The sequence below is a fragment of the Oncorhynchus mykiss genome, chromosome 27 (genome assembly GCF_057628025.1).
Source record: "Oncorhynchus mykiss isolate SJ-2025 chromosome 27, ASM5762802v1, whole genome shotgun sequence".
Classification (NCBI taxonomy): domain Eukaryota; kingdom Metazoa; phylum Chordata; class Actinopteri; order Salmoniformes; family Salmonidae; genus Oncorhynchus; species Oncorhynchus mykiss.
Window position 1 is genome coordinate 19,970,001 of NC_143048.1, and position 267,500 is coordinate 20,237,500.

Here is a 267,500-nt window from a genome sequence, read left to right on the forward strand (position 1 = left end):
GCTATTCATTCTTAGTACACGCCACCAGCTGAACTGTAGTACCATACCCAGGTGTACATGGCCATCGGGGACAGCCCCACATGCGCAAGTAGTTCCCCATAGACAGATCTCTCATACACACCTACAGCTCCTATCCACACACCCACCCACCCACACATCACGTTGATACTAGTGCTGCCAATTAGTTTTCTCAGATTTCATCACTTGAATCATGCTATTATCTTCATTCATTCCCTTCATTCAACACAGCAGGGCTCCCAGCGCTCTTACACAGAACCACAGGATGCACCCGAGGAACCTTCCTGCTTCCTGTCCCAAGGCCACGCCTCCTACAGCCCCCTAGCCCCGCTACCGCAGGTGAGTGGGCAGGACCAAAGTACAGGGGGAGGTGATAACTTAAGGGGGAGTTTCTTAGAGGAGCTTATCTCAATGGGGTGATTTTGGAATTGCACAGAAAATAAGGTCAGTGGTAAACACAGACTTAGGAGATCTTATAGTATATGTTTTGTTTTATGAGATAATCTTCATCTGCTAACGTAAACATTTTTGAATTTTGAAGCATTTATGTAATCGAAACAAGCACACAAAGCACTTAATAAGGCTTCATAATTCATAAATGTCATGTTTACTGATTAGTATTCTCTCAAAGAACAACACTAATTTCTGTTTTTTAGGACTACAAACTGGCGACCTAATTTTGTTTGGGTGGAATTTTGGCTGTGTATAGGTTGATTGACATAGAAACCACCTACGGTACTGCATATCTTTCCTATTAGGTGTGTATTCTACTGCATATCTTTCCAAGGATTAGTGCCACTCTGCCAAATACCTTGTCAAACACCTTGCCAAGGAAAATATCACTTTGCCAACAGGGCTTGATTATATCATACCGTGAACTTGTTTACAGTTGTCGGCTTTGCAGCACACAGCTTTGCGGTTTGGAAAAACCTCACTGTGTACACACTCTGTTGCTAAAGTAATACAAGTTCTGCTGTAACAATGTGTGTGTATGTATGCGCATGTGTACGTGTGTGTGTGTGTTCTCTCCAGTTCTCACCAGGTATGTATTCTACCAGTGGACAATCTAAAAGTTCTCAGTACTCTCTCCAGTGCCTCTCCACTCCAACCCATCAGGACAGTAGCATGCAGTCCCTCTTCCCCAAGCCCATCTACTCATACAGGTGAACACTGTCGTGACGTGACTATCATTCATCTAATGACTGTTATTTATTTTGTCAACTAACTATGTTTAATTGTTACTCAATTGTTACTCAATTAAATGAATCATGTAACAATTAATTCATTAGGAATTTGGGGCACCATGGAATAAGTTGTTTAATGACTTACCACCTCCCAAATTAAACTCTAAAGATATGTTCTGCCTGTGGCTGTGGAATCCTGACCTGTTCACCGGATGTGCTACCTGTCCCAGACCTATTATTTGACCATGCTGGTCATTTATGAACATTTGAACATCTTGGCCATGTTCTGTTATAATCTCCACCTGGCACAGCCAGAAGAGGACTGGCCACCCCTCATAGCCTGGTTCCTCTCTAGGTTTCTTCCTAGGTTTTGGCCTTTCTAGGGAGTTTTTCCTAGCCAACGTGCTTCAACGCCTGCATTGCTTGCTGTTTGGGGTTTTAGGCTGGGTTTCTGTACAGCACTTTGAGATATCAGCTGATGTACGAAGGGCTATATAAATACACTTGATTTGATTTGATATGTAGATATCTCTTACATCAATAACAGTCAATTATGAATTATTACCTCATCAGTCTCAGTCTGAACGTCACATAATCCTTGGATCCGCAAGAACCCTAGCCCTTCTGAATATTCAGTACTACACAAATTGATTTAATCATTTATTTACTGACTAACAAAATAATAACACATAATACACATACACACGTACATGAGATAAAAGTCCCTAGTGGACTGACAAGATATGACGGCTTGTTACACATATGGAGAGGGAGGGGTAGGTAAAGAGAGGGAGAGACAAAGAGTCAACTTATCGTTGTTACATTTGGAACCTACACTCAAAGGAATAGTAATACTTTGCACATGAACCACCGCCCATTCGGATAAGAAGTACAATATATACATTTACGCATAGCTGTCCTTGATCGTCGTCGATCTCTGTTGAACTTGATGACTCCTATGGTGAAGTTGTCGATGGATGTAAGGTTCTGGTTTGTCCACCAGAGGTCACAATGTCTTTTGTAGAGCTTCACTGGTTGTGGAGAGGTTGTTGGAATAGATACTTCAGATGTGCCAATGGTTGTCTGAGAGGAACCTATTCCTTCCCCTCGTGTCTTTGATCAAATGTCCTAGACTACTTTACATGCCAGCTGCAGACTGGTAAATGCTACGGTCTAGTGAGTTTCTTCTTCTTGTGTAGAGATTGAGAGTTTCAGAGTTTCACCATTTCAAACGTATGGACTACCGTCTCACATTTTCTGGTCTCTAGAGTTGAAACCATTTGTCACGTTTAGCTCACGCTGTACGTTGGCTGGTCTCGTAATGGTCTCAAGGCTGATTATTCAGGTTCAGGCTCCCAACCACTTTACACGCCAGCAGCAACCCGGCATGTTTTGGTCTGCTGTAAATTTAGTTTCCAAGGCTTTTATCCTTGGGTAAAAAGGGGTCATTCCATCACGCTGACACAATGTCTGTGCTCACTTGGGAGTGTGGTTACTGACTGGGCACAAGTTTATATGAAAAACAATTAGATAATTTAGAAGGCTAAAATGACATCACTATCTTCACAAAACTGTTCTCATATTTAATCATTTATTTTACACATTTAGATGTAAACTTGACACATAGAATGCGTACACTTTCAGAGTTACAGTTACTATACCATCCTTAATGACATCACAAAATAATAAACAATATGACATTATTATTCTTTAGATCCCCACTGATCATTCTTAACATTCCTATCTTATAAATATTGTTCCCATATTCACTTTCTGTACAAAAAGGTTTTGGCAGCAAAAGTCTCTCTCTACACAAAGCACATTCCAACCTTGCTACTAGAGAGTTCTCTCTCCCTTAATTTATGACAGGGTGTGAAGGTGTCAAAACCATCCCAATCCGTCAGCCATTTGCCAAGCTGATCTGGCACCTTTGATCCTCACCCAGGATACTCCATATATGTGCACAATCACAATCTTTTACCAACCTGTACAATCGGGTTTTGGACTTTGGTGCAACATTAATTATATACTAAAGACCTTATTCAATCAAGACCTTATTTAATCAAACCCATTTCTCACTCTTCATCACTCTTCTTTCTCTGCATATTTGAAATAACGTTTACAAGGTGAAACAAAAAGAAGTTGAGCTGTAAGCATGTCAGTTCTTTAATAACCCCTAAAACCAGTTTACCAGTTTGGATTGAAAGTGAACCCAAGTATTCAGTGTTCAGCTATTATTTCAGTTAGTTTCTGTACATTTTGTACTCTGGTCCTCTGAGGACCAGATGGTATATATTTCAATAATGATTTAGCCTAAACTCCTTTCAAGTATCAATGTTACATAACACAAATAATCACCGTTATCCCTCAGGCTTGCAGGTGTGAGGTGGATGGGGTGTGTGTGTGTGTGTGTGCCCTAGATCTTCATTGGTTCTGCATACACAGCACGGCCTCTTATTCAAACCCACAACGGAAAACTATTTGTGCTTTCATTTACGATAATGTCAATTCTGCTGTATCTACTATACTTTTCCGACTTTTTCCTCAAAGACTGAATTAGTATAATAATAACAACATGAATGTCCTTGTTTCCTTTTAGTGTTTTGTGGATGTCATCATGGATCCTTGTCATGAATGTACACTCATAGAAAATAATATGCTATCTAGAACCTTAAAGGGCTGTCCCCATAGGAGAACCCTTAGAATAACCCTTTTTGGTTCCAGGTAGAGCCCCTTTGGGTTCCATGTGGAACCGTCTGTAGAAAGGGTTCTACATGGAATCAAAAAGTGTTTTACTTGGAAACAAAACGGGTTATTCAAAGGGTTCTCCTATGCCTATGGGGACAGTCGATGAACCCTTTTTTCTGAGATTGTAGTGTATATGAAATGGAGAAACAACACTGATGTTAAATAATATCATGTAATATACGTAATAATAAATATAATAATAATATTGACTACATCTGATTGACTACACTGACTACAATGTTTGTCTTCTATCCATAGCATCCTGATCTTCATGGCTCTGAGGAACAGTAAGACAGGGAGTCTCCCGGTTAGTGAGATCTACAGGTTCATGACTGAACACTTCCCCTACTTCAAGGTACAGCAGGAGGACATTATGGCTTCTCACTGACCCAACAGTCATCTCTGTTTCATTATTCTCATCCTATGTATTTTATCTGTGCAATGTCACAGACAGAGTTTCTCATGCACTGAGAAATTGTATGAACTTTGCATCACCTAACTTACCAAAACAGACACATAAGTGTGTTATGCATTGTAAAGTAAATACCTTGTAGTATTTACATGTGGTTTAAAAGACTCAATCACTGAGAGATCAACGCCTGTTGATCTTCAATCCTCTCTTATCTTCTTATCTGGCGATAAGCCCTTTATAGAAGAACACGGAGAGGGAGAGAGAGAGAGAGAGAGAGAGAGAGAGAGAAAGAAAGAGAGAGAGAGAGAGAGAGTGATATCAAGAGAGAGAGAGAAACCACATATTTTCTTTAGACCATAGGAAGGATTGGCTCTACCACCTAGAAGTCTCCTGATCTCCTGGCAAGCCTCGGGGAGATGAATGATACTGTAATAGTGTATATAGATTCAACAGTGTGCCAAAGCAGAAGCAGCCGTAGGCTAGCCTCTTCCCCAGCCGTTTGTTAGGCATCATCGACCCCTACCTATTCCATATAGAATACAGGCGTGGCCTATAGGACCTAGTCAAAAGTAGTGCACTTGGTAACAGGGTGCCATTTGGGACACAACCAGTGTTTAACGAGGCTAACCTTGGGCCACCCCGGCTGATTCCCGTTAGGGCTTGATCAGTGTCTTCCCATCCATCCCAGTGGTTATAGACCCATGAAATGGTTGGCTGTTTGTTGGCTGGCTGTTTGTAGGAGGAGGTGTAGGAAGGTGCAACGTGGCATTGCAACAGCTTTGGCTCCTCTCCAGCCAAACATACAGTAAGACCTTTGACTGAGAGACTACCTCAGGGGGTGTGTGCGCGCATGTGTTCAACGTGGCACTCACACTGCTTTGGTTCCTCTTGACTTTTGACTTGATTTTGAATTACTTAATTGGTCAGGGTTTTGGCAGTTGAAACAATAACTCAGTGTTCTGCCCTCCCCTGTTTGAGGGAAAAAGCTGAGGGATGGGGCAGGACAGAGCTATGGATGTAAGGTGTATGTTGTTTGTTTACTCTTTAATGTTCACAAACAGTGGAGTAAAACAAGCATATATTTTGAGTTCTGAACTAACTTAGAAGTATTCTTCAAGGATCAGTGGGTAACACAGGAGGTTGGTGGCATCTTAATTGGGGAGGACGGGCTCGTGGTCATTTGTGCCGTTCCAGCCATTATTATGAGCCGTCCTCCCCATAGAAGCCTCCACTGATGGGTAAATATCATTAATTGAAAAGTCCAAAAACGGATACGTCAATTGCAGATAGTGTCACGACTTCCACCGAAGTAATTTCCTCTCCTTGTTCGGGCGGCGTTCAGCGGTCGGCGTCACTGGTCTTCTAACCATCGTAGATCCACTTTTTTTTTCCTACACACCTGGTTTCCATTTCCCTCATTATTTGTTGTGTATTTAACCCTCTGTTCCCCCCATGTCTTTGTGTGGAACTGTTTGTTGTCAGTGCTTGTGCACATGTTTACTGGTTTTTCCTCTCCTTTCTGTCTCTCAGACGGCTCCAGATGGATGGAAGAACTCGGTCCGCCACAACCTGTCTCTGAATAAGTGCTTTGAGAAGGTGGAGAATAAGATTGGCAACTCTTCCCGTAAGGGCTGCCTGTGGGCCCTCAACCCAGCCAAGATAGAGAAGATGCAGGAGGAGCTACACAAGTGGCGCCGCAAAGACCCCCTCACTGTCCGCAAGAGCATGGCCAGGCCAGGTAGGTGGTCTATACATCACAGACCAGGACTCCCCTTAGACCTGGGCTATGTTTTATTTGCACTTCCTCAAAGTTCGGATGCCATTATTTTAGGTGGAAGGTAAGCTTGGCAATTCTCAGGTCCGTCATGGCATAAATGACACCATAAAATAAGATGCGGTTACATACAGGGTATGTTACCTTTGAGACTGAGCAACTCCAGCGTTCTGGTGATTCTATCTACTCAGACTTTTTGGCAGCTGTTACAGGAGATAAGTGCAAGGTCATCTCAATTTACTCTTTCTCTGTTTTCTCAGAGGATCTGGATCGCCTGTTGGGGGAAAGACCAGAGAAGCTGAAATCTTTACCTTCTTACCACAACCAGATCCCTACCCCTTCCTCCTTCACATCCCATCCTCAAGAGCCCTGTCATCCTCTTCAACGTCCCCTCTACCCCCACGTCCCCCCTCCCTCCTTGACAGTCCAACAGCACCCCCGTTACCTGCCCCCCACCACCCCCCACCCCTTCTCCTTCTACTCCCCCTGCAGACAGCAGCCTCTATCGGGAATCCCCCCCAATGTGGGTACCCTGGGTTCCCCTCTGGCGGGGCAGACACCCCCCACCTGTAGCGCCACCATACAGGCAGAGTATGATGTTGGGCCCAGGAGCATACAAGAGCTACAGCTAGATGAAGATGCTAGTAACGATATCGACACGCTCAACCCCAGCTTGACTGACCTGCAGCTCCACGGTAAGGATGAAAGAGAGAGATAGAGAGTGAGAGGCCAAGACAGAGAGAACCATATTCAGGAATTATTTTTATACAATCTACAACAAGATTCACAACCCTGTTCACTCTCCTCTCAGGTTACTTGTGGGACGAGCTGAGAGAGGACAGCCTGGCTCCTGATTCGCTGGTGCTAATCAGTCCCTCCCTGTCCCCCTCCTCTTCCCAGCCAACACACCTGGGGTCCAGTCTGAGGAGCACCGGTCCTGTCAACCAGACATCAGAGTGGATCTCCGACGGGCCGGGGAAGGAAGATGAGGAGGAGATGGGAGGAGGATGTGGAGGTCCATCAGACCTCCATATTAATGGACAGTACCACACAGCCTACCCAGGTGTGGAGAGCTTGGCAAGTTACCTCACTTCTATGGGGAACACCCCCATACCTTTGCTTTGAAGCCCAGGAATAGGGCTCCCTTCGTGGAATAGCTCACATAGACCTTCCCCCTGGACCTCAAGACTGTGGTTGTGAAGGTCAAGACTTATCACAAAGGGCTCAGTTTGAAAGTGAATGTAGCAATGATCACAATCAAATGTCATATTTTGCTTTGCTTTGAACATGCAGAGCACGTTGACTCAATTTGTCACCAATGAGTCTGAAGAGAATGGGGGAGCCTGGGTTCAGATTTTATCATAACCGTGTTAACAATATGTTTTTATTCATAACAATGACTTTGGCTGGGTCAAAGTCAAGACTTGACGAATGAGAATGAATGTATCCAAAAGCTCATGACACACCTGACTGTTCAGTGTTTAGGAGTAGAGTGCAGTCTGAGCTAACTCCACACTAGATGGCAGCAGAGAGCTGTAGTTACTGGGAACTTTAAAGTTGCGGACAGAAATACAGCACTGATTACATTTTTTCCGTATTCTACACTACAGAGAATCATATATGTTCTACACAATACATTTCTATGTTGAGCATTCTGTGAAGTCCTATTCTCCTGAATAAGCCCCCTGGTGTGATATGTTCCCACTATTGCAATTAGCATTTTATACAGCTTATGGTGACAGGAGATGATTCAAGCCAGTTGTTTTTTAGCTCAGAGCTAATGAATACAATTACAAAATGTGTCTCAGCATAATTTCTTATACGATACAGGGAACATACTCACTGTTTACTCAATTCATTTTGCTTTCTAGAAATAGTTTTCAAAGCTTTATAGCTAAATGACCATTGAGGATGGAAGTCTATCAAGGCAGAGCCAGACGACTGTTCTCAGGCCTTCATCTGGTTCCTGCAGGCACTATCTCATAATAAAAATGACATCACCTTACCAGACACATTTTTCAAGAGTGTATTTTAGTCATAGCTTGTGTGAAAAGCCCCTTTTTCTTGTATGACTTAACTGAGTATATAGTAAACTGTTTTTGATTTATAGCGCTTGAATTCATTCATTAAATTATATTCTAGTCTAGACAATTGTTCTGTGTCTATCTATGCAATTCCTTTCTTCTAATTTCTGTCACAGATCTATCCAGTCATTGTAAAACAGCATTTGTTATACAGTACATTCGGAAAGTATTCAGACCCCTTGACGTTTTCCACATTTTGTTACGTTACAGCCTTATTCTAAACTGTATTAAATAAAACATTTTCCTCATCAATCTACACACAATATCCCATAATGATAAAGCGAAAACAGTTGATATTTTGTTTATTAAAATTAAAAACAGAAATACCTCACGTCTGGAGGAAACCTGGTACCATCCCTGTGGGGACGTTTTTTCAGCGGCAGGGACTGAGAGACTAGTCAGGATCAAGGGAAAGATGAATGGATCAAAGTACAGAGATCCTTGAAGAAAACCTGCTCCAGAGCGCTCAGGACCTCAGACTGGGGTGAAGGTTTGCCTTCTAACAGGACAACAACCCTAAGCACACAGCCAAGACAACTCAGGAGTGGCTACGGGACAAGTTTCTGAATGTCCTTGAGTGGCCTAGCCAGAGCCCAGACTTGAACGCGTTGGAACATCTCTGGAGAGACCTGAAAATAGCTGTGCAGCGACGCTCCCCATCCAACCTGACAGAGCTTGAGAGTATCTACAGAGAAGAATGGGAGAAACTCCCCAAATACAGGTGTGCCAAGCTTGAAGCATCATATCCAAGAAGACTCGAGGCTGTGATCGATGCCAAAGGTGCTTCAACAAAGTACTGAGCAAAGGGTCTGAATACTTATGTGATATTTCAGTTTTTATATTTTTTTATATTTGCAAACATTTCTAAAAACCTGTTTTTGTTTCGTCATTATGGGTTATAGTGTGTAAATTGACGAGGGAAAAAAACAATTGAATCCATTTTAGAATAAGGCTGTAACGTAACAAAATGTGAAAAAAGTCAAGGGGTCTTGAATAATTTCCGAATGCACTGTGATTGGCTATTCCCACATATCATCATCTTCCTATCAAGTGAATAAAAACCACAAGACGCATTTCAAGACTTCCCAAAAAATCACATATATTTATTTCTCAAAGTGGCATTTCAACCATCTAAACTTTACACTATTTTTAGTTTTAATTTACAAAAACCACATTTATTTTAAATAAATCTGCAGATCACTTGAGACTAAATAGTATGTGCTGGATATCAAAATGAATATCTGGTTTTGAATTCCTATATGACTATCCTTCACCTACATTTAACTCCTCAAAGTGGCTATTTAAAAAAATACTTTAGAACATAAAACTATGAGTATACGGAAATAAACACGACTAGGATTGCAAAATTCTACTAACTTTCCTAAAATTCCCAAGTTTTCCGGAAATCCAAGTTGGAAGATTCCGAGAATCAGGTTGGAATAAGAAACGCAGGAATCCTCCAAACGGGACTTCTGGAAAACCAGGGAATTTTGGGAAAGCTAGCATTTTACAAGCCTAAATACGACACATTCACTGTAAAAGAGTACCTGTCCCATTCTACGTCTTACTGTACCCTAATGGCATTCGACTGGTTTCTAGTGGAATGGTAATCGACAAAGAACTTCATCAAACAGTAGTACTATTCCTATCAGGGACATCGAGTCATTCAGAGCTAATGGCTATTTATAAGAAATTCAATAAACTTTTTTGACTTTCTTTAAGAGTAAAAAAAAGTTGCTGAACCCTAGTAGAAATATATAGGTTCTGCTTGCTCGATTAGAATACATGTTTTGAGGATGTCAGAGAATTGTGTGTCTGTGTCACTTGGTCCTGCACCGACAACTGGCGGGTCTGTCTGTCTCTATTGTTTAAATAGCTTAATGTTAATGAGATGAAGGGCAGATAAGCAGACCCTCTCTCTATCTCTCTTTCTCTCTCTCTCAATTTTTTCTGTCTCTCCCATTTCTCTCTTTGCTGCTCTCTTTTTCTCTTTAGTAGATTGACTGAGCCCTTCAGAAAACACTGACTAGACATTCAATCTCATTCATTGTTACTGGCCCTTACATACTGTACTTGTTGTGCTTTTATTTGGTCTAGATCGGGCCACATCAGACGTGTCCCATAGCGAAGGTCTGTGTGTGTTTATGTATACTAGACTGTGTACACATCTACAACACTCTCTATCAGACACAGAAACATAAGTTGAGAGGTCATTGCAAGAGACTTGGAGTAGGGGATTGCAATTGAGGCGTTAACAAGCAATGGGGGAATTCTGGTTGGAGAAATAAAGCTGTGGAGAGTGTGAGAGGCTGTCCATCAGCCCTGTTGCTTGTGACCTGTCAGTCCGTCCATACATCTCTCCATTCGTCATCTGTCAGCACGTTCGTCTGTCTGTCTGTCCGTGGTCCCATGGAGGGGTGGGATTGAGTTGGAGTTGGGATGGGTCTAGGTGTCTAGGGGGGTCCTGTGGTCCTATGGACTCCCACTGTAGGAGTAGTCTGCCTTGTTGTGCATCACCAGCTTGTTGTCCACAAAGTAGAAGCTGTCGGACTGCGTTTTGTATGGGTGCAGGATCATCTCACGCACTGAGGAAGAAGGGAGAGCAAGGACACATCAGTGTGTGTGTGCTTGTGTAAGTGTGTGTGTTTGAGTGAATGCGCGTGTGTGTGTGTGTGTGTGTGTGTGTGTGTGTGTGTGTGTGTGTGTGTGTGTGTGTCGGACTGTCTGGTATGGGTACAGGAAATGCATGCATGCGTGCTATGTCTGTGTCTCTGTATCTATGAGTGTCCAAACTCACTGATGTCCTCTGACAGAGGGGGGAACTCATAGATGTGTTCACAGGTGTTCTTGCTGCTGGGCATACAGAAACCAAACTCAAAATCAAAGCTCTTGAGGAGCTGCTCTCTGAAGTAGTGCCTCTCAATCATCCTGAAGTTGTTGATGGGCATGTCTCCCACTGTGAACTCCACACTGTGTCAGAGAGGACAGGGGGACAGAGAGATCCGATAAACTATTGGAAGCACACTTACACACATCATTAGTTTGTCATAGTTTGATGCAGAACGGAAGTATAATTCCATGTCTCCTCATCTGCCCCCATTCTGTAGCCCTTTCCTGCAGTCCAATGAAACACTGACCTCATGGGTGGAATGTTATTCATATTTTTCAGAATTTCCGAATTAATAAAGATTATTTTAAACAGTCAAACATCTGGTGTTTCTATGTCAAACAATTTTGTTATATTTCAGTCTTCTATGATCTATATAAAGTGTAGTATTCGGATGCAAACTACAAACATTTCAACTTTATATCTGAAATAGTACAGGTGTCTTCTTTTTTTAAGCCCATAACCATGTGTGTGAGGTGTATACTTTGGTTTCAAAGTAGATTTGTTTAAGACTACTAATATAGCCCACTGCAGTAATTAATAACAACTGGCCCGAATGTCCTTTTCCTCATCTCTCTGTCTCTCTCTCTCGTTCTCCCTCTCTGCCTTCTTTTTTTCTCTCTCTCCCTCTCTCTTTCTCTCTCTCCCTCTCTCTTTCTCTCTGCCCCCAACTGTACGGCCTTCCTGGCTCCTTGGTATCTGTCACTCACAAACACGCATGCAAGCACGTAGGCATGCACACACTCTCACCTCCTCTCACTCTCCGAGAATAGCCCTCCCCATCTGTCTCCTCTTCGTAGAGCAGCAGGGCACTGAGTGTCCACCGCACCACCATTCTTACACACCCACACACCCTGGCGGCCATCTTAGCTCTGACTTACGTGGCTCCAACCTGGCGCAGCTGCAGGAAGGCGGGGGTGAACTGGTAACGGACGAAGCGGCCTCCGTTGGGGTCCAAATCCTTCTTTTCGCCCGCTGCCACAGTGTCACAAAAGATACCGCGTTAACAAGCCTGCTGTTTTGAAGCGCGGTCTCTCTGCTGTGTACCTCTCTGAATAGACACTGTTTCAGAGCCTTAGATGATCAACTCACACAGCGAAATAACACCTTCTCAATGGCGACATAGCTAATAGGAGTAATTCATTCATGAATCATGCATATTACTGCCTGGGCCTAGTTAACCCAGAGGTTGAAGTCGGAAATGAACATACACCTTAGCCAAAAACATTTAAACTCAGTTTTTCACAATTCCTGACATTTAATCCTAGTAAAAATTCTCTGTCTTAGCTCAGTTAGGATCACCACTTTATTTTAAGAATGTGAAATGTTAGAATAATAGTAGAGAGAAGGATTTATTTAAGCTTTTATTTCTTTCATCACATTCCCAGTGGGTCAGAAGTGTACATACACTCAATTAGTATTTGGTAGCATTGCCTTTAAATTGTTTAATGTGGGTCAAACATTTCAGGTAGCCTTCCACAAGCTTCCCACAATAAGTTGGTTGAATTTTGGCCCATTCCTCCTGACAGAGCTGGTGTAACTGAGTCAGGTTTGTAGACCTCCTTGCTCGCACACGCTTTTTCAGTTCTGCCCACAAATTCTCTATTGGATTGAGGTCAAGGCTTTGTGATGGCCACAACTTTGGAAGTATGCCTGGGGTCATTGTCCATTTGGAAGACTCATTTGCGACCAAGCTTTAACTTCCTGACTGATGTCTTGAGATGTTGCTTAAATATATCTACATAATTTTCCTACCTCATGATGCCATCTATTTTGTGAAGTGCACCAGTCCCTCCTGCAGCAAAGCACCCCCACAACATGATGCTGCCACCCCGTGCTTCACGGTTGGGATGGTGTTCTTCGGCATGCAAGCCTCTCCCTTTTTCCTCCAAACATAACGATGGTCATTATGGCCAAACAGTTCTATTTTTGTTTCATCAGACCAGAGGAAATTTATCCAAAAAGTACAATCTTTGTTCCCATGTGCAGTTGCAAACCATAGTCTGGCTTTTTAAGGTGGTTTTGGAGCAGTGGCTTCTTCCTTGCTGAGCAGCTTTTCAGGTTATGTTGATATAGGACTCATTTTACTGTGGATATAGATACTTTTGTCCCTGTTTCCTCCAGCATCTTCACAAGGTCCTTTGCTGTTGTTCTGGGATTGATTTGCACTTCTCGCACAAAAGTATGTTCATCTCTAGTGGAGGTCTACAATTTTTAGGTACATACTCTACAGAACACCTTTTAATCTGAATACAGGAGGGCTACATACTCTACAGAACACCTTTTAATCTGAATACAGGAGGGCTACATACTCTACAGAACACCCTTTAATCTGAATACAGGAGGTAGGCTTTAGGTAGGCCTTGAAATACATCCACAGGTGCACCTCCAATTGACTCAAATTATGTAAATTAGCCTATCAGAACCTTCTAAAGCCATGACATAATTTTCTGGAATTTTCCAAGCTGTTTAAAGGCACAGTCAACTTAGTGTATTTAGTGTAACTTCTGACCCACTGGAATTGTGATACAGTGAATTGCACAAAGTAGGTGTCCTAACCGACTTTCCAAAACTATAGTTTGTTAACAAGAAATTTGTGGAGTGGTTGAAAAACGAGTTTTAATGACTCCAACCTAAGTGTATGTAAACCTGCGACTTCAACTGTATAAGCTGCTCACACATACTGTAGGTCTTAAAACCTATTCGTCATCAGAGGCTATGACCTATAGTTTAGTGCCACAAGTCATATATCCTAGGGTCTAATAATAGAGAATATGTTAACAAGTATCTATGAATATGTTAGGAGACACAAATACTAACGGTTATACACTACCGTTCAAAAGTTTGGAGTCACTTAGAAATGTCCCTGTTTTTGAAAGAAAAGCAATTTTTTTGTCCATTAAAATAACATCAAATCAGAAATACAGTGTAGACATTGTTAATGCTGTAAATGACTATTGTAGTGTTTTGTAGCGTTTTGAACGGTCGTGTACATAGTACAGACAGGCCTAATACTGACCTGGTGCTGGGGGCTTGGTGATCTCAAACAGCACCGTCCCTGTCTCCATGTCTTGATTAAATACATTATAATGGGGGACATGTATCTAATATCTGTACTGTATAATATGATAGTTTCGACATAGCCCATACCTGGTACAGGGGCTTTAGTGATCTCAAACAGCACCGTCCCTGTCTCCATGTCTTGATTAAATACATTATAATGGGGGACATGTATCTAATATCTGTACTGTATAATATGATAGTTTCGACATAGCCCATACCTGGTACAGGGGCTTTAGTGATCTCAAACAGCACCGTCCCTGTCTCCATGTCTTGATTAAATACATTATAATGGGGGACATGTATCTAATATCTGTACTGTATAATATGATAGTTTCGACATAGCCCATACCTGGTACAGGGGGTTTAGTGATCTCAAACAGCACCGTCCCTGTCTCCATGTCTCGGATCTTGAACCGTGTGAAATCGATCATGTGAACGTTCTCCTCTGGGGAACATAGGTAGTCTGAAACAGAAAGGAGACAGAGCACCTTTTAATCTGGATACAGGAGGGCTACAGGAGGGCTACATACTCTACAGAACACCTTTTAATCTGAATACAGGAGGGCTACATACTCTACAAAACACCTTTTAATCTGAATACAGGAGGGCTACATACTCTACAGAACACCTTTTAATCTGAATACAGGAGGGCTACATACTCTACAGAACACCTTTTAATCTGAATACAGCAGGGCTACATACTCTACAGAACACCTTTTAATCTGAATACAGGAGGGCTACATGAGGGCTACATACTCTACAGAACACCTTTTAATCTGAATACAGGAGGGCTACATACTCTACAGAACACCTTTTAATCTGAATACAGGAGGGCTACATACTCTACAGAACACCTTTTAATCTGAATACAGGAGGGCTACATACTCTACAGAACACCTTTTAATCTGAATACAGGAGGGCTACATACTCTACAGAACACCTTTTAATCTGAATACAGGGGGGCTACAGGAGGGCTACATACTCTACAGAACACCTTTTAATCTGAATACAGGAGGGCTACAGGAGGGCTACATTCTCCACAGAACACCTTTTAATCTGAATACAGGAGGGCTACAAGAGGGCTACATACTCTACAGAACACCTTTTAATCTGAATACAGGAGGGCTACAGGAGGGCTACATTCTCCACAGAACACCTTTTAATCTGAATACAGGAGGGCTACATGAGGGCTACATACTCTACAGAACACATTTTAATCTGAATACAGGGGGGCTACATACTCTACAGAACACATTTTAATCTGAATACAGGAGGGCTACATACTCTACAGAACACCCTTTAATCTGAATACAGGGGGGCTACATACTCTACAGAACACCTTTTAATCTGAATACAGGAGGGCTACATACTCTACAGAACACCTTTTAATCTGAATACAGGAGGGCTACATACTCTACAGAACACCTTTTAATCTGAATACAGGGGGGCTACAGGAGGGCTACATACTCTACAGAACACCTTTTAATCTGAATACAGGAGGGCTACAGGAGGGCTACATACTCTACAGAACACATTTTAATCTGAATACAGGAGGGCTACATACTCTACAGAACACCTTTTAATCTGAATACAGGAGGGCTACATACTCTACAGAACACCTTTTAATCTGAATACAGGAGGGCTACATACTCTACAGAACACCTTTTAATCTGAATACAGGAGGGCTACATACGCTACAGAACACCTTTTAATCTGAATACAGGGGGGCTACAGGAGGGCTACATACTCTACAGAACACCTTTTAATCTGAATACAGGAGGGCTACAGGAGGGCTACATACTCTACAGAACACCTTTTAATCGGAATACAGGAGGGCTACATACTCTACAGAACACCTTTTAATCTGAATACAGGAGGGCTACATACTCTACAGAACACCTTTTAATCTGAATACAGGAGGGCTACATACTCTACAGAACACCTTATAATCTGAATACAGGAGGGCTACAGGAGGGCTACATACTCTACAGAACACCTTTTAATCTGGATACAGGAGGGCTACAGGAGGGCTACATACTCTACAGAACACCTTTTAATCTGGATACAGGAGGGCTACAGGAGGGCTACATACTCTACAGAACACCTTTTAATCTGGATACAGGAGGGCTACATACTCTACAGAACACCTTTTAATCTGAATACAGGAGGGCTACATACTCTACAGAACACCTTTTAATCTGAATACAGGAGGGCTACATACTCTACAAAACACCTTTTAATCTGAATACAGGAGGGCTACAGGAGGGCTACATACTCTACAGAACACCTTTTAATCTGAATACAGGAGGGCTACATACTCTACAGAACACCTTTTAATCTGAATACAGGAGGGCTACATACTCTACAGAACACCTTTTAATCTGAATACAGGAGGGCTACAGGAGGGCTACATACTCTACAGAACACCTTTTAATCTGAATACAGGAGGGCTACATACTCTACAGAACACCTTTTAATCTGAATACAGGAGGGCTACAGGAGGGCTACATACTCTACAGAACACCTTTTAATCTGAATACAGGAGGGCTACATACTCTACAAAACACCTTTTAATCTGAATACAGGAGGGCTACAGGAGGGCTACATACTCTACAGAACACCTTTTAATCTGAATACAGGAGGGCTACATACTCTACAGAACACCCTTTAATCTGAATACAGGAGGGCTACAGGAGGGCTACATACTCTACAGAACACCTTTTAATCTGAATACAGGAGGGCTACAGGAGGGCTACATACTCTACAGAACACCTTTTAATCTGAATACAGGAGGGCTACATACGCTACAGAACACCTTTTAATCTGAATACAGGAGGGCTACATACTCTACAGAACACCTTTTAATCTGAATACAGGAGGGCTACAGGAGGGCTACATACTCTACAGAACACCTTTTAATCTGAATACAGGAGGGCTACATACTCTACAGAACACCTTTTAATCTGAATACAGGAGGGCTACATACTCTACAGAACACCTTTTAATCTGAATACAGGAGGGCTACATACTCTACAAAACACCTTTTAATCTGAATACAGGAGGGCTACATACTCTACAGAACACCTTTTAACGTGGCCCAAACACTCACACGGAAACAAACACCCACAAACCAAAAGTGATACCCAGGCTGCCTAAGTATGATTCTCAATTAGGGACAACAATTGACAGCTGCCTCTGATTGAGAACTATACTAGGCCAAACTCAAAAACCCACATAAAATAAAATAAAAATAAAAACATAGACTGCCCACCCCAACTCACGCCCTGACCATACTAAAACTCAGACAAAAACAAAGGAACTAAGGTCAGAACGTGACACTTGGTACACCTGGACTACAATAAATAAAATCTATGTTAAAAGACAATTATGCAGTTGTTACAGTGTTGTGTACACTGATTCAGCTCTTCTGACCCTGCCCCATCCAGCCACCTGTCCAGCCTGTCAGATCCTCACCTAACACAGAGACAGAAATAGCTATTTTTACTCCTCTAATCCTTGAGTCTGCCAAGATGTGACACTGACAATAACCACAGAACCTCTCTGTGATAACATGCAGGCCCACAGTGTTTTGTGTCACACTAACAGAACTGACAGCTTGGAATATGAGACACTTCTATAAGGCCCTCTCACAGAACTGACAGCTTGGAATATGAGACACTTCTATAAGGCCCTCTCACAGAACTGACAGCTTGGAATATGAGACACTTCTATAAGGCCCTCTCACAGAACTGACAGCTTGGAATATGAGACACTTCTATAAGGCCCTCTCACAGAACTGACAGCTTGGAATATGAGACACTTCTATAAGGCCCTCTCACAGAACTGACAGTTTGGAATATGAGACACTTCTATAAGGCCCTCTCACAGAACTGACAGCTTGGAATATGAGACACTTCTATAAGGCCCTCTCACAGAACTGACAGCTTGGAATATGAGACACTTCTATAAGGCCCTCTCACAGAACTGACAGTTTGGAATATGAGACACTTCTATAAGGCCCTCTCACAGAACTGACAGCTTGGAATATGAGACACTTCTATAAGGCCCTCTCACAGAACTGACAGCTTGGAATATGAGACACTTCTATAAGGCCCTCTCACAGAACTGACAGTTTGGAATATGAGACACTTCTATAAGGCCCTCTCACAGAACTGACAGCTTGGAATATGAGACACTTCTATAAGGCCCTCTCACAGAACTGACAGCTTGGAATATGAGACACTTCTATAAGGCCCTCTCACAGAACTGACAGTTTGGAATATGAGACACTTCTATAAGGCCCTCTCACAGAACTGACAGTTTGGAATATGTGGAAGGGAAAATATTAGGACAGAAATAGAACACTGACAAACACGTATGGTTCCAATACAGCTCAGTTGGTTGGAGCATGTTATCGACAACACCAGGGCAACACCAGGGCAACACCAGGGGGCCAGCCAACATAACCTAAGGTTTGGGTCGAGGGTACTGTACGCTGATCCCACACCCTTAGAAAAAAAGGGTTCCAAAAGGGTTCTTCGGCTGTCCCCATAGATGAACCCTTTTTTGATTCCAGGTAGAATCCTTTTTGGTTCCATGTAGAGCCCTCTCTGTGGAAAGGATAATACATGAAACACAAAATACTTTAGCTGGAACCAAAAAGGGTTCTTCAAAGGGTTATCCTATGGGGACATGCATAGAACCCTTTGAGGTTCTAGATAGCACCCTTTTTGCAGATCTGTGCCCAAGGGACAGCATCTACAGCCCTGTGGCATACACTCACCTCCCCACAGGCTGTGGATTAGGTCTAAGAGGCTTACATTGTTTCAGCGTCATATGGACAGATTGGAAGACGCTAAGGGGATTTGGGGAAACTATAGGTTTTGCTGTACTATAACCTCCATTCCCCCGACACCACCCCACACATTGACCACTACACCCCTTTCATACACCCCTCCCTACTTGCGTCCCATTAATGGAATCTACTGGTGGGCACCTGCCTCTAAGCCTTTGATATAACTTCATGTCAAAACTGTACTGAGGTAGAATAGTACGAGCATGTTCTAGTGAGAGTTCATCGAGCCCTCAAACACACACAAAACAAATAGTGTGCACACTCTCTCTTTCTCTCTCTTGCCTCTTCCTCTCTCTCTCTCTCTCTCTCCCTCACTCTCTGTCTATCTCTCTCTCTGTCTCTCATCCTCTCTCTCACTCTGTCTCTCACTCTGTCTCTCTCTGTCTCTTCCTCTCTCTGTCTCTCTCTCTCTAAGGGTTTCAAATTTGGGAAAATGACACTAATTATTTTATATTTTTAAAATTTTGTCAGGAAATGCAGCTCCGTCTCAGGTTCTGCTGTTGTGCAGTGGTTGCACAGCCTTTCCTCTACAGGGAGGCAGGTTTTCCTGTGTCTACCCTTCTCAATGGCAAGGCTGTGCTCACTGGTTTTGATCAGTAACCATGGTCAAATATTTAGCCACGGTGTACTGTCGATTTAGGGCCAGATAGCACAGCATTTTGCTTTGTGCGTGTGCTTGTGTTTCCCAATAAGCAATGTAGTTTTGTTTTGACTGTGTTGTAATTTGGTTTGATCTGATTGATTGGATGTTCTGGTCCTGAGGCTTCAGTGTGTTAGTAGAACAGGTTTGTGAACTCAGCCTCAGGTCCAGCTGGATGAGTGGACTCTTTTCTTTGCTCAGCTCTTGGCATTGCAGGGCTTGGTAATGATATGAGAGGGGGTCACTGTATTTTAGATGTTTCCAAAACTTAATTGCTCTTTTTTGAGTTTGTATTATTAGTGGATATTGGCCTAATTCTGCCCTGCATGCATTGTTTGTAGTTTTCCTCTGGACATGTTGGAGAATCTTACAGAACTCTGCATGAAGGGTTTCAATGGGGTGTTTGTCCCATTTGATGAAATCTTGTTTTGCAAGTGTACCCCACACCTCGCTGCAATTGGTTCAATGACATATTCAATTAGTTTTAATAGGTATTTCAATTTCAATTAGCTTTTTAATGGCGTAGAATGCCCTGCGTGCTTTCTCTCTAAATTCATTCACTGCCTCATTAAGGTGTCTAGTTGAGCTTATTTTTAAACCTAAGTAATTGTAGTGTGTACAGTACTCTATATATGTTGTACCAATTGAGAACTTTGGTCTAATTCCCTGAGATCTCTCTGTCTCTCTCTGTCTCTGTCTCTCTCCCTCTGTCTCTCTCTCTCTCTGTCTCCCTCTGTCTCTCTCTCCCTCTCTCTGTCTCTCTCTCTTCAGTTCTTTACTTACCTAAGGGTTAGGAAGCAGATGGACCAAACTGGCTAGCCAATGGCCAGGAGATATTTTTAGCCTTCCTGTTACCTAGCTGTGCTACATGGAGAGAGGGAGGTGTGTGTATGTGTAAGTGAGTATGAAAGGTCGTGTGTGTGTGTTTGTGTATACGCATGCACGCGTGTGTGTATGTGTGTGCTCACATACGTGTGTGTGTCTATGTGAGTGGAGGAGGGGGGAGTGTTGCACTCAAAGGGCCTTCACACAAACCTGCTGAGGTCTTAAGACGACGCCCTCGTTCCCTGCTCAGGCCCCGGTGTTGTTAGGTTCATTAATATAATTGGTAGCAGGCTTTGGACTCTGCTGTGTGTGTGTGTGTGTGTGTGTGTGTGTGTGTGTGTGTGTGTGTGTGCAGATGGCAGTAATTCCCTTGTGAGTTGTGACTGGGTCTCCTGGCTACTTTCCATCTCACCTACTACCCACCTGTCATTATAATCCACACCACAGTACTACTACACCCACAGATAGATAGTAACAACTGTATATACTGTACGTGTGTGTGTGCGTGCGTGTGTATTCTGTACTGGTGGGATAATGGACCTTTTTAATATGTAAGACCGGGGCTCTATGTCTAAGTCCAGAAAGGTTGTCTCAGTGGAGTTGATGGGAAAGCACTCAGCACTGGGATAGCCACACAACATCACATGTCTGCTGGAATAACAGACCAGTCAACAGATGTACTGTACATGTAGCTCTCCAACTTAAACCAGCAACCACAAATTCTGTGATTTTTACTTCTGAGGCCAACCTACTGTAAGGTTGAGGGTTACAGTGGTCTGAGGGTTACAGTGGTCTGAGGGTTACAGTGGTCTGGGGGTTACAGTGGTCGGAGGGTTACAGTGGTCTGAGGGTTACAGTGGTCTGAGGGTTACAGTGGTCTGAGGGTTACAGTGGTCTGGGGGTTACAGTGGTCTGGGGGTTACAGTGGTCTGGGGGTTACAGTGGTCGGAGGGTTCTAGTGGTCTGAGGGTTACAGTGGTCTGAGGGTTACAGTGGTCTGAGGGTTACAGTGGTCTGAGGGTTACAGTGGTCTGAGGGTTACAGTGGTCGGAGGGTTCTAGTGGTCTGAGGGTTACAGTGGTCTGAGGGTTACAGTGGTCTGAGGGTTACAGTGGTCTGAGGGTTACAGTGGTCTGAGGGTTACAGTGGTCGGAGGGTTACAGTGGTCGGAGGGTTCTAGTGGTCTGAGGGTTACAGTGGTCTGAGGGTTACAGTGGTCTGAGGGTTACAGTGGTCTGAGGGTTACAGTGGTCTGAGGGTTACAGTGGTCGGAGGGTTCTAGTGGTCTGAGGGTTACAGTGGTCTGAGGGTTACAGTGGTCTGAGGGTTACAGTGGTCTGAGGGTTACAGTGGTCTGAGGGTTACAGTGGTCTGAGGGTTACAGTGGTCTGAGGGTGCCAGATTATGCCAGAGTCAAGTTTGATGTCACATGCACATGTACAGTGACATGCTTAACTGTAAGCCATATCCAACAGTGCAGTATTCAATATCAAGACAGTATAACTAATACAAACATAAAAATATAGAAACTTGAGAAATAAGAGAGGAAGAAAAAGACAAAAACAGAAGAATGTCAGCTATATTCAAGGTCAGTGCCAATACCAAATGGACAATGTGTAGTGATACTGGAGTGTTGAGGTAGATACTGTAGCTGTAGGTGAATAACACAGTGTTTAAGGGGTAAATGTGGTAAACAAACAGTAGGAATATGGAGGGCTGCACACTACAGTACATCTTAAATAATTGCCCATTGAGTCCAAACACTAACTTACAGCTCTGAGGCTAACCTTTTCCTCCTTGGGGAGCACAGGTCATTCAGGTTCAAATCGGTGTGAAATAATACATTTCAAATTAAATGTTGCTGTCCCCTCAATAATAAACAAAGAATTATAGAACAGACCTACAGCGTTAGAAGGTAAATATTCATAACAAAACACTGTAGACTATTACAGCTCTATAACATGATTGTAGGTCAGTTATATGTGTAGTGACTGAATGACCTTCATTTACACTCTGACTCTGGTGCCATACGGTAGGTGTTATCTAACACCTAACACTTTAGATCAGAGGCCCAAGCTGTGTCCAGGCATCGGCTAACAAGTGGGAGAGCAGAATAGTGCGGCCCGGTGTAAGCATCACAGTGTAAGAAAAGTCAAGTGTACATTCAATCTCTGGTTGAAAAAATAATGCTGTGCCGTACTCAAAATTGTAAGAAATGACGTTATTATGACCATTCAATTTCTATAATCGATGTCCCTTTTTCCAATCTGTCACTCAACCCCAAAGGCTCCACACACATTTCTACAGCCATGACAACTACAACCACAGTGTGTTGGAACTGAAGGCGCCGTTACCCTGGCAACACTGGCACTATGTTCTTGGCACATGGCAGCCTTACCTTCTTTACAGTGACTGTGATGTCTGATAAGAGTGATGTTCTCAGAACATGAGACGGCTACAGATCAGCTAGCTAAACAGGAGCGCCACGAGCAAATTGTATGAGCCCCACTACCCATACTGCAGTACAAAGGTTGCATCTCAGTAGTCGTCCCCATGACCCATAGTACAAAGAAGGCCGCATCTCAATAGTCTAAAGTGGCTTCCTCCCCATTACTGATCTGAACACAGACAAATCAATTATGGAGGATGCTTTCACCTGTTCATTTCATTCATGTCAGTGTAGATTGCCGGAAGGGCACGAGGAGAGACTATTGAGACACACCCAAAGTGACCAATACTCCATTGCTCATCACAAAAGATGACAATGATAATACCACTACATTATCTGTACCTACTGTAGGTCCAATAGTCATTGAGCCATCTGAAGTAACAGGGTCTGAAATGCTGAAGGCTCAGAGTAAGATAGCATCAGAGACCTTTGTGCAGGCAATGCCAAAAGGCACATGGACCCTGTTCCATCAGAGACTGTCATGATGACTCCCTATAATGCTTGTATGAGCATGAGCTTTTCAATCATTTCAACTAACATGGCGTGGGCCACGTTAATCAGCCATCCCTGATTATTCATGTAGCCTAAATATTGTATTCCCTTCGCTACACATCCAGATACACAATATACACCACACATCATCTAAGTGATCATGTCAGCTTCCTCATTGGGAATTCTACTTCCTGATTGATTTCTGTTGCAGCTTTAGCTTTGCCCACTCATCCAGTCCAGTGGGCAGGTAGGTAGGGAGAGAATACACTACATGGCTGCCTGCATTAAATTGAATCTTTGGCCCCGTGAAACACTGCACTGCAAAACGTGTGTGATTCTAAATCTGAAGCTGACTGGACAGATTACCGACAGATGCCCTGCAGAGGAGGGATTGCAAAACGCCAAGTCACTCACACACACACACACACACACACACACACACACACACACACACACACACACACACACACACACACACACACACACACACACACGCTAAGTCAGCCAGAATTACAGATGGAGGGAGAATGTCATCAGACATTACACACTATACTAATTAACCTGTGCTAATTTCCCTCATCGTGATCCAGACGGTGTGAACATTTGCATAGAAATAAATGTACTCTACTTGTAAACAAATGTCATACCCAACGAGTCACCAAAAAGCCCTGCAATCACAGCTCCTAAATGTCTCTCCATTCTCTCTCCTCACTGAGTAAGGCCTGCATGTACATAATAGATGGACATAAGAACAGTAATAGCCGCTGTTAAAATCCTAACACACCTCATCCGCTGTACTTTAAGGGTCATTTAAGTGATCATTGTGTATATTTCCTCACAAGGAACGACAACACAAGATTGTGATTTACGTCTAAAACATCGAGAGAGGGACAGAAAGACAGAGTCACAACAAATATGGCGTGAATCATCATATTCAACATGAAGAGGTTCCACTTCCGATTCATCTGAATGGTTATCCTTGAAGAGGAGAGAAGGAGAGGAGAGGAAGAGATGAAAGGAGAGAGGAAAAGGATGAGAGGAGAGGAGAGGAAGAGAAGAATGGAGAGGATTCGATGAGAGGTGGGAGGGGAGAAGAGGAGAGGAAGAGAAGAATGGAGAGGATTTGATGAGAGGTGGGAGGGGAGAAGAGGAGAGGAAGAGAAGAATGGAGAGGATTCGATGAGAGGTGGGAGGGGAGAAGAGGAGAGGAAGAGAAGAATGGAGAGGATTTGATGAGAGGTGGGAGGGGAGAAGAGGAGAGGAAGAGAAGAATGGAGAGGATTCGATGAGAGGTGGGAGGGGAGAAGAGGAGAGGAAGAGAAGAATGGAGAGGATTCGATGAGAGGTGGGAGGGGAGAAGAGGAGAAGAAGAGAAGAATGGAGAGGATTTGATGAGAGGTGGGAGGGGAGAAGAGGAGAGGAAGAGAAGAATGGAGAGGATTTGATGAGAGGTGGGAGGGGAGAAGAGGAGAGGAAGAGAAGAATGGAGAGGATTTGATGAGAGGTGGGAGGGGAGAAGAGGAGAAGAAGAGAAGAATGGAGAGGATTTGATGAGAGGTGTGAGGGGAGAAGAGGAGAGGAAGAGAAGAATGGAGAGGATTCGATGAGAGGTGGGAGGGGAGAAGAGGAGAGGAAGAGAAGAATGGAGAGGATTCGATGAGAGGTGGGAGGGGAGAAGAGGAAGAGAAGAATGGAGAGGATTCGATGAGAGGTGGGAGGGGAGAAGAGGAGAAGAAGAGAAGAATGGAGAGGATTTGATGAGAGGTGGGAGGGGAGAAGAGGAAGAGAAGAATGGAGAGGATTCGATGAGAGGTGGGAGGGGAGAAGAGGAGAGGAAGAGAAGAATGGAGAGGATTCGATGAGAGGTGGGAGGGGAGAAGAGGAGAAGAAGAGAAGAATGGAGAGGATTTGATGAGAGGTGGGAGGGGAGAAGAGGAAGAGAAGAATGGAGAGGATTCGATGAGAGGTGGGAGGGGAGAAGAGGAGAGGAAGAGAAGAATGGAGAGGATTCGATGAGAGGTGGGAGGGGAGAAGAGGAGAAGAAGAGAAGAATGGAGAGGATTTGATGAGAGGTGGGAGGGGAGAAGAGGAGAGGAAGAGAAGAATGGAGAGGATTTGATGAGAGGTGGGAGGGGAGAAGAGGAGAGGAAGAGAAGAATGGAGAGGATTTGATGAGAGGTGGGAGGGGAGAAGAGGAGAGGAAGAGAAGAATGGAGAGGATTCGATGAGAGGTGGGAGGGGAGAAGAGGAGAAGAAGAGAAGAATGGAGAGGATTTGATGAGAGGTGTGAGGGGAGAAGAGGAGAGGAAGAGAAGAATGGAGAGGATTCGATGAGAGGTGGGAGGGGAGAAGAGGAGAGGAAGAGAAGAATGGAGAGGATTCGATGAGAGGTGGGAGGGGAGAAGAGGAAGAGAAGAATGGAGAGGATTCGATGAGAGGTGGGAGGGGAGAAGAGGAGAAGAAGAGAAGAATGGAGAGGATTTGATGAGAGGTGGGAGGGGAGAAGAGGAGAGGAAGAGAAGAATGGAGAGGATTTGATGAGAGGTGGGAGGGGAGAAGAGGAGAGGAAGAGAAGAATGGAGAGGATTCGATGAGAGGTGGGAGGGGAGAAGAAAAGGATGAGAGGTGGGAGGGGAGAAGAGGAAGATTATACATTGTAATTGAATGTTAAAACAGTTCTGTCCATTAACCGGATCACAGCAACGACCTGGTCCATGATGACCTTTACCAGTATTCCCTGGAGTAACTAGGCTAATAAAGATGAACAAAGTTATGGCTTAATTTACAGAGAAAACCATCAAAAGGACATTTCTGCCATCCCACCAGGAGTTGACCTGCATTGATATCATTGAGCAAGGTGGCCCAGGTGATCTACGCATCTATGGAGGGTATATGAATAAGTATGTGAGTGTGTGTGTGTGTGTAAAGTATGTATGTGTGTCTCTGTGTATGTGTGTGTGTGTATTCCTTTGTAATTAATACATTTGTCTCTGTCTAAATTCAGTCTGATTGGTCCAAGCACACTTCCAGTATGCAGCAGGACAGAGCACAAATGAACCTGCATTGTATCAGTCTGTAGTCAAAATCAAATAAATAATTATAGGCCAATCTCAAAGCTGTCCCCCCTGGTGAAAATACTTGAAACCCTTGTGAGTGAACAGCTAAAATAGTTTTTATTTACTAACTCTATTTTATCAATGTACCAATCGGGCTTCGGGAAGAAGCAAAGCACAATTACAGCAGCCATGAAGGTTTTAAATTATATCACTGAAGCCCTTGACAAAAAACAGCACTGTGTCTCACTTTTTATTGATCTCTCTAAGGCTTTTGATACAGTTGATCATGCTATACTAAGGCAGAGATTGTCGAGTGTAGGTCTTTCGGAGCATGCAGTTGCATGGTTTGTTAACTATCTGTCTGATAGAACTCAGTGCACTCAATTTGATGGGCTCATGTCTGTTAAATTGTCTGTCTGTAATGGTGTGCCCCAAAGCTCTGTACTTGGTCCTTTCTTATTCACTATTTATATAAATAATTTAGACAAAAATGTCCAAAATGCGCAACTTAATTTTTATGCTGATGATACTGTTATTTACTGCTGTGCCCCCCCGCCTCTTACAAAAGCTTTCCAAAACTTGCAAAATGCTTTTTATACAGTTCAACATACCTTGTGTCAATTGAAGTTTATCCTCAATACTGACAAAACTAAACAAATTGTGTTTTCTAAAGCAAGAAATAGACCTCTGAACTTTTCACCTATTATGACCTGTCAGGGCATTGAGATTGAGGTTGTGACCTCATAAATATCTTGGAATTTTAATTGATGACGGCCTCTCTTTTAAATTGCATATTCAACAATTTACAAAAAAATTGAAGCTGAAATTGGGATTTTATTTTAGGAATAAGGCCTGTTTTTCTTTTGAAGCCAGGAGGCTAGTATCAGCTACATTTATGCCTTTACTAGACTATGGGGATATTTTATATATGACTGCTTCCGCTCAGTGTTTGAGATCAATTGACACTCTTTACCATGGCACTTTGAGATTTATTTTAAACTGCAAAACCCTTATGCACCCACTGCACTTTGTATACCAGGGTTGGCTGGCCTTCTCTAGTCACTTGTAGGCTCAGTCACTGGTATACTTTTTACAAAGCCATTTTGGGTTTATTACCTTTTTATTTGTGAATTTTTATTGTTCAGAAATGTGGTGGGTACTCTCTTCGTTCACTGGACTTTATCCTGCTAAGTGTTCCAAATGTCCGAACTGAATTTGGTAAAAGGGCTTTTATGTACTCTGCGCCATCGTCTTGGAACACCTTACAAAATACTTTTAAACTGGAAGAACTTGACCCGATTGGTGTTTTTAAATCACTGATGAATGATCTTGAGACTGATTCCCTGACCTGTCAATGTTTTTAATGAGCTGTTTTTGATTTTGTTATACTCTTGTGAATTCTATGGTTTTTACTAGATTACTTGTAGTTTTTCATGTTGTTTGTCTGTCATTTTTGTAATGACTTGGTGCTGCCTATCTTGGCCAGGACGCTCTTGAAAATGAGATCTTAAATCTCAATGAGCACTTCCTGGTTAAATAAAGGTTTAATAATAATAATAAATAAAAACATCAAATCACATTTCATTGGTCACATACACATATTTAGCTAGATGTTATTGTGGGTGTAGCGAAATTCTTGTAGATGCCTACAATGTCAGGTGTATTGATGTTCCAGTACCAGCATGGTTCAGTGAGTCAGAACATTGAGCAGTGGCTTACTGCTTACTCTTCAAAGCAGAGGGATTCTCTCTGTAATGAACTTCACCAAAACACTTCCTTCAAACTGCTGGCTGTGCAGATATCAGACAGGAGCTGCTTGGCAGAGACTTGAGGGATGCCACTGCACTGTGCAGTTAAAAGGCCAGTTGACTTTGTAGTCTAGTCTACACAGAGTACCACTGTTGTCTTGCTGACTTCAGCGTGTGTGTGAGTGTGCGTTTGTGTGTCTGTGTGTACTGCATCACAAGACAATTGCCATACAGGTGGCTATTCATCAACCTGTAATGACTAAAAGGTGATATTAAAATGACAGGTGGGTGACATTAGACAGTTCATGAGAACCAACTCTAATATTGATAGAATTCATAACTGATAAACGTTTTTGTTCCCTGTTTGTGAGGAAGCATGTCATCCTAACGGAAGCAGTCTGGCACCTGATAATAATATGAGCTCTAGGTCTTATTGTATGCGCTTATGCACTGTAGATACTGTGAGTGGGATAGAAATGGGCTTCACAGAGTGTGAGTCGAGCTCTTTGGATCGTTCTGTGTGAATTAGGATCCGGCGGAAACAGTATATCACTGTGTCCTCTGGCTCTCATCTAGATACAGTATATCACTGTGTCCTCTGGCTCTCATCTAGATACAGTATATCACTGTGTCCTCTGGCTCTCATCTAGATACAGTATATCACTGTGTCCTCTGGCTCTCGTCTAGATACAGTATATCACGGTGTCCTCTGGCTCTCATCTAGATACAGTATATCACTGTGTCCTCTGGCTCTCATCTAGATACAGTATATCACTGTGTCCTCTGGCTCTCATCTAGAAACAGTATATTACTGTGTCCTCTGGCTCTCGTCTAGATACAGTATATCACTGTGTCCTCTGGCTCTCATCTAGATACAGTATATCACTGTGTCCTCTGGCTCTCATCTAGATACAGTATATCACTGTGTCCTCTGTCTCTAGACGAGATACAGTATATCAGTGTGTGCTATATGGGATGCTTTGTATTAGCTGATCTAATACAAGGCCCTGTGGTTTGACAGGCCCTGTGGTTTGTCTGTGTACATATGGATGGATTGTTCTTTGTGTGTATAGTTTGGTTGTTCTGTGTGTGAATCAAGGATCCTGGGTGTAATTAGATATAGGGTGTCACTGTCCTCTCAGTCTGCGTTCTAAGGGATTCTGCTGCTTCATATGGTCAAGGAGATCTGGTTGGTCTGGAATCCTATGTGTGGTTCTGTCTGTGTATGTGTGAACATAAGGGACCCTGCTCTATGAGTGTTTATGCTCTATGAGTGTCTATGAGCTCTATGAGTGTTTATGCTCTATGGGTGTCTATGAGCTCTATGAGTGTTTATGCTCTATGGGTGTCTATGAGCTCTATGAGTGTTTATGCTCTATGGGTGTCTATGAGCTCTATGAGTGTTTATGCTCTATGAGTGTCTATGAGCTCTATGAGTGTTTATGCTCTATGAGTGTCTATGAGCTCTATGAGTGTCTATGAGCTCTATGAGTGTTTATGCTCTATGAGTGTCTATGAGCTCTATGAGTGTCTATGAGCTCTATGAGTGTTTATGAATAATATGTGGCCATGCGTGTGTGTATCTCTTCCTGTGCGACTGTGTGTGTGTGTGTTTGTCCGTGTGCTTGCCCATGTGTGTCGGCAGCTCGGTGGCAGCCAGATGCCGGAAGGCTCTGAAGTGGCAGCGTCTCCCAGGTTCCCTCTGTCTCTCTCTCAATGCCTCTCTCTCTTTCCCTCTTTTTCTCTCCCTGAGAAGAGTGCCACTCTTCACTTCCTTTTCCTTTAACAGCATCACCTAGCAACGCTCCTTCTGATACCGTGCCAGGACATTCTGCTTTCTGCTCCACCTCTATCCCCTTTCCTCCCCTACACCCACCTCTCCTCCTCCTCTACCTTTCCTCCCCTCCACCCACCTCTCCTCCTCCTCTACCTTTCCTCTCTACCCACCTCTCCTCCTCCTCTACCTTTCCTCCCCTCCACCCACCTCTCCTCTTCCTCTACCTTTCCTCCTCTCTACCCACCTCTCCTCCTCCTCTACCTTTCCTCCCCTCCACCCACCTCTCCTCCTCCTCCACCCACCTCTCCTCCACCTTTCCTTTCTTCCACCTTCCCTCCTCTCCCCCCTTCTCTTCCTCTACCTTTCCTCCCCTCTACCCACCTCTCCTCCTCCTCTACCTTTCCTCACCTCCACCCACCTCTCCTCCTCCTCTACCTTTCCTCCCCTCCACCCACCTCTCCTCCTCCTCTACCTTTCCTCCCCTCCACCCACCTCTCCTCCTCCTCCACCCACCTCTCCTCCACCTTTCCTTTCTTCCACCTTCCCTCCTCTCCCCCCCTTCTCTTCCTCTACCTTTCCTCCCCTCTACCCACCTCTCCTCCTCCTCTACCTTTCCTCCACTCCACCCACCTCTCCTCCTCCTCCACCCACCTCTCCTCCACCTTTCCTTTCTTCCACCTTCCCTCCTCTCCCCCCCTTCTCTTCCTCTACCTTTCCTCCTCTCTACCCACCTCTCCTCCTCCTCTACCTTTCCTCCCCTCCACCCACCTCTCCTCCTCCTCCACCCACCTCTCCTCCACCTTTCCTTTCTTCCACCTTCCCTCCTCTCCCCCCTTCTCTTCCTCTACCTTTCCTCCCCTCTACCCACCTCTCCTCCTCCTCTACCTTTCCTCACCTCCACCCACCTCTCCTCCTCCTCTACCTTTCCTCCCCTCCACCCACCTCTCCTCCTCCTCTACCTTTCCTCCCCTCCACCCACCTCTCCTCCTCCTCCTCCACCCACCTCTCCTCCACCTTTCCTTTCTTCCACCTTCCCTCCTCTCCCCCCCTTCTCTTCCTCTACCTTTCCTCCCCTCTACCCACCTCTCCTCCTCCTCTACCTTTCCTCCCCTCCACCCACCTCTCCTCCACCTCTACCTTTCCTCCCCTCCACCCACCTCTCCTCCACCTCTACCTTTCCTCCCCTCCACCCACCTGTCCTCTACCTTTCCTCCCCTCCACCTGTCCACATTGCTTTCTGTCCACTTTGCATAAGCAAGACAAAGCAGAGCTGAACGGATCATGTTAGGGTTGATTCCAATGGTAATGAAACACTCTTAGCCGGTCTCAGATCTGTTTGTGCTGTAACTTATATTGTTGTTGTCATGAAAAATCAGGGTAATGAAATGCTACTTTACAGTGATCTGATAAAGTGGTGTCAGACCACTGGGCCTCCTGCTGTGTGTGTGTGTCCGTGTGTCTTTCTCTGTCTGGTACTTAACATGAGGTAGGGCCAGTAACAGAAAGGTTGCTGGTTTGAATCTCCGAGATGACTAGGTGGAAATCTGTCTGTACCCTTGAGCAAGGCACTTAACCCTAAGTAAGTTGCTCTGGATAAGAGCGTTGACTCAAATGTAAAAAATAAAAAGAGATGAGAAGGACATTTTACACACTCTGGCTCAGAAAGCAATTTGGCTGTTACTGCCTGAGGCTCTGCCTGTAATACATTACAGTGTGATGCAGAACACTTTCAGATATGTCTTGGAACAGATGTGTCAACATACAACACGGTACATTGACAGGAACTCCACGTAATGGAGATGTGGGTTTTATACAGGTTCTACGATTTATGTACAGTCCTTACATTCATACACAGTAGACGACAAGGCTACAGGATGTGATAGAGCCTCAGGTTATTCCAAAACTGGACACAATACAGCATGGGCTGACACTGATCTGCATTTCTTGCATCGAATGCTTCAAAGCTCACAGAAGTATTGCGGAGGAGTAAAATTAGACTCAGTCTTGAGTCATGCTGTTCTTATAAAAAGGACCTGTATGACACAAGATGGCCGTTCATGGCATTCATCAACAGCAAGTGACTGCCATATATAGTTCTTAAAGAAAGGGACCTGTTTTGACACAAGATGTCTGTTCATGGCATTCATCATCAGCAAGCGACTGCCATATATAGTTCTTAAAGAAAGGGACCTGTTTTGACACAAGATGGCCGTTCATGGCATTCATCATCAGCAAGCGACTGCCATAGTTCTTAAAGAAAGGGACCTGTTTTGACACAAGATGGCCGTTCATGGCATTCATCATCAGCAAGCGACTGGCTGTCCTTTATAACTCTAATCCCCCAGATTAGCCAGGAGGAGTTAGAAGACTTTTCAGCCACAAGCTTCATTCACATCTCCCTCTTTCTTTCTTTTGACTTGACTCAAGCTGTCAATCAACATGGATAAATACACAAGGAGACCTATTTAAAATACATGCCCAAAACCTAACAGTTGACAGTCTCCCACAGGAACAAATCTACATTTGAAAGAGTTTTTTTTCTCCATTATGATAGTGATAGGCTTTTTATTATGCTTCTTCACACAGCATGTCTCAGATATGCTGCCTGTAGGCTACTGGTTGGCTGCCTGGCTGACTGTGAGGTGATTGGCTGGCTGGCTGGCTGACTGTGAGGTGATTGGCTGACTGGCTGTGAGGTTCATTGAAAGGTTGTGTTTTATTTAAGAGCTGAATGCAGATGAGATCTCCTCCCTCCTCTTATCTTCCTCCTCAGCCCCCGCTTGGTCTGTTGTTTGGTCAGTGTGAAAAGGCAGCTTGATTTTGAAGGGAATGCGTGAGAGGGCCTGTGTCTGTTTGTATAATGGTCTGGGGGAGAGGTATCAGGAGGGTTTACGTCTCCATCACACCGACAGCGTCCTTGAGCAAAATGGTACGCAGCATCATCTGGATATGTGTGAAACAAAAGTTCAATATTCACTTTTTGCTACCATTTCTGTCAAGCCGTCTACGCATACAGTTTGATACATACGTTCGATAAATCCAATGTATGCACCACACACAATGCACTGCAACTGCCTCTGCATCGCAATGCTGCAATGCAAACGCAGAATTCCATTGGAATTGAATGTACTTCTGGTGTACCAAAATGCAATGAAGCTGTCGGTGTGATCGAGGCGTTAAGGTCTGAATTTGAGCTGCAATTGGCTGTGAGAGAAGTGTTGCTGTGTGAACATACTAGCTCTGTTCACAAGCCCAGTGATTGAACACTATGTTATGTTGTGCTAGGTGCTACATCATGCTAACCACACACATCAGGGTAACTAAGCGATTACCTCACCTATCAAATAGGGTGAATTCCAAATGGCACCCTATTCCCTATCTAGTGCACTACATTTGACCAAAACTATTGCACTTGATACAGAATAGGGTGTAATTTGGGACGCACAAATATCCTCACTTCCTGTTCAAGCTTTACTCTGCTGACTTACAGTAATAGAGATGGAACCCTCCCGGTCTGACCCCAACACACACAAACACACCTACACCTCACTATCTCTCACACACACACACACACACACACACACACACACACACACACACACACACACACACACACACACACACACACACACACACACACACACACACAAACACACACACACAAACACAAACACACACACACACCTCATATCCACTTCCCTTTCCTGCCACTGACATTAAATATCATTGCCAGTTGTGCAATACAACAGCACAGCAATTAATGCTCCACTTACATTTACAGATCTGTCACATTTACGAGACTAATACCACCATCTTATATAATGTTAGTGTGAGTTAGGTCTACATGTTAACATAGTGTACTGCTCCTTTATCATGATGTAGGCCTCCTGCTTTGTAATGCAGGTGGCTGTGGTAACTGTCTGGAGAAGTCCTCTCACTCACATTTACTGCACATACAGCCAGGTAGAAAGCTACTGTCAGCAGCACACTGGCTTGGGGATTTGATGATCAGCAGGGGGTGCCGCTGTCCAGAAAGGGTTAACTGCATTAACCCTGTAGAGGTGCATCTGCAACAGACAGCTAGTTTACTGCATTAACCCTGTAGAGGTGCAACTGCAACAGACAGCTAGTTAATTGCATTAACCCTGTAGAGGTGCATCTGCAACAGACAGCTAGTTAACTGCATTAACCCTGTAGAGGTGCATCTGCAACAGACAGCTAGTTAACTGCATTAACCCTGTAGAGGTGCATCTGCAACAGACAGCTAGTTTACTGCATTAACCCTGTAGAGGTGCATCTGCAACAGACAGCTAGTTAACTGCATTAACCCTGTAGAGGTGCATCTGCAACAGACAGCTAGTTAACTGCATTAACCCTGTAGAGGTGCATCTGCAACAGACAGCTAGTTAACTGCATTAACCCTGTAGAGGTGCAACTGCAACAGACAGCTAGTTAATTGCATTAACCCTGTAGAGGTGCATCTGCAACAGACAGCTAGTTAACTGCATTAACCCTGTAGAGGTGCATCTGCAACAGACAGCTAGTTAACTGCATTAACCCTGTAGAGGTGCATCTGCAACAGACAGCTAGTTTACTGCATTAACCCTGTAGAGGTGCATCTGCAACAGACAGCTAGTTAACTGCATTAACCCTGTAGAGGTGCATCTGCAACAGACAGCTAGTTAACTGCATTAACCCTGTAAAGGTGCATCTGCAACAGACAGCTAGTTAACTGCATTAACCCTGTAGAGGTGCATCTGCAACAGACAGCTAGTTTACTGCATTAACCCTGTAGAGGTGCATCTGCAACAGACAGCTAGTTAACTGCATTAACCCTGTAGAGGTGCATCTGCAACAGACAGCTAGTTTACTGCATTAACCCTGTAGAGGTGCAACTGCAACAGACAGCTAGTTAATTGCATTAACCCTGTAGAGGTGCATCTGCAACAGACAGCTAGTTAATTGCATTAACCCTGTAGAGGTGCATCTGCAACAGACAGCTAGTTAACTGCATTAACCCTGTAGAGGTGCATCTGCAACAGACAGCTAGTTTACTGCATTAACCCTGTAGAGGTGCAACTGCAACAGACAGCTAGTTAATTGCATTAACCCTGTAGAGGTGCATCTGCAACAGACAGCTAGTTAACTGCATTAACCCTGTAGAGGTGCATCTGCAACAGACAGCTAGTTTACTGCATTAACCCTGTAGAGGTGCATCTGCAACAGACAGCTAGTTAACTGCATTAACCCTGTAGAGGTGCATCTGCAACAGACAGCTAGTTAACTGCATTAACCCTGTAGAGGTGCATCTGCAACAGACAGCTAGTTTACTGCATTAACCCTGTAGAGGTGCATCTGCAACAGACAGCTAGTTAACTGCATTAACCCTGTAGAGGTGCATCTGCAACAGACAGCTAGTTAACTGCATTAACCCTGTAGAGGTGCATCTGCAACAGACAGCTAGTTAACTGCATTAACCCTGTAGAGGTGCATCTGCAACAGACAGCTAGTTAACTGCATTAACCCTGTAGAGGTGCATCTGCAACAGACAGCTAGTTAACTGCATTAACCCTGTAGAGGTGCATCTGCAACAGACAGCTAGTTTACTGCATTAACCCTGTAGAGGTGCATCTGCAACAGACAGCTAGTTAACTGCATTAACCCTGTAGAGGTGCATCTGCAACAGACAGCTAGTTAACTGCATTAACCCTGTAGAGGTGCATCTGCAACAGACAGCTAGTTTACTGTTTCCCACTTCAACAGAATGGAGGAAGTGGACCACCTGCGTGTCTACAGTAGCCTATAACAACAATATGTGACGGTAAATCATTGACTATAAAACTAGGCCTTTTTTAAACACAAACAAGATAGACCTACTAAGTGATAGATGTCTATCATTTAGTTTAGATTTAAACAAACCTTCCTATGGTGTTTTGTTTACTGGTCACAATCCTTTTATTCATCTGCTTTAGAACTTTGAGAAGCAAATCTATCTTTATCAGAGAGGCGGAACAGTAGAAGCCACAATATAAGCTGCTACAGGTTACTACACTGCTTCAGCCAACCAGGAACAAGTATAGACACATACTAGGAGGTGGAGGATCAAAGGAAAAGCTCTGACCCTTAACCTTAAAATAAGCACATCGTAGGGCAAAAAAAGTATAATGTTATAGCCAAGTTTGACTTTGTAGCTTGGCCATGTAGGCCATGTAGTTGGAGCCATGTTTTAGGGCCATAGGAAAAATAAACAAAGCCCAGGAAGCTCCAGTTACACTGCAGTTGCACATCTCTCTGACAGCTTTCCTCTGATATCTACCATCTACCACTACAGTACTTCACTGGCCCCCAGGGTCACACTGCTACCAGTTGAGAGAGAAAAGGCCGGTGGCCATTTTAAACTCTGCTCTATGTTGATAGGATTCTGTGCCAAACGTCACAAAGAATGGAGGCAACTGAAATGAATACGGCTTGGTAAGAAGTACTGTTGTGTTATTGTACCGTAGGGCTGTTTTAGCTTGAACACGAATCGTCTCAGTTCATCACATCATCCCATTCAGAGGGTGAACACACGCACGCACGCACGCACGCACGCACGCACGCACACACACACACACACACACACACACACTTTAACACACTCACACTCCTGGCGGTATGACTAAGCTCATATATTCCTCCAGGGTCTCTTTCCACTACGTGGCATACTGAGTTCACCGGTCTGTCTGGAAACAGATTCTCCTACCCCAGAACTTTAGGCACAGACACATTCAAATATCATGTGAACCTTTTTTCAGACCTGCATCATACAATAGTAACACATGTCCTAAGACTGGTGTAACAATGGTCTGTCCGACAATAAAAGCATAATAATATTTTCGTATTTTTCATTATGCAAATGATACAATAGCATATTGTGGAAGGTTTTGCTTATGTAATACATAATGTTGAGGGCCACATGGAAATGTCATGGTGGTCCGGGTACAGCCATGGGGTGGAGGGTTTTTGTGTCCCTGACCGAAGAAGTCATTTCCTCCTCCACCAACAGTGTTGAGTGAGTGGCTCCTTCTTCTTCCTTTCTACTGGTGCACAGACTCTGTGGTCGGCTGGCACACACACACACACACGCACACGCACGCACGCACACACACACACACAGAGAAACAGGCCATACTGGCTGACTCAATCCTCATCAGATGAAAATGAGTCAATGGCTTGCTGCTTTCAACAAGCAATGATACATTCTCAATACCCCAATGTGCCACTCAATAGATCATACATGTTGTATTACTTAGGCCTATCTGACTTGCGTTAATTGTTAACCTTCAAATATACAGGCTATCACAACTGTTTTGTTTTACTAAAGATTACATTTGTTTAATCAGATTTAGAGTTGAGTTGCTTTGACCCAAGTGAGGAACAATATCCCCACCACAAGACATCTATCCACATGCAAAAATTAGAGGAGAAGACAGAAGAGCACAGGACAGGACGGGACGGGAGAGGACAGGACGGGAGAGGACAGGACGGGAGAGGACAGGACGGGAGAGGACAGGACGGGACGGGAGAGGACGGGAGAGGACAGGACGGGAGAGGACAGGACGGGAGAGGACAGGACGGGAGAGGACAGGACGGGAGAGGACAGGACGGGATGGGAGAGGACGGGAGAGGACAGGACGGGAAAGGACAGGACGGGAGAGGACAGGACGGGAGAGGACAGGACGGGAAAGGACAGGACGGGAGAGGACAGGACCGGAGAGGACAGGACGGGAGAGGACAGGACAGGACGGGAGAGGACAGGACGGGAGAGGACAGGACGGGAAAGGACAGGACGGGAGAGGACAGGACGGGAGAGGACAGGACGGGAGAGGACAGGACGGGAAAGGACAGGTCGGGAGAGGACAGGACGGGAAAGGACAGGACGGGAGAGGACAGGACGGGAGAGGACAGGACGGAAGAGGACAGGACGGGAGAGGACAGGACGGGACGGGAGAGGACGGGAGAGGACAGGACGGGAGAGGACGGGACGGGAGAGGACAGGACGGGAGAGGACGGGACGGGAGAGGACAGGACGGGAGAGGACAGGACGGGACGGGACAGGACGGGAGAGGACGGGACGGGAGAGGACAGGACGGGACGGGAGAGGACAGGACGGGAGAGGACAGGACGGGAGAGGACAGGACGGGAGAGGACAGAACGGGAGAGGACAGGACGGGACGGGAGAGGACAGGACGGGACGGGAAAGGACAGAACGGGAGAGGACAGGACGGGAAAGGACAGGACAGGACGGGAGAGGACAGGACGGGAGAGGACAGGACGGGAGAGTACAGGACGGGACGGGAGAGGACAGGACGGGAGAGGACAGGACGGGAGAGGACAGGACGGGACGGGAGAGGACAGGACGGGGTGGGAAAGGACAGGACGGGAGAGGACAGGACGGGAGAGGACAGGACGGGACGGGAGAGGACAGGACGGAAGAGGACAGGACGGGAGAGGACGGGAGAGGACAGGACGGGAGAGGACAGGACGGGAGAGGACGGGAGAGGACAGGACCGGAGAGGACGGGACGGGAGAGGACAGGACGGGAGAGGACAGGACCGGAGAGGACGGGACGGGAGAGGACAGGACGGGAGAGGACAGGACGGGAGAGGACGGGACGGGAGAGGACGGGAGAGGACAGGACGGGAGAGGACAGGACGGGAGAGGACAGGACGGGAGAGGAGAGGACAGGACGGGAGAGGACAGGATGGGAGAGGACAGGACGGAAGAGGAGAGGACAGGACGGGAGAGGACAGGAGAGGACAGGATGGGAGAGGACAGGACGGGAGAGGACAGGACGGGAGAGGACGGGAGAGGACAGGACGGGAGAGGACAGGAGAGGAGAGGACAGGACGGGAGAGGACAGGACGGGAGAGGACAGGACAGGAGAGGACAGGACGGGAGAGGACAGGACGGGAAAGGACAGGACGGGAAAGGACAGGACGGGAGAAGAGAATAGAAGAGAGGAGAGGACGGGAGAAGAGAATAGAAGAGAGGAGAGGACGGGAGAAGAGAATAGAAGAGAGGAGAGGACAGGAGAAGAGAAGAGAAGAGAAGAGAGGAGAGGACGGGAGAAGAGAAGAGAATAGAAGAGAGGAGAGGACAGGAGAAGAGAAGAGAAGAGAGGAGAGGACGGGAGAAGAGAAGAGAAGAGAGGAGAGGACAGGAGAAGAGAAGAGAAGAGAGGAGAGGACTGTCCTGCCCATCGACATCAGATGAATGACCCCCATAGAACAGTAACTTACCTTGTGACGGATGCAAAGAGTAGATTTAAATTAGGCCAGCCACACACATCAATTTGCTTTTAAAACTCCAGCCATTGTGGTGACAGTCAAGTCCAGAGACTGTAAATACAGTCATGGGAATATACAGTTAGAGGGAAAGGTTGTTGTTTATCAGACAGACAGTGATGCAGTGTTTCCCTGGCTTTAATTCAATCTCTCTATGATGACGGAGACATCGAGAGACTGTATAGGAGCTGGACGTGAAGTGGGCTGGACTCACTGAATAAGAGTTTCATTACTGGAGAGCTAATATACTTACATTAATATACTTACAGTAATGTCTTTCATACACTCATTTGAAGAATAGACAATTACACTGCAGACAAATAAACACACAATGGGTGAGGAGGACTGGACAACAATTGGAGGGGACTAGGAATAGCTAATATACATTATAAACCGGGTGGTTTATTTTTACTGCTCTAATTATGTTGGTAACTAGTTTATAGTAGCAATAAGGCTCCTTGGATGTTTGTGATATATGGCCAATATACCACGGCTAAGGGCATGTCACAACACACCTCCTTGGGCCTTATTACTTAAGTATAGTACTGTTACTTTTTGATGTGGCTCGACAACTACAGTAAGAAGTCAATAAGTGCGAGAAAAAAAAGCTATAGTTCTACTTTTAGGATCTCATTATGTTACCTAAGGACTACTGATTGAAGTGGCCTATATACATGTATATGATGTGGTGAGACTGAGACCTGCCAGTATACAGGTTGGTTCCCCACTTCACCCCACACATACAGAGCAGTCCAGTATTCTGCCAGGAGCCTGTTGATGTATTGTTGGCTTTGGCTACCTAGGATGGTTTTCCAAGAGTGGTGGCCTATATTCAAGCAATCGCTTGTGTGGCGAGACACTTCCTGAGAGCCAAAAGCCTGTTGGGTTAGTGTTGGCTGACTAGAGTGGAATGAGCTATCCCTGAGAAAGGATTCTCCCTGGTGAACAATCTGAAGCCATTATGACTAATACTATCACAACAAAGCGGGCCATCTGACTACATTTGAGTAATAAGATGACAGCCAATGTTGTGTGAACTAGTCACATCAAATGTCAAATGGCCCGCGGTTTATCTAATAGATGTGAGCATGTGCCAAAGATAAAATGTTTCTTCAGTTTCCGTTGGAAACAGATTGTATTGTGATGCATTTGCATCGTATCTCATAACAGTATATAATATACTGTACATGAAGAGTTTCCAAAACACTATATCTACCCATTTTTTCATGTGTGTTTTTTCATCAGAAATGATTGCTTATGTGTGTGTGTGTATAACATATTACTGTTCTCAGATTTTTGATGAATAGATTTTAGATGTACATGTATATGAAAATGTGTTCTCTATATATCAGTTGTTTAGCTGGAATGTCCGTATCCTGTATTGGACTGTGATATGTGGTTGTCTCACCTAGCTATCTTAAGATCAATGCACTTACTGTCACTCTGAGAAGATTGTCTGCTAAACGACTCAAATGTAAAATGCAAATGTTTTACACAAAAATCTCATATTACTGCATTGAATTATGTATATACAAATAATAATATTGATGTCACAAATGTATCATTTGTACATGTATTTATGACAGATGTGGTTATTTATTAGATTTGACTATGTAAAACCTAGCAGTACATCTTTCTCTGAGACTGAGGCGGGTATATAGAATTTTGCTAAACAACATGATTATTTGTCTCCCTGAAATGAACCCATCAAGTGATAGATTTTAAATAAATGCATGTCTGCCATTGAACAACCCCATGATTAGATAGTGAACAACCCCATGATTAGATAGTGAACAACCCCATGATTAGATAGTGAACAACCCCATGATGCCATGATTAGATAGTGAACAACCCCATGATTAGATAGTGAACAACGCCATGATTAGATAGTGAACAACCCCATGATTAGATAGTGAACAACCCCATGATTAGATAGTGAACAACGCCATGATTAGATAGTGAACAACCCCATGATTAGATAGTGAACAACGCCATGATTAGATAGTGAACAACCCCATGATTAGATAGTGAACAACCCCATGATTAGATAGTGAACAACGCCATGATTAGATAGTGAACAACCCCATGATTAGATAGTGAACAACGCCATGATTAGATAGTGAACAACCCCATGATTAAATAGTGAACAACCCCATGATTAGATAGTGAACAACCCCATGATTAGATAGTGAACAACGCCATGATTAGATAGTGAACAACCCCATGATTAGATAGTGAACAACCCCATGATTAGATAGTGAACAACGCCATGATTAGATAGTGAACAACCCCATGATTAGATAGTGAACAACCCCATGATTAGATAGTGAACAACCCTATGATGCCATGATTAGATAGTGAACAACCCCATGATTAGATAGTGAACAACCCCATGATTAGATAGTGAACAACCCCATGATTAGATAGTGAACAACCCCATGATTAGATAGTGAACAACCCCATGATGCCATGATTAGATAGTGAACAACCCCATGCCATGATTAGATAGTGAACAACCCCATGCCATGATTAGATAGTGAACAACCCCATGATGCCATGATTAGATAGTGAACAACCCCATGATGCCATGATTAGATAGTGAACAACCCCATGCCATGATTAGATAGTGAACAACCCCATGCCATGATCAGATAGTGAACAACCCCATGCCATGATTAGATAGTGAACAACCCCATGTCATGATTAGATAGTGAACAACCCCATGCCATGATTAGATAGTGAACAACCCCATGATTAAATAGTGAACAACCCCATGACATGATTAGATAGTGAACAACCCCATGATTAAATAGTGAACAACCCCATGCCATGATTAGATAGTGAACAACCCCATGCCATGATTAAATAGTGAACAACCCCATGATTAGATAGTGAACAACCCCATGCCATGATTAGATAGTGAACAACCCCATGCCATGATTAGATAGTGAACAACACCATGCCATGATTAAATAGTGAACAACCCCATGATTAGATAGTGAACAACCCCATGCCATGATTAGATAGTGAACAACCCCATGCCATGATTAAATAGTGAACAACCTCATGATTAAATAGTGAACAACCCCATGATTAAATAGTGAACAACCCCATGATTAAATAGTGAACAACCCCATGCCATGATTAGATAGTGAACAACCCCATGATTAAATAGTGAACAACCCCATGATTAAATAGTGAACAACCCCATGCCATGATTAGATAGTGAACAACCCCATGTCATGATTAGATAGTGAACAACCCCATGCCATGATTAGATAGTGAACAACCCCATGCCATGATTAAATAGTGAACAACCCCATGATTAAATAGTGAACAACCCCATGATTAAATAGTGAACAACCCCATGATTAAATAGTGAACAACCCCATGCCATGATTAAATAGTGAACAACCTCATGATTAGATAGTGAACAACCCCATGCCATGATTAGATAGTGAACAACCCCATGCCATGATTAAATAGTGAACAACCCCATGATTAAATAGTGAACAACCCCATGATTAAATAGTGAACAACCCCATGCCATGATTAGATAGTGAACAACCCCATGTCATGATTAGATAGTGAACAACCCCATGCCATGATTAGATAGTGAACAACCCCATGCCATGATTAAATAGTGAACAACCCCATGATTAAATAGTGAACAACCCCATGATTAAATAGTGAACAACCCCATGATTAAATAGTGAACAACCCCATGATTAAATAGTGAACAACACCATGTCATGATTAGATAGTGAACAACCCTATGCCATGATTAGATAGTGAACAACCCCATGCCATGATTAGATTGTGAACAACACCATGTCATGATTAAATAGTGAACAACCCCATGTCATGATTAGATAGTGAACAACCCCATGTCATGATTAGATAGTGAACAACACCATGTCATGATTAAATAGTGAACAACCCCATGTCATGATTAGATAGTGAACAACCCCATGCCATGATTAGATAGTGAACAACAACATGTCATGATTAGATAGTGAACAACCCCATGATTAAATAGTGAACAACCCCATGATTAAATAGTGAACAACCCCATGATTAGATAGTGAACAACCCCATGATTAAATAGTGAACAACCCCATGATTAAATAGTGAACAACCCCATGATTAAATAGTGAACAACCCCATGATTAGATAGTGAACAACCCCATGATTAAATAGTGAACAACCCCATGATTAGATAGTGAACAACCCCATGATTAAATAGTGAACAACCCCATGATTAGATAGTGAACAACCCCATGTCATGATTAGATAGTGAACAACACCATGTCATGATTAGATAGTGAACAACCCCATGCCATGATTAGATAGTGAACAACCCCATGTCATGATTAGATAGTGAACAACCCCATGTCATGATTAAATAGTGAACAACCCCATGTCATGATTAGATAGTGAACAACACCATGTCATGATTAGATAGTGAACAACACCATGTCATGATTAAATAGTGAACAACCCCATGCCATGATTAGATAGTGAACAACCCCATGTCATGATTAAATAGTGAACAACCCCATGCCATGATTAGATAGTGAACAACCCCATGTCATGATTAAATAGTGAACAACCCCATGCCATGATTAGATAGTGAACAACACCATGTCATGATTAGATAGTGAACAACCCCATGTCATGATTAGATAGTGAACAACACCATGCCATGATTAGATAGTGAACAACACCATGCCATGATTAGATAGTGAACAACCCCATGTCATGATTAAATAGTGAACAACCCCATGCCATGATTAGATAGTGAACAACACCATGTCATGATTAGATAGTGAACAACACCATGTCATGATTAGATAGTGAACAACCCCATGTCATGATTAGATAGTGAACAACCCCATGTCATGATTAAATAGTGAACAACCCCATGCCATGATTAGATAGTGAACAACACCATGTCATGATTAGATAGTGAACAACCCCATGCCATGATTAGATAGTGAACAACCCCATGATTAGATAGTGAAAGAACACATCAATCTCTTTCATAATTTCAATAAAGAATAAAAGCTCATTTACCAACATTTATGAAAATGCATATATAGCGTTTTGGAATGAAACTCTGCACATCTTACATACTATTAAATACATGGCATGCTGCAAGCTGAATAAATTCCTGCAGTGACTACTGTATTTTATATCCCTTCTCCCTTTCCTTTCCTTATAGCATAAGCCCCATGCAGCATACATACACTGATAACAAACCATTTCTCATTTCACAAAACACTCTCTCTCTCTACTGGTTAGATGACATTTATTTTCCTCATCATGCCTGTCTCAGAGAAACAGTGTGTCCCTCCCTTATCAGCGCTGAGCCACTGTGTCTCCCTGCCTCCCCAAAATGGACGCAGTTACCTCCCAAAGCACTGCCATGAAAGTCATTTACACAGCAAGCCTTGCAATCTTCTCCTTCAGTCTTTCACTGGTTATTTCTCCCCCACTGAGCAGAAAATGGACAAAATTGATCTCTGTACAGTCTCGGCATACATGTAGCATATGTATTGACTGAATAATGAAGATTCTCTGGTTCATTAATACAGTATGTACTGTGCTGATTCAAAGGGAGTAAGGCAACCATAGGGCCAAATTCAATACGACTGCATCTCCTACAGGAGGGGGGACAACGATATTCTATACAATGACCATGAATCAAATAATTATTAGGCCATAGCAGGTGGCTATCATAAAGCATTTGTCAGAGAAATGTCATTTATGTCATTTGATCTATGGTTTCCTGAATGTATCCTAAACTGCAACTATGTGGGCTAGAGACCAAAACAGTGAACACAGAAAATGTAACACATATAGTATCAGCTAAACTTGGCTTCGAATCAGAAATGATATGCCCTGTAAACAAATTTCCAGATGCGTTGTTCATTGAGTGTTTTGTTGCATGCTGCTTGACTCTGAAGCATTAATTAACTAGGGTCAATCAGGTCATAGAAGTGCCACATTCCCTTCCTTTCTGACATAATCCAGATTACATGTCAGTGGAGAGCAGAGATTATCACTAGGCAGCCATCATCAGTGATTTCTGTATTATCTCACCACTGCAGCCCGATGCTGCTCTTCCTCTGGGGGTTACAGAACCAAACAGCTAACACTATCGGACAGGAACATGGATAAAAGGGATGATGTTGGCGGGCTAGTGCGCCTTTTGGGATGAGTACTGCTCCGGATGATGAGAAATTCCCTTTGCTTAAAGCAGAGACTCTCCGCACAGCAACCAAATTGTTCAGACACAAGTCTGCATGTACAGTATATTGAAATGACTCATCGTACATGGAGGCTTAGGTTAAAGGCCTTATTACCATCTAGCTAACCCACAACCACAGGGCATTGGTTTGTGATATAAAATGGAACTAGCGTGTCAAGTACAATATGGATGCATCCCAAGTCTCTAAAGTGGCCTAGAAGGCCCTTATCCTACAGTGTCTACAGAATAGTATCGTAGTATGCCTGGCCTTCGCTCTATTGTACTGTATATCCGCTACTGATGTCAAAGGTGAATTTATGCAAGCAATACAACAGCCACCAGTCTGTATACTTTGTGAGGCTGGTGCAATTCATTTTAACCTGAGAAGCAGTCTCTTTCAGACCAGGAAAAAGCCACTTGATAGAACCAGGATGTACTCAGGTAGTTGACATAAAGATGACCCCTTAAAATTACTTTTACAGCTAACCAATCACCAGTAACCTAGTGTGAATGCAGAAGGAACAGAGAGTGGATGTGCTTTATACAACAACAACAACAACAAAAAGCCTATCTGTGTCCCAAGTGACTGTAGCTGTGTTGTTGTGTCATGTAACAATCTAATACAGATCTTTAAATAGGCTCTGACTGTCTCAGTCTCAGTTGGCAGGCACAGAGCACTGACCACCTGTTACCTAAGAGGAAACACGTTCTTCAGGTTGGGGAAAGGATTTAAGAGAAGTCTGATTGACTTTTTTTCATCAACGTGGACAACAGTGGGCATTAGAAAGAACAATCACATTAATCCCTGCCTGTCTGGTTCAAAAAGACTATTTACACACACACTCTCTCTCTCGCTTGCTCCAACCTTCTCTGTCTTTATCCCTCTTTCTAGCTCCTTCTCTCTCTCTCTCTCTCTCTCTCTCTCACACACACACACACACACACACACACACAAGGTTGTGTGGATACCTATGTTCCGGTCTACTAAACCTGTCTGAGCTAGAGGCTGATAGCCTACTCCCCTGTCTTACATCATTATCTAATATGGCGAGATTGCAAACAGAGAAACATTCAACTGTACATTTCGCTAGCCTATATAACCTGTATTTCCACACGCACAAATATACTACTTTAGCCTAATGTTCCTCTGTGTCGCAAGCCAATGCACTGGCAGTATACCCTTGAAAAATGAAAACCTGGCACGAGGGTAACTAATATGCTACTACGCGGATGGATGAATAGATGGATGGCTGGCTGCACGTTAAAAATGTAACGTTGTTGCTGTGGACCGGATGCTTCATGCCAGGCATGAGGCATCCGAGCAACAGCAGGTGCGCTGTGGACAGAACGGTTCAGGTAGCCATGAAGCTACCCTTCAGACCAATTAGTAGCCTACTTACTTTCAGTGATCTTCTGTAACCCAAGTACATCCTCAGGCGATATTACGGGGTTTCTTAGCAACTCGTCTTCCGATGTAACCGGGACCCCAGCATCTGTCGAGTTGCAGCCTTTCTTCACTTTCATGGCCACGAGCGGTTTGGGGTGCGACTGGCGTGAACTAGGGCTTCTGCTGCTGCTGTCGAGATCTCCGCTGCCACGGTTCGTATTATTAGTAGCCGCTTTCTTCGCACTGGCGTTAGGTGCGTCCTGGCTGTTACACACAGCCTCTGTGGTACAAGAATAGCTCATTCTCCGTGCCTCCTCCCCCTCCAGATCTGGTGAAGATACAAATCAGTCTCTCTCCCTCCCTCACCCAAGGCTCAACGGCTCTCTCACTCGGTATGTAATTTAAATCCTTAAGTTCTTTAAACCCGTCTGTCCGTGACTGCTTGTGTGCGGCGGCTGAATAGCCCTTGCTCTTGGAGCGCGCGTGTGGTGGTGGCGGGGGTTTACAGACTTCAGAACGTAGAGAGAGGAAGGAAGGATGTGGTGGGCCGTCTGCGCTCATACGAAATCATCATAAACCGTTAATGAACTCAAATGATAGCAGGATATTCTCACATAAACGGAGTCCTTTCACCCTACATGCATCTCTGCGGTGGCCAACTAGCGCATGGACATGCGCTCCCGCATTGAACAGCCTATGACTCATTCAATTGTTACTGTAACTTCTCATCATGACATGATCATTACATGATTCCCAGAAACTGTAAAAATGGCCACTTGGCCAGTGTAGGTCATGTGAAGCAGTTGTCCCTTCAGCTCACATCCATGACTATTCACGTGTACATATGCAATTTACATGTTTGCAGATTATTGCAATTATTGATCATATCTACAGAAATCAGCGAATCAGACAGCTTTTTGGACACATTCTTATCAAAATTCTGTGAATAGTTTAACATCCTTATATACTGTATCTGGCACAACTGGCAGACGTGGTTGTGTATTCTACATCACTATGAACATTTTAAGATATTTCAGGGCATATTACAATTATATTTCATAGAGTTATGCTCCTGCGAAATTTTCTGATAAGACCACATTGTTGTTTGGTAGCCATATTGGAAAATAGCTTCTGTGGGGCTAGTGAATTATGTGATGGCCCTATAGCTACAAATCTTTTTTTAAACCCTGTTCTACCCTGTGCCTCTATCACCAAAGTTACAATCCAAAAACAGAGCTGCCACATTACATGGAATTATGTGACTAAACGTCCAACATTCTAATGTCAATGGCACAATATGGGCGATTTTTAAACAATAGTTGCAGCTGATGCTTTCAGAGTTGGTTATATTATACAGTACCAGTCAAAAGTTTACAAACAAACAATCACCGACAAGGACAATGAGGGGGAAGAGAAGGTTAAATACACAAGGAGAGGGACCAACTTCGGTGGAAGTCGTGACACAACCGTTTGCCTTGATGACAGCTTTGCACACTCTTGGCATTCTCTCAACCAGCTTCCTGAGGTTGTCACCTGGAATGCATTTCAATTAACCAGTGTGCCTTGTTAAAAGTTCAATTGTGGAGTTTCTTTCCTTCTTAATGCGTTTGAGCCAATCGGTTGTGTTGTGACAAGGTAGGGGGGGGGGGGGGGGGGGTATACAGAAGATAGCCCTATTTGGTTAAAAAAAACAAGTCCATATTATGGCAAGAACAGCTCAAATAAGCAAAGAGAAATGACAGTCCATCATTACTTTTAAGACATGATGGTCAGTGAATCCGGAAAATTTCAAGAACTTTAAACGTTTCTTCAAGTACAGTCGCAAAAACCATCAAGCGCTATGATGAAACTGGCTCTCATGAGGATCGCCACAGGAAAGGAAGAGCCAGAGTTACCTCTGCTGCCGAAAATAAGTTAGAGTTAACTGCACCTCAAATTGCAGCCCAAATAAATGTTTCACTGTCACGGTCTTCCTCCTCTTCATCTGAAGAGGAGAGGCGAGAAAGATCAGAGGACCAAAATGCGGCGTGGTATGTGTTCATAGTGAATTTTAATAAAGAAAACACTGAACACTGAAACACTATACAAAAACAATACACCAATGACGACCGTGAAGCTACAAATGAGACCTGTGCTGACACAAGCCACTAACATAGACAATCACCCACAAACAAACAGTGCAACCCAGGCTACCTAAGTATGATTCTCAATCAGAGACAACTAATGACACCTGCCTCTGATTGAGAACCATACTAGGCCGAAACATAGAAATCCCCAAATCATAGAAAATCAAACATAGACTGCCCACCCAACTCACGCCCTGACCATACTAAATAAATACAAAACAAAGGAAATAAAGGTCAGAACGTGACATTCACAGAGTTCAAGAAACAGACACATCTCAAAATCAACTGTTCAGAGGAGACTGCGTGAAAGGCCTTCATGGTCAAATTGCTGCAAAGAAACTACTACTAAAGGACACCAATAAGAAGAGATGAGCAATGGGCATTAGACCGGTGGAAATCTGTCCTTTGGTCTGATGAGTCCAAATTTGAGATTTTTGGTTCCAACTGCCGTGTCTTTGTGAGACGCAGAGTAGGTGAACGGATGATATCTGCATGTGTGGTTCCTACCGTGAAGCATGGAGGAGGAGGTGTGATGGTGTGGGGGTGCTTTGCTGGTGGCACGGTCTGTGATTATTTAGAATTCAAGGACCACTTAACCAGCATGGTTACGACAGCATTCTGTAGCGATACACAATCAAATCTAATTTTATTTGTCACATACACATGGTTAGCAGATGTCAATGTGAGTGTAGCGAAATGCTTGTACTTCTAGTTCTGACCATACAGTAATATCTAACAAATAATCTAACCTAACAATTTCACAACAACTACCTTATACACACAAGTGTAAAGGAATTAATAAGAATATGTACTTAAAAATATATGAATGAGCGATGGCCGAACGGCATAGGCAAGATGCAGTTGATGGTTTAGAGTACAGTATATACATATGAGATGAGTAATGTAGGGTATGTAAACATTAAAGTGCCATTGTTTAAAGTGGCTGGTGATACATTTATTACATACATTTTTCATTATTAAAGTGGCTAGAGATGAGTCAGTATGTTGGCAGCAGCCACTCAATGTTAGTGATGGCTGTTTAACAATCCCATCTGGTTTGCGCTTAGTGGGACTATCATTTGTTTTTCAACAGGACAGTGGCCCAAAACACACCTCCAAGCTGTGTAAGGGTTATTTGACCAAGGAGAGTGATGGAGCAGTACATCTGATGACCTGGCCTCCACAATCACCCGACCTCAACCCAATTGAGATGGTTTGGGATGAGTTAGACCGCATCGTGAATGAAAAGCAGCCAACAAGTGCTCAGCATATGTGGGAACTTCTTCAAGACTGTTGGAAAATCATTCCTTATGAAGCTGGATGAGAGAATGCCAAGAGTGTGCAAACCTCAGTGGTGTAAAGTACTTAAGTAACAATACTTTTAAGTACTACTTAAGTCATTTTTTGGGTTATCTGTACTTTACTTTACTATTTATATTTTTGACTACTTTTACTTCTACTTCACTACATTCATTAAGAAAATATTGTATTTTTTACTCCATACATTTTCCTTGACACCCAAAAGTACTTGATACATTTTGAATGCTTAGCAGGACAGGGGAAATAGTCAAATTCACATCAACCGAACATCCCTGGTCATCCTACTGCCTCTGATCTGGGGGACTCACTAAACACAAATTCTTTGTTTGTAAATGATGTTGGAGTGTGCCCCTGGCTTTCCGTAAATAAATAAAAAACAAGAAAATGGTGCCATCTGGTCTGATTAATATAAGGAATTTGAAATTATTTATACTTTTACTTTTGATACTTACGTATATTTGAAAACAAATACTTTTAGACTTTTACTCAAGTATAATTGTACTTGGTGACTTTTACTCAAGTATAATTTTACTCAAGTATGACAGTTGGATACTGTTTCCACCACTGGCAAAGCTGTCATCAAGGCAAATGGTGGCTACTTTGAAGAATGTAAAATATATAATATATTGGTTTAACACTTTTTGGTTACTACATGATTCCATATGTGTTATTCCATAGTTTTGATGTCTTCACTATTATTCTACAATGTATAAAATAAATAAATAAAAATCACTCTGACATCAGCCCAAGTGAGCCCCCGACAGTCCAAATCTGGGCTATTTGTTCAATTGCATGAACATGACATGGTTACAATGTGTCACTGTTGATGTTGATGCAGGATCGTCTTTGTGAGGATATCTATATTATGTAGAATAATGTTTTGAATGTTCAGCATAACTGATATGAAAACGTGGGACAAACACCACAGATAATTATACAACACACAAGAGAACAAAAAGTCAAACAAGTAACCTGACATGAGCCACTGATTGCATTTCCAGCACTGAGGTTAGGAATCTTCATTCATTTTTTTATTTTATTGGAAAGTTGCTTTCCAGATGCCAGCATCCCTGAGAAATATATAGTGTATATAACAAGATTCCTCAGCAACCCCATCATTAAGAGGGGGGAGGGGTCGCCCAAAAGGTCAGCATGTCTAGAAAAACACTACCAGGTAGCCTACAGCAGCCTGTCTCCTAATCATGCCCCCTAGCTCACTTCCTCCTTCAGACAACCTCACTGCCCTAGACTGAGTGTGTCATGGGCATAGCTTCCCTGCCCTAGACTGAGTGGGCCATGGGCATAGCTTCCCTGCCATAGACTGAGTGGGTCATGGGCATAGCTTCCCTGCCATAGACTGAGTGGGTCATGGGCATAGCTTCCCTGCCATAGACTGAGTGTGTCATGGGCATAGTTTCCCTGCCCTAGACTGAGTGTGTCATGGGCATAGCTTCCTTGCCATAGATTGAGTGGGTCATGGGCATAGCTTTGAAGCCTTGAAGGTAGAATGTCATTGGGGAAATTATGGTTGAGGTGCAATCCCTAAACTAGAAGGTGGCTTTGGGGGAGAGTACATGGGGAAACAGTGCCTCCCGTGGATGATTGAGCTCACTGCAGGGCATGGACAGAGCACAGAGAGCTGGCAGCTGTCCACCGTAGCTTAGAGACTGGAGTGAGAGCAGTATGTAGTATCTCTGCTCTCTAAAATGATTCACAGATGGGTAGGAGGGTAGAGCATTGTAATGAACAGGAGTATTCGGCATCATTAGGTATATAGCTAAGAAACACATAAGCAACTAAGATGTATAAAATAAATTGGGTTTGCAGATATGGAAACAAACTAGTGAACACAAACTAATGAAGTTATATAACTTGTTAAAATCTTTGTTAACTAATTCCCTTTCTCCAATTTAAATCCCCATCATAAATATCATAAATCTTCTCATGCTATAATTCCATCAGGTCTTGGAACAGAGAGTACAGCTATCACTTTCACCAGTATTATTATATTCAGGCATTGTGGAAGTCAGCTGCAGGTGAACTGCAGTAGCAACCTTTGCCCAGTAGGTGGCACTGTCTTCATTCAAGGATTGTGCATCACAGTACACACCCTGAATGTTACTACTTGTAAAAGTGATTGAGGTGGAGCCAGTGATGTACGCTGTTAGCTTATGTTGGCTGTGTGGAGTTCCAAGATGGAGCTCCAGAACCAGGGATGGTTAGCTCCAGGGCAAGCCAGGCCCCTTCCCCTCTGTCCTGCTGGCCCATGACCCGTCGCCTGCCTGGCCCCACCTAGACGGTCCACTCAAAGCAGCCTCTGCGATGTGTCTGCATGTCCCTCACTCTACGGATGGACTGGATCTGGGGATGGTGGGCGCCCCACTCGTTCCAGTGCTTGAAGACACCGCACTCGAACACGTACTGGTAGCCACGGTAACCGGGGTACTGGTAGCCAACCCAACTGTCATCCAGAGAAACAGACGGAGATAATGAGAGAGAGAAATGGAAGTTAACATCTTAAATCAAATGGATGTGTAGATGGATGGATTGATTGATTGATAAGTTAATATGCCAACTCACGTTCCACCAGTGACCTGGATGCTGGCCACACGGTCCTGGAAACCGTAGGACCACAGACTGGGGATATCCTCATCACACACCTCCATCTTACGGCCCTCAAAGTTATTACACTCAAACAGGCAGATCTTGTGGTCCTGGGTGTCCTGTAGGCATAGAGGGACAGAGGGAGGGATATCAGCAATAGAGTTTACCACCTATTCACCCACATCCCTCAGACGAGGAGGGGAAGCCACTTAGACTAGAGTATCCATGTAGTGGATGGATGGATGGACAGACTAACCATGCGAACGGGCCTGACGGACATGAAGCGGTCACACCTGTAGCTGTTGCTCCAGGTATCCCAGCGGGGGTACTCTCCCTTCTCCAGCATGAACATTTCTCCACTCAGGTTCTGCTGCTCATAGCCCACCCAGCTGTATGGGGACATTATATAAGTGTTACAGCACAACTATAACACACTTATAATGAATTAACACAACTCTCTTATCACCATGATCAGAAGCCTTGAGGCTAGGTACAGCTAAGTGATTAGAAGGTTCCTAGGTGACACCATGTTAGATGTCACATGTTCATCGTAAAAGTCATGTATCATTGGAAATTGCATGTTGTAAATTAACTATGTATCTGGTGTCTCATTGGACTAAGATAACGTTAGTATTAGTAGGTTATTGGTTTCTCTCAGTCATAGACTGAATTGTAAACCAATTTACAATCATAACATCAATCACATAATTATCAAATAGTTTAGGATTGTACTATCAAAACACTTAATATAATAAAATTAAAAAAATATGTAATATATACACAAAACAACAATACTACGACAACAAGGTTTGGGGTGGCAGCTTTAGAAAAGGCATCTTCAGAGTTCAGAGGCATTTATAAGTCCCCTGGGCTATATGGTGTGTGCATTGATCAGTTTAGTGAAGTATGGAATGGGAGAGTTCTGATAGCGGCCTGTGTGTGTTATGGGAGTGTTCAGTTTGTGGCTGTTGCGCGTTGCCTGTCCAGTATTCTGAGGTCTGGTAGGGGGGAGCCAGTCTGCAAACTGGGAGTTCTGTGGGGATTTAGCAAATGTCAGGCAGATCTGCTCCCGTCTGCTGTCGAAGGACATGATTCCGAGGGTTTTGAGGGCTTCCCAGTAGCTGGTGTACGACCCGCTCAGAATTATTCTGCAAGCATTCTTCTGGACACTCTCCAGCTGACAACTTCATTCTAATGGCTCGAATAATATGAATTCCTATGAATGTTTTTTTTAATCTTCTATGTAAACAGATGAAGTTAGATATGACGTACGGTCCACACTCCACCCTGATGGAGCCGATCCTCTCAAAGCCCTTCTCACACAGGTTACGGCACTCAGTGATGCACTCCATCATACGACCCTGGAAGTTCTCAAACTCAAACAGGTACATCTGTAAAGATAGCGAATACCACATTATTGTAATTTACCGTAATAAGCTATAATATAATACAATACTGTTAATGATTTGATATGGAGATCTTTGATCAAGAAGGCGGTCTTGGGCATTTAAAACAACTGGAAATGCTGTATCTTCGCTAAAGATGATTAGTTATGTTAAGTAGATTGTTAAAAAAGTGTGTTGACCTACTTTGTGGGCACGCAGCCCCATGGCTGGGTGGCTCCCAATGCTGCCCTGGGCTCCGGAGTGGGACATGGTTGAATCTGTGGCCAAACAGGAAGAGAGTGAGAGGGAGGGAGAGAAATAAAGAGGGAGAGAGGTTAAAGCCTAGCCTCTTGGAAAAACAGCTTCCTTTGACCTTCATATTGTGACACTCATTTTAGTCATTTAGCAGACATTCTTATCCAGGGCAACTAGGGTTAAGTGCTTTGCTCAAGGGAACATCAACAGATTTTTTCACCTCGTTGGCTCAGAGATTCAATCCAGCGACCTTTTAGTTAATGGCCCAACACCCTTAACCACTAAGCTACCTGCAGCTCATGCCCCAGCTGTATATCTATTCAACAGGCCCCTAGCCCCCCAAGAGTCATATCTGTTCAGCTAAATAGATCAAAGAAACGTTTCCCACCGGTTTCAGATACAAAAGAGAAAAAAAGACCAACGGTAGTTCATGTTCAACTCAATGACTATAAAACAGATTTCAATATTCGTCTTTTGGCAAAATTCCATATCAAAACCCACTTATTCACCCAAACTATTAATGAGAACAGAATCTACTTGTATCTAGTCACTCAAGGTCTTAATCTAGACTGGTTTTTAGGCTTTTTCCTCTCTCATTAACTCTACCCCAAAACACACCTTTTGATGTTGAAGCCTGTTCTAAGAGAATTGCCTGTGCAATTTACCCCCACTAAATATTCCATAAAGAGCAATTCCTCTGTGAAAAAATAAAATCTCCAAAGATCTTTTTTAAACATGCTCAAACATATTTTTCTTACAATTACTAAATTTAGTGACACTGAGCACACTTTCATCTGCCAGATGCAGGTAGGATTGCTGAGCTGAGAGAAGATCACAGTTAAACGTGGGCTCATATCTCTCACCGCCATTTCCCATTAAATGAACCACAGAACAGAAAGAACGTCAAAGTAATGCAAAACATCACTCTCTTGATATAAGCCAAAAGAACATCCCAGAGTTAATTGAAGTCAAAAGCTTCAATTTGACAGTCCTTGATTTATGTTATGGGACGAAGAGACCACACCTTTGCCCCCCATCTCTCTCGCTCACAACCCCCTTCCCTGAGTGTGAATCTCACCAAGCGGCTGGTTGTCAGGTACAAGGGAGGAACGGACGTCCAGAAAGATAAGCGTAAGAGTTGGAATCAAGCCCCCAGAGTAGGGATATATATACATTTACATCCCCATGCCGCCTATTGGGCCGGGATCCCACCTCATCATTGGATGAGCATGGATTTATTTTGGGGGATGGGGGGGGGGGGGGGGGGGTCAGGGGTCATATATGCTGATCTCCACTAAACCATGCTGAGTCGGCTGCTCGCTTTGTTGTCCTGCGCTGTGTGGTGGATCTCTCGCTGTCTCGCTCTCTCTAGCAGAGCAAGCAATGTGCTGACCTATTGTGTGTAGTGCGAATAGGCGCGCCGGCTACTGTTCAGTTGGAACTGGCACGCAGGGAGGCAGGTATGCACATACACAGTTTGGTGTTTGCTAGGTTTTGTTTTGTTGCTATAGCATGGGACACCTCAATGGACAGTAGTGTCTGTCAGACTGCCAACATCTAGTTTAGTGAGAGGAACACAGAAAAAGGACTTGGCACCCATGTCATTTTACAATACAAGAATGGTTTACAGTGAAACAGTCAGAACATGACATAGCTAGATATTCTCTGCCTGGCCTAAGTGGAAATCATCAGGTACAGTTGGGTGAAGAAAGCAGGTTGGTAAAGCATGTTGTTTGGTACAGGTGTCACATTATATAGTACATCATATCAAAGATAAGGGGGGGGGGGGGGGATCAAGTGGATTAGGATAGAAATAGAGCTTATTGATAATGGTGCTTAATATACTCTACAAGTCTAAGCTGTTGGGGAGGGGGGGGGGGGGGGTTCTACTAAGCTAACATATAGATTTTTTTAAGATGATCAAACCATGGCTCATTTAGCTATTTGATTTTGAAATGTAGGACACTTAGGTAGATTTTTTTTTTTACTACTATAGCCCATAGAAATGCATTGAATGACACCTTCATAAATGGCAACAAAGACAGTCCAAAAAATAACAAGGATTTGAAGTGTCTGTCCTATATCTAGGAGACATAAGAAAGCGCAGGAAAAAATATATATATATATTTAACCATCTCCATAATTCCATTCATTTGTATGGGTTACATTCCGATGATTCCCGTGACACTTATGGAGTCATTAGTTTGTAGCCTAAACGGTTCAGATGCTACGAACTTTTTCGTGAGAAGACCGATTTTCGGGATGTCACATGGTCTGACAAACACCGATGTAACTCGGCCGCCTTCACCGCAGATGCGAAGGGTTGAGATGAAGCCCATGCGGTTCAACTCTACCATTGAACTCGTGATTGTGCCACTATGTCTTCAAAAGGGAGGGGTTCAGTATGAAATACACTCCCTTCCAGATGTGTTGGGTGGTACCACCTCAAGGCTTACTATAAAAACAGGTGAGAGCGTGCCTTATGTGGCAATGGTCTTGGTAAGCAACCTGGTCTCAAAGCATTTCGTATTATTTTGTACGTAAATCCGAGACACCCCATTTAGTATGAGATGTTAATGTTTCGTATGGAATCTATTCATTTGTGGATGTCCATTACCCGTTTCAAAACAAAATCTAATTTTATTGGTCACATACAGTACACATGGTTAGCAGATGTTATTGCAAGAGTAGCGAAATGCTTGTGCTTCTAGTTCCAACAGTGCAGCAATATCTAACAATTCCACAACAAATACCTAATACACACAAATGTAAGTAAGTTATGGAATAAGAATATATATATATGGATGTCAGAGCGACATAGGCTAAGATGCAGTAGATAGTATAGAATACAGTATATACACATTATTAAAGTGACTAGTGTTTAATTTACTAAAGTGGCCAATGATTTCAAGTCTGTATGTAGGCAGCAGCCTCTCTGTGCTAGTGATGGCTGTTTAACAGTCTGATGGCCTTGAGATAGAAGCTGTTTTTCAGTCTCTCGGTCCCAGCTTTAATGCACCTGTACTGACCTCGCCTTCTGGATAGTAGTGGGGTGAACAGGCAGTGGCTCGGGTGATTGTTGTCCTTGGTGATATTTTTGGCCTTCCTGTGATATCAGGTATCAGATATTAGGTGTCCTGGAGGGCAGGTAGTTTGCCCCCGGTGATGCGTTGTGCAGACCGCACCACCCTATGGAGAGTCCTGATATGTTACAAATTGCAATTCATATTATATTTTATGAATATGTTACAAATTTGCAAAACGTATGATATGTTACAAATTCTAGCTAGGTAGCTAGGTGGCTGACATTAGCTGGCTGCTAACATTAGCTAGGCTAGGGGTTAGGGTTAAAGTTAGGGTTAAGTTTAGGAGTTAGGTTAAAGCGTTAGGGTTAGGAGAAGGATTAAGGTTATGGGAATGGTTAGCTAACCATCTAAGCAGTTGCAAAGTAGCAAGCAGCTGAAAAGTTGCTAATTAGCTAAAATTGCCCCCTGACCAACTACCCTACTTCCATTTGGCCTTAAGTAACCATTGGTCTTATGTAACCATACCAAACGTACCATATCATACTAATGTTACATCTATTCTATGAGACCAGGCTGTGTTAAGTGGAGTGTGTCAATATGTGCATGATGCTTCCTTGACTAGACCACTGACATTAAACAAAATTCAAAAGGCAGTAAGTTACATTTCCTTCGGGAATTCAAAATTACACCGCAAGTTGCAATAAATGTCAGGAACTCTGCACCTTACCACTGTGAGCTAACTATCGGGAGGAGTGTTTGCTCTAGATGCATAATCTTATTATCAGAGCGTGCCAATGGACTTCTGGTAAGTATGCTTTAGTGAGAAAGTGTTGGGATCAGGTACAACTACCCCCCCCCCCCCCCCCAATTAATATTTATGAAAAATTCCCCCCAGCCACAACGTCTCACCTGAATGTATTTTGTTTTAAATTTGAAGGGGTTGGGCAAAGGATGAAATGTGGGTTGAGAGTTACCCTTTAAGGAAAATGTTCTTGTTTAGCATTTCTCCAGTAGGTTTCCTCAAGGAGAAAGCCTGCACTTCTATGTCAAAGATAATAAAACAAAAATACTACAGTAGTGTCTGCAAGAACACTACAGTAAATACTAGTCAGCAAAAACACTACGGTACATATTATGGTATACTACAATCCGTAAAAACACTACATTAAGTAGTATATATACTAGTTTTCTTACTACAGTATTTATACTATAGTTAACTGTAAAATACTTGCCTAGTTAAAAAAGTAAAATACTTGCCTAGTTAAAAAAACACTTCACTATACACTGTACTGTTTTGTCCACAGAAAAACTACAGTGAATGGAGCCAGCAGCATAACACCCTGCACCCCACTTCTGACTTAAATCTCAAATCTCAGGGTTGGTCCTGGATGGGAGACCAGATGCTGCTGGAAGTGGTGTTTGTAGGGCCAGTAGGAGACACTTTCCTCTGGTCAAAAAATAAATCATTTCCCCAAGGCAGTTATTGGGGACATTGCTCTGTGTAGGGTGCTGTCTTTCAGATGCAACGTGAAATGGGTGTCCTGGCTCTCTGTGGTCACTAAAGATTCCATGGCACTTATTGTATGAGTAGGGGTGTTAACCCTGGTGTCCTGGCTAAATTCCCAATCTGACCATCATGGCCACCTAAATCATCCTCAGCTTCTAATTGGCTCATTGATCTCCTCAATTGTCATCTAAGAAACACATTTTTAAATGATTAGAATTTTGGTACATCCTCTTTCTGACGTGTGTCTATCTTTTTCCTCAACAGCATATACATTAACTACTGCAATCGTGTCATGGGTTAGGGGTAGGGCTATGACCAGGACTGGGTGTAGTCTATGCCTGTATAATCACGGAGTCTGGACGCTTGTGTTAATCGGCACTGGGCACGGTGCCCTGCATCCAGACCACACCATGGCAGGCGGGGGAGAGCCTAAAGCCCTGTGGCTCAGTATGGAACAATGGAGGCCCCAGCAATGTGCTGACTCCTACCCCGTCCCACAGGCCTGGGCTCCATTTACCACCACTGTGTATAAATAGGCCCGTTTACTCAGGGGTCAGGACATCGTTTTGTGGAGCCCCCCGTGAGCGCTACACAGCAATTTTTTGGGGTAGGTCAGGTAAGCCCTCCATCTTTAGACCGTTCAGCCTATAGCCTTTTGCCAGCATTGTTGTCCATTTACATTGTCCTGTTTTTTTCCTTTGCTGTTTTCTGCTGAGCCTTGGGAATGTATAGAAAGGGTCATATGCACACACACATTCTCTAAATGGAAACGCCAATCGTCATCATAGTCAACATCATACATGACGCCATCAACAGCACAGTTTAGTTTACACACTCAGGGTGTGACAATGGCATGACTTACAGGCACATGACACAATGGTTCACAATGTAGAATTTACAACAACTAATAAAGAAAAACATAATTATCACATATTATTCAGAAATGTGGATGGATGCTTTGCATTGTACCATTTTATTTGTGGTATTACATACCAACGTTAGATACCAGACCTATGTATTAGAGAGGATTTTTTTTCTGTATTATACTATAGTATTTGCACTTCTCTGTTGGTATCTGTTTTCTGCTTTGTATCGTTGCTCTGGCTTTAGCTAGCTGTTTTTGTGGCGTGCCTCTCTTTAGCTAGCTGTTTTTGTGGCGTGCCTCTCTTTAGCTAGCTGTTTTTGTGGTGTGCATCTCCTCCCTCAGCCCTATGTGCATTGTATTGTCATCAGCAACAGCACAGGGCAGTGCTTTGTTTGGGCTTGTCATGAGTCTCTTGCATAGATTCTCTAGTTCCAGCACATTAGCATAACCATAATATTAATATATTTGGGCATTAGCTGCTGGGCACAGACTGACGCAAGAGCAAGAGCTGAGTGGAGATGAGGTCCATTGGGGTTTAGTCAGGTCTACCCTGGTCTTCCTGTAAGGCCAAACAGAAATGTGACTGCGTGACTGTCTGTGACTGTGTGCTTTCTGCACTGCAGGTCAATTATTACTGAGATATCAAACATGGCGCTGACTACTCCTAACCCAGTGGGACCATGGAAGGTGAGTCAGTGTTAGGTACACAACGTTTCCACAACACTTTTCCATTTTTCCTTAACAGACGCAAGAGGAGAAAGGAAAGCTTTGCACACAGAAGTGCAGTCTCTAGCAGAGATGCTGGTTGTGTTAAAAACAGTAAAATAAGTAAATAATTACATTTAAAACAGCAATAGTGGGTCGGGCAGATTACAAATATGCACTATATCCTCTGTCCTAGATCACTGTCTACGACCAGGAGAACTTCCAGGGAAAGCGTATGGAGTTCACTGCTTCCTGCCAGAACATCATGGAGTGTGGTGTGGACAACATCCGCTCCCTGAAGGTCGAGTGTGGAGCGTAAGTCAGCCAGCCCCCCAAAACACATGTACACACTGTAGGATATTTATCTCCCCGACAGGTTACACATTATCCTTCAAGCCAGGGGACCATTGCACAGGCAACAATTTCTAAGTGATACTGATAGACACATACTGTATCATGGACACAGTATGACAAAGTATTTGCCCCACCTTAGCAACAATCTACATGTACTGTATATCTCTATCCCTCTGTCTCTCCATGTCTCGCTATTCATCTCTATGTCTCTCTATCACTTTGTATCTGTCCGACTTTCCATCTTTCCCTCGCTCTCTCTCTCTCTGTGTATGTGTAGCTGGGTAGGGTACGAGCACTCCAGCTTCTCCGGGCAGCAGTTTGTGTTGGAGCGTGGAGAGTACCCTCGCTGGGAGTCCTGGAGCGGCAGCAACGCCTACCACATCGAAAGGTTGATGTCCTTCCGCCCAGTCTGCTCTGCTGTGAGTGTACTATCCAAGCTTACTTCCTGTTCCTGCCAGACAGACACTCTCCTCTGTGGACTATGTTCCAATATCCATTGTAGAATTCCACTTACAATGCCCAATACATTCACATTGTATGTTAGTACCGATATTGGAACAGAAGCCTGGGTTCTGGCCTCAGTCCATGTCTCTGGCTCTTGTGACTGACACTGACAGAGTCTAGCTCTACTCAGTATTACTGACACTGACATTATTACATTTAACAGATACAGTAGCTGTCCTTGATAGCCTCTACCAGCATTATTGAAAGTACTAAATGACAAAGTGAATAAAACACAGTATTATAAAGATTTCATACTTTCATTCATAATTCTACCCAGTATATCTTTCGTAAATAGTTTGGAGTGAAACAGGTTGAATGTAACCTGACATTGCCTAATCCTCTTTCTGAACTGCACAGAACCATAAGGAGTCCAAGATTGTGGTGTTTGAAAGGGAGAACTTCATTGGCAAGCAGTGGGAGATGAACGATGACTACCCCTCCCTGCAGGCCATGGGCTGGGGCAACAACGAGATCGGATCCATGCAGGTCCAGAGTGGAGCGTAAGTAGTAGGAGTAGAAATCCTGGCTTCCTTTTTCACACTACAGAAGACTATGCTCATAACAAATCAGAAATAGAGGAATCAGGCCTCTCGAGTGGTACAGTGCTAGAGGCATTACTACAGACCCGGGTTCATTCCTGGGCTGTCCCATAGGACGGCTCACAATTGGCTCAGCTACGTCAGGGTTAGGGGAGGGTTTGGCCGGAGGGGCTTTACAAGGCTCATCGCGCTCTAGCATCTTCTTGTTGTGGGTTGCACCTTTAGTATTTTTTTTTTAAGTGGAACTTGATCTGCAGACCTACAAAAGTGGCCGCCTGCTGGCTGACCCCAGTCGCCAGTTGAACGGTGTTTCCTCCAACACATTGGTGCGTCTGGCTTCCGGGTTAAGCGGGCGGGTGTTCAGGAGCGGGGTTAGGTGGGTCATGTTTTGGAGGACGCATGACTCCACCTTCGCCTCTCCCGAGCCTGATCGAATTTGGGAAGAAAAATACAAAACTTGGACAAACTGCTAAAAAGGTGCAGTAATATTAAAATCCATTGTAATAACTATATAATTCAAATCCTTTGTAATAACTATAGAAACTGTGAGAGGATAATCGGTTCTGTAATAGATCATAATATAACTAAGCAAAAGACAATTTCAGAACTGAAATGATTAATTATCTAAATGAGTGTCCTGTGACCTTACTGACCTCTCTTTGCCAAATGTGTTAAAGAGACACTATGGTGAAAAATGAGCTATTATATGGTATATTATAAATGTGCTATTATATGGTGTCCCTGGATATTATACAGAGGATTAACATGTACTGTAGAGGCCAACTATTTATGATCTGCAAGGGCCTAGACTCTGAACATCATGAGGGGCCACAGTGGCTGGGGGACAAGCGTAGAGAAGATGTTTCAGTTTTAAAGTAAGTTTGCTGCAACTCTACTCATGTTGTCATGTGGTGGAGAGAAATATTTGCAGGTTTTAATATGATATCTATTGATCAATGGGGAGCCACCGGTCGGTAATTCAACGATGATTACTTCAAGTTTAGATAGCTGGCTAGACTAACTTACCAATCTGAAAAATGTTTGCTGACATGGGCTAATTGAGTGACTGTCATAAGAAGACAAAAAACTGCTTATGAACAACCACATTTTGAAATTGCACCTTTAGTATTTTTTTTATTTTTGTGGAACTTGATCTGCGGACCTACAAAAGTGGCCGCCAAGTTGCCCATCCCTGCTCTACAGGGTAAGGGCTGGGGCTTGTTTCCTGGTATTTTCTCACTTCACCCACTTCCTCTCCATCTCCCCCTTTAGCTGGGTGTGCTACCAGTTCCCCGGTTATCGTGGCTACCAGTACATCATGGAGTGCGACCGTCATGGCGGAGAGTACAAACACTACAGGGAGTGGGGCTCCCATGCTCAGACCTTCCAGGTCCAGTCTCTGCGTCGCATCCAGCAGTGAGAGCGTGCACAGCCTCCTCCCTTTCACCCCTCCTCTTCCTCCTTTCCCCTCATCCCTCATTCGCCCTATCATTTCAAGCTTGACCAGAAGTCCTGTTAGACCTCCAAGACCGACGGCTCCTGAAGCTTCTGGTGCTCCACAGCGACAAACATGTTTACAGCACTTTTGTTTTGTTCCATCGCCAAAAGAAGAAAAACGAGAGAACGAAAGAGTAAGATAGAAAAGTGACAGGTGCATCCCACATCAAGCGGAGTGAAGGGTCTCGGGTGATGTGGTACAACCCAGGCTTTGATGCTGTTCTTCAGTGTTGTCACGGGGAATTCACAGCCACAGTGATCAATAAAGAGAAAATGAGAAAAAAATAAACAGCGATACAAGAGTCTGCTATTAACCTGCTCAAGTGTCTTTACTCTTTTCACTGTCTTCTCTTGCATCTTTTCTCAGCCCTTTCCTATGTAGGCGACTACTTTCTAATGAAGGCCTCACTATCTGTAATAGAAGTTAGTAGAGTTGGTTATGTCAGGGCTATAATCTACTGGTTCATGTTCAGCATCAGGTTTCCGGTCACTATAAAACAGGTCGAACTGGGCTGGAGTTACACCACAGCATTCCACCACTTCTAGGCCTACCCTTACAAGCCTACAGTAGCAGACAAGTAGCTATAAACTCTTAGTTGAAATGACCCTATAATGTCAGTTACTTTTATATACAGTAGTTCCATCACCTTGAACAAACTAATTTCACCCTTGCTTATAAGAAATATAGAAAATATGGTTAAGAAATATAAAGTGTCTACTAAGTGGACCTTCATACTGAAAGCAAACTGACACATATTCCACCCTTATTACACGCTATAGCACAGCACACGGTTAGAAACTCCAGTAATCAAAGTATTAGCCATAATTCAATATACAGTACAAAGATTAAATAATGAGTGAAATGTGTCATTTTAATTAAACTCAGGTCTATTATCAAATCAAAGTTTATTTGTCACATGCGCCAAATACAACAGGAGTAGTAGACCTTACAGTGAAATGCTTACTTAGAGGCTCTAACCAATAGAGCAAAAAAAGGTGTTAGGTGAAAAAAAAGGTAGGTAAAGAAATAAAACAGAAAAAATATAAAAGATATCAAAGTGTTTATCCAAAGGCGCCCTCTCAGGCAACACTAAAAAACCCAGTCTGTCTCAATTCAGTGCCAAATCTTGCCTAAATGCATGGTGTCTGTCAGGCCTATCCTATGCAATTTAGTATCAATAGCCTATACTGTATGAGGAATATGTTTAGGAAATTGAGGCTGTTAATATTGGCAATTTACAACCTTCCACATTTCAGAAATATTCATACACTGGATATATATTACATTACTGATTAATGTTGACATTGTACATAACTAAAATGCACTGTACGTGTAGTCTCAAAGTCTAGCTTCTTCAAGCCACCTTTAAAAGGAGGGTCAATGCGATCTGGAATCCTGCCCTAAACCCTAACCCCTACTCTTACCCTAACTAGAAACATAACCATTACGTAACCCTAACCCTTAACCCTTAACTTAACCATTTAAAAAATGTCAACTTCATTGGAGGTAGAGACATCACAAGGACCCCGGATAGCGCGTACCCTAAAAAGAGGCTCCTCCGCAAGGAGGACATCAGATGAAACCCCACCTCTTTATTAAGAGTTGGATGCAGACAGTGGCAGGCTGGCCGGAGAGACAGCTAGCAAAATTCTAGATAGCTAGAAATGTTTTCATCATTTACCTTTTTATTTCACAAGCCATGATGTAGGAGTGTGGTGCTCTAGATGGCATGGTAGAATTGATTAGAAATGATTCGGTTTACCGTTTAATGTGTGGATTAATTGGTGGAATAGAGGACCTTGTGCATTTCAGGTAAAGTTTCTCAATGTTTACATCCCAGGACAAATTAGCTAGCACAGCAAGCTAGCTAAATAGGACAAATTAGCTAGCAAGTGCAAGCTAGCTAGCTAAATTGCCATAAATGTTTAATGCTTTTTGACCTGTCCCCAAATTAATAGAATTGGTTCAGAGTTTGTTTTGATATTTTAACCTGCATGTCGTGATCGCGTTTGGTGTGGGGGGAAAAAATACATTTATGCACGATGGCACACGCGCGCAGCCGGTTTGGGTTCTGTGTTAGCCGTTGGTGCGCACGAGCATTGTGGGTGCAATAATTGAATAATATAGATTTCTACATTTATTTTGCAGCGCAAGTGCTGTAGTCAGCCTGTAAGCCTTATTTATACCCTGCATACGTATGAACGCAAGCTTTACAATTAGCTATACAAAAATGGCGACCCTGCGTAGTTAAATAGCAAAAACATATTAACCCTACTTTGAGTGTCAATGAGGATAGCAGGGATGTCAGTAAGAACTTCCTGTGTTTCTGTATAGGGACCAGAGTTTTTCATGGTCAGATCAAATGGTCAGGAAATACTTGTGACCCTAGCCATTATCCTACCCCCCTTCTACAGAGCAGAAACAGAACCTGTCATCCAATCAGGGCTCAATCAAACCAGTATCCAAGGATAAACTCCCTAGATCAGTGATCACCAACCGGTCGATTGCAATTGACTGGTCGATCGCCAAGCCATTCCTAGTCGATCACCTAACATTGCTGTAAAAAAAAAAAAAAAAAAAAGATTAAAGCCTATCCTAGCTTTTCCTTCCAGTTCTCTGCTGCCAGTGACTGGAACGAATTGCAAAAATCGCTGAAGCTGGAGACTTACATTTCCTTCACTAACTTTAAACATCAGCTATCTGAGCAGCTAACCGATCGCTGCAGCTGTACATAGTCCATCTGTAAATAGCCTACCTGTAATGCTCCGGGTGTCGTGGGTGTGGAGTCAAATGCAGGAGACAGAGAGTTCAATGCTGCGCGTCCTTTAATCGCACCAATGCACCACAGGGTGCTCACAAAAACGTTACGTTCCCAAAACACAGGGAATCAAAATGTACAAATGGGACACAACGTGCCTATACCACAGAGCCGAAGGTTTACAATGAAATAATCCCGCACAACAACCAGGCGGGCCGGCTGTCTAATAAAGACAAACTAATTACACATTCACAGGTGCTACCACTCAACATACAAGGAGGGGAAGGAAAAACAATCAGTGGCAGCTAATAGGCCGGTGACGACGACCGCCGAGCGCCACCTGCCCGGGAAAGGGAAACACCCTCGGTCGGACTCGTGACAGTACCCCCCCCCTGACGCGTGGCTCCCGCAGCGCGCCGACACCGGCCTCGAGGTCGCCCCGGAGGACGAGGCGCAGGGCGATCCGGATGGAGGCGATGGAAATCCCTCAACATGGAGGGATCCAAGATGTCCCCCACCGGTACCCAGCACCTCTCCTCCGGACCGTACCCCTCCCAGTCCACGAGGTACTGCAGGCCCCTCACCCGGCGTCTTGAGTCCAGAATGGCTCGGATCGTGTACGCCGGGGACCCCTCGATGTCCAGCGGGGGGGGAGGGACCTCCGGTACCTCACTGTCCTGCAGGGGACCAGCTACCACCGGCCTGAGGAGAGACACATGAAACGAGGGGTTAATACGATAATAGGAAGGGAGTTGTAATCGATAACACACCTCGTTTATCCTCCTCAGGACTTTAAAGGGCCCTACACACTGCGGACCCAGCTTCCGGCAGGGCAAGCGGAGAGGTAGGTTTCGGGTCGAGAGCCAGACCCTGTCCCCCGGTACAAACACGGGGGCCTCACTGCGGTGGCGGTCAGCACTCCTCTTCTGCCGTCCACTCGCTTGTCGTAGAGATTCCTGGACGGCCCTCCAGGTCTCCTTGGAGCGCTGTACCCATTCCTCCACCGCAGGAGCCTCGGTCTGGCTCGGATGCCATGGTGCCAGGACCGGCTGGTACCCCAACACACACTGAAAAGGGGACACGTTAGTAGAGGAGTGGCGTAGTGAGTTCTGAGCCATTTCAGCCCAGGGAATGTATCGTGCCCACTCCCCTGGCCGATCCTGGCAATACGACCGCAGAAACCTACCCACCTCCTGGTTCACTCTCTCCACCTGCCCATTACTCTCGGGGTGATAACCGGAGGTCAGGCTGACAGAGACCCCCAAACGTTCCATGAACGCTCTCCATACCCGGGACGTGAATTGGGGGCCCCGATCAGAAACGATGTCCTCCGGCACCCCGTAGTGCCGGAAGACATGGGTGAATAACGCCTCCGCAGTCTGTAGGGCTGTAGGGATACCGGGCAACGGGAGGAGACGGCAGGACTTAGAGAACCGATCCACAATCACCAGAACCGTGGTGTTCCCCTGAGACGGCGGGAGATCGGTTAGGAAATCTATGGACAGATGTGACCATGGCCGCTGTGGAACAGGGAGGGGTTGTAGCTTCCCTCTAGGAAGGTGCCTAGGAGCCTTACTCTGAGCGCACACTGAACAGGAGGAGACATAACCCTTAACGTCCTTAGCCAACGTAGGCCACCAATACCTCCCCTGAAGGCTCCCCACTGTCCTCGTCACCCCAGGGTGACCCGAGGAGGGTAGAACGTGAGCCCACCGAATCAGTTTGTCCCGAACACCAAGCGGCACGTACCTTCGCCCCGCTGGACACTGAGAAGGCGCGGGTTCAGCCCGTAACGCCCGCTCGATGTCCGAGTCCACCTCCCATACCACTGGGGCTACCAGCTTCGATGCGGGAAGGATGGGAGTAGGTTCGGTGGACCCATCCTCCGTGTCATAAAGGCGGGACAGTGCGTCAGCCTTCACGTTCTGGGAGCCCGGTCTATAAGACAAAGTAAATCGGAACCGGGTGAAGAACATGGCCCACCTTGCCTGACGTGGGTTAAGTCTCCTAGCTGCCCGAATATACTCCAGATTCTGGTGGTCGGTCCAGATGAGAAAGGGATGTTTAGCCCCCTCAAGCCAGTGTCTCCACACCTTCAGAGCTCTAACCACCGCTAGCAACTCCCGGTCCCCCACATCATAGTTACGCTCCGCTGGGCTGAGCTTCCTTGAGAAGAAAGCGCAGGGTCGGAGTTTTGGTGGCGTACCCAAGCGCTGTGCACGGCACCCACCCCAGACTCGGACGCGTCCACCTCCACTATGAATGCTAGAGAGGGGTCCGGATGCGCCAACACGGGCGCATCAGTAAACAGCGCCTTCAACTTGTTGAATGCTCCGTCTGCCTCTGCTGACCACTGCAAACGCACCGGGCCCCCCTTCAGCAGTGAGGTGATGGGAGCCGCTACCTGGCCAAAACCCCGGATAAACCTCCGGTAGTAGTTGGCAAAACCCAGAAAACGCTGCACCTCCTTTACCGTGGTCGGAGTCGGCCAATTACGCACGGCCCTAATGCGGTCACCCTCCATCACTACCCCCGAGGTGGAAATGCGATATCCCAGAAAAGAGACGGCTCGTTTAGAGAACACGCATTTCTCAGCCTTGACGTATAGGTCATGCTCCAGCAGTCTACCAAGCACCTTGCGCACCAGAGACACATGCGCGGTGTGAGTGGCCGAGTAGATCAGAATGTCATCGATATAAGCCACCACTCCCTGCCCGCACAGGTCCCTGAGAATCTCGTCTACAAAGGATTGGAAAACGGCTGGAGCATTCTTTAACCCATACGGCATGACGAGGTACTCATAGTGGCCTGATGTAGTACTAAATGCGGTTTTCCACTCGTCTCCCTTCCGAATACGCACCAAACTATACGCGCTCCTGAGATCCAGTTTTGTGAAGAACTGCGCTCCGTGGAACGATTCCACCGCCGTAGCGATGAGAGGTAGAGGGTAACTATACCCCACTGTGATGGCGTTTAGACCTCTATAATCGATACACGGACGCAAGCCTCCCTCCTTTTTCCTCACAAAAAAGAAACTTGAGGAGACGGGTGAAATGGAGGACCGAATGTACCCCTGTCCCAGCGCCTCCGTGACATATGTCTCCATTGCCAACGTCTCCTCCTGGGACAGCGGGTACACGTGACTCTTGGGAAGCGCAGCGTCTACCTGGAGATCTATCGTACAATCCCTTCCCGGTCGATAAGGTGGTAATTTAGTCGCTTTCACTTTACTGAAAGCGATTGCCAAATCGGCATACTCGGGGGGAATGCACACCGTGGAACCCTGGTCTGGACTCTCCACCGACGTGGCACCGATGGAAACTCCCAAACACCTTCCAGAACACTCCTCTGACCACCCCTGGAGAACCCCCTGTTTCCACGAAATTTTAGGATTGTGCCGGGCCAGCCAGGGAGTCCCCAGCACCACTGGAAACGCAGGCGAGTCAATAATAAAGAAACTGATACGCTCCCTATGATTCCCCTGCGTCACCATGTCCAGTGGGACCGTGGTCTCCCTGACCATCCCTGACCCTAATGGCCGGCTATCTAGGGAGTGCACGGGGAAAGGAGAATCTATCGGCACCAGCGGAACCCCTAACTTAAGGGCGAGTCCGCGATCCATAAAGTTCCCAGCTGCGCCTGAATCGACGAGCGCCCTATGCTGGGAAGAGGGAAAAAAGCGAAGGAAAAAAGTTAAGACAAACATGTGGCCAACAGGGGGTTCTGGGTGAGTTTGATGCTGACTCACCTGGGGTGACCGAGAAGCGTTCCGCCTGCCATCTCTACTCCCAGACGGACCCCCCCAGCACCGATCAGACGTGTGTCCTCTCCGACCACAGTTGGTGCAGGGAAGGCCTCCTCCTCCGGTACCCCTCGGCGCAGCCCCTCCCAACTCCATCGGAATGGGAGCGGAGGGGCTGGGTGGTGGAACGCACAGGACCCTCTCTGAACGCCCGCGGGCAGCCAGCAGATTATCCAGTCGAATGGACATGTCAATCAGCTGATCCAGTGACAGAGTGGTGTCCCGACACGCTAACACCCGGCGGACATCCTCTCGGAGACTACACCTGTAGTGGTCCATGAGAGCCCTGTCGTTCCACCCAGATCCGGCTGCCAAGGTCCGGAACTCCAGCGCGTAATCCTGGGCGCTCCTCCTCTCCTGCCTGAGGTGAAATAGTCGTTCTCCCGCCGCTCGGCCGTCTAGAGGGTGATCAAACACGGCGCGGAAACGACGGGAAAACTCTGGGTAGTGCTCCCGCGCTGAGTCTGGACCATTCCAGACCGCGTTCGCCCATTCCAGGGCACGACCCGTGAGGCAGGAGATGAGGACACTCACCCTCTCTTCTCCTGAGGGAGTGGGTCTGACGGTGGCCAGGTATAGCTCCAGCTGGAGCAGAAACCCCTGGCAACCCGCCGCCGCTCCATCATAAGCCCTCGGTAGCGTCAGACGGAGGGTGCTGGAGTCGGGAGATGGGGAGTCCGGAACCGTGGGTGCCGAAGGTGGAGAGAGGAGCCCACTCCTCTCCCATCTGTCCATTCTCTCCATCACTTGATCCATCGCGGATCCGATCCGATGAAGGACGGTGGTGTGGTGGAGAACCCGTTCCTCCATCGATGGGAGAGGGTTGGCTGCTGCTCCTGCTGACTCCATCAATTTGATAGGTGCGGGATTCTGTAATGCTCCGGGTGTCGTGGGTGTGGAGTCAAATGCAGGAGACAGAGAGTTCAATGCTGCGCGTCCTTTAATCGCACCAATGCACCACAGGGTGCTCACAAAAACGTTACGTTCCCAAAACACAGGGAATCAAAATGTACAAATGGGACACAACGTGCCTATACCACAGAGCCGAAGGTTTACAATGAAATAATCCCGCACAACAACCAGGCGGGCCGGCTGTCTAATAAAGACAAACTAATTACACATTCACAGGTGCTACCACTCAACATACAAGGAGGGGAAGGAAAAACAATCAGTGGCAGCTAATAGGCCGGTGACGACGACCGCCGAGCGCCACCTGCCCGGGAAAGGGAAACACCCTCGGTCGGACTCGTGACACTACCCAATCTACCTACCTCATCCCCATATTGTTTTTCTTTTCTGCTCTTTTGCACACCAGTATCGCTACTTGCACATCATAATCTGCTCATCTATCACTCGTGTTAATCTACTAAATTGTAATTACGTCAATACTATGGCCTATTTATTGCCTTGCCTCCTCACGCCATTTGCGCACACTGCATATAGACTTTATTTTTTTCTATTGTGTTATTGACTGTACACATGTTTATTCCATGTGTAACTCTGTGTTGTTGGTGGTCAATGGTCACTCTGACAGAGCTCTAGAGTTACTCTGTGGAGATGGGAGAACCTTACAGAAGGACAACCATCTCTGCAGCAATCAACCAATCAGGCCTTTATGGTAGTGTGACCAGACGAAAGCCACTCCTCAGTAAAGGCACATGACAGCCCACTTGGAGTTTGCCAAAAAAGGCACCTAAAGGACTCTCAGATCATGAGAAACAAGATTCTCTGGTCTGATGAAACCAAGATTGAACTCTTTGGCCTGAATGTCAAGCATCACGTCGGGGGGAACCTGGCACCCTCCCTTTGGTGAAGCATGGTGGTGGCAGCATGGTGGTGGCAGCATCATGCTGTGGGGATGGTTTTCAGCAGCAGGGACTGGGAGATTAGTCGGGATCGAGGGATAGATGAACGGAGCAAAGTACAGAGAGATCCTTGATGAAAACCTGCTCCAGAGCGCTCAGGACCTCAGACTGGTGTGAAGGTTGACCTTCCAACAGGACAATGACCCTAAGCACACAGCCAAGACAACGCGGGCATGGCTTCGAGACAAGTCTCTGAATGTCTTTGTGGCCCAGCCAGAGCCTGGACTTAAAACTGATCGAACATCTCTGGAGAGACCAGAAAAACTGTGCAGTGACGCTCCGCATCCAACCTGACAGACCTTGAGAGGATTTACAGGGAAGAATGGGAGAAACTCTCCATATACAGGTGTGCCCAGCTTGGAGCGTCATACCCAAGAAGAGTCGAGGCTGAAATCGCTGCCAAAGGTGCTTCAACAAAGTACTGAGTAAAGGGTCTGAATACTTATGTAAAAATGTCTAAAAACCTGTTTTTGTTTTGTCCATATTGTGTGGAGAGTGATGAGTGAAAAAAGGCAATTTAAATCAATTTTGGAATAAGGCTGTAATGTAACAGAATGTGTTAGAAGTCAAGGGGGTCTGAATACGTTCCGAATGCACTGTAGGTCCTGCCGGCTGGCCAGATAACTGTTCAGATAACCCTGCTCGCTCCTCGCTTTGTGGGTTTTACAGACGCTTCCCACGCCTTGGCAGCAAACCTAATTTAGTTTATTCTGCATGCACAACCTATGTGGCAGCGTTTGGAACTACCGATCTGCGGTCAAGAAAGCTGAGTTCATCCCTACACTCTTTGGCCCTGACGGACACTTGGACTACCCCAGAGAACAGTGCTACTACAGCTGCTTTCTCGTCATCGGACTATGCGTTCTCTCATAGTCTGAGTGCATCTGGTCATTGCGGTGGTGGCACAGGGCTACTTATTTATCCTAAATAGATTTTATTTTCCCTCTCTCACCTGTATCTCCTCATTTGGATGACAACAGTCAGGTCCGTTGATCTTGGTACCCTGTGGTCTCTATTATTGTCACGTTGGTATGAAGGATCGGGAGACGATTTTGCGTGCCTATTTTTAATTTTTTAATTTATTTCTTACCCAAATTACGGCGTGCCGTGAAAAGGCACGGGGACGAAGACCAAACAAACACTATAGAAAACACTGGGTTGAAACCCAAACAAAAGAGCGAGGAGTACCTTGAATAAATAACACAAGCGCACAATGATTAACACACCGGACGAGACCCGTAATCATCTGCCCAATCCACAATGGCACGAAAGCCAAAACACACAGCACAGGTACTCACACGAACCAACGGACATTGTAACAATAATCGACAGGACACTGGTAAACCAAGGGCACACTTATACAATTACTAATCACTGGGAATAGGGGACAGGTGTGTGTAATGAAAGTTCCGGGGGGGATCCGTGACAATTATGTCTGGTTTAGTGTATTAACTTAACTTAACTTAACATGAGGCTGAAATGAGAACTGCTTGGCCTACTAAAGATCTGTTATTCCAGTTATATTTGTTTTTATAACTGATAGGCTGTTATTTTCTAGCTCAATGACATCACAGCTAGCCTTTTAACAGCCATTAGCACAAATCATTATGATGTGATAGTGAACTCTATTAAAGAGCATACGTGTATGTGGCTTCATTTACAGTTACAATACTGAAGGTGTCACGACTTCCACCGAAGTTAGCTCCCCTGCCTGTTCGGGTGGTGCTCGGTGGTCGTCGTCCCCGGCCTACTAGCCGCCACCGATCCCTTTTTCGTTGTCTGTTTGTTTTGTCTTATTAGTTGCACCTGTCTATTTATGTGCTTGATTGGCTTTCTTATTTATAGTACGTTTATCCGCCCTTGTTTCGTGCTGGATTACTCATATGTTTTGTGTATGTTTGTTTGGTGTTCGTGCTCTGGACCTGGTACCCTGTTGTGTTGGGTTGGTCCACATTTTCCGCGCCCTGTTTTGTTGGGCATTATTTTCTGTGCGATATAAAAAGTGCATGTCTTCCTGTGGAACTATATGCTCTCTGCGCCTGATTCTTCCCTCACGCACCAAGTTACCCGTGACAGAAGGCCTGGATGCTCCAGCTCTGCACTAAATGTTATTCAAATGGGGTTGTTTTCTTACTAGCTGGATTAGGTACCCTGTATTCATATACCTAGCAGCTTTATGTGTTTGTAGCTTTTGTCTGGATTCTGGAATGAATCAATTTTGATCTGCTTCTTGGGCTGTAAGGTTAATGTACAACAATAACTGTGTCACATTATGGATGTTTTTTGTGACATTGCGTTGAAAAAATGTATCAATGGAAATTCAATCAAGCGCAGCTGATACAATACACTAATGTATATTTGAAAGCAAATACATTGCCTTACAATTTGAACCTAGTTCTGGTATTCACACATTTCGGAATCAGAATGTCAGAAAACCCACAAACTACAACAAGGGCTGATAACAGTAGTGTTACATTAATTCCTGTTCTTCTTTTGCTCTGTCTTCTACCACTTCAGAGCCTGTGGTTGTAAGTAAAGTAAACAGGAAGTAACAGATCTAGTGTTTATTTAACCCCACGCAGCCTTTTTAACGCCATCCGTTCTTATATTATGTATAGATCACATCTATGAAATCTGGGGGCTTTGCCCGGGGCTTGGGTCAGGTGATAGATATAGACACAATGGTTTCCTCACAGTGAGATGTCCATAGAGGCACTGTCAGAGACAGCCTAGGCCTGTTGCACCCTGCTGGTGTCACCATATGGGACTAAGCCCCTGAGAACCATCCTGAACTAACATCCTTAAAGTACTCTGTAAAACAGGCTCACGTAGGGCACTGCCCTGTTGATCTGTTTCACCACAGCTGTCAGCTGAGCACAACTAGACTGGGGCTTACACACACTGCCATTTAACAGTCATGCTACATGTTTAGTAATGTTTCCACTACCATGACTCAAGCAAAATACTATGAAAACTCTATGAAACATGTAGAAATATATGTTATGCTGCTGCCATAAAGCTTAGAATCAAATAGATTTAAAATAACCCACCAACTGTCTTGTGGTTTTAAATCTAAACTCTTTACCAGTCAACCAAAACCACAGAACCCAGAATCAATCTGCAGGCCAGGCAGTCACAGTGATGCAGCCATTTGAGACGATGTACAACAGCTGCATGTACCACTCTGGCTTGTATTCTGGCTTGTCCTAAGCTTACTTAGTACTGTGTTAGTAAGGGCTTACTCTGTGCTTTCTGATACCTTTCGTCTCTCAGTGAGAACTGGCCTAGCACGCACACATTCAACCCTGATGTATGTGGATTAAACAGCCGCTACTGGAGATTTCTTTTTTAAACTGGTGCCTAGTAAGTTAGTCACTCACTGAGGATGGATGGATGGGTGGACTGACACTTGTTTCCTCTTTTCCTTTTCTCCCCCACCTCATCCCCTCTCACTGCCTCTGTGTCAAATAACTTCTGAAGATTTCTGAATTAAAGCCACGTCCTGTAGTTGGACAAATCTCAAGCAGCCATATTAGCTGTCTCTGCTGCTGCCGGGGTGTGTGTGTTGTTTAATTATGTAAATGCTGAATCTGCTGTGTTGTATCTTGCCCACATCATGCTCTATGATATCATAATATGCACACAGCAGCATTTCTAACCTGAGGCTGGTAGGCCTCACACATTCAGATAAAAGAGCAGGGGTTGTTTGTGATGTTTGTCTCCTGTGAATTTGTGTGTGTGTGTGCACGTGCGTGTGATTATGCGCACTAGCATGCATTTGCACGCTGGATTGTGTCTGTGTAAAGGCGGCAGTAACTTGGCCTTGTTTTTCTGTGTAAGGAAGATAGTTTAGTTTCCTACTTTAATTGGGTTCCAGTGCCCACCTAGTCATGGCAACCCTCCAGAGGCCTACTGCCTGCCTGCTTTCTGGCTCTGTGCTGAGGGCAATCTGGGAATGCTGCCTGAGCGGCAGGTGGCACCAGGCCACCGCAAACACATTCCTCCCCCAGGCAGCCCTCAACTAGAGGAAAGGCTGGTGCTGGCCACAGCCCGCTCTGTTCTGCCAGAGGAACTTTGCATTGATCAACATCTTGTAGCCTACATCCTGGGTTATGTGGAGATTTAAGGAAGTTCCTGATTCAAAGCGTTAAGGCTGTGTCCACGCTGTTGCTTTCATGACCTAAACAGAAGAGATTGAGTCAACACACTTGCTTGTGACAGTCAAGTTTATTTTCTATGCTTGCCCACTTTATTTTGTTTGTGCTTCCAAAAATGATATTGATGTCTGCATGAGTGGTTTTGAAGCAGAGGGACAATGAAATGTTTACAGGAATTTTTTTTGACATAGTGTCACGTTCTGACCTTAGTTCCTTAATTTTGTCTTTGTGTTAGTATGGTCAGGGCGTGAGTAGGGGTGTGCAGTCTATGTTCGTTTTTCTAGGTTGTGTTTATGTGTTTGGCCTGGTATGGTTCTCAATCAGAGGCAGGTGTCGTTCGTTGTCTCTGATTGAGATTCATACTTAGGTAGCCTTTTCCCACCTGTGTTTTGTGGGTGAATGTTTTCTGTTTAGTGTATGTCACCTTTCAGAACTGTTTCGGTTCATTCTCTGTTGTTATTTTGTTTAGTGTTCTGTTGAATAAATTAACATGGACACGTACCACGCTGCATATTGGTCCGATCTCTCCTACTCCTCCTCAGACAAGGACGACGAACGTTACACATAGGCTATATTTTCATATCTTCTAATCTCTGTTCAGGACACATGCAGGACTATAACTACCTGAAGCCCACTTCCTGTTCCTGTCAGGCTAGGCCAGACAGGCACTCTACTCTATGGGCTACGTTCTAATATTCATTAATAGTGTCACGCCAACTCCCTCTCTCCAGCGCTCAACGTCGCCAGTCTACTAACCACTGGCCCTGGCAACCATTATTATGCACACCTGCTCTCCATCATTACGCAAACCTGCTCCACATCATTAAGCACACCTGGACTTAATCATCACCTTGATTACCTTCCCTTTATTTAGCCCTCAGTAGCCTCAGTCATCAGGCAGTATTGGTTTGTTTTCATGTTCCATAGTTTTGTTCATTTGCCTTGCATCCTTGTTATTAAACTCTTCTACTGCACCTGCTACCTGACTCCCTGCCTATACGTGACAGAATACTACCTCACAATATGGAAGCAGCAGAGGAGAAACCATCTTCCAGAAGGTCCAGGAACAGGCTCATCTACTCCACCAACACCACAACCAGCTGGCGCAACTGGGTACGGCCATGGAGGATGTCCTCCTGCATTCTCCACCGCCTCGACACCACCAGCAAGGCTCCCCATATACCTTTCAGAGGGCATCCGACCATGGGTCGTCACAGTGAGCCAGTCGACCAGCCTACCCAGCCGTCCGTCCAGGTCAGAGATTCCCTACTGTCCCTTCCAGAGAAGTATGACGGTACTCCATCGAAATGCCATGGCTTCCTACTCCAGTGCTCCCTCTATTTCGCCCCACCACCGAGAAGTCCAAGATTGCCACTGATGACCGGGCAGGGGTTGAAGTGGGCTACGGCTGTCTGGGAGAGAGGAGAGGAGGCGCTAGGTTCCTATGAGAGGTTCATGGCTCTGTTTAGGGCGGTCTTCGACCATCCACAAGAGGGCAGAGAGGGAGTTGAGCGACTACTCCAACCCCGGCAGGGTGCTCAGACCGCTGAGGAGTAGGCCCTCACCTTCAGGACTGTGGCAGCCTCCAGATAATTGAATGAGCACCCTATTCTGAAGAGGACTGCGCGAGGTGGTTGGTGTGCCAGTACGACAACCTTTCCCTGATGTACTCATCGCGATGGCCATCCGCCTGGACAACCTTCTTCGGGGGCGCCGGCGCTTCTATCGCCCCTCACCCTCCGCCTTGGCCGTCCTGGGGCAGAGTCTGAACCTATAGAGATACACATCTCTCCGCGGCAGAGTGAAGTTGCCAGAGACAGTTGGGCCTGTGTCCCTGTTGCGGCCAGGAGGAGCACCGGCTCCCAAACCTAAGTCCACTGGGGCAGAGGGACGGCCCTGTGATCAGCCGTCTCCCAGGGTAGGCATGAGTATTCCTTCATCGTTTTCTGCTAAACCCTCCCTGGTTTCCATTTCACTGGTTGGCTATCTCTCAGTTGTTGTCTCTATGGCTCCAATGGACTCAGGTGCTACGGGGAATTTTATCGACCAGGCCTTCGTCTCCTCCCTGAACATCACCACATACCCGCTCTCCTCTCCTTTCCCGGTCCAAGCCTTGGATAAATGACCATTGGGATCCGGCACTATCACTCACATTACAGCACCACTCACCCTCACTGTGGAGACCTTGTACCAGGAAAGCCTTCCCTTCCTCATCACCACAGTTACCTTACACAAAGTCATCCTGAGGCACTGTTCCAGCAGGTCTTCTGGCACTATGGCCTTCTGGAGGACATCGTCTACGACCGTGCCCCCCAATTCACGTCACGGGTATGGAAAGCCTTCATGGAGAAACTGGGGGTCACGGTCAGCCTCACTTCCGGTTACTAGCCTCAGTCTAATGGGCAGGTGGAGAGGATGAACCAGGAGCTGGTTAGGTTCCTGAGGAGTCACTGCTAGGACCAGCAAGAGTACTGGGCCCAATTCCTTCCCTGGGTGGAATACACCCAGAATTCATTGCGTCACTCCTCCACCAGGCGGACTCCCTTCCAGTGTGTTCTGGGTTATCATCCAGCCCTGGCTCCGTGGATCCGAGCCATTGAGCTCAATTTCGAGTTTCATAGCAAAGGGTCTGAATACTTATGTAAATAAGGTATTTTTTTATTATTATTATTTTTTTAAATTTGAAATACCTGTTTTGCTTTGTCATTATGGGGTATTGTGTGTAGATTGAGGACTTTTTTTAATTCATCAATTTTAGAAAAAGGCTGTAATGTAACAAAGTGGAAAAAGTCAAGGGGTCTGAATACTTTCAAAAGCACTGTCAATGAGTGTCCTGTGACCTTACTGACCTCTCTTTGCCAAATGTGTTAAAGAGACACTATGGTGAAAAATGAGAATAATGTGCTATTATATGGTGTCCCTGGATATTATATAGAGGATTAACATGTACTGTAGAGGCCAACTCTTTCTGATCTGCAAGGGCCTAGACTAAGGGCTGGGGCTTTTTTCTGGATATTTCCTCCCTTTCCCCCTTTCGCTGGGTGTGCTAGCAGTTCCCCAGGTAACGCGGCTGGCTACCAGTACATCATGGAGTGCGACTGTCATGTTGGAGAGTACAAACACTACAGGGAGTAGTCCAGCAGTGAAGGTTTCCACAGCATTCTCCCTCTTCCACAGCCTCCTCCTTCTTTCACCCCTCCTCCTCTTATCCCTCCTCCACTCTATCATTCCAAGCTTCTGGTGCTCCACAGCAACAAATATGTTTACAGCACTTCTGTTTTGTTCCATTGCAGAAAGAAGAAAAACGAGAGAATAAGAAAGAAAATGAAAGTGGCGGATACGCCCCACAGCAAGCGGAGTGAAGGGTCTTGTTTGGTGTGGTGGTACGACCCAGGCTTTGATGCTGTTCTTCAGTGTTGTCATGGGGAATTCACAGCCACAGTGATCAATAAAGAAAGAATGAGCAACAAAAATAAACAGCGATACAAAAGTCTGGTATTAACCTGCTCTGGGATCAATTGTCTATACTTGTATTAACCATTTTTTCTCTCTACTAGTATATTTTCTCAGCAGTTCTCAGTAATCCCATCTCCTTGAACAAACACTTTCAACCCTTGGATATAATAAATATAGGAAACATAAATATTAAGTGTCTACTAAGTGTACCTTGATACCAAAAGCAAACTATATTACACCCTATAGCACACAAATATAAACTCCAGAAATCTAAACTATTTTAGCAATAATGCAAAAGAAAATACAAAGCTTCAATCATGAGTGAAATACTTTGTGTAAAGTAAAATGTTTAAATTTAACCCAGCTTTATTGAGACATCGTGAACTGTTTATCCAACACTGCCTCTCTCAGGCAACACTAAAAACGCCAGTCTCAATTCAGTACCATTTTCCATCTGAAATATTGACTATTATAGAACAAATCGTGCCTAAATGCTTGCGATCGCTCAGGTTTATCCAATGCAATTGGGTAGCTAACAGCCAATACTGCATGAGGAACATGTTGGGAAATTGAGACTATGGAAATATTGAGACAACAATGGGAATTTACAACTTACCAAGTTGAATAAATATTTATACAAAGCATTGCACTTAAATTTGTATTTTATTTGGTATATTACAATACCGACTAATATTGACAGATATCAACGTATAGAACTAAAATACACTATAGTACTGTACTCAAATGATGATATATTCTGCAAACCACCTTAAAAAGAGGCTCCTCCTCAAGGAGAGTGACGTCAAACCAAAGCACCGCCCCTTTGAAAGCTTAACGGGATGTTGGATGCATCCAGTCTGGGTTAGCTAGCTAGCTAGCAATGTTCACCTTTTCATTTCACAAGAGTGGATGTTCAAGAGGTAAGAGAGTCGGAAACATGGCAACATATTTGCGGGAGCATCGACATACAGCGCCGAAACTGTGTGTCTCACTTTTCGTCTTCCTCCTTTTTGTTGTTGTCCCCATCACGGCTCTGCGCGTCGGCGAGGCGAGGCTTGTCAGAAGCAACACCGCAGCAAAAGAGGTAGAAGACCATACAAAATACTACAATTATGTGCAAATGACCCGGCTACTGAAGTTCATGGCCTTGAAATACTCTCACATCGCCAACCTGTCCAGTATAGGCCAGTCCGTGCAGGGCAGGGAGTTGTGGGTTATGCGAATCACAAAGGACCCCAACGCTGACGTACCGGGAAAACCCAAATGTAAATACGTGGGGAACATGCACGGGGACGAAACTATCTCGAGGCAAGTATTGGTTTACCTTGTGGACTACCTATTGACGAGGTATGGAGAAGACCCGCGTATCACGGAGTTGGTGACGAGCACGGATATTTACATTATGCCCAGTATGAACCCAGACGGGTTCGAAAGGTCGAGAGAGGGTGACTGCAGTGGCGACGCAGGGGGTCGTTCCAACGCCAGGAACGTGGACCTCAACCGAAGTTTTCCTGACCAGTTTGACAAAATCAACGTCCAGCAAGAGGATATTCCCGAGGTTACAGCTGTCATTAAATGGATTCTGGAGAAAAAGTAAGTATTTCTTTCTCTTTTCTATTTACATAGACCTACATACACCATGGTTTGTTTAGTTTACATTGTTTATAATCAAATTCAAATGGTGAGATGGGGCTCAACTTTATGGGCTACACCAGGGGTAGGCTACCCGTTTCCTGGAGTGGCCCAGGTACTACAGAATTTTGTTCTGACACCTAACCAACTGAGATAATTGATCACTTTACAAATTGCCTAAATTCAACACATCACACACCTGATCCTCCAGGTCAGTTAAATATGAAGTGGCTGCGGCACTCCAGGACCCTGGGCTACACAGACATCCCTAACTGCTAAAACCAAGGACTTAACAGGCAGCCTGCATCCATCATTGTTCCTATTGTTTTGAAGCACCTCCTCATGGACCCTAAATACCCCCTCCCTCCCCCTTTATTTATTTGATTTGTTATTTAACTAGGCAAGTCAGAAGGACCCCTGAAGGATCTATCCATTCACCTAGGGGCCCACTGTTGCCAGCTAACAGTTGTGAATGCCCTCGATCAACATCCGACTCCAATAGGCCAACATAAGTAACCTGCCATACAACTTTAGTTTGGCCACCTTTGTCTAAGGACCTGTCAAAACAAACTATACCTCCTCTTCCAGCTGTCACTGAACAAACAGCTGTTGAAAAACATCTAATGATGTCATGTTATTGCATATAGCTGATTTTATTAAAGCACATAGGGTTTGTCTATATATGGAAAAATACATATAATTGGTCTGAAAAACTACATGTTTTAAATTGGTCGACCAAGATTTTTTTTAGTCAGCCCTATTTGTTATAAACCCGTATTGCAGCTCAGCACTTTAGCTTTACAGTCAGGACAATGCTATCTTATGTGTTGGTAATGTTTTTGGCACTACTGCAGGATATGTTGCTGTTACCGTTATAGTCCCATCTGGTGTGTAGAACCTCCTGCGCGGACAGGAAGTAGAACACAATAGACCAAATCAAATTATTTGTCACATGCGCCAATTACAACAGGTGTAGATTTTTTTACTGTGAAATGCTTACTTACGAGCCCCCAACTGTTATTAATAAAAAATAATAAGTTAAATAAAGAAATGTATTCATTATTAATAAAAAATAATATATATATGACTTTATTTAACTAGGCAAGGCAGTTAAGAACAAGTTCTTATTTTCAATGACTGCCTAAGAATAGTGGGTTAACTGCCATGTTCAGGGGCAGAACGGCAGATTTTTTTCCCCCTTGTCAGCTTGGGGATTCAATCTTACAACCATTCTGTTACTAGTCCAACACTAACCCCTAGGCTACCTGTCGCCCCATAAGTTAAATAAAGACGAAATAGTAACACAATAGTGAGGTTATATACAAGGGGTACTGGTACTGAGTCAATGTGCAGGAGGTATGGGGTAGTTGAGGTAATATGTACATGTAGGTAGGGGAAAAGTGACTATGCATAGAAAATAAACAGAGCGTAGCAGCAACGTGTGTGAAGGAATTCTAATGTGTGTGTGTGTGTGTGTGTGTGTTGGAGTGTCAGTGTGAATGTGTGGTTAGAGTCCAGTGAGGAGTGTACATCGAGCCTGTGCAAAAAAATATAATAAGGGGTCAATGCAATTAGTCTATGTGGCCATTTGATTAACTGTTCAGCAGTCTTATGGCTTGGGGGTAGAAGCTGTTTAGGAGCCTTTTGGTCCCAGACTTAGCACTCCGGTACCACTTGCCGTGCGGTAGCAGAGAGAACAGTCTATGACTGGGGTGGCTGGAGGCTTTGACAATTTTTAGGGCCTTCCTCTGACACCGCCTGGTATAGAGGTCCTAGATGGTAGGGAGCTCAGTCCCAGTGATGTACTGGGCCGTATACACCACCCTCTGTAGCGCCTAGCGGTCGGATGCCGAGCAATTTCCATACCAAGTGGTGACGCAACCCGTCAGGATGCTCTTGATGGTGCAGCTGTAGAACTTTTTGAGGATTTGAGGACCCATGCCAAATCTTTTCAGCCTCCTGAGGGGGAATAGGTGTTGTCGTGCCCTCTTCACGACTGTCATGGTGTGTTTGGACCTTAGCTTCAAGTTCCTTGGTGTCCACATCGCTATCAACCTGCTCCACTATAGCACCCTTGGATGGGAATGTGGGCGTGCTTGTGTGTGTACTTCAGCTCAGCCTCGGATAGTTAAATGTTTCCCCCCTTTCCCTTCCTCCTGCTGCAGACAGTAGATACTAGGCTTACTATATATCCCCTGCCTCCTGATAATATTGTGTTGTTGTTATGTCCCTCCAGGTTTGTCCTGTCAGGGAACCTGCATGGTGGCACTGTGGTGGCCAGCTACCCGTTTGATGACTCGGCCTCCCACGTAATGCAGGGTTACTACAGCCGCTCTGTGGACGACAACCTGTTTAAACACCTGGCGCTGACCTACGCTAAGAACCACCCCGTCATGAGGACCGGGGAGCCCAAGTGCCCAGATACCCCTGACGAGACTTTCGAGGATGGCATCGTCAACGGGGCAAAGTGGTACGATGTACCCGGTAAGACTTTTTCCTCCTTAACTATCAGACCACTGATTTATGCTCTTTGGGGAGCAAAGGTCATGTTCTTTTTCCTTATTAGTTTGTTGGAAAATAGTTTATCTTTCACACACAAAGTAGCCTAGACCAGCTCCAGTATTTTCCTTTTGTGATTTCTAATGTCTTTTTTTTCTCCTTCATAATTTGTTTCATTTCCATTTCTTGACAAAATATCTTCACCTGCTTTAAAATGTTTACCTCATTATCCCACCTCACCTCTCTCAGAACAATCACACATTATTGTTGAAACAGAGAGCGGAGTCCTGCATTGCCATGACGATTAAGTCAATTGGGGGTCTATTTTAAAATGTTCTCTTCTCAGAGACTAATGACATCATGTGGTATATTTACCTCTCAGGCATTCATAATCAGCTGGATATCAGGTTTTACTCAGCTCAGTGTTGTATGAGTTCATGGAGACACCTTGAAATGAATATTCAATGACATGTAGGCCTATAGTAAGGGAATAAAGGATATATGATAACATGTAAAGTGTGGGCTTTCACTGCCATGGTACAGGCTTACTTTTTGTCATTGGGACAAAGCCCAATGTGTGATGTCTAGGCTACGGGTTGCCATGAAAAGGGGTTAATTAATTAGTGTGGTGGTTTCCTCTGTCTTTGCTACTGTACATTTTCCATGGCCCAATTTTCACTGAATATATTTCCCTCGACTCATTTTGGATCTATTTATGAACCAAACCAGCAGAGCCACAGCTGTAATTGTCTGTCTAGTCTTGATTTAAAACCCCACTAATTAGGCTATTGAATCAGAGTACGACTTTGAACATACAGGTGTTCCATTGCGCTGACTTCACTATCTTGCAGAGCAGCTGTGGCAGAGGACAACAGACCCAGCTAGCTAGTATTGTATTATTCACCCCTGCAGGACAGACCTGCTCTCTGTTCTCTCTTCACAGAAAGCCTGACTGGTCTCAGGTTATCCTATCCGTCTTTTACGAGCTGTGTGTGTGTGTGTGTGTGTCACCACCTGTCCATGCAGCTTGCTGTCCCCCCACTACCCTCCTTCATGTTCAGGAATACCAGTGTCTGTGTTCACCAGGCAGTAACCGGACCCCCAGTCTCTGTTGTGCTGTGTGGCTGCTGTCAGGTCAGGGGTTTGGAAAGAGAGCCAGACGAGGGGCGATGAGATGATACTCTAATCTGAGTCTGAAGGTTTCAGGTGACCGTCAAGGCTTTTCCTGTAAAGACGTGTGGTGTCATCACCCTGTGTGTATTTCTGTGTAGGGGTTGTATATTCTCAGCCATTCCTCAATAATCCCAGAATCTGCTCTAACAGACTGCCTCTGCTTCAGTTGTAAATTATGACTCGGCAGAAGACTAATTCTGGTTTCTTCATTACTCACCTGAATCTAAATTGACTGCCTCTGTGGTTAATGGAGACTGCAGGGGGTCTGTGCATCAGAGGAAATATGTCTTCTATAAGCACAACCAAAGGAACAGCAGAGGTGTCATTTAAAGGTGAACTTAGGAGGTGTAAAGTTTAGGTGTCTTAACAAGTAATGAAATATGCCTCAATTCTCTGATGAAATTTGAGAATAGACTTACACAATGCTCAATGAGGAAATGACAGGAGTGAAATGTACCCAATAATATTGTAGGATCTTATCAGAACATTACAAATGTGAGTTTAGAATCTAGATCATTGTCATTATGACTGTCCAAGAGGTGACTGTTGAGAGAGCGAATGATAGGGAGGGAGGGAAGTTTGAGTTAACTTGGATAATTGCAATAGTGACTGATATCCTTTTAACAAACGTTTTTTTTGTAGACCTATTTTGTAGCTAGTTTATCTTTTTCCTCTATGCCAGAGGTGTCATTCATTCCATGGAGGGCTTAGTGCAGCGTTTCCCAAACTCGGGCCGTGGGACCCCAAGGGGTGCACGTTTTGGTTTTTGCCCTGACACTATTCAGCTCATTCAGATGGTCAAAGTGTGATAATTAGTTGACTATTTGAGTAAGCTGTGTAGTACTAGGGCAAAAACAAAAACGTGCACCCCTTTGGGTCCCAAGGCCCAAGTTTGGGAAACCCTGGCCTAGTGTTTGCTGGCGAGGGGAGTTCCTATAATAATCAGTGACCTTAATTCATCAATCAAGTATAAGGGAGGAGCAAAACCTGCAGACACTTGGCCTTCCGTGGAATGAGTTTGACACATGCTCTATGCTATTGTCTACTGTATTTGACATACCCATAGTTTACACAGGGATATAGGCTACTCCTAGAGAAAAAGCCTTGAATCAACTGGATGTACACTGAGTGTACAAAACAGTAACAACACCTGCTCTTTCCATGACCTAGACTGACCAGGTGAAAGCTATGATCCCTTATTGATGTCACTTGTTATGAATTTTAAGCCTTGAGACAATTGAGACATGGATTGTGTGTGTGCCATTCAGAGGGAGAATGGGCAAGACAATATTTAAGTGCCTTTGAACAGTGTATTAGTAGTAGGTGCCAGGCGCACTGGTTTGTGCCAAGAACTGCAACGCTGCTGTGTTTTTCACACTCAACAGTATCCTGTCTGTACCAATAATGGTCCACCACCCAAAGGACATCCAGCCAACTTCACACAACAGTGGCAAACATGGGCCAGCATCCCTGTGGAATTCTTTCGACACCTTGTAGAATCCATGCCCCGACAAATTGATGAACTAATAATTCATGCAGTTTATAAACTAACTAGTCTTTTTATAGCCTAAATCATTTGAACTAGCCTAGTCCTTTTACTCACTAGCAATACCCAGTGCTCTGTTTCTGACTGTTCATACTTGGATGACAACAGTCAGTTCTGTTGTTCTTGGTACCCTGTGGTATCTTTTATGTCCCGGTTTAGTGTTTTAACATGAGGCTGAAATGAGAACCACTGGACCTACTATTAGGGATGTAAGGATTCACCTGTATGCATCGGTCACACATTCAAATAGTTAAGATAGGAGGGGATCGGTCCACGGGACCCCAAACCGATCCAAATGTAGATACTCGGTCAGAAAAACGTTACAAATGATTGGTTCACAAAAATTTTTTGCGCATATTACTTTCTACCTTCTAAAAATACCTAATCTTTTATGACAACTGTGTTGATCTACAAGTCATGTTGCATTCTGAACAACCCCAGGCCATATCAGTAGCCTGGTCAAACTTCCCACTGTGCCCTGCTTCATGTGTTGAGCAAAGAGAGGTATGGGGCTTATTCCTGATCTTGCACATCTGCGTAGCACCTTCATCATTCAAATGCCTGTAAAATGGCTTGCGCAATATTAGGCTTTATTATTGATTTGATAAGTTATCAAATGCGCTGTTACCGGAATATAAGTAAGCCACCAGAGACACAACTCATATGGCTATAGCCTACCTGCTGAACATGGCTTTACATTAGATTTGATTTTGATCAGGTTCACCATCAGCTATAGTTTTGGTAGTTTTGCTATATACAATCAGTGTATATGGTCATTTTTAGATATCCAGGGTAAAGATGATCATTTCAAAATGATGATGGCCATCACTTTTGCGAGCGAAGCAGCACTGCATGTTCAAAAAATGGAGGAGCTTACTCCATAACTTCCGAACGGTCAAAACCATTTCAGTTTGAGACTGGGTGAAATCCAAAGTTGTGCTATATATTCATTGGTTATGTCATGGCTAATTGTGTGAAGATAAATATTGATACAAGCTCAAACAATTTTAATCTGGAAAAATGAGAAATGGGTGATCAAAAGTGGGGTTAAAAAACAAACATACATTGCCTCCCTCTAATCTAATAGCGGGGTGGTAGATGCCCACTAGGATCCCTTATGGCTCAGGTGACTACAAACACCATAGACACATCAGACCAGGGGCGCAACTTTCACTGGGGACGGGGACGGGGAGGACACACCCCACATTCTGAAATGGCATTTTTGTCCCCCGCCCCCACAGTTTTATCATTGGAATGTGATACAAAACGAGGCAACGGTGTGCTTTAGGACCACGCGGACGCCTCCGAGTGTCGGGTAGGTGGTTTGGAGTGTTTATCCGACTGGATAAAAAACAAAAGTTATGTCCTCCCTACTTCTAAAACTACAGTTGCGCTCCTGCATCAGACAGACCAGACAGCAGCGCAGACAGATCCAGCTCATGAGTTCTGTCAGCAACAGATTTAAATTTAGTATGGAAAATTTATCTTTATTCGCTAAATGTTAGTGCACAGAATCGCATCGAATCATTTCAAACTAAAACGTATCGTATGGGAGCCAAGATTCATATGAATCATCTTGAAATGGAAAGATGCACATCCCTACCTACTATAGGCCAGTTATATTTGTTGAGCAAGGCAATCGGTCACTGTGGTTTGGGTGGAAAGCCTATACAAACAGTATTGCAGGGTTGGTAGGCCTAGTGCTACAAACAGGCATCACTGCAAACAGACAGAGAACAACAGACATGGTGATTGTAGTGATGATTGCCATGAGACTCCCACTTGTCTTGTCGAAGGTATGTCCTCTTATGATTATCAGTCAGTCAGTGATCTACTTGTCTTTGGCTGTGAGGTTAATGTAGGGCAATTCCACGGTAACGGAATTATGCTGAGACTAAGATTTTTCACTTGAAATGTATGCCAAACAAAAAACATTAGTTTCAAAGTTCAACAAACCATACAACTCTATGCATAAGGACTATTTTACTGAAATGTATTTACTGGAAGATTGCATATTTGGGTATTCTACACATTGGCTATTATTTGAATGAGCTCTGCCAAAACAGGCAGACCGGTATTCAGTTACTGTTCGAATGAACATTGGAATGGGCAAAACGAGTGACCTAAGCAACTTTGAGCATGGTATGCTCATTGCTGCCAGGCGGCCCTGTTCCAGTATCTCAGAAACGTCCAGCCTTCTGGGCTTTTCACGCACAACAGCGTAGGGTTTACCAAGGATGGTGCGACAAACAAAAAACATCCAGTCAGTGGCAGTCCTGTGGGCAAAAAAACAGCTTGTTGATGAGAGGTCGAAGGAAAATTGCAAGAATCGTGCCAGCTAACAGGTGGGCCACAAACAAGCAATTAACGACTCCGTACAACAGTGGTGTGCATAACGGCATCTCGGAACACACAACTTGTCGGTCCTTGTCACAGATGGGCTATTGCAGCAGGTGACCACGTCTGGTTCCACTCCTATCAGCTAAAAACAATAAGAAGCGGCCCCAGTGGGCATGTGATCTCCCACACTGGATATTTGAGGCGTGGAAAAACATTGCATGGTCTGACGAATCCCGGTTCCTGTTGCGTCACGCTGATGGCAGTCAGGATTTGGCGTAAGCAGCATGAGCCCATGGCCTCATCCTGCCTGTTGTCAACTGTACAGGCTGGTGGTGTAATGGCATAGGGAATGTTTTTTTCCTGACACGCTAGGTCCCTTGATACCAATTGGGCAATGTTTCCATGCCCTGAAGAATTCAGGCAGTTCTGGAGGCAAAAGTGGTCCGATCTGGTACTAGCGATTTATCTACAGATAAATTATGAACATATTAAATCAAGAGGTTGAATACCTACTATTCCTGCAGTGAGGAGTGGTGAGAGAGCCTCATTCTGGTCCAAAATATGATAGAGATTAAAGGTTATAAAAAGGTTAAAATCTAATGATACCTAGTATTATTAAAGATATTGATATAGGCCTACTGATTTAATCAACGATCTTCAATCATACCTTTGTGCACCCCCACTTTTATACAATCTGGCGGGGGGTTTGGGGGTCATCCCACTGCATGTTTGCATTTTTAAAATCCTTTTCCTGCATTTCTATATTGTTTCTCAAACTGTAAATATTACTTTATTCTCAAGAGAAGACAAGTTTAATGTTAAAGATGATCTTATTTTTTTTTTTTAAATGTCCTGATCTTATAGGGCTAGGTCATATCCAAAACAACTAAATGGTCCTGATCTTATAGGGCTAGGTCATATCCAAAACAACTAAATGGTCCTGATCTTATAGGGCTAGGTCATATCCAAAACAACTAAATGGTCCTGATCTTATAGGGCTAGGTCATATCCAAAACAACTAAATGGTCCTGATCTTATAGGGCTAGGTCATATCCAAAACAACTAAATGGTCCTGATCTTATAGGGCTAGGTCATATCCAAAACAACTAAATGGTCCTGATCTTATAGGGCTAGGCCATATCCAAAACAACTAAATGGTCCTGATCTTATAGGGCTAGGCCATATCCAAAACAACTAAATGGTCCTGATCTTATAGGGCTAGGTCATATCCAAAACAACTAAATGGTCCTGATCTTATAGGGCTAGGTCATATCCAAAACAACTAAATGGTCCTGATCATATAGGGCTAGGTCATATCCAAAACAACTAAATGGTCCTGATCTTATAGGGCTAGGCCATATCCAAAACAACTAACACACTGAATTCATACATTTACATTTTTATTGTGAAGTCATGTATTTCTACTCCAACTAATTTGACTAATCTGGGAGGTGAAGTCATTACAGTATTAAATAATTTGGTCTATTTTGGATGGAATCAAGGCATTAGAATGTACCAGAGGCCAACAAAATAGAGCTCGTTCTGCAAAGTAGCCAGCCAAAACTCCCTGGCTGGCTACTTGTTCTATTTGGCTGGCTACTCCATGTAGTCTTCGTGGTTGTTTTTGTGTAAATTGAAAAATGTTTAGAAGACAATCATGGCATCAATAATAATACACCAGATGTATGTACTTGAACCGATTTATTTTAAATAGCACACAGTAGAAATAATAAGGATAATTTAGTTACTAATGGAAGCGTACAGTACACGGGTCGGCCTACAACTCAAGTTATTCAATGAGAGGGGTCAGCCTGCAACTTCATTTCCTGGAGTAGATCAGACGGCGCATGTTATGTCAACATGTGACGTCATCTTAACCAACTTCATTTGGCTTGAATGCGCTATTGAGTCTGCACATAGGAATGAATAGTGTCACATGACGAATAGCTTTGTCCAGTCATACTGTGTGTATATACAGTCATTGGTGTATCCTGCCTGGAGGGAGGATGTGGAGGGTGGGACTGATAGGCTAGAGGTCCTGTCATGAGCTCTATCTCTGGAGGATGTTTGCTCTCTGATATTGTCTAATATGACGTCATATTATACACACATCACAGGTGCTGCCGGGCAAATCATTAAACACGAAAATGTCACTGAGATTACTCTTATTTGGAGCATTGTTACAATGCACACTGTACAGTCTTTTTCATGCTAAGGTTATTAGCCAGTGTCCATAGAGGCACTGTCAGAGACAGCCTAGGCCTGTTGCACCCTGCTGGTGTCCTAAGCCCCTGAGAACCATCCTGAACTAACATCCTTAAAGTACTCTGTAAAACAGGCTCACGTAGGGCACTGCCCTGTTGATCTGTTTCACCACAGCTGTCAGCTGAGCACAACTAGACTGGGGCTTACGCACACCCTGTTTGAACTTATCAGTATAAAAGACACCTGTCCACAACCTCAAACAGTCACACTCCAAACTCCACTATGGCCAAGACCAAAGAGCTGTCAAAGGACACCAGAAACAAAATTGTAGACCTGCACCAGGCTGGGAAGACTGAATCTGCAATAGGTAAGCAGCTTGGTTTGAAGAAATCAACTGTGGGAGCAATTATTAGGAAATGGAAGACATACAAGACCACTGATAATCTCCCTCGATCTGGGGCTCCACGCAAGATCTCACCCCGTGGAGTCAAAATGATCACAAGAACGGTGAGCAAAAATCCCAGAACCACACGGGGGGACCTAGTGAATGACCTGCAGAGAGCTGGGACCAAAGTAACAAAGCCTACCATCAGTAACACACTACGCCGCCAGGGACTCAAATCCTGCAGTGCCAGACGTGTCCCCCTGCTTAAGCCAGTACATGTCCAGGCCCGTCTGAAGTTTGCTAGAGAGAATTTGGATGATCCAGAAGAAGATTGGGAGAATGTCATATGGTCAGATGAAACCAAAATATAACTTTTTGGTAAAAATTCAACTCGTCGTGTTTGGAGGACAAAGAATGCTGAGTTGCATCCAAAGAACACCATACCTACTGTGAAGCATGGGGGTGGAAACATCATGCATTGGGGCTGTTTTTTTACAAAGGGACCAGGACGACTGATCCGTGTAAAGGAAAGAATGAATGGGGCCATGTATTGTGAGATTTTGAGTGAAAACCTCCTTCCATCAGCAAGGGCATTGAAGATGAAACGTGGCTGGGTCTTTCAGCATGACAATGATCCCAAACACACCGCCCGGGCAACGAAGGAGTGGCTTCGTAAGAAGCATTTCAAGGTCCTGGAGTGGCCTAGCCAGTCTCCAGATCTCAACCCCATAGAAAATCTTTGGAGGGAGTTGAAAGTCCATGTTGCCCAGCAACAGCCCCAAAACATCACTGCTCTAGAGGAGATCTGCGTGGAGGAATGGGCTAAAATACCAGCAACAGTGTGTGAAAACCTTGTGAAGACTTACAGAAAATGTTGACCTCTGTCATTGCCAACAAAGGGTATATAACAAAGTATTGAGATAAACTTTTGTTATTGACCAAATACTTATTTTCCACCATAATTTGCAAATAAATTCATTTAAAAAATCCTACAATGTGATTTTCTGGATTTTTTTTCCTTCTCATTTTGTCTGTCATAGTTGAAGTGTACCTATGATGAAAATTACAGGCCTCTCATCTTTTTAAGTGGGAGAACTTGCACAATTGGTGGCTGACTAAATACTTTTTTGCCCCACTGTATTTGTTATGCTGCTGCCATAAAGCCTGGCATCAAATAGATTTAAAATAACCCACCAACTGTCTTGTGGTTTTATATCTAAACTCTTTACCAGTCAACCAAAACCACAGAACCCAGAATCAATCTGCAGGCCAGGCAGTCACAGTGATGCAGCCATTTGAGACAATGAAACAGCTGCATGCACACTTTTGTCTTGTATTCTGGCTTGTCCTAAGCTTACTCAGTACTGTGTTAGTAAGGGCTTACTCTGTGCTTTCTGATACCTTTCGTCTCTCAGTGTGAACTGGCCTAGCACGCACACATTCAACAGCCTTACTGCAGATTGCTTTTTTACTGGTGCCTGTTAAGTTAGTCACTCACTGATGATGGATGGATACCCGCTTCCGTTTCTCCCCCTCTTCATGTCTGTGTCAAATACCTTCTGAAGATTCTTGTACTAGAGCCATGTCCTGTAGTCGGCTAAATCACTACCAGCCACCCTAGCCGTCTCTGCTGTGTGTGTGTCGTTTTGATTATGAAAATTCTGGATCTGCTGTGTTGTCTTTCCCACACATGCTGTCAATCATATGCACACAACAGCATTTCTAACCTGAGGCTGGTAGGCTCTTTTCAGATGAAAGAGCTGGCCTTGTTGTTTGTCTCGTGGGTGTTTGCATGCGTGCGCGTGGTTATGCGCACTAGCATGAATTTGCAAGCTGGATTGTGTCTGTGTAGAGGCAGCAAAGTGACTTGGCCTTGTTTTGTTTGTGTGTGAGGAAGGGGGAAGGAAAAGGAAGAGTTTCCTACTTTTATGGGGTTCCGTTAGCCAATAATAGTCAGCTTTTGGACATTTATTTTTATTTTTATAAAATGATATATACAGTGCATTTGGAAAGTATTCAGACTCTGAAAAAATCTACACACAATAACCCATAATGAGAAAGTGAAAACAGGATTCCAGGAATTTGAGCAAATCTATTAAAAATAAGACAGAAATACCTTGGTGCATTCAGAAAGTATTCAGATGTTACCTCATAATACCCATAATGACCAAGCGAAAACAGGGTTTTTGAAATGTCTGAAAATGTATAAAAAAATAAAACTTATTTACATAATTATTCAGACCCTTTGCTATGAGAGTCAAAGTTGAGCTCGGGTGCGTCCTGTTTCCATTGATCATCCTTGAGATGTTTATACAACTTCATCGTAGTCCCCTTGGTAAATTACATTGATTGGCCATGATTTGAAAAGGCACACATCTGTCTATATAAGGTCCCACAGTTGGCAGTGCATGTCGGAATAAAAACCAAGCCATGAGGTTGAAGGAATTGTCCTTAGAGCTCTGAGACAGGATTGTGTCGAGGCACAGATCTGGGGAATGGTACCAAAAAATGTCTGCAGTATTCAAGGTCCCCAAGAACACAGTGGCCTCCATCATTCTTAAATGGAGGAAGTTTGGAACCAAGACTCTTCCTAGAGCTGGTCGCCCTGCCAAACTGAGCAATCGGGGGAGAAGGGCCGATTGTCAGTCTGACAGAGCTCTACAGTTCCTCTGTGGAGATGGGAAAACCTTCCAGAAGGACAACCATCTCTGCAGATCTCTACCATCAGGCGTTAATGTTAGTTTCCAGACGGAAGCCACTCTTCAGTAAAAGGCACATGACAGCCCACTTGTTTGCCAAAAGGCACATAAAGACTCTCAAACCATGAGAAACAAGATTCTTTGGTCTGATGAAACCAAAATGAACTATTTTGCAAGAATGCCAAGTGTCATGTCTGGAGGAAACCTGGCTCCATCCCTACAGTGAAGCATGGCGGTCATGCTGGGGGGATGTTTTTCAGCAGCAGGGACTGGGAGACTAGTCAGGATCGAGGGGAAAGATGAACGGAGCAAAATACAAGAGCGATCCTTGATGAAAACCTGCTCCAGAGCGCTCAGGACCTCAGACTAATGCCAAGGTTCACCTTCCAACAGGACAATGACCCTAAGCACACAGTCAAAACAACACAGGAGTGGCTTCGGGACAAGTCTCTGATTCTCTTTGAGTGGCCCAACTAGAGCCGGACTTGAACCCAATCGAACATCTCTGGAGAGACCTGAAAATAGCTGTGCAACAATGCTCACCATCGTACCTGACAGAGCTTGAGAGAATCTGCAGAGAAGAATGGGAGAAACTCCCCAAATGCAGGTGTGCCAAACTTGTAGCATCATACCCAAGAAGAATCAAGGCTCTAATCGCAGCCAAAGGTGCTTCAACAAAGTATTGAGTAAAGGGTCTGAATACTTATGTAAATGTTTTTGATTTTTAATACATTAGTAAATGTTTTTGATTTTTAATACATTAGTAAATGTTTTTGCTTTGTCATATGGGGTATTGTGTGTCGATTGAGGCATTTTTTATTTAAAAAAATCAATTTTAGAATAAGGCTGTAACAATGTGGGAAAGGAGTCTGAATACTTTCCTTATGCATGGTATGTAAACAATTATTTTTAAATCGAAAAGCCAATTTCAAATAAAATTGGTGCCGGTCAATTGTCTGGGAGAAGACAAAATCACATTGCAAAATAATGCTTTTTAGCTTATTCATTGATTGAAATATCAGTCAATGGAAATACATTTGATGGTCATGCTTATCGGTCTATAACTTACTTTGCGTAATTTAGTGGAATTAAATTGGCACGTGTGTACATTCAGACCCCTTGACTTTTCCACATTTTGTTTTGATACAGCTTTATTCTAAAATGTTTTAAATTGTTTTTTAAATACATTTTAGAATAAGGCTGTAACGTAACAAAAAGTGGAAAAGGTCCAGGGATCTGAATACTTTCCAAATGCGCTGTATCTTATTTAGCACACGTGCAAAGCATAGAGAGATACAAAGCCTTTGAGTAGAAAATCTGTCAGACATCGCGAGAGCTGTTTATACAGCATCTCAAACAGCAAACGCATAGGAAACGGGAGGCAGGCTTCATCAGCGCGTCACACATCTATGCATTTTGACAACATATTTTTAATTGATTAAAACCTGAAAGTTTACCACATATGAGGTATGTTTTACCTTGCTTCAAAGTGAGCTATCCACAATCTGACCATGTCCGCGGAGGCAATTATTCTACATCAACATTCTTTCGTTGTCCAGTAGCCAAAGGCGCACAATTTTGACAACAGTTTTCCCGCTAATTGCATTATGGTTCGAACATTTTCACTACTGCCTTGTGCGCATTGCTGTGTTTATAATGTGAAGAAATAGTTCATCAAAATGTTAAGCTAAATGTTCTTATCTGTTGCATCAGACTCAATGCTTTTTAACTTGTTTTTATGTAGCCTATGCTTACTGGTTGTATGAATTTGCGATCAATTGTCCCAGAGTCTGTTTGGAGTGGGCTATTTCTTTCTCGACAAGCTGACCAATAGAATATGCCTAGGTACATTTTTCTACGATGGGGATTATGGTAGATTGACATAAGCTAATGATTTTGCTGTTCTTTACTCATCTTGTTGGCTGAGGAAAAGTCCATGTGGACAGTTATTGTAACATCTTCAAAGTGTGCATCATATTTCAATAAATTGTACCACACATTGTTGCATCCAGGTCTTGCATGGGCGAGTACATTTCTCAAATGTCCGGTAAATTTCAAAAGCTGCCGGTCAAATTTCCAGCACCACATTTTCCAAATGGAAACCCTTATTGGGTTACAGCGCCCAGTCATGGCAACTCTCCAGAGGTCTACTGCCTGTAACGCTGCCTGGGCAGCAGGTGGCACTAGGCCTCAGCAAAAACATTCCCTCCACCAGGCAGCCCTGGACTGGAGGAAAGGCTGGTGCTGGCCGCAGCCACTTTGGATGTATCAACACCTTTTTAGCCTACTTTTTATTACACTCCTTATTTTACCAGGTTAGTTGACTGAGAACACAGTCTCATTTACAGCAATGACCTGGGGAATAGTTACAGGGGAGAGGAGATGATTAGCTGACCATGATGGTATGAGTGCCAGATTGGGAATTTAGCCAGGACACCAGGGTTAACACCTCTACTCTTACAATAAGTGTCATGAGATCTTTAGTGACCACAGAGAATCAGGACACCCGTTTAACGTCCCAACCCGAAAGACGGCACCCTACACAGGGCAAAGTCCCCAATCACTGCCCTGGGGCATTGGGAAAAATATATATATATTTTTTTAGACCAGAGGAAAGGGTGCCTCCTACTGGCCCTCCAACACCACTTCCAGCAGTATCTGGTCTCCTATCCAGGGACTGACCAGGACCAACCCTGCTTCGCTTCAGAAGCAAGCCAGCAATGGGATGCAGGGTGGATTGGTGTAGATTTAAGGACATACCTGATTCAAAGCGTTAGGCCTGTGTTCATGCTATTGCTTTCATGACCTAAACAGACTTTGTTTTGACAGTTTATTTTGTATGCTTGCCCACTTTCTTTAGTTTGTGCTTCCAAACATGATATTGATGTCTTCATGAGTAGTTTTGAAGCAGAGCCATTTCAAATGTTTGCAGGAAAAATTATTGAAATAAACTCCAATTTGTAATCCCTGTTCAGGAGGCATGCAGGACTATAACTACCTGAATGGGAACTGCCTGGAGATCACCATGGAACTGAGCTGCTGTAAATTTCCCCCGGCCTCCGAGTTAAAGAAAGAGTGGGACTACAACAGGGAGTCACTCATTGCCTACCTGGAGCAGGTAGGCTTTCACAAGACACAGTGTCACACTCCAACTTTCAAACTATCATACACATAATTTCATTGCACATATGAATATCCGTAGTATTACTCTCTGGTTCTTACTACTGTACTCTATTTATTTTAATTTAAGAGATTTTTCTGTCTTGACATCCGTTTGCAGTAGTTACTTAGTTCTGGGCAGCACTTAGTTATTTGAGCTTCATTTGTTCCCAGCTACTGAGGCAATAGAAACAGTGTTTGAGATCTCTTCTGACGTTATCCTGTTTTCTCCAAGGTTCACATTGGAGTAAGAGGCTATGTGAAGGAAGCTACCAATGGGACAGCTCTGCCTGATGTCAGGATCATGGTGGCAGGCATCAACCATAACCTGACCACGGCCCAGTTTGGTGACTACTACCGTCTGCTGCTCCCTGGGACATACAATGTCTCAGCTATAGCTACGGGGTAAGTACAGCTGGAGGAATGAGCTCTATTGTTTCTACAGTAACTTTGCAGGCACAAGTTACTGTAGTCTTTAACAAAATAAGCATACTCTACTCCTGACTTTAGTTCCTGTCTGTTTTCCTTAAAACTGATTTGGGTATGGTGTTTTCTTTCAGGAAGTAAATGTATATCTTAGAGCTTGTTACTGGTACTTAACCATGTTACCTGACACTTCCTGGTGAAATACATTTCAAATCACCTGGATGTAGATACACTGCTGTGCACAGGGGTTTTACTTTGTTTTTTGCATTACTAAATGTTTATTTTAACTGCAACAAAATAAACATTCAATGTCTGTCTTCATAGGTACATGTCCATGACAGTAGTTGGGGTTCAAGTGGTGGAGGGCAAGGCCACCGAGCTCAATTTCACCCTGGCACCCCTGGGAAATGAACCCACAGGTGGCATAACCGTACCCTTTACCCCCACCACCACCGGCCCTACCACAACCTCTGACCCTGACTCCACCAGCATCGAGACCTCCAGCACCACCTCTGAGATGGGGACCTCTGGGGCCAACGAGAGCTCCACTCCCCAAGAGGCTCGGCCCCCAGCCCAGCCTGAGCACCAGCCCATCCAGCCACAGGACTTCCGCCATCACCATTACAATGACATGGAGCTGTTCCTACGCAGGTACTGTTATGTTTGCTTTATAGCCTTTGCAGTGAAGCATTTAAAATGTTATGCTAGCAAGTATAGGCTACCTCGGGCGGCAGGTAGCCTAGTGGTTAGAGCGTTGGGCCAGTAACCAAAAGGTTGCTAGATCGAATCCCCGAGCTGACAAGGTGAAAGTCTGTTGTTCTACCCCTGAACAAGGCAGTTAACCCACTGTACCTAGACCGTCATTGTAAATAAGAATTTGTTCTTAACGGACTTGCCTGTTAAATAAAAAAAATAAAAAAGTAATATTAGGATGTTGGAGCTTGAATTAAATGTGTAAAAGCCTTGTTCTTTCAACACAACAGGTACAGCAATGGGTTCCGTTCCATCGCTCATCTCTACTCCATTGGGAAGTCAGCAGAGGACCGTGAGCTCTACGTCATGGTGATATCAGACAACCCCACTGTCCATGAGCCAGGTATGGATGTGATTTGGTGTAGCTCCAGAAGAGACTAAAGCGAGGCCTTCAATCAATGGCTGTTTGGTTTATGATGATCTAACTTCTTACAGTAACTGGATTGTGTTCATACACTGAAATTCATAGCAGTTCTGCTGTTTTCTTCCTTAAGATGATCCTGATATTATTGCTTCAGCCCAATTATCTAGTAGCTTCATAGCAAGATGGCGATGACAGACATGACAGTTCTGCTTCTAGCCCCTAAGCAACTTTGCAGTATTTTATTTTTTGTGTGTTATTTCTTACACTATTAGCCCAGAACGATTTTTGTGTTATTACATAAAGCTGGAAATAGCTTTTGGATATCAGAGCTGCGGTAACTTACCAGCACTACGACCAGGAATACATCTTTCCCGAATTGGATTATTTGTTCGCTACCCTGAGGACAATTGAACTTCTCCCATAGGCTGCTCCAAGACTCCGCCGCCGGAGAAGAGGTATTCGGAGTGGACTTCTAGTCCGACTCAGGAGGCAGGCACACCATCCACCGCTTCCAATTCTATTACTCACTAATGTTCGGTGTGTGGACAATAAAGTAGACAAGCTCAGGACAAAGATCTCCTTCCAGAGAGACATCAGGGACTGTAACATTCTCTGTTTCACGGAATCATGGCTCCCCGGATATACTGTCCCCGTCCATACAGCCAGCTGGGTTCTCAGTACATGAATAAAGAACTCTCAGGGAAGAAGGGCGGTGGTGTATGTTTCATGATTAACCACTCATGGTGTGATTGAGATAACGTACAGAAACTCAAGTCCTTCGTTCACCCGACCTAGAATACCTCACAATCAAATACAGACCGTATTACCTCCCAGAGAATTATCTTCGGTTAGTCACAGCCGTGTATATTCCCCATCAAGCCGATACCAGAATGGCCCTCAAGGAACTACACTGGACATTATGCAAACTGGAAACCACATATCCTGAGGCCACATTTATTGTGGCTTGGGATTTTAACATAAGATTCAGGAGCATTTTCCTCAAACTTTCTATCAACACATTGACTGTAGTACTCGCGCTGGGAAAACTCAACCACTGCTATTCTCTCTCCCGGGATGCCTACATGGCCCTCCCCCACCCTCCCTTCAGCAAACCAGATCACAACTTTATTTTGCTCCTCCCTTCCTATAGGCAGGAACTCAAACAGGAAGTAACTGTGCTATGGTCTATTCAACGCTGGTCTGACCAATCAGAATCCATGCTTCAAGATTGTTTTGATCATACGGACTGGGATATGTTCTGGGTAGCCTTGTATAATAACATTGATGTATACACAGATACAGTTGTTCCCACGGACTATTAAAACCTACCCAAACCATAAACTGTGGATAGATGGCAGCATTCGCGCTAAACTGAAAGCGTGAACTGCCGCATTTAACCATGGCAAGGTGACTGTGAATATAGTCGATACAAACAGTGAAGTTATTCCCTCCATAAGGCAATCAAACAGAGAAAACGTCAGAACAAATACAAAGTGGAGTCGCAATTCAACGGCTCAAACACGAGACGTATGGGTCTACAGACAATCACGGATTACAAAGGGAAAACCAGCCACATCTCGCTTTGAGAATAACACAGTGCCATCGACGCGGCCCGCACCTAAGGACTGTGGGCTCTCCTTCTCTGTGGCCGACGTGAGTAAGACATTTAAGCGTGTTAACCCTTGCAAAGCTGCCGGCCCAGACGGCATCCCTAGCCGCGTCCCCAGAGCATGCGGAGACCAGCTGGCTGGAGTGTTTACGGACGTATTCAATCTCTCCCTATCCCAGTTTGCTGTCTTCACTTGCTTCAAGATGTCCACCATGGTTCCTGTACCCAAGAAAGCAAAGGTAACTGAACAAAATTACTATCGCTCTGTAGCACTCACTTCTGTCATCATGAAGTGCTTTGAGAGGCTAGATAAGGATCATATCACCTCTACCTTACACTCTAGACCCACTATGGCTCGGGGATTAAATCTAGGGGATTCGATCTAGACCCAGTGTAATCGCCATTACACTGTCCTACAACTCCTGGACAAGAGGAATACCTATGTAAGAATGCTGTTCATTGGCTATAGCTCAGCCTTCAACACCATAGTACCCTCCAAGGTCGTCATTAAGCTTGGGGCCCTGGGTCTGAACCTGCCCTGTGCAAATGGGTCCTGGACTTCCTGACTGGCCACCCCCAGGTGGTAACGTAGAAAACAACACCTCCACTTCACTGATCCTCAACACAGGGGCCCCACAAGGGTGTGTACTCAGCCCCCTCCTGTACAGCCTGTTCACCCATGACACACGCCTCAACTCCAATCATCAAGCTTGCAGACGACACAACCGTAGTAGGCCTGATTACCAACAGTGACAAGACAGCCTACAGGGAGGAGGTGAGGTCCCTGGTGGAGTGGTGCCAGGAAATTAACCTCTCCCTCAACGTTAACAAAACAAAGGAGCTTATCGTGGACTTCAGGAAAAAGCAGTGGGCGCACGCCCTTGTACACATTGACGGGACCACAGTGGAGAAGGTGGAAAGCTTCAAGTTGATTGGCGTACACAGCACTGACGATCTGTCTGTGGTGGACCATTTCAGTGTGGTGAAGAAGGTGTAACAGATCCTCTTCAACCTCAGGAGGCTGAAGAAATTTGGCTTGGCCCCTCATACCCTCCCAATTTTACAGATGCACAATTGAGAGCATCCTGTCAGGCTGTATCACCGCCTGGTATGGCAACTGCACCGCCCACAACCACAGGGCTCTCCAGAGGGTGGTGTGGTCTGCCCAACGCATCACCGGGGGCACACTCTCTGCCCTCCAGTACACCTATAGCACCTCATGTCACAGGAAGGCCAAAATGATGATCGAGGACATCAACACCCGTGCCCCTGCCTGTTCACCCCGCTACCATCCAGAATGCGAGGTCAGTACAGGTGCATCAAAGCTGAGACTGAAAAACATCCTCTATCAAGGCTATCCGACTGTTAAATAGCCACCACTAGTCGGCTGACACCCGGTTACTCAAGCCTGCACCTTAGAGTTTGCTGCCCTATGTATGTAGACATGGAATCACTGGTCACTTTAATAATAATACTCCTTAAATCATCTCATATGTACAGTTGAAGTCGGACGTTTACATACACCTTAGCCAAATACATTTAAACTCAGTTTTTCACAATTCCTGACATTTAATCCTAGTAAAAATTCCCTGTTTTAGGTCAGTTAGGATCACCACTTTATTCTAAGAATGTGAAATGTCAGAATAAATAGTAGAGAATGATTTATTTCAGCTTTTATTTATTTCATCACATTCCCAGTGGGTCAGAAGTTTACATTCACTCAATTAGTATTTGGTAGCATTGCCTTTAAATGGTTTAACTTGGGTCAAATGTTTCGGGTAGCCTTCCACAAGCTTCCCACTATAAGTTGGGTGAATTTTGGCCCATTCCTCCTGACAGAGCTGGTGTAACGGAGTCAGGTTTGTAGGCCTCCTTTCTCGCACACGCTTTTTCAGTTCTGCCCACAAATTGGCTATAGGATTGAGGTCAGGGTTTTGTGATGGCCACTCCAATACCATGACTTTTGTTGTCCTTAAGCCATTTTTCCACAACTTTGGAAATATGCTTGGGGTCATTGTTCATTTGGAAGACCCATTTACGACCAAGCTTTAACTTCCTGACTGATTGCTTCAATATATCCACATAATTATCCTCCCTCATGATGCCATCTATTTTGTGAAGTGCACCAGTCCCTCCTGCAGCAAAGCACCCCCACAACATGATGCTGCCACCCCCGTGCTTCATGGTGGTTTGGAGCAGTGACTTCTTCCTTGCCGAGCTGCCTTTTAGGTTATGTCGATACTGTGGATATAAATACGTTTTACTGTGGATATAAACACTTTGTACCTGTTTCCTCCAGCATCTTCACAAGGTATTTTGCTGTTGTTCTGGGATTGATTTGCACCAAAGTACGTTAATATCTAGGAGACAGAACACATCTCCTCCCTGAGTGGTATGACGGCTGCGTGATCCCATGGTGTTTATACTTGCGTACTATTGTTTGTACAGATGAACGTGGTACCTTCAGGCGTTTGGAAATTGCTCCCAAGGATGAACCATACTTGTGGAGGTCTACAATTTTTATTTTGATTTTGCCATGATGTCAAGCAAAGAGGCACTGAGTTTGAAGGTAGGCCTTGAAATACATTCACAGGTACACCTCCAATTTACTCAAATGATGTCAATTAGCCTTTCAGAAGCTTCTATGGCCATGACGTCCTTTTCTGGAATTTTCCAAGCTGTTTAAAGGCACAGTCAACTTGGTGTATGTAAACTTCTGACCCACTACAATTGTGATAAGTGAAATAATCTGTCTGTAAACAATAGTTGGAAAAATGACTTGTGGCATGCACAAAGTAGATGTCCTAACCGACTTGCCAAAACAATAGTTTGTTAACAAGAAATGTGTGGATTGGTTGAAAAAGGAGTTTTAATGACTCCAACCTGAGTGTCTGTAAACTTCCAACTTCAACTATATACTGCATTCTATTCTACAGTATTTTAGTCAATGCCACTCTGACATTGCTTGTCCTAATATTTATATGTTTTCAATTTGATTATTTTACTTTTAGATGTGTGTATTGTTGTGAATTGTTAGATACTACTGCACCAACAATAACATATGCTAAATATGTGTATGTGACCAATAAAATTTGATTTTGAATGTGGTGTACTCACTCATATCAGCAGGCCCTTTTAAAGCATTGTGTTTTTTCAATATTTGGTGGCACTGCAAGGATAAGGAGGGTTTTAAAATCATTGGTATGCTTTAGTTTAATTGAGTGAATTTGTTCAGGAGACCTCCGCCCTCATTCTCTCTCAGCTGACTTTGCCCTACTTCTCTTTTAATAGCACTCTAACACTTTTTGTATTTATTTTTCCCGCTCTTTTCTCCCCTCTGCTTCAGGTGAACCAGAGTTCAAGTACATAGCTAACATGCACGGAAATGAGGTGGTGGGACGCGAGCTACTCCTCAACCTTATTGAGTACCTGTGCCATAACTATGGCAGCGACCCTGAGGTCACCCAGTTGGTCAACACGACTCGGATACACATTATGCCTTCCATGAACCCAGATGGTTATGAGATCGCCAGGGAGGGTAAGAGAGGACGTGTGTGTGTGTGTGTGGGTGGGGGGTCTATTTGTGAAAATGTTGCCTGTACGCATGCCAGATGAAGAAAAATGCAGTGTAGCTCTAAAAGAAGGTATTTAACATGATCAGCGGTAGCATGAAGTCAGTGGTTCCCAAACTCTGCCCCCCCCAAGTTTTATTTTTCTTAAGGAACTCGGCCCGGCTTTCGACTTATTCTTGAGAGTTGTAATAGTAGAATGCACCAGGTGCAATTTTGAGGTTGGGTAGTGCATCATCAGTTCCTCTTGTCATGTCAGTCATTGCATACCTTAGAGAGCCATTTATAACTTGCAAGAAATATCCTGATCAACTAGCGCATATCTGCATAAACATTTTAGGTAGGTTTTTTACCCCATAGATTTTGTTGTATTGTTTGAGTCACTAAAATATCACAGGAATACACATTAGACATGGTGAATTTCTATATAATTTTAAGAACTTTCTGCCTTTGAACAAAAAGTGTTCAGACCCAAATAGCTTGAATATGCTAACAGAAACTATCTGTATGTCAAGTGTCAGACTGAGACCTTGAAATACTTCTGAATGGAATTTCTTCTCTTTTGCTGCCTAGCTTCCTTATTTGCCCTGTAGATCTTCTCACATTTCCTCTAAAAATAGGTCTAGTTTTAGCTCAGCTACTTGTGCTGCTGTTTTCCCCAGCACTTTATAAACAGGAAGTTGATCACCGGGGAAATATTTAAGGTGGAACTACCCTATTATTAAAAGAAGCCATGGAAATATGTGTTTTGGTACCTGGGTACTGTGACATGAGAATGATCTGTTTCTGTTGTCTCTGTATAATGGATTGAGATATAGGTATCATGTGTTTTGGTACCTGGGTACTGTGACATGAGAATGATCTGTTTCTGTTGTCTCTGTATAATGGATTGAGATATAGGTATCATGTGTTTTGGTACCTGGGTACTGTGACATGAGAATGATCTGTTTCTGTTGTCTCTGTATAATGGATTGAGATATAGGTATCATGTGTTTTGGTACCTGGGTACTGTGACATGAGAATGATCTGTTTCTGTTGTCTCTGTATAATGGATTGAGATATAGGTATCATGTGTTTTGTATTGTTTTCTGTTTATTTTCTCTCGCAGGTGATGTCAGAGGGTACACGGGACGCAACAATAGTAACAACTTTGACCTGAACCGTAACTTTCCTGACCAATTTACTACCATCACTGAACCCAGGCAGCCAGAGACCATCGCTGTGATGAACTGGCTCAAGAGTAATCCCTTTGTGCTCTCAGCCAACCTACATGGAGGTAAGCCCTAAGCTCCCCCATTTTTCAATGTTTCTAAAAATTGTATGTTGGCCTGCCACCAACATATTGTCCCACTTTGGAGGACAGCTTTATCATTTTAGTAATATACTGTATTCTCATTGAATATTTCCTCTCTGCCCACCACAGGGTCATTGGTGGTCAACTACCCATATGATGATGACAAGCAGGGACGTACGGAGTACAGCAAGTGTCCTGATGACAAGGTCTTTAAACAAGTGGCCAGAGCCTACTCTCAGGTCAGTGGACTTCAACACACAATTTTGGTCCTTATATCAGTCCATTTAATGTAACTTTTTAATACATTTATTCAGTTGTAAACTATTTTAACTCTGTTAATAAAACCACTGGACAGAAGATACGTTTAATTTTTCACTTCTGCTGTTTTTATTGCATTGCATTTGGTGTGTGTGTGTGTGGTGTGTGTGTGTGTCCAGGAAAACGCTCTCATGCACAAAGGACACCCTTGTGAGGACCTTTACCAATCAGAGTTCTTTGAGGACGGCATCACCAACGGCGCCAACTGGTACAATGTTCCCGGTACATGCCCTCTCATTCCAATTCACACACTGTGAGGAACAATTTGTATGTCTGCGTACCTGTGCGTGTGTATCTGACTTCTCTTTGTGTTCTCTCACCAGGTGGGATGCAGGACTGGAACTACCTGAACACTAACTGTTTTGAGGTGACCATAGAGTTGGGCTGTGTGAAGTACCCTAAGGCCCAGCACCTGCCTTTGTACTGGGACCAGAACCACAGAGCCTTACTGCAGTACATCCACCAGGTCAGCATACTTACATGCAGTCCTTCACACACTCTCTCTCTCAATTATTATTAGTAAAAAATTGTACGTGTATTTTCTCTTTCCCACTTATTTTGTCTCAAATGCACCAACTTGTATTTGAGGTATTCTTTGTGTGTGTGCCTCTGTAGATCCACAGAGGCGTGAAGGGCATGGTGATAGACATTAAAGATGGTACAGGCATCCCTAATGCCACCATCACGGTGGAGGAGATCGATCATCAAATCACAACCCACCTAGCTGGAGACTACTGGAGACTTCTGGTCCCTGGAACGTACCACCTCACCGCCTCCGCACAGGGGTGAGAGACAGGACCGTAGTAGTAACTGAGATAAATTTGAGGGTTTGTTTAAAATGTAGACCCAAGACCGGTCCAAAAAACCCTGTTGATCTGCAGGGTAACCACACACTAACCCATAGAAACAGAACAACTAGAATGAACGACCTCTGTGGCCTAACCCTTCCTCCCCGTCTTCTCAGGTATAACTCAGTAAAGATCTATGCCACAGTGCCAGAGGAGGGGGTGGAGCTGGTAGACTTCCGGCTGACACGGATGCGTTCTGATCCCAACGGCCAGGCCCCAATGGACCCCAGGGCCACCCAGGACCCTGCAGAGGAGGTGTTCCAGAGCTTCATTAAGGACCTGTCTCTGGGCCAGGGGCTGGAGCAGCTGGTTCAGAGTACCGTCACAGAGAGCAGCTTCAGATACAGACGCTACAAAGAGCTGTCAGAGTTCCTGAGGGGTTTGACGTTCAACTTCCCCAAGATCACCTCCCTGCATAGGTAGGCCAGAGTTATGACCCCTGACCTCTAAACCCTAACCTGATAACTAACCTCTAAACCTCAACTTTCCCAAGAGGAACCCCCTGCACAAGTAGACCTGAGTTATGAACACTGACCTCCTAGCTAAACGCATCAAATGTCACCTCCCTGCATAGGTAAACTCTGACCTCTAACCCCTAGTGTAACTGCACTTAATCAAAATAATTTATCTTGTCATGTAAAAAAATAATGTATGTGTATTGTCACATGCACTAGATAGGTGCTATGAAATGTATTGTTTTACAGAGTCTGCCATAGTAGTACGGCGCCCATGGAGCAAATTAGGGTTAAGTGCCTTGCTCAAGGGTACATCGACTGTTTTTTTCACCTTGTTGGCTTGGGTATTCCAACCAGCGACCTTTCGGTTACTGGCCCAACGCTCTAACCACTAGGCTACCACCTCCCCTGTACTTCTAATGGCTAACCCCAAAACCTCTCCAAATGGTTTGAATTACGGTCTCTTTGCAGAAGAGTCTGCTAGGTGACCATATTATCTACAGTGGAACTGATAATAACATGCATTTTTCTGTGTAGTTTGGGCCAGAGTGTGGAGTACAGGACCATCTGGGCCTTGGAGATCTCCAACAAACCAGACGAGCCTGAAACGGCCGAGCCCAAGATCCGCTTGGTGGGAGGTATCCATGGCAACGCCCCCGTGGGCACAGAGCTGCTGCTGGAGTTCGCTGCCTTCCTCTGCATCAACTACGGCAAGAACCCCACCATCACCAGGGTGAGATGTTTTAACTGAGATGGTTTTACTACACCATTCATAACTACGTTACCTAGTGAAATTATTCACACCCTTGCACAGTTGTGTTGCCTTGAAATGGCAAAATATTCATCATGTGGATTTCTTGATCTACCACACTTTCTAAAAAGTTTAGAGATGTTGTAAAATACAAAAGCTCTCATTAAATATCACTGATGTCCTGTTCTACCCATCATTCCTCTTTATCCTTTTCCCTCTTCTCCTCTCCACAGCTGATAAACGAGACGCGGATCGTCATCCTTCCCTCCATCAACCCAGATGGACGAGAGCTGGCCAGAGAGAAACAGTGCACCTCTACTGTGGGCATGACCAACACACACGGGAAAGATCTGGACACTGACTTCTTCGGTCAGTACCTGCTGTTTGTGTATAGACAGATGTTTTGTGTGTGTATACTTGCATGCCCTTACATGTCTGATGGTGTCCTGTCTGTGTGTGCTGCTGTTGTAGGTAATGCCTCCCAGCGCGTGGTGGAGGCTCAGCCAGAGACCAGGGCAGTGATGGACCTGATCTTAGAGAGGGGCTTCACACTCTCTGTAGCCCTGGATGGAGGCTCCCTGTTGGCCACTTACCCCTACGACAAGCCTGTACAGCCAGGTAGGAGCATAGGGCTCCAAATAGAATACTTTAGTGGGAAAACTATCAAATAAATAGTTAACTAATAGTGTACTTTTTTTCAGTTGAAAATGAGGAAACTCTGAAGTACCTAGCCAATGTTTATGCCAGAAACCATCCCAAGATGCACCTGGGGGATACAGGATGTTCAAGCAATGACCAAAGTATGTACCAACAGCACCACTAATAGACCACTGTGACCTATAGACTGTATAGTGAATTAAAAGGAAGTGGTGAATTGGAAAAGAAGATAGATATATAGAAGCTATCTATTGACACCTCCTCTTCTCATCCTCTCTACTCAGTGGGTAACATCCCAGATGGAGTACTCAGGGCAGCAGAGAGACAAAGTCACATGGGCAGCATGAAGGTAGGTTCCGTCAACCCCTGCTTCTTAATGCTATCTAATGCTATACCTGTCTCAGGAGGAGGGTTGTTCTGACACCCTGGGCCCAAAGAGGCATCTGCTGGTTGAGTCCTGGAACGACAGGACTATATTTATTGGTCACCAAAATGCCTCTTCTGATCTGTGTGTATGTCTGTGTTCCAGGACTTCAGTGTGGACTTTGGCCACTGTCCAGAGATCACGGTGTATACAGGCTGCTGTCTGTTCCCCCCGGCCGTGCAGCTGGCCACGCTGTGGGCTGAGAACAGGAAGGCACTGCTTAGCATGCTGGTGGAGGTCAGTAATACCCTTGACCTCTGACCTGGGGCCATGTGATACAAATGCATGAAATAAGTTCACAAATGCGTTGATAAGAGTTATTGAGTGTGTTTGATAATAATTAATGAATGCATTTCGGCACTCCGATTTGGTTACTTATCAAACGCATTTGTCAAACACAGTTAGGGCGGTAGGTAGCCTAGTGGTTAGAGCATTGGGCCAGTAACTGAAAGGTTGCTGGATCAAATCCCCATGCTGACAAGGTAAAAATATGTCTGTCTTCCTGCGATAGACTAGCGTCACAGATATTGAGACAGATATTTCATCCATTATGACTAATTTGTTCCCATTTGAAACAACGGGCTGTGGTCCATCTTGGTTTACTTATAAAATCTTTTCTAGAGTGTGTACTTCTGTTCTGTTATAATCTCCACCCGGCACAGCCAGAAGAAGACTGGCCACCCCTCATAGCCTGGTTCCTCTCTAGGTTTCTTCCTAGGTTTTGGCCTTTCCTAGCCACTGTGCTTCTACCCCATTTCTTGCTGTTTGGGGTTTTAGGCTGGGTTTCTGTACAGCACTTTGAGATATCAGCTGATGTAAGAAGGGCTATATAAATACATTTGATTTGTACTTGTACTGCACATCAAGCTGCCTTACGCTACAGTAACAGGATATTGGCTCCTGCCCTGTCGGCCGTTCTGGCTCGGACATGGCTACTTACTTTCTGTTCTGTGTACTTTACATTCAATCTGTATTTCGTCTGTCTCCCAGGTCCATAAAGGTGTGCGTGGCGTGGTAAAGGATAAGAGTGGGAAGCCCATCGTGGGGGCCATGATCGTGTTGAACGGGGGTGTGAGGGTGTTCACTGCAGAGGGAGGCTACTTCCATGCTCTTCTGGCACCAGGAAACCACAACATAGAGGCTGTGGCTGATGGCTACCAGCAACAACGGCAGGAGGTGGTTGTGTCGTCATATGAAGCCGCCAGCTCCATCATCATTGAGTTTGACATGGACAACCGCATTTTTGGCCTGCCCCGGGAGTTTGTTGTGGCTACTGCAGGTAAGCATGAGGAGAAATGGGTTTCGTGGAGATGTTACCTTTTATGTAATGTTGCCAGATGATTGCAGACAATTACATTTTTAAAAAACATTTTTGTCATTTAGCAGACGCTGTTATTATAGGAGCAATTAGGGTAAAGTACTTTTCTCAAGGGCACATCCAGATTTTTCACCTAGTCGGCCCGGGGACTATTGTAGGGAGTATAACAAGGTGAATAAGTTAAATGCTGTAGGTTTTTAGGACAGGTTTGTTTTGTGCCATGGTCTTAGAGTCCTTTGGGTGCCTTTTGGCAAACTCCAAGTGGGCTGTTATACTCACTGTCATGAGTATTCAAACTTGACCTCCGATGCATCCTGTTTCCATTGATCATCCTTGAGATGTTTCTACAACTTGATTGGAGTCGACCTGGTAGTAAATTAAATTGATTGGACATGATTTGGAAAGGCACATACCTGTGTGTATATATAAGTTCCCACAGTTGACAGTGCATGTCAGAGCATAAACTAAGCCTTGAGGCCAAAGGAATTGGCCGTAGAGCTCCGAGACAGGATTGTGTCCAGGTACAGATCTCAGGAAGGGTACCCCAACATTTCTGCAGCATTAAATGCCCCCAAGAACACAGTGGCCTCCATCATTCTTAAATGGAAGACGTTTTGAACCAACAAGACTCTTCCTAGAGCTGGTCGCCCGGCCAAACTGAGCAATCGGGGAGAAGGGCCTTGGTCAGGGAGGTGACCAAGAACCCGATGGTCACTCTGACAGAGTTCCTCTGTGGAGATGGGAGAATCTTCCAAAAGGACAACCATCTCTGGAGCACTCCACCAATTAGGCCTTTATGGTAGAATGGCCAGACAGAAGCCACTCCTCAGTAAAAGGCACATGACCGCATGTTTGGAGTTTACCAAAGGCACCTAAAGACTCTCAGACCACGAGCAACAAGATTCTCTGTTCTGATGATGCCAAGATTGAACTCTTTGGCCTGAATGCCAAGCGTCATGTCTGGAGGAAACCAGGCACCATCCCTACGGTGAAGCATGGTGGTGGCAGCATCATGCGGTGGCGAAGGTTCACCTTCCAATAGGACAACAACCCTAAGCACACAGCCAAGGCAACGCACCAGAGTGGCTACAGGACACGTCTTTGAATGTCCTTGAGTGGCCCGGACTTGTACCTGATCAACATCTCTGGAGAGACCTGAAAATAGTTGTACAGCGACGCTCCCCATCCAACCTAACAGAGCTTGAGAGGTGTGCCAAGCTTGTAGCATCATACCCAAGAAGATTGAGGCTGTAATCTCTGCCAAAGATGATTCAACAAAGTACTGAGTAAAGGGTCTGAATAGTTATGTAAATGTAATATTTTTTTTTCCCCCCCATATACATATTTTTGTTTTGTTATTTTGGGGTATTGTGTGTAGATTGATTGAGGGGGATTAAAAAATAATAATAATAATTTTAGAATAAGGCTGTAACGTAACAATGTGGGAAAAGTCACGGGGTCTGAATAGTTTCCAAATAACCTCATGCTCGTCTCTCCTTCCCTACAGCGGCCTCCATGACGGCCCTGGTGGTGACAGCCTGTATCATCTGGTGCGTGTGTTCTGCTAAGTCCAACCAGCAGAAGGATGGTTTCCACCGGCTGCGGCAGCACCGTGACGATTACGAGGATGAGATACGCCTCACGTCCATGGGCTCCAAGAAATCCCTGCTCTCCAATGAGTTCCAGGATGAGAGTGAGAGTGATGAAGATGCACTCTACACCAACGCCGACAAACTCTGAGATCCCACATACATACACGGCCAACCTGGTTCGTATTCGTTAGGCAGCAAACAGACGGAAGCAGGGAAGGGACAACAAGAAACGCTTGTTTTTGCTATCTGTTGTTCAAAAACATTTTGCTACGGTGTGCCCTAATGAATACGATCCTGTTAGTACTGGGCAATTCCACATTAACAGAGTGATGCTGAGACTCAGATTTTTCACTTTAAAACAAAAACCAATGATTGCGAAGTTGGACACCATAAAACTCTTATGCACTACTTTTAACAATTTCCATAGAACATTTTACAAAAACACATTTACTTGAAGAACAATGCTGATGCAAAGTTTAGTAACAGAATGATGGTTTGTGCAGTTGGTGCCGTCATTATGTTACCAAAATTTGCATCTGCACTGTTCTTCATGTCAATGTGTTTTTGTATAATGTTCAGTGGAAATTGTAATAGTTAGAGTGGATAGAGTTGAAAGGTTTTTGTTTGACATACATTTTAAACATGAGAAATCTTTAGTCTCAGCATCACTCTGTTACTGTTGAATTGCTCTACTGCCCATTCCTGTGACTGTTGAGTTGGCTGGTATTGTGCTCTGTGGCTCTGCTTTACTGGAGGGAAAGGGAGGAAGAGGTGGAGCAGGGAGGGCTTGTTGTTGTCCTATAAGATTCCACAGGTCCTATTTGCCTGTCCTCCAGCCCACCAGAGAGAGGTGTTTCAGAGTCTACAACTGTCCTCTATGGCTGGTGTCCAAGATGACTCGTCCAAATCAGCACCTGCTTGGCTCTGTTCATGGATGCACACTAAAGGCCTAGTGGAGCTGGGAAACCTTTTTTTTTTTTTTTTCATGCACGCAACACACACATGCAGCTAACCACTCATCAACCTGTCCATATGTATTTGATACTTATACTTTGAACTAGTACCAAGGAATAAACTAACTACAGTAATTTGAAATGATTCAAGAAATGGAAGTTTCTCATGGTTTTTGTCAATGTTGTCCCAGTCTAGCTAGCCAATCTTTCAGAGGGAGCATCAAACACAGTGCCTTGGATGCTGTAGAGTTAGACACCCCACTCTCTTGTAGGGCTATAGTACAGAAGCGTGGTGGTGTGGGTACTAGAAGCATAGTAAATATATTATAATCTCTCCAGATTATGGCCTAGTACAGATTATAATCTGTGATCCATCAGATACTCGGGTGGTATGGAAGACCTAATAGTCATCCAGGATTCTTGAGTATTTTAAATGATGCACTCTCAGAGCAGAAGCCTTGCAATGGGCCTGGGTTCACAGGCTGCATGTGTTTTCACTTCTATTGCCCTCTGCTTATTCATGTGCCCTCTTGGACATACAGCACAAGGCCCTCTATGCATTGTACTACAAGCACTGTATGTTAAATACAAATACATGATTCCCCATTTAATTGTTCAGGGAAAGCACTTTGAAATAGATGCAAATACTGTAGATTACAAATGGATGGTTTTCTTTAAAAAAAAAAAGTTTTTTAAAGAATATATATGCTTTTTTTCTTTCTACTCACAGACCAGCTTGTTTAAAATGTTTCATATCTTAAAATGACCTTTTAAGATGGCAAATGACTTACCCATGCTATAATAATCAGCAGCAACATAGATGTATATTTAGTTGTAATTTACTTTTATTTCTCTTTTTGCTGTTAATTTTTTTTCATGCATTCATTCATGATTTATTTGTACATCTGATAGAATTGTATTATATCAAATCCTTATGGTAGATGGCAGCCCTACATTACTGAAAAGGTGCAACATGTCTGCTCTAGAACCATCCAGCAGAGGAGGGCATCTTCCTCTACAACAGTGGTCACCAACCCTGGTCATGAGGAGTATGAGGTGTGCAGACTTGTTCCAGGCCAACACTGACCCTCCCAATTCTACTCTCATCAATGTCTTATTGAGTAACTGGTTAGTTGAATCAGGTGTGTTAGTGCTGGGCTGGAACAAAACCCTGTACACCATGTAGTTATTCAGGACCAGGGAGGAGGACCACCAGTCTACAGGAGTGACTGACTCCTAGCTTACATCTCTGTTGCACATAATCACTATTGTAGCGAAGCCAGCTAATCTTAGGGGAGGGTGAGAAATTAAGTTATTTTTGTTTTACTTTCTGTGTGTGTGTGAGAGAGAAAGCTGGAGAGCGTGTGTTTTCTGAATGGATGTTGGTGTTTTGATATAAATGGTTATTTTTGTTTCTTTTTATATGAAACTGAATTGATTGTAGATAATGAACTGTTGCCAAGTGTATTTGAGTGAGAAAAATAAGTGCAATTCAAGTTAATCCTGACAATACAACACACATTTCATAACAAACCAACCTGTTACACCTGTTTGTGGTGATTATTTTTATTTTAACCTTTTATTTTACTAGGCAAGTCAGTTAAGAACAAATTCTTATTTACAATGGCGGCCAACCCCGGCCAAACAAATCAAATCAAATCAAAACAATAACCTGGACGACGCTGGGCCAATTGTGCGCTACCCTATGGGACTCTCAGTCATGGCCGGTTGTGATACAGCCTGGAATCGAACCAGGGTCTGTAGGGAAGCCCTGAGTTGCATTGCCTGAAACCGCTGCGCCACTCGGGAGCCCCATATGACAGACCATGTTGACATGAACATTCTTCAAGACACATTGATGAAATAAATACTTTTCTTTCAATATGGTTTTATGTCCTAATTCGTTGTATTGGTTTGACTCTACACTAATCTCTTCTCAGAGATGTCATTCAGCAGCAACATAGCAGCAAAAATGTTAATGCAGATTCTCCATTTTAGCATCTTCTATTGACCCACTATTGCCACTAGTGGACAGCCAATGAATTAATGTTTTGAATGAAGACAATTTGCATGGTGGCTGCTGTGAAAGGTTAAAAATGTGTTACTGCAGATTTTGTTTAAGTCAGTTTAATAGGCTGGATTTTGAGATGTCAATGCAGTTGTTTGTGTTGCAGACTACTAGCATTTACCATTTTATTTCTATGGGGAGGGGAAGAATGTAGAGCAAGAATAGGACCAGTTTCACAACATTCCTCATTGCTTCTGTCGACACAGCTTATGAAAAGAAGTCTATAACGGCAACATTCTCTTCTGCTGACAGGTGTGGTCTGTAGCTGTCTTTCTCATAAAATCATTCCTCTTTCAATTACTGTTTGAGGCTATACATACACTGCTTTTTTTGTTCCCAAGGTTCTGACCAGTTTGTCAATGGAAGCTGCACATGACTAGTTAACAGCGCGGGGAGGCGCTGTTGTAGTGTACAGTTGTAGGAGTTTTCAAGTACAGTCCGTGGGCCGTGCGTCAGCTGATGACGTTGGACAAAAATGGCAGGAGGAAGCAGCAACTACTGGGAAGGTGAGGTGGCAAACTGGCACAACTAGGGTGCGATCAGACAGTCATTGGATACATTTACAACGATGTTTGGTAAATTATAACGGTGTTTACAGGCCAAAAGTGTTGTCAAATTTGGAGCAAATCGTCATGCTGTTGGGTTGGGTGGCCTGTCTAAGAGCCCAGTTAGCTAGCTAGCAAAACAAGCTTTTGCTAGCAAGTGAAACGTTCACCGATGTAATGTTAACTTCGTCAGCTAGCTAGCTAATGTTTGTTAGCATAGCCAGCTAGTTTCACATAGCTATGCATACTTTAGGTTGTAGCTAGCTATTTTAGATTAGTTGTATACAATAGTTAGTATACTAGCTAGGTTGCTGTCGAGTTGATTAACTAGCTATGTGATTTCAGTTTCACCTCGCTAGCTAACAGTAGTTATTTAGCTAAATGATAAGCCAACCTAAGCAAAGTTGTTTTTGTGCTAGCTAACTAAAGTAGTTGGTTAGCCAGCAAAGTTGTATTGTCAACAGCAACAGGGTGATTAGAGTGCTGCCTGGTTGTTTTTTTGTCTCCACTTAGCGAACCGTAGCTACCTACCACTATTATATAGATAAACATCTGAATGTATGTTAAAGTTCGTTAACTTTCGATACGAAAAAGACAGCAAGACATCTGATTTAATGACTGATTTCAGCTATTTGGATTACAATCTTTCTGTAGACGTACGTTGCTGTTGACGCCAACCATGTTTCTCAATTCCAAACGGTGTGTGTTTATGTATGTTGCACATCCCAGATTTGCGAAAGCAGGCCAGGCAGCTGGAGAATGAGCTGGATCTGAAGCTGGTGTCCTTCAGTAAACTGTGTACTAGCTACAGCAGCTCCAGAGATGGCCGTCGAGGAGACAGGTAAGACTAAGACCCGTTCCTTTTTTATCCCTAACACCTTCCCCCATGGCCTAGGTCCTACATTACACATGAGGCCTGCCACTACAACTACAACTTTGGGGACAGTTTCCCAGAACCGAGATTAAGCCTTCTGGACTAAAAAGTACTTTCAATGGAGATTCTCCTTTAAACATGCTTTTTCTTGGTGTTTATGGATCTAAAATAACTGATAGGTGTTACAAATATGGTGATACAGTACCTCCACCAAGCTCACATGTTGCTAGTCCTAATGGTCTTTCTCTCCCTCCTTTTCTTCCTTTCTGCCCTATAGCAACTCGGATACTACTCCCCTCCTCAACAACTCGACACAGGATAGAATGTTTGAGACCATGTCTGTGGAGATTGAACAGCTGCTGGCCAAAGTAAGACTTCCCAGCAAGTAATTATCATTGTATGCAGGTTATATGAAATTTCAGAATGGATTTTGGTCCTCAAGTAGTATTCAGCATTGTTGTGTGTATGTGTACTGACGGTGCTGTGTCTCTTAGCTCACGGGTGTGAACGACAAGATGGCGGAGTACACCAGCACCCCAGGGGTGACGTCCCTCAACGCAGCCCTGATGCACACGCTCCAGAGACACAGAGACATTCTGCAGGTCCGTCTGTCTTCTCTTACTTTCAATTTTTTTTTCTTTATCCCTCCCTCTCTCTCCCGCTCTTTCTTTGTTTCACTCACCATCTCTCGCCTATTCCTCTCTCAGAACTTAGTCCTCCTACCTTGAGCTCTGCATGCATCATTTTCACTTCCATGGTTAATGGTTTTTCATTCCCTTAATTAACTACTGTTTTTTTTGTTGATGTACCCTAGGACTACACTCACGAATCCCACAAAACCAAAGCCAACTTCCTTGCCATCCGGGAGAGAGAAGATTTGCTGGGGTCTGTCCGGAAAGACATTGAGTGAGTATCTCTCCCTCCAGCCAGCCATCCCTCCTTAGATCCTGTCTTACCATAAAACTTTGTACCCACTTGAAACAAGTACTGACTTGAAACAACAGATTGGGTTCGACTATTTCAACTGAAAAGGGCGATTTGATAAAACATATGATTATATTGAATATTATGGTTCTCTATGTAAGAACACACCCTCATGTGCGTCTCAAATCCCTGATCATGTAACAGTGAAAATAAAATACCAGTCCTGTACGCTGTTTAGATGTTGAAGTTAAATAAAAAATGTTGTAGTGACAGTTCATCCACTTCGGGCAGGGTGGCGAAGGCATATACAATGAAAGGGTACAACGCTGCATTGAAACTTTCTTTATGGGCACTTTCACACTCACCACATACGCTGCTGCTACTGTCAATCTATCCTGTTGCCTAGTCACTTTACCCCAACCCATGTACGTAGCTACCTCACTTACCTCATACCCATGCATACAAATTATCATATTACTGTAGTTTTCACATTTTTGATGGTATTTGATGTTTCTGATTAAAAATAGTTCTAAATAGGCTTAGCGGTAGTGCATGGCAACAAATGTATTCTTAGTAGTTTTAATGAACTTTCTCCATTCTGATTGCTTTATACTGTTAAAATAAACTTCAACCAAAAATAATAGGAATACAAAACTGACAGTGAAGTAGTCGGCACGTAGCTAAGTGGTTAGAGCGTTGGACCAGTAACCGAAAGGTTGCTAGATCGAGTCACCGAGCTGACAAGGTAAAACTCTGTCATTCACAGAAGGCAGTTAACCCACTGTTAAAATGTAGGCCGTCATTGTAAATACAAATTTGTTCTTAACTGACTTGCCTAGTTAAATAAAGGTTAAATATTTGTGTAAAACATTTTTTTTTTTAAATAAAAAATTAATAGTCCTATTTGTAGAACATTGCATAGGAATGAAAATCCTCTATTGTAACCTCTGGTACTCGACCAATGGTTCCCATTTCCATAGTTATTTGTTGAATTCCAGCACTCACTTCCTACATTTTCCTACATTTCGTCATTTCCTGTGCGAATTTGTTGTCGCTGTCACTTTTTTTTGTCTTAGTATATGCCTGTATTTCATCAGGTTTCCTTTATGAGAATAATTATTCTCCCCTTTGACTGTTTTTGGATTCAATTGCAGTTATTTAATAGAAGGTAAAGTAAAAATCTAAACCGGTCCTTGAATGAATACAGTTTTTTATTTTTATGGTTTACCACCCAGCCTACACCCATGGGCCTCCAATGAGAGAGAAGGTGCTCAGTGCTCCACTGATTGGTTTGGTAGTGAATGAGGAGATTTAAATGAGGGCTAGGCAACCAGACCATGACTATTGTCTGTGTTCTAATGGCTTATTGATCTATATAAGATGCATCAGGCCGCACCACAAGATCACTGCAGGATTCCTATTGAGCACACACACACCCTCCTTTATATAAGCATATAGCCTTATGCATCAGTGCTCTCTGTTGTTCCATCCAGTCATGTGTGTTCTGCTTGTGCTCCACAATAAACCAAACCTCATGGTGCCTGGGAATGAACGTTTCACTGTTCTGTTGGCTGTGGACTGAATTTATAATTGTTCTGCTTGATAAAAGAACATTACTGCCCACCCACACAATGTGATGGGAATGTGAGCTTTGTTTTAGTGGTATTCCTATCCTGTCTTAGTCATCACTAAAGTCCCCAAAGGAGCATTTTTATTATTGTATGCATTCTGATCCATGTAGCCTACATGAGTATGATGTACTGTAAGCATTAACATACACATTGGGAAATGAGATACTACAAGAGTGCCTCCAGAAAGTATTTAGACCCCTTGACTTATTCCACATTTAAGGTTACAGCCTTATTCTAAAAATAAATAAAAAAAATACCTGCAATCTACACACAACCTCTGCGAACAATTCCTTTGACTTCATGGCTTGGTTTTTTCTCTGACATGCACTGTCAACTCTGGGACCTTTTATATAGACAGCTGTGTGTGCCTTTCTAAATCATGTCCAATCCACTGAATTTACCACAGGTGTACTCCAATCAAGTTGTAGAAACAGCTCAAGGATGATCAATGGAAACAGGATGCACCTGAGCTAAATTTAGAGTCTCATAGCAAAGGTTCTGAATACTTATGTAAATAAGATATTTCTGTTTTTTTTTATTTTCAATACATTTGCAAACCTTTTCTAAACCTGTTTTTGCTCTGTCATGGGGTATTGTGTGTTGATTGCGGAGGACTTTTAATTTAATACATTTTAGTATAACACAACCTTAGTATAAGGCTGTAACGTAACAAAATGCAGAAAGTCAAGGGTTCTGAATGCTTTCCGAAGGTGCTGTACATGCTGCTCCTCAAGGATTTAGACTGGTGTTGTAGTGCTTTCAAAGCCCACGTGCTTGAATCTTGTGGCGTACTAAGGCTGAACTAACACACTAATAGCCAAGCTACTGAAGCTAACGACAGTGCTCATTATCAATAAATCAGCACTAAACTAACAAGAACCCCTATTGTCTTGTACTATCAAGCATTGAGTTGAGAGACACAGGCAGTCATGCAGATGCCGAGACTCAGTTTCCATTTCCATGAAACTCAGAGAAATGGCGAATCTGAGGGAGAAAGTGATGGAATGTAGAGGGAGAGGTGGTAGTCTGTCAGGGCACCACTGGGAGGCTTCGCCACTATTCTGTAACAGTTGTCCATTTTGTCAAGTTCCACAAGTTCTAAAGCCATTTCAGTTTTTCTGATACAGCAATACATGATACTATACAGTCGTTATAAAATTAACCTATAGTCATTTTGTCTTCTTCTTTGCTACTTGGCTAACTTGACTAAAAATAATTTGCCATCTGTTCTAGTACAATAACTGTTGTATCCTCTTGTTCTTCCTACCCATTTACTGTACAGTATGTCAAGCTTCATACAGACCTTGGACTGTATTAGTAAGTCATCTTGGCAACCCGCTCTGGCACATTTTCAGCCTTGTGTCATTCAATGGTGTCCTTTGAGACTTCCCATATATCAATTCATGTTATGTCGATCAATATTATGGCAGCTTGCAACTGTTTGTTTGGTGGCCATCCTAGTTACTTAGCTTATGTCAAACTCCACTGTAATGTTGTTGGGCTTCTTTGAATCAATATAGTATGTTGCGCTGTTTTATAAGTTCACCATGCAATCATGCGTACTCTTACCAATACTGTTTGCATTATTTCTTAAGTGATGTATTACTTCCTGTAACCAGACGATGCCCCCTATAAGTATATTTAAAAGATCCCTGCCAACATGACATAACACATTATCCACCATGGATGTTCGTTAGTAGGCTTGGGCGATATACCGTATACCGATGGTAGGATTATAACAAAGTTAATTATAACTATAAGAAATTTAAGATGTCAAATTATATCTAGCTCAGGGCTCCAGCTATGCATTCGGTTTTCTAACTTGCTATGTAAGTGGCTAGATGTCAAAGTCAAGCTTCTTGTTTACAGCAGAGACATTTGATCATAGAGATCTTATTCAATTACTATTAGTATTCTGATTCTATGCATTCATCCCCTCCTGGATCTAGTATTCAAACAATGGCTGCCTCTCCTTTCCCCAGGTCAGTGGAGAGGAAGGAGAGCATCAATAAAGTGCTTATGGGCTTACAGCCTGTAGCTAGTCCAGCAGCCACTTCCTATAGCACCCGCTGCAGTGGGAATTGAGAGTAGCGCTAAGGAGCTGTCGACGGGTTTCTCTGTGAGTGGCCTAATCAACAGTGTGCCGTTGTGTAGGCTACATGGTGAACAGTATAGACTTAAGCAATAAGGCCCGAGGATGTGTGGTATATTTGTGTGGCCTTATTGCTTAAGTCTATACTGTTCACCATGTAGCCTACACGGCTAATGGCTGTTTTTAGGCATGACGCAATGCGACAACGACACATTAGCCGTGGTATATTAGCCATATACCACAAACCCCCAAGGTGCGGAAATAAATATTTATTTATTTATTTCAGCTCAAACTTAATTAACCATTATTGAAATGGTTCTAGAAACCCTGAAGCATGTGGGGCTGAGTGGTGTCTTTCTTGTGTAGCACACATTCCCCTGTTGCCCACCAGGTGGCAGTAGATCTTCTGCATACCTGACTGGGTGTGTGTGGCTGCTTAAGTAAGCAGTCAAGATCAGGGCTATTTCTGTTTACAACCATACCACACACACACACATGGCTCCAACCATCTTTTAAAGGATTCTTCTGAATTTGGTATCTACTTCCCCAGAGTTGGATGAACTGGTGGATATCATTTTTATGTCTCTGTGTCCAGTTTGAAGGAAGTTGGAGGTAGTTTTGCGAGCCAATGCTAACTAGCGTTAGCACAATGACCAGCAAGCCTTCTAACACTGTTACTGTAGGAATGACCAGCCAATCCCTCTGAGATGTGGACCACTCCATTACTACCTCGTCATCCATTTTCATTGTACTTCTCCCACAACTATATGGCCCTAGCAGGGTCAACAGATCACCCTGGCCAACACACACACTAAGCTATGGAGCAGCACTCCGGGCCAGCACCAGTGATGGTGGAAAAAAATCGCTAGTTGCATATTGCAATATTATTTTGGATGATATTATAACAATACTTTGACTCCAAGTATCGATTTGTTTCCAAGTATAGCTGGTTAGCGTCAGCTAGCGCTAGTCTGCTGTACCTGCGCAAAAACGCCAGTATTTTTCATCTTATAGCTTGTTCTCCATCCTTCTTTTAAAATAGTAAGCCAGCATGTCTTCAGCACTTTTATTTCTATCACTGATTTAAAACTCATTTTCTCACGCTCTCTTGTCTCCATCGTAATAAAATCGCACTATCAAATACATATTAATACATATTGTATCTGCACTTCGGTGTTGGGATAATATCATGAGGCCCCTGGCCAGCACAGTGGCGACCTGTCACCATCCCCTCTGCGACACAAAATGTGTACATTTCACAAATCAAATATCTTATTGGTCACATGTGCCTAATACAACAGGTGAAGACCTTACAGTGAAATGCTTACTTACAAGCCCGTAACCAACAATGCTTTAAGAAGTTTCAAGATTATTATGATGATTTTTTTTGACAAATAAGTGTTTAGTAAAAAATAGAAAATAAAAGTAACAAATAATTATAACAGCAGTAACATAACAAGTGAGGCTATATACATGGGGTACCGGAACAATGTGCGGGGCCACCGGTTAGTTGAGGTAATATGTACTTGTAGGTAGAGTTAAACTGACTAAGACACTCTTTTCCAGAGCGACTTCTTAGTCAGTGAGTTAATTTTACATGGTGATGTTGACAGCAGGAGAAACCATCCTCAGTGTTTTCCATTCAGGCCAGGCTGCTTTAAAAGAGCTGTACATCTACTGCAGTCCTATAGCTGGCTCTTTAAACCACCTCATCATGGCTGGCCTCCTATTATACATGGAGGAGTTAATTTACCAACTGTGCCCGTCTGCTTGGACTAGCTACATAGACAAACCTTGTTTCAAATGGTCACATTGATGAATCCATAGATGTTGTGTTTGATACAATCGTGGCTGAATTTGGTAATACCTTAGATTAATCAGGATCAATTTTTAATTTAAATATTTAATATGGTCATAGCAGTGATGTCATCTTGAGTAGTTTGTGTGTCATATTAATTAAACCCATTCTCTCTTTCTGTCCAACAGGACATACAAGAGTGGTTCAGGAGTAAACAACAGAAGAACAGAACTGTTTCTGAAGGAGCATGAACACCTGAGAAAGTAAGAACGAACACACACTGCTCCTGACTTTTTGTGACTCTAAATGACCAGATTACTTCGCAATTTCATCTTGCAATATTCCCCAAGTACCCATACTGTCATCTCACAATTATTCTGTCAAGCTTTTTCTGAAATTCTTACAAGCAAGTTGGCTTTTTGCTTCTGGTAATTCCAAGTACAGTGTCTTTGCTGTTCCCAGAGCAGTTATCATAGCTGTATCAGTTCTCAGAAGAGCTGCTACTTCCCAGTAACCAGACCAATAGCAGTCTGCCGAGCAGCACAGTGCTGGGATAACTCATGTTGATGGGCCCAGTTAGGCATTTTGAATAACTCTAAAATGATCTCCCTGCTCTTGCTGTTTGCTTGCTAAGCACTGCTTAAACACTTCTTCCCCCAACAAGACAGATGAGAAGCTGTTTGAGTTTTTCATTTTAAAGATGGTGCTCGGGGTAAGGATGTTTTGGTGTATAAATCAGCGTGTGTCATCTTCATTCACTGGCATTTCTGGCTATTTTTTTCCCCGTAGACAGCAACTTGGCTGCTTAAGTTAATGATCTGTTTAAATGAAATGTAAGAGAAAAAAATAGATTTAAGGGAAAGGGTAATTTAGTCCTAATAATTCATAAAATAAAAAATTCCTCTATTCTTCTATTAAAATATCAAGGCGATAACTCCTAAAGGTCAAACCCCACCACACACTCAGTCATAGCACAACTATACATTTGAGTTCAGTAAGGTTGTTCTCGTTCAGTCAGACCATAAACGCCACACAGTGCAACACAGCAATAGAACTGTAATTCTATCATTTACCTCAATTTGAATGGACTGGCATGGCGTGCTAATTTTCAAGGGTTAATTCTTTGTTTACCTCTGTGTTGGCGTGTGGCGCGCAGAGGTTTTAGAGACAGCCCATTCAACCTCACACAGGGTATCAGCATGGTGTAAAGACAGAGACCTACACATTAACTACATCGTTACATGTGTCATGGCCAGTGTCAGGAGGGAGACATTGCAAACCATGGCTACACTAAAGAATTGGCCCCCAAATAGCAGTTTCTCCAGATACACCCCAAACCTCCATTCATTAGAAGAAACCGTCTGACTGTTATGTCACAAAATGGCTGTCGTGCCTGTGACTCATTAATGACGTGCTATTTTATCAAATCGATTACCTAATGTTTAATTGATTATGTGATTGAATTAAATCACGCAACAATTAACTCATTAATAACCTGGGGCACCACGGAGATGTTTATTTAAGGAGTTCCGTCTTCCGAATGAACTCTTAGCGATCTAAAGATCTCTTACATTTCAGTCATTAATTATTCTTTACCTTCTCATTCTCATCTGAACGTCGTAAAATTATTGGTTATCTGCATGAACCCTAGTTTACATTATCAGCAATATACAAATTGGCTTAATTATTTATTTACTAACTAAATAATCACAGAAATGCATAACAAACCAACAGTAGATAATGGTTACTAACAATGATAGAAAAGTCCCTAGTGGGCTAAGCCGATATGACGTCTTGGATGACAAAGGAAAGGGGTGGGGACTGAGAGAGCGGGAAAGACCAAATGGATTCACGACAAACAGAATAACCTATTAATTGAAATGCTAATCCATTGCACATGAACGGCCGCTCATTCCTGAATAATTGAAATGTATATGTTTGTCTTGGAATCCTTGATCGTTCTGTAGGGTTCATCAGAGTCTCTGGTTCACTTTCCCAGAAGTCACGATGTCTTTCGTGGTTGTAGTTGGTACCATTCGGAAATATTCTCATAGATAGATGCTTCCGCAGTTGTCGGTATTCTCATTCTAGACTTAGGTAATTTCTAGCTGCAGACTAGTAATTATGTCTAAGATTTGCTCTTATTCTGTAGTGATCGATAGTCTGAGTTGAACCATTTCCAGCCATGTAGCCAATTTTCCACGTGGTATGGTCTTGTCCTTTGGTAGAGTTGTAGTGCCAACTACTTCAACATGTCGCATCCGCTGCATGTTTTCTAGTCTTAGAAATTCAACCATTTGCAACCTTAGCTAACACCGGGGTTTGCGTGATCTTAACAATTCGAGACGTCCGGCTTACCGTGGGTCTCTTTGGCATGAAAATGTACATTTTGTCACGCGTGGTTTTATACACTTCAGAGAAAAGGGCCGGTACATGACGCTACGTAATGTCTATGCTCTCGTGGGTGTGGTTACTGACTTGGTTAACTTTATATGAAAACCCATTTTTTTCTCATTTAGAAGGTTAACATCACATTACATCTTTTCACAAATGACTTCATGTTTAATCACATACTTTTCACAATATTTAGATGTAAACCTGACAGCTGGGAAATGTACACATTAAGAGATACTGTTATGTGTGTTTCCTGTCCTTGAGATCACGAGATCACCAAATGAAACACACTCGTCATAACTGTCCTTTGTGTCCACGGACCATTCCCAAAAGTACAGATGTTTAATTCTCCCATTTTGGGGATTAGGAGTTTGGGCAAGTCTAGTTCTTTGTTCTCTCGCTCTAAACACTGCATGTCCAAAGGAATTTACGACCTGTCATTAAACTGTGGCGAGAGCGGAACTTCTGTTAGTGTAATTTTAGTTTTTCACTTGTGTATTATCTACTTCACTTTCTTTGGCAATGTTAACATATGTTCCCCATGCCAATAAAGCCCCTTGAAATTAAATGGGGTGGGGGTGCCTATGATACCCCCAGGGCACATGACAGCTGAATGGTATTTTTCCAGTCACTGCACTGAATGTGCTCATTCAAGTACAGTACATGACCAAAAGTATGTGGACACATGCTCGTCGAACATCTCATTCCAAAATCATTGGCATTAATATGGAGTTGGTCCCCCCTTTGCTTCTATAACAGCCTCCACTCTTCTGGGAAGGCTTTCCACTAGATGTTGGAACATTGCTGCAGGGACTTGCTTCCATTCACCCTCGTGCATTAGTGAGGTCAGGCGCTGGTGTTGGGCGATTAGGCCTGGCTTGCAGTTGGCTTTCCAATTCATCCCAAAGGTGTTCAATGGGGTTGAGGTCAGGGCTCTGTGCAGGCCAGTCAAGTTCTTCCACACCGATCTCGACAAACCATTTCTGTATGGACCTCGCTTTGTGCACGGGGGCATTGTCATGCTGAAACGTGAAAGGGCGTTTCCCAAACGGTTGCCACAAAGTTAGAAGTACAGAATCATCTAGAACAGTGGTCACCAACCTTTTCTGAGTCAAGACCACTTTCTGAGTCAAAATGCAAGCCGAGATCTACTGTTCAGATTTGTTTTTATCATGACTTTAAAAACATAAGCCTATGCAACATAAACCAATTAAAAACAGTACTGTAGCAATGAGGTTTGTGCAGTAAGCTATAGGCCCAATATATTATCACCGCATATTGGCTTTGCTTAAATTTACCTGCCAATGCATTGTTTGGGACAGTTTTTTAAATTTGATTTAAAAAATTGAGGTAGGCTATATGATCACACCGGTAATAGATCCATTGTACGTGTGAGGCACAGCTGAGTGAGCATACATTTAAATAATTTGCTTTTTATTTTACTGGGCTGATGGTGCCTGCATCTGATGGTCAGTTGCAGCAGAGGGAAGAGAGGAGAATGAGGGTCCCCCTTTCAACATCCCTTCACTCTCCCTTTCCTCCACTGATACTGACCAAAAAGGACACCATCATCCAGCTGATGGTGAAATGCGAGTCGCACCGCATTATTTCTGCCTCATGCACAAATTCATGTTGTTTCTCCTATGAACAGAGAAAGTGAAATATTCCTCGATATTAAGACTCAAGCCACTAATAATAACAACGCAAGCCTATAGTTAGTTTCCTACTCATTCATTACTGCTGCACTGCTTGTTGAAGGGCTGAGTGGAAATAGGAAGAAGGCGCATAAAAGTGTTGACAGTGATGAGTTGACAGTGCTGAGTACGAACTATAACTCACTCGTAAAAACAGAAGCTCTTTTCTGTATTTGTTGGCAGTCTCTCTCTAATCATGGTTTTAAACATTTTGAAATCTCACAGTATCAATTTTGCCGTAGCTTTCTTTTATGCCTGCTACGTTACTGCAGACTCGGTCATCTGAGCAATCTGATTGGCCAGCGGTGGCATAGTGCACTTGGATTTCCTCTCCAGGCCCACCGGGAAGGCAGAGTTTGTGCAGAATTGTTTGGCGTCCGCCTAGAAATGCCTTGGAGATCAACAAGTCGATCGCGATCGACCGGTTGGTGACCTCTGGTCTAGAATGTCATTGTATGCTGTAGCTTTAAGATTTCCCTTCACTGGAACTAAGTGACCTAGCGCGAACCATGAAAACAGCCTCAGACTATTATTCCTCCTGCACCAAACTTTAAATTTGGCTCTATGCATTCAGGCAGGTAGTGTTCCCCTGGCATCCGTAAAACTCAGATTTGTCCGTCGAACTGCAAGATGGTGAAGCGTGATTCATCACTCAGAGAACCCATTTCCACTGCTCCAGAGTCCAATGGCAGTGAGTTTTACACCACTCCAGCTTATGCTTGGCATTGCGCATGGTGATCTTAGGCTTGTGTGCGGCTGCTCGGCCATGGAAACCCATTTCATGCAGCTCCTGACAAACAGTTATTGTGCTGACGTTGCTTCCAGAGGCAGTTTGGAATTCGGTTGCAACACTCACTACCGAGGTCAGACGAAGTGCTTCAGCAGTTGGCGGGTCCCGTTCTGTGAGCTTGTGTGGCCTACCACTTCGGACTGAGCCGTTGTTGCTCCTAGACATTTCCACTTCTCAATAACAGCACTTACAATTGACCGGGGCAGCTCTAGCAGGGCAGAAATTTGACGAACTGACTTGTTAGAAAGATGGCATTCTATGACGGTGCCACGTTGAAAGTCACTGAGCTCTTCAGTAAGGCATTCTACAACCAATGTTTGTCGATGGAGATTGCATAGCTGTTTGCTCGATTTTATACACCTGTCAGCAACGGTTGTGGCTGAAATGGCTGAATCCACTAATTTTGAAGGTGTGTCCACATATTTTTGAATATATCGTGTTTCATAGTAAAGTTGGTGTAAGGGGACCCATGGTTTTTGTATCTCTCAGCAGTTGCCTCGGACGGTAGGGCCCACTTCTCAGCATTGATATCACCAGCATTACATTCTGTGTGCTGTTTACTTTAGTACCAAAGGAATCCTTCCAAAACGCTGTGCTGGTGGAAGACCTGTTTGACTGGGTTTTATTTATTCAGGTGCTGCTGATGCAGGTTTGGGTTCCGTTTGTGAAGCAGTCAATTTCCCCCTCTGTGGATGAAAGGAAGAAGAGAAGGACCATGAAAATAACTGCCGGTGCAGAACATTAAAGCCATACAAAACCCCTACAAACACATTACCCTGTACTAGCAGCCTATTGTAGTGTACATTTAATGTGATTTAACAATACAAGACAGTAAGTAGGGCATGGGGACAGCTGCTCAGTATGTGTATTTTTCAATCTCAGGTTAACATTATACGAAAGGCAGAACTGCAGCATTTGAAATGCTATAGATGTGCAATATAATTTATAATATCCATTGTCAATGTCACAGCTGCATAGTGCCTATGTTATTATTGCCCTCATTACATTGAGAAAAGATGGCACGTAGAGTTGGTCTGGGTCTAGTTCTCAGTCTCGCAATGCTTTTGTAGAGGACCTTGGTTGGTTTCGAAACCTGTCCGAGACCAATTCCCAGAACCTGTCTTTTAAGAGAGGAGGCTATCTGTAATCTGAGTAATATCTATGCCAGTTCAGACATGCAATACAATCTAGGAAAGTTTGGTGATAGTTGCTGTGGCGGTATGGGTATACAGCCTCAATCACATGACAAGCTGGGAGCAGCACAATATGATGTTAACCACAGGAGATAACAGAGAGGACTTTCCCCTACTATACCAATGACTGAGGAGAGGAGAGCGAGCTGGAGCTTCGTGGGCTTGATTCTATTACCTTAGATCTATTGTATTAAAGAGAGGGCAGGAAAGGGGGATGGAGGAAAGAAGGGATGAAATGTGTTACTGGCTGCTGTGGTAATGGCCTATAGCGGTTTAGAGACACAAGATGCCAAAGGAAGAAATGCTTCCCATCAAGGTTTGCAGCTCTGCTGCGTAGACCAGTGGAAATGGGAGGTAGGGTGTGTGTTTGCGTGCCCAGTTTCCCATGGTCAGGAAAAACTCCTTGCCCTAAGTACACTGCTTTACAGGAGGTAAACCTTACCTTGGCAGATGAAAATGGACACACACAGAATCCTCATGCCCAGGCCAGAAATGCAGAGGCTGTGTTTTGAAGAACCCTTTCAAGAGCACTGTCCCTACAGGAGGTATATATTTTTTTATTCATTACTAACTCCAAATTCAATATTGTTAACCTTTGTACAGATACACTGTTTGTATTTATTATGGCTCCCCATTAGCTGCTCCCAAGGCAGCAGCTACTGTCCTGGGGTCCAGCAAAATTAAGGCAGTTATACAATTTTAAAAACATTACAATACACCACTGCTCCCGAGTGGTGCAGCGGTCTAAGACACTGCATCACAGTGCCAGAGGTGTCACTACAGACCCTGGTTCGATTCCAGGCTGTATCACAACCGGCTGTATTTGGGAGTCTCATAGGGTGGTGCACAATTGGCCCAACATCATTCGGGGTAGGCCGTCATTGTAAATAAGAATTGGTTCTTAACTGATTTGCCTCGTTAAATAAATTAAGGTTAAATACTACCACATATCTACAACACAAAATCCATGTGTAGTGCGTATGTTATCGTGTGTGTATGCCTGTGCCTATGTTTGTGTTGCTTCACAGTCCCTGCTGTTCCATAAAGTGTTTTTAAAAATAACATTTTACTGCTTGCATCAGTTACTTGGTGTGGAATAGAATTCCATGCAGTCATGGCTCTGTAGTACTGTGTCTATGTAGTACTGTGCCATAGTTTGTCCTGGATTTGGGGACTGTGAAGAGACCTATGGTGGCATGTCTTGTGGGGTATGCATTGGAGGTCGACCGGTTGATCGGCAGGGCCGATTTCAAGTTTTCATAACAATCGGAAATCGGCATTTTTGGACGCCAATTATGGCCTATTTACATTGCGCTCCATGAGACTGCGTGGCAGGCTGACCACCTGTAGCATGGAGCCAAGGTAAGTTGTTAGCTAGCATTAAACTTATCTTATAAAAAACAATCAATCTTAACATATTTACTTGTTAACTACACATGGTTGATGATATTACTAGTTTAACTAGCTTGTCCTGCATTGCAAATAATCAATGCAGTGATTATTAATTTCTCATCAAATCACAGCCCACTTTGCCAAATGGGGTGATTTAACAAAAGCGCATTCGTGAAAAAAGCACTGTCGTTGCACCAATGTACCTAACAATAAACATCAATGTCGTTCTTAAAATCAATACACAAGTATATATTTTTAAACCTGCATATTTAGTTAAAAGAAAGTCATGTTAGCAGGCAATATTAACTAGGGAAATCGTGTCACTTCTCTTGTGTTCGGTGCAAGCAGAGGCAGAGCAGAGCAAACAGTTTGGGCCGCCTGGCTCGTTGCGAGCTGTGTGAAGACCCTTTTTTCCTAACAAACACCGTAATTAATTTGCCAGAATTGTACATAATTATGACATAACATTGAAGGTGGTACAATGTAATAGCAATATTTAGACTGGATGCCACTCGTTTGATAAAATACTGAACGGTTCCATATTTCACCGAAAGTATAAACGTTTTGTTTTTGAAATTATAGTTTCCGAATTTGACCATATTAACCTGTCTGGGAACCACGTTCCGCTAGAGGAACCCCTCGCCAACAGCCAATGAAATTGCAGGGTGCCAAATACAAATCAACAGAAATCTCACAAATCAAATTTCTCAAACATACAAGTATTAGGCACCATTTTAAAGATACAATTCTCATTAATCCAGCCACATTGTGGGATTTCAAGAATTCCTTAGAGCGAAAGTTCCACAAACGAATATGTTAGGTCACCACCAAGTCACAGAAAAACCCAGCCATTTTTCCAGCCAAAGACAAGAGTAAAAAAAAAGCACAAGGAGATAAAATGAATCACTAACCTTTGATCTTCATCAGGCGACACTCACAGGACTTCATGTTACACAATACATGTATGTTTTGTTCGATAAAGTGCATATTTATATCCAAAAACCTAATTTTACATTGGCGTGTTATGTTCAGTAGTTCCAAAACATGCAGTGAATTTGCAGAGAGCCACATCAATTTACAGAAATACTCATTATAAATGTTGATGAAAATACAAGTGTTATGTATGGAACTTTAGATAAACTTCTCCTTAAATGTTTTGGTACTACTATTGGAGAGCTCTTTGTCTACACCCATTCAGCATTGTTCACCCCCTCTTAAGCCTTAGCCCCACCCATCTCTTTAAGGGTTGATCCGTGCGTTCTGGGTTGATCCCAGCTACTTCCAGACATCTGAGAGAACAGCCCACTGAACATTACTCGCCCCAGCAAAGCTGGTTTGGCTGTTATGTTGTTGAGTGGCTGCTGACAACATACTGACTCAACTCCAGCCACTTTAATAATGGAAATTGATGTAAAAAATGTATCACTAGCCACTTTAAACAATGCCACTTAATATAATGTTTACATACCCTACATTACTCATCTCATATGTATATACTGTACTCTATATCACTACTGCATCTTGCCATCTTTATGTAATACATGTATCACTATGCCACTTTGTTTACATACCCTACATTACTCATCTCATGTGTATACAGTAGGGCAAAAAAGTATTTAGTCAGCCACCAATTGTGCAAGTTCTCCCACTTAAAAAGATGAGTCGCGTGTAATTTTCATCATAGGTACACTTCAACTATGACAGACAAAATGAGAAAAAAAATCCAGAAAATCACATTGTAGGATTTTTTATGAATTTATTTGCAAATTATGGTGGAAAATAAGTATTTGGTCAATAACAAAAGTTTATCTCAATACTTTGTTATATACCCTCTGTTGGCAATAACAGAGGTCAAACGTTTTCTGTAAGTCTTCACAAGGTTTTCACACTGTTGCTGGTATTTTTGCCCATTCCTCCACGCAGATCTCCTCTAGAGCAGTGATGTTTTGGGGCTGTTGCTGGGCAACACGGACTTTCAACTCCCACCAAAGATTTTCAATGGGGTTGAGATCTGGAGACTGGCTAGGCCACTCCAGGACCTTGAAAGGCTTCTTACGAAGCCACTCCTTCGTTGACCGGGCGGTGTGTTTGGGATCATTGTCATGCTGAAAGACCCAGCCACGTTTCATCTTCAATGCCCTTGCTGATGGAAGGAGGTTTTCACTCAAAATCTCACGATACATGGCCCCATTCATTCTTTCCTTTACACGGATCAGTCGTCCTGGTCCCTTTGCAAAAAACCAGCCCCAAAGCATGATGTTTCCACCCCCATGCTTCACAGTAGGTATGGTGTTCTTTGGATGCAACTCAGCATTCTTTGTCCTCCAAACACGACGAGTTGAGTTTTTACCAAAAAGTTCAATTTTGGTTTCATCTGACCATATGACATTCTCCTAATCTTCTTCTGGATCATCCAAATGCTCTCTAGCAAACTTCAGACGGGCCTGGCCATGTACTGGCTTAAGCAAGGGGACACGTCTGGCACTGCAGAATTTGAGTCCCTGGCGGCGTAGTGTGTTACTGATGGTAGGCTTTGTTACTTTGGTCCCAGCTCTCTGCAGGTCATTCACTAGGTCCCCCCGTGTGGTTCTGGGATTTTTGCTCACCGTTCTTGTGATCATTTTGACCCCACGGGGTGAGATCTTGCATGGAGCCCCAGACCGAGGGAGATTATCAGTGGTCTTGTATGTCTTCCATTTCCTAATAATTGCTCCCACAGATTTCTTCAAACCAAGCTGCTTACCTATTGCAGATTCAGTCTTCCCAGCCTGGTGCAGGTCTACAATTTTGTTTCTGGTGTCCTTTGACAGCTCTTTGGTCTTGGCCATAGTGGAGTTTGGAGTGTGACTGTTTGAGGTTGTGGACAGGTGTCTTTTATACTGATAACATGTTCAAACAGGTGCCATTAATACAGGTAACGAGTGGAGAACAGAGGAGCCTCTTAAAGAAGTTGTTACAGGTCTGTGAGAGCCAGAAATCTTGCTTGTTTGTAGGTGACCAAGTACTTATTTTCCACCATAATTTGAAAATAAATTCATAAAAAATCCTACAATGTGATTTTCTGGATTTTCTTTTCTCATTTTGTCTGTCACAGTTGAAGTGAACCTATGATGAAAATTACAGGCCTCATCTTTTTAAGTGGGAGAACTTGCACAATTGGTGGCTGACTAAATACTCTTGTCTCCTTCCTGAGCGGTATGATGGCAGCGTAGTCACATGGTGTTTATACTTGTTTGTACAGATGAACGTGGTACCTTCAGGCATTTGGAAATTGCTCCCAAGGATGAACCAGACTTGTGGAGGTCTACAATTTTTTTTTTCTGAGGTCTTGGCTGATTTATTTTGATTCTCCCATGATGTCAAGCAAAGAGGCACTGAGTTTGATGGTCGGCCTTGAAATACATCCACAAGTACACCTCCAATTGACTCAAATTATGTCAATTAGCCTATCAGAAGCTTCTAAAGCATGACATCAATTTATGGAATTTTCCAAGCTGTTTAAATGCACAGTCAACTTAGTGTATGTAAACTTCTGACCCACTGGAATTGTGATACTGCGAAACAATCTGTCTAAACAATTGTTGGAAAAATGACTTGTGTCATGCAGAAAGTAGATGTCCTAACCGACTTGCCAAAACTATAGTTTGTTAACAAGAAATTTGTGGAGTGGTTGAAAAACAAGTTTTAATGACTCCAACCTAAGTGTATGTAAACTTCTGACTTCAACTGTACGTTTTTCCAGCAGCAGACAAGTTATATTTGCATGATGTAGCATAAATCATCATTACTGTTTTGTTTCATTCATGTGACAGACCAATACCTCACGAGACTTCTTTTCTCTAAGCTGAGACCTTAAAACTGAGACCTTTTGTTCTCAAAACAAGGTCTGGGCGTACTGATAAGTGAGGATTCGTTCAATCAGTCACTTGCATGAACACAGAAATTGGTTATTAGAGCAGCACATGAATGGAACACAGAAATTAGTTATAATAAAAGCATGTGTAAAATGTCCACAATATCACATACATTTATCAAGCATTTCACACAGATACTGACTGTTAGCACTTGGTGGTCTATTGCGACTTCCCACCATAATGGGCTTTAGGTGAACCAGATGAACCTGTAGCCATATTACTTCAACAGTATTTAAAATTAGATCCTATCTAAGCTTTACAGGAATGTGGTTCTGAATATAAACGGTCACACCTCCACCTTTTGGAATTTCTGTATTTTCTGTAGGTCTAATAACCATGTATTGCTACCACTGTATCAAATGTATTATCTAAGTGAGTTTCAGAGATTGTCAGAATATGAATCATCTGATACTAGCAAATAATTGATTTCATGAACCTTATTAACTTGTTTATTTGTGTTAGTGCAGGGTACACTACAAACAGTGGACTTCCTACTAGGGCATACCGCCTCAGTGCTACCAGTATAACTCTGGTTCATAGGCATATGATTACTGCATACAATAGCTGTAGGATCAGCAGAGGCATTCAGGGCAGTTAAAGGGACAAATTAAGTTACTTACATTGTCTTCCAATGCCCCTGGGATAATGTACATTTGCTGAAGCATTATGACAACTCAGCGACACAATGGTAGGGATTAACCGAGCTGGGCTTGGGTCATCGTCTCAAAGCAGCCTTATAATGCTGTGAAAGGATCCAGGAACCTAAATGATTTGGGTGGATCCCATCCTGCTTTATAATATGGGCTTTGTTTCCAGAAAGTATCTAAATTGTCAAATGTTACACCCACAGAGCTGCAATAGTATTGTAGCCAGTTATGGCAGGATAAAAGTTCAAAAGGACAAACACAATATTTCATTGACGAACAGACTAAATGAATGGGCCCCATATGAAAACACACAGAACATAAAATACTTCCTGGTACCCCTGCTTGGTGTCACTGTGAGAAATATTATTGACAATTCTCCACTGTCCCATTTGAAGTCATTAGTATTTGTGAACGGTGAAGAAGCCTAGTTTTGGATATGGATACTCATTGATTGGAAGGGGATCTGAAAACACCAGGTTGAAGGTTGTAGCATATACAACTATGTTAAAATCAGACGACAGCACATGTAATAACTATTAAGACACATCCATGTTGTAATCAGATCTGGATATAAGGTGACTGGCTGTGTGAAGTTGGAGAGTGGACTTATCCCTGTGTACCAAAATGACTAGGGGAACTCTTGTGACATGTTTTCTCCTCTGCTATGTTACTCCCTTGTTCCCTCTCTCTCAGGGAGGAGGAGGATGGGGGCGGCAGGAGTGAGGGATAGTCTGTTGTCCCTAAGGAGAACATTTTGTTTAATCAGGTTTGGCTGGGGCCTTGGAAGTGTGTTGTGCCGTACTGTTTAGGTCTTTGTCTCTCGCTGACATATGCACGCTCTTAGTCTCACTCATGCGCTCTTTCCATTACATAGCCTCTTCCTTTCTCGCTTTCTCTCTCTCCCCTTTCCCCTCCCTCTCCGTCTGTAAAGAGAAGGTCATGATTCAATGAGAGGAAAGGAGGAGCATGATGCAGGACCAATCAGTCCAGAGTGACTGGAACTGATGTTGGTTGTGGTTCTGCTGATTGCAGCTCTCTTACAGATTTTTCGCTTTCTCACTCTGTTCTCCCTCCCTCCCTCTACTCCTTTCCTTTTCTCCTGCTTTCTTTCTCTGCTTTTCTCTGTTTCCAGCCATTTAATCATCCATCCCTGGCCATTTCAGTCTAGCATCCAGCAGAATCCTGTACTGCTTGAAGACCTAACATGTTCCTATTAGTGATGTGCTGTTTGGGACAGAAAAGAGGCAAAGGATCCAGTCCTCTTTTCTATTGGGATGTAACCTTCTCAGGGATGGATAATGTTGAGGTAATTTCCACACTAAATCAGTGTCTCAGTCCGTAGCGGCTGGGGACAGAAGAAGCCAAGATGGCTGGGGGTAGGGCTATGGCGGTCTTGAAACTTTGTCAACCGGTGATCAAGAAAATAACTTAAGCAAATAACTGACGGTCTAACAGTAATTGACCTCTAACATAAACACATTTAGCATAACTTGGCCTCCACACAGCCTACAAGCCACTGATGCAGACCTTTGGAACTTCTACATTTTAAGTGTAATAAATCCATGTAAAATGGCCTACACCTTCACAATAAATTCATTATTTATTTTACAGGTCTAAAGAAGCATAATATGAAGAAAATGTAGTCTAGTTCAGAAGAAAAGAATGGCCAAATGGCTGTGGCCTACACTAGTTCATTTAACAGACAAGATTTGCTTAGAATTCCTTGGCATTATTTTATAGTATGAACATAGCTGAATAAAATAGAAAGGATCTTTTGTGCACATGGTGGCTATTCTGTGTTGAGTGGAACAAAGAAACAGGTCCTCCTATATGCTTCATTTAGACTTAATTATGTAACTTTAGTTGTGATACATACATTGGGCTATACTGTGTTTATTTATTTTTTTAATACATTCTAAGGCTGCATGATGTGATTCTAATGATGATTTGAAAAGCCTAATTACAGTGATTTGACTGCCGTCATGACTCGTGATGCCTGTGTGGCGATAATATGGTCACCGTAACAGCCCTAGCTGGGGGCCAACGGGCCAATGACTCAGCACTCAGTTTTTCAATGAAAGTGGAGACTAGCAATGAGAGATTCTCCTTCCTGCTCTCTTGTTCACTTTCTGTCATTGATGCTCTCTCTCCCACTGGCGAATGAATGTCTGCAGTATCGACGCTAAACGGACGTAAGGCTCAGATGTTTCTCTTCCCCTCCCGTTCTCTCTCTCCGTCAACCTATCCCATCTCCCATATCTCGCCATCTTTCTCCATTCTCTTCCTCCCTCTCTCCGTCAACCTATCCCATCTCCCATATCTCTCCATCTTTCTCCATTCTCTTCCTCCCTCTCTCCGTCAACCAATCCCATCTCTCATCTCTCCATCTTTTTCCATTCTCTTCCTCTCTCTCTCTCTCCATCAACCTATCTCATCTCTCCATTTTTCTCCATTCTCTTCCTCTCTCTCTCTCTCTCTCTGTCAACCTATCCCATCTCTCATATCTCTCCATCTTTCTCCATTCTCTTTCTCTCTCTCTCTCTCTCTGTCAACCTATCCCATCTTTCATCTCTCCATCTTTCTCCATTATCTTCCTCCCTCTCTCTCTCTCTCTCTCTCTCTCTCTCTCTGTCAACCTATCCCATCTCTCATATCTCTCCATCTTTCTCCATTCTCTTCCTCCCTCCCTCCCTCGCTCAATTTTACCCTCCACGCTTCTATCTCTTTCTGTATCTCCCTCCATTCTCTCGCTCTGCTCTGTTATCCTCTTCTGTCTGCTCCCTCTCCCTCACTCTCTCTGTCTGTCTCACTTATAATCTCACACACACGCAAGCTCATACTCATGTCTCCCACTGGAGCTTTCTTTCCTTTTATATTGCCTCATCCTTCATCTCTCGCTCTCTCAGACCACTGCACTTCCTGTGGCTGTTCTGGTGCACGTTATGCTAGCTCCAGATATGCTAATGTAATCAGCATGAGTGGGGAGAACCCTGGGGAACCAGAGGGAGCGGCAGCTGCTCCTCCTCTTTGCCTATGAACTGCTCAGGAGTGATTAGAGATGGAGCCAGTCACACCCTTTACTGTAGGTACTGGCATTAGTAGTAGTGTTCCTCATTATTTGTGTATGTCAAGTATTTTTCACTTTTGCACGCTATTCCCTCAACCTCACTCTCTCCTTCACAGACCATTTCTCCCTTCTCCCTCCTCTCCCTCCTCTCCCTCCTTCCCTCCATCTGTGTCAGTTCTCAGTAGCATGGACATATCTCTCTCACACACACAGTCCCAATGAGAAGCTGTAGCAAGACCGTGTGTTACTTTTGAAACAAAAATAAAAACCGATCTCCAATATCTCTTATTTAGTCCATCAATGAAACGGACATCCTCATAGCAGAGCTGGGGCAGATCACCCCTGTTTAATTAGCTATCTGATGTTCTAATCTGGCATCAATCATCTCACTCACCCCCATTGTCTCAGAAAGGTTATGAAGACAGAAACTACTGTACTATCTGAAAAGTTATGAAGGTTAACCCCAGTAGTTTCTTTCTGATTTAGGAGGCATTGTGGACAGTGTGTGACAGTATGCAGTAGTGTGGATGCCTTCAACAATGCAGTTGTTACGTTACATTAGTTCTTCACTGAGTCATTGATCTCTGCACTTGCGGTAAAGTTTTTGCTCCTAGAAAGGTAGATTTCTAGAGGATAAATCACAATACCACATGGAATTAGCTTTGCTCTGATGGCTGATTTTAATGACTGCAAAAACACAGCACTGAGCTAAGAGGCAGGATGGAGAACACCCTAGTTTTTGCTGTGGCTGCCGCAAGGATACACACATCCCTACCTTGTCCTACCATTCCTCCCCTACAACTGAACCATATCGCCTGAGGGTGAGTGAGCAACACAAAATCCATCCTCCGTTTCATTGGCACATATTAAAATGCCATGAATTAGCTCCCGCTGCACTTCAACAGTCATCGTCCCCGTCCCCCCCTTCTGCACCTGATGATTTACTAGCTGAGCAGTCTTCCTTTCTTTCCTCCTTCCATTCCTCCTTTTGCTACCTTGCCTTTTTTATTCATTTACCCAACCTCTAACAGCTGTGTCAGGTGGCTGTCAACCCCTCATCCCCTCCTTACCCCTCACCCCCTACCCTCCTCACCTCCTACCCTCCTCACCCAGCTGTCCTCCTCACCCCCTACCCTCCTCACCCCCTACCCTCCTCACCCCCTACCCTCCTCACCCCCTACCCTCCTCACCCCCTACCCTCCTCACCCCCTACCCTCCTCACCCCCTACCCTCCTCACCCCCTACCCTCCTCACCCCCTACCCTCCTCACCCCCTACCCTCCTCACCCAGCTGTCCTCCTCACCCCCTACCCTCCTCACCCCCTACCCTCCTCACCCCCTACCCTCCTCACCCCCTACCCTCCTCACCCCCTACCCTCCTCACCCCCTACCCTCCTCACCCCCTACCCTCCTCACCCCCTACCCTCCTCACCCCCTACCCTCACCCAGCTGTCCTCCTCACCCCCTACCCTCCTCACCTCCTACCCTCCTCACCCCCTACCCTCCTCACCCCCTACCCTCCTCACCCCCTACCCTCCTCACCCCCTACCCTCACCAAGCTGTCCTCCTCACCCCCTACCCTCCTCACCCCCTACCCTCCTCACCCCCTACCCTCCTCGCCCCCTACCCTCCTCACCCCCTACCCTCACCAAGCTGTCCTCCTCACCCCTTACCCCCCTCACCCCTATCCTCACCCAGCTGTCACCATAGTTAATAGACCAATAATAAGGAATTCCAAACCTCTCTGCCAGTAACAGCTAGTTTTCAGTTTTCCCCTCCCCACTCAGACCACTCCCAGACAGTCATAGCCAAATTCTTGCTTGAAGGTTTTTTGCTAAAAAGCTATTTCTGCCCATTTTGAATGGAACTCTATTACAGCTGCTGCATTGGACCTTTTTTAAATGAAACCTTTTCATTGGCTCATTAATTTTACCCATGTTGCACTACAATTTTTTTAAATATCTAGAATCTATGCCAAGGCGTGTTGAAGCTGTTATGGCGGCACGTGGCGGCCCAACGCCCTATTAAGACACTATGTTGATTTTGGCACCTGTATATGGCTTACATCCTATATGTCTTCATCTCTAGCCAAATACTTTCCAAGCTCATGATGTTTGATTTGGGTGATTTAGAGAGAGACAGCAGGTATATTTAGTAGATTTGAGAGTAGTCATCTTTCCAGGTACGCCGGTGAACACCAACTGGAAGGAAGTAATCATCAACTCCCCATATATACACACCATTTAGGGCTTGTCAGAGCACAAATATTATACCAGAACGCCCCCATTAACTCTAGCGCAGTTTAGATCACTAGGCTTATCTAGAGTTCTGTCAGAAGTGGAGCATTTTGGAAACCTGTGTCACATGCTCCCCCATTGGTGAATTCAGTGATGTGCATTATAAGCACTTTGGGACATCTGCTAATGTAAATTGATTTGTAGCCGTCGGATCCTGGACCCACAGAGGAGTAGTAGTACTTGGCGAACACTCTGTTTCCCTCAAGTCCTCCATGTCCACACTCTACTTCTCCTCAGGGTGAAATGGAAGATGTTTGACAGCCACTATTCTCCATCTGCGTTGCAAAACCCTCTTGTAGTGATCCCATTGCCTGTAGAAGTACCGTCCAGCCTGCTGTCAGTGGCCATGTCACAGCACACTTGCACGCCGGACATTGGGCCAATGGGGTAGACGCTTTAAATGATGCTGGGTTGGGTGTTGTCATGGTTGTAGATGTCAGCTCAGTAAAAAGGCAAGGTTTACTAAGGCCACAGGAGCCAGTAGTGCCAGGGTCAACATTACCTTTACCTAAGTACCTTGGCATCATACTTGATTCCAACCTCTCTTTTAAAAAGCATGTGAAAAAGGTAATTCAAATAACCAAATTCAACCTAGCTAATTTCCGATTTATACGAAATTGTTTGACTACAGAGGTAGCAAAATTGTACTTCAAATCTATGATACTCCCCCACTTAACATACTGCTTGACTAGTTGGGCCCAAGCTTGCTGTACAACATTAAAACCTATTCAGTCTGTCTACAAACAGGCTCTCGAAGTGCTTGATAGGAAGCCCAATAGCCATCATCATTGTCACATCCTTAGAAAGCATGAGCTCTTGAGTTGGGAAAATCTTGTGCAATACACCGACGCATGTCTTGTATTCAAGATCCTTAGGCTCCCCCTCCACTCAATATTTTTGTTAAACAGAAAACCCAGACATATGGCAGCAGATCCACAAGGTCTGCCATGAGAGGTGACTGTATAGTTCCCCTAAGGAAAAGCACCTTTAGTAAATCTGCATTCTCTGTGAGAGCTTTCCATGTCTGGAATACACTGCCATCAGACACACAACTGCCCCACATATCACACTTTCACAAAATGCTTGAAGACATGGCTAAAGGTCAATCAGATTTGTGAACATGGTCCCTAGCTGTGTGTTGCCGCTTTCCATGTTGTCTGTTGTCTGTAGCTTGTGAGGTGTGGAAACACTTTGTTGCTTTTATGAATTTTGTCTTGCTGCTTTTTATTTTATGTTGCTCTGTCTGTATGCTACGTCTTGCTTGTCCTATGTTGCTCTGTCTGTATGCTATGTCTTGCTTGTCCTATGTTGCTATGTCTTGCTTGTCCTATGTTGCTATGTCTTGCTTGTTCTATGCTGCTATTGTCTATATTGTAATTGTTTTTAATAACCTGCCCAGGGACTGCAGTTGAAAATTAGCCGGCTGGCTAAAACCGGCACTTTTACTGAAACGTTGATTAATGTGCACTGTCCCTGTAAAAATAAAATAAACTCAAAATAAATAAACTCAACCTTCATTCTACCGGGTGGAGAGAGCTTCTTCACGTTGATTTGTGTCATCTCGTTTTCTGTCTGAGATGTTTCTGTGATGTGCCTGTGATGAGCCCAAAATAACGTGATCAACATTACGGCTTATATGGAGTTAACTGTGCAATAGACCTTTTCTGCTGACTGGGTGAAATGTTGTGGCTGTGTGTGTTCAGTGATGTTAAAGTACCTGTACTGCTTTTTATAAATGTTGTTGACTTTAACCCTGGAAGCATTTGGTCGTAGCAACTTTTAATGCTACAGTCTGCGATTTGTACATTTAGGGAACTTTTCTGATATATAGCCATTAATTCTTGAATAGGGCTGTTGCGGTGACCGTATTACCGCCACACCGGCGGTCACGAGTCATGATGGCAGTCAAATTCCACGTGACCATTTAGTCACTGTAATTCGTTTTTCTCCAAGCTCTGATGCTGCTGATGGTCATTAGTAGCCTATCAAACTGCCTGGTACTCGGCGCACTATTGTCCCTGTAATCTCTGACATCAATGCAAATGTAATTGAAAATCTAATCAAACTTCGTGAGAGCCCATGTTGTGCAACATTTCTATAGGCTGTGAAATTGCGTGAGAATACAGAGTGATGGCCTCTTAGAAAGCTGATGGGATCCTCTTTCTATAGGCTAGGCCTACTATATTTATTCTCAACTTTCCTAATATTAAGCACATTGCTTATATTTACAGCAGGTGTATAGCCTACCTGTCTGGCATGAAAATAAACCACATGAAAATAAACCACGGGGAAAGAGTCCTCCATTTGCTATTTAAGTGTAGAGAACACATGTTTGTTTCCTCCGTTTTGAGACGGGTGCATTATAATGGTCCATTCTAAATCCAAATGAATTTCACACATTATTATTTAGTGTATATATAAAGACGAGATTAAATCAAGAATAGTAGGGCAGTGGTGGAAAAAGTACCCAATTGTCATACTTGAGTAAAAGTTTAATAGAATAATGACCTTAATAGAAAATGACTCTAGTGAAAGTCGCCCAGTACAATACTATTTGAGTAAAAGTATTTGGTTTTAAATATACTTAAGTATCAAAGTAAAAATCATTCCAAATTCCTTATATTAAGCAAACCAGATGGCACCATTATCTTTTTTTTACGGAGAGATGGGCACGCTGCAACACACACATTTACAAACAAAGCATTTGTGTTTAGTGAGTCCTCCAGATCAGAGGCAGTAGTGCTGACCAGGGATGTTCTCTTGATAAGTGTGTGAATTTGACCATTTTTCCTTTCCTGCTAAGCATTCAAAATGTTACTAGTAGTTTTGGGTGTGAAGGAAAATGTATGGAGTAAAAAGTACACTATTTTCTTCATGAATGTAGTGAAGTAAAAGTTGACAAATATATATAAAAAGTAAAGAACAAATACCCCAAAAAAGACAAGTAGTACTTCAGTATTTTTACACCACTGCTGATGGGTGACAATATTAGCTTATCACTTGTGAATTATACAATGCCTTCAGAAAGTATTCAAATCCTTTAACCTTCTCCACATTTTGTTACGTTACAGCCTTATTCTAAAATGGATTAAATCTTTTTTAAATTCTCAGCAATCTACACACAATATCCCATAATGACAAAGTGAAAACAGGTTTTTAGAAATGTTTGCAAATGTATAAAAAGCATACCTTATTTACATAAGTATGAGACTTGAAATTGGGCTCAGGCGCATCCTGTTTCCATTGATCATCCTTGATGTTTCTACAACTTGATTGGAGTCCACTTGTGGTAAATTCAATTGATTGGACATGATTTTAGAAAGGCACACACCTGTCTATATAAGGTCCCACAGTTGACAGTGCATGTCAGAGCAAAAACCAAGCCATGTGGTCGAAAAGCATTGCCGTAGCGCTCCAAGACAGGATTGTGTCAAGGCACAGATCTGGGGAAGGGTACCAAAAATTGTCTGCAGCATTGAAGGTCCCCAAGAACACAGTGGCCTCCATTATTAAATGGAAGACGTTTGGAACCACCAAGACTCTTCCTAGAGCTGGCTGCCGGGCCATACTGAGCAATTGTGGGAGAAGGGCCTTGGTCAGGAATGTGACCAAGAACCCGATGGTCACTGTGACCGAGCTCTAGAGTTCCTCTGTGGAGATGAGAGAACATTCCAGAAGGACAACCATCTCTGCAACACTCCACCAATCAGGCCTTTATGGTAGAGTGGCCAGTCGGAAGCCACTCCACAGTAAAAGACACATGACAGCCCTCTTGGAGTTTGCCAAAGGGCACCTGAAAACTCTGACCATGAGAAACAAGATGCTCTTGTCTCATGAAACCAAGATTGAACTCTTTGGCCTGAATGCCAAATGTCATGTCTGGAGGAAACCTGGCACCATCCGTATGGTGAAGCAACATCATGCTGTGGGGATGTTTTTCAGTGGCAGGGACTGGGAAACTGTCAGGATCCAGGCAAAGTTGAATGGAGCAATGTACAGAGAAATCTTGATGAAAACCTGCTCCAGTGCGCTCAGGAACTCAGACTGGGGTGACGGTTCACCTTCCAACAGAACAACGACCCTAAGCACACAGCCAATACCGATTTATTGGAGGACCCAAAAATAGCCGATACCGATTAATCTGACATTAATCTGTTTAATTTTATTTATTTGTAATAATGACAATTACAACAATGAATGAACACTTATTTGAACTTAATATAATACATCAATAAAATCAATTTAGCCTCAAATAAATAATGAAACATCTTCAATTTGGTTTAAATAATGCAAAAACAAAGTGTTGGAGAAGAACGCAAAAGTGCAATATGTGCCATGTAAGAAAGCTAACGTTTAAGTTCCTTGCTCAGAACATGAGAACATATGAAAGCTGGTGGTTCCTTTTAACATGAGTCTTCAATATTCCCAGGTAAGAAGATTTAGGTTGTAGGTATTATAGGAATTATAGGACTATTTCTCTCTATACCATTTGTATTTCATTAACCTTTGACTATTGGATGTTCTTATAGGCACTTTAGTATTGCCAGTGTAGCAGTATAGCTTCCGTCCCTCTCCTCGCTCCTGCCTGGGCTCAGACCAGGAACACAACGACAACAGCCCCCCTTTAAGCAGCTTTACCCATCGCTCCACAAAAGCCGCAGCCCTTGCAGAGCAAGGGGAACAACCACTCCAAGTCTCAGAGCGAGTGACGTTTGAAACGCTATTAGCGCGCACCCTGCTAACTAGCTAGCCATTTCACATCGGTTACACCAGCCTAATCTCGGGAGTTGATAGGCTTTTGAAGTCATAAACAGCTGCTGGCAAACGCATGAAAGTGCTGTTTGAATGAATAAGTTACGAGCCTGCTGGTGCCTACCATCGCTCAGTCAGACTGCCCTATCAAATCATAGACTTAGTTATAACATGATAATACACAAATACGAGCCTTAGGTCATTAATATGGTCGAATCCGGAAACTATCATCTCGAAAACAAGACGTATTTTATCTAACTTACTTTATCTTATTCTACCATAAGTAGAAATATTCCTGTTACATTGCACAACCTTCAATGTTAAGTCATAATTACATAAAATTCTAGCAAATTAGGCGGCCCAAACTGTTGCATATACACTGACTCTGCGTGCAATGAATGCAAGAGAAGTGAAACAATTTCGCCTAGTTAATATTGTCTGCTAACCTGGATTTCTTTTAGCAAAATATGCAGATTTAAAAATATACTTCTGTGTATTGATTTTAAGAAAGGCATTGATGTTTATGGTTAGGTACACATTGGAGCAAAGATACGCATCGCATCGATTATATGCAACGCAGGACACGCTAGATAAACTAGTGATATCATCAACCATGTGTAGTTAACAAGTGATTATGATTGATTGTTTTTTATAAGAAGTTTAATGCTAGCTAGCAACTTACCTTGATTACTGCATTCGCGTAACAGGCAGTCTCCTCGTGGAGTGCAACGAGAGAGAGGCAGGTTGTTATTGCATTGGACTAGTTAACTGTAAGGTTGCAAGATTGAATCCCCCGAGTTGACACGGTAAAAATCTGTCGTTCTGCCCCTGAACGAGGCAGTTAACCCACCGTTCCTAGGCTGTCATTGAAAATGTGTTCTAAACTGACTTGCCCAGTTAAATAAAGATTAAATAAAGGTGTAAAAAAAATACAGATTTCCGATTGTTATGAAAACTTGAAATCGGCCCCAATTAATCGGCCATTCCTATTAATCGGTCGACTTCTAATGTGAACCCGGTCGAACATCTCAGGAGAGACCTAAAACACAGCAACACTCCCCATCCAACCTGACAGAGCTTGAGATGATCTGCAAAGAGGAATGAGAGAAACTCCCCAAATGCTGGTGTGCCAAACTTACCCAAGAAAACTCAAGGCTGTATTCTCTGACAAAGGTGCTTCAACAAAGTACTCAGTAAACGGTCTGAATACTTATGTAAATGTGATATTTCCGTTGTCATTATGGGGTATTGTGTGTAGATTGATGCAAATAAAAACTAATTTTAGAATAAGGTTGTACCATAATAAATTGTGGATAAAGTCAAGGGGTCTTATGATAAAAATGTAAAAAATCATAGTCACACACCTCATGTAGCCTAGCCCCCATTGGCCTATATGTTTTAATAAGGTTTGTATCACAACTAAAGTGGCCAAATAACTTAAGCACATTAATCCACTTTACCAGGGGTGTAGAGCTAACTGGCAGTGCATGAGTTTCAAGTTTGGGGAAGATCATTTTCACCATAAAAATGCACCTTTATAATAAAAGCATTAAATGCATAATCACATTTGTGGTCACTTTTGATAATGGTGTTTTCCCGCTAACGGAACATTCGCATTTATAGCCTACTGCCCTGTGCGCATTGCTGCACTTACATTGTGAAGAAATAGCTTAGTAGTTTATCAACATTTTAAGCTAAAATGCTTTAAAAAAGTTTTTGATGCTAGCGGTTGTATTCATTTGGGATCTATCGCATCCCACAACCATCCCAGACTATGTTTGGAATATTTATTTCTCACACGGAATATAATAGGTCAACTTTTGTACTATGGGGGATAGTAGATTGACATAGGCTAATGCTTTTGCTGTTCGTTAGGCCTACTCATCTTGTTGGCTGACAAAGGAATGTGCACCGTTCTTCCAAGATCCTCTTCATTGTCTCTGTCTTCACTTGTAGCCTGTGAGAAAGACCAGATCACTTGATGGAGAGCCGTGTTAGTGAGAAGTGCTTCAGAGCAGGCACCACTCAGGGAGAGGAGCTGCAAAAGACATGGATTTTTTTAGGGTGCATTATGGCCTCACAAAGAGGATGCCGCCGTGAAGTTTGAAGCATTATCAAGTGCTTCTCAAATTGTGAATGAGACCAAGTATACATTCTGCGCAAAAAAACTAAGCAGAGCTCATGCCTTTTCAAGCTACTTTTTTCAAATCATCATTAGTCTCATCATGCAGCCTTACAATGATAAACCATTCAGATTTTTTTTTTTTAGGTCATTCTCTTTTCAATGGGTTTTCATTGGGAATCCATATTTCTAAGGGACCTTCTTGCAGTTCCTACCGCTTCCACTGGATGTCACCAGTCTTTAGAAATTGGTTGAGGTTTTTCCTTTGTGTAATGAAGTAGCCCTGTTCAAAACGAGGGTCACTTCAAGTGTACTGTTTGTTCGAGGCGCGTGACCAGAAAGGTAGCGTCAGTTTGTTTTTTTCCTGTATTGAACACAGATCATCCCGTCTTCAATTTGATCAATTATTTACTTTTAAAAATACCTAAATTTGTATTACAAAAGTAGTTTGAAATGTTTTGGCAAAGTTTACAGGTAACTTTTGAGATATTTTGTAGTCACGTTGCGCAAGTTGGAACCGGTGTTTTCCTGGATCAAACGCGCAAAATAAATTGACATTTTGGATATATATCGACTAAATTAATCGAACAAAAGGACCATTTGTGATGTTTATGGGACATATTGGAGTGCCAACAGAAGAAGCTCGTCAAAGATGAGACATGATTTATATTTTTATTTCTGCGTTTTGTGTCGCGCCTGCAGGGTTGAAATATGCTTCTCTCTCTTTGTTAAGAGGTGCTATCCTCAGATAATAGCATCGTTTGCTTTCGCCGAAAAGCCTTTTTAAAATCTGACATGTTGGCTGGATTCACAACACGTACGATACAAATTAAAGCTACACGTGTGTGATTTCATGAAAGTTTGATTTTTATAGTAATTTATTTGAATATGGCGCTCTGGCTTTTTGCCAGGTGGGACGCTAGCATCCCACATATCCCAGAGAGGTTAATAACTCTAAATTAAGCATGTAGGAGTGCCTATTTCTTTGTTAACCGCCCAACACTTGTGCTCATTCCCTCAACTTTTGGAGAAAATATCATATTCTTCTAACTATAAAATAACGCCACAGAATTCTAAGATAATCTTGTCTGCTAAATGAACTAGTGTAGCCCACAGCCATATAGCATAGCCAGATCAGGACCTAACATAAGGAAAACTCAGTATGCTATTCTTTTCTTCTGAAATAGACTACATTTTCTTCATATTATGTTTCTTTAGACCTGTCTAAAATAAATAATGAATTTATTGAATGGTATAGACTATATCTTATGGATTTATTACACTTAAAATGTAGAAGTTCCAAAGGTCTGCATCAGAGGCTTGTAGACTGTGTGGAAGCCAGGTGATGCTCAATGTGTTTGTTAATTAACGGTCAATTACCGTGAGACAGTTATTTGCTTGACAATCACCGGCTGATTTTACATTTTGTCATCACCTCAGCCTTTATTCTTGAAGAATATAACTTTTTCCACATAAGCTTAGTTCAACTCTATTACCCAATCAGAACCCTTCAAAATATCCATTAAATAACTTGGTCAGTCTTCACATCCATAGCTCTGTCTATTAATGCGAGTCTTTCTCCAGCCCCATTCCTCAGGCTTTTACCAAAGTGACAGGCAGACATTTGTTGTTATTCAAAGCTTTAAAACATCATTTTTGATCTCCTCTTGGGGCAACATCAATCTATTCTTGACTAAATATTAAAACTGTACCAACAAATGTTAAATACAGTATATAATATGGTTAATACAGTATCCAGACCTAGTACCATGGGCCATGTCTGAGGTACATGTGTGCTGCTTTGGCTATTGTAATAGTGCAAGGTTAGAACAGTTTCTATTGGGAAAGGAAGTGTGTGTGTGTGACCCATCTGGTATTCTGAGGTGTGACTGTGTTCAGGTCCCGTATGAGGACATGGCCTTTTGGCTTTGTGTCCCTCCACCAATGACTTTGCCTGAGTAACCCACTATCCTCCTCATATTCCAATTCTATACCCTTCTCCAGAGGTGTTCACTCCCAATCATGCATTGAATTGGTGCGAGCATTTCTGGAAGGAGTTTCCACCATATTCCTCACACCAGTTCATTCCTTTTAAATCCATGACGGGAGTGTGTAAGTGCACACTTCAGGAGAAGGGTAGAGAATCAACCCCTTTTTAAAAATGTTATGGTACGTTTTTAAACAGGAACACATCATACAAACATGGATCAAGACATCGTAATGGTAATGTTGTTTTCTGAATTGATGAAAATAATGATCCATGTTTAGTTAAACCAGCTCACTAAATGCAGTTGTACCTGTAATGGTTTGATAAGCAGATACAACTGTTTCCTTTGGGAACACAGCTACACACACTTCCTACTGTATTGTCAACACTCACTCTCCACCCTGATTATCAAGCCCTCTTTTAATTCATCATTTTTGGCAACCTCCATATTTCTTCCCCGTGGACACGAGCCAGACCAACTTAAAGACCGCAAAGCTCTGCACTCACCCTTCCTCCTTTCTCTTTGAGTTGTGCTGCCCATCCCCCCTCACCTCTTTCTCTCCCTCCTTTCTCCCCCCTCCCACTCTCCCTCTCCTTGAGTCATGCTGTTCCCTCAAGTCCTAACCATAAAAGATGTGGTTGCCAGGCACTGGTCAGCCCATTTAGTAACAAGAGGACCTTGCTAATCATAGATCTGTCTCTCTCAGTAAAGCCAGGTGGCACAGGAATGAAGGATGGCTGCGCCCGCGTCCCCTACTGCCCCCCCCCCCCCCCCCCCGGAGGACATTAATCACTGGGGGAATAGGGGATGAAGTGTGTCCGTGGGTATCCGTGTGCGTGCGCAAAGCTGAGACACCAAGGTGTAGAACTGTTGTGTACGACATGATTCAAATTGGCTTGACTATCACAATCACGTCCTGTCTGGTACAATATAAAATCATTATTTTTCCAACAATGGCGGTTTGGAAATGTTCCAGATTTGTTCACCAATGACCTAGCTATACCCTGGTGTCCTGTTCCCTGAAGGGAGGACTGAACTGACTGCTACTTTGTTTTTGCTTTTCTGAAACATTATCAGTATTGATTCTAATTAGGAAATAAAGTGCGGAGACCGTTGTTTTTGACGAGCAACTTGAGCCACAGGGGGGATCGTGACACTAGGAGAGTATGCATGCTGTGACGTTATTAGGCTCTGTGGGACTAGATGGAGGAGAGTTCTTTTCACAATGTACTCTCCCTCCAGGGTAGGACAGTATACTCTGGGGACTCCCCCACTCAGGGGAGCAGGATCCTGGATCTCCTGAGCCCAGCTTACCCCTTAGTCATCCAGGGCCTAGAAAACCAAACAAATGATTTACTCAGACAGTAATTATCTCCAGCTTAGATGTTACTGCCTGGGTCCATCAACATCACAACAACACCTCTGGTTTAATTAACCTGTCAACACACACACACACACACACACACTCTGTCTGTTCAGGAAAAGGGTGAGGTGGGGGTGTTCCTTTAAAAGCCACACAGAGCTACAGGAGTAGCAGATTGCCTTGTCTTCAGAATGCCTTCAGTATTTCCATCACAGCAATATTTAATGTAAGATGCTGCCCAGTGCCCATATACTGTAACAGTCATCCCATCCCTCCACCATTCCACACCATTAGCTCCGTTCTAATTGGTTAGCATCCATAATGCTGTAATGTACACGACCGGTCAAAAGTTTTAGAACACCTACTCATTCAAGGGATTTTCTTTATTTTTACCATGTTCTACATTGTAGATTAATAGTGAAGACAACACTATGAAATAACACATATGGAATCATTTAGTAAGCAAAAAAAATATTTAACAAATCATGAGTCTAGGGTAAGCTAGTAGTAATTTACCAGTTAAAAAAAGATCCATACCATATGGAAAACGGCTCTGCACAGCAATAAGAGACTATTGCTATAGGGCAGGAAGAGAGACTGAAGGGGGCCTTGTCAGCAGCATCTGGGGCCATTTTATAACGATTAACAGCACATTGCTAACAGTGCTGATCTCCAGGCTTAATGTTTTCATCAACTGGTTTGTCTTCAGGCTGCAGATGAATGAAGGGCCAGGTCTGCCACTGCACTGACACAGTATGGGGTGACACACCAACTAAACAGCAGGCTATTTATTTGCTGTGTGTGAAGAGACGAGCTCTGAGGTGATTGGTACTGTGTCAGAGTGAAGGGGACTAGAAATGATAGCAAGGCTATTTGTTTGGAGGGTAGGTTGGAGCACCTTGGGAAGTAGGAAGTTAGAAGTAGTACTATTTTTGTCTGTGTGTGTTCATATTCAAGTGAGGTATACACTGAGTGTACAAAACGTTAGTCTCTTTCCATGAGACTGACCCGGTGAATCTAGGTGAAAGCCTGACTTTGACTGACAGTGAAAAAAACGTAAGACACATCGGTCAGATTTCAGGTATACATTCAGGTGCATCCTATTTCCATTGATCTTCTTGATTGCAGTCCATCCGTGGTAAATTAAATTGATTGGACATGATTTGGAAAGGCGCGCACACACCTGTCTATATAAGGTCCCACAATTGACAGTACATGTCAGAGCAAAAACCAAGACATGAGGTTGAAGGAATTGTCCATAGAGCTCAGAGACAGGATTGTGTTGGCACAGATCTGGGGGAAGGGTACCAAAACATTTCTGCAGCATTGAAGGTCCACAAGAACACAGTTGCCTCCATCATTCTTAAGTGGAAGAGGTTTGAAACCAAGGCTCTTCCTAGAGCTGGACGCCCAGCCTAACTGAACAATCGAGGTAGAAGGGCCTTGGTCAGGGATGTGACCAAGAATCCGATGGTCACTCTCGAGTTCCTCTGTGGTGATGGAATAACTTTCCAGAAGGACAACCATCTCTGCAGCACTCCACCAATCAGGCTTTAATGTTAGTTGCAAGACGGAAGCCACTCCTCGGCAAAGGCACATGTCAGCCCGCTTGGAGTTTGCCAAAAGACACCTAAAGACTCTTCGACCTTGAGAAACACGATTCTCTGGTCTGATGAAACCAAGATTGAACTCTTTGGCCTGAATGCCAATCGTTACATCTGGAGGAAACCTGGCATCAGCCCTACGGTGAAGCATGGTGGTGGCAGCATCATGCTGTGGGGGTGCTTTTCAGCAATCAAGACTGGGAGACTAGTCAGGATCAAGGTGAAGGGTGCAAAGTACAGAGATCTTTGATGAAAACCTGCTCCAGAGCACTCAGGACCTCAGACTTGGGTCAAGGTTCACCTTCCAACAGGACAACGACCCTAAGCACACAGCAAAGACAACACAGGAGTCTCTGATTCTCTTTGAGTGACCCAGCCAGAGCCCATATTTGAACCCGGTTGAACATCTCTGGAAAGACCTGAAAATAGCTGTGCAGCAACACTCCCCATCCGACCTGACAGAGCTTGAGGATCTGCAGAGAACAATGGGAGAAACTCCTCTAATGCAAGTGTGCAAAGCTTGTAGCGTCATACCCAAGAAGACTCGAGACTGTAATTGCTGCCAAAGGTGCTTCAACAAAGTACAGAGTAAAGGGTCTGAATACTTGTGTAAATGTGATGTTTTTTGTAAATTAGCAAACATTTCTAAACTTTGTATATTGATGAGGGGGAAAAACGATTTAATCCATTTTAGAATGAGACTGTAACCTAAAAACGTGGAACAATTCAAGGGGTCTAAATACTTTCCGAAGGCACTGTAGGTGACACAACAGCTGTCATAAACCATCCCATCAAATCATATGGCTTTATGACCCCAACCGTGTCCTGGGACATATTCAGTAGTTCCTCATCCTAACTCAAGATGCACAAAGCAACTCTGTTTTCTTGTTAATCATAACTTCATACATTGAAGTCAATGGGAAATTGGAATTAAGGCCCACCACATAAATCCAAGGTAAGGATTTCAGCCTATAGGCTCTGTTAGCAGGGTTGCTGCTGAGGATGGATGGAGGGAGGAAGTGGATCCCAGCGCATCCCGCCCAGGGACCTGATCAGGATTCTGGCCAGCTTGGCACCGATTGTTGCCACCCTGACTCCCAGAGATATGTGGAGGAGCTCAAGGCATTCGATCTCCCCCATATCACCACACTGCTGCTGCCTCACCACAGAAACTAACCATCTCTTTCTTCTCTGATTCTCTCTCCCTCTCCTTGCAGCTCAGATCGGCTGATGGATGACACAATAAGGTAAGCCTAATGCAGACAGACATTATCTCTCTCTCTCACACACACACACACAGCATATGTTTTACTATTCTTGTGGGCAACTAAAATGTATTTCCATTCAAAATCCTATTTTCCCTAACCCCCTAACCTAAGTCTAAAATAGTCTTTGTCCTCGTGGGGACCTGGGAAATGTCCCCATGAGGGATACTTTTTGTTTTACTATCCTTGTTGGGACTTTAGGGGATCGTTACACACACACTACTGTACTCCCTAGTGTGCACTTTTTTGTTGTCTTTAAACTGGTAGCTACACTGGACGTTAGACATCTCCATGGCCATGAGGTGAAGTCTCTCTAAAGAGACCATAGTGATCCTGACAGATCAGATGGCGACCTTGGTCTGTGTGGAGCTCCTTGCCTCTGACCCCACCTCTTAACATCCACTCTGTGACACCATTTAGATGAGATTACACCATTAGCCCAGAGATGGAGACAAGAACAGCTTTCAGGCCTAAGTGGGTTGATATGGTCAAGCAAAGTTTGAAGAGCGAGGAAGTGGGCTATGCATCTATCCCTCCCACCATCTCAGCCTCCCTTTTGCCTCTATCCCTTCCACCATCTCAGCCTATCTGTTGCCTCTATCCCTCCCACCATCTCAGCCTCCCTTTTGCCTCTATCCCTTCCACCATCTCAGCCTCTCTGTTGCCTCTATCCCTCCCACCATCTCAGCCTCCCTGTTGCCTCTATCCCTCCCACCATCTCAGCCTCCCTGTTGCCTCTATCCCTCCCACCATCTCAGCCTCCCTGTTGCCTCTATCCCTCCCATCATCTCAGCCTCCCTGTTGCCTCTATCCCTCCCATCATCTCAGCCTCCCTCTTGCCTCTATCCCTCCCATCATCTCAGCCTCCCTCTTGCCTCTATCCCTCCCACCATCTCAGCCTCCCTGTTGCCTTTTCCCTCCCATCATCTCAGCCTCCCTGTTTGTTCTATCCCTCACATCATCTCAGCCTCACTGTTGCCTTTTCCCTCCCATCTCAGCCTCACTGTTGCCTTTTCCCTCCCACCATCTCAGCCTCACTGTTGCCTTTTCCCTCCCACCATCTCAGCCTCACTGTTGCCTTTTCCCTCCCATCATCTCAGCCTCCCTGTTTGTTCTATCCCTCCTACCATCTCAGCCTCCCTGTTGCCTCTGCATCTTATCCTGTTACGGGCATCCCCAACCTCTCCAGTCATGTGTGGTCACCCAGCCCAAACTCCTCTGAATCTATCCACCCTCTTATCTATCCTTCCATCCCTCTCCATCTATCCCTCCCTCCCCCTCTCATCCATCTTCTCTTCCTGCCGCAGCCCACCCACAGATTGCTGCCGGAGGGGAGGCTACTGGCACAGGTGCTTCATTAAGTGGATTTGTGGGCCGTGCAGCACCTCTTCCTGTCCAGCTCCTCTTCCTGTCCAGCCCCCCCTCACCCACCCGAGTCTCCCTCTCTCTTCCCTCTTGTTTTAGCCAAGCAGAAAATTACACTGGATGAGAAAGCCACGGTCATTACCGGTTCCCTCCCTGTCTTGAACACGCCTAACAAGACACATCCACGCACACAGCCAGAAGATAATGAAGCGTATTTTTTCTCCTGATTAGTTTTTGTGTGTTATTATGCCCTGTGGGGACGAGGAGGGTTGAGCTATGATTCATTTATGTGAATTAATATGCATTGGGCTTTAAGACCCAGGTTGGAAATAAAAATCGACAATGTTTTGAGAGGAACAGTTGGGACTCCAGTGACCAAAGCAGAAAGAAAAGAGTGTGATTTTCACAGCACAGAAATGCTGTTTTTGGTAGTTAAAGTAACATATCCATATTAAGCTCTGTAAAATTGGGGTTAGACTGGAGAGAATTGGTCTCAATAAACGTATCTAGAAACCCCACAGTGACTTTACTTTAGATGCTAACGGTGATGAGCTGAATTAGTTTAGCATTGAGCTAGTTTTCAGACAGGTCGAGTCAGTGTGTGTGTGCTTTAGCCTCACCCCTATCAGATAGCAGCTCTGATTGCCAGAGCGTAGCGCTAACGCTGGCCCAGTGTTAGTCAGCAGCGTTGGGCTTTGGGAAGAGAGGCGACTGGTCTTCCCCTCTGACTCTGGACAACATGATATATGAGCTAGATCCTTGGCATAGGGACTGATTGTCCCCTCAGCAACACCCTACGAGGTGTTAGGCTGTCAGCAGCTGGCAGCGATGAAGATTAGACAACACACACATATATGCTTATTCAAACATGTACTACAAATGGTAAACTACCACACTTTCTCAAACACCTTCGCTCCCACACACTCAACACACAGTGCACCCACATCCTTACATGGTGAGGAAGTTTCCATATCACAGCTATTTAATCTTCCAATGACAAGGCAGCACTCAGTTGAAGGAGATGGGAGAACATTAAGTGCTTGATGTCCATGTACACCGAAGAACACCACACGATCTGAAATCAGCTAGAGCCCTCAGGCTTTGTTCCAGGCCTCATGCCTTATAAGAAAATAACCGCGCTAACAGAAATGTACTATATCTGAACTGAGATGCAAGATCTGAAATTAGCTAGTGCCCTCAGGCTTTGTTCCAGGCTTTACGTCTTTGAAGGAAATGGACTCTAACTGAATGGTACCGTCTCTGACGGTGCATTTAGTCTCTTCAGACTAAATTACAGTTACCATGTGAAAGCTACCATTTTCTTTTCTCAAATGAGATTGTATATCTGCTGTCTTGAGGTGTCTGGGGAAAACAATATCTAACAGAGGGTTGTTCTCTGAAGCTTTTTTGCTATGAAGTGTGTGTGTGTGTGTATAGTGCCTTCGGAAAGTACTTTATCCACATTTGGTTAGGCTACAGCCTTATTCTAAAATTGAGTAAATTGATTTTTTCCACTCATCAATCTACACAAAATACCCCATAATGAGAAGGAAAAACTTTTTTTGTAGAACTTGTTACTAATTAATATTTTAGTATTCAGACCCTTTACGCAGTACTTTGTTGAAGCACCTTTGGCAGCGATTACAACCTCTAGTCTTCTTGGGTATGACACTATAAGCTTTGCATACCTGTATTTATCTTTGCATACCTGTTTATCTTTGCTTCAATCCTGACTAGTCTCCCAGTCCCTGTCGCTGAAAACCATCCCCACAGCATGATTCTGCCACCACCTTGCTTTACCTTAGGGATTAGAGGTCGACCGATTAATCGGAATGGCCCATTTAATTAGGGCTGATTTCAAGTTTTCATAACAATCGGTCATCAGCATTTTTGGAAACCGATTATGGCTGATTACATTGCACTCCACGGGGAGACTGCGTGGCAGGCTGACGACCTGTTACGTGAGTGCAGCAAGGAGCCAAGGTAAGTCGGCATTAAACTTGCCTCCATCATTCTTAAGTGGAAGATGCATTAAACTTATCTTAACATAATCACTAGTTAACTACACATGGTTGATGATATTACTAGTTTATCTAGCTTGTCCTGCGTTGCATATAATCGATGCGGTGCCTGTTAATTTATCACCGAATCACAGCCTACTTCGCCAAACAGGTGAAGTAGTATTTAACAAATGCATTCGTGAAAAAAGCACTGTCGTTGCACCAATGTGTACCTAACCATAAACATCAATGTCTTTCTTAAAATCAATACACAAGTATATATGTTTAAACCTGCATATTTAGTTAATATTGCCTGCTAACATCAATTTATTTTAACTAGGGAAATTGTCACTTCCCTTGCGTTCAGTTCATGCAGAGTCAGGGTATATGCAGAAGTTTCGGCTGCCTAGCTCGTTGCGAACTGTGTGAAGACCATTTCTTCCTAACGAAGACCGTAATTAATTTGCCATAATTGTACATAATATTGAAGGTTGTGCAATGTAACAGCAATATTTAGACTTAGGGATGCCACCCGTTAGATAAATTACCGAACGGTTCCGTATTTCACTGAAAGAATAAACGTTTTGTTTTCAAAATGATAGTTTCCCGGATTTGACCATATTAATGACCTAAGGCTCGTGTTTCTGTGTTTATTATAATTAAGTCTATGATTTGATAGAGCAGTCTGACTGAGCGGTGGTAGGCAGCAGCAGGCTCATAAGCATTCATTCAAACAGCACTTTCCTGCATTTGCCAGCAGCTCTTCGCTGTTTTTAGTTATTTATTTATTTCACCGTTATTTAACCAGGTAGGTAAGTTGAGAATAAGTTCTCATTTACAATTGCGACCTGGCCAAGATAAAGCAAAGCAGTTCGACACATACAACAGCACAGAGTTACACATGGAGTAAAATAAACATACAGTCAATAATACAGTAGAAACAAGTCTATATACGATGTGAGCAAATGAGGTGAGATAAGGGAGGTAAAGGCAAAATAAGGCCACGATGGCAAAGTAAATACAATATAGAATGCAAAACACTGGAATGGTAGATTTGCAGTGGAAGAATGTGCAAAGTAGAAATAAAAAATAATGGGGTGCAAAGGAGCAAAATAAATAAATAATATCAATACAGTAGGGAAAGAGGTAGTTGCTTGGGCTAAATTATAGGTGGGCTATGTACAGGTGCAGTAATCTGTGTGCTGCTCTGACAGTTGGTGCTTAAAGCTAGTGAGGGAGATAAGTGTTTCCAGTTTCAGAGATTTTTGTAGTTCGTTCCAGTCATTGGCAGCAGAGAACTGGAAGGAGAGGTGGCCAAATAAATAATTGGTTTTGGGGGTGACCAGAGAGATATACCTGCTGGAGCACGTGCTACAGGTGGGTGCTGCTGTTTTTTTATTTTTTATTTCACCTTTATTTAACCAGGTAGGCTAGTTGAGAACAAGTTCTCATTTGCAACTGCGACCTGGCCAAGATAAGGCATAGCAGTGTGAACAGACAACACAGAGTTACACATGGAGTAAACAATTAACAAGTCAATAACACAGTAGAAAAAAGGGGAGTCTATATATACATTGTGTGCAAAAGGCATGAGAAGGTAGGCAAATAATTACAATTATGCAGATTAACACTGGAGTGATAAATGATCAGATGGTTATGTACAGGTAGAGATATAGGTGTGCAAAAGAGCAGAAAAATAAATAAATAAAAACAGTATGGGGATGAGGTAGGTGAAAATGGGTGGGCTATTTACCAATAGACTATGTACAGCTGCAGCGATCGGTTAGCTGCTCAGATAGCAGATGTTTGAAGTTGGTGAGGGAGATAAAAGTCTCCAACTTCAGCGATTTTTGCAATTCGTTCCAGTCACAGGCAGCAGAGAACTGGAACGAAAGGCGGCCAAATGAGGTGTTGGCTTTAGGGATGATCAGTGAGATACACCTGCTGGAGCGCGTGCTACGGGTGGGTGTTGCCATCGTGACCAGTGAACTGAGATAAGGAGGAGCTTTACCTAGCATGGACTTGTAGATGACCTGGAGCCAGTGGGTCTGGCGACGAATATGTAGCGAGGGCCAGCCGACTAGAGCATACAAGTCGCAGTGGTGGGTGGTATAAGGTGCTTTAGTGACAAAACGGATGGCACTGTGATAAACTGCATCCAGTTTGCTGAGTAGAGTGTTGGAAGCAATTTTGTAGATGACATCGCCGAAGTCGAGGATCGGTAGGATAGTCAGTTTTACTAGGGTACGTTTGGCGGCGTGAGTGAAGGAGGCTTTGTTGCGGAATAGAAAGCCGACTCTTGATTTGATTTTCGATTGGAGATGTTTGATATGGGTCTGGAAGGAGAGTTTAGAGTCTAGCCAGACACCTAGGTACTTATAGATGTCCACATATTCAAGGTCGGAACCATCCAGGGTGGTGATGCTGGTCAGGCGTGCGGGTGCAGGCAGCGAACGGTTGAAAAGCATGCATTTGGTTTTACTAGCGTTTAAGAGCAGTTGGAGGCCACGGAAGGAGTGCTGTATGGCATTGAAGCTCGTTTGGAGGTTAGATAGCACAGTGTCCAAGGACGGGCCGGAAGTATATAGAATGGTGTCGTCTGCGTAGAGGTGGATCAGGGAATCGCCCGCAGCATGAGACACATCATTGATATATACAGAGAAAAGAGTCAGCCCGAGAATTGAACCCTGTGGCACCCCCATAGAGACTGCCAGAGGACCGGACAGCATGCCCTCCGATTTGACACACTGAACTCTGTCTGCAAAGTAATTGGTGAACCAGGCAAGGCAGTCATCCGAAAAACCGAGGCTACTGAGTCTGCCGATAAGAATACGGTGATTGACAGAGTCGAAAGCCTTGGCAAGGTCTATGAAGACGGCTGCACAGTACTGTCTTTTATCGATGGCGGTTATGATATCGTTTAGTACCTTGAGCGTGGCTGAGGTACACCCGTGACCGGCTCGGAAACCAGATTGCACAGCGGAGAAGGTACGGTGGGATTCAAGATGGTCAGTGACCTGTTTGTTGACTTGGCTTTCGAAGACCTTAGATAGGCAGGGCAGGATGGATATAGGTCTGTAACAGTTTGGGTCCAGGGTGTCGCCCCCTTTGAAGAGGGGGATGACTGCGGCAGCTTTCCAATCCTTGGGGATCTCAGACGATATGAAAGAGAGGTTGAACAGGCTGGTAATAGGGGTTGCGACAATGGCGGCGGATAGTTTCAGGAATAGAGGGTCCAGATTGTCAAGCCCAGCTGATTTGTACGGGTCCAGGTTTTGCAGCTCTTTCAGAACATCTGCTATCTGGATTTGGGTAAAGGAGAACCTGGAGAGGCTTGGGCGAGTATCTGCGGGGGGGGGAGCTGTTGGCCGAGGTTGGAGTAGCCAGGCGGAAGGCATGGCCAGCCGTTGAGAAATGCTTGTTGAAGTTTTCGATAATCATGGATTTATCGGTGGTGACCGTGTTACCTAGCCTCAGTGCAGTGGGCAGTGACCAGCGAGCTAAGGGGGGACTTTACCTAGCAGGGTCTTGTAGATGACATGGAGCCAGTGGGTTTGGCGACGAGTATGAAGCGAGGGCCAGCCAACGAGAGCGTACAGGTCGCAATGGTGACAAAACGGATGGCACTGTGATAGACTGCATCCAATTTGTTGAGTAGGGTATTGGAGGCTATTTTGTAAATGACATCGTCGAGGATTGGTAGGATGGTCAGTTTTACAAGGGTATGTTTGGCAGCATGAGTGAAGGATGCTTTGTTGTGAAATAGGAAGCCAATTCTAGATTTCACTTTGGATTGGAGATGTTTAATGTGGGTCTGGAAGGAGAGTTTACAGTCTAACCAGACACCTAGGTATTTAGTTGTCCACGTATTCTAAGTCCGAGCCGTCCAGAGTAGTGATGTTGGACAGGCGGGCAGGTGCAGGCAGCGATCGGTTGAAGAGCATGCATTTAGTTTTACTTGTATTTAAGAGGAATTGGAGGCCACGGAAGGAGAGTTGTATGGCATTGAAGCTTGCCTGGAGGGTTGTCCAAAGAAGGGCCAGAAGTATACAGAATGGTGTCGTCTGCATAGAGGTGGATCAGAGACTCACCAGCAGCAAGAGCGACCTCATTGATGTATACAGAGAAGAGAGTCGGTCCAAGAATTGAACCCTGTGGCACCCCCATAGAGACTGCCAGAGGTCCGGACAGCAGACCCTCCGATTTGACACACTGAACTCTATCAGAGAAGTAGTTGGTGAACCAGGCGAGGCAATCATTTGAGAAACCAAGGCTGTCGAGGTGATTGACAGAGTCGAAAGCCTTGGCCAGATCAATGAATACGGCTGCACAGTAATGTTTCTTATCGATGGCGGTTAAGATATCGTTTAGGACCTAGAGCGTGGCTGAGGTGCACCCATGACCAGCTCTGAAACCAGATTGCATAGCAGAGAAGGTATGGTGAGATTCGAAATGGTCGGTAATCTGTTTGTTGACTTGGCTTTCGAAGACCTTAGAAAGGCAGGGTAGGATAGATATAGGTCTTTAGCAGTTTGGGTCAAGAGTGTCCCCCCCTTTGAAGAGGGGGATGACCGCAGCTGCTTTCCAATCTTTGGGAATCTCAGACGACACGAAAGAGAGGTTGAACAGGCTAGTAATAGGGGTGGCAACAATTTTGGCAGATAATTGTAGAAAGAAAGGGTCCAGATTGTCTAGCCCGGCTGATTTGTAGGGGTCCAGATTTTGCAGCTCTTTCAGAACATCAGCTGACTGGATTTGGGAGAAGGAGAAATGGGGAAGTCTTGGGCGAGTTGCTGTGGGGGGTGCAGTGCTGTTGACCGGGGTAGGAGTAGCCAGGTGGAAAGCATGGCCAGCCGTAGAAAAATGCTTATTGAAATTCTCAACTATAGTGGATTTATCAGTGGTGACAGTGTTTCCTATCTTCAGTGCAGTGAGCAGCTGGGAGGAGGTGTTCTTATTCTCCATGGACTTTACAGTGTCCCAGAACTTGTTTGAGTTAGTGTTGCAGGAAGCAAATTTCTGCTTGAAAAAACTAGCCTTGGCTTTTCTAACTGCCTGTGTATAATTGTTTCTAGTTTACCTGAACAGCTGCATATCACGGGGGCTGTTCGATGCTAATGCAGAACGCCATAGGATGTTTTTGTTGTTGGTTAAGGGCAGTCAGGTCTGGAGAGAACCAAGGGCTATATCTGTTCCTGGTTCTAAATTTCTTGAATGGGGCATGCTTATTTAAGATGGTTAGGAAGGCATTTAAAAAAAATAATAACCAGGCATCTACTGACGGGATGAGATCAATATCCTTCCAGGATACCCCGGCCAGGTCGATTAGAAAGGCCTGCTCGCTGAAGTGTTTCAGGGAGCGTTTGACAGTGATGAGTGGAGGTCGTTTGACCGCTGACCCATTACGGATGCAGGCAATGGGGCAGTGATCGCTGAGATCTTGGTTGAAGACAGCAGAGGTGTATTTAGAGTGGTTAGTGTGCCCGTGTTTAAGGCTTTGGGGAGGTACCTGGTAGGTTCATTCATAATGTGTGTGAGATTGAGGGCATCAAGCTTAGATTGTAGGATGGCTGGGGTGTTAAGCATGTTCCAGTTTAGGTCGCCTAGCAGCACGAGTTCTGAAGATAGATGGGGGGCAGAGGGTGGTTTATAGCAGGCGGCAACGGTGAGAGACTTGTTTTTAGAGAGGTGGATTTTTAGAAGTTCAAATTGTTTGGGCACAGACCTGGATAGTAGGACAGAGCTCTGCATGCTATATTTGCAGTAGATTGCAACACCGCCCACTTTGGCAGTTCTATCTTGTCTGAAAATGTTGTAGTTTGGGATGAAAATTTCAGAATTTTTGGTGGTCTTCCTAAGCCAGGATTCAGACACAGCTAGAACATCCGGGTTGGCAGAGTGTGCTAAAGCAGTGAATAAAACAAATTTAGGGAGGAGGCTTCTAACGTTAACATGCATGAAACCAAGGCTATTACGGTTACAGAAGTCATCAAAAGAGAGTGCCTGGGGAATAGGAGTGGAGCTAGGCACTGCAGGGCCTGGATTCACCTCTACATCGCCAGAGGAGGAGTAGGATAAGGGTACGGCTAAACGCAATAAGAATTGATCGTCTAGAACGTCTGGAACAGAGAGTAAAAGGAGGTTTCTGGGGGCGATAAAATAGCTTCAAGGTATAGTAGGATGTGAATACGGTGGAGGTAAACCTAGGTATTGAGTGATGATATGAGAGATATTGTCTCTAGAAACATCATTGAAACCAGGAGATGTCATCGCATGTGTGGGTGGTGGAACTAATAGGTTGGATAAGGTATAGTGAGCGGGACTAGAGGCTCTACAGTGAAATAAGCCAATAAACACTAACCAGAACAGCAATGGACAAAGCATATTGACATTAAGGAGAGGCATGCTTAGTCCAGTGATCAAAAGGGTCCAGTGAGTAGTGAGGTTGGTTGGGGTCACGGCGATTTAGACAGCTAGCCGGGCCATTGGTAGCAAGCTAGCATAGGATGGAGGTCTGTTATTAACCACCTCGTGCGTTTCCGTCGGTAGGATTAGTGGGGTTCCGTGTGGTAGAGGGGATGAATCCAATTCGCAAAAAAAAAACTAAAAAAACAATAGATATAGTTATAGAGGCCCAAGAAGAAAAAAAGAAAAATAATAATAAATTGTCCGATAGGTCTATTCAGATAGCAGCCGATAAGACAGCTAACGATTAACGGACCGCAGATGGGCGTTCAGGTAACGTCGTGACGGAGGAGCCAGCCGGATAACTCCCTCGGGTAGAAAACGTCGGTAGTCCAGTTGTGAAGGCCCGGTGTGGCTCCGTGTTGGCATTAAAACGGGTCTGGATAGGTGATTGTAGCCCAGGAGTGACTGATGGAACTCTTCAGCATGCTAGCTCCGGAATAATTTATGTTTGCTCCGGAATCGACGTAAGCCGATAGTCACACGGATAGCAGCTAGCTAGCTGCGAGATCCAGGTATACATGTCCAGAGTTAGCGGTTGAAATCCGGGGACATGGAGAGAAAAATAGGTCCGGTATGTTCCGGTCTGAGCCGCGCCGTACAAAACTGTCGATAGATTTTCGAGCTAAAGGATAGCTGATGACCACAAACCGTGGTTAGCTGAATACTAACGATTAGCCAGTTAAGAAGCTAACTAGCTTCAGGCTAGCTTCTGGATTAGCTTCTGGCTAGCTTCTGGTTAGCTTCTATGGAGGATAACAGATTTGAGGTAAATAATACTTTCTTTAAAAATATATATAAATTGGTGAGGCGGGTTGCAGGAGAGTGTTTTGAAGATGAGTTTATGGAAAATAAAAAATATATATAAAAAGGTATGCGAAGAAAGTTGTAAATATATATACGGGACACTACAAGACGAGGACAAAAGACGTCTGAACTGCTATGCCATCTTGGAGTGTTTTATGTTTGACTATCAACTCCCGAGATTAGGCTGGCAATACTACAGTGCCTATAAGAATATCCAATAGTCAAAGGTATATGAAATACAAATGGTATAGAGTGAAATAGTCCTATAATTCCTATAAGAACTACAATTTAAGACTCATGTTAAAAGGAACCACCAGGTAGGTCCCTTATGTTCTAATGTTCTGAGCAAGTAACTTAAACGTTTGCTTTTTTACATGGCACATATTGCACTTTTACTTTCTTCTCCAACACTGTGATTTTGCATTATTTAAACCAAATTGACCATGTTTCATTATTTATTTGAGACTAAATTGATTTTATTGATGTATTATATTAAGTTCAAATAAGTTCAAATAAGTTTTCTGTCAGTATTGTTGTAATTATCATTATTACAAATATATATATATATATTAAAATATCGGCTGATTTAATTGGGATAGGCTTTATTTTGGTCCTCCAATAATCGGTTTCGGTCGACCTCTAGTAGGGATGGTGCCAGTTTCCTCCAGACGTGACGCTTGGCCATATGATTTGATGGGATGGTTTATGACAGCTGTTGTCACCTACAGTGCCTTCGGAAAGTATTCAGACCCCTTGACTTTTTCCATATTTTGTTAGGTTAGTCTCATTCTAAAATTGATGAAATAGTTTTTTCCCCCTCATCAATCTACACACAAAGTTTAGAAATGTTTGCTAATTTATAAAACATAACAGAAATATCACATTTACACAAGTATTCAGACCTTTTTGTTGAAGCATCTTTGGCAGCAATTACAGTCTCGAGTCTTCTTGGGTATGACGCTACAAGCTTTGCACGCTTGCATTAGAGGAGTTTCTCCCATTGTTCTCTGCAGATCCTCAAGCTCTGTCAGGTCGGATGGGGAGTGTTGCTGCACAGCTATTTTCAGGTCTCTCCAGAGATGTTCAAATATGGGCTCTGGCTGGGTCACTCAAAGAGAATCAGAGACTCCTGTGTTGTCTTTGCTGTGTGCTTAGGGTCGTTGTCCTGTTGGAAGGTGAACCTTTATCCAAGTCTGAGGTCCTGAGTGCTCTGGAGCAGGTTTTCATCAAGGATCTCTTCTGTACTTAGCGCCCTTTGCCTCGATCCTGACAAGTCTACCAGTCCCAATTGCTGAAAAGCACCCCCACAGCATGATGCTGCAACCACCGTGCTGTGGGGGTGGTGCCAGGGTTCCTCCAGACGTAACGCTTGGCATTCAGGCCATAGAGTTTGTGACGACCCTCCCACTCTGTCTGCCGTATTCTCTCTTTGTTCTTGTTTCCTTATTAGGATGCCGGTGGGCGGAGTTGGGAGGGTCGTCAGTTACATGGGATACACCTGGGCCCGGTGTGTCCCAGGATAAATACACCACTTCCCCATTCATGGAGGAGACTCTCTCCATGCAGACACCTTTATGGATTTTGTTGTGTTTCTTGGTGGCCTTTTGGTTGTTTGCTTTGACACCTTTCAACACCCTGCATTATCACATTAAAGCATGCAAAACACTAACTTACATTACTGATTACACACACCATTGTATATTATACTTAGTTACTTATTTAATAAATATATATATGTTTTGTTACTCCTTATCTCCACGTTGTCTCCCTTTTGTTACGGGCTTTGAGCCGGTTCGTGACAAGTTCAATCTTGGTTTCATCAGACCAGAGAATCTTGTTTCTCATGGTCTGAGAGTCTTTTAGGTGCCTTTTTGGCAAACTCCAAGAGGGCTGTGTCATGTGCCTTTTACTGAGGAGTGGCTTCCTTCTGGCCACTCTACCATAAAGGCTGGAACTCTAGAGCTCTGTCAGTGACCATCGGGTTCTTGGTCACCTCCCTGACCAAGGCCCTTCTCCCCAGATTGCCCAGTTTGGCTGGGCAGCCAGCTCTAGGGAGAGACTTGGCGGTTCCAAACTTCTTCCATTTAAGAATGATGGAGGCCACTGTGTTCTTGTGGACCTTCAATATAATTGGGAAACACTGTGTGCTAGCACTACACGCCTCAGTGTATCTCTGCGCTAATATCCACAGGGCCTCAGACTCTGCTCCCCCAGTATTTCTCTCTCTGCATTCTAAATTAATGTGAAAGTTCTCCTCCCCTCTAATGTGTTTCTCTGCCTCCACCCGCCTTCTGTCTGTCACGGTAGTTGCACTTTGGTTACCACACACACACAATCGTGCCTCATACTTTCTGCTAGAGAAAAGCTGTTTGATAACAAGCCTTACAGGTGTGATATTGTAGTGTTGCCTATACTCTCGATTGGAGAAAAGCTGTTTTATAACAAAGCAGAAGATAATTTAACCTGTGTTTGTCACTGTCTTCCTCTTCTCTCCCTGCAGTATTGCCATGGCGACCAAGGAGAACATGACATCCCAGAGAGGGCTGTTGAAGTCCATACACAGCAGGGTCAACACTCTGGCCAGTATCCTTTACAACACCTAGCAAACTTTATGCACATTGGAGATTCTCCATTAAAAATCATGTTTAGGACTGGGCTTAAAATGTGTCTGGGAAGCCAACCCTATGTTCATATCTGTTTGAGAAAGAACAAATTCACAAATACCTATTTAGGTATTTAATCCGACAAGAAATTCTAGAGATTGTCCAGGTATGTGTTTTAAACAACTTTTATTTGATCATAATTGTCTTTTAATGCCACGTAGAATATATTTTTATCCAAAGAAATGTACAGAAGTGAGTTAATGTGAATTGATCCCCGCAGGAACTGAACCCACGACCTTGGCGTTGTTAGCGCAACGCTCTTACTCATTAGGTCCTCTATTTACCGTACTATTACCTCCTGTGATTTGCAACCAGACACAATACAGCTATAGAGTCCCTTAACCTCTCTAGGGTATGTGGGACGATTCTAGGGCATGTGGGCCAAATTCAAATACAGAAATAGTCATTATAAAAATTCAGAAAACAAAACATATTTTACATAGGTTTAAAGATTAACTTCTTGTTAATCCAACCACGGTGTCAGATTTAAAAAATGCTTTACGGCTAAAGCATACCTTACGATTATTTGAGAACATAGCCCAGCAGACAAATCATTACAAACAGTAGCCAGCCAAGTAGAAGAGTTACACAAGTCAGAAATAGAGAAAATTAATAAATGTTCCTTTTGTTCGATAGTCTCTTTGGGGCGGCAGGGTAGCCTAGTGGTTAGAGCGTTGGACTAGTAACCGGAAGGTTGCAAGTTCAAACCCCCAAGCTGACAAGGTACAGCAGGTAGCCTAGTGGTTAGAGAGCATTAAGCCAGTAACCGAAAGGTTGTTGGATCGAATCCCCGAGCTGACAAGGTAAAAATCTGTCATTCTGCCCTTGAAAAAGGCAGGTACTGGCACTGTTCCCCGGTCTTTGTAAATAAGAATTTGTTCTTAACTGACTTGCCTAGTAAAATAAAGGTTCAATTAAAAAATATATATATATATACAGTGCCTTGCGAAAGTATTCGGCCCCCTTGAACTTTGCGACCTTTTGCCACATTTCAGGCTTCAAACATAAAGATATAAAACTGTATTTTTTTGTGAAGAATCAACAACAAGTGGGACACAATCATGAAGTGGAACGACATTTATTGGATATTTCAAACTTTTTTAACAAATCAAAAACTGAAAAATTGGGCGTGCAAAATTATTCAGCCCCCTTAAGTTAATACTTTGTAGCGCCACCTTTTGCTGCGATTACAGCTGTAAGTCGCTTGGGGTATGTATCTATCAGTTTTGCACATCGAGAGACTGAAATTGTTTCCCATTCCTCCTTGCAAAACAGCTCGAGCTCAGTGAGGTTGGATGGAGAGCATTTGTGAACAGCAGTTTTCAGTTCTTTCCACAGATTCTCGATTGGATTCAGGTCTGGACTTTGACTTGGCCATTCTAACACCTGGATATGTTTATTTTTGAACCATTCAATTGTAGATTTTGCTTTATGTTTTGGATCATTGTCTTGTTGGAAGACAAATCTCCGTCCCAGTCTCAGGTCTTTTGCAGACTCCATCAGGTTTTCTTCCAGAATGGTCCTGTATTTGGCTCCATCCATCTTCCCATCAATTTTAACCATCTTCCCTGTCCCTGCTGAAGAAAAGCAGGCCCAAACCATGATGCTGCCACCACCATGTTTGACAGTGAGGATGGTGTGTTCAGGGTGATGAGCTGTGTTGCTTTTACGCCAAACATAACGTTTTGCGTTGTTGCAAAAAGTTCAATTTTGGTTTCATCTGACCAGAGCACCTTCTTCCACATGTTTGGTGTGTCTCCCAGGTGGCTTGTGGCAAACTTTAAACAACACTTTTTATGGATATCTTTAAGAAATGGCTTTCTTCTTGCCACTCTTCCATAAAGGCCAGATTTGTGCAATATACGACTGATTGTTGTCCTATGGACAGAGTCTCCCACCTCAGCTGTAGATCTCTGCAGTTCATCCAGAGTGATCATGGGCCTCTTGGCTGCATCTCTGATCAGTCTTCTCCTTGTATGAGCTGAAAGTTTAGAGGGACGGCCAGGTCTTGGTAGATTTGCAGTGGTCTGATACTCCTTCCATTTCAATATTATCGCCTGCACAGTGCTCCTTGGGATGTTTAAAGCTTGGGAAATCTTTTTGTATCCAAATCCGGCTTTAAACTTCTTCACAACAGTATCTCGGACCTGCCTGGTGTGTTCCTTGTTCTTCATGATGCTCTCTGCGCTTTTAACGGACCTCTGAGACTATCACAGTGCAGGTGCATTTATACGGAGACTTGATTACAGACAGGTGGATTGTATTTATCATCATTAGTCATTTAGGTCAACATTGGATCATTCAGAGATCCTCACTGAACTTCTGGAGAGAGTTTGCTGCACTGAAAGTAAAGGGGCTGAATAATTTTGAACGCCCAATTTTTCCGTTTTTGATTTGTTAAAAAAGTTTGAAATATCCAATAAATGTCGTTCCACTTCATGATTGTGTCCCACTTGTTGTTGATTCTTCACAAAAAAATACAGTTTTATATCTTTATGTTTGAAGCCTGAAATGTGGCAAAAGGTCGCAAAGTTCAAGGGGGCCGAATACTTTCGCAAGGCACTGTGTATATATATATATATAAATATATATAGGCCCAATGAGCATGCTCCAAGATCAGTTTGTATTGTTATCAAACACATCTATCCCAGCAAGATTTAAAGACCTCCAGTGGTTTTTGAACTTTTCCTGTTGGAAAGTGATATCGCAAGTATAAATGTAGTGAAGTACAAGTCACTAAATAGGTAAAAAAAAAAATGTTTTGATCTAAATTTCAAGGAGTAGGGCATTCAATGAGTTGGTCTGATGGGAATGTGTGATGTCATCGGCCTCCCCCTTGCTTGAAAAGCAGAGGAGGAAAGCTAACCCCACCACCACTTGTGCCATGTCATGACATACCTGGACCACCTATTGAGATGTGCCTTTTGTTAAGTAAATCCGGTGTTAAATGAGGTGAAAAGTAGACTGGAGTGCCACTTTAATGGGAGCCTGATTCTGCCTGGTATCTTCTCTTTGCTCTGAGCATGGTTGTCAGGCCTTCCAACCGGGCGATACAATATATTCCTCACACGGGGCACCAAAACCAGCCTCTTCAGGAGAGAAACTCCTATTGATTCTAAGGAAATATCTGAGCATGCGGAGCAGTTTGATCCATTCTGGTCCATTTAACTGACTGGGGGGGATTGAGGGCTTAAATTGCTCCATTCCTCACTCCTGCTAGGGTTCTATGAACAACATATTGGATCATATTTCACTTTGCTGTCAAAAGAAAAGATCACTTGCCTGTTTCAGAAATACAATTTCAGAACAGACCAAAAATATTAGCAGTGACATCAGAAAAGCAGGCAATTCGACTTTTTTAGATTCTAATTAACGATTAAGGCCAGAGGGGGTGTGGTATATGGCCAATATACCACAGCTAAGGGCTGTTCTTCTGTATGACACAACGCAGATACAGCCCTTAGCCGAGGTATATTGGCCATATACCACAAACCCCAAAGGTGCATTATTGCTATTAGAAACTGGTTACCAAAGTAATTAGAGCAGTACAAATACATGTTTTGTCATAAACTGTCTTATATTATGGATTTCAGCATTCAGGGCTCAAACTACCCAGTTTATAATTCCAATGTAATGATTTTCTGAACATACTTGTAATAAGAGGTGGTTGGCACTTGGTTCTGTTTCCCTTAACTTCCTCCTCCAGATCGTTTCCCAGCCATCAACAACCTCATCCAGCGAATCAACCTGCGGAAGAGGCGGGACTCCCTAATCCTGGGTGCAGTCATCGGTGTCTGCACCATCCTCCTGCTGCTCTACGCCTTCCACTGATGACGGACAGACCGGTCGAACAATCGTTACTCTGCGCTTGTAACATCGGAATCAGGACTCTGGAGAATGGGCTTGAGTGATTGGAGGCTACTGAGTAGACGGACAGATAGACCGACAACCTTTTGGCCCAATCGGTTAACAGGATTGATCAAAGCCATCATGGACTACCTGATTTGTATTTAGCAGTGAGGGAAGAAGGAGATGGGGAGATGGAGCAGCATCTTTTTGTTTAGTTTTTCTATCAAAAGTGAATGTGCTGTTCAACTCTGGTTAAGGGAACGGAGACCAAATTTACTAATATGACTAGATTTTAAAGAATTATATATAAAGAACACTTGCTTCAATGAGGAGTTAAAGGCTCTGAAGACAGATTGCGGATGCGAAAGAGGGGGACTGTTTTGCTGTTGATTTCTGAGGTGGATGGATTTTTAGTTGAATGGTCGTTTTTTAGTGGCGGGAGATTCAGGAGGTTTATCATCATGAGCTGTACAATGTGCATTATTAATAAATTATTAATATACAGTATGTGATACTAGGCACTTAACATTTTATTTTTTAATATTTTTTTGAACTTCGACATGTATTGAGAAATTATATTTTTAATTGAAGGCCATTGATTCAACTCTAGTGCTGCAAATACCATTATTATTTTGTGCTGCATGGATGACTTCATAATCACTGTAGTACTTTAAACAATGGCCCACATACAGGTGTATGGTTAAACCATAACTTTGACTTCTTTCATTACGTGTTTCCCTCAACTTACTTATTATACCGCTTAGCAGACACCTATCCAAAGTAACTTGCTCTACAGTGAGTGCATGCATACATTTTTATAATCGAATCCACGACCTTGGCTGGTGCCACGCTCTCACCAACTGAGCCACACAAGTTCACTTGAAATCCAGAGATCTGTAAGATTGATCAGCATTCAGCCCTCTGTGCTTCTTCATGATCAAGGACCTACTAAGTCCTACCTTGAGAAAATTCAACAAACCTTAAGTCATACATTGACGTCAACTGGAAATATGTGTTCAAACTTTTGTTCCAAACTGATTTTGAATGTTATGATTCTGTTCTACCCTATATGCCCATTATCTTACAGAGACTCAAACCTCTGTCTGTCCCTCCTGCCTCATCCTGTTCTGCCTCCTGAAGAAGTTCTGGGCTGATTCATTTATTTGACTAACATTTAACATCCCTAATATGAACGTTGATTTGAAAGATGCTACAGTTGGAAGGAGATTTTATTAGATATTTTACTTGAAATTGTCAATGGCATTTTAAGTGGTTTTACAGTGGAAGAGGCTGCAGATGTTAAAGTAAACAAGGCAGCAGTGTCTAGATTACTGTTTAATGGGGTACTCTGACAATCAGATGTTAAAGTAAACAAGGCAGCAGTGTCTAGATGACTGTTTAATGGGGTACTCTGACAATCAGATGCGAGTCACCGCCACACTCCCTCTGACCTCTGTTTTGTAAAAAATGTGCTTGCGTCTGCCTGCTTGTGAACGTGCGTACCTACGTACGTAAGTGCGCGTGTGTGCTGTGACAGCCACACTGCACAGGAGCTGTAACTGCAGTCTGCAGGGCTTCCCACCAGGACTCTACAGGAACCTGTCATCACTCCCATGTCACCTTGATAGCCACCTACCAGGTTTTAAATGAATTACCTTGTCTTTCTGTCTGTCACACCTGACATCTCACCATTTATCATCTGGTAACTAGACAAGGAAGTTTTAGTCACAAAGTTGATTACATTTTGAAGTTTGGTTTATTGGTACATGAAGTGGAAATATCTAAAACCTTTCCAAGTACACCCATTTCCCCTTTTTTCATAGATGTCACTGCCCACTTTATTCTTTTCATCCTTTATCTCTATTTTCAGGTTACTCTTCTCTGAGGGCAAATGGGGGACTGCATTTTGTCATCTGAGTGCAGTACTTCTATTGGTCTATAACTGGTTCAACAAACATCCATACATTTGACACAGCTAGCCTACTCTGGTGCTACTGTGTATAGCTCCTGAATATTTCAGATAGTTTTGTCTGGTTTGAAGATCACTGGAGTAGAACTAAGTGTTGTGTACTTTCGCTGTGACTCAAGTTTTTCCACAGAGGTTAAAATTCTGCTGATTCTAGCACAACACACAGGAGGGAGTCTATAATAACATTTGATTTGATTTGACTTGACACATGCCGAATACAGCTGGTGTAGACCTTACAGTGAAATGCTTACTTATGAGCCCCTAACCAACAATGCAATTTACAAAAAAATATGAGTAAGAATAAGAAATTAAAAGCAACAAGTAATTAAAGAGCAGCAGTAAAATGACAATAGCGAGACTATGTACAGCGGGATACCGGTGAAGAGTCAAAGTGCGGGGGCACCGGTTTGTTGAGGTAATGGGTACATGTAGGTAGAATTATTGAAATGACTAAGCATAGATGATAACAGCAGAGAGTAGCAGCAGTGTAAAGGTGTGTGTGTGGGGGGGGGAAATGCAAATAGTCTGGGTAGCCATTTGATTAGATGTTCAGCAGTCTTATGGTTTGGGGTTAGAAGCAGTTTAGAAGCCACTTGGACCTAGACTTGGCGCTCCGGTACCGCTTGCCGTGCGGTAGCAGAGAGAACAGTCTATGACTAGGGTGGCTGGAGTCTGACAATTTTTAGAGCCTTCCTCTGACACTGCCTGGTATAGAGGTCCTGAATGGCAGGAAGCTTGGCCCCAGTGATGTACTGGGCCGTACGCACTACCCTCTAGTGCCTTGAGGTCGGAGGCCGAGCAGTTGCCATACCAGGCGGTGATGCAACCAGCCAGGATGCTCTCGATGGTGCAGCTGTAGAACCTTTTGATGATCTGAGAACCCATGCCAAATCTTTTCAGTCTCCTGAGGGGGAATAGGTTTTCTCGTGGGCACAACTGTCTTGGTGTGCTTGGACCATGTTAGTTTGTTGGGGATGTGGACACCAAGGAACTTGAAGTTCTCAACCTGCTCCACTACAGCCCCGTTGATGAGAATCGGGCGTGCTTAGTCCTTTTTCCTGTAGTCCAAAATCATCTCTTTTGTCTTGATCACATTGAGGGAGAGGTTATTGTCCTGGAACCACATGGCCAGGTCTCTGACCTCCTTCCTATAGGCTGTCTCATCGTTGTCGGTGATCAGGCCTACCTCTGTTGTGTCATCTGCAAATTGAATGATGGTGTTGGAGTCGTGCAGTCATGAGTGAACAGGGAGTACAGGAGGGGACTGGGCACGCACCCCTGAGGGGCCCCTGTGTTGAGGATCAGCGTGGCAGATGTTGTTACCTACCCTTACCACCTGGGGGCAGCACGTCAGTAAGTCAGGATCCAGTTGCAGATGGAGGTGTTTAGTCCCAGGGTCCTTAGCTTATTGTTGAGCTTTGAGGACACTATGGTGTTGAACGCTGAGCTGTAGTCAATGAATAGCATTCTCACATAGGTGTTGCAGGTGGGAAAGGGCAGTGTGGAGTGCAATAGAGATTGCATCTGTGAATCTGTTAGGGCGGTATGCAAATTGGAATGGGTCTAGGGTTTCTGGGATAATGGTGTTGATGTGAGCCATGACCAGTCTTTCAAAGCAGTTCATGGCTACAGACTTGAGAGTGCTACAGGTCGGTCGTCATTTAGGCAGGTTACCTTCGTTTTCTTGGGCACAGGGACTATGGTGGTCTACTTAAAACATGTATTACAGGGAGAGGTTGAAAATGTCACTGAAAACACTTGCCAGTTAGTCAGCACATGCTCACAGTACACGTCCTGGTAATCTGTCTGGCTTTGTGAATGTTGACCTGTTTTAAGGTCTTACTCGCATCGGCTGTGAAGAGCGGGATCACAGTCTTCCGCATGCATGTTTCAGTGTTATTTGCCTCGAAGCGAGCATAGAAGTAGTTTAGCTCGTCTGGTAGGTTCGTGTCACTGGGCAGCTCTCGGCTGTGCTTCTCTTTGTAGTCTGTAATGGTTGGCCAGCCTTGCCACATCCTTCGAGTGTCAAAGCCGGTGTAGTACAATTCGATCTTAGTCCTGTATTGACGCTTTGCCTGTTTGATGATTCGTCGGGGGGCATCGTGGGATTTCTTATAATCTTTCGGGTTAGAGTCCCGCTACTTGAAAGTGGCAGCTCTAGCCTATAGCCCAGTGCAGATTTTGCGTGTAATCCATGGCTTCTGATTGGGGTGTGTACGTACAGTCGTACAGTGAACGTTTTCCTGTTTGCTTATGGCAGAATACAGCTCATTCAGTGCTGTCTTAGTGCCAGCATCAGTGTGTGGTGGTATGTAGACAGCTATGAAAAATACAGATGAAAACTCTCTAGGTAGATAGTGTCGTCTACAGCTTATCATGAGATACTCTACCTCAGGGTAGCAAAACCTCGAGACTTCCTTAGATATCGTGCACCAGCTGTTATTTACAAAAACACATAGTCTGCCTACCCTTGTCTTACCAGACACCGCTGTTCTGTCCTGCTGATACAGCGTATAACCAGCTAGCTGTATGTTGTCATCGTTCACCCACGACTCCGTGAAGCACAAGATATTACAGTTTTGAATGTCCCGTTGGTAGTTTAATCTTCCACGTAGGTCATCGATTTTTTTTTCTCCCAACAATTGCAAGTTTGCTAGCAGAATGAAAGTAAGAGTTTATTCGATCGCCTACGAATTCTCCGAAGGCAGCCCGCCCTCTGGCCCCTTTTTCTCCATCTTCTCTTCACACAAACGATGATGATCTGAGCCTGTTCCCGGGGAAGCAGTACATCATTCTCGTCGGACTCGTCGGATTCTGCCAGTACGTGGTGAGTAATCGCAGTTCTGATACGCAGAAGTTATTTTTGGTCATAAGACGGTAGCAGCAACATTACGTACAAAATAAGTCAAAGATGTTACAAACAATGCAAAGAAACGAACAAAAAACACAATTGGTTAGGGATATGTAAAACATCAGCCTTGTTCTCCGGCGCCATTTTGTCAGAATGGCGTATAGAACCACAAAGATGTAAATGTGGCATCATCACAAAAACAATGGCTTTTGGAGAGAAAAAAAGCAAACATTTTGCATACCTTTTAAGAGCACATGACTTGCGAGGCTCAGTGTATTTATTCATCCTGAAGTTTTTCGGTGCAGCAGGACATACCAAGGGGCTTCTGCTGTAGGTAAAAGAGACCCGGTCTTTTTGTTTAATAAAAATGACTAAAATGTTGATTCTGTGTAGTCGTTTGTGCTGACTGCGTTTTGGGATTTTTGAGAGTACTGGAGGTGTCTCTGTCGGTGCATGTTTGTAAGCCCTGTGTTGTGAGTGTTTGAGTATTCTGTTATCTTGTGTGTGTGTGTGTGTGAGAGAAAAAAGGAGTGTGGTAGTGAAAGGGTGTGTGTGTTAACATGAGGGTTTAGCTCTACATCTTTCTCTGTTCCAGACAGGGACATGGACTTTGATCATTATGTCAGTGGAGCTGCTGCTGCAGCTTTACCCCAGATGCCACTTCAAAGGCAGGTTGTCTGACCCCTTACTCTCCTTCTCACACACTACTCAGCAGTTTTCCCCTCAGACCATTCCTCTGTCATACACTGTCCTTCAACACACAACACACCAACATAAATCACTCCAACTCATCGTAGACCATGCATGGTAACGTTTATTCCAGACGTGCAGAAAGTTCACAATAGAGATGGAAACCAGCATATACATATGCTATCCAAAAGGGGAAAAAATCTGGACATAAAAAAAATAGACATGATTTTGAAAGTCACTGTTTTACTGACACAGAACAGCACGTATGCATCTCGCAGCAGACAGACGGTCAGAGAATGTGATAGAACAGTGCGGAAGGTGAGTGGGAACTATTTCATGTGATAGACAAATTACCATAAAAATGTGTCTTAAGTTGAATTTTGTGTCTTTGATGGCAGACTGAGTCACTGAATTTCCCCTGCTGGATTGGGGTCTCTCTCGCTCTCTCTCTCTGCCATTTGCTCTTACTGTATGACATAGAGCAGCCATCTACTTTCTCCCCAAAGTCAGGTTTCTAAAAGCACTTTAGGAGTGTGTGAGAAGTTTCCAGACTGAGGTGTGCCTGTTGCCCAAAGACGAGCATTAGAGCTCTTTAGACAGGGATCTTCAGCCCATCTGTCTAGTGAAGCACGCTGTGGCTACAGTAGCAATATGTGTTCATAGTTTGAATCCTCTAAAGGAGATCTCAAATGTTATGATGACCTATTTCACCAATTACAGGTTCTTTATCAATCATTTTAGATCTCTTTGAAGATTTTAAATTCAGGCCAAATAAATGCAATCAAATCATTATCATATAATTCTCTCTTTGGTCTCATTTGTGCAGCTAACACCTACATAAGCTCTTGATAATACAAGCAGTGGAATCAAGAACCATTGGCCAACTTAAAGTATTGAAATCTAATTGGAGTTCAGGAGAATGTTATGAGTAGTAATAAAAACATGAATATAAGTCCAAACAAGGGTGTTATGAAGGTTTTATAAGAGGTGTTATGAAGGTTTTATAAGAGGTGTTATGAAGGTTTTATAAGAGGTGTTATGAAGGTTTTATAAGAGGTGTTATGAAGGTTTTATAAGAGGTGTTATGACCTTGTAGTAAACATCTGAAGTGTGTCAATGTAACAGTCCTTTGTTGTGTTACCGTAGTGGAATCTGAACACTGACTTATTCCAGATGGCATAGTGGCACATTTGAATACAGACAGATTGGTGTGTTACAGTACATGTGCAGAGAGAACTGCTGCTAATCAATCAAACCTCAAAACAATGTTCCTTTAACATTACAGCAGGTCCTTACAGTGGCATCCAAAAACCTGGGTACTGTTTAGTCCTAAGCATGCCTATATAATATTGCACATATATATATATTTATATATATATATTCTTCATATAAATACACGTCATACTGATACAGCAGGGTGGCAATAGGTTAAGGATTTATGTTGGTCTCTGTCGTACTACAAAATGCATTCAGTCAAACAAGCTATGTTAACAGTCCCAGGTAATGAAACAAGGTACTGGAGTAGGGTGGGTTGTATTTTGGAGTGGAGCTAGGGGGTCCGTGGGTAAGGGGAGAGTGATTGATTGTTCTGACAAATTGCATATCCTCAGACGTATGCCCATGCTCTGGCATGGATGTTTGGAGAGGGGTTGGAGGGATGGGGAGGGTAGGCATGCACATTGATATAGTCAGACCCCTCCCACAGCAAGGCAGGGGAAAGGGGGGGGGGGTGTAATTCTGTTTCTGTGGAGTCCACAGTCAACCCACACAGGGCTGAAACACTAATTATGTACAACTCACTTAAGTCTCTAAGCACCTGGCATGTTTGATCCCAAAGTAAAAACACAAGACAAACAAATATGAATTCACAAACAAAATGAAAAAGGTTGGCTATCTACAGTCAAGTGGTCTCTTTTTTGTTGTAAAAAATCTACAAAATAAACAACATAAATTCAAAAACATCTCTGAATTGTGTTCCTTGGTCAAATATTACATCCTTCGCCAACCTATACCAGGAGGCAGCCATCTTAACTTAACAGTCTCTCAATCATCGCAGCTCAGCCCAACATACATTTTATACAAGTTGTGTAAATGGATATATTCATCTATATATATTTATATCTCTATAGTTGTATATGCTTTCAATCCAGGAGGTCAGGTCAACCAAGTATATTTTCAGATGATTATTCAACTGTCTTGACGTTTGTAGTCCAAAGCTTGGAGTTCATTTTCAAGGTCTCCTTCCATTCTTGATACAGAAAAGTTTATCACGTCATTCCTCTGTTCATCCCTCTCTCCTTAAATTTAAGAGTATTTTTTTTACTCCACAGAGAGTAGCGAGTTCCTCAAACCATAAGTCAACCGTCCAACTTTCTTTTAAAATACACTTTTTATATGAAGGATTTTATTTTTCGTCAAGCAAATGTTAGTGGAATCTAATGCATGCATATCTGGATATTTTGTGTTGCATTCATTTGCTACTGTATTTCCTACTCTTTAAACTTCTTAATTGTTTGCCTTATTTTTAATCTCCGAATCGGAACGGAATAGATTTTTTTCCCATGCAGCATCCTCTGCTTGGCTTGCAGCAGTGCTCTTGTTTCATGGTCTATACACTGGTCACTTGGTTACTGTTAGGGAAGAGAGAGGGGGGAGGGGGAGAGAGAAAGGTTAAGGGTCCAGTCATTCCTACAGTATGGCAGACTGGTCTGTAGCTGAAACAGCAGGAGGGTTACTCTCCTTGCCACACAGCCAGCCTGCTATAGCTGCAGTCTTTAATCACTCCACACAGAGCTCAGAAATTTGCTGAGCTGACACACACACACTATCCAGTCATCAATGTGATTGATGACAGACTGGTTTATATATGTTAAAATATTACCTTGGAATTGTTATGCAGTATGTGTGCATGTGCTTATGCACTGCAGCGGTGTGTGTGCATGCATTACTTACCAGAGACCGTTACACAGACGACTATGGTGAGTATACCCAGGATTATGGAAACGACACTGAGGAGGCGAGCCAGTTTACCCAGTCTCTTTGCTCCGTCCATGTCACCCGACTGCAGGCTGTTTCTGGACTAGAGAGGAGAGGAGACACAACACCAGGTGTATTTACACCCTCACAGAGACACAACAGTCATGACACAATTTGAGTTCTTACATTTGTCATTTAGCAGACAATCTTATCCAGAGCGACCTAGTCAGAATTATAATCAAGTTGTGAACTTGAACTCAAATCTTGAACTATGATATCATTTGTCTCTCATGTATCTTGTAGTCTGATGTCTTATTTCCTGTCTGTATGACTTCTGCTCTTGTTGGACAAATGAATCTTACAACAACTGAAACACTTAAATCCATACAGAGATTCACTGGAACATATGGTTTAACTGCAATTTACAGCTTTAAACTTTTTCTCAAACATTCCTTGGACATGATTGAATTTGGACGTTTCACTCCGTCTCGATAAGTGTTTCACTGTGAAATGTATCACCTGCTAGTCCATCAATCCACAGAGAAATTGCTCTAAAAGCAATTTAACACGAACACTAACAGAGATTTCCTACAGCTCGACAGAATTTGGGACCATATCATTGCAGACCTGTAATTTATTTACCCTTTTGCCAGGTACTTTATTGAACATTTTATGATAACAACTTGACCAAGAGATTATTCTTGATGTACAAAGTATTTCCAATATTTAAAAATTACATTTAGGCCTATTCATTGATTGACAAACTTTGATAAAGGTTAAATGAAATAGAAAATGTGAAGTCTGCAGAGCCTATAGGTTGTTATTGGTTGAAGTTGATGAATAGTATAGTGTGGGCCTTACTGTAAATCACACAAGGCAGCTTTATACGGTACTATACAGTGCATTCGGAAAGTTACATTACAGCCTTCTAAAATTGATTAAATTGTTAGTTTTTTCAAATCAATCTACACGCAATACCCCATAATGACGAAGTAAAAACAGATTTTTGAGAAGGTAAAAAAATATTAAATATCATATTTACGTAAGTAGTCAACACCTTTGGCAGCGATTACAGCCTTGAGTCTTCTTGGGTACGATGCTACAAGCTTGGCACACCTGTATTTGGGGAGTTTCTTTCATTATTCTCTGCAGATCCTCTCAAGCTCTGTCAGGTTGGATGGGAAGCGTTGCTGCACAGCTATTTTTAAGTCTCTCTAGATATGTTCGATTGGGTTCAAATTTGGGCTCTGGCTGGATCACTAAAAGAGAATCAGAGACTTGTCCCGAAACCACTCCTGCGTTGTCTTGGCTGTGTGTTTAGGGTCGTTGTCCTGTTGGAAGGTGAACCTTCGCCCCAGTCTGAGTTCCTTAGCACTCAGGAGCAGGTTTTCATCAAGGATCTCTCTGTACTTTACTTATTCATATTTTCCTTGATCCTGACTAGTCTCCCAATCCCTGCAGCTGAAAAACATTCCCACAGCATGATGCTGCCACCACCATGATTCACCGTAGGGGTGGTGGCAGGTTTCCTCTAGACGTGACGCTTGGCATTTAGGACAAAGAGTTCAATCTTGGTTCCGTCAGACCAGAGAATCTTGTTTCTCATGGTCAGAGTGCCAAAAGGCACCTAAAGGAAACTCCAAACGGGCTGTCATGTGGTGGAGTGCTGCAGAGATGGTTGTCCTTCTGGAAGGTACTCCCATCTCCACAGAGGAATTCTGGAGCTCTGTCAGTGTGACCATCGGGTTCTTGGTCACCTCCCTGACCAAGGCCTTTCTTCACTGCTCAGTGTGTCCGGGCTCAGTTTTGATCCCTTTCCCTGATCTGTGCCTCGACACAATCCTGTCTCGGAGCTCTGCGGACAATTCCTTCGACCTCATGGCTTGGTTATTGCTCTGACATGCACTGTTAACTGTGGGACCTTATATAGACAGGTGTGTGCCTTTCCAAATCATGTCTAATCAATTTAATCTATCACAGGTGGACTCCAATCAACTTGTAGAAACATCTCAAGGATGATCAATGGAAACATGATGCACATGAGCAAAATATTTTGTCTCATAGCAAAGTGTCTGAAAGCTTAAGTAAGGTATTTCTGTTTATTTTGAATACATTTGCAAACATTACTAAACTTATTTTTGCTTTGTCATTATGGCGTATTGTGTGTAGATTGATACATTTTTAAATACATTTAATTACCCAGGCTTCCCTAGAACTTCCCCATCTATCTAAACACTTTCTTCCCCATCTCCTTGATAAGTCATTAATTTTTCTTTGGATGATCGTGACAAGTGACTAGTAGAAATCCCATAGTTGAGACCTGATTCGCTGCCCTCCTGACTGACCAAGAGACACAAAAGACAACTAACCTCTGATGATGTCACCAGGTTGCAATTACCCAGGTTTCCCTAGTACACCACATTTTCCCATTAACCCCTCACTGTTTCCACGGATGCAACACACACACACACACACACACACACACACCACTATACTGCATTATGAAGATCAATAGTTACAAACAGATCTCTACTCAACAGGCATCTCCTCGACACTCAGTGGCCAACCTCAGCCTCTTAGACTGGGTTAGAGTGGTATTATCTGCTTCTGTCATCACCACATCCAACAGCTTATAAACCAAAATCTAACCAATCATCTCAAAAATGATATAGGAAAACAACAAAATGCTAACTGCAGATATACTATTTGAGCATGAAACAAAAGTACTTCAAGAAGCATGTGGTTGCTGTCCGTGGTGCTGGACTGGCCTCTATGAGGGTCTATGTTTTCATTTATATTAAAGTCAGATCGGTTTAACCACACAATGGAGGAATGAAAGGACACCGTTTCAAAGTATTCTAACTGGGGGGAAATTACATAGCTGAATTCAATTAGTTTTTATTAAACCATGATGTCTGAGATGACTGGGGGCTCTGCTACAATGGTGATCTCACTTCTAGACTCTTTCTTCCCCATCTCCTTGATAATACTGATAATGCTTGATGTTAGAGCAGCGACTAGCTATGCTTAATGCTGTGTGCGTAGCGGCAGCCTCATTAAAATTCAGAACTCGGGGTGATAGCTATGTTTAAGAGCGGGCAAGGAGGAATAAAAATCATAATCATAAACACAACACTGTTGTTATTTTAGCTATGAATATTAAAAACATCCTCTGATGCTGTATGTCTTCATCAGGACTGATCCGGCACAGAACCCTTCAAATGAACCCATTCTTTCTGCTTAGCCCAGTGATACTATATTTACAGTCTGGTACAGTAACAGAGTCTACTGTTTCAATATGCTCTGTGGTATGAGTAACAACTGCAATGGTTGACCAATACATCAAAAAGGCATATACACAACAGTATATGTGCAAATTGCACAGCCCAGATATCAAAGTATAATATATAGGTAACTGCCAAAATAAAGGAAACACCAACAAAAACTTTCTTAATAGGGCGTTGGGTCACCAGGAGCCGCCAGAACAGCTTCAATGCTCCTTGGCATAGAACTGGAACTCTATTGGAGGGATGCAACACCATTCTTCCACAAGAAATTCCATAATTCTGTGTTTTGTTGATGGTGATGGAAAATGCTGTCTCAGGCGCCGCTCCATAATCTCCCAAAAGTGTTTAATTGGGTTAAGATCTGGTCTCTCTCACACACACACACACACACACACACACACACTTTAAACCCCCTGGGGCCTAGTGGTTAGAGAGTTGGACTTGTAACCGAAATGTTGCAAGATCGAATCCCTGAGCTGACAAGGTAAAAATCTGTTGTTCTGCCCCTGAACAAGGCAGTTAACCCATTGTTCCTAGGCCGTCATTGAAAACAGGAATTTGTTCTTAACTGATTTGCATAGTTAAATAAAGGTTAAATAAAAAAAGACCTATGCCCCTTTGAGACACCTCTTTCAAAGTCACAAACCTCTTCTTCTAGTCATTGTAGCCAAAATAATGGACAACAACATGATGTTAAATGCTTATTTAACTCTGGAACCACACCTGTGTGGAAGCACCTGCTTTGTATCCCTCATTTACTCAAATGTTTTCTTTATTTTGGCAGTTTCCTGTAGATATTCTCTTTTAAAGCCAGTGTAACACGAATCAATTTGGACACACTTTTTGTTGCAGTTGCAGGTTGAAAATGAAATCATCTCAAGCTATTTTACTGATACACGAAGTGACTCAAACACCATTGAGTCAGTACAATAGAGCATATTCATGAAGCTGGAGCCTTTGACACAAACATGACATGTTCAGATTTTAGTTCTCAGGTAGAACATCATTGTAGTTCAGTGGTACTGTAGAGCATTGTGTGAGCGAGCCATTGTTTCTGTGAAATAGTTTTGAACCATTGTGTTTCCCTGGTTATCCCCTGTTATGTGTGTGTAGGAAGAGCTCCCAGGATGACAGGTTTGTATGCTCAGGGTTGGGAGGAGGGACAGGGAGGGAGACAGGAGGGGGAGGGATGGAGCACTGGGAGAGACTCCGTCCATGGGGTATAGATGAGATTATACTTTTATCACTGCAGGAAGCAACACTCCTACCCTTCCCCCTCCCTCCTTCTTTCTCTCCCTCTCATCCCTCATTTCCTCTGTGCCCTTCATTCCTCCCCCTCCTCCCCTTTCCTGTCCTTCCTCCCTTCCCTTCTCCCTGTACCCATGAGTCTCCACGCTGCCTCTGTCTCTGCAGTGGGAACTCACAGTGCACTGGCAGTCAGAACAGCCTGGGTCAGAAACCACCAACCAATCGGCTGTATTCTCAGAAAGAGAAATTAGCTTAAGTTCTGGTGTGTGTGTTAGTAGCTGGGGGTAGGTGAGAAGGAGCCTTCAGTCGAGGTGACGGTTGTATTGATTTACAGGGAGAGGGAGACCTAGGGCTGTTGCGGTGACTGTATTACCGCTACACCGGCAGTCACGAGTCATGAAGGCAGTCAAATTCCACATGACCGTTTAGTCATGGTAATTAGGCTTCTCCAAGCTCTGATGCTGCTGATGGTCGTTAGTAGCCTACCAAACATGCTAACTGCCTGGTACTCAGCCCTCTATTGTCCCCTAATCACGCTACCATCAATGCTGTTTTCAAAAATCTAATCAAACACTTCATGAGAGCCCATGAGCTCATGTTGGCAACATTTCTATAGGCTATGAAATTGAGTGAGAAAACAGAGTGATGGCTGCTAATAAAAAGAGGAGGGTCCCCTCAGCTTTCTATAGGCTAGGCCTACTATATTTATTTCTCAACTTTCCTAATATTAAGCACATTGCTTATATTTACAACAGGAGTATAGACTACCTGTCCGGCATGAAAATTAACCATGTGAAAAGCGTCCTCCATTTGCTATTTAAGTGCATAGATGACATATTTCCCACTGCCCCTGTTTCAATACAGGTGCATGATAATGGTCCATTCTAAATCAAAACAAATGTCACACATACCTTATTTAGTGTATGTAAAGACCAGATTAAATCAAGAAAAGTCACTTGTCAATAATGGCCAGCGTAAAAAACAATGCCTTTTTTTGTGACTTTTCTAATCATAGTCACACACATAATGTAGACTAGCCCATAGGCCTATATGTTTTAAATAGGTTTGTATCACAACTAAAGTGGCTAAATAACTTCTTTAAATTAAGCACATTAATCCATTGGCATATATAAGCGGTGTGTGAGTTTGAGGAAGATCATTTTCACCATAAAAATGCACCACTATAATAAAAGCATTATTTGCATAATTGCACTTGCGGTCACTTTGATAATGGTGTTTTCCGCTAATGGAACATTCGCGCTTATAGCCTACTATCTTGTGCGCATTGCTGCGCTTATAATGTGAAGAAATAGCCTAATCGTTCTTTCAATATGCACCTCGGAATTGGATAAGGACCCGCGCAGTTGCATCCCCAAAGTCTTTTTTTTAGGGTGCATTACGGCCACAAAGGGGATGCCGCCGTGAAATTCGAAGCATTATCAGGTGCTTGTCAAATTGTGAATGAGAGACTATTTGAGTGTGTACAGCCTTTCAAGTGATTTTTTTCAAATCATCATTCGAGTCTCATCATGCAGCCTTACAATGTATTAGAAATCTAAACATATAGCCCAACGTTTGTAGAACAACTAAAGTTACATAAATAACTCTAAATGAAGCATATAAGAGTACCTGTTTCTTTGTTAACCGCTCAACACAGAATAGCCGCACGTGCGCACTCCCTCAAATCATTTGGAGAAAATATGTATATTTTATTCAGCATTGTTCTATTGTATTATTTATACTACAAAATAATATTTAAAAAAATGCCACAGAATTATGAGCAAATCTTGTCTGCTAAATGAACTAGTGTAGCCCACAGCCATTTGGCATAGCCACATCAGGACAACTCAGAGTATACTATTATTTTCTTCTGAAATAGACTACATTTTCTTCATATCATGCTTCTTTAGACCTATCTAAATTAAATAATGAATTTATTGTGAAGGTGTAGGCTATATTACATGGACTTATTAGACAAGGCTTATGTGGAAGCCAGGAGATGCTAAATGTGTTTATGTTCATTAACGGTCAATTACCGTAAGAACAACAGTTATTTGCGTGACAATTACCTGCTGACGAAATGACGTGACCGCCACAGCCCTAGGAAGACTTGTTCATATTTTCCTGATGAATGTGAAATTCAGCAAAAACCTGGCCTCTTGTCCCACATATGTGATTGTCGTTCTGCAGCACAACCCGGTAAGCCCACATGATAAACAAACACACACACACACACACACACACACACACATCCCCTCCCCAGCTCTGCAGTTGTTCCCACTGCAGTTGAGGATGGAGAGCGAGAGAGCGATGAAGAAAGGGAAAGAAAGAGGGAGGAGGTGGAGAGCTGTGAGTCTCTAAAAAAGTGCTCTCCCTCCCTCCAGCCTGCTGCTGTCATTAATAATGAGGAGTGTGGTTGCAGGGATGGGATTAGCCTGGAGGAGAGGAGATCTACTGTACTGTAGGGAGGGCCTGCCAGGACAGTGTGTGTTCGTGCGTGTGTGCATGAGGGTTGGGGCTCAATTCATATTGAAGGCAGTCAATTCAAGAAGTAAACTAAAATTACAATTAAATAATCGAAGAAAGGGCATTTATTTTCAATGACTTCTCAATGAACTGAAAAGTAGAAGCAATTTTTATTCAAATCACTTCCTGAATTGAATGCCTTCAATTCGAATTGAGCCCAACCCTGGTGTGTGTGTGCGTGCCCGTGTGTATTCAGATAACTCTAAAATGTTTCCTCCCCCGCCCCCCATCCCCCCCCCCCCTCCTTGAAGTAATCCCTGATCTAACATGATCTGATAGGCGAGATTGAGAGTTCCACTACGACCTAATTTCTACCAATCTAGTCACATCAGATTAGTGACCACTTTAAGGGAGGAAGGACAGTAGGATACATTTCCACAGTATTGGAACAGAGCCCAAGGTCAGGGCAGGGGTAGGAAACCCTGGTGTGTAAGAGTTCACTGAAACACCTCATTCAACAACTTTAGTTATATGTTACGTCCCTGAAAATATCACTGATCTTAACCACATTCTATTGGTTGAAGTCGGAAGTTTACGTACACCTTAGCCAAATACATTTAAACTCAGTCTTTCACAATTCCTGACATTTAATCCTAGTAAAAATTCCCTGTTTTAGGTCAGTTAGGATCACCACTTAATTTTAAGAATGTGAAATGTCAAAATAATAGTAGAGAGAATTACTTATTTCAGCTTTCATTTCTTTCATCACATTCCCATTGGGTCAGAAGTTTAAATACAATAGGGTAGCCTTCCACAAGCTTCCCACAATAAATTGGGTGAATTTTGGCCCATTCCTCCTGACAGAGCTGGTGTATCTGAGTCATGTTTGTAGGCCTCCTTGCTCGCACACGCTTTTTCAGTTCTGCCCACAAATGTTCTATAGGATTGAGGTCAGGGCTTTGTGTTAGCCACTCCAATACCTTGACTTTGTTGTCCTTAAGCCATTTTGCCTCAACTTTGGAAATATGCTTGGGGTCATTGTCCATTTGGAAGACCCATTTACGACCAATCTTTAACTTCCCCTGACTGATGTCTTGAGATGTTGCTTCAATATATCCACATAATTTTCCATCCTCATGATGCCATCTATTTTGTGAAGTGCACCAGTCCCTCCTGCAGCAAAGCACCCCCACAACATGATGCTGCCACCCCCGTGATTCACGGTTGGGATGGTGTTCTTCGGCTTGCAAGCCTCCCCCTTTTTCCTCCAAACATAACAATGGTCATTATGGCCAAACAGTTCTGTTTTTGTTTCATCAGACCGGACATTTCTCCAAAAAGTACGATCTTTGTGCAGTTGCAAACCCTAGTCTGACTTTTTTATGGCGGTTTTGGAGCAGTGGCTTCTTCCTTGCTGAGTGGCCTTTCAGGTTATGTCGATATAGGACTCGTTTTACTGTGATATAGATGCTTTTGTACCTGTTTCGTCTAGCATCTTCACAATGTCCTTTACTGTTGTTCTGGGATTTATTTGCATTTCTCGCACCAAAGTATGTTAATCTCTAGGAGACAGAACACATCTCCTTCCTGAGCGGTATGACGGCTGCGTGGTCCCATGGTGTTTATACTTGCGTACTATTGTTTGTACAGATGAACGTTTGGAAATTGCTCCCAAGGATGAGCCAGACATGTAGAGGTCTACCATTTTTTTCTGAGGTCTTGGCTGATTTCTTTTGATGTCCAGCAAAGAGGCACTGAGTTTGAAGGTAGGCCTTGAAATACATTCACAGGTACACCTCCAATTGACTCAAATTATGTCAATTAGCCTATCAGAAGCTTCTAAAGCCATGACATCATTTTCTGGAATCTTCCAAGCTGTTTAAAGGCACAGTCAACTTAGTGTATGTAAACTTCTGACCCACTGGAATTGTGATACAGTGAATGATAAGTGAAATAATCTGTCTGTAAACAATTGTTGGAAAAATAACTTGTGTCATGCACAAAGTAGATGTCCTAACCGACTTGCCAAAACTATAGTATGTTAACAAGAAATTTGTGGAGTGGTTGAAAAATGAGTTTTAATGACTCCAACCTAAGTGTATGTAAACTTCCGACTTCAACTGTGTCTAAAAACAATTGGTTTGATTTTTGCAATTAATTTACCATTCGCATAATTGTTGTGATTGGTACCTGAACTTATAGGACGCCATGTTAAGAGACCACTGATCTGACCAAGTAAAATTGGTGAAAACAATGTTTCTACCCTTCTGTTTCCAAAGGACAGATTAAGCCTACTGTAGTTCAGGACTGAAAAGCAAGCTCAATGGAAAATTACCATTTAAAATGTCCAGGTTAAATGTTGTTGATCAATTGTCATTGAAAATGCCCAGATTAAAGGTTAAATTTTGTTAAAAAATGTAGTACGATGTAATAGTTTGTAGTACTCTTTCAGTAGGCCTACTTCGCAATGGCTAAATTTCTGCTACATCGCTGGAGCATGTTATGAGTCTATCTATACAAAATGATCTAATACCTTAGTCCTCTAACTGCGGTCAAGCTTTGCCTAAGCACTGAATACCCATTTTCCTGTATCTGCACTGTCATTGCTCTACATTCAGTATCACACCCCTTCTGTTAACATCAGGTGTCCTTTCCAAGCTTTCTGAGGGAACGCTGACTTCAAATCTACCCAACGTAGCAGCTGCACAAGATGACTAATTAGCCATTTAGAAACACACAAACACACACGGCTCCCCCTTCCAACACCTAAACAGAAAGAGAGAAAGATCCATTGGGCTGGAGACTGAAGCCCATACCAGTTTGGGCCTAGCAGTCAGTCCCATTAGCTGGAGAGGCCTGCACAGCCAATAAAAAAATATAGCCCTGCGTCTCTCTGCCTCTCCACTCCACATAATTGACTCCACGTCTTCTGTGTCTGCCAGCCGCAACCTCAATACCAGTGGCTATCCGTACAGCTGTCTTACATCTGTTAAGCCTACCTTGCTTTTCTACCTGCAGATCAGCATGAGTTGCCCATTGGTGGTCATACAAGATTCAGACCCTTTCCCTTTTGCACATTTTTTTAACGTTACAACCAAAACATGCGGACTCTCCTTCACTGCAGCCGACGTGAGGAAAACATTTAAACGTGTCAACCCTCGCAAGGCTGCAGGCCCAGACGGCATCCCCAGCCACGCCCTCAGAGCATGCGCAGACCAGCTGGCTGGTGTGTTTACGGACATTTTCAATCAATCCCTATCCCAGTCTGTTGTTCCCACATGCTTCAAGAGGGCCACCATTGTTCCTGTTCCCAAGAAAGCTAAGGTAACTGAGCTAAACGACTACCGCGCCGTAGCACTCACCTCCGTCATCATGAAGTGCTTTGAGAGACTAGTCAAGGACCATATCACCTCCACCCTACCTGACACCCTAGACCCACTCCAATTTGCTTACCGCCCAAATAGGTCCACAGACGATGCAATCTCAACCACACTGCACACTGCCCTAACCCATCTGGACAAGAGGAATACCTATGTGAGAATGCTGTTCATCGATTTACAGCTCGGCATTTAACACCATAGTGCCCTCCAAGCTCGTCATCAAGCTCGAGACCCTGGGTCTCGACCCCGCCCTGTGCAACTGGGTACTGGACTTCCTGACGGGCCGCCCCCAGGTGGTGAGGGTAGGCAACAACATCTCCACCCCGCTGATCCTCAACACTGGGGCCCCACAAGGGTGCGTTCTGAGCCCTCTCCTGTACTCCCTGTTCACCCACGACTGCATGGCCACGCACGCCTCCAACTCAATCATCAAGTTTGCGGACGACACAACAGTGGTAGGCTTGATTACCAACAACGACGAGACGGCCTACAGGGAGGAGGTGAGGGCCCTCGGAGTGTGGTGTCAGGAAAATAACCTCACACTCAACGTCAACAAAACTAAGGAGATGATTGTGGACTTCAGGAAACAGCAGAGGGAACACCCCGCTATCCACATCGATGGAACAGTAGTGGAGAGGGTAGTAAGTTTTAAGTTCCTCGGCGTACACATCACAGACAAACTGAATTGGTCCACCCACACAGACAGCATCGTGAAGAAGGCGCAGCAGCGCCTCTTCAACCTCATGAGGCTGAAGAAATTTGGCTTGTCACCAAAAGCACTCACAAACTTCTACAGATGCACAATCGAGAGCATCCTGTCGGGCTGTATCACTGCCTGGTACGGCAACTACTCCGCCCACAACCGCAAGGCTCTCCAGAGGGTAGTGAGGTCTGCACAACGCATCACCGGGGGCAAACTACCTGCCCTCCAGGACAGCTACACCGCCCGATGTCACAGGAAGGCCATAAAGATCATCAAGGACAACAACCACCCGAGCCACTGCCTGTTCACCCCGCTATCATCCAGAAGGCGAGGTCAGTACAGGTGCATCAAAGCTGGGACCGAGAGACTGAAAAACAGCTTCTATCTCAAGGCCATCAGACTGTTAAACAGCCACCACTAACATTGCGTGGCTGCTGCTAACACACTGACTCAACTCCAGCCACTTTAATAATGGGAATTGATGGGAAATTATGTAAAATATATCACTAGCCACTTTAAACAATGCTACCTAATATAATGTTTACATACCCTACATTATTCATCTCATATGTATATGTATATACTGTACTCTATATCATCTACTGCATCTTTATGTAATACATGTATCACTAGCCACTTTAACTATGCCACTTTGTTTACATACTCATCTCATATGTATATACTGTACTCAATACCATCTACTGTATCTTGCCTATGCCGCTCTGTACCATCACTCATTCATATATCCTTATGTACATATTCTTTATCCCCTTACACTGTGTATAAGACAGTAGTTTTGGAATTGTTAGCTAGATTACTTGTTGGTTATTACTGCATTGTCGGAACTAGAAGTACAAGCATTTCGCTACACTCGCATTAACATCTGCTAACCATGTGTATGTGACAAATAAAATTTGATTTGATTTATTCTAAAATGAATTACATAAAAATTGTTCTCATCAATCTACACACAATACCCCATAATGACAAAGTGAAAACAGGCTTTTAGAAATGTTTGTAAATGTATTACAAACAAAAAATGAAATACATGATATAGTTAACTATTCAGACCCTTTCCAATGAGACTTGAAGTTGAGCTCAGGTGCATCCTGTTTCCATTGATCATCCTTGAAATGTTTCAACAAGTTGATTGAAGTCCACCTGTGCTAAATGCAATTGATTGGACATGATTGGGAAAGGCACACACCTGTCTATATAAAGTCCCACAGTTAACAGTGCATGTCAGAGCAAAAACCAAGCCATGAGCTCGAATGAATTTTCCATAGAGCGCCGAGACAGCATAGTGTCAAGGCACAGATCTGGGGAAGGGCACCAAACAATGTCTGCAGCATTGAAGGTCCCCAAGAACACAGTGGCCCCTATCATTCTTAAATGGAAGAATGTGGAACCACCAAGACTCTTCCTAGAGCTGTCTGCCTGGCCAAACTGAGCAATCAGGGGAGAAGGGCCTTGGTCAGGGAAATGACCAAGAACCCGATGGTCATTCTAACTGAGCTCCAGAGTTTCTCTGTGGAGATGGGAGAACCTTCCAGAAGGACAACCATCTTTGCAGCACTCCAACAATCAGGCCTTTATGGTAGTGGCCAGAAGGATACTACTCCTCAGTAAAAGACACATGTCAGCCCGCTTGGAGTTAGCCAAAAGGCACCTAAAGACTCTCAGACCATGAGAAATAAGATACTTTGGTCTGATGAAGCCAAGATTAAACTCTTTGTCCTGAATGCCAAGAGTGTGCAAAGCTTGCTCCCCTCGGGACTGAGAGGATGTTTATCAGAGCTGCGTAACTGGCTAACTGCTGAAATTTGCCCTCTGCAGAAAGGCTCAATTGACTTCTCTCACCTGCTATTGAGTTAGTGGCCATCTCTGGTTTCTGCCCCTTCCCTCTCTTCTCTTCCCTCTCTTTCTCTCCCTCCCTCTGTCTCACTGGGAGTGTCTTTGCTGAGACTGAGGAACAGTTGTTAATGCCAAAGACTTCAGTTAGGATGCTGGGTCTATTGGAGAGAACTGTTGTCAGAACTGCCATGTTCTGTAAAAATGTTTGTTAATTATTCTGTGCTGTCCATGTCATTGAGTCAGAGGTAGTTCAGGGTTCAATGAAATGTCTTCTACTTGTCTGCAAGTCCAAAGATAGAAGACACCTGAGCCCAATCTGGTTCTTCACACCTGGCTACAGCCACTTTTACCTGGACCAAACTTGTCTTATTAGAACACTAGCATATAAAATGTAGCCTGCTGTAAGTACAGACACCAACATGTAGGCCAGTCACGGGCTCCGTGCAAGATGTCGGTCAGTGCAGATCATTTGTTTTGGTAGCTGAAGGAATTATTGGATTTCCTTACCCAAATATGACCACTGGGTAATTTATACGGTCATAAAACCCCGTATGAATATGGTTTAGTTTGTTTACCAAAATAATTGATTACTTTCTGCAAGTTATTCACCTCTAAAACTAAGTTTGCGACAACACTAGATGCGCCATAGTGCGCTATCGTGCATACATTAATTTTGTCCCCCTACACCAAACGCAATAAAGACACACAGGTAGGTCGAAAGCATTAAACATGTATGGCAATTTAGCTAGTTAGCTTGCACTTGCTAGCTAATTTGTCATATTTAGCTAGCTTGCTGTTGCTAGCTAATTTGTTGTGGGATATTAACATTGAATTGTTATTTTACCTGAAATGCACAAGGTCCTCTAACCGACAATTAATCCACACATAAAACGGCCAACCGAATCGTTTCTAGTCATCTCTCCTCCTTCCAGGCTTTTTCATCTTTTAACTTATATGGTGATTGGCATCTACACTTTCATAGTATTACCACGACAACCGACAAAACATTTCGTCTTTCAATCACCCACGTGGGTATAACCAATGAGGAGATGGCACGTGGGTACCTGCTTTTATAAACCAATGAGGAGATGGGAGAGGCAGGACCTGCAGCGCGATCTGCGTCAGAAATAGGAATGACTTCTATTTCAGCCCTTGGCAACGCAGACGCTCGTTGGTGCGCGCAAGCAGTGTGAGTGCAATAATTGAATAACATGGATTTCTACATTTATTTTGCGATGCTCGCACACGCGACGTGCCCTGTCTGGTCAGCATGTAAGGCTATTTTCCTGTATTGCAAACGGTTTAATGCAGACTTTTACTTTCTACAAGAGACACATTCTTGTTCTTCCGATCTTTTTTTAAAATCTTTTTTTAAAATCTTTCTATGGGGTAATGATATCTGGTTATCATATGGCATCAACCACTCTGCAGGTGTAGCAGTTTTAAGAAGTGCATTTAAAGGTCATCAGTTGTAAGACTCACCACTCTGGACGTTGGTTAATTTTAACAGTGAATATCAACAGTGAAATGTTTTTATTAGGGAATATTTATGCATCCAACAACAAACAAAACAACAGTATATTTTTTCAAGAATTTGAAGAAGAGATTAATACAGTTATAGGTGTATTTCAGGATATCCAAATTATCTTAGGTGGAGATTTTACTTCTTTATCTAATGTGATGATTGACAGATATCCCCCTCCTAACAGATCCAGCATTGTTAATCTTGAGTTTAATAACCTATGTCTTGGATTAGTCGATATTTGGAGATCTAAATGTCCTGATAAAAAGGACTTCACTTGGCGAAACAAGGACATGTCCAGACAGTCAAGAATTTACTTCTGGTTGATTTCTAATTCCTTAGATAATTCTGTAGTCAATTGAACCATCAATTCTTACTGATCATAAAGTTATATTCTTATAACTTTAAATATTAATGGATCTGAAGTTAAACCGAATCGGAATTATTGGAAACTCAATAGTAGACTGTTGGAAGATGATCATTTCAAGATGAATGCCAAAGATATTATACAAGACAATTGGAGGAAAGCCACACTATTTAAGTCTTGTGGGAAATATTGGGAATTAATGAAGTATGAAATAAGACAAACAGCCATGAAGAGAGGTAAATAAATGGCTGAACTTAAAAGATTGAGGGAAGAAACTTGTTAAGGAAATACTTTCTCTAATCTCTATGGAGGACCTTGATGAATAAGGAAAGGCTCAGTTATTATCTTTACAACTAGAAATGAACTGAATGTATGAAGAGAGAGCAAAAGGGGCATTTGTAAGATCAAGAAGGAGATGGTTGGAGGAAGGTGAAAAAATACAAAATACTTTTACAATTTAGAAAGAAAGAATTCTGAATTTACATCTATTCATAAGCTTAATATAGAAACAACAAAGAAAATGAAAACCCCAAAGATATTCAAAATATGTTTCAGAATTCTATGGTAACCTTTATACCAGTAATGCCTGTCCTACTAGTGACGTATCTGCCTTTCTAGACTCTGTCTAAGACTATACAAAATTCATAGATGAAGACTTCTAAAAGTCTTGTGATGAAATGATTTATATCAATGAAATAAAAAAATGTATCAGCAAGTTAAAAGAGAATGTCTCCAGGGAATTATGTCATTATTAGTGAATTCTATAAATATTTTCAGGAGGATATTATTGAATTTATATTTAATGATTTCAGGCAATTGATTTAGCGGTCCTGCCTGTTTCTATGACACAAGGCCTAATTTCTGTAATACCCAAACTAAACAAAGATTCTATGATGTTAGAAAATTGGAGACCAATCACATTAATGAACAATGATGGAAAGCTACTTGCATCCATCTTTGCAGAAAGACTTAAAAAAGGTCTTGACCAAATCATTGATGATACCCAGTCTGGTTTTATGAACAGCAGGCATATACATTGGGGAGAACAAGTATTTGATACACTGCTGATTTTGCAGGTTTTCCTACTTACAAAGCATGTAGGGGTCTGTAATTTTTTATCATAGGTACACTTCAACTGTGAGAGACGGAATCTAAAACAAAAATCCAGAAAATCACATTGTATGATTTTTAAGTAATTAATTAGCATTTTATTGCATGACATAAGTATTTGATACATCAGAAAAGCAGAACTTAATATTTGGTACAGAAACCTTTGTTTGCAATTACAGAGATCATACGTAGTTCTTGACCAGGTTTGCACACACTGCAGCAGGGATTTTGGCCCACTCCTCCATACAGACCTTCTCCAGATCCTTCAGGTTTCAGGGCTGTCGCTGGGCAATACGGACTTTCAGCTCCCTCCAAAGATTTTCTATTGGGTTCAGGTCTGGAGACTGGTTAGGCCACTCCAGGACCTTGAGATGCTTCTTACGGAGCCACTCCTTGCTGGAAGACCCAGCCACGACCCATCTTCAATGCTCTTACTGAGGGAAGGAGGTTGTTGGCCAAGATCTCGCGATACATTGCCCCATCCATCCTCCCCTCAATACGGTGCAGTAGTCCTGTCCCCTTTGCAGAAAAGCATCCCCAAAGAATGATGTTTCCACCTCCATGCTTCACGGTTGGGATGGTGTTCTTGGGGTTGTACTCATCCTTCTTCTTCCTCCAAACACGGCGAGTGGAGTTTAGACCAAAAAACTTGATTTTTGTCTCATCAGACCACATGACCTTCTCCCATTCCTCCTCTGGATCATCCAGATGGTCATTGGCAAACTTCAGACGGGCCTGGACATGCGCTGGCTTGACCAGAGGGACCTTGCGTGCGCTGCAGGTTTTTCATCCATGACGGCGTAGTGTGTTACTAATGGTTTTCTTTGAGACTGTGGTCCAAGCTCTCTTCAGGTCATTGACCAGGTCCTGCCGTGTAGTTCTGAGCTGATCCCTCACCTTCCTCATGATCATTGATGCCCCACGAGGTGAGATCTTGCATGGAGCCCCAGACCGAGGGTGATTGACCGTCATCTTGAACTTCTTCCATTTTCTAATAATTGCGCCAACAGTTGTTGCCTTCTCACTAAGCTGCTTGCCTATTGTCCTGTAGCCCATCCCAGCCTTGCGCAGGTCTACAATTTTATCCCTGATGTCCTTACACAGCTCTCTGGTCTTGGCCATTGTGGAGAGGTTGGAGTCTGTTTGATTGAGTGTGTGGACAGGTGTCTTTTATACAGGTAATGAGTTCAAACAGGTACAGTTAATACAGGTAATGAGTGGAGAACAGGCAGGCTTCTTAAAGAAAAACTAACAGGTCTGTGAGAGACGTAATTCTTACTGGTTGGTAGGTGATCAAATACTTATGTCATGCAATAAAATGCTAATTAATTACTTAAAAATCATACAATGGAATTGTCTGGATTTTTGTTTTAGATTCTGTCTCCCACAGTTGAAGTGTACCTATGATAAAAAATTACAGACCTCTACATGCTTTGTAAGTAGGGAAAATCTGCAAAATTGGCAGTGTATCAAATACTTGTTCTCCCCACTGTATGTAATAATATTCGACTAGTATTGGACTTGATAGACTACAATGAGCACATTATGGAACATAATCAACAATGCTTGACTCAGGGAGGAGGATGCCCCTGCCATGCATAGTCCCATGGGATGTTGGCTATCATCAAGGCAACTCCTATGACTAATTGGGAATGGGACGCAAGCGTAGGATTGATCACCCTGTCGCTGGCCGCCTTTGGGGAGGGTGTATAGTATGAAAGGCCGAAACACCCTAGGCACCAAAGGTACACTACTGACGATGCGCTCCCCAAATTTCACCAGGCTCACTGTTCATTAACTCTTGGAAGTGCTTGCACAAAGGATAGTAACATCTCATCCTGTGTTCTTGGAATCTGAATATCTGGACTTGTCCAGTGACTGCTGAGAAAGATCAGCTGACAACAGGGGAAAGTCCTTGTGGCGGCACGGAGAGACGGCTGACAGGAGGGAATAGACCCCACTGGGACAGTCATGGGGTAGCTTCCCATTTCTGTAGTTTCCCATGCTTCGCAGTATGTTGGAAACACCCGCTTTAGCTACAGAAAGTCAACATACGAGAATACCCCTAGAGTCTGCGAGAGCGGGGGCGGAAGATGACTCATCGGCTGACAACATGGTAACGACTGGACCGGAAACGACTACGAGTAATGAGAGCACAGCACAAGAGAACACCACAGCAACTGTCACAAGTTCTGCTGCAACAGCGGGCCACAAACAGATGCAGGTATGTGTCTGTGGTTGGAGGAAAGTTACATCACACCATGGGTTGAGGATCCACCAGGGGAAGAAGGGGTGTTTGGGTAAAGAGAGACAGAGGCCTCGCATTGATTACTTTCTGCGAAAGCGATCAAATCAGTCGAATGAAGCACAGCAACTGGACGCAAACCATAGTTTGCAGTGCATCAGTACCACTGTCATGGAGGACGTAAACTCAAGCACCGAAGTAACAACTGAGGTGGAACCAACAACAGGAGTGGAACTCACCGAGCCTCCCAGACCTGCAGTCGAGAGGAGACTACCAGGGCACAGGCCGTATGTGAAGTGGCCTGGCGCCAGTGACAAGAAGTTGTGGGAAACAGTGAATACTGACCTTACCTTGACCCTCGAGAAACTTCGAGGCACAGTGGAGAAGAAGTTGGAGAGGATGGGGGACATTATCTATGAGTACGGGACAGAAAGATTTGGAGTGGAAGAGGCAAAGGGCGGGAGAAAGGTTCCAACCCCACCAGTTTCCAGGAGGCAACAAGAAATCAAGCGCCTCGTTCAAGAAAGGCGACAGCTTAAGAAACAGTGGAAGAAGGCCTCGGAAGTGGAAAAGGAGGGCATAGAGGCACTTCAGGCTGATATCAAAACCCGGTTGGCATCCCTCCGCAGAGCAGAGAACCTACGGAAACGCAGAAGGAAGAAAGAACAAACTAGAACTCGATTCTATAAAGATCCCTTCAAGTTCCTTAAAATTAACTTCACGAAGGAAAAAAGTGGAGCTCTAAAAACAACAAAGAAAGACCTAGAGGAGCACCTGAGAACAACAAACTTTGACTCAAAGCGACATGAACATCTGGCCATCCCATCAGATATCCCACCCATTGAACCCCCGGAACATCATATTGAGACCAGCCCTCCGACATGGAAAGAGGTGGAAAACACAGTTCGACGGGCAAGAACAGCATCAGCCCCGGGGCCAAATGGAGTCCCGTACAAAGTGTATAAGATCGCACCAGACGTCCTGAGGTTCCTCTGGAGGCTTATGAGAACAGCTTGGAAAAATAAGACAATACCCAAAGTGTGGCGTAGGGCAGGCGGGTCCTGATCCCTAAGGAGAAGGATGCATTGAACATCAGCCAATTCCGCCCAATCTCCTTACTGAATGTCGAGGGTAAAATCTTCTTTAGGGTCATTGCCCAGAGGATGGCCGAGTACCTGTAAAGGAATGCGTACGTCGATACATCTGTACAGAAGGCAGGAATATCAGGGTACTCTGGCTGCTTGGAACATTCCAGCATGATCTGGCACCAGATCCAAATGGCCAAGGTTTAAAAAAGGGACCTCCATGTAGTCTTTCTCGACCTCGTCAATGCATTTGGCTCTGTGCCCCATGAACTCCTGTGGTCTGCCTTCAGATTTTTCCACATACCGGACACCATCACAACCCTGGTGAAGTCGTACTTCCAGGATCTGCAGTTCTGCTTCACCACCTCAGAGTTCACCACCTCATGGCAGTGCCTGAATGTAGGTATAATGGCGGGATGTACCATTTCTCCATTGGCATTCATAATGGCAATGGAGGTTATCATCAGATCTTCAAAATGGGTTGGTTGGTGGACAGCGAGTCGACTCTGGTTTCCAACTCCCTCCACTCAGAGCCTACATGGACGACATTACAACATTGACCACCACTGTCCCATGCACCAGGAGAACATCAGCTGGGCCCGTATGAAGATTAAACCATCCAAGTCACGCAGCATCTCGATTGTGAAGGGAGTACTCTCTGACCTGAAATTCTGCATCGGAGATGACCAAATCCCAACAGTGTCTGAGCAGCCGGTAAAAAGCCTTGGAAGGTGGTATGATGCAAGCCTGAAGGACAAAGACCAGGTGCAACAGCTGCGCAAAGACATCAGTAGTAGCCTACAGTTCATCGACAACACCCAGCTACCTGGAAAGTTAAAGGCCTGGTGTCTGCAGTTTGGTCTCCTACCCCGGGTGTTGTGGCCCTTAGCAGTGTATGAGGTTCCAATCTCAACAGTGGAGAAGATGGAAAGAGGAGTCACAGGCTACTTAAAGAAGTGGCTCAGAGTTCCACGATGCCTTACAACCATAGGCCTCTATGGAGATGGTGTCCTCAAGCTGCCCCTCACCAGTCTAACAGAGGAATTCAAGTGTTCAAAAACCAGGCTCCAGATGACACTGAATGAATCTCGAGACCCAGTGGTGAGCAACAACGCGCCGACCTTGGCAACTGGGCGCAAATGGAGGCCAGGTAAAGCAGTCCAGGAGGCAACAGCAGCCCTCAGACATGCTGACATTGTGGGTCATGTTCAGCAAGGGAGAGGAGGCCTTGGGCTAACTAGCCGTGCTGCTTGGAGTAAGGCCACTGCACCAGAGCGGCGGAAGATGGTAGTGCAGGAAGTACGCCATCAGGAGGAGGCTGCAAGGTGGGCCAAGGCAGTCTCTCTTTCCAAACAGGGACAGTGGACTCGATGGGATATTGTGGAGAAGAGGAAGATCAGCTGGAAGGATCTGTGGGCCATGGAAGCGAGGCGGTTGAGCTTCTCCATCAGAGCAACATATGACGTCCTTCCAACTCCAGTTAATCTTCACCAATGGTATGGTGAAGATCCGGACTGTGCCCTCTGTTCCATGCCAGCCAACCTCAGGCACATTCTCACAGGGTGTAAAACAAGCCTCACCCAAGGACGCTACACTTGGCGTCACAACCAAGTCCTTAAAAACCTTGCGTCCGCCCTGGAGGACAAGCGAGCTGCCACCAACTCCCTACCACCCCCAGCAGCATCACACCCCTTACGGACAAACTTTGTCCGCGAAGGGGCTAAACCACCGAAGCGCGGCTCGACACCATTAGAGCGAGACCAGCTGCGCTTGGCCCTCGACTGGAAAATGCTAGCTGACATTGGCCGGCAACTTGTGTTTCCTCCGGAGATCGCAACCACCACCCTAAGACCTGACATGGTGCTCTGGTCCCGTTCGCTCAAGAAGGTCTTCATCATTGAGCTCACAGTACCCTGGGAGGACTCAGTAGATGAGGCTTATGAGCGAAAGCATCTGCGCTATGCCAATCTAGCTGCCGAAGCACGGCATCATGGCTGGAACACAGAAGTCCGACCAGTGGAGGTGGGCTGCAGAGGTTTTGTGGCAACATCTACAACCAGACTGCTTAGAGACCTTGGAATTAAGGGCCAGAGCCAGCGTTCGGCAATCAAAGCTGTATCGGAGGCGGCAGAAGGCAGCAGTCAGTGGCTCTGGATGAAGAGGAAAGACCCCAGCTGGGCCCCGAAGTGAGAGGGCCAGGAGGTATGCGGTCAACAATGCTTGACTCAGGGAGGAGGATGCCCCTGCCATGCATAGTCCCATGGGAACGTTGGCTATCATCAACAAGGCAACTCCTATGACTAATTGGGAATGGGACGCAAGCGTAGGATTGATCAACCTGTCGCTGGCCGCCTTTGGGGAGGGTGTATAGTGTGAAAGGCCGAAACACCCTAGGAACCAAAGGTACACTACTGACGATGCGCTCCCCAAATTTCACCAGGCTCACTGTTCATTAACTCTTGGAAGTGCTTGCACAAAGGATAGTAACATCTCATCCTGTGTTCTTGGAATCTGGAAGACATCTTTATTTTATTTGTAGACTTTTACAAGGCATTTGATACAGTTGAACATTATTTTATTTCTGAGACTCTTCGATTTTGGGGTTTTAGTCAATATTTTCAAAGTGTAATTAAGACACAATAATAGTAAAAGCTCTGTTAAATTATCCCATGGAACTTCACAGAGATTTGACATTAGATGTGGAATTAAACAAGGATTCCCAATTTCTCCTTTCTTATTTTTATTGGTCACACAAGTTATGGCACTTTCATATAAATAGGGATAGTTTTACGGTTATTCAGATACAATGCAAAGAGATAAAATGTTCACAATTGGTTGATGACACCATCATATCTTTTGAAAGATCATAATGAAGTCAGGAAAGCTATTGAGTGGATTAATGCCTTCTCACATGTATCAGGTTTATCTCTCAATATTAGGAAATGTGAATTATTTGGGTTGAAAAGATGTGACTTAAACTCAGTATGTAATATCCCTGTAAAAGATGTGATCACATATCTTGGTATTAAAGTTAGCAAAGATCAGAAAGAAAGGGCCAACTTAAATTTCTCTCCTATTGTGGAGAAAATTGGAAAGAGATTTAACTCCTGTTTATTAAGAGATCTTTCTTTATCTGGGCGTGTACTTTTATCACAATCTGAAGGTCTGTCCAGATGAGTTTATACCACCCTTTCCTTGGATGTTCCTCTGTCAGTAACTAAAATGGTTGATACTAAATGATTTAACTTCGTATGGAGGAATAAACCTCATTATTTAAAAAAAGCGGTAATATGTAGCACCCAAGGTGAGGGAGGGTTGAATGCTCTGGATTTTAAAACCTCTAATATAATATTTAAGATTAAATGGATACAAAACTATTTAAGAAATAAGGATTGCATTTAGAATATCATCCCTAATTTAATATTCCAACAGATTGGTGGTCTAGAATTCTTACTCAAATGCAACGTTGATATGGGTAAAATACCTATTAAGCTTGCAAACTTTCATAAACAAGTACTTCTAACTTGGAACCTCATGTACAAACACAATTTTTCCCCTCATAGGTATACAATCTGGAATAATAAAGACAAAAAATACAAAAAGTCTTTATTTTACCAGAACTGGTTCGACAACAACATTATTTGGGTAAAACAATTATTGAATAGTGATGGACACACAATGTTACATTCACTCCTGAGGAGTATCAAATTGTTGTTAGAGCTGTCCCTAAAGGTGCTATCCCTTTTTTAGGAGAATACTGTATAACAATACTCCAAGTGCAACTGTTGCGGATTTTGTAGCCTCAATACAATTAGAAGGAATTTACATTTTAAACTATAAATGTAATAACATGTATGTAAGGAAACTAGGTCAATATGTTACTATTCCCTCTGCTAAAATGTACTGGAATGCAGCCCTAGGGCAAGTGAACTGGAACAAAGTTTTGTTGTTGTCTGGTAAATATTGTATATCAAATAAGGTGAAAGAAGTATCCTACAAACTCATTCATAGAATCTACCCTGTAAAGACCTTTATTAAACACAGATTTAAAATAGCTATTGACAACAAATGTGTATTTTGTGGTTGTGACCCAGAAACTCTTGACCATTCATTTTGGGACTGTTCTTATGTCAGAGGATTTGGGAGTGAGTTAGAAGATTTTATTTTAAAATAAACAACTATTAATGTTCATCTGAGAGACTCTGATGTTTTGTTTTATTTTGAACCAAATGATATGGACCCTGATTTCATTTTCATTGTTAATTTGTTTATCTTTCATGGAAGATTCTTTATCCATAAAATGAAGTGGGCAGAGAACAAATCCCTTTTCACATTATTTAAAATATTATTGAAATATTTTTTTGAAATTATCTGTAAATGTAAAAGCAAAAAAGCAATATGCACCATAAAAGTATTTAAGAAATTGAATATGACAGCAGTGTAACGTGAGCTATTAGAACCCCTGTACCGTCTCTGTAGTTTCAACACAACCCTCTCCAAAACTTCTCTAGTTACTACACCTCTTCTGTCTCTCTGTGCAAAACTGATAGAGACATACCCCAAGCGACTTACAGCTGTAATCGCAGCAAAAGGTGGCGCTACAAAGTATTAACTTAAGGGGGCTGAATAATATTGCACGCCCAATTTTTCAGTTTTTGATTTGTTAAAAAAGTTTGAAATATCCAATAAATGTCGTTCCACTTCATGATTGTGTCCCACTTGTTGTTGATTCTTCACAAAAAAAATACAATTTTATATCTTTATGTTTGAAGCCTGAAATGTGGCAAAAGGTCGCAAAGTTCAAGGGGGCCGAATACTTTCGCAAGGCACTGTATATATATTCACACACACACAAGTTCTCAACAGGCAGCTTCGGGATATTTTTACAATACAAAACATACACATACAAACGACAGCCTACAGACTCACACAAACATCAACAACATCACACCTACACCTGCCCAGACCCACCTGCTCACACTCCCATCTCCAGCGCCCGCATCACTCTCCGTCACATGGCCTCAAACTGCATCAGTTTGTTTATCTCACATTTTCAACATAATGAAGCATTTGACCTTTACGTTGTGTTAACGATGGAGGATTGATTGATTTCCAGTTTTCAGGTATATGTTTTATCAAGATGATTGATGAGAAAAGTATCTTCCAACTAATCGGGTATCTCGCTGCACCCTCATGTGCCATGTCTTGAACTATGCAGACAGACGGATTAAAAATACATTTACATTGTAATGCTTCTGACAGCCAACTTTCTAACTCCGCCCATAACTTTTGGACTTTATAGCATTCCAGAAGGCATTGATTATTGAGTCATTGTTAGTTTTACACTTCAGACATGACTCTGCCGTGCTGTAGAATTTGTGAATTTTGTCTCTTGTATAATAAATTCTATACCTTTGTGTAACCGTTGTGAAATGGCTAGCTAGATAGCGGGGTGCGCGCTAATAGCGTTTCATTCGGTGATGTCACTTGCTCTGAGACCTTGAAGTTGTTGTTCCCCTTCTCCTCATACCCAATTTGTTTCATTTGTATTCATGGTTTTGGAGTTATGTTTTATTAAATTACTCTATTTTACCAAGTTTAATTCTCCTGCGCCTGACTTCCCTGCCACCTATACACACTATTGTGACATGTACAAACGCTTGCAAGGCATCAGCCTCAGGCAAATATTGTTATTAGATGTAAAAACACTGCCCTTCATTGTCATTCAAACATACTTTTTATTATGTTTTACTTTGACCATCATTCTATCTCCCGCACAGCAACTCCACTCCCACTTGTCTCCAATTCCACATCCCAACCCTCAGCTTCCCTCAGCCCATCCCATCTATCTCTGCTGGCCACCCACTTCGGGTTTCTACACAACACATATCTTTCAACTATGCTGTGATGTTTAACATACAATTTCAATCTATAAAATCAAATAGAATCCACAGATTGCGAGTTGAAGGTCAATACTTTTACTAAGAGTATTAGTATATTAGTAATTGACTGACCCGGTCTCTCCAGATCTCCTAACAGTACTATTTCTAGGGTCAATTTTCGATCAATGCTATGCATTTTCAGCCATTCCCGAACCTGAGACCAGAAACAGGCCACCTGAGAGCAATACCAAAATAAAAGGTCTATTGATTCTGTATCCTCACAACAAAAATCTGCAGAGTTAGGGAAAGGGTTTACTAACATGCTAAGTAGTTGCAAAGTAGCTCAAAAGTAATTAGTGAAAATGCTAACGTTATCCATGATGAGAGTCGAACACACAACATTTGGGTTGCTAGACGTTCGCATTATACACCTACCCATCCTCCCCCCGCCCAACCTCCCTCTAATCATTTGCGTTAGACGCCCACCCATCCTCCCCGACCAACCTCCTTCCTGTCGTTTCTGTCTTATATAACCTGTAATACTGGGTTGGATCAATCACAGTGAGGTGAGTTTTAAAAGCACGTACTGTTTTGATGATAAGTATTTGATGTGATTTTCGATTGCACTTGCATTGATGTCAGAGTGGTTAGAGAGACAATAGTTACCTGATAATCATTAGCGAGTCGGGTACTAACACAGGGGCAGAGTGCATAAAAGGAGATTATCATAACTCAACGGTCACATAGATTTTTACTGCGGTCATGACTGCTGGTGTGGCAGTAATACGGTCACTGGAACAGCCCTAGCCTCTCTCCATGTGCTATTTAATTAATTGTAAAAAAAATCTGTTGTCATATTTGCGACCCACTTTGGAATGTAATTAATCGGAGGGTGATGGATTTGTCAGGTGATGCCAATTTTTGCGATCCCTCAGAATTTAAGCAGACTGAATGCGCTTATTGTTGTGCTTGCATTACAACACCAAATGATGTTGTCCATTTACAGTACCAGTCAAAATCTTAGACACGCCTACTCATTCAAGGGTTTCTCTTTATTTTTACTATTTTCTACATTGTAGAATAATAGTGAAGACATCAAAACTATGAAACAACACATGGAATCATGTAGTAACCAAAAAAGTGTTAAACAAATCAAAATATATTTTGTATTTTAGATTCTTCAAAGTAGCCACTCTTTGTTTGATGACAGCTTTGCACACTCTTGGCATTCTCTCAACCAACTTCACGAGGAATGCTTTTTCAACCGTTTTGAAGGAGTTCCCACATATGCTGAGCACTTGTTGGCTGCTTTTCCTTCACTCTGCAGTCCAACTCATCCCAAACCATCTCAATTGGGTTGAGGTTGGGTGATTGTGGATGCCAGGTCATCTGATGCAGCACCTTCGCCCTTCTTCTTGGTCAAATAGCCCTTGCACGGAGATGTGTTTTGGATCATTGTATTGTTGAAAAACAAATGATTGTCCCACTAAACGTAAACCAGATGGGATGGCGTATCACTGCAGAATACTGTAGTAGCCATGCTGGTTAAGTGTGCCTTGAATTCTAAATAAATCACAGACAGTGTCACCAGCAAAGCATCCCCACACCATCACACCTCCTTCTCCATGCTTCACGGTGGGAACCACACATGCAGAGATCATCTGTTCACCTGCTCTGCATCTCACAAAGACACGGTGGTTAGAACAAAAAATCTAACATTTGGACTCATCAGACCAAAGGACAGATTTCTACCGGTAAAATTGCTCCTGTTTCTTGGCCCAAGAAAGTCTCTTCCTCTAATTGGTGTCCTTTAGCAGCAGACCATGAAGGCCTGATTCATGCAGTTTCCTCTGAACAGTTAATGTTGAGATGTGTCTGTTACTTGAACTCTAATGAATTTATCCTCTGCAGCAGAAGTAACTGGGTCTTCTTTTCCTGTGTTGATCCTCATGAGAGCCAGTTTCATCATAGCGCTTGATGGTTTTTGCGACTGCACTTGAAGAAACTTTCAGAATTCTTGACATTTTCCGTATTGACTGACCTTCATCTCTTAAAGTAATGATGGACTGTCATTTCTGTTTACTTATTTGAGTTGTTCTTGCCATAAAATATGGACTTGGTATTTTACCAAATAGGGCTATCTTCTGTATACCTCCCCTACCTTGTCACAACACAACTGATTGGCTCAAATGCAGTACAAAGGAAAGAAATTCCACAAATTAACTTTTAACAAGGCACACCTGTTAATTGAAATGCCTCCCAGGTACCTTATGAAGCTGGTTGAAAGAATGCCAAGTGTGCAAAGCTGTCATCAAGACAAAGAGTGGCTACTTTGAAGAATCTCAAATATAAAATATATTTTGATTTGTTTAACACTTTTTTGGTTACTATATGGTTCCATATGTGTTATTTCATAGTTCTGATGTCTTCACTATTATTCTACAATGTAGAAAATAGAAAAACTAAAGAGAAAACCTTGAATGAGTAGGTGTGTCCAAACTTTTGACTGGTACTGTATGTTGCAACAGAATATATTGTACTTGGATATCAATTGAGGTAAGAATATTGCTATTTTTTCTTTACGACCACTTTTCTGTGAGCTCGTTTTAATCTTTCCAATATTCGCAAAGTCAGGGCTTAACCGGCGTTTACGCTGCTCAAGGAGAATTCGCCCACTCACGCTAGCCTCACCCTCATGTGGGTGCTAACAAGATAGAAAGAAAGCTTGGTAGTGCTACGTATCAACAGCCATTGTCAGACAATCCAGTAGGGGTTGGAAGCTGTGGTGAGCTTCGATTAGTCACACTGGTCACGATATCTCGCTTTGCTTCCATTGAAAGCAAATGGCTTCTGATGTTTCACCGCAGCTAAATCGGCCCCTTTATGCATAGATTGAAACCAGAAACACTGTTGCTTAAAAACAACATCATTCTGGACAGCATACTCATTGATAGATCTGCTGCAACAAAGGCTACATCAATGTGCCAACACTGGCCATATGATTGTCTAGCTGGGACATCATGGCACCCTGTACAGGAAGTGCAGCTATGCTGCAGATCTTTTCTGAATGAAGCAGCAGGGAGGGCTGTAAATCGAGTGTGCGCCCCCCCCCCCCCCAAGTGTGCGCCCCCTCCCTTCCCACAAGGTAGGCTAAAGACAGTTCCTGGGAACGGGAATGTGTTTGATATACTATCCTTTTCCCTTTATCACAAACATCATTTGTCGAACAGTGTTTTAGATGTAGGACTCTATTCAATCCATATCGCGGAAATTCAGCGTTACAGCAAGATTGACATTTTAAGGCAATATTTCCGTGTTAGCGGAGACTGCTTTCAAGGTAAACACTGCATATGTTGGCAACATCGGAAATTACCTTTACATTTCTAGCAGGTAATCTGGGCTATAGGGCTACGATGTAGTGGCAAAAGGTCGTAGACCAAATTATGATTCCCTTATCCCCCAATGTTCTCTATTTAAATACAACATGGACAATGATGAACAGTGAATTTACAAGAAACGACAGGTGTTTTTAGACCCCACTTTCCTAGACAGACGATGGATATCCACTTACCATAATTGAATATGCCAAAGCAACAATGCTGACGGGCCAGAAAGGGCAGAAACAAGACAATATGACCAGTATGAGATAGTCTTTGGGCTTTTGCGCCTCTTGGACCGCGGCGTTCCCGATGGAAGAGGTGCGACTGCGACTCAAACTGACCCGGGACGGGGAGGGTGGGGCAGCGGTAAGGTGCCCCGCAGAGCCCGACCTAAAGGGTACACTGTGACCGTTCTGGTCCGCATCCAGGTTATTTTCGCTCCCCACGTTGATGGTAAAGGAGGAGGACATTTTCATACCGTTGCCGCCAGCAGGCTCCGTAGTTACGAGGTTGAGAAGTTTCTCAGTCTCCTGAGACTCGTTGGCGGGCGCGCCGCCGCTCTTTCCCAGATTAGATTTCTCGAATTCAGTGTCTGTGTTGATTGCCATTTCTTCAAAATTCAAAATATTTAAATTAGTTTCCAATAGAGGAAAAATAAATGCCTAATCGTGTAAAGTACTAAGACTGGTTAGAGTGGTGCTAAATTCCCATTATTTGACCTAATACATTTGATTTATTTTAATCGTGCCAAGATTAATTCTCCAATTTCTTTCGATGTTACAATAAACTGTAAGACTAAGACTAGCCAATTTAACCAATTTGATATGTATACTAATGCACCGTTTAGGTAGGCTATGTCATCCACATGCGTTATAAATCAACCCCTTTCAATTAGAGATTTTAAAAAATGTTGTGGTATTTTTCCCGTTGGATTTGTGTATCATTCTTAATCTAGAATCAAGAATAATGCCTTCCGTCTCAATTCCGCAGTTCCATTCAATCCACACTCGCTATCAGAAAGCGATCTCTGAAATGTGCACTCCCTCTCTCCATATATAACGCCTGAGCCAAGGAACAAATCACTCTGTGAAGCGCCTGTCGCCTGCCTTTTTAACCCCACCGCAATGCTCTATTATTACCAGCTTTATATATCGCGCAAATAAACGTTTTCTTTTTCATTCAAAATAATAAAGATGGACGGAAAACAGATTACTTTCTCTGAAATATACGCCCAGAATCAGAGAAAGTGAGTTTGTGTCCTGTGTGTTGTTCCGCAACGGGCCGTGTCTCAAGGCTGTTTCTCACGCTGCAGCGACAGAGCCACTGGGTTGAACTTGTAGCAAGAGCAGTGTGGCGCCCCCTCCACACCCCACCCCTCTCCTCTCCTCCCCTTCTTTCTCTCCTTCGGTGTTTCCCAACATCAGCACCACTATGGAAGCGCGCCAGGGGAAGTAGAGACAGGGCGTAATCTCTTTGGCGCTTTGATCCCGGCGTGGGACTTATCAACACTTCTTCTAGTATAGGCTAATATAGGCCACTTTTACTATTTTACTATTGTCGAAATAGCATTGATGATCTTAGGTTTGTTTGTGCAGATTCACTCAATGTCCCGAGGTCACGCATGGTTGAGCATGTGTACACGGTGTGGTATAAATGTTAACTGTCTTCCACTAGGCTCCCTTTACCAGGAACCTGATATAGCCTACTGGTCAATTGATACCAAATCAATAACCTACCACGGGTATTGGTTTAATTTGTGGATAATGACATAGAAACTTTGTAGTTCAAACTTGAATTTAGGCTTCCATCCACATTCTGTATCGACTGATTATAAACAGTGGGTACATTTGTTTCCGGATACAGCATTTAAAGTTCAAACTAGATTGATAATATGTACTGTATAGAAAGCCGTAAAGTGCTACATGAGGGAAAGGGGGATACCTAGTCAGTTGTCCAACTGAATGTATTCAACTGAAATATGTCTTCCCGCATTTAAATAGTTGATAGCACTATGTTTTCTGCTGCTATGGTCCAAAATGAGGACCTATGAGAAGTGAGGTTCTTGAAGGGCAGGTTGGTGTTGTCTGTTTTTGTGTCCTACACTCTTAGAAAAAAGGTTCCTTATAGAACACAAAAGGGTTCTATCGCTTGCTTCATATATGGATCAGAACCCTAGAGGTTCTTCTTCACTGAACCAAAATGGTTCCATACAGAACCCTGCATGGTGCCATTTATGAATTATGGCTACTACTATTAAATAGTCATATTTTTAGCTAACAATATAATTTAATAAACAATTCAGTAATGGACAATAGAATACCAGGATATTTTTTAGAATGTATTGTCATTATATGCAAACATATTTCTGAAATATGCACTGGTGGGCAGGAAGGCATGTCTTTGTTTGAATGATGGCCCAAGCCAACTCTCGCTGACTTCTTTACCATACAATGCAATACAACTTTGTCAAATAGTTACAGTGAACAACAAAAATGTGTGTTCTGCTCCGTTCTCAACCCTCCAAACAGCAGACCTCACACATACAGTTGAGACGAGCACTTGTTCAAGCTGCAGTGCAGCGCCCCTGGATGGAGATTTGAGAATGTGAACCCAACAGCCCTCCAGTTGTCAGATCAACTCAGCCCGTTTTTTTCCCAGTGCCCGGCCCCAGGAATCGAACGGGCCTCCTTTCGGACACAGGTCCAACTCCTTAGCCACTGGGATACCTACCGCGAATACAGTATGTGTTTTTGTGTGACTGGTTGCAGAGAAGAAAAAATGAGCAAAAACATCAAATTAAGACAAAATCCTACGCAGACATCAGTGGAGTCTCCTCAAAGGAGGAAGGAAAGGACCCTCAGTGAATTTAATAAAAATAAAAATAGTGAAACATTAAAACGTTATCCTTTTTAGATAAAACTATACTAAATATATTCACGTCACCAAATAATTGATTAAAACACACTGTTTTGCAATGAAGGTCTACAGTAGCTTCAATAGCACTGTAGGGTAGCACCATGGTGTAGCCGGAGGACAGCTATTTTTCGTTCTTCTCTGGCTACACTAACTTCACTACAAAACCTAGGAGGCACGTGGTTCTCACCCCCTTCCATAGACTTACACAGTTTGCGTGTGTGATCAGGGGTGTATTCATTCTGCCGATTCTGTTGAAAAAAAAGTTTCTTATACGGAAGCAAACGGAATGAAACGGGGAAAACATACCTGAATTTGTCCAATAGAAACTCTCATTTGCAACTGTTGGACTAATGATTACAATCTAGATCAGCTAGATGCAGGCACGGTTGTTCAACGTGGTATTGAATGTGTAAATGTCTGTCACCTTGATTAATCACATTTCTCTCAACCTGTGCACCTAGGTTGTAAACTTTCACTCATAAAAAACATAAATACCTTATTTACATAAGTATTCGGACCCTTTACTATGAGACACAAAATTGAGCTCAGGTCCATCCTGTTTCCATTGATCATCCTTGAGATGTTTCTACAACTTGATTGGAGTCCACCTGTGGTAAATTAAATGTATTGGACATGATATGGAAAGGTACACAGTGGTCTATATAAGGTTCCACAGTTGACAGTGCATGTCAGAGCAAAAACCAAGCCATGAGGTCGAAGGAATTGTCCATAGAGCTCAGAGACAGGATTGTGTCGAGGCACAGATCAGGGGAAGGGTACCAAAGAAATGTCTGCAGCATTGAAGGTCCCCAAGAACACAGTGGACCCCATCATTCTTAAATGGAAGAAGTTTGGACCCACCAAGTCTCTTCCTAGAGCTAGCTGCCAGGGCCAAACTGAGCAATCTGGGTAGAAGGGCCTTGGCCGTGCTTCTACACCTGCACTGCTTGCTGTTTGGGGTTTTAGGTTGGGTTTCTGTACAGCACTTTGTGACATCAGCTGATGTAAGAAGGGCTTTATAAATACATTTGATTGATTTATTGATTGATTGGTCAGGGATGTGACCAAGAACCCAATGGTCACTCTGACAGAGCTCTAGAATTCCTCTGTGGAAATGGGAGAACCTACCAGAAGGACAACCATCTCTGCAGCACTCCACCAATCAGGCTTTACGGTAGAGTGGCCAGACGGAAGCTACTCCTCAGTAAAAGGCACATGACAGCCCACTTGGAGTTTGCCAAAAGTCACCTGAAGGCTCTCAGACCAGGAGAAACAAGATTCTCTGGTTTGATGAAACCAAGATTGAACTCTTTGGTCTGAATGCCATGCATAATGTCTGGAGGAAACCTGGCACCATCCCTACGGTGAAGCATGGCAGTGGCAGCTTCATGCTGTGGGGTTGTTTTTTAGCGGCAGGGACTGGGAGGCTAGTCAGGATCAGGGCAAAGATGAAGGGAGCAAAGTACAGAGATCCTTGATGAAAACCTGCTCCCGAGCGCTCAGGATCACAGACTGGGGTAAAGGTTCACCTTCCAACAGGACAATGACACCAAGCACACAGCCAAGACAACGCAGAAGGATCTGCAGAAAAGAAAGAGACAAACTCTCTGGATACAGGTGTGCCAAGCTTGTAGCGTCATAACCAAGAAGACTCGAGGCTGTAATCACTGCCAAAGATGCTTTAACAAAGTACTGAGTAAAGGGTCTGAATACTGATATTTCCATTTTTTATTTTTAAATACATTTGCTAAATTATCTAAAAACGTGTATTTCCTTTGTCATTATGGGTTATTGTGTGTCGAATGATCAATTTAATACATTTTAGAATAAGGCTGTAAAAAAAGTCAAGTGGTCTAAATACTTTCCGAAGGCACTGTAACCTTTTTAGTAAAGGGTTCTTGAATCTCCTCAAAAAAATCTAAAGGTTCTATAAAGAACACCAAAGAACCATTTTTTCTGAGTGTACAGAGAAAAGGACATGACAGATAGGGGATTCCCTGAATGAAAGTGAGCTCTCTGTATGCCATCGACCTGATACTGTACACACACGCACACACACACACAGTCTTGTACAGCTAACCTTGTGGGGACACACAATTCAGGCCCATTAAAAATTATATTTTCCCTAACCCCTAACCCTAAAATGTAATCCGTACTCTTACCCCTTAACCCTAACCTTGACTCCCTAGAAGTAGCATTTGACCTCGTGGGGACTAACAAAATGTCCCCAGTTTGTCAAATGTTTGTTGGTTTGCTATGCAATCTACCTTCAGCTGTTTCCTAAACTCCAGGGGCATTACTCATCCTGAGCACTCTGTATTACTCACACACAAACAAACACACACACACACACACGTCTCTCAGACATTTACCCAATTATATTATTGTACGTAGCTTACTGTAGGTGGGTGGATGTGCTGTCTGTCATGTTACTGTGGAAGTGTTTCCATCACTAACCTGCATGTGGCACCTATCACTCAGACACTTCAATCACGTATCATTTCTTTCACAGACAAGTGATCCTTCATGTTAACATGCAGGCCATCAGAAAGCATATCAGGTCAACACATTAACTTAGAGCAGGGTTCTCCAAATCTAAATCAGAGTTCCCCAACTATGCTCCTGGTGAGCAACTGCGTGGACAGGCTTTTGCCCCAGCCCAGCACTAACACCCCCTGTTTCCAATAATCAACTAATCAAAGCCTTCAGTCTGGACCGTGATTAGTGTAATCAGGTATGTTAGTGCTGGGCTGGAATAAACGCTAGAAGCCTTTTAAAAAGCCATGTGTTGGAGAAAGTCCTACCATTGTGCCATACTGGTGAATTAATGATCCTCTTTGTTACTGGAGTAGTTGTTGATATATCAGAAGTAGACTTTGATACTACAGTATTTAGCCCTGAGGTCTATGCTATTGAAATAATGCCATCTAGTGGAATGTAATGGTGGCAACAAGATACAGAGAAATGACTACACTTATTTTGAACCTTTATTTAACTAGGCAAGTCAGTTAAGAACAAATTCTTATTTACAATGACAGCCTAGGAACAGTGGGTTAACTGCCTTGTTCAGGGGTAGAACAACATATTTTTACCTTGTCAGCTCAGGGATTTGATCTTGCAACCTTTCAGTTACTAGTCCAACACTATAACCACTAGGCTACCTGACACCCCATGGAGTGTAGAAACTCATTATTGAGGGTAGAAACTTTGTAAGTGTGTGACTATCCATGGATTAAAGGAAAGAATAAAAGGCTATATTCATTCAAAACCTGATAAGTACATAATCTACAACCAAGCTTGATGTTTTTTATTTTGCCAATTGGCCTGGACACTTTTACTACACGGAGTCCTGTGGATCCACCACGACAGGTTTGCCGACGTAAGCGCATGAGGGGGCTACAACAGACTTCTTCCGTTGCAACGTCCCTCTAAGGCCCTTCTGCTAGCCTGCTAGCCCCGGCCCGCAAGCTGTCTGAATTGCCGCGTCTCCAGCCAGCTTAACTACTCACTGAACCCTATGATCACTCAGCTATGCATGCCTCTCCCTAATGTCGATATACCTTGTCCATTGCTGTTTTGGTTAGTGATTATTGTCTTATTTCACTGTGGAGCCTCCAGCCCTGCTCAATATGCCTTAGCTAACCCTTTTGTTCCATCTCCCACACATGCGGTGACCTCACCTTGTTTAAATGGTGTCTCTAGAGACAATACCTATCTCATTGTCACTCAATGCCTAGGTTTACCTCCACTGTATTCACATCCTACCATACCTTTGTCGTACATTATGCCTTGAATCTATTCTACTGTGCCCAGAAACCTGCTCCTTTTACTCTCTGTTCCGAACGTACTAGACAACCAGTTCTTATAGTTATTAGCCGTATCCTTATCCTACTCCTCCTCTGTTCCTCTGGTGATGTAGATGTGAATCCAGGCCCTGCAGTGCCTAGCTCCACTCTGATTCCCCAGGCGCTCTCATTTGTTGACCTCTGTAACCGTAAAATCCTTGGTTTCATACATGTTAACATTAGAAGCCTCCTCCCTAAGTTTGTTTTATTCACTGCTTTAGCACTCTGCCAAGCCAGATGTCCTAGCCATGTATGAATCCTGGCTTAGGAAGGCCACCAAAATCCCTGAAATTTCCATCCCTAACTTTAACATTTTCTGACAAGATAGAACTGCCAAAGGGGGCGGAGTTGCAATCTACTGCAGCGATAACTTGCAGAGTTCTGTCTTACTATCCAGGTCTTTGCCCAAACAAGTCTCTCACCGTTGCTGCTTGCTGTAGACCACCTTCTGCCTCCAGCTGTGCCCTGGACACCATATGTGAATTGATTGCCCCCCATCTATCTTCAAAGCTCGTGCTGTTAGGTGACCTAAAGGCGGGACATTCTTAAAACCCTGGCCATCCTACAATCTAAGCTTGATGCCTTCAATCTCACACAAATGATCAATGAACCTACCAGGTACAACCCCAAATCCATAAACACGGGCACCCTCATAGATATCGTCCTAACCAACCTGCCCTCCAAATACACCTCTGCCGTCTTCAACCAGGATCTCATTGCCTGCATCCGTAATGGGTCTGCGGTCAAACGACCACCCCTCATCACTGTCAAACGCTCCCTTAAACACTTCAGCGAGCAGGCATTTCTAATCGACCTTGCCCGGGTATCGTAGAAGGATATTGACCTCATTCCGTCAGTAGAAGATGCCTGGTTATTCTTTAAAAGTGCTTTCCTCACCATCTTAAATAAGCATGCCCCATTCAAAAAATGAGAACCAGGAACAGATATAGCCCTTGGTTCACTCCAGACCTGACTGCCCTTGACCAGCACAAAAACATCCTGTGGCGTACTGCATTAGCATCGAATAGCCCCCACGATATGCAACTTTTCAGGGAAGTTAGGAACCAATATACACAGGCAGTTAGGAAAGAAAAGGCTAGCTTTTTCAAACAGAAATTTGCATCCTGTAGCACAAACTCCAAAAAGTTCTGGGACACTGTAAAGTCCATGGAGAATAAGAACACCTCATCCCAGCTGCCCACTGCACTGAGGCAAGGAAACACTGCACTGAGGCAAGGAAACACTGTCACCACCATGATAATTGAGATTTTCAATAAGCATTTTTCTACGGCTGGCCATGCTTTCCAACTGGCTACCCCTACCCCGGTCAACAGCTCTGCACCCCCAACAGCAACTTGCCCAAGTCTCCCCATTTCTCCTTCACCCAAATCCAGATAGCTGATGTTCTCAAAGAGCTGCAAAATCTGGACCCCTACAAATCATCCGGGCTAGACAATCTGGACCCTCTCTAAAATTATCCGCCGTAATTGTTGCAACCCCTATTACTAGCCTGTTGAACCTCTCTTTCGTATCGTCTGAGATCCCCAAAGATTGGAAAGCTGCCGCGGTCATCCCCATCTTCAAAGGGGGAAACACTCTAGACCAAAACTACTACAGACCAATATCTATCCTACCCTGCCTTTCTAAGGTCTTCAATGGCCAAGTTAACAAACAGATCACCGACCATTTCGAATACCACCGTACCTTCTCCGCTATGCAATCTGGTTTCCGAGCTGGTCATGGGTGCACCTCAGCCACGCTCAAGGTCCTAAACGATATCATAACCGCCATCGATAAGAGACAATACTGTGCAGCTGTATTCATCGACCTGGCCAAGGCTTTCGACTCTGTCCAGCACCACATTCTTATCGGCAGACTTGACAGCCTTGGTTTCTCAAATGACTGCCTCGACTGGTTCACCAACAACTTCTCAGACAGAGTTCAGTCTGTCAAATCAGAGGGCCTGTTGCCCGAACCTCTGGTACTCTCTATGGAGGTTCCTCAGGGTTAAATTCTTGGGCCGACTCTTTTCTCTGTATACATCAATTATGTCGCTCTTGCTGCTGGTGATTCTCTGATCCAACTCTACGCAGATGACACCATTCTGTATACTTCTGGCCCTTCTTTGGACACTGTGTTAACTAACCTCCAGACGAGCTTCAATAACATACAACTCTCCTTCCGTGGCCTCCAACTGCTCTTAAATGCAAGTAGAACTAAATGCATGCTCTTCAACTGATCGCTGCCTGCACCTGCCCGCCCGTCCAGCATCACTACTCTGGACGGTCCTGACTTAGAATATGTGGACAACTACAAATACCTAGGTGTCTGGTTAGACTGTAAACTCTCATTCCAGACTCACATTAAGCATCTCCAATCCAAATTAAATCTAGAATCGGCTTCCTAATTCGCAACCAAGCATCTTTCACTCATGCTGCCAAACATACCCTCGTAAAACTGACTAACCTACCGATCCTTGACTTTGGCGATGTAATTAAAAAAATAGCCTCCAACACTCTAGTCAGCAAATTGAATGCAGTCTATCACAGTGCCATCCGTTTTGTCACAAAAGGCCCATATACTACCCACCACTGCAACCTGTATGCTCTCGTTGGCTGGCCCTTGCTTCATATTCGTCACCATACCCACTGGCTCCAGGTTATCTATAAGTCTTTGCTAGGTAAAGCCCCGCCTTATCTCAGCTCACTGTCACCATAGCAGCACCCACCTGTAGCACACGCTCCAGCAGGTATATTTCACTGGTCACCCCCAAAGCCAATTCTTCCTTTGGCTGCCTTTCCTTCCAGTTCTCTGCTGCCAATGAACGGAATGAATTGCAAAAAAATCACTGAAGCTGGAGACTCATATCTCCCTCACTAGCTTTAAGCACCAGCTGTCAGAGCAGCTCACAGATCACTGCACCTGTACATAGCCCATCTGTAAATAGCCCATCCAACTACCTCATCCCCATACTGTTATTTATTTATTTATTTTGCTCCTTTGCACCTCAGTATCTCTGCTTGCACCTGCATCTTCTGCACATCTATCACTTCAGTGTTTAATTGCTAAATTGGCCTATTTATTGCCTTACCTCCCTTATCTTACCTGATTTGCACACACTGTACATAGACTTTTTATATTGTATTATTGACTGTATGTTTGTTTATTCCATGTGTAACTCGGTGTTGTTGTTTATGTCGCAGTGCTTTGCTTTATCTTGGCCAGGTCGCAGTTGTAAATGAGAACTTGTTCTCAACTAGCCTACCTGGTTAAATATAGGTGGGGGGGGGGGGAATAAATATATATAGGGGGCTTCCCACGCTTTCTCCATGTTACACACCATGGATGAATACACTCATATATGCACGCAGCACTCACCCACACACACAGACACACACGGACATGCACACAAACACACAATTCTCAAACACACAAAGCGTTGAGGCTGCTCTTTGTATATGGTCATGATTCGAATATGACTATACTCTCTCATTTTAAGAACTCCAAAAACTCAAGCCAAAGTCATTATTCCACACTGCCCATTCCTGATACTTTGTTACCTTGTGCTGTATGTTCTTGACGTAGACGATGGCCTTTTTGTATTTGTTGGTGGCATCCTGGTAGCGCCCCAGTTTATAGAGCTTGTTCCCCTGGCCGTGGAGCAAGGGCACAGCCTTCAGCCTCTCCTCATCATTCAGAGCCCACGACTCCCTGTCATACTCACTGGGCCGGTGCACCTGGGATACACAGACAGGTAGTCAGGCACGCACACACACATACACACACACACGCACGCACACACACATACACACACACACGCACATTTGTTTTACTATCCCTGTGGGGACCAAACAATTTATTCATATTTTCCATAACCCTAACCTTAACCCCTAACCCTAAACCTAACCCCTAACTCCAATTCTAACCCTAACCCTAATTGCAACCATAACCCTAAACCTTAAGGCTAAAATATAATTTTCCTTGACTTCTGGTCCCCACAAGGATAGTAAAACCAAACACACGCAATATTTGTGTATTTATGTGTCTGTACGTGTGTACAATATCTGTGTCTCTGTGTATGTCTCCATTCCAGTGCTTCCCTCTAACCCTGACCAGTTCCAGTACAAAGTAGAGAGGCTAAGGCTCCTTCTGTAGCTGGTCCAGGTCATCATAGCCCAGGGTGTGGTTGGCAAACATGTTGGCCATGCCACACGAATGGATGTGCCAGTCCACAGGGTCCTTGCCCTCCGCAATGCGTGTGTGTGTGGCCACCAGGGGGTAGAGGCTAGTGTGCTGGGGAGAGAGAGTCAGAAAGACGGGGCAAGCAAAGTTAATCAGAGCCAGTGGTGATTTTACCATGTAAATCCTGGTGGGGCAAACTCCCAAACATTTTTTTAGATACATGCCAGCAAAGCCACTACATAACACTAAACAATAAACAAATTGCACTATAATGCTGACTAACGGGGCCCACAGACTGTTACGGCCTACATAAAGCTGTCCCAACAGCAGAGCTTTCTTTTCAGCACCATGGAGTAAATTCTTACCACTGCCACACCCGGCTATCAGCGGAGCCTTGTCAGTCAATATAACTATTTGTTCAGCACTTTTGAAATGTACAGCGACAGAATTCAGAACATGGGCCGTTCATACAGTATTCTCCCTGTACACCAAGTCAGAACCGTTGATAAATAAAGGGGGCATATAAGCAGACAATGAAAGCTCTTACAATATTCGATGACAGTAAGCTAAGTTATGAGGGGGGAACAAATTATTAGGGTGAGGCACATGGGCTACTAATAGCTTACTACACAACATACACTTAGTATTACTTTCTTAGCTACAGTATAAATATCTCCCTGGCATATTACATCACTTATGCAGCAGCATACAATACATTTTTCGACTCACCTTGTTGTGATGTGCTCACTTGAACATGAAGGTGGCGCAGAGGTCCTTCTTATGGGCACATTTTGTCATGAAACTTCGACATCAAAGTCTGGCATTCTCTGGATTTATGGTGCTTGTGGGATTTGTGGGAACTCTGAAAAAAATTTGCTCCGACTGGAAAAATACATTACGAATGTCATCCAACTTGGAACTCCAAGTCAGGAACTCTGCCTCTTTCTAGAACTCCAACTGACGTCATGATTCAACCTCATTTTTTTTTTAGAGTTCCCAGTTGTCTTGAACGCACTGAAGTCTGAGATTTCCCAGTTCCAAGTTTCCAGTTCTTTTGAACGCGGCAGAAGTCATGCTGGATTGACAGCATGGCCAATGTATTCAACCTTTTCTGACCCATCGTGTTGAATGTTTATCCTTTTAAGCTTTGAAAAGAGACCCTTAAACCAGACTTGGACCACACACCCACTCCACTGAATAGCAGGCTAGTGATTGTTTTGCATCGCTTGCAGTTAGCCACTGATTTCTTCCAAACCACTCATTGTTGAATTTGCGATTTCCAACTTGTTGTGTAATGTTTATGTCCAATGGCCGATGAGCACCAATACGTTTTATATATAATAAAGGATTTGCCAGTAGATTGTCGACGTGATTCATGGTGGTTACTGCTTGTCTAGCTTCCTAGCTAAGATTTTGAAAGTATGATGTTGACATTATCAGTCCAATCAAAGCTACGGTAGATATAACGGGATTTGACGTAATTGTATCTGTGGCCAATGACCTTGAGCCTTCTTGGATGGGCATTTCTAATGTAACTCTATGGCATCACCCATGGGGCTTGAATTTTAGAGCTGTTCCTGTAGATTTTGTGGTGACGTAGTGTCTCCATGAGTGACAGAACACAGCCTATGACGGCGCAACTAGAGAACATTACCAACCCCTACGCTCAGTTTTTTCTGCTGGCTGCCCCACCACCACAGAAAGCACTGAGCTAGGTTGAAACACTTTTGGAGCTGTCTTACTCAAGAAAGCAAAAAAGAGACATGTTTGTATGTGGCTTTATTAACTACTTTTTTTTTCATTGTTTGCAAACTGATATGTGACACGTATTGATGCCAAAATAACATGCAAACAGGCAAAAAAGAAAAGACTGGTCACAACTGACCAAAGCTATATGATATAAGATTTTGTTTAAGTGGGGTTTCCCCTTTTCTACTGTTTTGGATGGATTGGAATGGGTGGAGTACGACACTGCTCACTGTCTGTCATACTTCGTATATCAATTAAACCAGAAAGGACCCTGGTGTATTTGTAAATACACAAGTTATTGTGAAACTCTGCCAATTCTCGTCCTCAACTGAACTATGTCTCCTATGTAACAATATCGGCCTCTGCTGGTTGGGATGAGTAAACACTTCATTTTACCCTCAACACAAGTAGGGTCGCAGAATGTAGCCTACTGTAAAGCACCCAGGTTGTAGCTATTAGATAAGGAATGAATGGCTATGCCCCAGCTGGTTTAAAGCCCGTCCCAGGTTGTGTTCATGGTGAGTAAGCAGTAATCACAGGCGATTAGGGAAAGTTGAAGCATACGGAAGTTTGCACACATATATACACTTATACACACACAGCCAGACTCTAGTAGACACAAATAACTGGGGGGAAAAGAAGTCACCCAAAGATGAAAATAGAACAACACAACCGTAGGTTACCCTCACTAGCAGGTGTCGTAGATACAGTAGCAACCTTAGGTTACCCTCACTAGCAGGTGTTGTAGATACAGTAGCAACCTTAGGTTACCCTCACGGGCAGGTGTTGTAGATACAGTAGCAACCTTAGGTTACCCTTACTAGCAGGTGTTGTAGATAGCAACCTTAGGTTACCCTCTCTAGCAGGTGTTGTAGATACAGTAGCAACCGTAGGTTACCCTCACTAGCAGGTGTTGTAGATACAGTAGCAACCTTAGGTTACCCTTACTAGCAGGTGTTGTAGATAGCAACCTTAGGTTACCCTCTCTAGCAGGTGTTGTAGATACAGTAGCAACCTTAGGTTACCCTCACTAGCAGGTGTTGTAGATACAGTAGCAACCTTAGGTTACCCTCACTAGCAGGTGTTGTAGATACGGAAGCAACCTTAGGTTACCCTCACTAGCAGGTGTTGTAGATACAGTAGAAACCTTAGGTTACCTTCACTACCTCACTAGCAGGTGTTGTAGATACAGTAGAATCCTTAGGTTACCCTCACTAGCAGGTGTTGTAGATACAGTAGAAACCTTAGGTTACCCTCACTAGCAGGTGTTGTAGATACAGTAGAATCCTTAGGTTACCCTCACTAGCAGGTGTTGTAGATACAGTAGAAACCTTAGGTTACCCTCACTAGCAGGTGTTGTAGATACAGTAGCAACCTTAGGTTACCCTCACTAGCAGGTGTTGTAGATAGAAACCTTAGGTTACCCTCACTAGCAGGTGTTGTAGATACAGTAGAATCCTTAGGTTACCCTCACTAGCAGGTGTTGTAGATACAGTAGCAACCTTAGGTTACCCTCACTAGCAGGTGTTGTAGATATAAACCTTAGGTTACCCTCACTACCTCACTAGCAGGTGTTGTAGATACAGTAGAATCCTTAGGTTACCCTCACTACCTCACTAGCAGGTGTTGTAGATACAGTAGAATCCTTAGGTTACCCTCACTAGCAGGTGTTGTAGATACAGTAGAATCCTTAGGTTACCCTCACTAGCAGGTGTTGTAGATACAGTAGAAACCTTAGGTTACCCTCAATAGCAGGTGTTGTAGATACAGTAGCAACCTTAGGTTACCCTCACTAGCAGGTGTTGTAGATACAGTAGAATCCTTAGGTTACCCTCACTAGCAGGTGTTGTAGATACAGTAGAAACCTTAGGTTACCCTCACTAGCAGGTGTTGTAGATACAGTAGCAACCTTAGGTTACCCTCACTAGCAGGTGTTGTAGATATAAACCTTAGGTTACCTTCACTACCTCACTAGCAGGTGTTGTAGATACAGTAGCAACCTTAGGTTACCCTCACTAGCAGGTGTTGTAGATACAGTAGCAACCTTAGGTTACCCTCACTAGCAGGTGTTGTAGATACAGTAGCAACCTTAGGTTACCCTCACTAGCAGGTGTTGTAGATACAGTAGCAACCTTAGGTTACCCTCACTAGCAGGTGTTGTAGATAGAAACCTTAGGTTACCCTCACTAGCAGGTGTTGTAGATACAGTAGAAACCTTAGGTTACCCTCACTAGCAGGTGTTGTAGATAGAAACCTTAGGTTACCCTCACTAGCAGGTGTTGTAGATACAGTAGAATCCTTAGGTTACCCTCACTAGCAGGTGTTGTAGATACAGTAGAAACCTTAGGTTACCCTCACTAGCAGGTGTTGTAGATACAGTAGAAACCTTAGGTTACCCTCACTAGCAGGTGTTGTAGATACAGTAGCAACCTTAGGTTACCCTCACTAGCAGGTGTTGTAGATAGAAACCTTAGGTTACCCTCACTAGCAGGTGTTGTAGATACAGTAGAAACCTTAGGTTACCCTCACTAGCAGGTGTTGTAGATACAGTAGAATCCTTAGGTTACCCTCACTAGCAGGTGTTGTAGATAGAAACCTTAGGTTACCCTCACTAGCAGGTGTTGTAGATACAGTAGCAACCTTAGGTTACCCTCACTACCTCACTAGCAGGTGTTGTAGATACAGTAGAATCCTTAGGTTACCCTCACTAGCAGGTGTTGTAGATAGAAACCTTAGGTTACCCTCACTAGCAGGTGTTGTAGATACAGTAGAATCCTTAGGTTACCCTCACTAGCAGGTGTTGTAGATAGAAACCTTAGGTTACCCTCACTAGCAGGTGTTGTAGATACAGTAGCAACCTTAGGTTACCCTCACTAGCAGGTGTTGTAGATAGAAACCTTAGGTTACCCTCACTACCTCACTAGCAGGTGTTGTAGATACAGTAGAAACCTTAGGTTACCCTCACTAGCAGGTGTTGTAGATAGAAACCTTAGGTTACCCTCACTAGCAGGTGTTGTAGATACAGTAGAAACCTTAGGTTACCCTCACTAGCAGGTGTTGTAGATACAGTAGAAACCTTAGGTTACCCTCACTACCTCACTAGCAGGTGTTGTAGATACAGTAGAAACCTTAGGTTACCCTCACTAGCAGGTGTTGTAGATACAGTAGAAACCTTAGGTTACCCTCACTAGCAGGTGTTGTAGATAGAAACCTTAGGTTACCCTCACTACCTCACTAGCAGGTGTTGTAGATACAGTAGCAACCTTAGGTTACCCTCACTAGCAGGTGTTGTAGATAGAAACCTTAGGTTACCCTCACTAGCAGGTGTTGTAGATAGAAACCTTAGGTTACCCTCACTAGCAGGTGTTGTAGATAGAAACCTTAGGTTACCCTCACTAGCAGGTGTTGTAGATAGAAACCTTAGGTTACCCTCACTAGCAGGTGTTGTAGATACAGTAGCAACCTTAGGTTACCCTCACTAGCAGGTGTTGTAGATACAGTAGCAACCTTAGGTTACCCTCACTAGCAGGTGTTGTAGATAGAAACCTTAGGTTACCCTCACTACCTCACTAGCAGGTGTTGTAGATACAGTAGAATCCTTAGGTTACCCTCACTAGCAGGTGTTGTAGATAGAAACCTTAGGTTACCCTCACTAGCAGGTGTTGTAGATACAGTAGCAACCTTAGGTTACCCTCACTACCTCACTAGCAGGTGTTGTAGATACAGTAGAATCCTTAGGTTACCCTCACTAGCAGGTGTTGTAGATAGAAACCTTAGGTTACCCTCACTAGCAGGTGTTGTAGATACAGTAGAATCCTTAGGTTACCCTCACTAGCAGGTGTTGTAGATAGAAACCTTAGGTTACCCTCACTAGCAGGTGTTGTAGATAGAAACCTTAGGTTACCCTCACTAGCAGGTGTTGTAGATAGAAACCTTAGGTTACCCTCACTAGCAGGTGTTGTAGATAGAAACCTTAGGTTACCCTCACTAGCAGGTGTTGTAGATACAGTAGCAACCTTAGGTTACCCTCACTAGCAGGTGTTGTAGATAGAAACCTTAGGTTACCCTCACTACCTCACTAGCAGGTGTTGTAGATACAGTAGAAACCTTAGGTTACCCTCACTAGCAGGTGTTGTAGATAGAAACCTTAGGTTACCCTCACTAGCAGGTGTTGTAGATACAGTAGAAACCTTAGGTTACCCTCACTAGCAGGTGTTGTAGATACAGTAGAAACCTTAGGTTACCCTCACTACCTCACTAGCAGGTGTTGTAGATACAGTAGCAACCTTAGGTTACCCTCACTAGCAGGTGTTGTAGATAGAAACCTTAGGTTACCCTCACTAGCAGGTGTTGTAGATAGAAACCTTAGGTTACCCTCACTAGCAGGTGTTGTAGATAGAAACCTTAGGTTACCCTCACTAGCAGGTGTTGTAGATACAGTAGAAACCTTAGGTTACCCTCACTAGCAGGTGTTGTAGATACAGTAGCAACCTTAGGTTACCCTCACTAGCAGGTGTTGTAGATACAGTAGCAACCTTAGGTTACCCTCACTAGCAGGTGTTGTAGATAGAAACCTTAGGTTACCCTCACTACCTCACTAGCAGGTGTTGTAGATACAGTAGCAACCTTAGGTTACCCTCACTAGCAGGTGTTGTAGATATAAACCTTAGGTTACCTTCACTACCTCACTAGCAGGTGTTGTAGATACAGTAGCAACCTTAGGTTACCCTCACTAGCAGGTGTTGTAGATACAGTAGCAACCTTAGGTTACCCTCACTAGCAGGTGTTGTAGATACAGTAGCAACCTTAGGTTACCCTCACTAGCAGGTGTTGTAGATACAGTAGCAACCTTAGGTTACCCTCACTAGCAGGTGTTGTAGATAGAAACCTTAGGTTACCCTCACTAGCAGGTGTTGTAGATACAGTAGAAACCTTAGGTTACCCTCACTAGCAGGTGTTGTAGATAGAAACCTTAGGTTACCCTCACTAGCAGGTGTTGTAGATACAGTATAATCCTTAGGTTACCCTCACTAGCAGGTGTTGTAGATACAGTAGAAACCTTAGGTTACCCTCACTAGCAGGTGTTGTAGATACAGTAGAAACCTTAGGTTACCCTCACTAGCAGGTGTTGTAGATACAGTAGCAACCTTAGGTTACCCTCACTAGCAGGTGTTGTAGATAGAAACCTTAGGTTACCCTCACTAGCAGGTGTTGTAGATACAGTAGAAACCTTAGGTTACCCTCACTAGCAGGTGTTGTAGATACAGTAGAATCCTTAGGTTACCCTCACTAGCAGGTGTTGTAGATACAGTAGAAACCTTAGGTTACCCTCACTAGCAGGTGTTGTAGATACAGTAGCAACCTTAGGTTACCCTCACTACCTCTCTAGCAGGTGTTGTAGATACAGTAGAATCCTTAGGTTACCCTCACTAGCAGGTGTTGTAGATAGAAACCTTAGGTTACCCTCACTAATAGGTGTTGTAGATACAGTAGAATCCTTAGGTTACCCTCACTAGCAGGTGTTGTAGATAGAAACCTTAGGTTACCCTCACTAGCAGGTGTTGTAGATAGAAACCTTAGGTTACCCTCACTAGCAGGTGTTGTAGATAGAAACCTTAGGTTACCCTCACTAGCAGGTGTTGTAGATAGAAACCTTAGGTTACCCTCACTAGCAGGTGTTGTAGATACAGTAGCAACCTTAGGTTACCCTCACTAGCAGGTGTTGTAGATAGAAACCTTAGGTTACCCTCACTACCTCACTAGCAGGTGTTGTAGATACAGTAGAAACCTTAGGTTACCCTCACTAGCAGGTGTTGTAGATAGAAACCTTAGGTTACCCTCACTAGCAGGTGTTGTAGATACAGTAGAAACCTTAGGTTACCCTCACTAGCAGGTGTTGTAGATACATTAGAAACCTTAGGTTACCCTCACTACCTCACTAGCAGGTGTTGTAGATACAGTAGAAACCTTAGGTTACCCTCACTAGCAGGTGTTGTAGATACAGTAGAAACCTTAGGTTACCCTCACTAGCAGGTGTTGTAGATAGAAACCTTAGGTTACCCTCACTACCTCACTAGCAGGTGTTGTAGATACAGTAGCAACCTTAGGTTACCCTCACTAGCAGGTGTTGTAGATAGAAACCTTAGGTTACCCTCACTAGCAGGTGTTGTAGATAGAAACCTTAGGTTACCCTCACTAGCAGGTGTTGTAGATAGAAACCTTAGGTTACCCTCACTAGCAGGTGTTGTAGATACAGTAGAAACCTTAGGTTACCCTCACTAGCAGGTGTTGTAGATACAGTAGCAACCTTAGGTTACCCTCACTAGCAGGTGTTGTAGATACAGTAGCAACCTTAGGTTACCCTCACTAGCAGGTGTTGTAGATAGAAACCTTAGGTTACCCTCACTACCTCACTAACAGGTGTTGTAGATACAGTAGAATCCTTAGGTTACCCTCACTACCTCACTAGCAGGTGTTGTAGATACAGTAGAAACCTTAGGTTACCCTCACTAGCAGGTGTTGTAGATACAGTAGAAACCTTAGGTTACCCTCACTAGCAGGTGTTGTAGATAGAAACCTTAGGTTACCCTCACTACCTCACTAGCAGGTGTTGTAGATACAGTAGAAACCTTAGGTTACCCTCACTACCTCACTAGCAGGTGTTGTAGATACAGTAGAAACCTTAGGTTACCCTCACTACCTCACTAGCAGGTGTTGTAGAAACCTTAGGTTACCCTCACTAGCAGGTGTTGTAGATACAGTAGCAACCTTAGGTTACCCTCACTAGCAGGTGTTGTAGATAGAAACCTTAGGTTACCCTCACTAGCAGGTGTTGTAGATATAAACCTTAGGTTACCCTCACTAGCAGGTGTTGTAGATACAGTAGAAACCTTAGGTTACCCTCACTAGCAGGTGTTGTAGATAGAAACCTTAGGTTACCCTCACTAGCAGGTGTTGTAGATACAGTAGCAACCTTAGGTTACCCTCACTAGCAGGTGTTGTAGATACAGTAGCAACCTTAGGTTACCCTCACTAGCAGGTGTTGTAGATACAGTAGCAACCTTAGGTTACCCTCACTACCTCACTAGCAGGTGTTGTAGATACAGTAGAATCCTTAGGTTACCCTCACTAGCAGGTGTTGTAGATACAGTAGCAACCTTAGGTTACCCTCACTAGCAGGTGTTGTAGATACAGTAGCAACCTTAGGTTACCCTCACTAGCAGGTGTTGTAGATACAGTAGAAACCTTAGGTTACCCTCACTAGCAGGTGTTGTAGATACAGTAGCAACCTTAGGTTACCCTCACTAGCAGGTGTTGTAGATAGAAACCTTAGGTTACCCTCACTAGCAGGTGTTGTAGATACAGTAGAAACCTTAGGTTACCCTCACTAGCAGGTGTTGTAGATACAGTAGAATCCTTAGGTTACCCTCACTAGCAGGTGTTGTAGATAGAAACCTTAGGTTACCCTCACTAGCAGGTGTTGTAGATACAGTAGCAACCTTAGGTTACCCTCACTACCTCTCTAGCAGGTGTTGTAGATACAGTAGAATCCTTAGGTTACCCTCACTAGCAGGTGTTGTAGATAGAAACCTTAGGTTACCCTCACTAGCAGGTGTTGTAGATAGAAACCTTAGGTTACCCTCACTAGCAGGTGTTGTAGATAGAAACCTTAGGTTACCCTCACTAGCAGGTGTTGTAGATAGAAACCTTAGGTTACCCTCACTAGCAGGTGTTGTAGATACAGTAGCAACCTTAGGTTACCCTCACTAGCAGGTGTTGTAGATAGAAACCTTAGGTTACCCTCACTACCTCACTAGCAGGTGTTGTAGATACAGTAGAAACCTTAGGTTACCCTCACTAGCAGGTGTTGTAGATAGAAACCTTAGGTTACCCTCACTAGCAGGTGTTGTAGATACAGTAGAAACCTTAGGTTACCCTCACTAGCAGGTGTTGTAGATACATTAGAAACCTTAGGTTACCCTCACTACCTCACTAGCAGGTGTTGTAGATACAGTAGAAACCTTAGGTTACCCTCACTAGCAGGTGTTGTAGATACAGTAGAAACCTTAGGTTACCCTCACTAGCAGGTGTTGTAGATAGAAACCTTAGGTTACCCTCACTACCTCACTAGCAGGTGTTGTAGATACAGTAGCAACCTTAGGTTACCCTCACTAGCAGGTGTTGTAGATAGAAACCTTAGGTTACCCTCACTAGCAGGTGTTGTAGATAGAAACCTTAGGTTACCCTCACTAGCAGGTGTTGTAGATAGAAACCTTAGGTTACCCTCACTAGCAGGTGTTGTAGATACAGTAGAAACCTTAGGTTACCCTCACTAGCAGGTGTTGTAGATACAGTAGCAACCTTAGGTTACCCTCACTAGCAGGTGTTGTAGATACAGTAGCAACCTTAGGTTACCCTCACTAGCAGGTGTTGTAGATAGAAACCTTAGGTTACCCTCACTACCTCACTAACAGGTGTTGTAGATACAGTAGAATCCTTAGGTTACCCTCACTACCTCACTAGCAGGTGTTGTAGATACAGTAGAAACCTTAGGTTACCCTCACTAGCAGGTGTTGTAGATACAGTAGAAACCTTAGGTTACCCTCACTAGCAGGTGTTGTAGATAGAAACCTTAGGTTACCCTCACTACCTCACTAGCAGGTGTTGTAGATACAGTAGAAACCTTAGGTTACCCTCACTACCTCACTAGCAGGTGTTGTAGATACAGTAGAAACCTTAGGTTACCCTCACTACCTCACTAGCAGGTGTTGTAGAAACCTTAGGTTACCCTCACTAGCAGGTGTTGTAGATACAGTAGCAACCTTAGGTTACCCTCACTAGCAGGTGTTGTAGATAGAAACCTTAGGTTACCCTCACTAGCAGGTGTTGTAGATATAAACCTTAGGTTACCCTCACTAGCAGGTGTTGTAGATACAGTAGAAACCTTAGGTTACCCTCACTAGCAGGTGTTGTAGATAGAAACCTTAGGTTACCCTCACTAGCAGGTGTTGTAGATACAGTAGCAACCTTAGGTTACCCTCACTAGCAGGTGTTGTAGATACAGTAGCAACCTTAGGTTACCCTCACTAGCAGGTGTTGTAGATACAGTAGCAACCTTAGGTTACCCTCACTACCTCACTAGCAGGTGTTGTAGATACAGTAGAATCCTTAGGTTACCCTCACTAGCAGGTGTTGTAGATACAGTAGCAACCTTAGGTTACCCTCACTAGCAGGTGTTGTAGATACAGTAGCAACCTTAGGTTACCCTCACTAGCAGGTGTTGTAGATACAGTAGAAACCTTAGGTTACCCTCACTAGCAGGTGTTGTAGATACAGTAGCAACCTTAGGTTACCCTCACTAGCAGGTGTTGTAGATAGAAACCTTAGGTTACCCTCACTAGCAGGTGTTGTAGATACAGTAGAAACCTTAGGTTACCCTCACTAGCAGGTGTTGTAGATACAGTAGAATCCTTAGGTTACCCTCACTAGCAGGTGTTGTAGATAGAAACCTTAGGTTACCCTCACTAGCAGGTGTTGTAGATACAGTAGAATCCTTAGGTTACCCTCACTAGCAGGTGTTGTAGATACAGTAGAAACCTTAGGTTACCCTCACTAGCAGGTGTTGTAGATACAGTAGAAACCTTAGGTTACCCTCACTAGCAGGTGTTGTAGATACAGTAGAATCCGTAGGTTACCCTCACTAGCAGGTGTTGTAGATACAGTAGCAACCTTAGGTTACCCTCACTAGCAGGTGTTGTAGATACAGTAGCAACCTTAGGTTACCCTCACTAGCAGGTGTTGTAGATACAGTAGCAACCTTAGGTTACCCTCACTAGCAGGTGTTGTAGATACAGTAGCAACCTTAGGTTACCCTCACTAGCAGGTGTTGTAGATATAAACCTTAGGTTACCCTCACTAGCAGGTGTTGTAGATACAGTAGAATCCTTAGGTTACCCTCACTAGCAGGTGTTGTAGATAGAAACCTTAGGTTACCCTCACTAGCAGGTGTTGTAGATACAGTAGCAACCTTAGGTTACCCTCACTAGCAGGTGTTGTAGATAGAAACCTTAGGTTACCCTCACTAGCAGGTGTTGTAGATACAGTAGAAACCTTAGGTTACCCTCACTAGCAGGTGTTGTAGATACAGTAGAATCCTTAGGTTACCCTCACTAGCAGGTGTTGTAGATAGAAACCTTAGGTTACCCTCACTAGCAGGTGTTGTAGATACAGTAGAAACCTTAGGTTACCCTCACTAGCAGGTGTTGTAGATACAGTAGAATCCTTAGGTTACCCTCACTAGCAGGTGTTGTAGATACAGTAGAAACCTTAGGTTACCCTCACTAGCAGGTGTTGTAGATACAGTAGAATCCTTAGGTTACCCTCACTAGCAGGTGTTGTAGATACAGTAGAAACCTTAGGTTACCCTCACTAGCAGGTGTTGTAGATACAGTAGAATCCTTAGGTTACCCTCACTAGCAGGTGTTGTAGATACAGTAGCAACCTTAGGTTACCCTCACTAGCAGGTGTTGTAGATACAGTAGCAACCTTAGGTTACCCTCACTAGCAGGTGTTGTAGATACAGTAGAAACCTTAGGTTACCCTCACTAGCAGGTGTTGTAGATAGCAACCTTAGGTTACCCTCACTACCTCACTAGCAGGTGTTGTAGATACAGTAGAATCCTTAGGTTACCCTCACTAGCAGGTGTTGTAGATACAGTAGAATCCTTAGGTTACCCTCACTAGCAGGTGTTGTAGATACAGTAGAAACCTTAGGTTACCCTCACTAGCAGGTGTTGTAGATACAGTAGAATCCTTAGGTTACCCTCACTAGCAGGTGTTGTAGATACAGTAGAAACCTTAGGTTACCCTCACTAGCAGGTGTTGTAGATACAGTAGAATCCTTAGGTTACCCTCACTAGCAGGTGTTGTAGATACAGTAGAAACCTTAGGTTACCCTCACTAGCAGGTGTTGTAGATACAGTAGAATCCTTAGGTTACCCTCACTAGCAGGTGTTGTAGATACAGTAGCAACCTTAGGTTACCCTCACTAGCAGGTGTTGTAGATACAGTAGCAACCTTAGGTTACCCTCACTAGCAGGTGTTGTAGATACAGTAGAAACCTTAGGTTACCCTCACTAGCAGGTGTTGTAGATAGCAACCTTAGGTTACCCTCACTACCTCACTAGCAGGTGTTGTAGATACAGTAGAATCCTTAGGTTACCCTCACTAGCAGGTGTTGTAGATAGAAACCTTAGGTTACCCTCACTAGCAGGTGTTGTAGATAGAAACCTTAGGTTACCCTCACTAGCAGGTGTTGTAGATAGAAACCTTAGGTTACCCTCACTAGCAGGTGTTGTAGATACAGTAGAAACCTTAGGTTACCCTCACTAGCAGGTGTTGTAGATACAGTAGAATCCTTAGGTTACCCTCACTAGCAGGTGTTGTAGATAGAAACCTTAGGTTACCCTCACTAGCAGGTGTTGTAGATACAGTAGAATCCTTAGGTTACCCTCACTAGCAGGTGTTGTAGATACAGTAGAAACCTTAGGTTACCCTCACTAGCAGGTGTTGTAGATACAGTAGAAACCTTAGGTTACCCTCACTAGCAGGTGTTGTAGATACAGTAGAATCCGTAGGTTACCCTCACTAGCAGGTGTTGTAGATACAGTAGCAACCTTAGGTTACCCTCACTAGCAGGTGTTGTAGATACAGTAGCAACCTTAGGTTACCCTCACTAGCAGGTGTTGTAGATACAGTAGCAACCTTAGGTTACCCTCACTAGCAGGTGTTGTAGATACAGTAGCAACCTTAGGTTACCCTCACTAGCAGGTGTTGTAGATATAAACCTTAGGTTACCCTCACTAGCAGGTGTTGTAGATACAGTAGAATCCTTAGGTTACCCTCACTAGCAGGTGTTGTAGATAGAAACCTTAGGTTACCCTCACTAGCAGGTGTTGTAGATACAGTAGAATCCTTAGGTTACCCTCACTAGCAGGTGTTGTAGATAGAAACCTTAGGTTACCCTCACTAGCAGGTGTTGTAGATACAGTAGAAACCTTAGGTTACCCTCACTAGCAGGTGTTGTAGATACAGTAGAATCCTTAGGTTACCCTCACTAGCAGGTGTTGTAGATAGAAACCTTAGGTTACCCTCACTAGCAGGTGTTGTAGATACAGTAGAAACCTTAGGTTACCCTCACTAGCAGGTGTTGTAGATACAGTAGAATCCTTAGGTTACCCTCACTAGCAGGTGTTGTAGATACAGTAGAAACCTTAGGTTACCCTCACTAGCAGGTGTTGTAGATACAGTAGAATCCTTAGGTTACCCTCACTAGCAGGTGTTGTAGATACAGTAGAAACCTTAGGTTACCCTCACTAGCAGGTGTTGTAGATACAGTAGAATCCTTAGGTTACCCTCACTAGCAGGTGTTGTAGATACAGTAGCAACCTTAGGTTACCCTCACTAGCAGGTGTTGTAGATACAGTAGCAACCTTAGGTTACCCTCACTAGCAGGTGTTGTAGATACAGTAGAAACCTTAGGTTACCCTCACTACCTCACTAGCAGGTGTTGTAGATACAGTAGAATCCTTAGGTTACCCTCACTAGCAGGTTTTGTTGATAGAACAAATGAGCACCGAGTGTACAAAACATTATGAACACCTGCTCTTCCATGACATAGACTGACCAGGTGAATCCAGGTGATCCCTTATTGATAAACTTGTTAAATCCTCTTCAATCAGTGTAGATGTAGTGTAGATCAGTGTAGATCAGTGTAGGGGCTCCCGAGTGGCTCAGCGATCTAAGGTACTGCATCTCAGTGCCTGAGGCATCACTACAGACACTCTGGTTCAGATCCAGGCTGTATCACAACCGGCTGTGATTGTGAGTCCCATAGGGCAGCGCACAATTGGCCCAGCGTCGTCCAGGTTTGGCCGGTGTAGGCCGTCGTTGTAAATAAGAATTTGCTCTTAACTGACTTTCCTAGTTAAATAAAAGAGGAGGAGACATGTTAAAGAAGGATTTCTAAGCATCGAGACCATTGAGACATGAATTGTGTATGTGTGCCATTCAGCGGGTGAATGGGCAAGACAAAATATAAATGCCTTTGAAAGGGGTATGGTAGTAAGTGCCAGGTGCACCGGTTTGTGTCACAAACTGCAACGCAGCTGGGTTGTTCATGCTCAACGGGGGGTGCAACTCAATACTAGGAAGGTGTTCTTAATGTTTTGTGCACTCAGTGTAAGTTCACACTTTATTTGGATAGTCCAGATAGTCCATCTATAGATACTCTTCAGATGGTCATGCTATCAACAAAATATCTGTTGATAAGCAGCTGCTTGCTAAGGTTACAGTTAGGTTTAGGATAAGCGTTAGGGTAAGGGTTAGGTTTAGAATAAGGGTTAGGGTTAGGGTTAGGGTAAGGGTAAGGGTTAGGTTTAGAATAAGGGTTAGGGTAAGGGTTAGGGTTAGGGTAAGGGTTAGGTTTAGAATAAGGGTAAGGGTTAGGGTTAGAGGTAGGGTTAGACATTTTGAGGCTGTTGTTGATATATTGCTATCTGAAATACATGCTTATAACTTGTAATAATGGTTTATTACTGGTTTATTATTAAGTGTTGCTAAAGCTTGTAGTTTCTATTCAGTCATGATCAAAGGGAAAAGAAGAAGACCGTCGTCCATCTCATAAAGGTCTGTCCGACTCCTTCCCTTTTAATATCCTGTGTTGCTGAGGTAGAAGCGAATATAATAGAATGTATTAGATCTTTTAGAGTAGAACATGGTTTCCATTCCACAGGAAATTTCCTGGATTTACCAACATCAGGATGAACAGATAGACATTTCTCAGTGCTCTTTAAGACTCCTATGTCAGGGTAGGCAATTATCCAGCACTGGTACTGTGGACTCTGTGACCCCAGCTTCATACATCACATCTGCATCCCATATGTGCTGCTGAGTGGTGTGTATGTGTGGTGTGTGTGTGCGTCCATGCGTGCCTGTGTGAGTGAGTGTGTGTGTGTGTGAGCGCACACATGTGTATTCATGCAGATGTGTGTATGTTTTAAATCCAAAGCTCCTGTGGTGGTGTGTGTTGCAGCCAAATCCAGTAAATAGTGGAGCAGCATTTCTACTCAAGTAAAGAGAACATCAGGGTGTGTGAGTTTCTTTTCTGGAAATTCAAACTCTTTTCAGGGAACTCTAATAGGCTACTCGTAATATACGAATAAAAACCAAAACAGCCTTCAGATAACTGCCAAAATAATGGAAACACTTGAGTAAATGAAGGATACAAAGTATATTAAAATCGGATGCTTCCACACAGGTGTGGGTCCTGAGTTAATGAAGCAGTTAACATCCCATCATGCATAGGGTCATGCCATGGATATACCCGCATAGGATGACAATGTCCCCAGCCACAGGGCACAAGTGAACACTGAATGATTTGATGAGGATGAAAACGATGTAAACCATATGCTATGGCCATCACAGTCACCAGATCTCAACCCAATTGAACACTTATGAGAGATTCTGGAGTGGTGCCTGAGATAGCGTTTTCCACTACCATTAACAAAACACCAAATTTCTTGTGGAAGAATGAGGTCGGATCTTTTCAATAGAGCTCCAGACACTTGTAGAATCAATGCCAAGGTACATTGATGCTGTTCTGGACCGTGGTGGCCCAACGCACTATTAAGACGCTTTATGTTGGTGTTTCCTTTATTTTGGCAGTTACCTGTATTTATAGTGCATTATGAATCTATAATGTGGTCATTAAAGGTCAGATGTACAGTAGGTGGAACACTAGACCCTATAAGACAACAAGCTGATCTCAAGTTTGCATTCCACCAATCATGTGGTAATCAGGATTGTGCAACAGCGCCTTATGTACCTGGACCATGGCCAGGCTAGTAACAGGATGATTTGTCGCCCTCGTGTGGCTGCGTCAGTTAAACTTAAATGAGCAGGTTTACTGAAATTAGTAGGTCATAGGAGCAGCAGTTGAATGAATAATTGAATGAATGAACGGACAATATTCATTGTCCTTCAAGACTGAAGTCTTAGTGAATGAAATTACCTCATATATTGTCTCCAAAGATGAGATTATAATGTGATAGAGCACTTGAGTTCAGTTCTATGGAAAACATATCATTGCTGTCTGAATAGGAAAAACTAGTTTGACCTAACCCTGTGTCTACTGTATAACATATACTGTATGTTAATATATTTACAACACACACACACACACACACACAGTGAGAGAGAGCATCAGAGAACGGCGGGGGTGGGCTGACGCAGGCTTTATGAGTGAGTCACTCTGACACGAAGACTGACTTACAGCACCATAATCACCCAGTTACGTCTTCAACAGGTGTAGAGATAAACAGCGATGCAGCCGTTTTTGTCTCAACATCAAATCATTTCTGTGTAACAATTAAGTACCTTACTGTGATTGTTTTCAATCACAAAAATAAATAATTAACAGCTTCTTAGCAAAGAGCAGTTTCTCAAGCAAGCATTTGGCTATGACTGTCTGGGAGTGGTCTGAGTGGAGAGGGGAAAACGGAAAACTAGCTGTTATTGGCAGAGAGGTTTGGAACTTTTCTAATTTACTAATTAACCAGGCAGGCCAAAATTCCATCCCACCAAATCAGGCTGTAATTTCAGGCGGTATTTTCCAACAGGGCATTATCATCATTTTCACAATTTCACAGAATTATTTCAACCTCATAGTATGGAAATATACATAAAACATACACAACATGGCCAAAAGTATATGGACTGCTCGTCGAACATCTCATTCCAAAATCCTGGGCATTAATATGGAGTTGGTCCCCTCTTTGCTGCTATAACAGCCTCCACTCTTCTGGGAAGGATTTTCACTAGATATTGGAACATTGCTGCGGGGACTTGCTTCCATTTAGCCACAAGAGCATTAGTGAGGTCGGCACTGATGTTGGGTGATTAGGCCTGGCTCGCAGTCGGCTTTCCAATTCATCCCAAAGGTGTTTGATGGGGTTGACGTCAGGCCTGGCCAGTGCAGGTCAGTCAAGTTCTTCCACACCAATCTTGACAAACCATTTCTGTATGGACCTTGCTTTGTGCACTAGGGCATGTGTCATGCTGAAACAGGAAAGGCCCTTCCCCAAACTGTTTTAACAAAGGTGGAAGTGTAACAGAATAGCTTTCGTCCTTCTCCTCGCCCCGAACCAGGGACCCTCTGCACACATCAACAACTGCCTCCCACGAAGTATTGTTACCCATCGCTCCACAAAAGCCGCGGCCCTTGCAGAGCAAGGGGAACAACTATTACAAGGTGTCAGAGCGAGTGACGCCACCGATTGAAACGCTATTAGTGCGCACAGAATCGTCTAGAATGTCGTTGTATGCTGTAGCGTTAGTTCCAGTGAAGGGAAATCGTAAGGAGCCTGAACCGTGAAAACAGCCACAGACCACTATTCCTCCTCCCCCAAACTTGACATTTGGCACTATGCATTTGGGCAGGTAGCGTTCTCCTGGCATCTGCCAAACACAGATTCGTACATCGGACTGCCAGATGGTGAAGAGTGATTCATTACTTCATTACTCATTGCGCATGGTGATCTTAGGCTTGTGTGCGGCTGTTCAGCCATGGAAACCCCTTTCATGAAGCTCCCAACGAACAGTTTGTGTGCTAAAGTTGCTTCCAGAGGAGGTTTGGAACTCATTAGTGAGTCTTGCAACCGAGATCAGACGATTTTTACGCTCCATGCGCTTCAGCACTCGGCGGTCCCATTCTGTGAGCTTGTGTGGCCTACCACTTCACGGGCTGAGCCGTTGTTACTCCTACACGTTTCCACTTCACAATAACAGCACTTACAGTTGACCACGGCCGGTCTAGCAGGGCAGAAATTTGACTAACTGACTTGTTGGAAAGGTGGCATCCTATGACGGTGTCACGTTGAAAGTCAGTGAGCACTTTAGTAAGGCCATTCTACTGCCGGTGTTTGTCTATGGAGATTGCATGGCTGTATGCTCGATTTTATACACCTGTCAGCAAAGGGTGTGGCTGAAATAGCCCAATCCACTAATTTGAAGGGGTGTCCGCATAGTGTTGGACAGTCACGTTTTTGAGTGCACTGGCCCTTTACTAATCTGTGCTTCCTCTATGTTCGCACGCATGGGGCTCACCCTGTGACTGTACTCCTATTTAGCCACCATGGAAACACGGCTCTGATGCATTAGTTCCCTTTGATGACGTCATAAGCTATTTGTGTTCATGTCATCTAGCTGCTGGTATTGAAGCATATTGAAAGGCCATTCATTCATAAATAGAACTGAGTCTGATGCTTCAGTGATGGAAAAAGACACACACAGGTGCTCTGACGTGTGTGCCACTTTTCTTTCTATGGCTTCAGAGGGAGAGAGAATGTGTGTGTGTGTGTGTGTGCGCAGTGTGTATGTGTGTATGTTCGCTCTACTTATGCTTCAGTAACACGTTAGGTTTTGTAGCATGTGTGTGTGTGCTCCTTCCTTACCTTGACATTCAGCGCTGAGCCAGCAGAAGGGCAACCACCAGCAGGGGTACAGGAGAACATACCCTGGCCAGACATCTCCTCTTACCTGCCTCATCCTCTCACTGTGACAGACACGCACATCTCACACACACAAGAAATCAAGTACGCACACACATGCACAGAGTACATGGTGATTTCCAAGTAACCATGATATTGTATCATCATAGTAACATTGGACCATTTGATCATTGTTGATGATGATATTGGCGATGATGATGGTGATTATGATGGTGGTAATGATGATGATGATGGTGATTATGATGATGGTGATGATGATGGTTGTTCCTGCTGGGCCTGGTGACTGGCAGCTGGTGGTGGGAAACATGTGCGGGCACGTCCCCACACCCCACATGGTGAGAGGCTCTGGAAGTGCAGGGGCGGTGAATCATGCCCCAGAGATATGTCAGACAAGGGGGCAATGACCAGCCTCGTGCTTCAGAGCTTTGTGTGTGTGTTGCATGCACGTTTGCGTTTGTGTGTTTCACATGCTTGTTTCTGCTTGAACCTGTCTGTCTGTCCGTCCACCCGTCTGACTACAGTACTTGGACTACTAACCTTCAGGGAGGTAAGATCTTAAACCTACATTATAATATAATAAACATATGTAACAGTGATTGACATTACATAAAAGCCACACCTGTTATAACCCTTTTTGATTTCTCTGGTAGAACCCTTCTTTGGCTTCAGGTAGAACCCTTTTGGGTTCCATGTACACCCTCTGTGGAAAGGGTTCTACATGGAACCAAAAATGGTTTATCAGTTTTTTTAGTGTACCCCAGCCACAGTCCCATGTACCAGCCCCATGTAACCCCAGAACCAGCCCCATGTAACCCCAACACCAGTCCCATGTAACCCCAGAACCAGCCCCATGTAACCCCAACACCAGCCCCATGGAACACCAGCCCCATGTAACACCAGCCCCATGTAACACCAGCCCCATGTAACACCAGCCCCATGTAACCCCAACACCATGTAACCCCAACACCATGTAACCCCAACACCAGCCCCATGTAACACCAGCCCCATGTAACTCAAACACCAGCCCCATGTAACCCCATAACCAGCCCCATGTAACCCCAGAACCAGCCCCATGTAACTCCAACACCAGCCCCATGTAACCCCAACCCCAGCCCCATGCAACCCCATAACCAGCCCCATGTAACCCCAACACCAGCCCCATGTAACCCCAACACAACCCCATTTACCCCCATCACCAGCCCCATGTAACCCCAACACCAGCCCCATGTAACACTAGCACTAGCACCAGCCCAATGTAACCCCAGCACCAGCCACATGTAACCCCAACACCAGCCCCATGTAACCCCAACACCAGCCCCATGTAACCCCAGCACCAGCCCCATGTAACCCCAGCACCAGCCCCATGTAACCCCAACACCAGCACCATGTAACCCCAGCACCAGCCCCATGTAACACTAGCACTAGCACCAGCCCAATGTAACCCCAGCACCAGCCCCATGTAACCTCAACACCAGTCCCATGTAACACCAGCCCCATGTAACACCAGCCCCATGTAACCCCAACACCAGCCCCATGTAACACCAGCCCCATGTAACCCCAACACCAGCCCCATGTAACCCCAACACCAGCCCCATGTAACCCCAACACCAGCCCCATGTAACCCCAACACCAGCCCCATGTAACCCCAGCACCAGCCCCATGTAACCCCAGCACCAGCCCCATGTAACCCCAACACCAGCACCATGTAACCCCAGCACCAGCCCCATGTAACACTAGCACTAGCACCAGCCCAATGTAACCCCAGCACCAGCCCCATGTAACCTCAACACCAGTCCCATGTAACACCAGCCCCATGTAACACCAGCCCCATGTAACCCCAACACCAGCCCCATGTAACACCAGCCCCATGTAACCCCAACACCAGCCCCATGTAACACCAGCCCCATGTAACACCAACACCAGCCCCATGTAACCCCAACACCAGCCCCATGGAACACCAGCCCCATGTAACACCAGCCCCAACACCAGCCCCATGTAACACCAGCCCCATGTAACCCCAACACCATGTAACCCCAACACCAGCCCCATGTAACACCAGCCCCATGTAACTCAAACACCAGCCCCATGCAACCCCATAACCAGCCCCATGTAACCCCAGAACCAGCCCCATGTAACTCCAGAACCAGCCCCATGTAACCCCATAACCAGCCCCATGTAACCCCATAACCAGCCCCATGTAACCCCAACACCAGCCCCATGTAACCCCAACCCCAGCCCCATGCAACCCCATAACCAGCCCTATGTAACCCCAACACAACCCCATTTACCCCCGACACCATCCCCATGTAACCCCAACACCAGCCCCATGTAACCCCAGCACCATCCCCATGTAACCCCAACACCAGCCCCATGTAACCCCTAACCCCGAAACCAGCCCCATGTAACCCCAGCCCAGTTGGCCATTACCTCCTCATCTCTGGGCTTGTCCTAGTCACAGCGCTCCCTGACAGAGCCTCATTCTCCTGCCCCGACCTTTAGCTACATACCTCTGCACATAGCAGCCAGTACAAAGAGCACATGCACACAGCAGTCACACACACTCACTGTGTACCGACTACACACACACACACACACACACACACACACACACACACACACACACACACACACACACACACACACACACACACACTGCTGACACAGTCACATGGGCCTGGGGCTATTATTTAAGCTGGATAACCCTGGGAGACCAGCTGAGTATTGTGGGGTGGAGGTGAGATCCCACTCACAGTGTTCAGTGCCTGACTTCAGACATCTTTTTGGGGACACAGCGAGAGGATGAAACAGAGCTAGAGAAAAGCAGAACAACATCTCTGACATACACTCACACACACTTCCCATGCGTTCCAACGTGCTGAGGGAACATTTCCCCTACTGTGCTGTATATTTCTCATGCATCGTCTATGGGACCCTGTGACCTAGTCAAGTTGAGGAGTAAATAAATCGTCAGTGGTTCTTCCGATTCAGTGAACCAAGCTCAGACTTGCGTTAGCTCCTCCGACCTAATGCCTACACTTTGGCTTTAGCTCAGTGGGCTTACACAGTCTTGTGGCAGCCAGTCAGTCACAGTTAAACAGGAGCTCCTTCCCAGTGGTAGTGAGTGGTATGAGGACAGGGGCATGTAGGGAACACCTACTGCGAACTCATTCAGCTCATGTATGGAGTCAATACAGCTAATCCCACTGTTTACTTAAAACAAGAGCTTTGACAGCCCACACACCATAAGCTCTACACAAACACACAAAACACACACACACACAGAAATACGTCATTTGGTTTAAAAGTAGCCTGGGAATGCACATAATAACATGCAATACAATATACAATACATTACACACACAGTTAATAATACATTCCGATAAAGAAAGTAGACAAATAACACAATTCCAAATCTCTAAGCAGATTCATTTCAATACCTCTGCTCTTCATCATGATCAAATTAAGTGATGATATAATGACGGTGACCTTTACTGCAAGCCTTACTGGGATGTGAGAGGGAGGAGGGAGGGTATTGAGTGTGATTTAAATGAGAAATATCTGGGCCTCCCGAGTGGGCCTGCCAACCTAGTGACTCCTTGTGGTGGGCCGGGCGCTTGCAGGCTGACCTTAGTCGTCAGTTGAACTGTGTTTTCTCCGACACATTGGTGTGGCTGGCTTCCAAGTTAAGAGGGCGGGTGTTAAGGAGCGGGGTTAGCGGGGTCATGTATCGGAGGACGCATGACTCCGCCTTCGCCCCCCCGAGCTCGTTGGGGAGTTGCAGCGATGAGACAAGATCAAAATCGGGGAGAAAAAGGGGGTTAAATACAAAAAAAGGAAATGACCAATATCTTCAATCCTAATCTGGGGTCATCCCAGGTCTGTGGATTAGAGAGGGAGAGGAGGGCATATTGTAGAATACGTGTCTGACATCAATACATTTAACTTTAAACTAGTGGGCCTCGACAACGCCTGGGTTACGTTCAGTATGAGCAAACAGGACAAAATGTTTTGAAACCTGAAACAAAAATCTGCATTGTTATTGGGTAAATTTGAGTGGGTTCCCCTGTTCAAATGTTCTCCTACCATTTCATGCCTACCTATAACCTCAACTTGTTAAAGCAGGCCAAACGCTAAACTCACTGAACTCTATCTTCCCTGAGGAGGGGGTGGCTTTTAAAACAGCGTAATTTCCGACCCTATAAGGAAACCCATTGAAATGCTCAGACGTTTGCACCAAGAAGCCGGCAGCGTGCTCTGGTCTCTGGTAGGAGATTGCTCTGTCTGCTCTAATGTCTTCCATGTGGCCTGCCAGGAGACAGCGAGGCTGCGTTCAGGAGTGGCATGCAGTGTTTCTCTCTCTAACCAGCTATTGACAATTTCCTCAAGTATGTGCGAGGCACACACACACGCACACACACACACAATGTGTGAGGCACATACGCATATGCACATTACACACACCCGCTACACGCTTCTTCCCATCCCAATGAGGCCCAGGGCCAGTCTGTTCTCACGTGGGCCCTGCATGTGGGACACACACATGCACTCACACAGACTTAAAACACAATGGTAGTGTCAGGGGAATGAGGAACATTATCGTCCATAGTCAATAGGGACTTGTTTGTCCACGTCCAGAAGTTTCGGTAAATCAGTGTGTTTGTGTTTATATATGTATATACAATACAATACAATTGCATCGCATTGTATATACAGTACATATACACAAACACACTGATTTACTGTGTGGACAATCACAAGGGTAAAAGTACTGGACGTGGACAAACAAGTTCCTGATAATGTTCCACTGACAAAAGCATTGTAACGTGTTTTCATTTATGTAACATTCTATGTATTTTGCCATTACTCCTACTCTTTCTGCCACTCTAGGCCTCTCATTTGACATTTTAATCACTTAGCAGACACTTATCCAGAGTGACTTACAGCACTGAGTGCATACATTTTCATACTGATCCCCCATTGGAATTGAACCGGCAACTTTGGCATTGCAAGCGCGGTGCGCTACCAACTGAGCCACACGGTTTGTTGCCGTGTCCTAATTACAGTACATGTTGTTCTGTACTTTGTCCTGGGCTGGCCGGCCGCAGCACAGAAACAGGAGTCACACAATATCCCTACCACATGGGCTTGACTGCAGAAGAGCACAGATCACGTTTCACATAAAGTACACTGTGTATTTGTGTGTGTGTGTCCGTGTGTGTGTGTCTGCCTGTCTGTCTGTGTTTCTGTCTGTCTGTTTGTATATCTTGGCGAGCTATAGGTACAGAAGCAGTTAAAAGTGTGTCTGTGAAAGTGTTGTCTTCTTTTTAAAATTGACTTTTGTACATTTTTTGTATTTTTTGTCAAGTGTAAATCAAATGTGACTTGACTTGTGAGAGCCACACCCTGTGTTTGGTATTAAGAGCCAAGTGTGAATATAAGCAACAGTGGCTGAGACATAAACACATAAGCACTTGCTATCTCTCTCTCTCTCTCTTTATCTCTATCTATCTTTTACACAGGATTAAGTTGTCAGGTTCCATTGAACTCTCAGCATCCTCCACCACACAAAACCTTCTTAAGGTACTGTACAGTTATTTATAACTAAGTGTTGGGTAACCCTCTACTTTCAATGTACCTAACCACCCATAGATAGCACCTGAGTGGACTCACTGTCATGGTTACTTGGACACAGCAGAGGTGGTGTGTGTGTGTCTGGCTGTCATGTTCTTTTAACAAGATTGTCTGGTCGCTGCTGTGCGTTGGTCTACCCTGGTCAGACTTTTCGTTCCGAGGAATTACGCAACAAGCGTTCTGTGGACCTAAGAGGGGAATTGTCTAGGTGATGGCAAGGCCTCCTCTGATGTCACAGCCCAGGATTAACCATGGCAACCAGTGGGTCTAAAGCACTGCATCTCAATGCTAGAGGCATCACTACAGACCCTGGTTTAATCCCCGGCTGTATCACAACCAGCCGTGATCGGGAGTTCCATAGGGTGGCACACAATTGGCCCAGCATTGCCTGGGTTTGGCCGGGGTAGGCCGTAATTGTAAAATAAGAATGTGTTCTTAACTGACTTGCCTAGTAAAATTAAATTACACAATACCTCTGTCTGTTACTACTCTTTCTCACTTCCTTGCTCACCCTTTTTCTCTCCCTACAGCCCATCTATAGAGAAGTCTGGAGTCTTCACGACAGGGCTGGGGCCCAGGGCCTAGGTGCAATGTGTAACATACATCAGGGCCTGGAATGCCTGCTGGCTGGGGCCTCATTGAAATGGGCGGCTTGCGCCTCCCGGGTGGCGCAGTGGTTAAGGGCGCTGTACTGCAGCGCCAGCTGTGCCATCAGAGACTCTGAGTTCGCGCCCAGGCTCTGTCATAACGGGCCGCGACCGGGAGGTCCGTGGGGCGACGCACAATTGGCCTAGCGTCGTCCGGGTTAGGGAGGGCTTAGCCGGTAGGGATGTCCTTGTCTCATCGCGCACCAGCGACTCCTGTGGCGGGTCGGGCGCAGTGCGAGCTAACCAAGGTTGCCAGGTGCATAGGTGTTTCCTCCGACACATTGGTGTGGATGGCTTCCGGGTTGGATGCGCGCTGTGTTAAGAAGCAGTGCGGCTTGGTTGGGTTGTGTATCGGAGGGAGGATGCATGACTTTCAACCTTCGTCTCTCCCGAGCCCATACGGGAGTTGTTGCGATGAGACACGATAGTAGCTACTAAAAACAATTGGATACCATGAAATTGGGGGGAAAAAGGGGTAAAATTTAAAAAAATAATAATAATTGAAAAAAGAAATGGGCGGCTTGTCATTGGATGGGGCACAGCGGTGGGTGGGTGTGCATACTGTACAAGTTCTCTGTCTCTCTTTCTTTCTTGGTTTCTCTCTTTCCCTGGTCTCTGTATCACATTCACTCTTTCTTTCTCTCTTTCTCTATTGGTTTCTGCTATGTCACCATGGGCACACACTACATGTTGTGCTCTACCCTCTCCCCTATATCACTCCTCTCTCCCCTATATCACTCCCATCTCCCCTATATCAGTCCTCTCCCCCCTATATCACTACCCTCTCCCCTATATCAGTCCTCTCTCCCCTATATCAGTCCTCTCTCCCCTATATCAGTCCTCTCTCCCCTATATCACTCCTCTCTCCCCTATATCACTCCCATCTCCCCTATATCACTCCTCTCTCCCCTATATCACTCCCATCTCCCCTATATCAGTCCTCTCTCCACTATATCACTCCTCTCTCACATATATCACTACCCTCTCCCCTATATCACTCCCCTCTCCCCTATTTCACTCCTCTCTCTCCCCTATGTCACTCTTCTCTCCCCTATTTCACTCCCCTCTCCCCTATATCACTCCTCTCTCCCCTTCTCAATTCAATTTCAATTTAAGGGGCTTTATTGGCATGGAAAACATGTGTTTACATTGCCAAAGCAAGTGAAATAGATAATAAACAAACGTGAAATAAACAATGAAAAATGAACATTACACACACTAATATGGTCTACATATTTGGCAGGAGGTTAGGAAGTGCAGCTCAGTTTCCATCTCTTTTTGTGGGCAGTCTCTCTCTCTCTCTCTCTCTCTCTCTCTCTCTCACTCTCACTCTCACTCTCACTCTCACTCTCACTCTCACACACACTCTCTCTCTCTCTCTCTCTCTCTCTCTCTCTCTCTCTCTCTCTCTCTCTCTCTCACCCACCCACCCACCCACACACGTGGGTTGGTTTTTCCAGGGGCACCTGATGAAGTCATCAGACTGAAGGAGTAGAGAAGGAGGGAGGGAAGGAGCAACAGTAGCCAGGGTGTCCAAACATGGAAACTGAGACATACAGTATGGGAGAGGGGGGGGCACACTTTTCCACTTCCCTCTAAATTGAACATTAACACATACATACAGGTCAATGGTCAGCACTGACTGACTGACGCGGTACAGCTGGGGTGGATTGGCCTTCTGGCAAATGTCAAATGTGCTGAACTATTTTTGAGTTGGGGGGGTGGTCGAAATTGACACACACAAAATGATTTTTTAAATATAAAAATGAAAAATGTAACATGGCCAGCGGCCTATGGGCCTGTTAAGATGATTATTTTTAAGATTTTTGCGCAATTTCTCTGTTATACAGTGGACAAAGGCCAACCGTCCCTACCAAGATGAACTGGCCCAGTGTCACACAAACTGACATTCAAAGTCAAACGCAGCATCAGCAAAGAGACCTGCACTGACTCATCAGTTAGACAGCCAAGATCATGAATCATAAAAAATGAAAAAGGAGCCTATTAACGTAGAAAGAACACATTCTACATTGTCACCTCACTCAAAACATTTTATTTTTAGGTCGGCTAAAGTGTTCCCCACCAGTTTTGAGCTCCACCAGTTCTGAGCCCCATTTTTATTCTAAAATGGGTTAAATAGTTTTTTTCCCCTCATCAATCTACACACAAAACCCCATAATGACAAAGCAAGAAAGGTTCTTAGAAATGTTTGCAAATGTAAAAATGATAATAATAATATTAAGCTTACATAAGTATTCAGACCCTTTACTCAGTACTTTATTGAAGCACCTAAAGCAGCAATTACAGCCTCGAGTCTTCTTGGGTATGACGCTACAAGCTTGGCACACTTGTATTTGGGGAGTTTGTCACATTCTTCTCTGCAGATCCTCTTAAGCTCTGTCAAATCGGATGGGGAGTGCCGCTGCACAGCTATTTTCAGGTCTCTCCAGAGATGATTGATCGGGTTCAAGTCTGGGTTCTGGCTGGGCCACTCAAGGACTTTCAGAGACTTGTCCCAAAGCCACTCCTGTGTTGTCTTAGCTGTGTGCTTAGGGTCATTGTCCTGTTAGAAGGTGAACCTTTGCCCCAGTCAGAGGTCCTGAGCACTCTAGAGCAGGTTTTCATCAAGGATTTTTTATATTTTTTATTTAACCTTCACTTAATAAGGCAAGTCAGTTAAGAACACATTCTTATTTACAATGGCCTACACAGGCCAAACCCGGACGACGCTGGGCCAATTGTGCGTCACCCTATGGGACTTCCAATCACGGCCAGTTGTGATACAGCCTGGAATCAAACCAGAGTGTCTGTAATGACGGCTCAAATACTGTGCAGTGCCTTAGACCGCTGAGCCACTCAGGAGCCCTACAGGATCTCTCTGTACTTTGCTCCATTCATCTTTCCCTCGATCCTGACTCGTCTCCCAGTTCCTGCCGCTGAAAAACATCCCCACAGCATGATACTTCCACTACTATGGGAAGGTGCCAGGTTTCCTCCAGCCGTGACGCATTCAGGCCAAAGAGCTCAATCTTAGTTTCATGAGTCCAGAGAATTTTGTTTATCATGGTCTGAGAGTCCTTTAGGTACCTTTTGGCAATCTCTTGGGGACCTTCAATGCTGCAGACATTTTTTGGTAAACTTCTCCAGATCTGTGCCTGGACACACTCCTGTCTTGGAGCTATACGGACAGTTCCTTCAACCTCATGGCTTGGTTTTTGCTCTGACATTTCAAGTATCATAGCAAAGGGTCTGAATACTTTTTTAGTTTTAATACTTTTGCAAAGATTTCAAAAAACCTATCTTTGCTTTGGCATTATTGTCACGCCCTGACCTTAGTTATCGATGTTTTCTGTATTATTTTGGTCAGGTGTGACGAGGGTGGGTATGTGTGTTTTTGTTTATCTATGAGTTTTTTGTATGTCTAGGTAAATGTAGGTCTATGGTGGCCTGAATTGGTTCCCAATCAGAGGCAGCTGTTTATCATTGTCTCTGATTGGGGATCCTATTTAGTTTGCCATTTTGGTTTTGTGGGTTATTGTCTATGTGTAGTTGCCTGTCAGCACTCGGTTTATATAGCTTCATGTTTGTTTTGTTATTTTGTTAGTTTGTTTAGTTAAAGGAAGTATGTATTCATATCACGAATTGGTCTCCTCTTTATGACGACCGTGACAATTATGGGGTATTGTGTGTATATTAAAGATACATTTAAAAAATAAATGTTATTTGTGAAGTAACAAAATGTGGGAAAAATGCAAGGGGTCTAAATACTTTCCAAATGTATGGTATATTTTCCAAATGTATGGTATATTTTCGAAATGCATGTTGTTAGACCCCTTGACTTTTTTCACATTTTGTTACTTCACAGCCTTATTATAAAATATATTTGTTTTTATTCTCTCTCTCTCAAAGTAAAAAATGTTTGTATGCTGCTTTACTAACACAAATATATATATATATATATTTTTTACATTGTTTGCCAATTGTTATGTGACATGTATTAATGCCAAAATAATATGCAAAACAGGCAACAATTGTACAGTGTGTGTATATATAAAATAGCTCGCTCATATACAGTGGGGCAAAAAAGTATCTAGTCAGCCACCAATTGTGCAAGTTCTCCCACTTAAAAAGATGAGAGAGGCCTGTAATTTTCATCATAGGTACACTTCAACTATGACAGACAAAATGAGAAAAGAAAATCCAGAAAATCACATTGTAGGACTTTTTATGAATTTATTTGCAAATTATGGTGGAAAATAAGTATTTGGTCAATAACAAAAGTTTATCTCAATACTTTGTTATATACCCTTTGTTGGCAATGACAGAGGTCAAACGTTTTCTGTAAGTCTTCACAAGGTTTTCACACACTGTTGCTGGTATTTTGTCCCATTCCTCCATGCAGATCTCCTCTAGTGCATTGATGTTTTGGGGCTGTTGCTGGGCAACACGGACTTTCAACTCCCTCCAAAGGTTTTCTATGGGGTTGAGATCTGGAGACTGGCTAGGCCACTCCAGGACCTTAAAATACTTCTTACGAAGCCACTCCTTCGTTGCCTGGGCGGTGTGTTTGGGATCGTTGTCATGCTGAAAGACCCAGCCACGTTTCATCTTCAATGCCCTTGCTGATGGAAGGAGGTTTTCACTCAAAATCTCACAATACATGGCCCCATTCATTCTTTCCTTTACACGGATCAGTCGTCCTGGTCCCTTTGCAGAAAAACAGCCCCAAAGCATGATGTTTCCACCCCCATGCTTCACAGTAGGTATGGTGTTCTTGGATGCAACTCAGCATTCTTTGTCCTCCAAACACGACGAGTTTAGTTTTTACCAAAAAGTTCAATTTTGGTTTCATCTGACCATATGACATTCTCCCAATCTTCTTCTGGATCATCCAAATGCTCTGTAGCAAACTTCAGACGGGTCTGGATATGTACTGGCTTAAGCAGGAGGACACGTCTGGCACTGCAGGATTTGAGTCCCTGGCGGCGTAGAGTGTTACTGATGGTAGGCTTTGTTACTTTGGTCCCAGCTCTCTGCAGTCATTCTTGTGATCATTTTGACCCCACGGGGTGAAATCTTGCGTGGAGCCCCAGATCGAGAGAGATTATCAGTGGTCTTGTATGTCTTCCACTTCCTAATAATTGCTCCCACAGTTGATTTCTTCAAACCAAGCTGCTTACCTATTGTAGATTCAGTCTTCCCAGCCTGGTGCAGGTCTACAATTTTGTTTCTGGTGTCCTTTGACAGCTCTTTGGTCTTGGCCATAGTGGAGTTTGGAGTGTGACTGTTTGAGGTGGTGGACAGGTGTCTTTTATACTGATAACAAGTTCAAACAGGTGCCATTAATACAGATAACGAGTGGAGGACAGAGGAGCCTCTTAAAGAAGAAGTTACAGGTCTGTGAGATCCAGAAATCTTGCTTGTTTGTAGGTGACCAAATACTTATTTTCCACCATAATTTGCAAATAAATTCATTAAAAATCCTACAATATGATTTTTTCTCATTTTGTCTGTCATAGTTGAAGTGTACCTATGATGAAAATTACAGGCCTCTCTCATCTTTTTAAGTGGGAGAACTTGCACAATCGGTGGCTTGCTAAATACTTTTTTGCCCCACTGTATACAGTTGAAGTCGGAAGTTTACATACCTTATCCAAATACATTTAAACTCAGATTTTCACAATTCCTGACATTTAATCAGAGTAAACATTTCCTAGGATCACCACTTTATTTTAGGAATGTGAAATGTCAGAATAATAGTAGAGAGAATTACTTATTTCAGCTTGTACTTCTTTCATCACATTCCCAGTGCGTCAGAAGTTTACATTCACTCAATAATTAGTATTTGGTAGCATTGCCTTTAAATGGTTTAACTTGGATCAAATGTTTCGGGTAGCCTTTCACAAGCTTTCCACAATAAGTTGGGTACATTTTGGCCCATTCCTCCCGACATAGCTGATGTATCTGAGTCAGGTTTGTAGGCCTCCTTGCTCGCACACGCTTTTTCAGTTCTGCCCACATATTGTCTATAGGGTGAGGTCAGGGCTTTGTGAGTGGTACTCCAATACCTTGACTTTGTTGTCCTTAAGACATTTTGCCACAACTTTGGAAGTATGCTTGGGGTCATTGTCCATTTGGAGGACCCATTTGCGACCAAGCTTTAACTGACTGATGTCTTGAGCCGTTGCTTCAATATATCCACATAATTTTCCAACCTCATGATGCCATCTATTTTGTGAAGTACACCAGTCCCTCCTGCAGCAAAGCACCCCCAAAACATGATGCTGCCACCCCGTGCTTCACGGTTGAGATGGTGTTCTTCGGCTTGCAAGCCTCCCCCTTTTTCCTCCAAACATAACCATGGTCATTATGGCCAAACAGTTCTATTTTTGTTTCATCAGACTGGAGGACATTTCTCCAAAAAGTACGATCTTTGTCCCCATGTGTAGTTGCAAACCGTAGTCTGGCTTTTTATGGCGGTTTTGGAGCAGTGGCTTCTTCCTTGCTGAGCGGCCTTTCAGGTTATGTCGATATAGGACTCGTTTTACTGTGGATATAGATACTTTTGTACCTGTTTCCTCCAGCATCTTCACAAGGTCCTTTGCTGTTCTGGGATTGGTTTGCACGTTTCGCACCAAAGTACGTTCATCTCTAGGAGACAGAATGGATCTACTTCCTGAGCAGAATGACGGCTGCGTGGTCCATGGTGTTTATACCTGCATACTAATGTTTGTACAGATGAACGTGTCTCCTTCCTGAGTGGTATGGCGGCTGCGTGGTCCCATGGTGTTTATACTTGCGTACTATTGTTTGTACAGATGAATGTGGTACCTTCAGGCGTTTGGAAATTGCTCCCAAGGATGAACCAGACTTATGGAGGTCTACAATTTATTTTCTGAGGTCTTGGCTGATTTCTTTTGATTTTCCCATGATGTCAAGCAAAGAGGCACTGCGTTTGAAGGTAGGCCTTCAAATACATCCACAGGTACACCTCCAATTGACTCAAATGATGTCAATTAGCCTATCAGAAGCTTCTAAAGCCATGACATCATTTTTGGGAATTTTCCAAGCTATTTGAAAGCACACATGGTACAATGCAAATTACAATTCAATATATATGAAATGGCTTTCTCTTCACAGTCCCCTTTGTGCAGTAAGATGTTATTTTTTGTTAATTTTCTATTTTTTTTACATATCAGAATACTTAAACTTACATGCAAAATACCTGCTGTTAACTTTTAAATGATTGGAATGAATTACCCAAAGAGAGTATAAAGATTTTCAGTATAATTATAATATAATATAATTGTTGCCTTTATACTCTCTTTGGGTAATTCATTCCAATCATTTAAAAGTTAACAGCAGGTATTTTGCATGTAAGTTTAAGTATTCTGATATGTTCACAAATCTACAAAACAGCCAAATTAGTGTATGTAAACTTCTGACCAACTGGAATTGTGATACAGTGAATTATAAGTTAAATAATCTGTCTGTAAATAATTGTTGGAAAAATGACTTGTGTCATACACAAAGTAGATGTCCCAAACGACTTGCCAAAACTATAGTTTGTTAACAAGAAATTGTGGAGTGGTTTTAATGACTCCAACCTAAGTGTATGTAAACCTCCGACTTCAACTGTATATATAAAATTGTTGCCTGTTTTGCATGTTATTTTGGCATTAATACGTGTCACATATCAGTTTGCAAACAATGAAAAAAATGTAGTTAACAAAGCCGCGTACAAACATGGTCTCTTTTTTGTTTTCTTGAGTAAGGCAGCTCCAAAATGCAGGTGTTTCAGCCTAGCTCAGTGCTTTCTGTGGTGGTGGGGCAGCCAACGGAAAATACAGAGCGTAGGGGTTGGTTCTCTAGTTTCGCCGTGATTGGCTCAGTGTTCTGTTACTCATGGGGACACTACGTCACCACAAAATCTACTGACAGGGCTTGAAAATTCAAGCCCCTTGGGTGCTGCCATAGAGTTACAGTAGAAATGCCCATCCAAGAAGGCTCAAGGTCATAGGCCACAGATAAAATGACGTCAAATCCCGTTATATCTACCGTAGCTTTGATTGGACTGATCATGTCAACATCATACTTTCAACATCTTAGCTAGAAAGTTAGCGGTCATCATCATGAATCATGTCGATAATCTACAGGCAAATCCTTTTCGATCCATATGAAGAGAAATTGTAGATAAAATGCATTGGTGCTCATCGGCCATTGGACATAAACATTATACAACAAGTTGGAAATCGCAAATTGAACAATGAGTGGTTTGGAAGAAATCAGTGGCTAACTGCAAGCGATGCAAAACAATCACTAGCCTGCTATTCAGTGGAGTGGGTGTGTGGTCCAAGTCTGGTTTAAGGGTCTCTTTTCAAAGCTTAAAAGGATAAGCATTCAACTCGATGGGTCAGAAAAGGTTGAATACATTGGCCATGCTGTCAATCCAGCATGACTTCTGCCATGTTCAAAACAACTGGAAACTCGGAATTGGGAAATCTCAGACTTCAATGAGTTCAAGACAACTGGGAACTCGGAAAAAAACTATCTCCGACTGAGAAAAAACATTTTGAACGGTCATTCAACTCAGAATTCCAAGCCGGGAACTTGGGCTTCTTTCTAGAGCTCCAACCTGAAGATCACTGACGTCATGATTCAACCTTGATTTTTTTCAGTGTTCAGAGTTCCCAGTTGTCTTGATGAAGTTTGATAACAAAATTTGCCCACGAAGGACTGCCATGCCAGTCTGTTCAAGTAAGAACAGCACAACAAGGTGAGAACAAAAATGTAGAAGGGTGCGTCACTTGAGTGGGTTGAGTCACTGATGTGATCTTCCTGTCTGGGTTGGCGCCCCCCCCTTGGGTTGTGCCGTGACGGAGATCTTTGTGGGCTATACTCTGCCTTGTCTCCGGATGGTAAGTTGGTGGTTGAAGATATCCCTCTAGTGGTGTCGGTCTGTGCTTTGGCAAAGTGGGTGGGGTTATATCCTGCCTGTTTGGCCCTGTTCGGGGGTATCGTCGGATGGGGCCACAGTGTCTCCCGACCCCTCCTGTCTCAGCCTCCAGTATTTATTCTGCAGTAGTGTATGTGTCAGGGGGCTAGTGTAAGTCTGTTATATCTGGAGTATTTCTCCTGTCTTATCCTGTGTCCCGTGTGAATTTAAGTATGCTCTCGTTAATTCTCTCTCTCTTTCTTTCTTTCTCTCTCTCTTTCTTTCTCTCTTTCTTTCTTTCTTTCTTTCTTTCTTTCTTTCTTTCTTTCTTTCTCTCTCTGAGGACCTGAGCCCTAGGACCATGCCTCAGGACTACCTGGCCTGATGACTCCTTGCTGTCCCCAGTCCACCTGGGCGTGCTGCTGCTCCAGTTTCAACTGTTCTGCCTGCGGCTATGGAACCCTGACCTGTTCACCGGATGTGCTACCTGTCCCAGACCTGCTGTTTTCAACTCTCTAGAAACAGCAGGAGAGGTAGAGATATTCTGAATGATCGGCTTTGAAAAGCCAACTGACATTTACTCCTGAGGTGCTGACCTGTTGCACCCTCGACATCCACTGTGATTATTAGTATTTGACCCTGCTGGTCATCTATGAACATTTGAACATCTTGATCATGTTCTGTTATAATCTCCACCAGGCACAGCCAGAAGAGGACTGGCCACCCCTCATAGCCTGCTTCCTCTCTAGGTTTCTTCCTCGGTTCTGGCCTTTCTAGGGAGTTTTTCCTAGCCACCGTGCTTTTACACCTGCATTGCTTGCTGTTTGGGGTTTTAGGCTGGGTTTCTGTACAGCACTTTGAGATTTCAGCTGATGTAAGAAGGGCTTTATAAATAAATGTTATTTTATTTGATATTGCATGCTACTGTAGCAGTATGCCAGGGAGATATGTATACTGTAGCTGAGAAAGTAATACTAAGTGTATGTTGTGTAATAAGCTGTTAGTAGCCCATGTGCTTCACCCTAATCATTTGGTCCCTTTCCCCCTCCTAAAGCCTACTGTTCTGACTTGGTGGTGCACATGTAGCCTATAGCCTGTTTTAGAGAAACGTAATCATTGAATATTGTAAGAGCTTTCACTGTGTGCTTATATGCCACCTTTATTTATCCTACAGTTCTGACTTGGTGAACAGGGAGAATAATGTAAGAATGAACCATGTTCTGAATTCTGTCACTGTACATTTCAACAGAGCTAAACAAATAGTCATATTGACTACGTCCGTCCTAGCTCGCTCATGTCTTAATCGAAATTACAGAATGCCTCTTATCCGCTTGCTGCTCCCTTATGACATAGTTTGTACATCTCAATTGTCAGTAGAAACCACATTTGTTTAAGCAAGTCAGCCATATCTGCTATGTTTTTTTGAAAGACAGTAAATGAGACTGAATGAACTGTTTAACTGACAGACAAGGTTCCACTGATAGCCAGGTGTAGCGGTGGTAAGGATTCACTCAGTGGTGCTGAAAAGAAAGCTCTGCTGTTGGGACAGCTTTATGTCGGCCCTAACAGAGCTTTTCAGTTTGTGGGCATCATTTGTCACCATTATAGTGAAATCAATGTATTGTTTAGTGTTGTGTAGTGGCTTTGCTGGCATGCATCTAAAAAAATGTTTTTTGTTTGCCCCACCAAGATTTACATGCTAAAATCGCCACTGCGGCTAAAACCATAATTTGGTCAATCAGTGAAGTGCATTATCCTCATGATTCCTGTAATGATAGTGTCTGCCCTGCCCCTGTGCCTGTTTCGTGAGCCGCTCTCCTCTCCCCATGCGCTAGAGAGAGAAATGCATTCTGATCTTATAACCTTTCAAAATAAAGCAGCTTTGGAAGCTTCGTTCCCTTGTCCCTGTCAAAGAGAGTAGGGTCTCAGCTTTCTGTAGGTATACTTTTTATTTCTCAATTGTCCATATTCAGCTTTATAGCAACTATTCTACAACCAAGATATGATATGGCTTTGAGATAATGAGTGGCTTGTGTGCGAAATGTGCACCGGCCATTGCAAGGGCTTAGGCCTATAGGTCTCATGGGTAGTAGCTTACAACTGCAAAGCTTTTTTACGACATTTACTGTTGGATGAATACATGGCTACTAGCCTTTTACATTCAGAGTTAGCTACACTAGTTCATGTGTTTTGAGTTTCCACTTCCTCAGGTGTTGAACCCCAAATTAATTAGTCGATGATATTAGTTAGTGCACATAAAGATATATGTAATTCAGCTCTGTTGAACTAAACAAACGCGGGAAATTCTGGAGTCCTATTTCAACATTAAAATACTATAGTCTAATTGTCAAGCCAGAATTGATGTCAATCACTGGATTAGGTTGCAAATCAAAATATCTTGAGTCAACCATTCCTGCTTGGGAAGTGTTAGATGAAAAAAATGTATTTCTTCAATAACTCAGTAGTTGATTTATTACACTGCTTAATAAAGCCCTATGAATGATGATGTGGGATGAATTATTGTCCTAGCCCAGCCCTGAGGTACAGCACAGGATAAAGAGAGATGAGAAAAAAACCAGAAAAGATCATAAAATATATTGTTAATATCTCTTCTCTATTTGAGTCAGGATGTATCACACATCTCCTGCTTAAAGAAGGTTTCCACTAGATAGCCAAAGTCAAAATTGGCTACAAAAATGTGCTTTTTGGTCTTAATTTAAGGTTAGGGTTAGGCATAACGTTAGCAGTGTGGTTAAGGTTAGGCATACGTTTTGCAGTGTGGTTAGGGTTAGGTTTACAATCAAATAAGAATAGAAATTGTGGAAATAGGCAGAGTTTACCCATAATTATGACTTTGTGGTTGTGTTAACTAGTGACGAACCTTAAAGAGAGAGAGAGCCAGATACGTTCCCAGGTACAGTCCTTAGGTGGCCTGCCCTCTGTGAGTGGCCACAGGCCTCTGCTGGGCCCCCTTGGTAAAGGTCTGGGTGCATTGTTGGAATGTGCTAGGTCAGTCTGGGCTTGGGATAGGTCAGGTTTGCGTTAAGTTGCACAGCGGCAGTGTTTTTGTCAGGTGCAGCGGTGATCTCCCACCCGTCAGCCGGCACATAGGGGTAATCCTAAAGCTAAGAAGCTTTCACAGACGATTTCACCAGGCTAAGGGGAAGTTAGGAAAGGTTTGTAAACCTCTTCAGAGCAGAGCCAGTCTTGGCCTCTTGCTGGCATTGAAACCTCTCCCTCCTCTCCTGTGGTTTTCAGTATGGCTGGATGGAGCCATTGAGGAGAAATGGTGTGTGTGTGTTTGTGTGTACACACACATTAGTTCCCTTCCCCTCCATTACTTCTTATTAACTAATAGCGTCCACAGTGTCAGTGACATTTCTTCTAGGAACAGGAGAGGGGGAGATTAGGTCGTCCTGTGTTATGAGTATCTTTTGAAGTCTAAACACCATGTAATCATACTGGGCAGCCATTTTCCCAGAGAAGAAAAAAAGCTTATCTGGCCATTTTGAGCCTGTAATCGAACCCACAAATACTGATGCTCCAGATACTCAACTAGTTTAAAGAAGCCCAGTTTAATTGCTTCTTTAATCAGGACAACAGTTTTCAGCTGTGCTAACATAATTGCAAAAGGGTTTTCTAATGATCAATTAGCCTTTTAAATGATAAACTTGGATAAGCTAACACAACGTGCCGTTGGAACACAGGATTGATGGCTGCTGATAATGGGCCTCTGTACGCCTATGTAGATATTCCATTAAAAATCAGCCTTTTCCAGCCACAATAGTAATTTACAACATTAACAATGTCTACACTGTATTTCTGATCAATTTGATGTTATTTTAATGGACAAAAAATGTGATGTTCTTTCAAAAACAAGGACATTTCTAAGTGACCCCAAACTTTTGAACGGTATTGTATATCTACTCACAGTTCAAATAATACAAACACAAAGAATGTTTTGTCTCCGTGCAATTCAATTTATTATCACATTAAAACATACAGAGGAATTACGTATTATACCTTAATATACATAGCATGTTATAGCATACCAAAACACATGCCATACACTTGCAGATCTCAAGCCTCCACAGTTAAAGTGCATGGTTAGGTGTTGGTGTGCTTTAACTGTGCTTTGTGTGATCAGGCTGGGCAGGATGGCATGATGGTGTGGGGTAACCTCTGTGCACCCCTCTCTCTCGTCTCTGTGCACCCCTCTCTCTCTCTCGTCTCTGTGCACCCCTCTCTCTCTCTCGTCTCTGTGCACCCCTCTCTCTCTCTCTCTCGTCTCTGTGCACCCCTCTCTCTCTCTCTCCCGTCTCTGTGCACCCCTCTCTCGTCTCTGTGCACCCCTCTCTCTCTCTCTCTCATCTCTGTGCACCCCTCTCTCTCTCTCTCGTCTCTGTGCACCTCTCTCTCTCTCGTCTCTGTGCACCCCTCTCTCTCTCGTCTCTGTGCACCCCTCTCTCTCGTCTCTGTGCACCCCTCTCTCTCGTCTCTGTGCACCCCTCTCTCTCGTCTCTGTGCACCCCTCTCTCTCGTCTCTGTGCACCCCTCTCTCTCGTCTCTGTGCACCCCTCTCTCTCTCGTCTCTGTGCACCCCTCTCTCTCGTCTCTGTGCACCCCTCTCTCTCGTCTCTGTGCACCCCTCTCTCTCGTCTCTGTGCACCCCTCTCTCTCGTCTCTGTACACCCCTCTCTCTCGTCTCTGTGCACCCCTCTCTCTCGTCTCTGTGCACCCCTCTCTCTCGTCTCTGTGCACCCCTCTATCTTTATCCAGTTGGCAGATGAAGTGACGTTAGGGCGGGTAAGGGTGCCCAAGGACAGGGGCACGCCTGAGAGGGCATAGGTAGGGTAAAGTTCAGAGACGACACACACACAGTCCCTGAAAGACACACCTGCCACGTGTATCCTTGTTAGGTGGAGCAGAGCAGCCAGGATTATGTGTGTATGTCTTTAAGTCGAGCCAGTGAGCCTCAGCTCGGCGCCCCACCGCAATCTCTTAATGTACTCGCAGGCCGATTCCCTCAGAGTGGATCAGGTAGGAGACCTTGGCCTGTGACCTGACACACACACACAAACACACTACTCTCTAGGTCACAGCCTTGCCCTGACTGCAGTGCTTCGGTTACATGCTCACAGGGGACTGGCAGTGCTTACCGGAGAGGATCAACTTGTGAGAGTGGGATAATCCTGTCTGAGGCATGTGTGTGTGTGTATGTGTGTGTGTGTGTCGCTCTCGGTCTCTGTGTGTTTGTGTGTGTGTATTTGTCTCTATTTACCTCTGTTTGTGTCTTTGTGTGTGTTTTAAGAGGGATGCTAGACAGAAGAGGGGAGAAATAATGAGAAGAGTGACAAGACAACAAGATATGGAGATTGAAGCAGATGAACTAACAAAGAGATAATAGTATGAAACAAAAAGCTAGTTTACCAAGAGGCCAAAAACAGAGATGGACAAGCTAGAGAACAGAGAGAAAATGCATGGAAAGAAGGGGGAAAAGATAAGGACTGCTCGTTGGCCAACTCTTGGCTCCACATGTTCCTAGACTGCGGCCAGGGAATCTGGAACATTCTCTACCTTTGTTCTCATCTGGAGGGGAAGGTTTTTAGAGTGACACGCTCTCATATCCTGTTCTTGCCGACGCCAACACCGCCCTTGAAGTCAGATGTATGGTATGCTGTGTGTGTGTGCGCATGTGGGGGTGTGTGACAGAGAGAGGGAGAAAGAGAGAGAATGAGTCAAATAGAAAGAGTTAGAGAGAGACACACACATAGAAAGTGAGTAGAGAGAGAAAGAGAACAGAGAGGGAGAGAGAAAGGGAACAGAGAGGGCCTGAGCAGTCATCATGGTTTGAGACAAACAGCACAGCTAAGTCTAGAACAATGCCACAAATTGCCTTTACCAGCATGTCAGGAGGCTGGTTTTGTCCAGCTGTTTGTCGTATGTCCTTGCCTTGTTCTCCCTCCCTCCTTCTTTCCCTTTCATCCATCCATCTATCCTCCTAACATTCCCTCCATCTATCCTCCTATCCTTTCCCCAATCTATCATACTGTATCATTAAATCATCCTATGCTTTACATACTTCTAGGTTTTGAGTAGCCAGTCCATCTACCTTCCTATCCTTCTACTTTTTGTTGTTTTTGAGTAGCATAAGAAATTATTCTAGAGATGTTTTGTTCTGATATACAATGTGGCACCCATGATGCCCCACCATGCAGCTTCAATCTATATAAGGGCAGCAGGCGGGTCCTGGCTGGGGTGTGGAATGTTGGCTGACTCAGCATGTACAGTAGCATCAATGTGCAGTCGTCTTTGTTAATGCCTGAGTAGAATAAAGCAGCCATTTGTGGGGGCAGTTGATGCTGATAGCATGGTTTAAAAGAGCTCACATTGTACATGAAAGCATACATAAAACTCTTGAGTATACATACATAAAACTAAATACAATATATAGTGTAAATAGAGAAAAATACAGCACACATATAGTAAAATCTGTCTTCAGTAAGCATACTTAAAGTAAGCGTACCTCATACTTTGGGACCATACTTGATATTTAGTAAGCAAACTTCATACTTAGTAAACATATTTCATAGTTTGTACGCATTTTTCATACTTAGAGCCTTCATTAGCTCTGCAACATGAGCAGAAGACTTAATGAAAACATTACATTTGAGTGCAGTGGGTTCATGTGTTTTTAACTGAGACCTATTGCCTCATATCAGATGTCTTGGATAGCTAGCTATTCTGTTTAGCCTAATCTTCACGTGTGCTGTATTTACCTCGAAACATACTGTACACTGCTACCATTGGCTGTAAAATGGAACATCTGGATGGAGAATTCACTGATCCGATGCATGGCATCTGGACACACACACACACACACACACACACACACACACTTCTCGAAGGCATCTCTTGGTCTTCTGTGTGGGATGCAGGAAAGAGCCAACCACAACAGTTCTTCAGCTGGCAGCTTTAGTTGGTACACAAGGACATAAAGCTTGCCAGTGAAGAACTGCTGTGGGTCAGCCAGTGAGCACCCACGCAACATGTACAAAAACACACACACACTAGGCTACATCTTCTTCATTTTTGTCCATCAGGGTTGGCAGAGGTGGAATCTGTAGAGACAGAGAGAGAAGGGAGGGTGGAGAGAGAAAGGGAAACATTAGAATGTATGTCTGACAGACTGGTGCTAAAATACAATATTCAGTACGACATACAGTACCAGTTAAAAGTTTGGAGACACCTTCTCATTCCAGGGTTTTTCTTTATTTATACTACTTTCTACATTGTAGAATAATAGTGAAGACATCAAAACTACTTTTGGCAGGGCTTTGGTCAAAAGTAGTGCACTGCATAGGGAATAGGGTGCCATTTCACAGAGTTTGCATTTATTTTAGGCACTACTGTTCCCGTGAGTCTTCAACTGTTTCTACAACAAACTATCAAAATTGAAAAATAACATGGTGTCTTACTTACAAGAGTGTCACCAAAGGACAGAAATGTTCACTTTAATTCATGTCAGATTAATCCCAGTGAACTGCCAGGAGGGCTGTGAAACCGTCAAGAGATTCTCATTACAACACATTATCATCAATGATAAAGAATGTACCATAGCTCTGCAGCATTTTTAGCCTCAGCCTAGACAAAAAGTGTTAGTTACAATGCTAAAACAACTCTTATACTTGAGTGTCCCATCTATGTTGATTTTTTTTTATTGTTATAAATAACTTATGTCCTTCAGTAAAACCCATAAAACAACCACACAAAAAAAACACCCAGAGAACAACCAACTGTAAATATATACCCAGTAACATAGTAAGGCCTATTTAGTTCAGTCAGCGTATGGTTAGCTTTTTCGCTAAACATATGATTAAAGTCTAGCCTCACTATGTGCTGTAGTATATGAAAACTATTCCTGTTATGCCGTTTTAAATGCCTCTTCCTAGCTGCATATTTTCCGGGCAGAGCAGACAGATTTGTCACAGTTCAAGGACAGGGTTTTGGGCAAAGCTATCCCTTAGCAGTCCAGCGAACTCAACGACTCTGTAAACCCAACGAACCCACCCTTGTTGCCCTGCTCTGCGATCCAGTGGAAAGCTCCTGTGTGCGGGCCTCACTTAATAGATCCACCCACACCCACACACCGCCCACACACACACACACACGACCCAGCCTAGGAAAACTAGCCAGCTCTGCCAAAGCACTGAGTCCCTTTAAATACAGCCGCCTCACACCCATCTTCCTCCTGAGGCTAGCCAAGCACAGGAGCTCTGAGCAGAGTAATGTAGTGGATCTAATGGATCCATTTTGGATGTGTGCACATGTTAAGACTAGTTATTCAGGGACACCTGATTGGCGGAATCAGCCTTGGTTTTTTTCAGCTTTAATATTGCAGATGGATTGTGGCTTCTATCAATGTAACTGTCTGCATAATTTCCAATCCACAATACATATAGATTTTTTTAATGTATTATTTTACGCTAAGCCTACCACACCTCCCCTAATTGGCATTTGTTTGCAGACAGAGCTGGACAGAGAAGATTCCTCCAGTGTTCAACAGGAACAATACAGTAGCTAGCTGTCAAGGAGATCCAGGAGAGTAGCGTTAGAGAAAGTAAGAGAGAGAGAGCGAGAGAACGAAGAAGAGAAAGAGAGAGGGGGAGAGAAAGAGAAAATGAGGTCGAAAGAGAAAAGGACAAGAAATTAGAGCAATGGGCTACACTAATCCACTAACACATTCGAACCAAAGAGAAGTGAGTAGCGCTGAGGGGGAGCTGACTAGTGACTGTCCTAAATCCCTAATGTGACTTGTATAGTGTACAGAACTAGCCAGGGGCTAACTTACCTTCTACCCTACTGTGGAAATGGATAGTATGATACGTAGCTAACAAAAGGTAGGTATCTAGCTAATGTAATCCAGCTACTGTACCTTCGGGCAAGTATCAGAGTCAAAATTAACCTCAACTTTATTTCTGGATAAAATAACATGCAATGTACTGTAGCTATTATAGCATAACTAGAGCATCCTAATGTAGCTAGCAATGTAGGTAGTCAAGATTCAGATGGCAAGGCTTTCACTGCTAGCATTATTACCATTTGCCAGCCTCAGAATCTTCTAGTACCATTAGAATGAGGACTAGCATTAGCCAGCCTACTGTCCTGACCTACAGTACAGTAGTGTTTGTTAAAGGACACGGGGCAGTAAGTCAGTCAGTGTCCTCCTGCACCTGCAGACTCTCCAGAGAGGCTCTGACAGAGCATAGTACAGCACTCAGCCATCACAACACACCTGCAGACTCTCCAGAGAGGCTCTGACAGAGCATAGTACAGCACTCAGCCATCACAACACACCTGCAGACTCTCCAGAGAGGCTCTGACAGAGCATAGTACAGCACTCAGCCATCACAACACACCTGCAGACTCTCCAGAGAGGCTCTGACAGAGCATAGTACAGCACTCAGCCATCACAACACACCTGCAGACTCTCCAGAGAGGCTCTGACAGAGCATAGTACAGCACTCAGCCATCACAACACACCTGCAGACTCTCCAGAGAGGCTCTGACAGAGCATAGTACAGCACTCAGCCATCACAACACCCCACAGCCTCCGATAACTAGGTATTTTCTAATGCCTTGTTATTAATGGACTGATATTGATATTGCCTCCCGCTGTTACTGACTTCATCTTAAAGTGTGTGCATGTGCTCCCGCATGCATTGACATGGACATCATACTTCATGTGCATGTTTAAAGTGTGTTTGGGCTGTGTTATTAGTATTAGACATGGAGGAGAGCAGTATAGAGAGAGAGAGAAAGAGGGAGAAAAGAGAGCGCAATAGAATATTATTCAACCCTTGGTGACAAGGTGCTATGTGCTTTCGTTGACCCCTCTTTCCCCTTCTATGAGACCAGTTCTTCCAATCATAGACACCATGTTTATCATTCTTACATCATCTCTCTCTCTCTCTCTCTCTCTCTCTCTCTCTCTCTCTCTCTCTCACACACACACACACCTCTGGAACAGTGTATTCTGCATCAGGACTCTGTACGGGTATGTATGTACAGTTGAAGTTGGACGTTTACATACAGTTAGGTTGGAGTCAATAAAACTCGTTTTTCAACCACTCAACAAATGTCTTGTTAACAAACTATAGTTTTGGCAAGTCGGTTAGGACATATACTTTGTGCATGACACAATTTTTCCAACAATTGTTTAAGAACAGATTATTTCACTTATATTTCACTGTATCACAATTCCAGTGGGTCAGAAGTTTACATTAAATAAGTTGACTGTGCCTTTAAACAGCTTGGAAAATTCCAGAAAATGATGTCAGTCAGAAGCTTCTAAAGCCATGACATCATTTGAGTCAATTGGAGGTGTACCTGTGGATGTATTTCAAGGTCTACCTTCAAACTCAGTGCCTCTTTGCTTGACATCATGGGAAAATCACAAGAATTCAGCCAAGACCTCAGAAAATAAATTGTAGACCTCCACAAGTCTGGTTCATCCTTGGGAGCAATTTACAAATGCCTGAAGGTACCACATTCATCTGTACAAACAATAGCACGTATAAACACCATGGGACCACGCAGCCATCATACCGCTCAGGAAGGAGACGCGTTCTGTCTCCTAGAGATGAACGTACTTTGGTGTGAAAAGTACAAATCAATCCCAGAACAACAGCAAAGGACCTTGTGAAGATGCTAGAGGAAACCGGTACAAAAGTAACTATATCCACAGTAAAACAAGTCCTGTATCGACATAACCTGAAAGGCCGCTCAGGAAGAAGCCACTGCTCCAAAACCGCCATAAAAAAAGCCAGACTACGGTTTGCAACTGCACATGGGGACAAAGATCGTACTTTTTAGAGAAATGTCCTCTGGGCTGATTAAACAAAAATAGAACTGTTTGGCCATAATGACCATCGTTATGTTTTGAGGAAAAAGGGTGAGGCTGGCAAGCCGAAGAACACCATCCCAACCGTGAACCACGGGGTGGCAGCATCATGTTGTGGGGGTGCTTTGCTGCAGGAGGGACTGGTGCACTTCATAAAATAGATGGCATCATGAGGTTGGAAAATTATGTGGATATATTGAAGCAACATCTCAAGACATCAGACAGGAAGTTAAAGCTTGGTCGCAAATGGGTCTTCCAAATGGACAATGACCCCAAGTAAACTTCCACAGTTGTGGCAAAATTTCTTACAGTTACAGCTCTGTCAGGAGGAATGGTCCAAAATTCATCCAACTTATTGTGGGAAGCTTGTGGAAGGCTAGCCAACACGTTTGACCCAAGTTAAACAATTTAAAGGCATTGCTACCAAATACTAATTGAGTGTATGTAAACTTCTGACCCACTGGGAATGTGATGAAAGAAATAAAAGCTGAAATAAATCACTCTACTATTATTCTGACATTTCACATTCTTAAAATAAAGTGGTGATCCTAACTGACCTAAAACAGGGAATTTTTACTAGGATTAAATGTCAGGAATTGTGAAAAACTGAGTTTAAATTTATTTGGCTAAGGTGTATGTAAACTTTCGACTTCAACTGTGTGTGTGTGTGTGTGTGTGTGTGTGTGTGTGTGTGTGTGTGTGTGTGTGTGTGTGTGTGTGCGTGTGTGTGTGTGTGTGCGTGTGTGTGAAGGAGGGAATTACATACACATATAAACACGCACTGCTGTTCTGTGATCTCCCATTAAAAAAAATCACTGCAACACACCGACACACACATACCACCCTCAGGCCCAGGCCACCATACCACTGTAAATAATGCCCCTCACCACCACCACTTCCCACCCTCTACCCTTCATAAATTGCTTTCAAGTCAATGGGAGATCAATATATTAGTCATTGGCTCCCTCGCCTCACAGTAGAATTACTAGGAAGAGGAAAGGGACTCTATTTCAACTAAAACCTCTGTCTGTCTGCCTCTCTCTCTGCTTGACTGTGGATTAACTGTATATTACAGAGGGGAACCACTCCTATAGCTGTCTGTCTGCCTCTCTCTCTGCTTGACTGTGGATTAACTGTATATTACAGAGGGGAACCACTCCTATAGCTCTGTCTGTCTGCCTCTCTCTCTGCTTGACTGTGGATTAACTGTATATTACAGAGGGGAACCACTCCTATAGCTGTCTGTCTGCCTCTCTCTCTGCCTGACTGTGGATTAACTGTATATTACAGAGGGGAACCACTCCTATAGCTCTGTCTGTCTGCCTCTCTCTCTGCCTGACTGTGGATTAACTGTATATTACAGAGGTGAACCACTCCTATAGCTCTGTCTGCCTCTCTCTCTCTGCCTGACTGTGGATTAACTGTATATTACAGAGGGGAACCACTCTCCACTCCTATAGCTGTCTGCCTCTCTCTCTGCCTGACTGTGGATTAACTGTATATTACAGAGGTGAACCACTCCTATAGCTCTGTCTGTCTGCCTCTCTCTCTGCCTGACTGTGGATTAACTGTATATTACAGAGGGGAACCACTCTCCACTCCTATAGCTGTCTGCCTCTCTCTCTGCTTGACTGTGGATTAACTGCATATTACAGAGGGGAACCACTCCTATAACTCTGTCTGCCTCTCCCTCTGCCTGACTGTGGATTAACTGTATATTACAGAGGGTAACCACTCCTATAGCTCTGTCTGTCTGCCTCTCTCTCTGCCTGACTGTGGATTAACTGTATATTACAGAGGGGAACCACTCCCCACTCCTATAGCTCTGTCTGTCTGCCTCTCTCTCTGCCTGACTGTGGATTAACTGTATATTACAGGGGGGGGGGGGGGGGGGGCACTCCCCACTCCTATAGCTGTCTGCCTCTCTCTCTGCCTGACTGTGGATTAACTGTATATTACAGAGGGGAACCACTCTCCACTCCTATAGCTGTCTGCCTCTCTCTCTGCCTGACTGTGGATTAACTGTATATTACAGAGGTGAACCACTCCTATAGCTCTGTCTGTCTGCCTCTCTCTCTGCCTGACTGTGGATTAACTGTATATTACAGAGGGGAACCACTCTCCACTCCTATAGCTGTCTGCCTCTCTCTCTGCTTGACTGTGGATTAACTGCATATTACAGAGGGGAACCACTCCTATAGCTCTGTCTGCCTCTCCCTCTGCCTGACTGTGGATTAACTGTATATTACAGAGGGTAACCACTCCTATAGCTCTGTCTGTCTGCCTCTCTCTCTGCCTGACTGTGGATTAACTGTATATTACAGAGGGGAACCACTCCCCACTCCTATAGCTGTCTGCCTCTTTCTCTGCCTGACTGTGGATCAACTGTATATTACAGAGGGGAACCACTCCTATAGCTCTGTCTGCCTGACTGTGGATCAACTGTATATTACAGAGGGGAACCACTCCTATAGCCCTGTCTGTCTGCCTCTCTCTCTACTTGACTGTGGATTAACTGTATATTACAGAGGGGAACCACTCCTATAGCTCTGTCTGTCTGCCTCTCTGCCTGACTGTGGATTAACTGTATATTACAGAGGGGAACCACTCCTATAGCTCTGTATGTCTGCCTCTCTCTCTGCCTAACTGTATATTACAGAGGGGAACCACTCTCCACTCCTATAGCTTTGTCTGTCTTAACAGCTTGTTCACCAGAACAGAGCCATGCATCAGGAATATGACACACTCTGGTGGAGATGCTCCTTTCTTGCAAAAGGAGAGAGACAGGAAGAGAGACAGGAAGAGAGACAGAGAGAGCGAGAATGGGAGAGACAGGAAGAGAAACAGAAAGACAGTGAGAGAGAATGACAGTGTATGCATGCATAAAATAGAGTGCGTGAGACCAGGAGCCACACCCAGTTGTCTGGAGACATTGGCAGTGCACTCTCCCCTCCCTCTCCCCCCCACACTCTCTCCCTCCTCTCTCTCTCCTCCCCCTTCCTTCCCCCTCTCTCTCTCCTCCCCCTTCCCCCCTCCCTCTCTCCTCCCCCTTCCCCCCTCCCTCTCTCTCTCTCTCTCCTCCACCCTCTCTCTCCTCCACCCTCACTCTCCTCCACCCTCACTCTCCTCCACCCTCACTCTACTCCACCCTCACTCTACTCCACCCTCACTCTCCTCCACCCTCACTCTCCTCCACCCTCACTCTCCTCCACCCTCACTCTCCTCCACCCTCACTCTCGGTAGTGAATAACAGTGTATGTGGTTTGAGTTATGAACCAGTGTTCTCTTCTCTAACTGACTGCAGGAAGTAATCTCGGAAAGGGAGAACCGCTGAGCCTTCTGGGAATACACACAATCCATTTGGGCTATGAAATGCCAGTTGACAATGCTAACGAAGGAGGAGAGGGGGGCCAGACGAGTCACTGGAATGGGGGAAACATCTCTGTCTCACGTCACTGTTACTGCAACGGATGTGTTTTGACATTCCATTGGATGTATATATCTTATGTTGCAAATGCCACTCCTGTTCAGTTAATGTACAACATCATGGCAGCAATGGGACGGCATAGAGATTAGATTGACCCATGACATGCCAATATAACAACGTCTCATCAATTCAAAGACAATGAATCAATCAATAGATTATTTATTTATTATATAAAATGACTCCCCAGAGGGAAATATTACTTCGCGCTGTAGTGGAGAGGTTGTCAACTAATGCCTGAAATAAGTGACGCAGAGGAGAGAGAGGAAAACATGAGAAAGAGAAACAGAGATGGAGAGAGAGAGAGAGAGAGAGAGAAAGGAAAAGAAAAGAAAGCGATGAAAGTGAGAGAAATATAGGGAATGAGAAGAGCAACAGGACAAACAAAATG

At 43.7% G+C, this 267,500-nt stretch overlaps 7 protein-coding genes and 1 long non-coding RNA gene across 20 annotated transcripts in view; 4 read left to right on the plus strand and 4 right to left on the minus strand.

Annotated features, from left to right (window-relative positions):
- The window catches only part of LOC110507685 (forkhead box protein N1), a 23,744-nt gene extending 15,462 nt beyond the window's left edge, over positions 1-8,282 (plus strand). For 3 of the 4 annotated variants that reach the window (XM_090223489.1, XM_090223490.1, XM_021587832.3), the window contains 6 exons: positions 250-357; positions 1,051-1,181; positions 4,209-4,305; positions 5,893-6,100; positions 6,397-6,831; positions 6,948-8,282. In XM_090223489.1, coding sequence (XP_090079615.1) covers positions 250-357; positions 1,051-1,181; positions 4,209-4,305; positions 5,893-6,100; positions 6,397-6,831; positions 6,948-7,261 — 1,293 coding nt within the window. In that variant the 3' untranslated portion in view covers positions 7,262-8,282. The remainder of the gene's footprint in view (positions 1-249; positions 358-1,050; positions 1,182-4,208; positions 4,306-5,892; positions 6,101-6,396; positions 6,832-6,947) is intronic. The other variant, XM_090223491.1, reaches the window with a different exon arrangement.
- Positions 8,283-9,293: 1,011 nt separating this feature from the next.
- On the minus strand, positions 9,294-47,667 carry LOC110507688 (protein unc-119 homolog A). The gene is made up of 5 exons (XM_036965309.2): positions 46,992-47,667; positions 14,520-14,633; positions 11,989-12,082; positions 11,018-11,190; positions 9,294-10,805 (listed from the first exon to the last, which is right to left on the minus strand). The coding sequence occupies exons 1-5, from the start codon at positions 47,278-47,280 to the stop codon at positions 10,693-10,695; spliced, it is 783 nt and encodes a 260-aa protein (XP_036821204.2). The 5' UTR covers positions 47,281-47,667; the 3' UTR covers positions 9,294-10,692.
- A 3,746-nt stretch (positions 47,668-51,413) lies between these two features.
- crybb1l3 (crystallin, beta B1, like 3) lies at positions 51,414-55,917 on the minus strand. Of its 2 annotated transcripts, none has more exons than XM_021587834.3 (6): positions 55,747-55,917; positions 54,618-54,691; positions 54,301-54,419; positions 53,285-53,417; positions 53,005-53,147; positions 51,414-52,885 (listed from the first exon to the last, which is right to left on the minus strand). In XM_021587834.3, exons 1-6 carry the CDS (start codon positions 55,841-55,843, stop codon positions 52,717-52,719), a joined length of 735 nt encoding a protein of 244 aa, XP_021443509.2. In that variant the 5' UTR covers positions 55,844-55,917; the 3' UTR covers positions 51,414-52,716. The 2 variants fall into 2 exon arrangements, with proteins under 2 accessions (XP_021443509.2, XP_021443508.1); XM_021587833.3 differs by having other exon boundaries at positions 55,693-55,878.
- A 3,548-nt stretch (positions 55,918-59,465) lies between these two features.
- LOC110507687 (beta-crystallin A1-2) lies at positions 59,466-63,979 on the plus strand. 2 transcript variants are annotated; one of them, XM_021587835.3, is made up of 6 exons: positions 59,466-59,817; positions 60,690-60,753; positions 60,968-61,086; positions 61,403-61,544; positions 61,987-62,129; positions 63,441-63,979. In XM_021587835.3, the coding sequence occupies exons 2-6, from the start codon at positions 60,715-60,717 to the stop codon at positions 63,586-63,588; spliced, it is 591 nt and encodes a 196-aa protein (XP_021443510.1). In that variant the 5' UTR covers positions 59,466-59,817; positions 60,690-60,714; the 3' UTR covers positions 63,589-63,979. The 2 variants fall into 2 exon arrangements, with proteins under 2 accessions (XP_021443510.1, XP_021443511.1); XM_021587836.3 differs by having other exon boundaries at positions 59,466-59,808.
- A 16,510-nt stretch (positions 63,980-80,489) lies between these two features.
- LOC110507689 (carboxypeptidase D) lies at positions 80,490-114,555 on the plus strand. Its single transcript, XM_021587841.3, has 21 exons — positions 80,490-81,297; positions 83,573-83,820; positions 97,159-97,301; positions 97,578-97,747; positions 98,093-98,419; positions 98,752-98,864; positions 103,841-104,032; positions 105,172-105,339; positions 105,487-105,596; positions 105,795-105,897; positions 105,999-106,141; positions 106,291-106,460; positions 106,640-106,942; positions 107,516-107,711; positions 107,963-108,098; positions 108,201-108,347; positions 108,431-108,529; positions 108,671-108,735; positions 108,916-109,047; positions 109,801-110,089; positions 111,636-114,555. The coding sequence occupies exons 1-21, from the start codon at positions 80,585-80,587 to the stop codon at positions 111,866-111,868; spliced, it is 4,200 nt and encodes a 1,399-aa protein (XP_021443516.2). The 5' UTR covers positions 80,490-80,584; the 3' UTR covers positions 111,869-114,555.
- A 440-nt stretch (positions 114,556-114,995) lies between these two features.
- LOC110507690 (Golgi SNAP receptor complex member 1) lies at positions 114,996-170,742 on the plus strand. 3 transcript variants are annotated; one of them, XM_021587842.3, is made up of 9 exons: positions 114,996-115,247; positions 116,016-116,127; positions 116,438-116,528; positions 116,655-116,762; positions 116,975-117,066; positions 122,794-122,868; positions 153,039-153,068; positions 166,224-166,306; positions 170,093-170,742. In XM_021587842.3, exons 1-9 carry the CDS (start codon positions 115,217-115,219, stop codon positions 170,215-170,217), a joined length of 747 nt encoding a protein of 248 aa, XP_021443517.1. In that variant the 5' UTR covers positions 114,996-115,216; the 3' UTR covers positions 170,218-170,742. The 3 variants fall into 3 exon arrangements, with proteins under 3 accessions (XP_021443517.1, XP_021443518.1, XP_036821309.1); XM_021587843.3 differs by having other exon boundaries at positions 115,200-115,316; XM_036965414.2 differs by lacking the exon at positions 114,996-115,247 and adding an exon at positions 115,262-115,460.
- Positions 170,743-175,851: 5,109 nt separating this feature from the next.
- Positions 175,852-208,653, minus strand: LOC110507691 (trafficking regulator of GLUT4 1). The gene is made up of 3 exons (XM_021587844.3): positions 207,442-208,653; positions 178,698-178,824; positions 175,852-178,375 (listed from the first exon to the last, which is right to left on the minus strand). The coding sequence occupies exons 1-3, from the start codon at positions 207,856-207,858 to the stop codon at positions 178,365-178,367; spliced, it is 555 nt and encodes a 184-aa protein (XP_021443519.1). The 5' UTR covers positions 207,859-208,653; the 3' UTR covers positions 175,852-178,364.
- A 48,028-nt stretch (positions 208,654-256,681) lies between these two features.
- Positions 256,682-267,500, minus strand: part of LOC110507692 (uncharacterized) — a 25,694-nt gene continuing 14,875 nt past the window's right edge. Inside the window, exons 2-3 of one of the 6 annotated variants that reach the window (XR_016492442.1) lie at positions 257,461-259,843; positions 256,682-257,324 (exon numbers count right to left, since the gene is read on the minus strand). This is a non-coding gene — a long non-coding RNA (uncharacterized LOC110507692). Of the gene's footprint in view, positions 259,844-267,500 lie in introns of all 6 variants that reach the window. The other 5 variants (XR_016492440.1, XR_016492439.1, XR_016492441.1 and 2 more) reach the window with 5 other exon arrangements.

Bases quoted from the DNA above. Each gene is read 5' to 3' on its own strand.
- LOC110507691 (XM_021587844.3), bottom strand. From the start codon at position 207,858: ATGGCAATCAACACAGACACTGAATTCGAGAAATCTAATCTGGGAAAG. The intron at 178,825-207,441 runs GTAAGTGGATAT...TCTCCTCTCTAG, and splicing joins CTTTGGCATATTCAATTATG to TCCAGAAACAGCCTGCAGTC.
- LOC110507690 (XM_021587842.3), top strand. From the start codon at position 115,217: ATGGCAGGAGGAAGCAGCAACTACTGGGAAG. The intron at 115,248-116,015 runs GTGAGGTGGCAA...TGCACATCCCAG, and splicing joins AAGCAGCAACTACTGGGAAG to ATTTGCGAAAGCAGGCCAGG. The intron at 166,307-170,092 runs GTATCCTTTACA...TTCCTCCTCCAG, and splicing joins CAGGGTCAACACTCTGGCCA to ATCGTTTCCCAGCCATCAAC.
- crybb1l3 (XM_021587834.3), bottom strand. From the start codon at position 55,843: ATGTATATATATCCCTACTCTGGGGGCTTGATTCCAACTCTTACGCTT. The intron at 54,692-55,746 runs GTGAGATTCACA...GTTTGGCCACAG, and splicing joins ACCTGACAACCAGCCGCTTG to ATTCAACCATGTCCCACTCC. The intron at 53,418-54,300 runs GTACGTCATATC...GTCCCCATACAG, and splicing joins ATCAGGGTGGAGTGTGGACC to CTGGGTGGGCTATGAGCAGC.
- LOC110507688 (XM_036965309.2), bottom strand. From the start codon at position 47,280: ATGAGCTATTCTTGTACCACAGAGGCTGTGTGTAACAGCCAGGACGCA. The intron at 12,083-14,519 runs GTATGGGCTATG...ACACTGTGGCAG, and splicing joins CACTAAACCCCCTGTACCAG to CGGGCGAAAAGAAGGATTTG. The intron at 11,191-11,988 runs GTAAGTCAGAGC...TCTCTGACACAG, and splicing joins CTGCGCCAGGTTGGAGCCAC to TGTGGAGTTCACAGTGGGAG.
- LOC110507687 (XM_021587835.3), top strand. From the start codon at position 60,715: ATGGCGCTGACTACTCCTAACCCAGTGGGACCATGGAAG. The intron at 61,087-61,402 runs GTAAGTCAGCCA...GTGTATGTGTAG, and splicing joins CTGAAGGTCGAGTGTGGAGC to CTGGGTAGGGTACGAGCACT. The intron at 62,130-63,440 runs GTAAGTAGTAGG...CTCCCCCTTTAG, and splicing joins ATGCAGGTCCAGAGTGGAGC to CTGGGTGTGCTACCAGTTCC.
- LOC110507689 (XM_021587841.3), top strand. From the start codon at position 80,585: ATGTTCACCTTTTCATTTCACAAGAGTGGATGTTCAAGAGGTAAGAGA. The intron at 105,597-105,794 runs GTCAGTGGACTT...GTGTGTGTCCAG, and splicing joins TGGCCAGAGCCTACTCTCAG to GAAAACGCTCTCATGCACAA. The intron at 108,736-108,915 runs GTAGGTTCCGTC...TCTGTGTTCCAG, and splicing joins GTCACATGGGCAGCATGAAG to GACTTCAGTGTGGACTTTGG.